Here is a 221476-nt window from a genome sequence, read left to right as displayed (position 1 = left end):
ATAAGTGCACAAGTGTGTCATTTCGGACAGGGCCATTATTCACTCAGCCGATTCATTCAAAACAATTTACTCATTCAAGTCTGCAAGTGACCAGCTGCGTTCCGACTGACAAGTTTTTGTCAGCAAAATGGCATAAATAGTCAATTTTCAACAAGAAACTGACATGGAAGGCTCAACACAATAGAACCATTATAAATAAAATAAATAATAAAATATAACAACATAATTAATTTAAAAAAGGGGAAAAGGGTGCAGTATAATTTCTGCTAAATGTTTTAATTTATTTATGAATATAATAAACAGGAGGGGATTTAACGAATCAATATTTATGTAGCTCAAATAAATCAAATCAAATAAAACAAGACACAACAGTCTTTGGTTATCCACATCATATTTTGTATAAGGTAAAAGTGAAACCATCAGCAATTGAAAGTGAAAAAAAAAATAAAATAAAAAAATAAATCGCATTAGAAAATAAATGTTTTTCTCCAAAAACACGTTGGCCACAATTATTGGCACCCCTAGAATTCTTTATGAGTAAAATATCTTTGAAGTATTCCCATTGATATTTACATTTTTTAGCACACCAGGGTGACTAGGAATATGAAATTGTTTAGCTATGACTTCTTGTTTCACAGGAGTATAAATATGAGGAGACAGAAAGGCCAAATTCCCTTAAAGGGTTAGTTCACCCAAAAATGAAAATTCTGTCAGTAATTACTCACCCTCATGTTGTTCCAACCATGTAAGTCTTTCGTTCATCTTCGGATCACAAATTAAGATATTTTTGATGAAATCTGAGTACTTTCTGACTCCTCCATAGGCTTTCAGAGGGACCCAAACTCGCCGGCCCAGAATAGTTGTTAAAAACATCGTTAAAATAGTCCAAGTGACTACAGTGGCTCTACATTAAGTTTATCATGCGACGACAATACTTTTTGTGCGGAAAAACAACAAAAATAACGACTTTATCCAACTATTAGTGTTCTTCAATGTGGGCCTCTGACGAGAGTTCACGGGAGCGCCAGGACGCATGCGCGAGAACTGAGATTACGGCGTTCTTCTTCTTCTTCTACTTGTTACTGGCTGCTCACTCCTTGGGAGTATTACCGCCATCTACTGTACAAGATGACGTCCTGACTAGAGTCCTGCACGGGTTCGGGTACCCGACGGGTGACCCGCAAATTTTGCTCAAACGGGTGAAAAATATCCAACTGTGTCGGATACGGGTGCGGGTCGGACACGGGGGAAACACGGGTCTAAACACGGGTTTAAAACAATCACATGCAAACGTAAAAATATATGCATATTTTAAGGAACACATCTACAAAAATATTCCTGTATTTCAAGTTGATAAAATAATTTAAAATCCACATCAGTTTATTTGTGCCCACGCGCCACGCCCTCCCAGGAATCTATACTTTCAGTTTTAAAAATTCCTCATAACTGCGCGCGCGCGATCTGCTTTCACTGCAGTCGTCGAGATGGATGCTGAGGAGTTGAAGAAAAGAATAGCTAGTGGAGATTGTAAAGTTGTTTCGACAATACGTCATCAAAAGTCAAGTCCAGTGTGTGGGAGAAATTTGGAGTTATCTGAAGAAAACAATATTGTGAAAGGCTTTGCTGCATGCAGTTTCGTGTTGGATTATAGCCGCAAATGTGGAACTTCATCGCCGAGGAAGCACGCAGATAACTGGTAACAAACCAAGCAGTTCTGTCGAACAGTATTTTTCAAATGTAACACTGTTCAGTATGTGTGGTGTGCAGGGCGTGTTTGAACCCAAAATTGTCTGATGTAGGCTAGACGAAATTGCGTGGCAGATATAGTGTTGTAGCCGCGTCTGTTAGGTTACTCAGTTTTGTGGTAACGTTAGCCATGTTCTTCATGTACTGGCCTTTTGACAGCTTCGGCTGAAGTTGTCCTTGTGTTAATTGTGGTTATAACTTCTGTATGACCTGGCAATAATTGTAATTGTGTCTATAATGTGATTGGCTAAAATGATTTTATTTCGGGTGTCGGTTCTATTTTAAGCGGGTCGGGTGCGGATTTTAATTAGTGCTGTTGACGGATAACGGGTCGGATGCGGTTTGAAGCACTGCGGGTACGGGCGGATGCGGATTTATAAAATCGGACCCGTGCAGGACTCTGGTCCCGACATCATCGAGACCTAAATCACAATAAGTGTCGAATAGCTTACATACAGTGCGCGTCTTCCTCTGTTTATAAATAGACCGTTTTGCGCTTCCGGCAATGTCGGGACGTCATCTTGTACAGTAGATGGCGGTAATACTCCCAAGGAGTGAGCAGCCAGTAACAAGAAGTAGAAGAAGAAGAACTCCGTAATCTCAGTTCTCGCCAGGCGGGAAGGAAGTCGACCGGAAGTTGAAGCCGGCCGCGTGCCACCATCTTGTAGCAGAACTTCACCTGCAGTTAGCATCCCATTGACTCCCATTCATTTTGGCGTCACTTTGACAGCGAATAACTTTACATCTGAGGCGTTTGAAGACTCCATTTGTCCATTATTTATTTCTAAAGAAACACGACAATGTATAAAATGCTCCATTACCTTGTAGCTTATGTTATGGCCCCGTAGAAGCAGTTTTTGTAAAAGTAGGCTAACGATTGCGTCATAACCACGCGTCTCTCTGTCGCACAGTAGAGAGATTACCGTATGGACGGGAGGAGAAGCTCGCGGGCAATCGGGGGGACGTGGAGGCAAAATGACAATATAATTAATCAGAATACCTAGCAAAAGTTGCTCCTGCTCCAAGCTCATGGACAGCTCCTACTCACACTCTCCGTCTCTGCAAGATTCGGAAGGGAATGATTCAGATTTCTCTTGGCACAGCTACTAGAAGACAGACGGGTTGCTCACGTGGTCCGTGTAACGCTTTGCTCGGTTTGAGTCTGCGCGTCAGGAAAGGAAGTGCTAAGAAATCGCTAAAAATGGGCTTCACTTGTCTCAATTGAGATCCAATGAGATGGCTCTGTCCACTTCTTATACTGTCTATGGTTCTCGCGCATGCGTCCTGGCGCTCCCGTGAACTCTCGTCACCAGCCCACATTGAAGAACACTAATAGTTGGATAAAGTCGTTATTTTTGTTGTTTTTCCGCACAAAAAGTATTGTCGTCGCATGATAAACTTAATGTAGAGCCACTGTAGTCACTTGGACTATTTTAACGATGTTTTTAACAACTATTCTGGGCCGGCGAGTTTGGGTCCCTCTGAAAGCCTATGGAGGAGCGAGAAATCTGTCAGATTTCATCAAAAATATCTTAATTTGTGATCCGAAGATGAACGAAAGACTTACATGGTTGGAACAACATGAGGGTGAGTAATTACTGACAGAATTTTCATTTTTGGGTGAACTAACCCTTTAATCATTCATCACAATGAGTAAAACAAACGAATACAGTTCTGTGCAGCAAAAGATTGTTGAGCATCAAAAAAAAGAAAGTGGTTATAAGAAAATAGCTAAAGCATTGAAAATTCATATTTCCACCATCAGGGCAATAATTAAGAAGTTCCAATTAACTAAAGATGTTATGAATCTGCCTGGAAGAGGACGTGCGTCTATATTGTCTTAATGCACGGTGAGGAGGGAAGTTTGAGTGGCCAAAGACTCACCAATTACAGAGATTAGTTGAGTCTTGGGGTCAGAAAGTCAAAAAAATAATAAATTCAAACAATCCTAACAATGTTGTTTGGGAGGGTTTCAAGAAAAATCCTCCTTGCACATCCAAAAACAAACTCCAGCATATTCAGTTGTCAGACATGACTGGAATTTCCAAATGGACTGGATTCTATGATCAGATAGAATAAAAACAACAACAAAAAAGAGCTTCTAGGCAGCAAACACACCAGATTGGTTCGGTGCAAACAGGGATAAAAAGTACCCCATGCCCAGTGTTAAATTTACTGCTGGATCTTTAATGCTGTGGGCCTATTGCTGGAGGTCCTGGACATCTTGTTCAGATACATGGTATCTTATATCATAGCAAATACCAACAAATAAAAAAACAAAACCTGACGGCCTCTGCTATAAATCTTATAATGGGCCGTGGTTGGATCTTCCATCAGGACAACGATCCAAAACAAACATCAAAATCAACACAAAAATGTGTTAGGGAGCACAAAATGAAGCTTCTGCCATGGCCGACCCAGTTCCCTGACCTGAACCCTATAGAAAATGAGTGGGTTGAACTGAAGAGAAGCACCACCAACATGGAGCTGGGAATCTGAAGGATCTGGAGGGATTCTGTATGGAGGAATGGTCTCTGATCCCTTGTCAGGTGTTTTCCAAACTCATCCTGCATCCTGTTATCTTGGCATAAGAAGGTTGCAAAAAGTATTTAATAAACGTGTGCCAATAATTATGGCCAACATGTTTTGGAGAAAAGCATTTATTTCATAATGTGATTTTTTTCCCTGACTTTCAATTCTTTTACTTCAATGAAATGTTAGATTTTTTTGCGCATTTTTTGAATGAAAGATTAAAAGGATAAACAATGCAGATTTATTTTTACAGCCATCTTTGATCATATTTACCAGGGGTGCCAATAATTCTGACCACAACTGTAACATATAGGGCCCTATCTTGCACCCAGCGCAATTTACTTTGTACACCGTCGCATGTATCATTCCTATTTTGCACCCGCGCACAGCGGACTTTTCCCTCCACAGACGCACGTCGGTAAACTAGGAAATACACTTGCGCTCCCGGGGGCGGCTCAGCGCAAAGAGGAGGCGTGTTCCGGCGCAAACGTTCCATGGTGCTATTTTGCAGGTTTAGAAAACAATTCCGCCATTGACCGAAAAAACCTAGTTTAAAGTCAGTGGCGCGTTGCGCATGTTATTCATATGCTATTTTAAGGGCGCATGCTTGGCCATAATCAATGTAGCATGTGCACAACGCGCATACATTTTGATTCTCTCATCTACACAGATTTTGCAAATCATACATTATTACAATAGATAGATAGATAGATAGTTTATTATAAAAGCATACATCTAGCTTACACATTTACCCAAATTTTCATACGCCTGTTTAACCGAAGTTAATTTGGGTGTGTTTCTCCATCCCCAATGTCACTTCTCTGTGTTTTACGGCCCTGACGAGAACGTTGGTCTCCTCGGCTGTGAATCGCTCCTGGTGTGCGTCTGGCAAATCCGCCGTTATAATAGGAATCCACTATAGAACAAGCGCGCCTGCTCTTAAAGGGAATGTGAGATGACGCTCTGATTGGTTTATTTCACGTTACGCCCAAACCACACCTATGAGTAATGAAGCTACTTCAGACCAACCCATTTTAGATTTGCGTCGGGCGCAAGAGTCATTTATCCCGCCGGTATAATAGCAACAGCGCCCAAGACCCGCCCACAAAGTTACTTGCGTTTTGCGCTTGATACTTGCGTTTCAGATCGTTAAAATAGGGCCCATACAGTACATGTGTGTTTATATAAATATTAAAACATTAATTTAATTCAAATTGTAATATAAATTAATTAATATAAATTTGTCACATTTGAAAGCACTACACTGAATGATAAATATCTGTTGCGACGTTTAAAATAAATGTAATTTGGTTATATTAGGCTATTTGTGTTTTCATTTGCCCAACCGACAATGCTAAATAACAATGATTAATTCAGGAACAAAGCACCACTACTGTGTTTCTCAAAGACTTGCATGGTTAAATCTGTTGTAGCTTCATTTGGAACTACTTTCATTGGCTAAACAAAACTAGACAAAGTAACTTGTAATAGGCTACTGTGTCTAAAATGGAAGTTGAGTTCATGGCTCTCACTCAAGTTGATAATGGAGGAAATTTGAACCCGAGTTCCTCTTATCTTGTTTCACATGAGGAAAATCCAGCTGATCAGGTAAGGCAGATGAACAGATAATTGTCTTGGTTGAAACGAGGGAATAACTGACTTCATTTATTATGCAAATCAAACTCCATCTAAAGACACCACTCAGAACCACTAATGCACTTATTATGTTTGCTGTGGTATTAATTACCCGTTTTAGACATTGTGTTGATGGCTTTAGAGTCTCAAGAATCCACATGCAGTTTTTTCACTTTTTGCTGTTCATGTCAAAGTGATGCATCATGATGTTTCCAGCAGAAAAAGATAAAAATAAGACTAATTCTTCAGAGAATTGGAAACACAAGTCAAAACATTGTTTCTAGCTTAAGTGAAGATCAATGTAATAAAACTGTTCATTTCCCCTCAGTTTACAGAGACGAGACCGATGTCTTATAAAATGTTATTGGGCCGTGTCTCTACTCGAGGGTAAGACTCATAGTTTATCAGGACTGAGTCATTTGGGATGGACAAGGACATTTCTCATTTCTGACAGCAGTGGACGCTCCACAACGCTACACCTTCTCTTCTCGACCTCAGGTCACTCGCTACACTCATACATGGAGGAATGCTCAAAAACAGCCTCAAAGTCACAGAAATCTCAAAGTCATCATTCGTGTCGCGTGTGTGAGGACGTGTGAGCGAGTGTCAGCGCTGATATGATCTTAACTGATCTGGATAATATTTCTTTCATCAGTGCTGTGAGGCAGAGCAGGTTATTCAGTGTCCGTCTGCACATCTTGTTTTATTTCATATACGCTGATTTGTCATGGGACATTTTTAGACTGTTGCTTACATTCATCTTAATGAAATATCGACTGCTGTTGTCACATGGATATTAAAAACTCCATCCGCATTATAACTCACTCTAAGATATGAAGGATGAAAGTTTCCATTTATACAGTGATGCGGTTTAAGTAATCTTTACTGAGGAAAATGAAAAGGTTTGTTAAACCAGAGGTTAGACCGTGTTTACCGCTTCTGTTCATATTTCTTCTTTTCTTGTTTGACGAGACCAAAGTCAGTCTTAATAAGACACACGTTGCATACAGTGTGTGTGTGTGTGTGTGTAGCTGTCAGAACAAAGATGAACTGTCATGTGGTTACTGAAGCGTTTCTTTCCTCCAAATGAAGCTCCTTCACTGCAAACTGTTTTTTTTGCACAAAAAAGGTATAATATATTATATATGAATGTAACTGTGTGTGTGTTTATATTTCCGCATGTCTTCTTGTCATCTTAACTAAAGCACCTCAGATTTCAGTTAAGGGTCTCAGCAGCTTCAGGAGGGAATGAGAACGAAGTGTGTCTTGAGCTCTGAGACGATCCATGAAAGAATGAACACTGTAATATCAGACTTTATCTGTTGCTTATTCTGGTTTCTTCACTGACCTCACCACACTGAACATAAAGGACAATGTTTCTTTTCTATACAAATATTTTTCACAAAGGTTTTTCAAGCCTTCAAGGAGGAAATGGCCCTAAATGAATCGTAAATGTGGCAAAGCGGCAGCGTGTGCTGTGAGTAAATGGTGCGTAAATGTCAGTGTAAAAGGGGTTGGAGTGCTGGGGAGGAATATGGGCAGCTTCATGTTGAGATTGATCATTTTAAAGCTGTATTTTATTAAATAAGGGCCAGATAATTGAGTATTCCAGGAAGGGAAAACGGGAAGAGCCGTTTGAGAAATGATGGTTGGCCGCTGATGTCTGTTTGGTTTTAATGGGAACACTTTAGCTGGCTGGAGCGGGTCCAGCAACAGTGCTCCTGAAATTCTGCCAGAGTGAAATTTAAAAACCAGGGTTTCCACAATATGAGATTCAGAACAAATTAAGGAAAAGACCTCCTCCTGCTGCCCCATGCGTGACCCTGACCAACAAATCTGTAGGTCCATGCTTCTTTTAATGCTCTTATGTTTTCTGAACGAAGAGTTTAATGAGCTGATTATTGTAGACAATTATAACGTGTGCCATTAAACTCACAATAATTGTAATCTGTGACTGTGTCAAAGAACATTACCTCATTTTTTGGTGGACAGTCTTTAATGTGATATCCAGGTATCCCACAGCGAAAGCTTCCTTGCGTTACTGATGAATAGAGATTCATATCAGAATTGATATTAGAGCCATTTAAAATGCTGTCATACTTGCTTGACAGGATAGTACCAAATAAGGGTGTCCTCTTTTGATGTATCTTTTTAACAGGCAGTACACTGTAGTTTAAAAAAAAAAAATCAATAAGTTGTTTTTGTATTGCTTTAACATAAAAATAAGTTAAACAAGTTATATCAGATTCAACTAATTTAAATCAGTTTAATGTAATTTAAGTTGAAATTACTTAAACATCCAAGTTGATTTAAGGCAGCAATTTTTTTTTTACAGTGTAATGTTTTCTCAAGTAAAACGAATGCTGGTATTGGGCTGTCGGTAGCCTAAAAGAGGCCTAGAAATAGGGTTTCGTTCCACCAAGTGGGGCACTACCTACCTTTTTTATATTTAACATCAGAAATATATAGAGATTCCTTAGGAAAAAGTTCTCCACACACAACCTTGCAGTTTTTGAGAAAAATGATGCTAAAGGTGCCCATTTTGAAAAAAAAAAAGGGAAAACAGGGAATTTTGCACTTCCAAACCTGTTTATCATATAAGCCCAAAAATGCCTAATTACCACTTGAAGTACAAAATAAACCAGTTTGAAATATGTGATATACCTGAAGTTGCTATAAGATTATCAAGAAAACTTCTACTGTAGCATTAACATCCCAATTACTTCTCATTATGTTGTTCCAATTCAAAGGTAATATTTGAGGTAAAATCTGAATAACAAATAGAATTAAGCCAAAATATAATAACAGAGCTGCCAACTCTCACGCATTCACCGTGAGACTCACGCAATTGACACTTTTCACACGCTCTCACGCCACACATCCATTTTCTCACGCACAGAAAAATCGCGAAGCAAAGAGGACATGGAGACCAACAGACTAGACAGAGCAGGTTAGTTATGATATGAAAAAAATCTCAGCTCTCAGATTCTGTCAATTTTATTACGAAATTCAAACAATAAATACCGTTTTGGCGCTTGTAATTGTGACGTGACAGATCCCTAGCGGCACGTGACCCGATCATCTCTACTAGCTAATAGTAAATAAACATGAATGAACAATGTTGAAAGAAACAGTACAGCTTACCGAAATGTATGTTCTTCATACATAATATCGATCAATCAATCAAACAAAGGGGTCAATAAAACAGCTGGAGAACAATTATGTCACATAACATTTACCTCAGGAAAGCCATTTAATGACCATAATACAGGCACGTTAGTTGGCTAGAAAAAGAGCTATATAGAGTATTTTGCTAAATATATGTACTATATTACATATTTATTATATTTGTACTTATATCATTAAATAAAGTTGTTATTATAATAAAAAACGCATTATATTTAATTTGAGTTATTTTTAACCTTAAATAATACTAGCCTACCAGCTGATAGGGCTGTCTGTCTGTAGCCTATGTATTTTTCTTGATTCTTGAGAAAGATTAACGCCTATCTTGTGTACCTAATATATTATCCAATTGAGTCAATATTAAATCAAATCACAAGAATTGAATTGAAATCGTGAAATTTGTTTCAAGAAATTTGTAAAAAAAAATTTTTTTAAAAAGCGTAGCTTACCAGAAATTGTACCATATAAACATTGTAACATGTTGTCACTAAACCTAATAAAATTCAGTTTAGTTACTAAAATGTTTTGACAATCACAGTACACTGTGATGCAAGTTTTTTTTTTGTGCAAAAAAACCCCCTTTGTCTTCTACAAAGAACTGAATGGGGAACTGCAACAAGAATAAACTCAAGTATCATGATTTTGTTTTTTTAAAAAGTGACAATTCCTGGCTTGTTAAAGAAAATAATTTGTTAGATATATCACAGTATCTCAAAAGGACTTGATTTTTAATGTACTCAAGTATTAAAAAACTTAATGTACTCAAGTTAAAAGCAGTGACGTGCGGTGATGTCTTAAAGAGGCTAGGCACTGAGTTATGAAAGCCAGATTACCTGATTTATTGAATAATTAATAATACATAATAACAGTAAACATTACGCACAAGCGCGGCATATCAAGAAATGTACAAATCAGGATGTATATCGCGTGTATTCTCTCAGTCTCTCTCTCTCTCTCTCTCTCTCTCTCTCTCTCACACACACACTCACACACACGCACGCACATCGCACACACACAAGCGCGGCACAGGCACACACCACGGGTAACGGTAGTTAATGTCCACTCCAGCATTAGAATGAATGCAACCATTCTTAATCCTTATTGTTGCACAGCGGCCAAAAGTAAAAGTAAAATCACACACTGAATATGAAGGCAAATGGCTTGCATAAATTCAACCATATTTATCAATTCAATATTACGCCCAAAATAGTTTTTGACTCACCAATCGGTAGATTATTTGTAGCCTACATCAAATTCATCCGCCGCCCTGCCTTTCCTCGTGAAGACGTCGATCACAGCTTTGTAAAACTCGTCTTTACGGGCCTTCAGTTTGCAAAGTCTCTGATGACGGCCTTTTAACTCCGGTGCTGTCATTTTGGCTTTGAATTTGGCGCGGGGATTAGGCATGTAGGCTAGCTGTGGTGTAACGTTAATTACGTTAGCTGCGCAAATGTCCAGTAATATCTCGATTTTAATTGGTCCATGTCTGATATGTTACGGAGATGTTACGGGCATACCATATTTACGTCCAAAGGCACAGCAGAGTTGTGCTTTTTGACGTACATGTTAAAGAATACAGGATCGAAGTGCGCATGCGCAACATGGGTTTTTCGCTTGCCGTCTGCAATGAATGGACAGTAAAAGCACTGCTTATTCTACGATTTGTTTTATATTTGATTATGCGTAACTGCTACATTTGTCATCATAACGTCTAAATAACTGGAATAACACACATATTGCATATATAAATCACAATAATAAACAGTAAAAATACAAATACAAGTTTATTATTTAATAAACAATTTTATTTTTGAATTTTGGCAGGGTAGGCAGTGCCTAGTTTGCCTACCCAGACCGCACGTCACTGGTTAAAAGTACTAATCAATTAACCATGTTTGTGCTATTATTTAGCCAGCATTAGCAGGCCTATATGCAGCTTATAATATGCAAACTTTTTATTTTATTACCAAAACATATTCAAAACTATTAAAACATTAAACTTTAATATACTAAAATATCAATTTAAGTTATTGATATTCAAGTGTGCAAACCAGTGAAACAATAGGCCTGTAGGCTACCACATAGTATTTTATAAATGAAGAAAAACTACGTTTGTGTAGCCCACCTAATGTGGCTACAAAGACAAAACAGTGTATAGTTCACAAATAACTGAGCTAAGATTTCAATAGCCTACTAAAATGAGTAGGCTAACTTACTTTTCACGCACCTTCAACCTCTGATGATATCCCTCTTGGCTCATTCTGGCTGGATCATTGAATCAGTTAGTTGTTGAATCGAAAACAGCTGTTGGATCAGTTCGGACACCTATCGTGTCCTGGTCGCGATTTCTTCTGTTCAAAATGAGGAACAATATATTTTTATGAAATGTAGTGGAGTAAAAAGGTTTGGAATGTAGGCCCCGTGACGTAACGCCGCTTTGACTGTCGGGAAGAAGTCTCCTGGCAAAAGTGCGCATTGAGGGCGCATATCGCTCGCGATCACCCTTCTGAAACCTAAAATGTGGTGCAGGTAGGACGTCACTTTGTAGGCCAACCAGTTAGCAGCATCACACTGGTTTCCTCGAGGAAAAAACAACAGGATTTTCCCATAGGCTTTTGGATTATTGCTAAAATCAAGCTCTGTGATCAACAAAATTTATGATACTTGCACATCAAGAAAATTATCACAGATGAACACAACTTTGAAGCCTGAATGGAGTCGCTGCTTTTTTAAGCCTGAACGCAGTTATTTTCAGATATCAAAAATATAAATATCAAAAAACATTTTTACTAGTAGCAATTTAATTGTTGATATATAGAATAGACAGTAACCATGTAATTCTTGATATCAGGAATTCACATTTTTACTAAGTTATAACAATGTAATTATTGATATTAAAAATTGATTATTATTATTGATATTGATATTATATTTCTACTAGTAAGAAATACAAAGCTGTGTATTCGGAATTTTATCAATTTTTGATATCTGCAATAGTTGTGTCGCTCTTTTAACATTTAAACACATGTAGGATATGAATTGATATCAACAATTCAATTCTTGTGTAATTACTTTTACACTTATTCCTTGGTACCCTCAGGTACTGCATTTTATTTATTTATTTTTTATTGTTTGCGTGCTGGAGGTACGCTATTAGCCTACGTCGTGTGCAGAACATGGTGCAGAGTGATGTTTAGCTAGCATTTAAGCTAGCTTGTGAGAGAAAATGGCGCTATCAAAGAGTCTAAAGAGGAAAGTTGACAGCGAAAATAGGGCATACAAAGAAGAATGGAAAGACAACTATGCGTTCATCCTACCTAGTTTTGTGAATGCAAAGCCGGTGTGTCTTATCTGCAACGAAGTAACTTCGCTGTTTGCAAAGAATATAGACATGACGGTTTTTGAGGTGTAGCGATCCACATGCCGCGTTCCAGGCAACCTGTAACCCGTGTTTTTCCAACTCGTAACTGGGAGTAACGTTACATCGATCTAGTACGAGTTCACGGGTGGGAAGTCACGGGTTTGACTGCCGTTCCAGTGCACTTTCACGGGTATAAGGTTGGAAAAACACGGGTTACAGGTTGCCTGGAACGCGGCCACAGACTCTTTGAATGTCTTTCAGAACTTTTCAAATTAAAAGCTCTCAATTCATCTCAAAATAAAACATTGCTGCAAAAAAGAAAAACAAAAAAAAAAAATCCTACTTTTATTTTGAAGGTAAAATCACTAAAGACGAAGTGATTGTGAGTAACGTTAACCGTTGCTGTCATGACAGATCCAGAGCCGTTAAATATGTTTTTCAACGGCTCTGGACAGATATATTTCAGATCCAGTCGCTATCAAAATAATATTTTATAAATATATTATTGCTGGCGGGCCAGTGTTGCCAACCACTGCTCTACGGTCTCATGGATTTAACGTGTCAGCGATTGTCCAAAAGACTGAAAGTGCACGAAGTGTGCCATTTGGGACGGGACAAGTTTACCAAAATAAAAATATTTGTTACTGTCCTCCACTGAAAAATAAACACTTGGTTTAAATGAATGTGTACATTACATTATAATTTTTAACAATTACAAAATACTTAAATAATACAGGTGTGCACACGTGTAAAACAAACACACAAACCACATGCATGATTTCAGCAGCACTAAAACACATTTGGCTGGTGAGAATAACGTTTAAAGAGAAGCAGAAATGCGCCACCTGGCGGAATATATGCGGTAGGCCAGATGGAAAGAGTTTATTAAATATGCTGTTTTCACTCAAAATAGGTTTGTATCATCCTGTCACTCACACCCCTTTATCACAGGGCCTATGATAAGCTGTTATCTATTCTACTAAGACCTACTTCATCTTGATTATCAACCTAATCATTTCTATTTCATGTTAAGTCATGATGCCACTGATCAAACATAATATAGCACAATAACATTTTTGTGATTTATAAGTTTTTATTCTTATTTAAAATTTTATTTCTTCAGAATACATAGCACAGCACATGGCTTTTTTGTAAGATGCTTTTTTTTCTTCAGCCAGATGCTGTAGTTACAACATCTACCAGTTTGCTACTAACTAGGCCATGCTAACCAGCCAAACCTCGACCCCTTCATTAAAAAAAAGAGAGCTCTGCTGAAAACGCCACCGAGCCGAAGTGTTTACACTCCTCAGGCGATTCTTATCCGAACAAGATCTAGACTAGTGTTAAACTGACTCATTTTTTATTTTTCATTTGACTCTTCATTTATATAGATTTTCTCCTTTTATGCTGGTAGCACAAAATAGAAAATAGAAAAAGCCACCGCTCATCCGTCAATAAAGTCTTGTAGTGAGGTGCTGCTAAACTAAATCATCATTGAAAATTGTACAAATACAGCAGCCGCACACTCAAAAACTGTGCAAGATCAATTTAAAGATCAAGATCAATTTAGCACTGAAATAGCCAAATATTGTTTATACATAAACACTGCACACATTGCATGTGTTATATAAACATCTTAACTCCCAGTATTCCCAGGACACTTCATATCCAATATCTAATGTCCTGTCAGAGATTATATTTCAAAAACAAGACAACCTGTACACACAAGATCATGAAAACACACACAGGTACAATCAGGAACAGAATGCGTCAACAGAAACTGGGTCAAGTCAAGAGGCTCAAGAAATATATTAACAGACAAAAATATTTAGAGAAGACACTTTTTGTTTTATAAAGCAGTAAACATTGTTATTGTTAACTAATAACTAACTAATATTAATTCAAATGCATGGATTAAATAATAAAGATAGGGCTAAAATGAAATTAAACATTAACTTAAACAGTAAAGTTTAAGTCAATACTAAAAGTACAAAAAATTTAAATAAAATTCAAAAATAAAAAATAAATCATTATACACAAAGTACATAAAAATACCACAAAAATAAAAATACTATAAACTAAAAATAAAAGGTAATTATTATATTATCACACGGCATCGCTTCTGAACCCAGCGTTTGTGTAAAATCCATTATACTTATATATATTTTCATATGGTCAGTTTTAGCACAACATTTTTTATTTAATATATATGTAAATAACTCATACTTTTTTTCATTTCATTTTCAACCATCATTAATTCAATTTCTTATTAATTCCAACTAAGAAATAATCTTTGACGTTATTTAATATTGGCTTGGTTTGTATAAAGCTCACTTTAATTTGTTCTAGATCATTAGACATGACGTTATAGTGCACTGGAAGCTCTTCGAAACCATTTTCCTAGATACCAAGAATCTGTGATAGCCTGGAAATGCCCTCTGGGGATGAAAAACTGATGATGAGGTAAAACTAGGTAGTTTTACCAGTTGTAAAACGCAAAAGGAGGGTTCCAAAGGCAGGAGGAGACACACTGCCATCAATCTTATTTCTCCATTGACCTCTCAGTGCACATATCTCTCTCTCAGTTTCTCTCTCTGCTCATGAAGACGGCAGCATGAGGCAGCGCACAGTGGTGATGTATGTGGAGATCGGCTGCTTTGTGTCCTGTCTGTGTGGCTGGATGTTGATCTGTTCCACTCTGGCCATTGAGTACTGGGTCGTCTCAGAAAGTGCTTCTGTCGTTCTCAGCGCCGGGGATTACTATTCCAACCTCTGGATGGACTGTGTCTCAGACGCCACAGGAGTATCTGACTGTAAATACTTCCCTTCCATGATGGACCTCTCTGGTGAGGAAAACATCTGTTGAAACAGAGACATTATTTCATGATTAGATATAAAAGGGATAATATTGCAGGAATATAAATATGCTCTCTTTGTGTGGTTGTTAGTTTTCCTCCACGTGTCCAGGGCTCTGTCTGTGGTCTCTGTGATCTTTGGGTTCTGGGGGGCTGTGCTCGCCCTCATTGGGATGAAATGTACCAAAATCGGAGGCTCTGAACTCGCCAACACCAGAGTTACATTCGCAGCAGCATTGACGTACATGGCATCCGGTATGAATGTTCCTTCATAATAATTTTTGCATAAAGCATAAATTGAGTATCATTAACCGATGTCTGTTTTGCAGGGTTCAGTGGTATGATAGTCTACTCCTGGTGGGGAGATAAAGCGCGTTCAGAATTTGTGGATCCATATTACTTAGAAGCAAAGTACGTAATTATGACATTTATATTGGTCACATTACTTTACCACTATAGTGGTTGATGTAAAATATTAGTCATGATATACCAAAGGTGTTATAGGGGTCATGTAATGAGGAATCAAATATCTTTGGTCTTTTGAGTCCAAAAATACCATTTATTGAAATGAAGCCGCAGTGGTGTTCATACAGACAGTAATTTGCAGTGACGAAGCAACCAGTGAAATAAGCAACAGTATACTGTTGACATTTGGATTAAAGGTAGGGTATGCAATTTTGGGAGTGGCTAGCAATAGCGAGCTAGCTTCGAAGGCATTAGATCCCACCCTCACTTCAGACCGTCTCCAAAGCCACGGCTCCTCCCAAACACATGAACACACACAGTGGGAAAGAAGGATTTGGCTGCAGCCTGCAGAATGGGCCGGGGCTGCTTACTCTGATACTCACTCTGATTGGTTCATCAGGTGTACTTGGAGCAGGGAGCAAACAAAAGTGTTACGAGAGAAGGGGTTAAACTACCTCATGTCTCAAAGCACATTACTTTACAATAATAATGAACATAAACAACTTAAAGAGCACTGACCTGTACCACCTGACTGCTGCAGATTCATTTCGTCTTGCTGAAAGAGAGCAAGACATGATGCAACAGACAAAGAACATCAGTCTGCATGTTTTTATAGACTAAAAAATAACTAAAATATTGCAGACTGAACACAAAACCATCTTATTTGGGGATGGGCCTCAAGCCAACCTCTGATAAAACTGACAAGCTCAATTGCAAAAGAGATTGCTTTCTACAGTAGACTTATGTTCAATTAAATACAAATTGAATTCAACAATTGCACAATTTCATTGCATTCTGCATTTCATTTAAAATAACTTTGAAATACTTCATCGATTGATTCTTAATCATCTGTGGGACTCAATAAAAAAATAAAAAATGTTATGTAAAATATGTGACTTTTATTTCTCAGGCATGAGCTCGGTGCCGCTCTCTTCATTGGTTGGGGAGGTTCGTGTCTGGTTATATGTGGAAGTGCAGTCATGTGCTATTTCTCTGGGAAAGAGTCATTCCCCAAAAGGTCTGTCCCGTCACACAGTATACATCTACTGTACTTGGAAACAAGCTAAATACGGGGGTACAATGAATATGTGGTTAAATTGGTACCTTTTTTTCTTCCTCAGATTCAATAAACAACTCATAAGACCCTCAACCAAAATGACGGCACGTACCAGACGTACGTACATGCTGCCCATCTCGTCCAGACCCACAACAGTCTTCATCCCTCCTTCACACCAATCATACAGTGAGGGAGGAGGAAGTAGAGAGAGTAGAGAGAGTAGAGGAACACAAGGAAGCCAGTCATCAAGAACCGTCAGACCCATAAGGCCTCCTATAGACTCAGCTGTGTAACCCAGTGTTTAAAGAAATGATAACATAACAGTAATAAAATCAGGTTGTGTCAAATTTTACAACATTCATCTATGTTAATTTATTAACATTCTTTTGCCCATTGTTTATTAATCTTCTTTCCTAATACATTAACTGATGTTAATTTATATTACTTTAAATGTAAAAAGTAATATGAAATCAACATTATAAATTATTAAATGCTGTATTATTCATTGTTATTTCATGTTATTACAACTAAAATGCTAATGTACAGAATGTTTCTAATACTAAAAAATAAAAAAACGGTGTGAAAGTCATTTGGGTGAAAGAAATGAAAGTAATTTCAACTTAAATTACATAAAACTGACTTAAAAAAAATTTGTTTAATCTTGTATAACAAAAAAAAGTTGAACATATTTTGATGAGTTAAAGCAATGTAAAAACGTGTTGTCATAACTTATTTTTTTACAGTGTAGTTTCTTTCAAATCCACCATTTGTGGAAGGTATGGCAAAAACAAAGAGGATTTAATAAATAAATATTACACATTAGAAAAATCTTGTCCTTTGAGGCTATTTCTTTTTTTTTTTTTGTGAGACATTTTCTATAATTATCTATTAACAAAAAATGAGTCAATCATTGGATGGGTATTGGTACAGTGATTGTGAATATGAATGAAAATGTATCAGTGAAAATGAAAATGTTTCAACTAAGAAAATTAACATTGCTTTGCAGTACATTATTACCTAATGGTAGCCTATCTAAGATGGTCTTTTTGAAAATGCATGTTTCCAAGCATTTAATATCAAGCAATAGTCTAATTATTTCATGATTCAGGTCTATGAATAAAAGCTTTTGGAGATATATATTGAACATGTAGATGCTATTTGCTCCCCAGATAAAATAACAGCATGCACTGTTTGTATAGTATTCAGTATTCTATTCCATCCACACCAGTGTAAATCACAATATCTCTGCATTCCACTGTTAATACTACAATTTCCTTATAAATAGGCTTCACCAGACTAATAGGGAGCACCAGGAGATTGTAAAGGAACATCTAAAGAAGCTTAATCAAATGACAAATAATAGAATTGATCATTTCTAAGGAGCCTACTTGGAAATGTTCTTCAAACAAGCACTGTAAAATAAATACCACTGGATGGCGTCACTCACTAAGAAACACTGACTTTATGATGATGATGATGATGATCGTTGAATTGGCAACGTTTCATAAAAATTGTCTCAATGTGAACATATAGATTTAGGGTTAAACTGTTTTGACAAGGTATATACGCAGCATGATTGATATTTTATATTATTATTATTATTTATTAAGGAACATGATGTAGTCAAAATACATAGCCTAAGGGAAAGAGGTGGAAAATTATTGTAAGCACAGATGGTTCATTCCTGTTATGCTGTATACAGTGAGGAAAATAAGTATTTGAACACCCTGCTATTTTGCAAGTTCTCCCACTTAGAAATCATGGAGGGGTCTGAAATTGTCATCGTAGGTGCATGTCCACTGTGAGAGACATAATCTAAAAAAAAAATCCAGAAATCACAATGTATGATTTTTTAACTATTTATTTGTATGATACAGCTGCAAATAAGTATTTGAACACCTGAGAAAATCAATGTTAATATTTGGTACAGTAGCCTTTGTTTGCAATTACAGAGGTCAAACGTTTCCTGTACTTTTTCACCAGGTTTGCACACACTGCAGGAGGGATTTTGGCCCACTCCTCCACACAGATCTTCTCTAGATCAGTCAGGTTTCTGGGCTGTCGCTGAGAAACACGGAGTTTGAGCTCCCTCCAAAGATTCTCTATTGGCTTTAGGTCTGGAGACTGGCTAGGCCACGCCAGAACCTTGATATGCTTCTTACAGAGCCACTCCTTGGTTATCCAGGCTGTGTGCTTCGGGTCATTGTCATGTTGGAAGACCCAGCCTCGACCCATCTTCAATGCTCTAACTGAGGGAAGGAGGTTGTTCCCCAAAATCTCGCAATACATGGCCCCGGTCATCCTCTCCTTAATACAGTGCAGTCGCCCTGTCCCATGTGCAGAAAAACACCCCCAAAGCATGATGCTACCACCCCCATGCTTCACAGTAGGGATGGTGTTCTTGGGATGGTACTCATCATTCGTCTTCCTCCAAACAGGTTTAGTGGAATTATGACCAAAAAGTTCTATTTTGGTCTCATCTGACCACATGACTTTCTCCCATGACTCCTCTGGATCATCCAAATGGTCATTGGCAAACTTAAGACGGGCCTTGACATGTGCTGGTTTAAGCAGGGGAACCTTCCGTGCCATGCATGATTTCAAACCATGACGTCTTAGTGTATTACCAACAGTAACCTTGGAAACGGTGGTCCCAGCTCTTTTCAGGTCATTGACCAGCTCCTCCCGTGTAGTTCTGGGCTGATTTCTCACCTTTCTTAGGATCATTGAGACCCCACGAGGTGAGATCTTGCATGGAGCCCCAGTCCGAGGGAGATTGACAGTCATGTTTAGCTTCTTCCATTTTCTAATGATTGCTCCAACAGTGAACCTTTTTTCACCAAGCTGCTTGGCAATTTTCCTGTAGCCCTTTCCAGCCTTGTGGAGGTGTACAATTTTGTCTCTAGTGTCTTTGGACAGCTCTTTGGTCTTGGCCATGTTAGTAGTTGGATTCTTACTGATTGTATGGGGTGGACAGGTGTCTTTATGCAGCTAACGACCTCAAACAAGTGCATCTAATTTAGGATAATAAATGGAGTGGAGGTGGACATTTTAAAGGCAGTCTAACAGGTCTTTGAGGGTCAGAATTCTAGCTGATAGACAGGTGTTCAAATACTTATTTGCAGCTGTATCATACAAATAAATAGTTAAAAAATCATACATTGTGATTTCTGGATTTTTTTTTTTAGATTATGTCTCTCACAGTGGACATGCACCTACGATGACAATTTCAGACCCCTCCATGATTTCCAAGTGGGAGAACTTGCAAAATAGCAGGGTGTTCAAATACTTATTTTTCTCACTGTATTTTCATGTATACATCTTAATATAATGGATAAAATATTAAACTCAAATCTTTTATGTGCTATGAGCATTGTGTTTGATAAAACTACAGAAAACTAGTATATTGTAAAAGTTTCAAAAGATCAAGTTTCATAAATTATTTCAAAAAAAATTTATATCAAAAATTATTTATATCATGTTAGGTTGCATCCTGTCATGAGTTAAATTCTGTTTTATTTCAATCCGGTTAGGAATCCTGCTAATTTTTTTTTCTTTTTTTTTTCTTGTTATATATATATATATATATATATATATATATATATAAGGAACATGATGTAGTCAAAATACATAGCCTAAGGGAAAGAGGTGGAAAATTATATATTCTTGCTAAATGATAAGGTGCTGATGAATCATGCCTGAGCATATTTCTGAATGTCTGGTATAAAAGAATAAAAGAAAAGCCCAATTGTCAATAAAGCTCATAACTGATATTGTTTTCGGGCCTGTGGATGTTCCCCGTGGGACTCCTTCATGTTCGCCCGCCCCTCCCCCTCCTCGAGCCCCAGAGATGAGATGAGGCTCGCGCCAGGAATGTGCTGTGACGTCACGCCGCTCTTTCTGAATCCTCACAGTTTTGGGGGAATCGTTTTGTCGGGCTTGCTTCTTCTGCCCGTGTGTTGAAGTTTCCCACAACTGTGTGGCGTTTGTTTGATTCACAGCGCTGAGGTGAAGCGGATTTTCGGATGGACAGGATTTGACGCACTTCTAACTGGAATCTTTGCAAAAAACTTCTTAGTCGAGAGGTAAGAACCATTGCATCTGTCCTTCCCGTTACTCCGCGGCCGATGGGCGAGTGAGTGAGTCGCTGAAATACTTTGGTTTGCTGTGAAAATGGCTGAAGACGAACTTCATGTTATCTTTTCGTTTTGTTGGGGTAAAACTTAAAACTTTTTCTTCTGGTTTGACCATTCTCTCTGTGTCGTTCTTGTGCACACCGCCCCCCTTTTGTTCTTAACTGAGCCTGTCCCAACTTGAGATGTTTTTAAGGGGCAGTAATCTGAGAAGAAGGCTGGAGAAATCCTGAGAGAGACTCTCGTTCGAGTTCAGTCTGTGTAACAGAAAATTGCTCCATGTTTATGGGTAAACCAAGAGCATGTGTACGTCACATTTCTCTTTAATAACAAACGAAAAGAGTAATCATTTTAACACTTAACATTTTCCATAAAGACAGCCGTATTTATGACCTATTTTTGCATCGTGACATTATTTTCATGACATTAACAACCCCGAATTAATTCCCATTAACGCAATGAATAAAAATACCTTGTTTTAATGCGAAAAATAGAGATACATTATTTAAGTATTGACATGGCACGTGGTATTTGTTTTAGTGACTTTTATTATATGCTTATGTAAATAAACAATACCATTAAATAATAGAATTTAATGCATAAATTTGTGAATTTAAATAATTATATTTAAAAATATAAAAATATAAATTTAGTGCAAACGTAAGATAAATATAAATATTTGGCTATTTTAAAACGTCAAACATAATTACACAGCCAAAAAAAATACCTGATGTGTGATTGTTTTGGGCTAGTGAATATTAAAAAAATAAAATACAATTTTTTGTAGTATATCTTTTCGCAGAAGAAAACTGTCCCAAACTCAAATGTTCGAATTTATGAACTAATACATAATAATAACGATCTGTCTTGAGTGACAAATAAACAGGAAAACCCCAAAATACCTTTAACATGCACGTGCTCTTTCCTCCTCTCTGTTCTCGTGCAGTGTGCTGTGCAAAGTGGGACGCGCGCTCTTGTTTCCATAGAAACGCTCAGGACGCTCTGACACTGCTGTGCCGCGCGCCGCTCTGATCATTCATCAAGACTTCACAAAAACCGCAAGATGGTAAGGAGACAGACACCACGAAGCCGCAAAATAAGGTGGAATTTAATATATATATCAACGATTTCATCATTTCATTCTCGCGTTTAATGAACGCTCATTTAGTCATGTGGACCTGTGTTGTTGCTGTTAGCTGGTAACGGTTAGCTTTCAGTGGTGGAATCGATCAGGAATGTTTTTTTATGTGTAACCTTGAAAAACAGGCTTGTTTATAAATTAAATGTTATATACCTGGAATTATAAATTTCACCTTGCTCTTTGTTTCCCCTTCAGCCATTTTATGACAACGTTTACTACCCGTACCCGTCAGATCCCCCGGGAACTCATTCCTCAGCAGGGATCCCGTCTCTACTGAGCTCTCCACAGAGTCAGCCCTCATCCGGCAGCCAGAGCAGACCGGCCGCATCCACCATGTCCGGACCGCTTACTTCATCCGGAGCCGCCACCAGCACCAGCATTCCCCCGCCCTTCAAGTTCAGAGTCCGGCGTGAGAATGTGGATTGGCGTCGGATCAATGCAGTGGATGTGGACCGAGTGGCCTGCGAAATGGATTTCCACGCATTACAGGAGCACATCACGGCGGTGACGTTCTGCAACGTGGAGGGCGAGCGCTGCCACCGCTGTCAGAGCCCCGTAGACCCGGCCCTGATCAAGCTCTTCCGGTTGGCCCAGCTCACCGTGGAGTACCTGCTGCACTCCCAGGATTGCCTGAGCGTCAGTCTGCAGGCGGCCGAGGAGAGACTCCTGACGGAGGCACGGGAAAGAGAGCAGCTCCTCGTCCAGCTGCAGAAAAAAAGCCAGGATGCCAAGACCTTAAAGGAGGAACTGAAGCAGAGGAAGAAGATCATTGCCTCTCAGCAAGCCATGTTCAGCGCGGGGATCGGTGCCAATTACCACAAGGTCTGTACAGCCCCATGGTGGAGTGTGAATGTGTGTATTAGCATTTTCATTGTCGCTGTCGCCTCCCCCCAAGGCCAGACTCTGCTTCCACCCCAGTCTCACTGTTCACTGAACCCAGGGAATTCAACGTGTGCTTTTCTCACTGTTTGATTGCGTGAAGGAGCTGAATCTCAATTTGCATGCTATAGCCTACTCCCATCAGTGTTGTTATTGTAAACTAAAATGATTAAAAATCATTCATTAATTGAAATGAAGCTTAAATCAAAAATAAATATGACTTAAAAAACTGAAATGGCAATTAAAATTGGACTTGAAAAACTAAATGGTACACTAAAAGTACCAAAATGACTAAGACCGAAATTAAAATAATTAAAATAGTGCTGTCAAATCGATTAGTCGCAAGTATGTAAATATAAATGTGTGTGTAATGTTTATATAATCACAAACTTTTATGTTAGATGCGATTAATCGTTTTGACAGCTCTAAAATTAAAACACTTTTTGTCAAAATTACTCAAACTTGAAAAAAAACCCCAGCAAATAACGGCAGAAATAATGGCAAATTTCAAATATTAATAATAAATACTATAGCAGCAGCGAGCTGTCTAAGCAACAATCAATCAAACAATCAGCATGCTAATTAGAGCATTGCCGCTAAAAATAGCAAAACTAAAAATATGGACATGAGCACTAAGTCTAGGAAAAACTAGTCACCCTCAATTAGTTGTTACGCATCTCTAGTTTGTCATAGATCCCATTAATTAGTTTGAAAAGTACAGTTTTCTTTCCTGTGTCATACGTTTTTATTTTATTCCATTTAATATTTTTGAAAGAAGTCAAATGGTAATATTGTGAAATACTATTATTATTATAAAAACTGTTTTGTATTTTGATATATTTTAAAAATGTAATTTATAAAGCTGAATTTTCAGCATCATTACTTCAGTCTTCAGTGTCACATGATCCTTCAGAAATCATTCTAATATGCTGATTTGCTGCTGCTCAAGTAAAACATTTTATTATTAATGTTAAAAATTGAAATAGAAATCCTTTTTAATCATTTTTAACATTATAAATGCCTTGACTGTAACTTCAAAAAAGCAGCCTTTAAAAAAAATCTTAATGACCTCAAATTTTTTGAATGGTTGCGTAAGTCCTATTGAAAGTTGCTGTGGGACATATTGATGGGCTCATCCATTTTCATAGAATTTGATTTTATTTGGGAAAAAAATTGTCACTGCATTACAATGAGTCAACAGGGGTTTTTTTTTTTGCCACATCGAACATTTTAATGTGTATATCTGCCGAAAAGTAAATTTTGTTAACTTGAGGAGTATATTAGCTTATAGATGGCATTAAAGAGAACAGACTTAATTGATTTTATGGGGTCGTTAATGGTACTTTACCATCACTAGTGTAATTTGTGCTTTTCGTATCCAGCAGATGTATGTAAATAAGTTTCAATCCTGAATTAAGTGTTGTCAACACTTTTAAGTCCATAATCAGGACAAGCAGGCCGGGACAGGATTAGCTAATCACCAGATGCTGTGTTTTTTGGACACAGCATTCAGGATTTGGCGAATAGAGCAGATGGTGTCAGCCGGTGACGATGACTTGTACTCTACTTATAAAAGAGCCTTAAGTGGAGGAAACAAATCAAAGCGCCCATCCCCCATCATTCCCTCCCACTCGTCTCTTCATTGAAATAAAACTGCATGCTGCATTCATCTTAGAAAATTCTCTGATGTATGTTACAGTCTTTGTCTCATGGTTATATCAGATGTTTGCTCATTTGTAATCATGCAACTGTCCCTTCCTGATTGTGGCCAGCTGTTGCCAAGGCAACACCTGGTGTTTCATGTGGTTGCTAGGAGAAGCACAGGCGCCTGACGGCAGAATCGAAATGAACGTGCCGCTCATGATTTACTGTTTATTTCAGGATCATGAAGGGATTTCATCAGAGAGCAGTGAAGAAGTGGTTACCAAAATGTAGCTCAAAATCAGATAATTAGAAGTTGTATGTTGCATAAATTAAACAAGACCTATTTTTTTTAGTTAATATTGTTTTGCATTGTGATATTACAGTATATAATGACATTTTTTTGAGTTTCTCATTTGGTAACTGTAATACAGTATAATTGTATAATATGTCTAATTATTTTGTATTACAGTACTGAGAATAAGATGCTTTTTTCATTATGCTATGAGTATTAATAGGGGAAATGTAATAAAATTGATGTCAAAATGGGAAAAATGTAATTAAACAAAAAAATTTTTTTTACATATAAATAAGGATTGTCAATGACAATCATCATTAAAGTTAAGCACGTTTTTCCACCAAATTTTCACTACTATAATGTAAAAATAAGTTGTTCTCATTACTGTAATATGAGACTGTACTGTAATACTGTAATCTCCAGTAGAGCTGCACAACAAATTAAAATATTACGATCTCGATTCAAACAACAAACACCTTCAAACACTCGATTTTATTCCTAAATGACAACGATTCGGCTATGTCTATTAAACCCTAAACCTTACGATCACATTTAAATATGTATTTTCGCTGCCGCTGACCCAGAGAGACATATATAGCATATATGCATGACATATATAGGTATGACACAGCTTCACAAACATTATGTATTCGCATCATTATTTCTGTTGTTACATTCAAATGATCACAGACATACGAGGAAAAAAGTTTATAGTTCGGATATAAACACTGATGTCTACAGTAGCGATCAAAATAGAGTAAAACACCTTTTGAAAGTAACTTGACGCGTCAAATAAAGATTGTATCAATTATCATTGTCATTGAATCATTCAATCAAAAGATTTGTTAAAAAAATGCTGATTCATCCAGTAATGAAAAAAGTGAAGGATTTATGAGTGAGTCATTGAATCATTCATTCAGTAGATTTGTTCAAAAACGCTGAGCATTAAAACATTCATTCAAGCCGATTTTTAAAAAAAATCATTTAAAGTAATTAAATATTTTTAATTTGACTGCAGCAATTAACATTTAGTCAGAACCTTTAGCAAATGACATGTTATTTAGTTTAGTTGTCTATTCGGAATCATGGGAGAATCGTGATCTCTATTTTAAACAAAAAAAATTATGATTCTCAATGTATCCAAAATCTTGCAGCACTATTTATTTACAGAATAAATACAAACCATTTCAATGAATACTACCATAATATATAGGCTACTTACAAATATGACAATTAGCCTACATTTTATATCGAATAACAGTATGCAACTGGAGGAGGGTGGGTCATAAAATAATGCCAAAAAATCTCGAAAAAACTGTAAATAGCCTTAATTTTTCTCATTGCAAAATATATTTTTTCTTTCGACTCTGTTTCCGTGAGGTTCTTCCTCTGGTTCTGTAATACAAAACCTGCCGAGGCTGCAGATTGACACCAGTGAATCCCTGTTTGCCTGGATCCTTAAGACATAATTGCATTTCACAGTTGATTTGGGAAGTTATGTCAGTGCAGCAATGCAATTATGTCACACAGTGGATGTTTTACGGGGGCATTTTTGTTGCAGAAAAAAATGCTTATCCAGAGCATGTGTTTTTGATGGGTATCAGTGGCAGTGTGGTTAAATTTGAATGAGAGTACCAGACGGGTGTTTTGGATGCTAAATGTGGTGTGTGATGTGCAGTGTTGTGGATTTTCCACATATCAGTGAATTGGAGCGAGAGATAGAGCGGCGATAAGATGCAACATCAACCCTGCACCACCCGGTGTTTCCATGGCAACATGCCCACATTGTCTCTTGGTATCATTCCTGAGCGGAGTGTGAGTGACAGCTGTGGTGAGGCTCGTGTTCACTCCGACCTTCAGCAATGATCCTCCCAGGCTCATTTGCTTTTTTCGACCTGCTTAGATTGATTGTCATTAAAGAAATTAGATCATCCGAAAATCATCATTTACTCACCCTCAAATTTTTCCAAACCCTTATGACTTTCTTTTCTCAATGGAACACAAAAGAGGAAGCAAGCCATTTAAGAAAACGTAATCAGTATTGGTCTTCACAGATTTGATGTCATGTAAATGAATAAAGCCCCTGATTGTTTTTGTTTTTCAGTGCCAACATTGTGAGAAAGCCTTCATGAATGCCTCTTTCCTGCAAAGTCACACGCAGCGCAGACACCCTACGGAGTTTGACATCAGTGAGTGACCATCAGTGTTTAGCATACTTTTAAAAAGAGTACTTATTACAGAATTAATATACTGTAAATGAATAGATTTTTTCAAAATGAAGCTAATGTTTTCGGACACTATACTGCATGTTAATTGCAATTCAGTGACAATGTTTATGTTCAGTTTAAATTTATATTAAATGCAATCAGCTAAAAATATGTATTATTTTATCCCGCTCCCACCTGAAACTTTTTCACGTTTTGCCCCATTTCCTCAAGCAAAAGCCCATAGGAAGAGGTCTACGCTGATTTTTCAGTCTCAGTCCAGTTAGATTCTGTCTTGTTCCGGAGTCTTTAGGCTATTATTTCTAATTTCCACACACACAGCGCTTAAGACCTCCAGTGACAGACTTGTGTGTGCTGTTATTATTAGATTGTGGCGAGTAGGACGAGGCCGAGGGCCGTGAGGGAGCGGCGCGAGGCCGGTGGCGTGATTACTGAGTGACACCTGCGCGACGCACCGGTCTCGTATCTCTCACGGAGGAGCGGAAGCATAAAAGAGCGACGACAGTGAAGAACGAGAGAGGCCAGGCCTGGATTTAACAACTTTAATACAATAAATGAAACGAATACAAAACGAAAGTAAAGACAACCACGTTGTCACATATAACAAAACACAACATAAATCCAGGCCTGGCCTCTCTCATCCTTCACTGTCGTCGCTCCTCCTTTTATGCTTCCGCTCCTCCGTGAGAGATACGAGACCGGTGCGTCGTGCAGGTGTCGCTCATTAGTAATCACGCCTCGCGCCGTCCTCACGGCCCTCGGCCTCGTCCTGCTCGCCACATAGATAATTACATTTTGCAGGAGCCCACGAGTCATTTCTTTCTCCTGCTTCCCGCACACATATCAGTATCTTCCCTCTTGCGCCCCCTCTCAGCAATTCAAAACTTGTCCTGTGCCGCACATCCACGGCATTGCAGACCTCTAATTTGAAGTACATTTCAACTTCACATTTAATGCAATTCACTTCTTTTTCACAAGGGTGATTCAAGCATCTGATGTTTTCCAGAACTGATAACAGATAATCAAAAAAAAATTCAGACTGTGAAGTTACAAGATGAGATCAACAAACTACAAGAGCAGTTGACCCTGGTCACGTCCCAAATGGAAACACAGCAGAAAGACTACACTGCTAAACAGGTTAGAGAAGACCACACCATGTTTTTATTAGTATATTTTGTTATTTAAAATAAGTATTTCATTCTCTATTTTTTTCCAGGAGAAAGAGATTATTCAAAGGCAGGAGGAGTTTAAGCGACAACTGGAACTATGGAGGGAGGAAGAGAAAATGCGGATGAACAGCAAAATAGATGAAATCAAACAAGCTTGTCAACGGGATATGGAGTCAATGCATCAAAAGAACAGAAACCTAGAAACCGTATGTTTTTATTTCAGACAAAGCTTTTATTGGTCACCATATATATAATATAATTAATGCTGTCAAAATTAATGTGTTAATTTTTTCAGTTTAACGCGTTAAAAATATTTAACGCAATTAACACAGTCATCCTTTGGCTAGCATTACATTATATGACCACGCTCTTATTCATGCAAACGCTTTTAAAACATCCAAGCGTGATAAGACACAAAAGAGAATGCAGTGGTGTACTGGCGCGCTTCTGTGTATGTCTGAGTGACACACACACACGTGATTTGTGTGCACAGAAAGCCGCTTCAGTCAGCGGTTGAACGGACAAAAACACACAAAATTATGCCAAAATGCCCATTTTGTTGAGTATCCTCACAAGCACAGTCTTAAAACGAGTTAAATGAAGTCTTAAAAGAACGTAAAGAGTTCTGAGAAAATGTGATGGGTGTCAGATCCATGTCATCTGTGGCAGGTCTTAAAGTGACAGCATCCTAATAAACCTGCTGCTGTCTGTCAATAAGGATAATCATAGAACAAAAGAAAAAGAGAAAATCACTCACTGCTCTTGACTGAATAAGCTTTTGTAGCTTTAATAAGGAATCTATATTTAATTTACTGTATTAAATTTCTGCATATATCCTAGACCTACTGTTAGACCTACCGGAAAATCTTAAAGCGTTTTTTACAAGGTTACATGGGTCAAAAACAACGAAAACAATAACTTTTTGTACATTTCTACTGGGCAAGTAAAAATCTGAAGTGGTCTGACTGGGTCAATAGAAAAAATTTAGCCCTGATATATTAAAGGGCATAGGTAAATGTGACATTTATTATAATAGGTTTATGTGAAGATTTATGTTCACTTAAATTAAAAGTTGTTATATATTTTTTAAAGCCTAATAAATGTAAGAATTTATAGATTGCAATTATACTGTAATGCTGAATGGCTGTAACGGCTAAACTTGAGAAAAAATATGTATTTCATAGAGACGTAGCAGTATTTTATCTTTCATAAAAAGATGCTATTAAACAAATATTTAAAATATAGGCTACTGTCTTTATGTTGTTTCTACATTAATTTGTAGATTAAATGTGAAATTATTAAAATATTAAAAAAACTTTAATGTTGAGTGCGATTTATATCGATTAATTACAGAAAAATGTGTGATTAATTAGTTAATTGTTTTTCAATCGATTGGCAGCACTAATTATAATATAATATAATGTCATAAACCTTGGCTGGATTTGAATTAACAATGTTATAAAGGATCAGTTAAATTCTCAAATAAGGTAAAAAAGTATTGATATTATGTGATGTGATTGTGCTGAAATGACATTTAATATGTTTACTTTTCTCCCCTTAGGAATTGATCAAATTGCAGCAGAAAAATATGCAGGAAAGCCTTCAGCCGGTACTGACACAGCCCAGTCCATCAGCCAGCAATGAACACTTGCAGGAAGTTGTTAAACTTCAACAAAAACTCCACAAACAAGTAAGAGATGCAGCATTCAGATGATTTGAAATAGATATTGCTGTAGTTATAACATTTTTATTTTTCTTCACTCAGGAGGTGAAGTGGAAAGGGAAAATGCAAAAACTAAAGGAGGACCATGACAGTGAAAAAAGTCTGGTAGGTATCACAGGCGTCATGTTGCTCTTTAAATATGGGAATAGCTCACATGTCCGCATATATGCGTAATGTCTCTGTCTGGTTCATCAGCTTCAGGAGGACCTGTTCAAACTGCGCTCTGCTGTGTCAGAAGGCAGGGAGGAATCACGGAGACAGGTGCAGGAACTGAGCCACAGGCTGCAGGAACAGCAGCAGATCATTGCCTCCCACAACAAGCAGGTCAGTACTGTAACTCAGCACAGGAAGAGGCTCGATTGTTCAGGATATCCTGTATTAGCGCAGCGGCCCACAGTGTAATCTTTAGGTTCGAGCTTAAGGAGTGTACATGTGGGAACATATCCGGACACTTGAGCTATTATCATCATGCTGATTATGCTGTCAGCTTGTAATTATGCATGTTGTCTTTTCAGTGAAACATTTGAATTTAAAGTGACAGGGCTCAGATAACGTGTTGCTGTTTTTTCGTAATAGCAAATAACATGCGTTTCTTTTTTTCAGATGAAACAGATCTCGTCAAAGCCGCCAACAATAACAGTACAACGCGAAGGTATGTAAATATTATGTTTTTAGACAAACGTAAAATAACTTTTTAATATATCAGTGCTAAAATAACTTCCTAATTTTAATCGAAATAAATTTTTGTTTCAGTGTTTGCTGCCCCGGCTCCAGAGACTAAAGCTAAAGTAGTGGTCAGTGGTAAGTTCCTGCATGACATATTGCTAGACAATGTCCAGATGAGCATTATCTCAACTGCAACTATCAGTGGTGTTGCACACTGTAATGTCAGGCTTTTGGAGCAGAGGATCTACATGCAGCTTTATTATTGTTGTTTTTTCTTAATTTAGTCTTGCTGGGTAGCCCAGGTCACAGAGACATCGCATCATGCTGTTTTTTAAACATAAAATGGGCTATATGTAAGAATTTTCATGTATTAATTACTTTTTTTTATTGCCAATGCCAATATGTAAACAAACCTAAAACATCTTTAAAAAACTAGACCCGACTTCCTAGGTTCTCTGTTAAAGCATGTAGAATGATTTTTATGTGAAGGACACGGAACGTTTTTGCCGGGAAAATCAAAAGGATGTGACGTTTACGTGTGCTTCTACTCAATGACACATGAGACAAATGTTTATGTTCAGGATAATGCCGAAAGAGCTATTCTTTACTCTTACTCATAAATGTTACTGTCACATTTGATTCATTTAATGCGACCTTTGTGCATAAAAGTATTAATTTCTTCTTCTTTTTTTTTTAAATCTCACTGATCCCAAATTTTTTTTCAAAAACTGTTGTTGTGTCCCAGTTCACCTACTTATACTATGCCCTAAAACTATGTACTGTTTTTGTGAAGAAAAAGTACGTACTTTTGAATGTGTAGCAGAATAGTAGGTACGTTTTGGGACATACTACTTCATCATAATTGCATCTTTAACTGACCTCTCTGATGCTTAATTATGTACATCCCATCACGGTTTAATCTGCCCTGTCAATCATCTGTCACAGTTAACATCCTCCACATTCAATTTAATTTAATTTCCTACCGTTTCGGAGAGAGCATGTTGATCTGCCAGTCATGGGTCTTTCATGCGGAGAACTCTCCTTTAATGACCAAACGAATCTTTATGAAAGTTCACAATGCTTTTGCAGATTAAATATTATGTGGATAACATTCAATCAATATATTTACATACTGATTATTAATCACTCAAACCCTTTTACCTACTCTTCTCTACTTAACTGTTTGTCTTGCACATCCGCCATGTTTGTAGTTTTTTAACACTTTATTTGTGTTTGTAGTAATAATCTAATCTAATCTAATCCAACGTGCAATAAATTGTGGGCAACATTAGCCGTCAGAGTGTGCACGGATCTGCACTTCGGATTCTAACCGGAAAAAGTAGACCATCCGGGTATCTTTGGAATTCTCATTTCAACATGCTACAATTTGAGACACACTCATTCTAATTTTTGATACTAGTTGGGATGGACAGTATGCAAATTGGGACGCAGCATCCCCAGCATGTGTCTTTTTGGTGGACACTAGCATATGGATGGCTTCAAAACTAATGTACATGTATTCACAAACAGCCACAAAATGTGATTTAATGGGGTCAGTATGGGTAATATCAGTGCAAAATGAGATGTTTTAGGCCAGGGGTTTAGATTTGAATATGCCTCAGTCCTTCCGTAACCCCTGCACTCTTCTCTGACCTCTTTGCGCTGTCCTATTAGAGCAGTCCAGCTCAGGCCATAAACTGGATCCTATAGTGGAGCTGTCTGAGGAGGAGAAAGGTAAAGCGGTAGTGATTGAGTGGCATGCTCGCACCCTGTCTGCATGATCTGTTGCTTAGGTCTACGTGTTCAGTCTGAGCTTGTGTCGCCAGCAAACTAAAGATCTGTCTCCTCAGTAAACACAGATGTTACAGCATGCATGTAATTATTGGACAGCTCAGAGCAAGAGAAAGGGAATGTCAATGTGGAGCCACAGGAAATGAACATATTTTAATTGTTTGCCGTTTTCTGTTATTTACGGGTTTAAAAAATATAAAAGAGACATTGTACAAGTGCAGTGGCATTTCCTTTTTTTTTTCCTTCGGTTGTGCATTTTACATTTTAATTTTTGCATTTTTTCTTCTTTACTATTTATGCAAGATCAGAATAAATCATTTTAAACAATATAAAAAAATTATAGTTTTATAAATAAAGAACATCCTTATTTGCAGCTAATATGAACATCTGAAGTGGTCAGGTGATAAATGTTTTTTTTTTTTAATAATGAAATTGTACATTTATATACAATACTGTTAAAGTTTGTGGTTAGTGTGATTATTTTTTTTTTTTTTAAATAATACTTTAATTCAGCAAGGACGCATTAAATTGGTCAAAAGTGACAGTAAAGACATTTCAAAAGATTTCAAATAAATGATTTCTTTAAAAACTTTCTATTCAACAAAGAATACTGAAAAGCTGAACTATTGTTTTTAACATTGATAATAATCAGAAATATTTCATGAGCAGCAAATCAGCATTTCAGAATGATTTCTAAAGGATCATGTGACACTGAAGACTGAAGTAATGATGCTGAAAATTCAGCTTTACCATCACATTTTAAAATATCAAAATAGAAAATAATACATTTTAAATTGTAATAATAATTCAAAATATTCCTAGCTTGTGTTTTTGATCAAATAAATGCAGCCTTGGTGAGCATAAGAGACTTCTTTTCAAAAAAGTATATTCTTACGACCACAAACTTTTAAACGGTAATGTGTATATATATTCATAACTTTAATTTAGTCTCTATGCAACTGCATTATAGAGCATTGCTATTCCAAGTTAAAAGTGTTTTTTACAATGAGTGGCAGCATCTGCCACAGCGATTGTAGAATGACAGAAAATGTATTCCAGAAGATGTGCCATCCAACATGTTACCATAATCATTCATCTTATATTTTCAGATTCCTCTAGCATCTCTGAAAGCCACGAGGAGAGCCGGTCATGGCAGCAGGAAGTGCAGGAGCTGTTGAAGAACCCGGGTTTGAGGAGAGACATGCGTCTGGCAGCTCAGCAGAACCTTGATGATAGACTGCAGAACTTAGGCATCAAGGTACTGATTGTCAAACTGCATGAAAAATTGTTTACTTATGACAGTTGAGAAGCCATAGCACTGTATAACCTCAACGTCTCTGGTGTTGTTCAGGGAGTCAATGGTCTCTCTAAAGGGGTGTATAAGAGCACCATGGTCCAGATTATCACTGATCGTCAGAAGAGACAGGAAGAGGATCCAGCGTATCGGAGGGCGCAGAAAGAGATCAACCATAAACTAGAGCAAAGAGTGAAGGAGAGAAACACGGAGCAGCCAGCCAAGCCCAAACAACACGAACAAGGTCAGGATTTGGCTTTTGGCAGTTTCAAGGCTGAGAACAAGGCATTAAAGCCGTGTGTCCACCAAAGCGTTTTTTTCCAGTTGTTTTCAATGTGAGCGGCACGTATTTAAAACGGCAGCAGCATGACGAGGCGCTGAGAGTCTATTTCACGCTGAGCGCTAATAACACTTCCGCGGTTATTCCATATCATAGCAAGCATAGCGTATCAACTGAAAAAAAACAATGCTTTGGTGAACACGCTGCCAAAAGATGCAGCAAACGATTTCTGAGAAACACTGTTGATATTTGAAATCAACCCAAACAAACACACCCCTCCCTTCATTGCTCCGCCCCAAAATGCAAGAGTGGATGTCTCTTGATCATAGCTGAGGCAAAGCAAAATAATGCTTTGTAAAAAATAATTTCGAAGATGATGAATGAACGACAAGGACACGTATTAAAGCTTTGTATTTTAGTTGATGTTTTGTTTCTCGCTGGGATCACTTGTTTCAGTTAGGATGCAGCTTTTTTCTTGTTCTTTTGCAGTGATGCAGTCCAGACCCAGATCCAGCAGTTTTCCATCAACAGTAACTCGTGTGGTGTCAGGTCCTGCTCCCAAACAGCATCACACTCCACAACCAGTCCCACGCAGCAGAACCAGCGCCCTGCCCAAGACCTCCACACCACTGCAGCATCACAGGTACGGAGGAGGTCATGGCAGTGTTAGGGTTTTATCTTCAGATATTTACTTCAAATTTGAAATAAAATCACACAAAAAATAAGTAAAATAAAAGAAATCATAAAAATCCTTGTCTTCTAATGCACATTATTGTAAGGTTTTTATTGTTTTAATACTCTGCCAATTGTATTCTGCTAACATATCCATGAGGATATTTTTTTAACCAAACATGCCCCAATGTATACAATCAACAGTGTCATTATATTATTATTAATATACTAATATAGTATTTATTCATATTTTGAATTTGTTTTATTTATACATTTTTGTTAGCATTTTATTTTTAGTAAAAGTTATAGTAATTTTGTTGTTTTTGTCATTTTTATTAGGTTTTTTTTTATATGTCTATTTAGTTTTTACAAATTTAATTTAAATTTTAGTTTTAGAATTTCTTGAAAATGTTGCCTTGGCATAAATTTACGTTTATTTATACTTTATTTTATTTTAGTTCATGCTTATTTTATTTAACAGAAATGTATAATATTTTTAGTTTTATTAGTAGTTGACGATAACACTCACAATCAAGTTTCAATCAGACATGCATCACATTACAGAAGTGAAATGCTTCGCAAATGCCATTTCCTGTTGACTTTAATGTATTTAGTTTGCTGTTCATGATATCACTTTGGCTTAAATGATCACTGATTTTATGTTATCGCTCATTATCAGTATTTTTATACTTAGATCGAGTGGCTTTTTCTGTGTTGTCTGAACATGTAAATATTATGTCTCGCTTGCAGAACCCCTCCATTCAGCTCTGATGAAGATTCGTCCGAGGAAGAGGAGACGTCTGAGGACGAAGCCCCTCAAACACAGAAGAAATCTGTCCTGGTCAACAGCACCGCAGTCAAAGCCCAGACTGCTAAAACACAGCAGCGCTCGAGCCCTCACACTCCTGCTGTGCGCTCCGCCGCTCCTGTGATCAGTGCGAACAGGACAGATGTGACCGCTCTGAGCGAGAGCGACAGCGAGTGGACCGACGGCAGCGAGATCAAGGAGATCAGCCTCTCACAGCTGCACAAACACACCGACCAGAATGGAAATGTGGAGAAGATTACTCATAGTAAGACTCGCTTCTAATGTCAGTTGTTGTATTGCATTGGATTTGTTTTATATTTGTATTGTGTGTGTTTTCTGTAGGTAATGTCAAAGCTATTGGCAAAAGCCTTGAAAAACAGCTGGCGACACGAGGCCCAAAGAAACCAGCAGGGGGCGTTAATACATTCCTGGAAAAGCCAACAGCTGTCAAAAATACAAAGCAAGATGCAAAGAAAGTTCTAAAGGTGAGATCTGCCCCTTTAATCAGATACAGATGTTTATATTATGTTGCATAAACATGGCACTGAAATCTACAACAATGGAGAACAGGTTATTTATTTAAATATGTTTGTATTATATTGATATTATATTAAGTATTTTTGCACTTTAATCAAATAATGTTGCTCATCACATAACTGTAGGAAATATTGTAGAGGAGGCATTAAAATGATCAAAAGTGACAGGAAAGACATTTATAATGTTAAGAAAGATATTTATTTTAAATAAATGCTGTTTTTATCTCTATACTAAATTTGTAAAGTGTTGTTTTTCTGCTCTGTTGCTTTCAGTACACAGATGAAGATGATGACGATGATGACTGGGATATCTCCTCTATAGAGGATGTGCCCGCTGTACCCAAACCCAGCCAATGTCCCGTGCCCATCATCAGGAAGAGCTTGGACAAGAGTCTGGACACCAGCACTAGTGTGTGGGGCTCATCGACGGGCAAAGGGCACAAGCCAGGTACATAGAATTCCTTTTTAACTTAACATATTTTCAAGAGTCTGCTAATAAGAAATCATGGTTATAAATAATTTACATCGTAGAGACTCAGATTGCTTGCCGAAAAGCTACACTGAAAAAAATGTATATGGACCAACTAAAAAAAAACTTTCTGCATTTTTACATTTTCAAAAAAACATCAAAGTATGATTTATAAGCTGTTTTCTTAATGGGGACCAAAAAATGTCCCCACAAGGACAAAGATTTCAGATATTGCCATCTTTGAGGACATTTAGTCACTGTTAAGGTGATGATACACAGGGCAACTTTTTGAGCAATGTTGCTGGGCAATCTTGCCGGGCGATTGTTCCTTGGGCACTTTCCCATTGAAAATGGGCAATAAATTTCTATCTGGATAATTTAGATCAGTCGTGGGCCCTGTGTCTCATCTGGTTGCCCGTTGACGGCAACATTGCTCAAAAAGTTGCCCTGTGTATCATCACCTTTAGTCAGTCAATTTCTTTACTCACCAACTTCAATGGACCATTTTAAAATATGCATCATATTTTCGGTATCCACATTGAAACATGTTACCTATTGTTGCCTTTTTTCAATTTTTGAGTTGAAAATATATATTTTTAAAGGTTTTTTTTTTTCTTAAAGCTACACTATGTAACTTTATGTTCAAAATGATTATTTTTTACTATATGTATATAATGAGCGAGTACATGAGAGAGTTACGTACTCAAGCTTTAAGGAAAAAAAGCAGAGCTACCAATAAATAGACATGGCCTCGGCTAAGTCCATGACCCATATCTAACAGCCTAACCTTTAATTTAGTCTTTTTACAACTTAATTTTACCGTAAACAAAAGCTAAATTAGCTATAATATGAAAGTAGTATTTTTACTTCACTGTTCAATTTATTTGTACTTACCCCCCCCCCAAAAAAATAGAAAAACGAATAAATCTCACATTAATTTCTGCAGTCAGTAAAGCTGGCCAGTATAAAACATGTAAAGGAGTTTAAAAAAGTTCCAGGAATTACTCCATTCAGGGTTCGTACGGGTGCTTGAAATTCTTGAAAGTGCTTGAATTTTGATGTTGTGTTTTCAAGGTTTGAAAAGTGCTTGAATTTTGGATAAAATGCTTGAAAATGCTTGAATTTGTAACTGTATTTCTTTCACAAGAAATATCTTTCTGACGAAATAGTTCTTTATTAAATGGAGAAAAAAAATGTAGCCCTTCAGAATCAGATACAGATTGATTTGCGTTACGCTGGCAAGAGCAAAAGTAGGCGGAGTTTTCATTTTGATTTCCGCGGTTGTTTGGATGCACCGTTTTTATTGGCCACGCAGCGGTAACAGTTGTACTATTTTAAACTTTGACCGCGGCGTGCGCGCGAGCTCGCTGAGCTCCGCTTTGGTCCGAGTCGCACGGCGCAAGCCATTGAAATATATCGGTTTCATTTCATAGCGCAGCGCGATCCGCGTCCTATCTGAAAGGGCCATTAGTGACTGAGAGTACTTGGTGTGACAATGTAATGTAAGTATTGCATGTCCGTTATGTCACGTTCATTTGTGGAATATGCAGTGAACATTGCCAAAATTACAGAACTGTAACGTGCAAATTAACCTGCAAACGTTAGCCCAGTGCATAACAACAGTCGCTGATTGCTGAACTGAAATCAGTCAGTGTCATAAGTAGTATACTGTTACTGTAAGGTTTAGGATGGCCCTATGCAATATTTACACTGCTCTATTCCAGTAAATGTATTAGCTAACGTTATGTCTTGGCCCAAGACATCTTGGCAATGAAATACATTTATCAGGCAGGTGCCTGTGCACTCAGATATTGTTCAAACCTGGTCTATATCAAGAATGTGTCCCAAAACGGGAAGGCCTGTCAAATATTTCTGTTCAAATCTTCAAGTCTTCATATTTGAAATTAATTCAGTTTTACAGCCTATAAATCACATTATCTGGTAAGCACTATTTGGACATTAATATAATGAAAAGTATATTATTCATATGGCTATATACTTAGTGATACATTTTGAAGAATAACACTTGTGATTGGCTTAAATATTAGGGCTGCACAATATATCGAAATAATGCAAATGTATATATATTACAATATGCATAATTGCATATAGCAACGGCTTGCAATAACTGGGGTCATGAACAAAAGACAAAGAAAATCACTCACTGCTTTTGGCTGAATAGGCTAACTTTTGTAGCTTTAATAAGAATCAGTATATTTAATTCATGCAGTGAAAACTAAGCAGTGTTTATTTTTACATTTGATTAATCAGTTTCTGTTGTTAAATAAACCTAATGTAGGATAACCTGAACCCCTAAACCCCAGTGATGTTAAAATAACACTTCTTATGCTACAGTAAAATACTGATGTTCACTGTCTTGAAGTTGTAGGGATATTTTCTTATCACAAAAAGAATGTGAAACACGTATGTGTAGGTTATATCATTTTAAAGACATTTTAAAGATAATTTAAGTTAATTTGACACACTTTAAGCATTATCATATTGCATATTGAATATCGCATTATTTAATGAGTTATCGCATATCTCATTTTTCTTCAATATCGTGCAGCCCTCTGCTATTATGAAACATTTGGCTGTTTATCTCTTTTGATGTGATAAAAACACTAAATAATAATTTTAACTATGTATTGGTATGTAATTTACGGTAGTGTAAGGTGCTGGAAAAAGCTTTAAAATGGACCTGGAAAGTGCTTGAAAAGTGCTTGAATTTGACCTTGGAAAAAGTGTACGAACCCTGTCCATTACACACACAAACGAAGATCTGCTGCAAGGAGACGGCGTTTCCAACACCTGTACTGAACTGTAATGGCCAACGTAGCTCTTATGACGAGAAAAAACATGTATGCTTGAGCATTCTGTCCTCTTTAGGGTCGTATCTTGTGACATCATGTCCTGTTTTTGGTTAGTTTAGATGTCTTTGATTTGTGTTGCGTTCATATTTCAGTCAAACCTCACTAGAGTTCGGATGGCAGCGTTCACACTTATTCAAATGAACCGCACTAACAGAGCAATCGCACCAGAGTCAGTTTGAAGTGTGAGCACACCCGTAGTACATTTGTCTGGTGTTAAAAGACATTTGAACCAGTGTTTCGTGAGTCGCAGAGGCTCTTCAGCTCAACACCTGTTGCTAGTCTTCGGTCGGTGATTCTGATTTCTTTCTTTGTGTTTTGCAGGCCTCACAGACGCTGGAACCAGCAGCACTCTCAAGAGCAGCTTAGTGACCGTCAGTGACTGGGATGATTCAGATGAGATATAAGAAAATGCAGCAGAGCAATACCAAAACATTCACAAGCTAATAAACCTCATAATTGCAATACCCAGTATCTGTTGTAGCTCAGGCTTAGTGTTTATTCAGGGACAGCAGTGCAAAAACAGCCTTTCATTCCTTAGTTTGATATTGACAGTGTTAAAGGTACTTTATATGAAATATAAAGGTACAAGTACAGTTAATACTGAGGAACATCTAAGGGATAATGCACTTTAAAATAATTGCCTCGTACTTTTTGATTGTTTATATGCTAAATGATTTATTAAATTCACTTTTTATAACACTTCAAAGATTCTTCTTTGCTTTACACTCCTGTCATATTAAAATTTCTTGCATTAGAGAAGCTCTCTTGTTGGAAAAGTGTCAACAAACATTGCAAATGTTACACAGCTGAGTCTATAGGAGGCCTTATGGGTCTGACGGTTCTTGATGACTGGCTTCCTTGTGTTCCTCTCCTCCCTCTACTCTCTCTACTTCCTCCTCCCTCACTGTATGATTGGTGTGAAGGAGGGATGAAGACTGTTGTGGGTCTGGACGAGATGGGCAGCATGTACGTACGTCTGGTACGTGCCGTCATTTTGGTTGAGGGTCTTATGAGTTGTTTATTGAATCTGAGGAAGAAAAAAAGGTACCAATTTAACCATATGTTCATTGCACCCCCGTATTTAGCTTGTTTCCACGTGCAGATACTGTGTGACGGGACAGACCTTTTGGGGAATGACTCTTTCCCAGAGAAATAGCACATGACTGCACTTCCACATATAACCAGACACGAACCTCCCCAACCAATGAAGAGAGCGGCACCGAGCTCATACCTGAGAAATAAAAGTCACATATTTTAAAGGACCACATCATAACGCTTTCCTTTTTAACATTTTTTATTTTTTATTGAGTCCCACAGATGATTAAGTAATTATTTTAGACAGATTATTTTAAGTAATTTTAATGAAATGTATGAAATGAAATGGTATTAATGTTGAATTACATTTCTATTTCATTCAACATAAGTCTACCATTAGCTTATAGTCCACAGCAATCTATTTTGCAATTGAGAGTACGTTTACGCGACAACGAAGTACTAAAAACTGTCTTACGTCTATGTCGTGTGCCACACATTTTTAAAATAACTATTTGTTAAAAGAACTAATTGCACTGAAATAACATGTTAAATTGACTCATATGCAAAAAAAGTGTTTTACACTGTCACTTGATTTAAAAAGCCAACTGTCACTTTCGCTTACTTCACCGGCTGCTTTGTCAATGCAAATCACTGTCTTAGAATCTTACGCCCAATCACACTGCACCAGGGTTTTGTCGGATCAGTGTGTTACTCCTGTAAGTGTGTGTCAGCATCTGTTGGAGTTTGTATGTTTAATCAGCGTTTGCCGGGTCGTGGAATGTCTGAAAAGTTTCGAACTGTAATCTGGTGATTGTGCACGTTGGTCAACGTCTGTCAGTGCAGTGTGAATTGGCCGTTAGAATTAAAGGTTTTTTTTTGCATTGCTTTTGCCTATCTGTCTATCCATCCATCCATCCATCCATCCATCCTGATAAACTGTATTTTTATTTTCATGATCCAAGGAACAATTCTCTCTCAGAAGACTAAAATATATTTGATTCCTCATTATATGACCCCTATAAGCCCTTTGGTACATCATGACGTATTTATTTAAAAAAAATATATATATATATATATATATATAGTGAACACTTTCAAAGTTAGACATACAGTAATATGACAAACACAACTGTCATAATTACGTACTTTGTTTGTAAGTAATATGGATCCACAAATTCTGAACGCGCTTTATCTCCCCACCAGGAGTAGACTATCATACCACTGAACCCTGCAAAACAGACATCGGTTAATGATACTCAATTTATGCTTTATGCAAAAATGATTATGAAGGAACATTCATACCGGATGCCATGTACGTCAATGCTGCTGCGAATGTAACTCTGGCGTTGGCGAGTTCAGAGCCTCCGATTTTGGTACATTTCATCCCAATGAGGGCGAGCACAGCTCCCCAGAACCCAAAGATCACAGAGACCACAGACAGAGCCCTGGACACGTGGAGGAAAACTAACAAAGAGAGGATATTAATATTCCCCAAACACATGACGGCATCTCCTCCTGATTGAGAAATGTGATCAACAATGTATCAACTTGGCTGCATTTATTTGATCAAAAATACAGTAATATTATGAAATAAACAATTTGAAATAACTGTTTTTATAATAATATATTTTGAAATGATGTTTTTATTCCTGTGATGTTAAAGCTGAATTTTCAGCATCATTTCTCCAGTCTTCAGTGTCACATGATCCTTCAGAAATCATTTTAATATGCTGATTTGCTGCTCAAGAAATTCTTACTATCAATGCTGATAACAGTTTTGCTGCTTAATGTTTTTGCTGAAAAAATATTAAAATAAAAATAAAAGTAAGGTTTTATTTAACACTTTTCCCCAGTCATTTTAATGGCAAAAAGTGTCCCAATCAACCTGCATTCACCCTATATATATGATTTTTTAATAGATTTTACTGAGAGCCATGAGCCATTTATTAAATTCTGACACAATTTCTCAGTTGTGATTCAATAACATTACGATAAGGTTTCATTTGTTAACCTAACATAAACTAACAATGAACAATATATCTACAACATTCATTAATACTTATTAATGTTAATCTCAACGTTTACGAATACTTTTTAAGATAAAAAGTTGTATTTGTTAACATTAGTTAATGCACTGTGAACTAACATGAAAATGAACATTTTTATTAAGCAGCATTAACAAAGTTTAATAAATGATGTAAATATATATTGCTCATTGCATGTTAATTCGTTAACTAATGTTAACAAGTGAGACCTTATTATAAAGTGTAAGCAGTGATTCCTCACCAGAGAGGTCCATCATGGAAGGGTAGTATTTACAGTCAGATACTCCTGTGGTGTCTGAGACACAGTCCATCCAGAGGTTGGAATAGTAATTCCCGGTGGTCAGAACTACAGAACTGACCTCAGAGAAGACCCAGTACTCAATGGCCAGAGTGGAACAGATCAACATCCAGCCACACAGACAGGACACAAAGCAGCCGATCTCCACATACATCACCACTGTGCGCTGCCTCATGCTGCCGTCTTCATGCGACGAATGAATGGAAGAAAAGTTAAAAGAGCGATGGAAAGAAAGTTCCCTGAACTGCTGAGAAGTTTCAAGTCAACATGGAATAAAATTACATGCTGGTGTGTGTCCTTCAAGGACATCTTCCTCCCGTCTTGGTATCTGAACCCAGTGCCTTCGCAATGCTTTTTCGGCATATTACAGCTTAAAACTGGTAAAACTACATGGTTTTACCACATAAGCAATTTCTCATTCCATGAGTTCTAACAAATCTCTGAATCTGACAACCAGGGTCACTAAAAGGACATCACTTGTCCTTTCTCAGGACATCATTTGTGATAAAGGAAACAGAAACGAAACGTTGAAAAATGAAAGGATGTGCATGTGGAAAATATGGGTTTTCACCTGTTTTATCATCTTTTCAGGCCAGAAGTCTGATAGTTTATCAATGTAAAAGATTTAAGGTTTCGTTCATGTCCACAGTAAAAACAGTATACTAGTGGAGGACCTGTGTGTGTTCGGCTAGGTATTCAATATCACATTGGTCGAGTGTTCTTCTTAAATCAGATATTTATCTTCTATATACAGGCTTATATAGCTAACATAAGTTATACTGCTGTAGAGCTGCACGTACAGGGAAAGTGATACTGTTTATGTATAAACAACATACACAGGGTTCTTGCAGGTTTCAGTAAGTCAAATTTAAGACCTTTTTAAGACCTTTTAAGACCATAAAGACTGAAATTTAAGACCTACACGACGCATTGCCAAAAAAATATTAAAATCAAAGAATTCATTTTATTTCAATGAATTCAGTAATTGAAAAAGCATTAATTTAATTTACAGATAAATCACATTAGTAACCTTCCACACCCAACAACGCGTGTCAGAGAAAAGAACAGAATCAGATATACATTTTTTATAGAAAATTGTACTTTGCATATTATACTGTAAAAAACACATTATTAGTTGATTTTAGTTGATCATCATAGTTGATCATAACTAGAGATGAAATGGCATGAACATTTAATTTCATGATTATAGTGACAAAAATGATCACGGTTATCACAGAATCCTGTTCAAAAAGTATTAATACCCTCCTGAGACCCCGAAAAAAAAAGTTTTTTGAATTTAGTTTTTTTCCATGTCATCACACTGTTTAGAGCACAATAAACAAATGGTAAAAAAACATTTTTGAAAAATAATATTTTATTCATACGTTATGCTATGTCCTCTGTAGTGGACGCCAGGACTAAGTTGTTTAAAAAATAAAATGACATGAAATTATATGTATAGGCAAAAACAATGGGATTTTTTTTTCAATCACCAATAAATTTTGGGGTTTCTGGATTTTTTCAACCAAAAGTTGTATAAAGATGATTCTCAACTATGTTATGAAAGAAATAACGGAATGAACTGATACACCATTTTACTTTATGCAATATGTGGGTAAAATGGCCATAAATTAATATTCCCATTCAATGCAATGTATCTATAAACTGTATCTAATTTGCACATTAATGTGTTCTTGGAGCAACATTTAATGAAAAAAGAAGTGTAATAATTGGAGTAATAATTGGCAACATTTTAATAATAATATCTAATATTTCATAGGAATATTGACGTATAATTTATTTCCATATTCACTTGTTGTGTCTCACAAAATGCCTGATAAACATGATTTAAGTCCTGGTGTCCTCTACAGTGGACATGTATGATATCAATGCCCTGTTCTGTAACAGAAAGTAATTTTTTTATTTGAAACCCCATAACATTTTCCTGAGATGTTGGTTTATGAAATACAATTTGAAAAGTAGTCCAATTTAAATTATAATTACAATATATTATCATATTTCCATAAGAATGCTACATTTGATCACTAAATTAATGTCAGACATTTTTAAAGACCAAGGAGAAGTTGTTTTCATGGTGAAACCTCCAAACATTTGGTATCTCTGAAAAGTCCTGAATGTGCTCTTTACAGGACACCCAGGTTGTGTCATGTGACATGTATGATGTCAGAGAAATTCACTAAAATATAATGTCCACTACAGTGGACAAAAGTCTATTCTTGGGTCCCAGGAGGATATTACACAATGAAATCAATTCACCAAGTTTTATGTCGAAAACCAGCAAATAACAAATAAATTTAGCATCAATATGCACTTTTGTTTACATAAACATTAAAATAATACCATTAAAAATTAACATTTTTAAAGTGTCTTGCATGTTATATACTGACATGACATGTACAAGTTAAAATAAAGGTTTGACAAAAAAGGTTTTATAAAAAGATAAACCTCACATATTTCAGACTTTAAATATTTTTTTATAAAAAGAATGAGTCAAAAAAGATAAATTACTGACATTTACAATGCACTTTAGCTTATCTTTTATTATTAATAGTAAAATTCGGTCCGATTTTCCCGTGGCGTCTGTCGTTGCTGCAACCATGCCCTGCGTCTCCACAACGACAAAGAAGTTTTAGGAGCTAATGGATTTCCACCATCGAAAAACGCTTGCTGTAGCTCTGCCACAAGATTTATTTATGGAGAAGAGAAAAACACCCGTAGTGTTTGGGTGCACGCACCCCCACCCTTCCTGTTGACTGAGCTTTCAGACAGCGGCTGGAAAACAGCGCTTACCGCGCGCGCGCCTACATTTGAACGAACTTGAGCGCGCAAAAGACGCGATTATGTGAACGGCCTCTTGGCGAGCGACCTCCAGTCAGGCCGCGAGCGACGTGTTGGAGACCCCTGCACTAGAGCTCCGCTTTGTAGGCTACGACTCTATACTTTTTTGCTACTTTGTAATAACTTTCTGCGGCCAGCGTTTCTGGAAATAAACGAGGGTAAAACCTTTTTAAGACCTGACTAAATTAAATTTAAGACCGCGGATGAAAATCGGGCCGTTTTTAAGACGTTTTAAGGCCTTAAATTTAAAGTTCCGAATTTTAGACTTTTTAAGACCCCGCGGGAACCCTGCATACAGCAATGTTAGACATATTGTAGAAAAGGAAACAAAGCAAGTGAAACTGCTCAATTCTGTTGCATTTTACTGCTTCAACTAATTTCAGTTTGTTGCCAAAGCAACATTTCTCATTTTTGTTTAGTTTAAATTTATTTTCTAATATTTATATTTTATTTCAGCAGCTCTATTTCAATGAACAAAATGATAATGATAATGATAAGACCCCTAGACCTCCCTATACTTGCACTGGAGAAGAGGAGAAAATGGATAAATAAATAAAAACCATTTGTTTAAAACATTTTAAAGTGTTTTATTGTCTTCTTGCATTGCTTTTTTACATCAACTCCACAAAACATAAAATGAATAATAGTTTTGACAAAGCACAAACTGTTGTTCCACATTTCACATTTCATTGTAAGTCATGGGTAATATGCTCTCTGCAAATATTTGATCTACTTTTCTCAATGAATGAATGAACCATCAATAAATATATATATATTTTTTACATTTTTGCTCAAAAAGATTCCAGGCAGCATGTCATTTTACAATTTTCAGTTCATGTTACAAAAATGCATGCATTTAAATCCATAATTTGCAGAGTACCTTGAGATTTGTATTAACACTGTGTTTATTTGTAGGGGCGCAATTGTTATGAGCTAATAAAGGAGAAATTATCTAGAGAACTATGTTGAACATTGCAGTTCCCTTTTGAAGTGGAACTTCAACACTGCGTCTTAGTGTTGATGCTATAGGTAACGCCATCAGTGTGACCGGTGTCTGAAGCACGAGTACATACATGCCAATATTCATTGACAGGTCAGCACCCGTGCAATATAAAAGACACCTCATCACCTTTTTTGTCTTCAGGAAGTTCATTAGAAAGTGCGTGCCTGCATGTATATATATATATATATATATATATATATATATATATATATATATATATATATATATATATATATACAGTATTCTATACATATATACTGTATATTCCAATCCAATTCATCTCCCTCAACCTACAACCCTCCTGACCTGTCGTAGGATAACTGGAGACTGGGTAAGAAGGCAAGCCACTCGTGTCCCCCCTCCGAGGAGTAAAGGGGCAGAGGAGGTGCGAGGCCAGGAGTCGTCAAGACCTCAGGGAAGGGATCGACAAAAAGTGGACAGAAAAACAAGAAGACTGTTGAAAAAAACACTGTGAAAACAGATTTTGTTAAAAGAAAAACAGGAATCAGAAATTGCTCCCGTTTTATATTACACACTGAAAGCCGTGTTTTCAACATACTTTTTGATTTATTTAGGATGAGCATATGTCTGAGGACATCCTGTCCCCTTCACCTGCCCCCCAAGGTGAGAGTAGCATTGGTCAGTGGCTGTGAGCAGAGGTAGATTACCTTTGGCATTTCTCTCTTGCTTCGCTCTGATATCCAAAAAGTACCTTTCTCCAACTTTCTCTCTTCCTTATCTTCCCATATGTTAGGGTCTAAAGTAGAATTGTATACTTCCCTGTGGCTGATTGCTTGGTTTCCACCCTCTCCAGTTGTTAATTGGAGTTTTAAGTTTAGGCTAAACACTCCCTTAAGACTGATACCTCCTTAGGGTTGAGGCAATCGAAATGAAAATATGGGAGGCAGTCTGCAAACATTCTTCCATTTCATTTACCTCCCTCCCCAACTATGGTTGGATTTGAAGTAGAGATATGCGCTCACCTTAGGGTGGGGATATAGCCATACCTACTATAGTGTGGCATTTGAATTCTCTACATATAGCAGGTTTTGGAAGTGCCTTTACTCAAGTCAGTGTATGAGCTTGGTAAAGGAGAATTGAAGTAGGTTGCATATGCGTCCTATTCTCTTCTTTGCTGCTCTCCCCAATCATAATTGGGTAGGGATATGTTCTCTTCCTGGGATGGGTAGCAATACTGAAGGTGGTAGCTGGGACAGAGTAGAGATGGACTGCGTTTTAGAAAAACAAGTAGCAGTTCAGTCTTTGTCCAGCGCCTTTCTCAGTATTTCAGTCTGATAGTACCGGTTACTGTGTTTTTTAGGACCTCACAGGCTCCCTTTGGTAGACTGGTCCCTAAGAGGCATGCCAGAGAGGCGATGTTGTGTATTCCCCTGCAGCTCTGCTTGGGGCTCTAGGCTGAGCATTTGTGGGGAGTGGTGCCACTATTCAAGTCACATAGGATGCGCCCTCGGGGTTGACGCGCTCTTGACTCCGGCCTAGGCCCATAGAGTCAGTTAGTGCTATGCCCACTCTGCTTGTACATAATCACAGCTCAGTGAGGCAGGCATTCCTTCAGCATAATTGGTATTGGTTGCCCAAAGCGTCAACAAGACGCAGCATTGAAGTTCCACTTCGAAAGGGAACGTCTCAGGTTTCGAATGCAACCAGATTCCCTGAGAAGAGGATAGAGATGCTGCGTCTCGTTGCCATACCTCAGGCTTGCCTGTGCGTCTCCTTCAAAATAATACAAAATAATTTTATATGCACATGCGCTCCTTGTGTGACGTCATAGACTGCCATCTGCCAATGAATATTGGCTTGTACACATGCTTCAGACACCATTCATACTGACGTTTTTCCCTTTAAAGACACAGCGTCTAATTCCCCTTCTCAGTTAACTGGGTTGCATATGCAACCTGAGACGTTTTAACTGGTTAGAAGTCATTTCCAATGTGTTTTTTCCTGAACCAGTGTTTTTTCGGATCCAATAATCTAAGGCTAAGCTCAATGTTTCAGAGGTAAGAGTTCTTGCTGAAGAGATGTGTAGTGGCTCCAGATGGTGAGGACACTTTCTTGCTGTTTAAATGTAATCTGCTGATCATTGAGGACCGTGTGGAGCTCACTGACTGTGACACTTCTGATCTGACAGAGCCTCTTGAGGGACGTCCAGTTCTGGAGGAGGTATTTGATGGAACATTTGATGAAGGTGATGTTTCAGACTTTGAGGAGAGCTCAGATATGGCTGATATGTTGGATTTTGTAGAGAGTTCAGATATGATGGAAATATTTGCGTGAGAAGAACGCAAGACATTGCTCTCCACAACAGGAACGCTGAGAGCTGGTGCACTGAGGACAAACATTTTAATATTAAAATATTAAAGGAATAATGTCATCTTCCCATAACTTTCCATACAATGACAATAAGCCATACCAAACCACCATAAATGAACAAAGTACTCCATATGACCTAGACTCTACGTGAAATCTGCGCACAAAGGTTTTCACAAATAAATCATGAATCAGCTTTCGTACTAAAAAGTATTTTAAATGTATGAAAAAACGTAGGCATTGTTTGAGGATCTTGCTTGCTGTCTTTATAGAGCGTCATATGTTTGCTGAGAGTGAAAGGCTACAAAGGAAAGGGTGTGTTTTATGCAAAGGACTGTCCTTGGGAACGCAGACACTCATTTAAAATACACCAAAAATCATTAACATTAGAACAAGTTTAGGAACAAATTAATTTGCGTACGAATGTGTAAGGTGGAAATCTTTCGTGAGAAGTTCCCCTGTGCAATTATCAATGAATGAGACTTTTAAAGTAATATGATAACTTTTTGTAAAAACAAAAAAAGCAGTTCAATATTAACAGAAAGTCTGGCCTCAGTTGGGTAATGTTACAAATGTCATAAATGATGGAGTGAGGCAATATTTTTTAATTTGAAGATGGACGCAATTGAGATATAAGAGCAAATTTCATCCATTTCATCATGTTAATGTATCGTATAGCTTTGGAATACTTACGCACAGGTCATATGGACTATTTTTTATATACTTTTATGGGGTAAGACTTCACAATAAAGGTAGCCTATATGAATAATCATGTACTAATACCTGAATTAAAGGAAAATTCTGTCATCATTTACTCATCCTCAAGTTGTTCCAAACCTGTATACATTTCTTTGTCCTGCTGTACACAAAGGAAGATATTTGGAAGAATGTTTGTAACCAATAAGATCTCGCCCCCCATTGACTACCATATTATTTTGGTTTATTCTATTCGTTATATTCTATTATATTCTATTATATTATATTATATTATATTATATTCGTTTATTCCTACTATGGTAGTCAATGGGGGGCGAGATCTGCTTGGTTACAAACATTCTGAGGAATCGGTTCCCAAAAAAAGAACCAAACCGGAAACATGCACTAAGCCTAAGATCAGGGGAACATTGCTGGTATCAGTACAGTTCACTGTCCATGCAGACACAGGCCATGAGGATACCATACCTCAACTCTCTGACTTTTTGAAAAGCCACACAACATCACTTAACTGGGCTGAACACTAGTTGTACTAGTACATGTGTATTTGATAGGAAGTTTACGATGATAAATCATTAGCTGAATTTAGTAAATAGTAAACAGTGAATTAATTCTGATGTGCAGTAAATTAATGACAAAATAATGCATTAACAGGAGATGAGCTAATGTCAGTGTAAAATGAGTTAGTAATGATGTGCCCCTCAAAGAAAAGTCATGACACAATGATGCACTTGCAAATCATTAACTAAAATGTGAATAAACATACACTAAGAGTGCCATCCTTATTCCTTTAAACCACCAGTACAAAAACCAAAGATAAAAATAATTTTTAGTTGTTTTATGTAACTAAACATTTATGAACTCAAAAGAAAGCCCAAACATACCTATTAAGACACACAAGGCACAGTACATGTAAAATAGGGCGCGCCCATAAGCTAATGCTAATCGAAGCATATACATTTAAATGACAAGAAATACAGTTAATTACTGTACATTACTCCCTGAAAAATCCCAATACAACACACACGCAAACATGTCTTTAATTATTAATTCGGTTTACCAAAGCAGTCCACATTGATTAGATTAAAACGCCAGTATAGACCTCTATTCAGAGCGAGGCTGTGTCTGTGAGGGATAGACTTACCGTGTGTTCAATGGCATACGCTGTAAAAAGCTGTTTAAAGCTCCTCTTAGATCACTTATAATTTTCCACAGCTCATGTTGAGCTTTTTGTCTACTGAAATTTCTCTGAAATATATTTTAGCAGTGTTTCATCAGCAGAACAATCCAAAAACACATTAAATAACAGTACAACCCACTGAAGAGATGTCTGTCCCTCACAGTCTCTCTTTTATTCCCGCTAAAAAAATCAAAGATGGCGCTGCTGTGAATAAGGTCTATTACCGTGGGAACACAACTAACACGCCAAGAGAACACATAGAGTGCGCCACTAATGAGTGTCCCACCAGAAACAAACTCAGAAATCAGAAAATGGTCAAGATCAAATTTAATTTATCACTGGTAGTTTGATTTCCACGTTTGATTAGACGGATCTATGTAGTCTATGACTAAATAATCCTGTGCCATTCCAAATATTTGTCACAAAGCTGCAGATGGCAGATTTTGATTTAACAGTTGAAATTATGACAGTAGCCTATTAAATCACGTTTAATTCAAAGTCAGAGTAGTCCTACTTCTTATTTATTCTTATGGAGCCTGATTGGTTTAGTTTACCCCTAGATGTCAATTAATGCATTAACTATCAAACATGCACTAACATGTAGTTAAGGCTGCGGTTATTAATGCATGAATCATTATGACTCCTGTCATAGTTAAGGATCGCTCTTCATTGGTTCATGATTCATATCTTCACTAATCATGAGTTCATATTGAAGTATTAATTCAGGTATTAGTACATGATTATTCATGTACCTTCACTGTAAAGTGTAAAGTGTTAACCCTTTAAGGGTGTTGTTTTGTGTTCTTGGATCTTGGCCTTGTTGTTGATGCATGAAGATTCTTCAAATTCTCCTCTTATGATGCATGAAAAAAAAACATTATATTTTTAGCACTGCCAATTTGCCGCACAAGAAAGCCCTTATTTGTTGCAGCAATTTATAGTTTGCTATGTTAAATATAGATAGTTTGCACTTTACACTGGCACGTCTAAAAATATATATATATTTTTTTTTCATTTGTATTATTCTGAAGTTGAACACTTACCTGCTGTGTGTCTGAGACCAGATCTTGCGGACTGAAACTAGGAAGAAAATCCCTCCAGTGACCTGAAAAGCACATCCTGTCCATCCAAGGAACAATGGAGTTCCCAAGTCAAATCTGAAATATTACCACATTTAAATATGATACATTAATTAAATAAATGAAATATACAACAAAAACAGTAAATTAAATATTGAAAAAAAATTATATTTGCAATTAATTCTGACTGATTGTGATTTCAGGAAACGTACAGTATAAGACCACAAGGATAGATAAAACAGGATCAGGTGCTTGATATACTTACACCAATCCATCAAATCTAGGGTTGAAAAACTCTGCAGAAACACTGTGAGCGTAAACTGCATAACCAGAGGCAGCCAGCATACCTTAGAGAACAGACTCAGTAAAACACATGTGGAAACCTAATTTACCATGGTTCTGCTGTATTTTACAAAGAAATTTACCGCTGGTTACATGACAGATGCCTCCTGTGAACACAGATCGGTTCTTCTCCTTGTCTTTTCCTCCAATGTAAGTGCATTCCATCCCTACCAGACTCAGGATAAATCCCAGCATTCCGACAGCCATCCCGGACATCAGCAGAGCCCTCACGATCTGAAGGTAACCTGAACATTCAAGATCCAAAACCTTATTAAAATATCTATCTATCTATCTATCTATCTATCTATCTATCTATCTATCTATCTATCTATCTATCTATCTATCTATCCATCAAAATATGAGGAAAATGTTCTATACATTTTTTTAAATTTTAAATATGAAGGAACAACCAAATACTTGGTTTCTGGTTTTTATCTGACAAAATTATTTGGCCAAAAAAAAAGAAAAGGCAAACTACAGCTACAGATTTTATTTTACTATCCAAAAAAATGCATCGAAAAATAAAAAAGCTCACAGGAAAAAGTTGACCATAATCAATTATTTATGTTTCATTGGTTCTCTCATGTTTTTGCATGTGTTCATAATTTATTTTTATGGCAGCCTGGCCAAAAATGATGTCTGCACAATTTAGCATGTGTCAACGCATTATCACAAATAAAACAATTGACTTCAAGCACAACTACACAATCCTCTTACAAAATCACAATACTCACTAATTTTCCTAGACCGGTCATCACTTTTGCCCACCACTGTATCTATCTATCTGAGATTTGAGGAATTTAAATATCTGGGCCTTTGGCTCGACTCCAGCCATATTGACTCTATAGTGAAAAAAGTAAATTATAATTTAAGATTATTATACCGTTCAATTGCTTCACACAATTGATTAGATTAAGAATTGTAACTCAGCTTTTATTTCCTATTATTGATTATGCTGACTTTGTCTATATGAGTACAACAGAATCACTCCTTAAATCCTTAAATGTTGTCTATAACAGTCTCTGTCGATTTGTGTTGAGATGTCCGTTTCTAACCCATCATTGTCATATGTATCAACAATTGAATCTCTTATCACCAAAGGCCAGACGACAGCTACACTGGTTTCAGTTTGTCTATAAATGTATCTTTTTAAATATCCTCTTTATTTGAAGCAACATTTAGTCCTATATAGGTCAACTTATGGCCTGAGACACCTTGATCATCTCTTTTTTTTGGTCCCAAATATATCTAAAGAAATCGGAAGATGTGCTTTTAAATTTAAAGCCCCCTCTGATTGGAACAGCTTACCTTGTTCCTTAAGGTCCATCTCTTCCTTTCCACTCTTTAAGTCAGCCCTTTTAACTTACTTGCAATCCTGTGACCAATGTAAATGTTTCCCTGATGTATGACCTGTATTATTAATTTTTTTTTTTTTTTTTTTTTTTTTTTTTCACTAATGCACTGTCTCTCTCATTAATGCCCTTAGTAAGATATTGTATGCATGTATGTTTGAGAGCATATGTGCATGTATATGCATGTGTACATGTGTATGTATGTATGTGGTATGTAGGTATGTATGTATGCATGCATGCATGTTTGCGTGCATATGTGTATGTATGTGTATATAGGTATGTATTTTTGTATATGTATGTATATGTAGGTTATATATTTGTTTGTTTTGGTGGCTTCGTCAAATATGGTTCTCTCCTGTAATATCTTAATATCATACTATACTGTTTATGTGAATACGCTTTGGACAGAGTTGGGACAGTTTGGGGTGGTTAGTTGTGAGGAAGAGCTTTATGCGCGAGTGTGTAAGTGTTTGGTGTTATCTTGAGGACCCCCTCGAAAACGAGATGTTCCATCTCAAGGGGTTATCCTCCAATAAAATGAATTGAATTTCAGAGCGCATTAAATTAATGTATTTTGTCTATTTTTTCATTATAGCCATTACAAGAATTGTACATGTAGATTCAAAGACTCTAATAATGCCCATACCTTCCACGGACCACAGCACAGGGAAGTCGTAGCAGTTGGATGTGGAAGCAGAGTCCGTGAAGCAGGCCCTCCACAGACTGGACCAGTACCAGCCCACTGATATGATGGAGCTCCCACCCTGCCCTCCGATAGAGGTGATCTTCCAGCCTTCCATGGCCATGGAGCAGGAGACAAAGATCCAGCCCAGTACCGCTAACAGGAATCCCCAGATCTGCATAGCACGGATCTTCATCTTTGCTCTGGTTCACACTCCAAGACGTCTATCTGATCGACCTACCTCACACTTTGTAGCCTTTCTTAATCACGTCAGTCTGTGATCCATAAAACTGTTTCCTCATGAGGATCTCTTGCTCTAGCAGCTCAGTAAACTCACTTCTGTTTTGTGCTGATGTGAATGTTTGACTCTCCATGTTCCCAGGGTCTTGTTTGTAAGTTTATGGAGGACAGAGAGAATGCTTACCTCGGTTTTCAACTCATATTTCATAAACAAGATGACACACTACATGCAGGCGGACAGTCATTTTAAACCCCTTATTCATCATTATCTTAATTTCTAGAAACACAGCACAGGGGCCTTCTTAAAAAAAGAAAAAAAAAGAAAGAAGTACACTCTGAATTTAATTTAATGTTTTCACACACTTAATTGTATGTTAACTGCAATTAAAACAAAATGTATTGTAGTTTAAATTTATTTAACTACATGTACTTACTAAAGGTTTGGTTTAGTAGGGTTAGTTGCATGTAATTATACATACTTTATAGTTAGGTAACACTTTATTTTACAGTGTCCTTGTTACATGTTACATGTACTTACCATAGTAATAACAGTAAATTATGCATAATTACATGCAACTAACCCTCAACCAAACCCTAATCCTACCCTAACCCTATAGTAAGTATGTAGTTCATTATTATTACTCAGTACTTAAATATATAATTACACTGTAATAATGACACCTTAAAATAAAGTGTAACCTAGTTATTACTAACTACATGTAACATGTAACAAAGAGACTGTAAAATACCCGGTAACACTTTATTTTACAGTGTCCTTGTTACATATGTTACATACTTACCATATAATAACAGTAAATTATAATTACATGCAACTAACCCTCAACCAAATCCAAATCCTACTCTAACCCTATAGTAAGTACATGTAGTTGCTTAATATTACTCAGTACTTAAATATATAATTACACTGTAACAATGACACCTTAAAATAAAGTGTAACCAAATACCCTTATGTGGTGTTACCCTTAATTATATGTTAATATAATTTTTGTTGAAACTGAAATTTCTGTACAAATTTGTAATAATGAAGCTGCAATTTATTACATTTAAAAAATAACTTTAAACGTTATATTGAATAACACACTTCAGTTAAAATTATAATTACTTGTGCTTTAGTCAACACATCAAAATAAATGCATCTTTAAAGCACCTCAAAAGATTATTAAAACATAATGATTTGTATTGTGCATTTAAAATGTACTTAAACTAAATCTTTTAATTTGACATTAAGTGGATTTTTTAAAGGGATCGTTCACCCAAAAATGAAAATTCTGTCATCATTTACTCACCATCAAGTTGTTCCAAACCTGTATGAGTTTCTTTCTTCTGCTGAACACAACAGAAGATATTTTGAAGGATATGGGTAACCAAACAGTTGATGGACCCCATTGACTTCCATAATATATATATTTTTTTCCATACAATGGAAGCCAATGGGGTCCAAAAACTGTTTGGTTACCGACATTCTTCAAAATATATTTGTGTTCAGCAGAAGAAACTCATACAGGTTTGGAACAACTTGAGGGTGAGTAAATTATGAAAGAATTTGTATTTTTGGGTGAACTATCCCTTCAACTGTGTTAAAAAAACAAAGTCATGAAAGTGTACTCTCTTTAAGTACATTTAAGTTGCCTTTTATTTCATTAATAGGTATTATCTGCAAGTCAAGTTTTTATAAATATATACTTTTAAGATTTAAAACACTACAAGTGCACATTCAATACAATTAAGTGCACTTCTTCTTCACAAGGCTGTGCACAGGTTAGATGATCTGTTTTTAGGTGCTGTTCAGGGTGCCGTTTTCAAAAGGGCCTTTATATTTCCACAAAATAGCTGCAGGGTTCATAACATTATTAATTTCATAAAAGTGTGTGTGTGTGTGTGTTCAAGAGACTTAATTAAGAGTTATCAGGTGTGTGTGTGTGTGTGTGTGTAATATACTGTCCCAGATTCCGGCGTTTGATGTAGCGTTCTGAACTTTGATCAGGTTTAGAGGGGACTTGCTTGTTCTATCTCCTGCAGAATGTAACGACCTTCTGAGAATATAAAGATCAGTGCTTTCTTCATGGTTTTAACTAATGAAGCCAAGACTGGGATGTTGAATTACGCCTTTGTTTGCTGGAAGAGCCTCAGCCATTATCCTGATGACTCTTTAGAAACAGCGCTTCACCTCTTACTAAGATACATTATCTTCAGTGGAAGGGCCAGTCAGAGATGTCTTTTCTTGTGAGTCTTAAACAAGACCATGATGCCCTCTGGTGGCCAGTTTTACACTCAATCACTCCTGATGAAGGTCATTGGTTGTTTATAAGAAGTGTTTCTTATTGAAGAACAAATCTGTAAGCCTACACTGTAAAAAATTTGCTGTAGTTTTGCAGCTGTTTGCCAGTAACTTACTGTAGATTTAAATCTATGTTATTTACTGGCAACAGTTTGCTCAAAGTTAAATGAACATTAAACATTAACAAGTCTTTGTCTTTACAGAATAAAACTATAAAATAACAACCTAATGCAAAGCATTCTGGGAACCAGAAATCTTCATCAACCTTTTTCTGTTTTTTCCTTCAGATTTTGGTTCCCAGAATGCTTTGCATGAGGTTGTTATTTTAGTTTTATTCTGTACAGATAAAGACTTGTTAATGTTTAATGTTCATTTAACTTTGAACAAACTGTTGCCAGTAAATAACATCAATTTAAATCTACAGTAAGTTACTGGCAAGCAGCTGCCAATAATACTGTAATTTCTACAGATTTTTTAACAGTGTAAGTATTCAGATTTGGTGCAGATTTGTGGTACTGTGATAAAACAATGTTCTCTGAATGTTCAAAATATCTTTTTTTTTTTTTTTTTGGGTGGGGGGGCAACATTCCATTTTAGAATTTTTCAGTTGTTATGGGAACGCTACTTTTGAATGTATAAATAGTGGGGGTTTTTAAGCCATGAGTCCTTCGAATTGTCCTAATCTTTCATCCCCCTTTGGTTTTCAATAAGCTTATTTTTTATTTTTATTTTTCCTTTTGATGGTAACATTTGGGAGATTCATCCAAAAATCAGTTAATTAGATTACACTGAAAAATATATTTTTTAATGTTTTTTTTTTTTTTTTTTTAAGTCTCTTATGCTCACAAAGGCTGCATTTATTTGCTCAAAAATACAGTAAAAACAGTAATATTTAGAAATATTATTCTAATTTAAAATAACTGTTTTCTATTGAAAATAACGTATTTAAATCATGCAATTTAGTGATACAAAGCTGAATTTTCAGCATCATTACTCCAGTCTTCAGAGTTACATGATCCTTCAGAATCATTCTAATTTGCTAATAATCTAATATATTCTAAAAAAAAGAAGATTTTGGATTATTATTATTGTTAAAAAGAACAGCATTTATTTGAAATAAATCTTTTTTTCAGGTCTTTACTGTCACTTCTGATCAATTTAATGCATCCTTGCTGAATAAAAGTGTTCATTTCTTTAAAAAAATAAAAGCAAACTACTGACCCTAAAATACTTTAAAACCTTCTTACAAAAAGCACAGAGACACTGCACACTTGTTTAAGGAAGAATCCGACAGAACAAGGAGACTCTGCCAACCCGCAGCAGCTCACGGAAGCTCCAGCTCTAAAAACTGGGGTCAGAGTCTCGAGTTTCCACTGATCAGGAGGTGAAGAGAGACTCCAGGACCGGCGCAATTTCCGAACTGAGACAGCATGTTCCTGTGGTCAGTGGAGCGCAGCTGTTCTCCCCGTCTTCTCTGTCATCAGTTCACCTGACTTACTTCAAAGTCCCAAGTGAAGAAATCTGCTGATTGTTTCACATTGTCATACTTGGAAACTTTCTTGAGGTTTCTAATGGGTAATATATGGATTGAAACTGAAAAATGTCTCAATTTATTGTCTATAGGTATATCTTAACCAAAATAGCCTCTGAAAAAGAAAAATATCTGGATTTACTCATATATACAGGATATATATATATATATTTATAATATATGACATTTGCCTCTGTGCAGTCTTCAAATGATGAAAGCAGCCTTATGACCTCAGGTTCTCCATTCAAGGATTTGTTTGATAGTTGACTTTACACAGTGTGTATTTGTTGGCCTTGCTCACTTGTTGTCATTTCCAGCTTGACTGAGGATGCTGAAATCAAACGTACGCGTTCCTCTCAAACTGCCTGCCAGAAAAGCTTTGGTCTGGAGGATCTTTCCGAGGAGTCGCAGGGTTCTTGCCCATCGCAGTGATCTTGGTTCTTTTTGATATGAAAGACGTGGCACCGTTGTAGGAGTATTCCCTGTCAGAGAGGGGAATGATTTCAAGACATTAGAACCAGTGTTGTTATTGTTAACTAAAACCAAAACTATAAAAAAATAATAATAATCAAAAACGAGTAGTAATTTGAAAAAAAGTATAAGTAAGCTGAAACACTAAAATTACTAAAACGGAAATTGAAAAACTAAACAAATTAAAGCTATATAGAAATATAATTAATAAAATAATAGCTACTTTATTATATAAATAATTCAGAACAATACAGAAAAAAAAATATATTTGACATGTTTTTACATTGCCAACTCATCAAAATAAGTTAAGCAATTTTCACCTTTTTTATAAGTTATACAAGATTCAACTCGTTTTTAAAATCAGTTTAATGTTTAATTTAAGTTGAAATGACTTAAACATCCAAGTTAATTGTACTTAAAATTAAGGCAGCAACTTTTTTTACAGTGTAGATCAACATATTTACATTACAATTTTTTTGCACAACATTCTCTCAGACCATTAGAATAAAAAAAAGCGAAGCATTTTGGGCGAAGCATTCCTATTGACAATCTGATTGATTGATTGATTGATTGATTTTAAGAAACAGTTTGACAAAATTTTAAGTTGTTAGTTTTTCTGATGTTTAAGAATATTTTTTTAAATATCATACTACAATAAAATTACTGTGAATGGACAGGCAATGTTTCAAAGAGGTGTATTTGACATGTAAACATGGGCATTTATTTGTTAATATTTTAGGATGTTGACATGAAAATTCCAAATGAAATTCCTTTTAAACCCTCCTAATGCATTATAAAAACTGTATACGCCTTTTTCATTCCAGGGTCTATTTGGACCCGGTGGAACGTAAGCTTGTAAAACAGTCATAACTTAATATTTTTCAACTAAAGCCATACTGTATCAGTAACTTCTCATTATTGCACAAATGTTTTAGAGTTTTTATGTGTTACCATGCTTTTACTTCATTTACCCCCTTTAAAAAAAAAAAAAAAAAATCTTTGAAATTTACAATTTTTCAAGAACTATATCAAAAACCAGTGAGATGCAAGAAAAAAATATATTTTAATCAATATTTATGGGAACATTTATTTGATATATTGTTATCCACTTCAGTGGATTTAATTACATTTATTTGAAACTTATAACTCATGACTGCTCAAAACTTCTAAATTTATGAAACCTAAAAATTGTTTTTAACAAAACAACATCAGTATTACTCTGAAATGTTTTCAAACAAAATATATTAATTTTACTTGCCTACACTTTTACTTTCATATGAAAAAAATGACGATAAACAGCTTGAATCTCCTTTTCACGCTGCAATGGTTCACCAATAGGTGGCAGCAAAGTGAAATATGGACTTTTTCTTTTCCAAACCCTCTTTCCTTTTTCAAATTTAGACCATTTGGTCTATGAACTTTTGCTCTACAAACACATTAATTTGTTTGACATTTTATTTCAATTTTAGAATTATTGTGTGTGCATGAGTGAGCAATGTTTCTAAACAAAATGTATTTTTACAGAAGTAATTTTAGACAAATCTAGATGTAAATAGATGTAAGAAAAAAGCCACAGTTCACTTTCGGGTCAAAATGGACCCGAACTTAAAAAGCCTAAAATTTAGTTTAAATGGTTATATCTCTTACATTGTATGCAAAAAAAATCTGGGGGGAAAAAGTGTGTATTTTCACCATCTACGGTCAAAATACACATCTTACCGTCTTCACTTACAAAACTTCATCTTCGTTCTAAAAACTATGGTTCTACTTTTAAAAACTAACGTTCTATTTTTATGTACCTCTTCTGAGTCAAGATGGACCCGAATGCAATAGGAGGTTTAAATATGTATGTATATTAGGACCCCTTTAAAACAGGCGAAACAGTATGCATGTGGACAATCTAAGAATCAGACCTGACAATGAATCCCTCTGACATGGAGAAGCAAAAGATAAATCCTCCAAGAATGCTGAGAACTGATCCTGCCCAGCCAATGAACAGGGCCGCCCCGAGTTCAAACCTAAATCCAAACAGGCAAAACACTGGTGCTGGTAATAGGTGATGAGAAAGGAAGAATGTTACAATGGGATGCTATTGCTTACTTCTGTTTCACAAATAAGGGGTCAAAAAACTCTGACGTGATCCGGTGTGCGTAGAGAGAACAGGCGGTCAAAGAGCAGATTCCTGCACAGAGGATGGGTGTATAGTTACAGGACACTCTCATTCTGAAAAGTAGGAATTGCAAATGCTTTAGAAAAGAAACTATGACCTATAGGCGACATTTACCACTGAGAATAAAGTGCAGTCCACATAGACAGGTGATCCTGGCTTTGGTGGTCTCTGATCCCCCTATTTTAGTACACTTCATGCCCACTAGCGCCAGGATAGCTCCAAAAAATCCCAGGCACACAGCTGAGATCATCAGTCCACGACACACCTGGATATAAGCTGCAGGAACAGCAGAAGCAATATATATATATATCAGGGAAGAATTTATTATACAATCACTGGGATAAACAGGAAGATTTTTTTTTTTTTTTTTTCTGCTTGCCTGGTCGGGCCAGTAGATCAGATTTCTGCTTGCACTAACATTTTCACTGGTGCCAACACACAAAAAAATGATATGTTACAGTTACTGAAAATGTATCATTTAAATTGATAATTTAACATAATTAATTATTCACTTGCCTATATTTCTGCTTATTTGGTTTTTAATACAAATTAAATCTAGTTTTATTTTTGTAAATTTGATTTAATCTGTTCTGATTATTTCATGATTATTTTTAAATCCTTTTTATGTAAAGCACAATAAATTGTGTGTATATATAATACAATAACTGAATTATTAAAATTATTGTAAATTATTAGAAAATGTATTTTAAACCTTTTATTATTATGATTATTATTCACTATTATTTATAAAAAAAATATTTTAAGTTTTCTTTACAGAGAAAATTTACAATAAAAGCTAAAGGTAAAAGTCATTCTAAATATAGGTATAAAGTCATAAATTCATAAATTTGATGGAAAATGATGGAATACATCTACACGAAACACTACAGATCGGTTTATTATTTTCAACCCATTCTTACTGACGCTACCAAGACTAACACAAGTCATTCTTGCAACTTCGATAACACCTCATCTATGTTATCACTGATACTCCCAGTAATGTACATTGAAAATGGGCCTCACACCTTAGCAACCACATAGCAACATGCTAACAATCCCTCAGGGTGCGTCTCAATCCGCTCCCCAGCTCGTGAATCAGCATATCGTGTCCACGAATCCGGGCACTGGTAAGGACCCTGGTTCACTACTCAATTTCCAGCGATGTTACCGCTGGTATAAATCGACAACTAGCAGGACCTATATATTTTTGATTAAAACGCTGTATAAACACATTGTTCTGTAACATATGTGTTCACTAGTGATTTATGCTGACATATAATAAAAAGAGGTTTGTCTTTTCAAATCTTCTATCACGTGTCATTATATTCATTGAGTTGGCTCGCGCGTTTCGTGCTTCAGAAATGTGACATCATTTCCGGTAAGGGAACATAGATGCTCCCTGGTTTTCACGGTGCATTGTGGGATTTGTTTATGGAGCGAACGTTCTAGTGCACTGGAAGGATTTCGCGATTGAGAAAGCCCTTAAAATGGCTGATTCCCTGATCAGTGCCCTGACTACTGAACTAGATTGAGACGCACCCTCAGAACACCTTAGCAAGCATACAGAGACGACATGACGATCTCCCTCAACACATGTAGCATCTTTCATTAAACTCTCCAGTTAGCTGTCAAAGCAGTCAAATCACAAATATGCAGTGCCTCAAACAAGCCAATTATGCATTAAAAACATTCCATACATTACCTATTTAACCACCTGCTTTTGCACGGCAGCCTGAGGGAACTGTCTGTGTGCTTTCTCCTGTTTGTGGGTGTGCCATCGAGACATAATTAAGCTAAAGTGTGGTTATTATAAACACTATTTTTCTACTTGCCTTGAGGTAACACTGTACATTCCTGCAGGTTGTAACAGAAGTAGCGAGTCAGAAATATAACGTTTGAGACAAGCAGATCATTTTGTGTCTCTTTTTACCTCCACAGAGCTCAAATTATTGCATTCTTAAACTGGTGTCAGCATCATGTTAAATGCATTAATCGTAACACAATAAAGTCCCTGTTTAAATGGTCAAGTGATCGGTTTGGCTTCGGTTTGTTTGTGTTGTGGAAGCTTCTGGCTAAAGCAGCATTAGGGCAATCCAACACCATGCTACTCTTTTCCGAACAATTAGACACCTGGATCTTCTGGGAGAAGGAAAAGGGACCAATAACACATTCAGACCATTCATTCAGGCAAGAAATAAAAAGTTAGGGTAACACTTTATTTTGATGGTCCCTTTTGAACATGCTGTTGACTATAAGTAACTTTGCAACTATATGTCAACTAACTTTCATTGGAGTATAAGTAGACTGTCTGCTTAATATCTGCTAACTCTTTATTGTGATGCTCCTCCAACAGACACTCTACTGACTATAAGTAATTTTGCAACTACATGTCAACTTAATCTAACCCTAACCCTACCAGTCTATTAATACTTAACTAACACTCTAATGAGAGTTAGTAGACATGTAGGTGCAGCGTTACTTATAGTCAACAAAGGGACCATCAAAATAAAGTGAAACCAAAGTGAGTAATAAAGTACCATCCAGTGCGAGCATTGAAGGAAAGTCCTTGCAGTTGGAGACTCCGGTTGAATCCGTAACACACGTCTTCCAGAGATTGGACCAAAATGTTGCCGTGGTGATGACCGTCCCATCCACTGACGACACTTTCCAGTAGTCAGTTGGGATTGTGGAGGAGATCAGAATCCATCCAGATATGGTGAAAATGAAGGCAATAATCTCGGTTCCCATATTACCCATTTCCCAATGTTCTATTAAAGTTAAATGCAGAGAGGAGTCTGGTCTCAGCAGGAATCAGTTCATCCGTAAGGGGTTCTGAGTCTGGACTGAACCGTTTGTTGACGGGTCTCCCCCCCAAAGCTGCTTTATATTCAGCAGGGAGGGCTCTGGCTACTAACCTTTTCAACAGCTGACCAATAGCTTTTTGTTTTCACATTAACTACCCACGACACCACACACACTCGCATACACACACACCCACCCAAACATCACTCTGCAAGAATCATTTTAAGAGAGTCTGCAAAGATGCTGGAGGTCAGGAGGTGAGTACATAAAAGATGGGTGTTATTGGAAGGGCCTGAAAAGTCAATGCTTCCAGCGGATATTGAGGAAAAATGAAAATTGAAGAGATAGAACTTTAAAGTCTGTCATTTTGTATTTAGGATTCATTTGGACCAGCGCGAGAACAAACCTCTCGCTGAAGCTCAAACGCGCTGCGTAACACGAGAATGAACCTCATTGGTTCTCGCACGTCAAACGAACATGCATGAGCTTCTGTTTCACAACTGATGTGTGAGCTGATGAATGTTTACATGTGAATAAAATCCTAAATTCAATCTGTTCATCATATAAAGTGATCGTGTCTCTTCAGAAAATTTGGACTAAACCGCTCAATTCATTTGGATTAATTTTACGATCTCTTCTATGTAGATACTGTATGTATGTAGATATACACATGTACACTTTTGTGTGAACTAACCCTTTAAATGTATTTAATCGTTTTTTTTTTTTTTTTCATTTTAGCTAATTTTTTTAATGTTTTATGTTTACATTTTTTATTACGATGATTTTATTTCAGTCTTAATTTGAATTATTTTAGCATATGAAGTTAAACTGTATGAAAATAAAATAAGTTTACGGTCAAGTTTTTAAAAAAAGTTTCTTATTTAAGTTGATGTTTATTATCAAAAATGTTTTTATGGTTTCAGTTTAACTATAACAACCAAGATTTGGACCAAGGTTGAGGTTTTAATCTGAGGTTTCGTTGCCATCTAGAGGTACTGTAAGAATTTGGGTGAATCCTCTGTGATATGAGAATGAATCAAAAATGATGTATTGTTATATAAGCACCAGTTTTATCTTTCATTGCAATTCATGTTTTTGCATTGGTCCTGCAATTATGTTTTTAAAGTGTGCTTCAAAACTCGTAGGAGAGAGTGCATGTAAAATATCCACACTGTCTAGAATTTCAGTCATGCTTCCTGTGTGAACACTACACCTTGAGCTTAAAATAACAGATCTTCACTTTTCTAAAATGTCACCGGTGTTTTACTGCTGTTTAATAAAAAAGGAGCATTTGGCAAGAATATTGAAATGGTAAATGTGTTTGTATGTGGGAGTTGGAGAGCATGTTTGTGTAACCAGGAGGCTCCAGTTAGCAGAGGTCAAATGGGTCTTCCTGCCTGTTCTCAGGCTCAGATCCTGTTAAAGGTTTTCCCTCAGTCCCCCAGAGGGAGTTACAAAACATAACCTGACCTGACCAAAACAGTGAGGCTTCTTCAGTCAACAGCTGCTCGGCTCAGCCAAGAACACATAAATTACAATTATATAATGTTTGAAGGTAGTATCAGTTACATTGATCATTTCATTTAATAACTTATTAGGTCAACAAAACAACAGCGTTATTTCGGGAATGTAACGAAACCTTTACAATATAAATAGGCTACAAAAATGACCAAACTGGATTAGATAATTTCTGAAGAAACTGTAAAAAGTCATGTGGTTTCAGTAAACGAGGCTGTGTTCAATAATAACTGTTACAAAATGTTTCAAATGTTCAAAATATCTATATATTTTTACCTGATCTCAGATGATCAGTTTTATTATTTTAAGGTCACATTTGTATAATAAAAAAGTAAGAACAGTAGTTAATTGTCTCTTATTGGCCTGAGTAGTGGGGCATAAGCAGATACAACATACAACACATACAACTGAGATTGTACAAATTCATACAAATTAGCCACTAATTCGCCAAAACGGAAAATAGGTATGAATTGGCCTTACAAACTGTCAGATTCATCCCCACAGAAGAGCAGTGCTGAAACAAAGCACAACTCTGCAAATAACTTTTAAAAAAATGTTTGCATTTCTATGTGGTTGCTATGGTGTAGCTAGGTAGTGGCCTACTGGTCAAAAACAAAAACATGTGGTATCAGGTCAAGAGGCTTTGCTCACTCTTCAATGTAAGTCTATGACTCTGATGTCTCTCTCTCTCTCTATATATATATATATATAGAAGTCAACATTTGAAGTGTTGCATCACAGTTGTCCTAAGACAGGAACAGGTATTGTTCAAAATTCATGTATAGCTTTGATAAAGGTTTTGATCCACTTCACATGTTGACTACTGTACTATACACTCACCAGCCACTTTATTAGGTACACTTTGTTAGTAACGGGTTGGACCCCATTTTGCAACTATTTTGGTATTTTTTTCCTACTATGGAAGTCAATGGGTGCCGTCAACTGTCTGGTTACCAACATTTTTTTAAATATCTTCTTTTGTGCTCAACAGAAGAAAGAAACATTTCATTTTTGGGTGAACGATCCCTTCAAAAAAGCAGGGATGGGCAACTTCGGTCCTGGAGGGCCACTGTCCTACAGAGTTTAGCTTCAACCCTAATCAAACACACCTGAACAAGCTAATCAAGGTCCTCAGGATTACAAGAAAATTACAGGCAGGTGATTTTTTCAGGGTTGGAGCTAAACTCTGTAGGACAAAGGCCCTCCAGGACTGAAGTTGCCCATCCTTGGGTCAGAGGAATATCACTGGAAAAAGAAAGGGTTATGATCAGGCAAAAGTTTTAGGACCCGCATTAATAATTGTAAAGCTTTCCAGCGCTGGAGAAAGAGTAGCGGGAAGCAACGCGGCCACATATAGTGCGTGTGTTGAATCCACATGTACTTTATGTGGCCCGGATCTGGGCCGACACTATGTTGCTGTCTGGGATGAAGGGAGGGGTGTGTTTATTTGGGTTGATTTTAAATATCAACAGTGTTCAGCAATGACCCTTTAGGGTATAGGTGGGCGAATCCGGACACAGCCCGTGTCTACATTCCTAAATGCGCTGAGTTGCTACAATGTGATTGGCTGATTAGATATTTGTGTTAATGAACAGTTGAACAGGTGTGCCTAATAAAGTGGCCAGTGAGTGAAGATCAGTTAAGCAACTAAATAAAATACAAAATTACTAACAACTTCTTTTCCCCTGAACATGTTAGAGAGACATTCTCTCTTGTGCCCGTGGGGATGGATGACTCAAAACAGCCAGTAATTGTTTTTGAGGTGAGCTGTTGCTGAGTGATACAAGGTCAGCGAGAACGTCAAACAAAATATCTGCCGTCATAACAACCATGTAGATTCCCTCGAGGAGATCTCTGTATTGAGTCAAATTAAACACATGTATCACCTCCAATGTGCAATTACACTGTTGCAAATTAATCTTGAAATTAATCTTGTCATATGAAAGGGAGAATGTGGCACTTTTATGATTGCAGAGGAATTTAGATAGGGCATTCATCTGCAGGAAGCTTAAAGATCACAAACCTGACATCATCATGACATAACAACATGACTTCTTAAATGAGTCACACAAAACTAGTTAATATTTGCATGCCAGACAGAGTAGAGTACCCTCAAGTTAACTAAGATTTACCCTTGAAAAATGACACAACGGTTTATCAGAATGACTTCATGATGATAGCGTTCCCGGGAAAGTTGACTGAACATGTCTGTACATGTTTAAGAGCAATGCCCCACTTACTGTATTTACACCACACAAATTTGAGTTACATAACCCTGAAGAATATAATTTACAATACTCAAACTGAGCAAAGGTTAATAGTTGACCACTTTCAGCGCTGCCTTTGGAGTAAAGTTTACATATAAAACATTAAGCAAAGTAATAATGACTCAAGTTAGGCTTTACAGAGCATGGCATGGAAGTCAATCATTCCTAATGTGCAGTTCTGGCTCAGTTCAGGGCCTCCCTTCTCACGTGTGTGTGAGTGTGTGTGGGTCTGTGTCTGTCAGCATTACCTTTATCAGTGTAGTGGCCACCTGCCCTGTATCTTTATGGGTCTCTCATCTTCTGTTGTTTCAGTGCTTTATCTATATCGGAAATCCAAGAGAGACAGACAGAGAGAGAGGAAGGAAGAGAGAGAGAGATTGAACATACATACAGTGTGTTTCTCAAAAAGGAATGAGATTGATTTGTGATTGAGTTACAATGTAGGCTACTTCTCGTTGGTCATAATTTAAAGGGGACCTATTGTGCAAAAAATGATTTATGTTTTTGAACATAAATGTGTGACAGCAGTGTGTGTACACAACCACCCTATAATGGTAAAAAATCCACCCATTCCTCTTTTTTAATCCCCAAATCATAAGCAGTGTCTCAGAACAAGCAGATTGTAGCGTTTGTGACGTCACAAATGATTAGGCTCCGCCCACGACTGCTGACCCCTCCCTGAGTGAGCAGTACACAGTCCGCCATGTTTATCTCCTCACCATACCATTTAACAGCAGCATTCAAGTAAGAGATGTATTCTTATTAATGCTACTAAGTTATTCTGTTTTTCTTTTGTTGCTTGATTCAAAATAAAAGCATATAAAAAACAGAACAGATGTTTTAGCTTTTGGCGGGGAGCAGCAGCGGATCATTTGCATTAAGGACACATGCATGAAAACCCTATGGAAGGCATTTTCTGCCAAATTTAAATAAATAAATTAAATGATTAAAATGAAAATTAAAACCAGATTAACGATTTCATTACAGAAAACTGTACGCAAAATATGTGACAAAATTGAAAATGATTTCATTTTCACGGTGACAGTGCATCATCCCTGTCAAATTGAAAAATAAAATGCAATTGGTGATTTCACATTTCATTTTCACTACAGTCTCGAGGCAAGACTGCCAATATTAAAATGGAAAGCCAAACGTGAAAAAGAAACTACAAATACAGTTTTTACAAAGCTCTTTATTAACGCTCACGCAATAATAGTGACACAATTCAAATTCAAATGTAAATTTTAGTTTTCATTTTAATTCCTCTTTTATTTCACAGTTTGTTTTATTGCACAGAAAATGCCTTCCATAGTAAACAGCATGTTTTTCCTTTCACTCAAAAATGGGCATTTACAACATGGTATAATAAATGATCTATGGGGTATTTTGAGCTAAAACTTTACAAACACATTCTTGGGACACCTGAAACTTATTTACCTCCACTTATAAAAAGGGGCATAATAGGTCAGCTTTAAAATTCAAAGTTTAGTGAACAAAACGTTCTTTTGAATTCTTTATGAATCGCTCGATCTTGTTCACAAACAAATCTTTTTATTTTACAGACTAATTTTGGTGTGTTCGAGAAGAATTGGAATAGTCAGATGGAACTGTGTATGGTACTTTTATTGTTTTATACTTGTATCCCTAGGCTATTTATTGTAAATGTATGGAATGGAAAAGAACAACCAGTAGCTACACATTATTCAAAATGTATCCATTTGTGTTTCATAGAAGACAAAAAAATAATATGGGTTTGGAACAACATGAGGAAGAGTAAATGATTTTCATTTTTGAAACATTCTATATGTTAAAAAGACTAGATTTGTTGTGTAACTTTTTGTTTTCCTCTATTTAGACACTCTAATTAAATATGATTGCTTCCAGCAAACTGCATGAGTGGGTTGTGTATGCAGAGCTAATAAAGAACAGATGGTAGACAAGAAGCCTCCTCAACCCGAAGCACAATAACACAAAGCTACAAATGTAGCTACATCTCTTGCTTAACTTGCTTAAAAAGAGTAATAAACATAAAATTGAATCCTTCACCAATTGCACCTCACAGCAATTTTCTGAAAATCTGCTGTTTCCTCGTGAGTTCGTTGACGGTTGATCTCAAACTCCTGCCGAATGCGATTGTCCTCAAAGAAAATGTACAAATCCTACTACGGTGAAGGTTTGGGTCATGAATATTAATTAGGTGACGGTCGACCTGTTGGTCTGATTGGTCGCAAAGTCAACTAAGTGAACTAAGCCGCTAAGGCGTAGGCGGGGCGCTTGTGTTACAGTCGGAAATGAAGGGTTTACCTCCTCCTTGTTGTACCCGACGTTGACATGTGCGTGTTAGAAAGTTACACAACAGTTTATAAAATAAATGTCTCGGACCGGTCGCAGGTTATGCGTGGAGTACCAGTGTTCAGCTGAACTGCAGGGAGGATGGCGAACGACATGGAGCCAATAAACAAAGATGCGAAAAGCAACCCGGCCGCAACAGCTAATCTCTTCTCACAGATATTTTTCTGGTAAGCCTTTACGAATCTATACAGGAGAGAAAGAGAGGCACAGATGATCAGTTTATAAGCTATTTTGTGTTTTCTGTCGTGAAATGTAAAGCCTTAAACAGAGAATTCAAGCTTTGTGGTTATTGTTTCCTTATGTGTATTGTCTCAAACTAAAGATAATATTATGTTCAACCTTAGCTATTAAAGCTTTTCACACTGATGATAAAATTCAGTGAACTTTGTATTCATGTTGGTTCGAAGCATTTCTGAAAAACGTTTATAATTACTACACACACACACACACACACACACACACACACACACACACACACATATACATATATAAAATGTATACTTATAAGATATCAAGGCGAAAACAAATTACCTGCTTGTTGGTTATACCAGACTGACTTTGAATTGTTGGATAAAAGTCTTTCAAATAATATTTTAAAGTAGAATTTCTCGACTGTTTTTTTTTTTTTTTTAAAGAAAAGAAATAATTAAATTAAAGTTTCAAACAAAAAAACTATGCCTTTTAATTTGATTTTTTTTTTTTTTTTTGCCATCTCTGAACATTTACACCACCTTTGGTAGGCATTTTTATTAATCAGAAAATATTTTAAATGGACTTTTAGAAATTTAAATCAGGTTTACTTATCATTATGAGTCACATTTTAGTACTGTTATTCTGTATTATTTTAACTTAATAGCCTAGATCTGAAAAAATGAAGCGTCATTAGCCGTTTGGCTGTAATGTCAGTCAGAGTGGTTTTTAGGCTTTGCTTTCAAACCCTTGACTCTCAGGAACACTCTTTGCAAAGCTGATAGAGGAGAACATCTGTTACTGTCGTTTTAAAGAGATTGCCTACCTGCGTGTGTGTTGGTTTTGTTTAATTACTGCTTTCACTGTCATGAAATGTGGTTTGTACACTTTGTACACACCTGTCATCATCACTCATCAATAATTTAGCATCCCTTTTCATACACCTTTAAAGCATTCTTTTGACCAAATACTTTTTTCTCTTCTCAATCAGCTGGCTGAACCCTCTTTTCCGTATCGGATCTAAGAGAAGACTTGAAGAAAATGACATGTTTAAAGTGCTTCCGGAGGACGGGTCCAAGAGACTTGGGGAGAAGCTGCAGAGGTGAGTGAGCCGCTGGGAATAAACCGATTAAACAACAGGCTGTTCTCAAACAAGCCCTCAGAAGACTTATGGTGAAATATGAGAACAGAGGCTGGTGCGGTTCCCATTAGATGTTGGAAAGGTGATGCTCCCACCGTTTGTGCATTGAGTGCATTATGCAATGTTGAGTTTTTGTGAAAGTCATTCACACATTAATGATAAATGCAAATTGGAATGAAAGAATTAGTTTAGGCTGGTTTAGTACTCCTAGATGGAGCTGTGGGTGGGCACATGGCTTAGTGGATTAAGATCTGGCCTGGTAACCCAGGAAACCGTAGGTTCAATATCCACAAGGAATACCACAACTGTGCCTTGGAACAGGTTGCTATGGAAGGCTGTCACTGTAGGCAAAAACGTTTCCTCGGATAATCGGCCAGGTGAAAATGTCAGATCACTTAGAAAAGCAATAGAACACCTTTTTCTCAAGCCACATGATTTGATGATCATTCATGTTTATAGCACAAAATGTGTGGGACAAGTTAAGTTATTTTTTTAAGAGGCAATATTATGCCTTTTTACAAAGTCTGGCCTTTGTTTTTGGGGTCTTCTGGAGTAGTTTTTCATTCTTGAATGTTCAAAAAAACTTATTTTTCACATATTTTAAATTCTAGCAGCACCTCTCTTTCCTGTCTGTCAGTAACGCTCTGGTTATACCAAAACATCTAGATCTCAAACAGATTCATTAAAAGAAGTTATTACTTCACTAAGTGCGTGACATCATTAACCAACGTGGTTGAACTACCAATTTGCGACAATATGGTTTTGGGAAACAGTCGTGACTAGCTAATTGATTTCTTCAACGATGCATCAAACTATGGTAGTGAAGCAGCGAGTTGCGTCGACGTCGTTGTACGGGAAACGCACCCCTATTTAGTTCCTGTCTGTATGAAGCCCCTCCTTCCGAAAAGCACAGTGTGCTCTGATTGGGCAGCTAGATCATTGTGTTGTTTCAGATATGCCACACCCCTTACCATAACCACGAGATCCAACGCACTAATAAAGCAACTCAACCAGGCATCGTCCCTCCTGTGCGCAGTACTTGGTAGCCTTGTTGTCCGCCTAAATGAATTATAAATAAACATAAAAAACTAGTAGGTTATTTGCAGTATATTAAATCGTTTTTGACCTTATTATTTTGGACTGAAATGAGTCTGACACACGAGTCTGTCGGCACTGACAGCGGGGTTGCATCACGTGCACCTGCGCATAATATCAGAGCCTATGATTTACGAAAATAGTGATATCATCACAAGCACTTTTGAGGAATATGCAACATAATTTAGACAATTGTTTTTGTCATATGTATTATAATAACTGACAGACACTAACGTTATCATTTCAGCCGCTCTGTGCAGCTCAGCTTCGCGGCTGAGACACGAATAGACTATTAACTTTTTTTTAAATGCTGCCACACTGCCGATGTCTTTGTTGACATGGTAGAAGAGGACTGACTATGAATTAAACGCTCTCACAATTAAATAATATTCAGCAAACCTTTTAGTAGCCTACTTTCTTCAATCTGTCTCTCTTCTCCGGTGGGTCGGGCTAATCCAAAAGAAGTGAAAACAAGGGGGGTGTTCTGAAGACAGACTGTTACCTGGGAAACAGGGGTGCTCTGAAAACACCCCCATTAGCAATTAGTGCTTTCCACCTGATGAAATGAACGCGTCAACGCGGCAAAACTGATGAAATGAACGCGGGGAAAAATTGACCAATCAGAATTTTGGTCAAGCCAGAACGTATCGACCAAATAATTATGGAAGCTTGTTTCCGCCACAGAATAAAACACAGGGATGTGATTTTTCCGGATTAATCCGGAATTCCGGATTTTCCGACCTGAAAATGTGACCTACGTGAATCATGCAGATCTGTAAAAAAAAAATAAAAAAAATGGGGGGGGTAATCTCACAGCCGTCACCATGGTAACCCGGGACGGAACCACAATCGCCGCGAATCGCGGCCACACCGGGCGGCACGTCAACATGGTTACAGATGGCAGAGAGATGCAATCTTTCCCCGCCCAGCGAGTGCTTGAAGTGCGTCAGAAACAGAGCGCGCGCGCGATCAGTTGTTGGTAATTTGTTGTGTAGCGTGCGCGACGCCGCATCCATATACAGCATAGCTTTTTTTTTGAGGGCGCTTAACACACAGGCTCGTAGAAACGGGCCTGGCAGCTCGCGCCAGTTCTAGACGCGGTGAAAGTTTCCTGATTGTGACGGATGGCCGAATTTACGTGACACATTATAAATGAGCATTATAGTCTGCGATAGATACAGTGCCAAAAAGAAGAGAAGAGGATAAAAGGGGATAAAGACAGAGGTAAAGTGATGTAGTGAATGAACAGTTTATCTAATTGCATAGGAGTAAGATACTATAATTTCATGGCAGTTATTTTTACCTTAAACTTATTGTTAGCAGTTGTTCTGAGTTCTCCAGACTGTGTGATTTTGTTACAATCATGTCAGTTTTAAGACGCATTTTTTATTATCACTTTTTTATTAATGTTTTACCCTACAGTTGTGCAGTTTTGGGGGGAATACAGTAGGCTACAGGCCAAAAGTTTGGAAACATTACTATTTTTAATGTTTTTGAAAGAAGTTTCTTCTGCTCATCAAGCCTGCATTTATTTGATCAAAAATAGATTTTTTTTTTTTTTTAATATTGTGATATATTATTACAATTTAAAACAATTGGTTTTCAATTTATTATACTTTAAATTATAATTTATTTCTGTGAAGCAAAGCTGAATTTTCAGGATCATTACTCCAGTAATCACATGATCCTTTAGAAATCATTCTAATATTCTGATTTATTATGAGTGTTGGAAACAGTTCTGCTGCCTAATATATTTGATGAATAAAAGGTTAAAAAGAACTGCATTTATGGGGGGCGTGGAGGTGGGGGGTATATCAGTATATTTTCCTGCTTTTTTGTCCTTAGCCAATCACATGCCTGAAAACATTTTAAAAGATAATTGCGACTTTTTATCTCACAATTGCGAGTTTACATCTCGCAATTCTGACTTTATTTCTCAGAATTGTGAGATATAAAGTCAGAATTGTGTGAAATAAAGTCGCAATTGCGTCTTATAAAGTCAGAATTCTGACTTTTTTTCTCGCAATTGCGACTTTATATCACACAATTCTGACTTTATATCTCGCAATTCTGACTTTATAACACGCAATTCTGACTTTATATCTCACAATTCTGAGAAAAAAGACGGACATTTTTTTTTTTTACCTCAGAATAGTTTATATCTCACAATTCTGACTTTATAACACGCAATTGGGAGATATAAAGTCAGAATTGCATGATATAAAGTCGCAATTGCGTGTTATAAAGTCAGAATTGTGAGATATAAACTATTCTGAGGTTAAAAAAAAAAAAAAAAGTCTGTCTTTTTTCCCCTTAGAATTGGACTTTATATCTCACAATTCTGAGAAAAGATGTCAGAATTCTGACTTTATAAGACGCAATTGCGACTTTATATCTCGCAATTCTGACTTTATAACACGCAATTCTGAGAAATAAAGTCAGAATTGCGAGATGTTAACTCGCAATTGTGCGATAAAAAGTCGCAATTATCTTTTAAAATGTTTTATTCTGTGGCGGAAACAAGCTTCCATAAATAATCGACTAGGAGATTACAGCCCTATTCAGGGAGTTCAGAAACGGTGCTGATTGATAAAGAGAATGACACCCTTTGGTGTAACTTTGTGCTTTGTAAATTTTCAGACCTATTTCATGCTCAAACAGCAGCATCACACACTAAAGAAAGTTGAACATGCAAAAAAGCATAATAGGTAGGTCCTCTTTAAGCAACTCTCATAATCTGTGGAGCCACAACAGAAGGGCACATAATTTGGAAGGTTTTGCTGTTGCTATTGCTGGAGCAGAACTCTTGGCAGAGGATACAGAGAGCAGGACGCGAGGTTAACAGTATGACTGGTTTTCCTGCTCGCTTTTGTTTTATAGTGTTCAGGAAGAACCTACTCTGAAACTGAAGCTACAGGCTACTCATAATGAAAAGTAGTGCAACAGAAGTTAAGCTACTCATTTGAAAAAGTAGCTACAACTACAAGCAGCTATACAAAGTTGTTTACTACATTAAAGCTATAGCTTTTTCTAACATAATTATAGACAATTATATGTACATATTATACATTCATACATATTATATGTGTATATGTATGTGTATATATATGAAGAGTTCAGATGCAAAAGCCTCTAAGTGCCATCTGAAAATTTCTTCTAGAATGATCATTTTTATGAAGCTCGTATATTTAAGTTCGGTAATTTCACTTAAATGGCAATGAAAATTACCTATTGATTGCCATTTAAGTGAAATTACCGAACTTAAATAAACGAGCTTGATAAAAATGATCATTCTAGAAGAAAATTTCAGATGGCACTTAGAGGCTTTTGCATCTGAACTCTTCATATATATATATATATATATATATATATATATATATATATATATATATATATATATATATATATATATATATATATATATATATATGAATGAAGAGTTCAGATTGCATGAAAGACAGATTGCATGAAAGACACTCGGGACAGTTGACAGGACATCGTCATGAAAATGTATCATTTGCATGTGTGTCTTGCCAATTTAAACATAAAAGTGATTTTAAACCACTCAAGTGCAAGAAGACGTGAAAGGGAACTCAATTCAGTATTCGACCAGAGAAGTATTTATCTGACACAAACAAAGAGTATTAATTAAACAGTGAGTGCAAAACTATAAACCACTGTAATGTATATAACCTACGTAAAAAATAATAATGAATAGCAGCATTTGAATAAATATTATATTACTTTGTAAAATAATTGTAATGTTCTTTTATACATTACTGCAAAAAAGGTGTAAAATGCATCACTTTTTTGATCTAATACTGATTTAATGCTCTTGAGGTGACTGAGCATCTTATTTGACCATGAAGTCAACGTGAAATCAGACATTAGTATTACTGTAATTTAAATACAAGGTCCTCGTCTTATTGCGAGCAATTCGTCAGTCTTTGTAAACCTTAATTCAAATACTACTGGTCCACCTCTGAAACATCTTTCCTTTTTTGTTTCTATGAAATGCAGCCATTTCCTAACTTCTCATTACATTACATTTGTGCATTTGGTAAACACTTTTATCTGAAAGCGACTTAAGCTTATATTTGGACTAAACCACTCAATTCATATGGATTCGTTTTATGATCTCTTTATTAACTTTTTGAAGAATCAAAGTGATAGTTGCGTAGCTGTCAATGGAGGGACAGAAATCTCTCAGATTTCATCAAAAAGATCTTCATTTGTGTTCCAAAGATGAACGAAAGTCTTGCGGGTTTGGAACGACAAGAGGTGAGTAAATGATGACAGAATTTTCATTTTTGGGTGAACAATCCCTTTAAACTACATTCAAGGTAAACATTTTTATCAGTTCATGTATTCCCTGGGAGTCAACCCCATGTCTGGTTTGCCTTCGTTCTGGTATTGAATGGCCCCTTTTCACCATCCAGTAAATTAAATTCCCTATTACTTATCCAGTGTCATGTTTTATCTTATCAGGTTTTTTTGCTCATTGAATATCCTGTTACATTCAGAAATATGTCACATTACAGAAGTAAAATGGGTTGCGTAAAATGGGTTACTTTTTTGGGGGTTTTCATGGATATTTGTTACTATGCAATCCAAGATTTCCAAGATTTCATGGATTTCATGGATTTCATGGATTTCATGTTCACACAGAAAATAACACTCACTGTAACATAAAGATCACTGCTCACCCATTATGATTTAATCTATCATGTTAGTGAAGGTTTTTCTTCACCTTGAGGTTTTATTACGCAAGAACGGATAAGCAGATGCAGGATTTGCTGCCCCTTTGTACAGAAGTCAAAACCACTAAGAATCAGCAGTCTCCCACAAAGTTCCCATATAATCATATTCTCCAGCCGTGAAAGCATTGAAATGAATGATGATGAACACAATCCCGTCGTTCATTAAAAAGCACCTCCACACACAGCGTTTCTCTAGCCTCTAATCATGCACTTTAAAATGGATCATTGCTGGTTCGTTTAGCACAGAGCTCTGGGCTACGACACTAATTAGTGAAGCTTTTGTTGCGATCAGCAGCATGGAGCCGTAGCGTAAACACAAATGTTCTGCCTTGAAGTAAACTGTTATTTGCAGATGTAGAATTTATTGCCGGACGTTGCTGCTGGAAAACATCAACTGAAGAGTCTCAGCAGCTGTTTTGAAGGAGCGCTTTAGTAGTTTTCCTGATTTGGCTAGAAATGCTGTAGTTTCTGCTCAGGATTTGTTTCTTATGTGCTTTGGATGTTGCTCATGATGTTTTTCATATGGCCTGTATGCTACAGTACATATATCATGTTGCCCACATGGAATGTACAACATACACCCTTCTTATGTTACCTGTTCACCGGGTGGCCCTTGTGGTCCAAGACTGGACCTTGTTTGGTCTGCATTTTTTTTCTATTAAGCTGAGTAATAAAGAATCAAGATGTTTAATGTCACAGATGTCTACATAGTTAAATAATTTTGTGGACAAGGAGTGAATAAGTTTATATGTTGAAGTAATCATATCGTTATTGTATGTGAGATGACATAATGTATGTAATAAAGGAGAATTATAATTCTCAGATTGTTTTATGATATCCTCTCTCTCTCTCTCTCTCTCTCTCTCTCTCTCTCTTTCTCTCTCTTTCTCTTTGTCAGCCTTCTTAATTTAGCCTTCCTCATCTTTTTCTTTTTCCCAACAGCTGCTGGGACCAAGAAGTGGAGAAAGCAACCAAAGAACTCAGGAAACCCAAACTTACCAAAGCCATTATCAGGTGCTACTGGAAATCTTATGCAGTACTGGGAGTCTTCACTCTTATAGAGGTACGTTCTGATCTGGGACTTTGCATGATGTTCTTTTTGTAAATGGTGCACAAGGTAAAGGCAGTAAACCCACGCTCTAGTTAACTACTAGTCTGGTGTGTATTCACACTACATTAATTTAGTTTAATTTTTAAACCAAGTCCGCTGGCTGTCAAATGACACAGCGCATCTTATAAATTCTGTTGATGATTCACCGCCTTGCTGTGAGTCACATGAAGTGCATCACACAGGAGTCAGTTTTAAGAGTGTTTATAGAAGATCGAGTTGAAGTACATCCATGAGATCCCAAGAGTGGTCAGACATCCAGAGTTTTTTCACTATTGCTTGTAATTAGATTCTTTGTTCTTATTTTATCAGTCTGTTTACTTGTCTTCAGTAAGCTTAACAGTTTTTTTTTTACTTGGTAGTATTATTTTTTTGTGATGTCGAAATTGGTGATGAGAATTATGAAATTTTAATGGTATCATGCATTTTGATATTTTTTTAAAAACTTTATTTAAGGCAAAAATAACTATATTGTCATATATAAATATATCATTATCATTAAATAAAAGTACTCTCATCGTGATACAAGATTTTGGTCATATTGCCCACCCATAGCCCCTATAATTTCCATGATTCAGAAAACACAGAATCTAGTCATAAAATAGAATTTACAGTAAACACAGAATGTCACAGAATTAAAAAAAAAAAAAAAAAAAAAAGGTCTGTTCTGTACACTTTTTGTACACTTGTTCTGTATGTCTTTTGTGTGAATGTTGCAATTTTGTCTCCTACACATACTCAAGCATGTATGAAGCTTGTGTTTTTAGCATCTGCCGGCCTGTCTCACTATATGAAGACAGCATCTGATAGTTTACCTCAGGAGTATTTCCCCATTTCATTTGATAAAACTGTCGTCAGATACACTGAAACTCAAAGGTCTTCTCTACAACCCACTAAAATAAAAGTTCGGTTTAGCTTTGAGAAATTATGACAGAAATATATTACTATTTTACAGTACAATGTACTTCTCAAATTAATAATAACAATATTTTAAGGAATATCAAGTCAAGTCACCTTTATTTATATAGCGCTTTATTATACAATACAGATTGTTTCAAAGCAGCTTTACAGTGATAACAGGAAAATAATGCATTTTGTCTGTTGTTCAGCTGAAGTCAGTTTAGTGTCGATTCAGTTCTGTTGTAAAGATCATCAATTATTAAATTAGTTCATTCATCTGTAAAGCAGTTCTGCAAAAAATTGTGTCATCGTCCAGCTCAGTTTAGTTCTCCTACAACAGCTTCAGAACAGTCAGATTAATAATATTGTTGAATATTAAGTGTCCCCAACTAAGCAAGCCAGAGACGACAGTGACAAAGAAACCCGAACTCCATCAGGTGACAGAATGGAAAACCTTGGGAGAAACCAGGCTCATTCGGGGGGCCAGTTTTTCTCTGGCCAACCAATAAACGTGGTGTGATTATGATTCAGGCAGCATCACAAGTCAGAATTCACATCGGGATCGGTAGTATTCAAATATTCATCCAGTTCCCTTTGCTTGAAGATTCCTCACGCCAGTATGGAGCAGAAGCTGGCCATAGGGTATGTGCAGAGGACTTGTCTGGTTCTTGTGGTCTTTGCTGAGGATCTGTGCCGATGGCTGTCATGTCGACGAGGCCTTCACAGGGGATTGTCTAGTAGACACGGTCTCTGCTGACATTCAGGGCTGTGTTTTGGTCGTGTCTAGGTGCAGGTCCAACATCTGATCTGGATATGGACTGGATCCGGATGACTACGGTAACCTCAGGGAAAACAGAGAGACTTATATTAGCGTAGATGCCATTCTTCTTATGATGTAACAAGTACGTTGGGTGTTATAGAAGGTGTTCCTGGTTCCGGTTGAACTCATTTATGCAGCCTAACAATCATATAACTGATTTGAAATAATAGAAATTGATAATGTGTTATTTGAATGCCAGGTTAAAGAGATGTGTTTTTAGTCTAGGTTTAAACTGACAGAGTGTGTCTGCTTCCCGAACACGGCTAAGAAGACTTCCAGAGTTTAGGTGCTAAATAGGAGAAGGATCTACCGCCTGCAGTTGATTTTGATATTCTAGGTAATAATCATCTTGCCAGAATTTTGAGATCGCAGTAGACGTGAAGGACTATAATGCGTTAAGAGCTCGCTAGAGTACTGAGGGGCTAAACCATTTAGTGCTTTGTAAGTAATTGGAAAGATTTTAAAATGTATACGATGTTTAATAGGGAGCCAATGCAGTGTTGACAGAACAGGGCTAATATGGTCATACTTCCTGGTTCTCGAACTCGAGCTGCTGCATTTTGGACCAGCTGTAGTTTGTTTATTAAGCGTGCAGGGCAACCACCCAGTAGAGCATTACAATAATCTAGCCTTGAGGTCATGAACGCATGAACTAACTTTTCTGTATTTGTCACTGAGAGCAAATGTCGTATTTTGGACATATTTATAAGATGGAAAAATGTGGTTTACAGATGCTAGAAATGTGGCTTTCAAATGAAAGATTGGTATCAAAGAGCACACCCAGGTTCCTAACTGACAACGGAGACTTGACAGAGTGTAAGACAGTATTCTAGGTTATTACATGCGGAGGTTTTTGGTCCAATAATTAGAATCTCTGTTTTTTCAAAATTAAGTAGTAGGAAATTACTAGTCATCCAATTTTTTAAAATCAACTATGCATTTCATTAATTTTGTGTTCACACAATAGCACGCAATATAAAAAATATTAAAAAAACTGATTTTGGGGGGAAATATACAGATTTCATAGAGCCCTATACTGCACGTATGTAGAACAGGATAAAATATCAATTATTTGACATTGTTATTATCTGATGTTATTCTCTTACCCATTATAGGAGGTGATCAAGGTGATCCAACCAGTGTTTTTGGGACAACTCATTCGGTATTTTGAGAGCTATGACCCCAATAACATGCCAGCTTTGTACGAAGCTTATGGATATGCAGCAGGTGTCTCTCTATCCACTCTGTTTCTGGCATTACTCCACCACCTCTACTTTTACCACGTCCTAAGAGCTGGAATGAAAATCCGCATTGCAATGTGTCACATGATCTACAGGAAGGTAAGATTTTCTTTAAAAAAACATTAAAAGCCTTCCAAAAAAAGTGCTGAAGTGTTGCCAACATACAGTGTTAGTATCATATGGTAGTACCATTATTTTATTTTTTAATTACCATATTTGTGTACCATGTCTGGATTCTGAGGTTCTTCAAAGAACGGTCCAAAAAACTCCTTTGTACTTTTATTTTGTAAGTGTACCACATCTTAAATATATATATTTTTAAAATAATGTGTCTCTAGATGTAGGCCTAAGCGATACAAATTATTTTATTATTATTATTTTATTTTTGGCTGGGCTGAGGGTAATTCCTTATCACAATTTCTCCTACAAACCTCTGGAATCTTTTCTTCTTGTAGGCGCTGTGCCTTAGTGCCACAGCTATGGGCCAGACCACCACAGGGCAGATTGTTAACCTTTTGTCGAATGACGTCAACAAGTTTGATGAGGTAGGAAATTTCCATAACTTCTTTGTCTTCCTCTTAAGTGTTATGGTCACAGGTTGTCCATTTCCTGTTTTTGAAGCAGGTCTGTATCAGTGAATTTATTTATTTATTTATTTAAAGAATTGGACATGGCACTTGTTTGATCAGGCAATTGTTCAATTTCCAGTTAAAACAGCCAAAGGCAGCATGAGTGATTTACTGTAAAAGGGCTTGTGTTACTGGGTGGGTAACAGATTGGCCAGCGTTCAGAGGACAAGGAGAAATCACAAATAGTCTCAACCTATTGTGCAATTACAGCCTGACTCCAGATCATTAGGAAATTAAAAACTGTTTTAAACTGTACTTATTCTTTGTGGTTTCTGACATACATAACTCGCCCATTAAGAGGAGTTTCCCTCAGATGATCACTCATCAATTCTCAATTCAAGTGTTGGCTTTGTGGCGTGCAACATTACTTTACAGCTCCAGAAACCACACATGACCTCATTTTTAACCATGTACTTTCTTGCTGAGCAGTTATTCTGTCTAATCAATAGGAATGTCATTGTTTTAAATTTGTCCGTTGAGGCGTTTCTCCTGTATTCATCAGCAGACATCAGAGGGTTCTATAAAGAATTACAGGAAGTTCTGCTTTTGTTCAGACCGTGTTACACAAAATTAGATCTTTGAAGTTCAAGCTCTTTTTGTGAATACTAAAATAATCTCTTGGGCTGTTTAAAATATAGTAGTACAAATGCAGTACATTGTGTATTTCCAAGTACTACACTAAATGATTTCCACGTGTACTTCAACATGCAAACGTTATGGTTGTGTGCCACTCTTTAAAAGCTTATGCAACAGTGAAGCAACACTGATGCATTTTATTATGGCATCCAGAATTTTTTTTTTTTTTTTTTAAAATAAATTTGTACTTTTATTTAAGCAAGGTTGCATTAAATTGATCAAAAGTGATAGTAAAGACATTTAAAATGTTACAAAAAAATTTTTTACAAAAAATTTTGGTTTCAAATAAATGCTGTTTTTTTGGGGGGGGGGGGATTTAAAATCTTTGAATGGTAAATGCCCCAAAACAAACATGGTGTTGCTATAGTGCCACATCAAAACCCCATGGTAATAACATAGTACTTTTTTTTTTTTTTTTTGGATAATGAAATAATTGTATGCTGTATATGTTTACGTCTGTATTCCCAGGTGACTATTTTTCTGCACTTCCTGTGGGTAGGGCCTCTTCAAGCCGCAGCTGTGACTGGTTTGCTTTGGCAAGAGATCGGACCATCATGCCTTGCAGGCATGGCAGTTCTGGTCTTTCTTATGCCACTTCAGACCATGTTTGGGAAACTGTTTTCCAAGTACAGGTACAATCTCAGAATTACTCCTGACAGGGATTTAAAAAAAAAAAAAAATTGGATCAGAAAAAAGGAATCTTGAGAAATTGAAAGGTTTAATCACAGTCACAAGATACTCCTCATGTAGTGTCATGTAGACTTCAGAATCATATGTTAAACACATTTATTATCTCTTAAAAACCTCTGCAAAAAAACCTGGACCCTTTAAATTTGAACGAGCTGTAATTTCAATTATTTTAGTTTTTAAAAATCACAGTTTCGATGTAAATAATTCACTCAAGCACAGATTTACGTTCATAAGAATTTACTGTGGTCAGACTTAAAGGTACAGTATGGCATTTTTCGCCACTAGGGGTCGCTAACCTATTTACAATAACAAAGGCGTAGTTTGATGACGCAACATTTGCTAAGAATTATGGATCTTGTCGTCAACGTCAAGCCGACCGATCTAATAATGTTTATGGATGAGTGAATACATCGATGTTTTTATCATGACTGTGATATGAAGCAGTTCGGGATTGCTAAGAGACCGCTATCAGCTCCACAAGCGACGCGAGTCCCGCGGATATAAAAGGAATATGGACATTTCATTCTAACGTTACCGAACTACACGCAGAATTACTACTCACAGGTCAGTTTATTAGACAAATTAAACTTGTGAGGTAACGCAGCGCTGTTTCACTTGGTCTAACATTACACTAGCACACTAAACTGCATTTAAATGTGTTTAAATTTATGTGTTAGTTTGTCTGTATGAGACTAGCAGTAACGTTAAGCTAGATCAACATTAGAATAACATACAGATCATATTCTGACATTTTATCATTGTTGAACTATAAAACATTGATTAGTTTTATGTAAATGTGCTCACCTGTTTAATAAAGTACATGTAGAAGTGGTCGAAGTCTCGGACGTGGAACTCTCGTTTATATACTGTCTATGGGAGCTCTAGGCATCTCGAAAACACCGCGCTGATATTGATTCTCGTTTTAGTTCTCCTTTTTTTATCCAAAGTCTGCTTGCCATGGTCCATAATGTTTGAACGAAACAACAACAGCGTGCAGATAGACATTGCGAACTACAAAGTTGTCCGCGTCAGTCGCTTTGGTTACTATCAGACGGCTCTGGTTCATAGCTCTGGTTGCCATGGCAGCACGAGCGGAAACCAGGGACAACGCGGATATGACGGCATTGGCGGCGACAAAACGGAAATAAAGAAACGGGACGTTTCTCGAATTAAATTACAAATTTCTCCTGGTTTGAAAGTTGTTGGAAACAGTCGGGATAATGTAAGTACACAACTAAAAAAAAATCTATAACATAGATATAGTGATTTTAGCTATTTTTAAAGCAAAAAAGTTACATATTGTGCCTTTAAGTTCCCACAGTGCTCAAACACGATGAGACAGTCACACATTCAACCACATGATCTTTCCTTCTGGGGTTATGCACTCTTTCTGTGTGAGGTCTGAGTTCAGGTTTCTACTCCATATGATTCTTGAGTAAGAGGAACTTTTGTCACGTAATATGATTTTAAAGAAAACATTCCTTTAAAAAAATAATGTTACTTTAAAGGAATAATACATAGATAATATTATGATAAATACTTGAGAGAGATAAAAGGTTAAATATTTCAGTTTTGAATGTTTCTTCATTTTTGACTTGGACGTTATAAGTAAATTCCCTTTTATAGTAAATGAAAGCGTTAAATCAGGAAAATGTATTTTTCTTTTCAATTTAGTTCTCTTAAGAAAACAATGCCCCCAATTCTCCTGTCATTACAACCACTTCAAACATTTATACAACTTTAATTTTTCAGAAAAATATAATTTAAGAAAGGCCAGAACAGGCGACTGACAGTATGAAAATCGAAAAATGTAATCTTTAGATTTTCACATCATAATCTGAGACCTTAATGATCTTAATCATTATTATTTGAACATTTTAATTCAGAATTTCTTGCATTTTTAGAAGTTAATTAGCAAGTCCAAAGCTTATCCAGCTTTTTAATTTTCTTGTAAAAATGTTAGTACCAGCACACATCGCACACAATATCAAAAATCCATTTCAATGTTGATCAAGGCCATGGTCAGATCCAATTCTGGGTTGTGTAATGTGTTTTAACAAAGATTAAACCTAATAAGATGCTCCTAATTGCAGGATAATCGTTTATGTTTTAGAATATAGCCCAAAAACATTGTCTTTCTCTCTGTCTCACAGGAGTAAGACCGCAGCCTTTACTGACAATAGGATACGCACCATGAATGAGGTGGTATCCGGTATACGTATAATTAAGATGTACGCCTGGGAGAAGCCATTTGCAGCGCTGGTTACTGATGTACGAAGGTAAATTATATACTGTGGGGTTATTTAGGGTTATTATACTGCTATGGCTCTGACATAGGTCAGCAGAATTCTTCACTGAAGCCAGCACAATGCCAAAGGATTTATGGGCTTTGATTATCTCTTTTGATTTAAAGTCTTAAAATGACTATTTTAAAGGTCTGTAAAATCTTAGGTCAATCAAGGGAGTGATAGAACATGCCTGTGCCGTTAAACTGGATTTGTTGTTATTCATATGGCTATATATAAACGGTTTTACTAGTTTATCCAACTTTCTCAGAAAAAGTCTTCTAAGACTGTTGTTCTGCCATGAACTGCAATGACATGAAAGTGAAAACTGACTATAGAAGAGAATACACGGCATACACAATCCAGTGCCAAAACATCACATTCTTTCATAGCATGTTTCAGTAAATGCCAGCATGTCAAAAACTTAATGTGTTTAGTAATGTGTATTAAATTTAGAAGCCATGATATCTCAGAGAAGCTTTAACCTTTCAGTGCCACAAACAATGCTTCTTTTAATGTTATCTGTGGTTCTGCATTTGATCTGTCTTTTTAACTTTATTTTTAAAGACAGAATGAATTTTTATTGTGCAAACCGTCCTTGTGAAGTACTATGCAGGGCCGCCCAGCTCTAGGACGTAATATATTTGTGATTCTTGGGCATGAGTGGATAAAGCTCTTTTTTTTTTTTCTTGTAGGAAGGAGATCTCAAAAATCATGAATAGCTCTTATCTCCGTGGCCTGAACATGGCCTCGTTCTTCACGGCGAATAAAATCATCCTGTTTGTGACCTTCACCGTGTACGTGCTAGTGGGCAACACCATCTCTGCCAGTCGTGTGTTTGTGGCCGTGTCGCTGTACAGTGCCGTCCGCCTCACCGTTACTCTGTTCTTCCCCTCTGCTATTGAGAAAGTGTCTGAGACTGCCATCAGCATCCGGAGGATCAAGGTACAACCTCTATCATTAGAAAAACTGTCTCAATATGCTTCCTCGTTTCCTCACTTCTCGCTCGTATGTCCTACGACCCTGAAACTGATCGAGCTCCGCTCTCATGTAGGACATCTAAATTCTTTAATTCCACCAGGAGGAGGGCGAGGAACGAGGAGGCTTCCTGAGGAGTCAAGAGCGAGGATACAAATGTTTCCTATACTAAAATGTTTAATCAACTAAACCTTATAAATCCCCCTCATTTTCACATCGCAGCTTCTTCAAATCATATTTAAGTGTGCAATATGTTAGTATTAATCATTAAACTTGTAAAAGCAGACTTGTTTTAGACAGTGTATTTATCTATTTATTTTGTATATTATTTTATATAATTTTAATGTAGTGAAGCTATGAACTTTAACTTAAGCATGTTTAACTTTATTTTTTAACTTTTTTTGTTTAACATTGAAAAATATTAGTTATATTATTACCAATAATAACTGTTGTTTAATAATAGTTTTTAATGCACTTGTCATTTAATAATAGAAAATGAACTTCATATAGAGTGAGTACATGCCATTTCACTAATGTTAATGTTCCATCCTCGCATCCTAAGGGGATGGAGGTAAGCGGAAAGGAAACAAGGATGCATATATAAGAATTGACAAGCACACAAAGCATTACATAGTTTTTGTTATACACTTAATTTACTCCCTTCAGTTTTCAGAAGTACAACACTAAACACTATACTCTTATTTACACAGCACTTGTCTTTTAATGTCTTATTTAGGGATAACCTACATGATTACATACATTACCTGGAAATTATAGATATCAAAGATCTTCTGTAGAAAACGTCTAATTTTGTATACAAATAAGTAAAGGTCATTATTAAAATGTTTAATATTGAAAAATGAATCAACACAGACAAGAAACAAAAATCACCTCTAAGAATGCCTATATGAAATAAAAAAGTATATTTAATGACTGATTGCAACACATTACCAGTTTTATTGCCGTTTTTGCATTTCATAAACACAGCGTTGCTACACATACTATAATACATCATATATTATTCATAAATATGCAAAACCTGCCAATGTATAACAGCATCAAATGTTTTGAAAATGAGAGGTGAATTACTTGCAGTATAAACATTTATTATTAATCTTAAGATCACAGATTTTCATTTACCTTCATTTTTACTCTCTGTAACAACTTATTTTAACCTAAAACTAAATTTTAATATACTAAAATATAATAAATATAATAAAATATACAAATCAGTCAAATGTTTTACTGTTCAGAAACTACACGAACTTTAGTTTTGTCTTCGGTCTGGTTGAAATATTTCCACACGGTTGAGGTCGGGGTTGCCATTATAAGTTAACGTTACTGGATTCAAAAACAGTCATCACTCAACAGTATCACTCAATCAACCACCACTTACCAATTATGGGCATGTCCCAATCTCACCCTGAGGACTGGTACATGATTGGTTCGTAAAACCTACTGCAGTGTTTTGTGCCAATCACAACCAATTGACTGTATTGAACCACATCATGATTGATTGAGCCGCAAAACAGACCCAACAGAAAAAAACTATACATTATTGTTCTTTGTTTTCCTGGCATTACTTATTTTTTCCTCTCATTTCTTTATCTTTTTGTTTTAATTTCCGTATCTTTACATTCATTATAATCTTTTCGTTATAATGAACTGTTGCTGTGTTGAACTTGAAAAAAACACTTGACACTGGGAGTCGATTCCTGACCTGGAGTCGATTCCGACACTAGGGCTAGTGAGAGTCGAGGAATCGACTCTTTTGGAGTCGACTCCCCATCTCTACTGTAAACTATATAGGGAACCCTGTCAGTTGGTGCATTACTATAATATTGAAGGTTAAAATTAACAACTGATTTGTATACAAATGTTTAAATTGCACACAAGGCAGTTTTGATTATAATAATTATTTTTTATTATAATATTGGATAACATATTTAGCAAAATGCTCCATAGTTAGCCATTTTTCTAGCTAACTATTGAGTTTATGATCAACTGAATGGCTTTTCTATGGTGACATTGTTTTTTTATGGCTTTTCTAACATTACATGACATGGTTTACAAGCTGTTTTATTACGCCTTTCCGTGATTGAAACACTGATAGAGCGATAACATGAGATATGATATGGATTTCAGTAAGTTGCATCAGATCTTTCAACATTCCTACTGATGTTCATTCATGTTTATTTTGTGCTGTAACTAGTAGTAAAGCAGATAAGATGATCGTTCAAGTGCCGCTTAAAGGGATACTTCAGGATTTAGCATTAAGCTTTGTATTAGTAGAAAACCTGTAGTATTTTCAAATTACCATGCTTTCCACGCTCAAATCCCCCTGAGACGAGAGATTTAAGTATTTTTTGTCTGGAAAAAATGGATTTTTTGGCCAGAGGATTTTTTGGCCAGAGGCTAAAGACTTCAGCCAGTAGTAGGAGCTGTCCCGCATGTTTTCAACCCGCCCATAGAGGGGGGGATCACACTCACAGAATGTACACATAGTGTCAGCCATATTTTTTTGGAAGCTAAGCTAGCAGGCTCTTGTTCTGTGGAGAAAGTTGAGTAGTAGGGGTTACCATCCTCTTTTTCCCGGACATGTCTGGCCGTCGAGATCGTCCAAAATGTCCGGGATTCGGCTTTTGCTTTCTGCTGTCGCCATTCATTGTTTACATGCACACCTTTTGTTTCAATCTAACTGAATTCATTCCGATTGGTGAATCTGAATGTAGTGTTTACATGAACGCTAAACAAGTGATAGTTTTTTGTAATGCGTTTTAACATTGCTAAGAAAATTCCCGCTCCTCCGTGAGAGATACGAGACCGGTGCGTCTCACAGGTGCCGCTCATCAGTAATCACGCCACCGGCCTCGCGCCGTTCTCCCGCGCCCCTCAGCCTCGTCCTGCTCGCCACAGTAAACATAATGAATGGCGACTCTAGGACGCAAAAGCCGAATCCCGGACATTTTGGGCGATCTCGAAATCCCGGGCAGACTCGTCACGGAGACTCACTAGTAGCCTAGACTTGTTGTTTAACTGTGCTCTCTTACCGGTAGGCGTGGCTTGGGAGTGGCCTCCTAGGGCAGCGAAGCAAGTGCATTCTGGGAGTTGTTGTCTTTCATCTACATAAGCCAAAACTACATTTTCTGGTTTTTCTCAGTCTAGAAAGCGCCAAATTAAAAAAGTAATTTCACATTTCTTCTACATAAATGACCCATTTTACATACACATTCATCTTTCCAGAGGTGAAGTATCCCTTTAAAATACAGCGATCTGTCACGACACATTAAAGAGCCACAAAACTGTAATTATTGTTAGACTTTTGTAATAAAATTGACATAATTTGAATTGTTTCATATCAAAAGTAACAGCACAAAGCTTATTGCAATTTACTGGATGGGGGGTGCGCTACAAATAATGGGTGCGTCTCAATCAGCTCCCTAGTTTGTTAGTCAGGGCACTGATCAGGGAGTCGGCCATTTTACGGGTTGCCTCAATTGCAAAATCCTTCCAGTGCACTGAAATGTTTGCTCCCTAAAAAGTCCCACAATGCACTGTGAAAACCAGGGAGTATCGTTGCTCACTAGGTTCCCTTACCAGAAGTTCGGAAGCGCGAAGTGTATGTCACAAGAGACGAATCACTACACATAATAACACAGGATAGAGGCTTTGAAAAAACAAACCGTTATTTAATTATATTTCAGCATAAACATACATGGCCAGACAGGTACTTAACATAATCTACCTAACATTTATAATTAATCTATAGCTGAAATGTTACAGGCAAACATAACATTAAAAACATAAATGCTAGAAAAATATCAGTTCTGCTGTTGTTCATAAATACAAGTAGTGACGTCATGTCACCATCAGGGTCCAAATGTGTAGTGATCCAGTGTCCTTAATGTCCTTACCGGTGCCTCAGTTTGTGTACACGATAAACTGATACACCCATAGTTTAGTGAAGTTTTGTACACATGAACTGAAAACAGCATAGACTAAAATATAGATCCTTGGGATTTAAGAATCGATTCCGGTTCATCAAAATGAGAATCAGTTAAAATCGAGAAGTCTATATTTCCAACCCAATCTTGCACATTAGAAATGAGCAGAACTTATATAACATGAATATTCAACTTTCAATACAAATAACAAATAAATAAAATGTTAAGACTATTTGCCACAAGTAATAGCATACAAATCTCTGTCGTCTCTGGTTGTGCTGTTGGTATCATTTTCAGGGTTAATTTTAGATCTATTCTAAAGTTTCCACTGACGCTGCTACTGTTGCATAAGTCCAACATGAACGTGCAGATTTTGTAATCATGGAGTGTCTGTTTAGAAAAAGCTGATTATATTTATTTTGTGATGTGAACACACTGAACTCATTTCTTCTTCTTGCTGGACAGTCCTAGTTTGGGTTAACCACAGAAACAAAATTACTGCAGCTGCACTGTCAGTGAGTGTGAGTGTGAGTGTTATTACAGCAGTTTTTTTGTGTGATGACCTTGTGTTCATAAGCGTCTGTGGTTTTTCTTTCTCGTGCAGAAGTTCCTCTTGCTCGATGAGCTTGTGAGAACCAACGTCCCCCTTTCTCAGGAGGAGAAGAAAGAGGCATCTGTGGAGATTCAGGATCTCATATGCTACTGGGACAAGGTGAGTTCAGTGTATATAAATGTATAAAGTACACACACACCTTCCCCAGAGTTATACTTTTGGAAATGCAGAACTACAAGTCGATATAGTGCCCATCAAGCAGTGCAAGTTTTATCTTGATCCCAAAAACATAGTGTCTTTTTTTTTTTTTTTTTTGGCTTCCTTATGTATTTTATCAAATGTTTTTGTAATACATGTATTAATTAGTGTAGATGTTGTTTGTTTTAAATTTTGTTGATATTTTCAATATCATGATCAAATGCACAGCAATACTGTTTAATCGACTAGTCGAATAGTCTCACACATCCCTAAATATTATTTATATCGTTTATAGATATTAACACATTTATAGTCATATATTTATGTATTTATTAAATACTCAATGAAATGGCTCAAGAAGTGCCATTTTATTCCCATTCTGTATGTTTTCAGCTGGTTAAAAAACGCTTTGCTAGACACGCGGCCTAATGGGATATCAGTGTTTTGGTCCATTTTCTTGGAAGAAAAAGACTAAATTTCTTGTTTGCTAATTTTGGCAACTTTAAGAGGTCAACAAGCAGATGATCTCAAAATTACTTTTTATAGATGTTATAGATATAGGCCTAACATTTTATTTTAAAAATGAAATAAGTTCAATATAAGTTGTATATAAAGTGTATTAGACAATCGTTCATTTTCAGCATCATTACTCCAGTCTTCAGTGTCACATGATCCTTCAGAATTCATTCTAATATGCTGATTTGTTGCTTTTTTGTTCAGAATACTTTGTTGAATAATAATTTAAAAGAACAAAATGTATTTGAAATAGATATTTGTTGTAACAAAGGGTTTCACTTTTCCCCCTTTTTGCATGTTAAGACTAATATGTTTTCTCCTTTCTACTTGACAGACTCTGGATGCTCCAACATTACAAAATCTGTCTTTTACTGTGAAGCCAGGTCAACTTCTGGCTGTTATTGGTCCTGTGGGGGCTGGAAAGGTCAATCACAATAATTTCATTTTTCCCAAGCTTACCAATTAAAATAGTGATCATGTCAACCACTAGTGTTATTAGTTACTAATCATGAGTCATGACCTGTATCCTGCAGTCCTCTCTCCTCAGCTCTGTTCTGGGGGAGCTTCCAGCAGAAAAGGGTGTTATAAAGGTCAAAGGTGAGCTGACGTATGCCTCACAGCAGCCTTGGGTTTTTCCAGGGACCATTCGGAGCAACATACTGTTCGGAAAGGAGCTGCAGCCCCAGCGATATGAGAGGGTCCTCAAAGCCTGTGCGCTCAAAAGGGTGAGACGCTTATTAGTTATTCATCCATCACACTCTTGCCTTTCTGATCTTATCTATCTACTTCCAGATTACATTCTCAGTAAGGTTCTTTAGTGTTTACTTTGTTTTAATCAGGATCATCAAATGAATTAAGTACACATGCTGATTATTTAATTTAAACAATTAAGTACATACTTTTTACACTACCTTTAAAAGTTTGGGCCCTGTAAGACATTTTAATGTTTTTTAAAACAAGACTCTTATGCCACTAAGGCTACATTTTATTTAATGAAAAATAGTACAAACAGTAACATTGTGAAATATAATTAAAATTTAAAGTAACTATTTTCTATAATTCTAATATGCTGATTTGGTGCTCAAGGAGCAATTTCTTATTATCAATATTGATAATATACCACAAATATTATTTGTGGAAAATGTAATACATTTTTGTTCAGAATTGTTTGATGAATAGAAAGTTCACCATTTATTTGAAACTGTAATATTTTGTAACATTATAAATGTATTTACACTTACTTTCGATCAATTTAATGCATCTTTGCTGAAAAAAGGTATTAGTTTCTTTCAGAAAAAGCTTACTGACTGCAAACTTTTGAAAAGTAGTGTATTTGCTGAGAGCCTCCAAAGATGATCATTCAAAGACTTTACATTTTTGTGTTAGAAGAAAGCATTTTAATAGACCAATTTTTTTTTTGTTGGTCTATGTACATACAGACTGGTGTATTTGGCTGTTGTGTTGTATTTTGCCTTTTTAATGTAATTTTCTATTTATGCATTGGGGTTATTTGTTAAGTGCATTAAAGCAAACATTATTGCCGTCAAATAACACTACATTGACAGCACTAGTTTTAGTATGTGTAGCTCACTCCAAAGCTATATACTGTAAACTTTAAATTGACATCTACACCAGCATAAAGCTAAAGTTATTTTAAGCAAACTGTAGTTCTCTCTGTGTCGTATAGGACATGGAGCTGCTTCCTGATGGGGATTTGACTGTGATCGGAGACCGAGGAGCAACTCTCAGTGGAGGGCAGAAAGCTCGAGTCAACCTGGCTAGGTATCACAACCTGTTAACCCAACCATTTTTCCTCTTCATTATTCAGTAATACAATTAAACACGAGCCCTTTCCTAACCTTAACGGATACATTAGTGTGAGCAAAAAAAGAAAGAAAAGAAAAATATATAATGTATATAATGCATAATGTGCATACAGAAGACTGTATCTTGGACATACTGATTATTTAATGTAAACAATGACACTTTCTAAGGTGTATAATATAGTGGGAAAAAATCAAACCATAAGCCATTTCTATATAAACAAACTGACATATATTTGCTAATAGGAAGTGTATATTTTAAGCAGACCTGTTACTGTCTGTGGGTTTTAGGGCTGTGTATCAGGATGCTGACATTTACCTGTTGGATGATCCATTGAGTGCAGTGGATGCTGAAGTGGGCAGACACCTGTTTGAACAGTAAGTCTTTACTCTTCACGGATCCTGTTGCATTTTTCTGTTGCTCTTCACTCTGTTCTTTTCCATACAATAAGAGCTTTTAGTGTTTAGGGGCGGTCAAACTCAATAAAGGGCCAAATAAACCATAAAAGCTTCATGAAAGTAGTTCATATGACACATCAAGACGCTAGTGATGGGAAGTCCGATTCTTTTCCTTGAACTGGATCTTTTGGACGGTTCATTTCAATGAATAGGCTCAAAAAAAACGATTCACCAGTTCGTCTACGTAATCACGCAATGACATCATGTATACAATAATGATGTGAAACGTGGATGTTTTACATGCCTCAAGCATAAAGTGAATAAATTAGTCTTAATCACTCACCTTTTTACCTAAACCATTAGAAACCATTTAAAAAACTAATTTCGCTCCGTCTTTCGAGTCAACTGCTCGGTTTACGCATGCTCATATTAGCAGCTCATCGGTCCTTCACAGACGGCTCCAACTCTGGACTGTTTCTTTAGTTCAGTGTACAGGTGACTCTAGAACTGTTGTAACCATTAACCGACTCTTGACTCGAGAGAAATCTGCTATCTGTGTACTTTAATGCCCTGCCATGACGCTTTAAGCTTGATGTCGAGTAGTCGCTGTTCACGGCCTATAGAGGGCGCAACAGAATAAGAAATCTTTGAAGTCCACTTTTACGCTCTGTTTTCAACAGTTAAAATGGCAAATGAATGCATACTCTGAGAGTGCCCCACAAGGTATATTTGATTTTACTATCTAGATGCTCAAAATTTATCGGGTGAACTCAAGTTTTAAACCGCTTATTGTACACGTAAGTTAAACGCAGTTCTAAACTAATGCGCTGCTGCACTGTAACACACACACATACAGACAGACAGTAGCTCGCACATCACACGCAGATCGCACGCACACAGAAACATTCAGTAGCGCAGATCAGTGCTATTTATCAATAAAATAGTTTAGAAACTGAAAAATTCTAGCAGATTTTTCTTAGGAAATGAAACCCACAGCTTCACTATTAGTATAGAGACACTGCCAGGTATAACTAATTCACACACAATCACTCTCACTAATGATGCATTCATATAAATGTTTCTTTACTGTGCTACTTTATCTGTATCTGATTTAGAAAGAGCAGAAATCTGTAAGAAATACAACAACCAAAGACAAAAGAACTGATAAAAATAAGCTGTTATGTAGGAGCGCTGTGTCATATGCCATAACTGTGCACAAGAAAACCCGAGTTCGAGTCTAAGCTCCAGGTTCAGGCTTATTTGTTCATTCATGGCGTCATCAGCGACTCGACTTTCACCACATGAACGTTGACTTTGAAATGAGCAGTTGAACAACTTCCCATTTTTCAAAGACAACTTCCCGTCCCTGGTCATTTCTAGGCTTGACTACTGCAATGCTCTGCTGGCTGGACTTCCATCATGTGCAACTAAACCTCTACAAATGATTCAGAACGCTGCAGCTCGTCTTGTCTTCAACGAGCCAAAAAGGGCCCACGTCACTCCCCTGTTCATCTCTCTGCACTGGCTACCACTCGCTGCTCGCGTCAAGATCAAGGCATTGACGCTTGCTTACAGATCTATCACAGGCTCAGCTCCCTCCTACTTTCACTCACTCCTACGAGTCTACATCCCTACCAGAAGCCTACGATCGGTCAACGAGCGACGCCTCGTGGTTCCATCACAGAGAGCCACAAAATCACTTTCTAGAACATTCTCATTCACGGTTCCATGCTGGTGGAACGCTCTCCCCACCCTCATCCGGAACGCAGAATCCCTGACAACATTCAAAAGACAGCTGAAAACCCATCTCTTCCGTGAGCACTTAACCTCATAAAAAAAAAAAAAACCTTTCCTTTTCCTTTAATCCTCCCTCATCGGGCTTATGCTACTCTGAACAATGCCTGAACTTCGTATTTTGAGCACTTCTTGCGTTGTTTTTGCCTCTTCACGATGACTCGCTTAATTTAGTCCTAATTTGTAAGTCGCTTTGGACAAAAACGTCTGCTAAATGACTAAATGTAACCGCTAATGTACTGCTAATGATGTTAAAATGTTTCTTGAGCATTAAATCAGCATATTAGAATGATTTCTGAAGGATCATGTGACACTGAAGACGAATGATGCTGAAAATCCAGCTTTGTCATCACAGAATAAATTATATTTTAAAATATATTAATTTTCACAGTATTACTATTTTTACCATATTTTAGATCAAATAAATTCAGCCATAAGAGACTTCTTTCAAAAACATTAACAAATCTTACCAACCTCAAACTATTGAACCATGAGTATTGTTGTAGTTTTCACTCTTATGTTAACATTTCTTTGAGGTGATTATTAAGAGCACTGACTGTCCTTGCAGCTGTATTTGTGGTATTCTGAAGGAGAAGCCCAGGATCTTGGTTACTCATCAGCTGCAGTTCCTGAAGGCTGCCGATCAGATCCTGGTTTTGAAGGAGGTGAGCCATTTCATTCAATTTGCATTCCACCATTTGTGAATAAATGAGCCCAAATGTAATCGTTTTGATCTCTCTCAGGGACACATGGTGGCAAGCGGCACATACTCTGAGCTTCAGCAGTCAGGAGTGGATTTCACCTCTCTGCTGAAGAAGGATGAGGAAGAGGAGGGTGGGAGTGAAAAAGGAGAGGCTCCTCGCTCCCCCCGCATTCGGACCCTCTCCCAGAACTCCAGTCGTTCCCTAACTTCATCTGTTAAAGATGAATCCGATCAGCTGCCGGTAGGTGTGCTTTTGACTTCTCCTCCACCGTCCGGTACTATTGTGAGGAATAGTATAAAATTGTCATGATTCACTCACTCTCTTGTTTATTTTTGGGGGATCTTTCCCTGTACATTCACATATACAGATCAGATGGGTCAATAGCTTCATCTAGTGGATTGGTGGGATTTTAATTAGTGTCTGATCATGAACATAGACATTTTCAACTAAAATTGTTTGTAATGTGTAGATGGATCATGTGCAAACCATGGTCGAGGAGACGCGCATAGAGGGGACCATTGGTCTTCGCGTGTATTGGAAATATTTTCGAGCTGGAGCAAACGCCTTCATGTTGATTTTTCTTGTACTCCTCAACCTTCTGGCACAGGTAAAAGGCATGGCAGTGCTACTGCGGTTAAAAGTGATACACTGAAAGACCTCTCGCTCGCACGCTGAGATTCATGCTAATGCTGTTTTCTGCTCCATAGGTTTTTTATGTCCTTCAGGACTGGTGGCTTTCATATTGGTGAGTGCTCTTTGCTGCTAAGCTACCATTTTCAGCGCATTAAAGTACTGTAAAGCATTTTCTCCAAAAAATTATATATATTTATGCACACACACACACACACACACACACACACACACACACACACACACACACACACACACACACACACACACACACACACGCATATATCACACAGAGAGAGAGGATAATAGTAAAATGAAAATTGATGGGTTAAGTTTAAATTTTGTTCTTTCCTGTGTTTTTTTTCTGTCAAAATGTCAGAAAGCATTTTGTATTATACAATGGTTGTATTTTGTATTTTACTGTTAACACAGCCCTCATTAAATGTCGGATTCGTCTAACTTATACTTGATATTCTTTTTAGAATAAGTGATTTGTTTTGCTATTATTGGACTCCTGTCTATTCATTGTCATCTGTTTTCTATAAATATGTTTGTATTGGCTAACATTTATTCAGCTAATGCGTATCCTGTTTAAAATGTGCAATGTTCAAATGCAAAGACAGCACGTCACAAATAGAAGCCCTTTTTTCCTGTGGGATTTAGTATCATATTTGGATATTGGAATAATAAATTAAGTAGCCTTCTTAAATGTACACACAATGTTCCTATGTTTTTTCTTTTTTTTTTCTTACTGTTTTCTAGGGGTTTCTTAATTTTAGACTAGTTGACCAGCACACATTATATGCAATATAATGCATGTACCCACCAAATATTATTATATTATATTATATTATATTATATTTTTTATAAACAATACATTATATTCATTCAATTATATTCATTCAATTATATATCTTTTTCTTTACATATTTTCAATTTAAAGTCTTGTTTGTGGCAAAGTCACTCTAAAAATTGTTTGAAAAAGTATCTTCATAAGTTTATATAGAATAATTAAATCAAAGTAGGCAAAAATGTAAAACTCAATGGTATGACACCTAAAATTACCTTTCAATTCATTTTACTTAACCCTCCTGTTATGTGTAGATTTAAGTGATGATCAAAATGCCCCCAGACATGAATCACAGATAATTTGTGAAACAACGGATGTGGTGATGTTCTGGTTATTACTAGCTTCTGTAATGTCATTATTTTGTGATTGACAGGGCCACAGAGCAGGAGAAGCTGGACTCCACAAACGTCACTTTAACCAACGGCACTAACACAACTCAACCCCTCAACCTGGATTTCTATCTGGGCATCTATGCAGGTATGCTCATGATCGAAGGCAGCCAAAGTACAAATGTAGACATGTTTCATATGTCTCCAAATTGTGTATCTTTGCTTCTCTTCATCATCAGGCTTAACAGGTGCCACCATAATCTTCGGCTTCACGCGTGCTCTGATCACGTTTAACTGTCTGGTGAGATCAGCAGAGACATTACACAGCCGTATGTTCAACAGCATCCTGAGAACCCCGGTCCGTTTCTTTGACATCAACCCTATTGGTGAGTTCAAAAATAAGAATGACTTAGTTATTATATTCCTGTGTCTGTTTATCAAGGTAGTTTGAAGGCAGTGTTGAAAGTGACCAACAGAGGGCAGCACATCCTGTGAAATGTCCTCCTTTCCTCTTTCTTAGTCTTAAGAGCAATTTATCTGTTCTGTGCTGTTCTTGGAAAACCTCTGCTGATGTGCAGTTACACAAACGAAATCCCTCATACACAGACTCCATATATTATCCGTCAATAATATAGGGATCAGAAGAAATACTGTGGTAGAGTGGTACCCTGGTACTTTGATAATAGATGAGAATGTTCATTATTAATGGATGATTGATTAATTTTTATAAAGAAATTTGATTAAGGTTATCAATTGTTCTTTAATACTCAGCTTGTAATAGTAAAGTGGACTCAACTTAACACTGTTGGAGTATATTTTTATAAAAATAAAAAGTGTTTCCGTTCACTGCGTGTGATAGTGAGTTAATATAAACATGTCAAAAGCACAGTTCATCTGTCAGTCTCAGTGTGTCATGCAGCAACACTCACCTGGAATCTCACCTGACCGGTATAGCTGTATTTTATCCATTGGATGTGTACTGCGTGTTCGTATACACACTACCGTTCAAAAGTTTGCGTCTGTAATTTTTATTTGTTTTTGAAAGTCTCTTATGCTCAACAGCACTGTATATTTGATCGAAAATACACTAAAAACAGTAATATTGTGAAATATTATTACAATTTAAAACAACTGTTTCCTAATTGAATATATTTTAAAATGCAATTTATTCCTGTGATCAAAGCTGAATTTTCAGCATCATTACTCCAGTCTTCAGTGTCACATGATCCTTCAGAATTCATTTTAATATGCTGATTTGGTGCTAAGAAACATTTCTGATTATTATTATCAATGTTAAATACATAAAACAACCATGTGCTGGTTCACATCTGTTGATTCTTTTAAAAAGCAGCTGAAGACACTTCTATTTAGACAAGCTTTTAGTTGATTGGGCTTTTATGTTTTGTTTTTCGCTCTGATAGTTTTATCTGTGTTTTATTGTTCTTTTATTTAAATCGCTGCACTTTGTAAAGCACTTTGTGATTCCTATCTGTGATAGGTTCTATATAAATTAAGTTTACATACTTGCTTACTTAAAAGAACAGCCTTTATTTATAATAGAATTGAATGCATCCTTGCTGAATAAACTTAAATTATTCAATTATTCTATATAAATTATTAACTTAAATTTAAAGTCAAAAGTAATGTCCAACACATTTCATCATCCACAAAGTCAAAAGTTTTAATGAAGTTGTATGTGTGTTTTCAATTTTTACTTTATATAAATGTATATACTCTGTATGTATAGTAATTAAAAGGACTACACATGGTGTTTGGAATCCTCCACATATTTTGTGTTATTAATGTTAATGATTAATTGTTAATTTGAATGACATTTAATTATGAAAATCCCTGAAAATGTACATACCAACTACGGAATGATACCATTTTTATAAATATAACACAGTGTTAGCATTGTACTCCAATAATACCTTGTTATTACCACTATACCTCTTTATAAAATAATATAGTTACCATGGTACTTTGTGGTATGTCTGTAAGTGTCTATTGCTTATTGGGTTTTCTTTTGTGGCCTGAAAATACCATGGTACATTTCCAAACGAAACATGTTACTGTAATTCCATGGTAAATTTAGCTACTTATTTGTTAGTGCCTATGTTTTCCTTTTGTACGGATTGTGGCTATTGAATGTTATTGCACTTACTATGTGCGCTGTCCAAAAATGTCTTTAATTTAGTGCTTCTGGGTACTGGATGACATTCATCTAGAAGCAGTCACAGTCTTTGAGGTGCACTTTTGTCTGTTTTAAAGAGATTCCCAGACTTCCTCAGTGGAGGAGGAAAGTGTAAAGCTGTGTCTTCGATGTTTACCCTGGATTTCAGTGTTTACTCTGGAGTATTGTGTAAATGGCAGCGTTTGAGGCCTTTGCTCATGCAGTGAGGTACATTGGCTGTGTTGCGCGTGAAGTGTTTGGATTGAGGTGCAATCCTTCAGCTCTCACTGGCTGTTTTGAAAAATAGAAAATGATGGTCTGGATTGATAAGTCATAAAGCATTATTAGGACAATCTGATCTGTAGCCTTTTATAAGCCTCTGATGGTTTTTATTAATTATTAATGAAATTATTTGGAGATACCATCAAAACTTGCTCTGTTGGAACACCTATCATTATAAAGACATAGGCGTAATGATTGTTATGCTTTATACGAAATACAGTAAAAACAGTAATATTGTGAAATATTATTACAATTTTAAATAAATGGTTTCTATTTTAATATATTAAAAATGTAATTTATTCCTGTGATGGTAAAGCTGAATTTTCAGCATCATTACTCCAGTCTTCAGTGTCACATGATCCTTCAGAAATCCTTCTGATTTTATGCTCAAGAAACATTGGATAAATTATCAATGTACAAATGCATCAGCGTATTAGAATGACAGTTGTGCTAAATAAATGGTGGTATCCAGATATGACCAGTATAGAGTAGTTTCTTCTCACCTTCTAAAGAGCAAACAGCAGACCTGGGTTCTGTCATCGTGGTCTCCTTATCGGGGTGTTACTGTTGATAACATGAGCAAAAGAGCATTTACAAGTCTCAAAAGTCTAATAGATAGTTTTTATGACTGCTGAAGAGTCAGTTGGAGCCCTTTTCCGTGATCCTGTTATCAGCAGCGCACACACGAGGCGCAATTACTGCGAGATGCACTCACAGAAATCACATTTAGAAAAACTTTTATGGTTGGAATAAGCTTGTGTTGTGGATTAATTGCCACAACTACTGTATCCTGTGTCTCTACGTTCTAGCCTTTATCGTTTATAATCTATGGTCTCTAGTAATAAAGAATGGTTAGCACTAGTGGGTGTTTGTCTGTCAGTTCTTTGGAACTTGTAATCTCAGCATAATTAGCTGTAAACATTTCTGACAAATGACAAATAGATATCCAGCATGGTGCCATTGTTGATTGAGCTCTCCTTTGTTTGCATTATTTGTTTAATCTGTCATTTATTATCCTTTCAGTGATTCAAATTGTAGGTTAAAGGCCTTTATGGCCAGTATTATCATAACCAGTTAGATAAGTAAAGGGCATTATGGGATTGTTGTTGTTTGTTGATAAAATAATGCAATAGAAAAGTTTGCGCAGTATGTCACTGTCAGCATTTCTACTTTTTAATTAGTGGTGCTTTCATTATTATTACTGGTTCAATGACAAAAGAGTGTCATGACTTCGATTCAATAAAGCTTATTCAAATATTAACAAGCAATAAAGCAGTTTTGTTTGTCACTTTCTAAGAAATAACAATATTTCTGTTTTTTTCTTGATATCCTTCTTCATGGTGTCCTGTCTAGCTCATTAGATGTTCTGGAAGCTGTTGTGTTTGCTAAATGGTTTTTCTCTTTTCATTTCAGGAAGAATCCTCAACCGGTTCTCCAAAGACATTGGCCAACTTGATTCCTTACTTCCCTGGACATTTGTGGATTTTATCCAGGTTTGTGTTTCCTAGTAAAGCAAGTTTTGTAGCTGGGCGTCTGTTAAACACTGTGTAATTTGCACACTGGTAACGTGGCTATATTAGAGCACCCATCACTTGTGGCCATACGCATTATTATTCGCTCTGGTAAACCAAGTGTTGTAGTCTAACAACATATTGTGGCTTTTCCCCTGGCAAATGACAATGTGGTCAATGCGTGGGGGACAGGCGTCACTTTATGTGCTCAGAGCGCTATTGTCTGAAGCTTGACAGACTGAGTGGAAGTACAATAGTCTTTCTTTTAAGGAGCTTTTCATTGTGTGGGGCAGCAGAATCTTTCTTGTTCTCTCTCAGGATGAGAAAACTCTGCAGTCACTTAGCCTTTCCCACAGTCCTCTCTCACTATTGGTTCCCTTTAGTGTGGCAGCAAAGTCAGCATGCATTGTTGAATACTTCCTAAAGAATAGCATACCACTATCCTGCTTGTACTATTTCTCCAGTGTTGCTGCTTTCAAGTCTTGGAATGATACATACACTGGTGACACATACACACATATTTGTACACAACTTTGTGTACACATACATACACAACTTTGACTTTGAGATCGACACGTAGTTTAAGGAATCGCAAAGGAAGTTAATATCATTTGTTTCATTTTCTTGTGCTAGTGCCAATACACTTTTTGTGTTCCTCTGTTTAGTGAAAGTGAAGATGAAAGAAACTTTGCCCAATGCATTCATTTTATTTTTAGTAAAATCACTTAAAAAAAAGTCTGATGATTTTTAACCCAATTTGTATTGTTACAATTTCGGTTTGTAAATGAGCAATGTTTACTCTTTCTCTGTGTTACCTGGACCTTGAAATTCCTGTTTATTTGTCTTTAAAAGTCTGTTGGATGTTGCATAACGTGTTATTCGGCTGACTTTTGTCAGCTCCAGGGCTTCTATGAAAACCATAGATTGTACTTCTGCATTTTTGTATCCCTACTCATTAGACAGCCAGATCAACTTTGGGTTATTAACAAAAAAGTTGTTGCAAGAGTAGGTTTTTCACTGAAAATTGTATCGCACTGTGTCAACATTGTAAACAGCATTATGGTAAAAATGGAACACTATGGCAACAGCTCTTTTACCTGTACGCGACAGCGTTCTACTTCGGCGGGGTTGAGCGGAACTGACAGAACGGCAGTGTCTTTCTGTTTTTTTCCCCTGTGTTTTGCCTAAAACAGTGTTCGTTGTCATCCAGTTTGAAATGTTGACTACAAACATGGATGTTTTTCCAATTTTCTGCCACAGAGTTCTCTTCATGTTTACGAATTCACATGTCTGGAATTCAATTCCTACAACACACTGGATCCTTCACTGGAAACCGAAAATAACTCGCTCCCACTAAATGTTTACTCTTTGAATTCTTGCACCCGGTAACACTACAAGTTGACACCATTATGATGACTAAAAGTTTGCTAAGATTTCCTACTTAAAGGTGCCTTGTGTAAAAATAAATAAATTCATACTCCACATTCCATACCAGATGGGGGCAGTATACCTCCAGAAAGTGAGTTGGTCTACTCTAGAGTATGAATATCTTCAAGCTACTCCCCTTCACCTTTACCAGTGAATATGTTCATATTCGTTTTGTTCATATTACATTTTTATTGTTAGTTTGAATTACATTAATTTGACAGACAGCATTCGCTGATGTTGACCAAGCTAGCGCCAACGTAACCAGAGCTTCCAACTCTCACGCATTAACCGTGAGACACACGCAAACACTTTTCACACGCTCTCACACCACACATCAATTTTCTCACGCACAGAAAAATCGCGAAGCAAAGAGGACACGGAGACCGACAGACTAGACAGAGCAGGTTAGTTATGATATAAAAAAATCTCAGCTCTCAGATTCTGTCAATTTTATTACGCAATTCAAACAATAAATACCGTTTTGGCGCTTGTAAATGTTACACGACAGATCCCTAGCGCATGTGAACCGATCATCTCTACTAGCAATAGTAAAAAAACACGAACACTGAAAGATACAGTAACGTTAGGCTACAACTTACCAAAATGTATTCCTCATACATAATATCGACCAATCAGTGTTTTTTATCAGCGTGAAGAGGTCAATAACACAGCTGGAGAACAATTATGTCAGATTTACCTCAGGAAAGCCATTTAATATACATAATATAGGTCACGTAGTTGGCAAGAAAAAAAGAGCAATAGAGATTGTGCTATGTGTACTATATTACAATACTGTATTTATGAACGTTATATACGTTTATCGAACAGCCTTCGATACATTTCTATGTTATAACTTCCCGAAAATCTACACAAACATATAAAACAAACTTCTAACGAAATACTAACAGCATCTTACTTACCAATCCAAAAGAAATGTTGCAAGTTCGAACTCAAACCTCATTTTTTTCATGTCCATTAGTTGTCTCCAGCGATGGAAAGCAGTGCCAATGTTTACTCTGGTTCTGTTCCTTTTTTATCATATTTTATTTGAATGTAGTAGTGGGCAGTACTTTCCACACGATTGACATCAGGTTCAAGTACGCCCACAAGCCGTGCGAGTTATTCGTGTATTGCATGTTTGGCTGGTGGTTATGTTGCCGGCATACCGCCTCCCATGGCCGAAACTGGTATTACGACACCTGTCGGGCCGTGGCTATTAATGCTAATGCTAATTCAGGTTGATATCTCTGCAGCACTATAACTTGACATTTTTTTAATGACATCATCGCCCTTATTTCTTCTCATTCTTTTGATGCATGTAGCTCATTTTTTGGATATTTTTACCTCAATTTTTACACAAGGCACCTTTAAAGCAAGGCGATTTTTGACTGGTCAGGTGCAGGGTTTGAAATTAACTTTTTCACTCACCGGCCACTTTGGCTACTAAAGTTTTAAGTGACCGGCCATTCAGAACTTCTACAAGCCAAAAAAAAAAAGAAGAAAAAACAGATTAACTACGACAGCTTGACTCCATGTTGGCAAAATCTGGTACATTTGATGTAATGACAACTTTTTTACAATCTATGGGCAACATTCCTAGTTTCTGAATATTTACATTTCAGGATTCCAGAAGTTTTAAGAGCTGAATGTTGTTCAATGGTCCCACTCTTTTTAATGAATTGCAAGACTTTTCCAGTCGTTTGTGATTAACTGGATAGGAATTAAAGAATGTTTTATTCTAGCTTTATGCATTTTTTTAATCAACACTTGAATGTGGGTAAGTTTCATAAAAAAGCAACATTTTGAGCAAAAAGCTGAGAAAAACGCGTTTTTGTTAAAGGAACACTCCACCGTTTTTTGAAATAGGGCTTATTCACCTTCTTTCCTACATTTAGATAGGTGGGCAAATGCATTTTTGTCTCAGTGCATGCATTGTTTTAGTTTGACAGGGTCGGCGCTAGCTTAGCTTAGCCTAATGAATGGAATCCTTTGTTGCCAGCTAGCATGTCCTGAGTAAAAGTGATATAGAAAATAAAAAAAACCCACCTAATTACTTCTTGTGGCCTGCGTATTCACAACGAGTACAAATAGTGATGCAGATTAACACTAGGCGATTTCCTATGCAGATATTGACTTATATATTAAGGACTATATTAGGGGGAAGCACAGGCGAAGCACTGCTACTTGGGTGTGATATCTCTGCGCCCAAGTAGCAGTGCTTCGCCCTAATATAGTCCCAAGTCAATATCTGCATAGGAAATCGCCTAGTGTTAATCTGCATCGCTATTTGTACTCGTTGTGAATACGCAGGCCACAAGAAGTAATTAGGTGGGGTTTTTTTATTTTCTATATCACTTTTACTCAGGACATGCTAGCTGGCAACAAAGGATTCCATTCATTAGGCTAAGCTAAGCTAGCGCCGACCCTGTCAAACTAAAACAATGCATGCACTGAGACAAAAATGCATTTGCCCACCTATCTAAATTTGGGAAAGAAGGTGAATAAGCCCTATTTAAAAAAACGGTGGAGTGTTCCTTTAAAGACTACACCCAGATCAGATTCAGAATGATGATCAAAAAATGGATTGCGTCCATCAACACCCCCAAAGCTTCACTTTCCTATAGCTCGTCCTGTGTCGACATTTCATTCAGTGTTAAATAAAATGTGTTAAATGTTGATGATCACATTATTTTACCTATGCCTCTGCTTGGATATGCTATCACTTGTTCCTGCATCTTCTTCAACTGTGTTTTGATCTGGAGATTCAGTACTCTTTCAGAAGATGTGTAATAGCTCCCCCTACCGTGTAACAGTGAAAACACGGAAAGCCGTAAAATCCAGTCAATGGCGGGGAAAGAAACTACTTCACCTATCCATTTTTTCCAAGGCCATGAGAATCGTGGTGGTGGTTCTAAAAAAAAAAAAGTTTTAAGGAGGTTAATAAAATAAGAAAAACAAGTATTAAAAATTTTAAAGGACAACTTAGAAGTTTTCGGCTTGCTGAGGCCCCCTAGTCAGCCCCGGCCCCTGTATTGAGAACCACTAGTATACATATTGTATAGACACCCCCACTGAATGCCACTTACTAAATTAAACATGCAACATGATGAGGGCATGTGACAGCAGCAATGCATACTACTTTTTGGAATTGTTGTAACTACATAATTTATACAGTTTCACATACTATTTTTGTGAAATAGTAGGCATACATTTTATAGTGCACACACAGTATTCTCATATTCCATACTGAACATGACAACGCTGGCATTTTGACCAAAGCGTTTTCTTTAAATAGTTTTAAAGAGGGAGATCTCACTCTGACGTTATTGTGGATCTTCTATGTGGCGAGTCCCAAAATCACGAGCACAGTAATGCTTTTGTCAGTTTGTATTCTGCCATAGTCTGTGGTCATTCCCGCACTAACCTTAAATTGTTAACATGGTTGCAGGGATTATGGGTAATTTGAGTGAGATCTCACTCGGAAAATGTCGAGTCATGCTGTCATGGCAGCCTCACTGTTTTTCTTCCGTGTTCTTTGATTAATGTTTGTGGTCAAAAGTAGCAGCCAAAACCACAAAGTGCTTTTAATGAGCCAGCATTCAACCGCCGTGACGCAGTGTTTCTACAGCTCTCTTCCCATTTGGAACACTTTATACTTTATTTTACTGTATTATAAATTAAATGTATGTTTCAATTTTTATCATGTATATCTCTCCCTTTTTCATGCTCTTATGCACTACAGGTGTTTCTTCAAATCATCGGAACCATTGCTGTGGCTTGTTCAGTCATCCCTTGGATCTTGATTCCTGTGCTGCCCCTATTGATATGCTTCCTGTTTCTACGCCGCTACTTCCTGCGGACATCTCGAGACGTCAAGCGCATTGAATCCACTAGTAAGCATCTTCAAATGTCTTCCGTCAAATCTGAGAATAATATCGTCTTCGGTAATGTTTCTTCAGAGCATCTTTGTTGTGTGTCCTGTACGTTTAGTCGCTCTGATGTTGATGACCGTGTGTATTTGCGTTCCTACAGCTCGAAGTCCTGTGTTCTCCCATCTGTCTTCCTCGCTGCAAGGCCTCTGGACCATTCGTGCCTTTAAAGCCGAGGAAAGGTTTCAGCAAACGTTTGATGCCCATCAAGACCTGCACTCAGGTTAGTAAAGGAGTCGGTCACTTTCAGGACTCAGATTAGCTCTTACCTTGTAAATGTGTTGTTTAAAAGGTTATGTGTACTCCTACAGAGGCCTGGTTCTTGTTCTTGGCCACTTCACGCTGGTTTGCAGTGCGCTTGGATGGAATGTGTTCTGTGTTTGTGACCATCACAGCCTTTGGATGTCTTCTTCTTAAAGACAGTGAGAAATCCAGATCAAAGCATACACACTATACACCAAAACACAAACACACCCCGGCGTTCATGGTGGCAGTGCACTGGATCTTGAGTACTGAGACAACACAAGCTGCACAACTAGGGGGAGAAATATTAGAATTATTATGCATTTCATAAATATCTAATGGGATTGACAAAAAGTAGCTGTGAAATTAAACACTTTCATTTAAATTTAAATACATAATGTTTATATAAAAAGTATCTTTGTTTCGAAAAAAATATTAAGTTTTTAATCTTGAGCATCAAATCAGCATATTAGAATGATTTCTGAAGGATCATGTGACACTGAAGACTGGAGTAATGATGCTGACAATCCAGCTTTGCATCACAGGAAAAAATGACATGTTAAAATGTATTAACATAGAAAACTGAAATATTATTCAAATTTAAAATAACTGTTTTTACTGTATTTTTGATTGCGTTCATGCATTTATTCTATACGAAGTGAAAATGTTATGTGCGACGTCTCTCAAGGATAATTGGTCTTTGATGGTCATATAGCCTCAAATCACCAACTTCCATTGAAAATAAATTTGTAATTGATGTTTCAAATCATTATCAGTGGAAACATCTTTTTTTTCCTAGGATTAATGTCAACCGTTTCAAGCTCATGCGTTTACATGGTACCCTACTGTACTTGCTGAATCTCTTTTTTTGAGACCAGTTTGTGAATGAAGTGTTGATCATGTCTGACTCTCACAGGTATGAGGGCGGGAGATGTGGGATTGGCCTTGTCTTATGCACTCACCCTAATGGGAATGTTCCAGTGGGGCGTTAGACAGAGTGCCGAGGTGGAGAACATGGTAAGAACCTTGAAATATTTGAATTTACTGAAATATCCATTTCATGAAACTGCCTCAAACTTTTGGTTAATCAAATAATCCTCCTGAACTACTGTTCATAATTATTTTGATTATATAAATTACTTCTAAGAAACTCTTAATAATGGTCAATTGAATGCTTGTTTTATTTAGTAACGCGGAGTTACTGAAAATACTGTTCTTATAGGAGTATTGCATTGTTAGCTTAGCAACATAAGAACATCAAACTCATCAATTGATAGTGCTATTTCTGTGATGTGCATGCAAGTTGCTTTCTATATGGTGCATTTCAACTCGGTTATGAAGTACCTTGCAGGTTGATTCTGATGGTAAGAATGCTGTCTATGGCTCTGTTTGCACCTGGTATTAAGATGTGTTTTGGTCGATCGGATCACAAGTAGACAAGGGAGACACATACCCATTTACACCTGGTGTTTTAATCTTTCTGTCAGGACCACTACCGTCAAATACGATTGACAATTAGCATACAGTTTGGATTGGCGGTATGGTTCCGTTCTGGGCAAGAACACCCTGAGCATCCATGCAGCCTAGCATATGGATAAGAGCAGGGAGAGCAGTGATAACCCCCTTGGGGTAAACAGAACAGAACCAACATGAAAGTTTGCAAATATATTTAATTCAAGATTTTAAAGTACAACATCATTCGAGAATTTATTCTGATTCAAGGGGAATCAGAATGGCGAATCCTGACTGGGCGAGAGGAGGAGCTGGGGATGGAGGAGGGTAATGAGCTCCTGAGAAACGCGATAGCTGCTGATAATACTGAAGGAGCTTATATATGTATACGGTGATAGGCGTCGTATTCCTTAGGTAGATGTGGATCAGCTGAGGGTCAGCTGATGCGAGCTTGACTAACGTGACCTGCCAGAACTAACGCTACGCTTGATGTCTCTTTTTTCCACTTTCAACCACTTCTGTCCTGATTTCTACGGGTGGGTAAATGTTTGGGTTTTTTCAGATCTTTTCATCTAAAAGACAAAATAAGCTTGTGCAATTTACATATGAATGCACCGACGGAAAAATATTGTTATATCAAATATTGTTGTGGACAATGAGGGGCCTTGAAGTCATAATGGTTGAGATCCACTGACGTAAACCTCTCATTGTGTGTGTGTGTGTGTGGGCATATTTACATAAATTGATCTGCTTTCTGAATGATGTGTCCTTCTAGATGACGTCAGTGGAGAGAGTGTTAGAGTACACAGAGCTAGAAAGTGAAGCACCTTGGGAAACCAAAAAACGCCCCCCTCCCGAATGGCCACATCGGGGCCTTATAACCTTCGACAAGGTCAACTTCTCTTACAGTTCTGATGGACCCGTCATCCTCAAAAACATCTCTGCCATGTTCAGACCTAGAGAGAAGGTGAGTCCAGCACCAGCTCCAGATCATCATACGAGTCTGTCAGGACATTCGCACTGATGTTTGCTGCTCTGCATTGATCAGGTTGGAATCGTTGGACGGACCGGTGCAGGGAAAAGTTCCCTGATTTCAGCACTGTTCCGTCTGATGGAGCCAGATGGTAAAATCTTCGTGGACGGAGTGTTGACCTCAGAGATCGGCCTGCACGACCTCCGTCAGAAGATGTCAATCATCCCGCAGGATCCCGTACTGTTCACAGGAACCATGAGGAAGAACCTAGACCCCTTCGGCCAGCACTCAGACCTTGACTTGTGGAACTCTCTGGAAGAGGTGAACATGCACACACTCGCTGTAATATAGAGACCTGCTGCAGGGATGACATAATTTTTGTAGGCCAAAACCCGAAAACGAGTTTACATTTTAGCACTTCCGATTCCATCGCTCTGAAGTCAGTGGGTTTTTTGAATGTGTTTTTTTTTTTTGGCTAAATGGGACTGCAGAGGTTATCAGGAACATTAAAAATCATCACATCGGATTGAACAGGAAAACTACAGCCTCATCGTGTTTATAATTGCACTCTTTTAACCTATTCTAACTCAAACTTTTTTAGGGAAACTAAATTGTAAAAAAAAACAGTTGCTGCCTTAAATTAAGTACAATCAACTTGGTGTTTAAGTAATTTCAACTTAAATTACATTAAACATCAAATTGCTTAACTTTTGATGAGTTAAAGCAATGTAAACACATATGTTGTCATAACTTATTGATTAGATAGGTTTTTTTTTTTTTACTGTGGATTTTTAAAAAAAATAAAGACTGAAAGAGTTGTCCGAAGCTTAATGGTGCTGACATTGAAGTCAAGCAATCGCGGTGTAGTTCGCCTATAGCCTACATTTAGCTTTTTACTCCTGCCGATTGTATTTAGGCTTCAAAATTCATAAAAGGTGTGTACATTTGTGAGGATTATCATGATAAACAACATGTGTACGAATCATAAACTTTTGTTGGTCATAGAGATTATTGCCTGCAATAATCCCAAAGCCAATGGAAAAATCATTTTGGGTTTTTGTGGCCTGAGAGGTTTTTAGCTGATTTTTATATCGATTTTTGAGTGGAACGACCCAAGATTGTTCTTTTGTAACGGGCCCATAGATCCATTTTCCAGTGTGACCTTTTACCCCAGCAGATTTACATTAATTATCAATTACTTATTACATTAATAAGTGATCTCTGACTTATGACATATGTGGTCTGCTCAAAGGTCCAGCTGAAGGCTGCTGTGGAGGAGTTGCCTGGTAAGCTCGAGACAGAACTGGCTGAGTCAGGATCAAACTTCAGCGTGGGCCAACGGCAACTCGTCTGTCTAGCTAGAGCCATTCTGAGGAGGAACCGTATTCTCATCATCGATGAGGCCACTGCAAATGTGGACCCTCGGTGAGTCCTTTATTTGCTTACCTGAGATTGTTGAAGGTCCTTTATAATCTATAGCTATAGCTTTAAATGTATGTCATGTGCTCTATAGGACAGACGAGCTGATCCAGAAAACCATCCGGGAAAAGTTCAAGGAATGCACCGTCCTCACCATCGCACACAGACTCAACACTATCATAGACAGTGACCGCATCCTGGTGAGTGCAGAGATGGAGAGCTCTATCACAATGCATTATATCCATTATTATATTACCTTGAAGAAGAATAAAAGATTAAAAAATGCATAGTTTTAGTACAGAAAACAATATTGTAAATGAGCCAAGTCTATCAAAATACATGTAATTCTTCTAATTACACAAAAAAAGTCATTTTATTCAAAAATCAACTGAGTCTTTACATATGATGTTATGCAAACTTTTGTTTTTTACTTGTTCGATTTGCCTCAAATACTTTTTAAAAAATATATTTAACTCATTGGTGCTGAATTTTGTTGATAAACATAAACATTCATGCCATTGATGAACCGTTACAGCATGAAAAATGTATCATCTTTTATCTGAAAGTGAAAGATTATCCCAAAACAGAAATATTTTTAATTTGGAAAATATTCCAGATTAATATCAATGTTGTTTTGTTAGAAAATGAAAATGTAGGTTTCATAAATTTGGATCGTTTTTGAGCAGTTAATGTTGAGAATTCTGAGAAATTTTTTATCCAATCCCAGTGTTTTTTCTGTAATTTATGTTAAATTTGAAATTTCTCAAAGGGGGTAAATGGGGGTAAATGTAGTAATAACGTGGTAATAACTAACATTCAAACCTGATTTTTTGTGCATTCACTTATTAATGAGAAGTTATTATTCAGAGGCAGTATGGTTTCAGTAGAAAAATATTAAGTTATGAAAATCAAATGCAGATTTTTAATGCATTATGAGGGTTAAAGAAATAGTGAAAAATAATGAAAAATATTTTCTCACCTTCATATCTTTCTAAACCTGCATGGTTCTTACATGAAATTTATGTTTTCATCCTGCTTTTTTCCACACTACATAAGTGTTTATTGGGACCTACAGTATATAACCAGGAGCCATCAAGCTTATATTACTTTACAGTACTTTTTATGTGCAGTTTTAAGTCTTACAAGCATTAAATGCACATATCACAATAGCATGTTCTTCGTTTTGAGTTGGACATGATGAAAGTAGTCACTTGAGTCAATAGACCGACTCATGACTGATCTTTGAGTCTTTTTTCTTTGGTTCATTAAAAAGAATGAACGATTCATTCATTCATGAATCGGACTACAGTTACCGGATCCTAATGTCACAAATCATTTGGTTCCAGTATTTATTTATTTATTTATTTATTTATTTATTTTCAATGGAAAAAGTACCGGTTCTCAATCCTAAAAAGAAAGCATAAAAAAAGTGATGTTTATTTTTCTCTCAGGTTCTGGATGCAGGTCGGATCCACGAGTATGACGCCCCCCACGTTCTCCTACAGAACCAGAACGGGATCTTGTACAAGATGGTGCAGCAGACGGGAAAGGCAGAGGCATCCTCGCTCCTCCAGACCGCCAAACAGGTGAGCAGATCACCGGATGTCCACAGGAGCGCATCAGTTTAACACCGATGTGAAGTCGCCCGTCCATGTCGCCCTGTCCCGTCGCCAAATATGTGCCACATGTACCTGTGCCAGAATCCCACAATACGCCGTGTTTCAAAGAGCCCAGGCCTTTGTGCTGTCAGTCAGTATTAGTTTCCCCCTCCTCGGCGGCATGTTGTTCTCCCTTCGGATCGGGTTCCTCTCCGCCTCGTTCAGCCGGTGAGCTCATTCTCTGTGCCGGCCCCTCTGGAGCTGACCGCCGGGGCTTTCAAGCACACATCTACCTGATATTAGACCACTCCGCCTTTGTGCGCTCTGAATGCCGGCTCAATTGAGAGTATATCTGATAGTGTGGCCAACTGTTTGTCGGCCATGCTTTGTGTTGTTGGGACTTTTCTCGGTGTATCTGCGGGGGGTGTGGGTCGGAACACCAGGTGCTTTTTCTTCTTTTTGTCTTTACGCTCATTGTTAGCCATGGGTGCTTTTAAATACAATGAGAGGTTTTGATTACTGCATAATAATGATATTAAATAAGGGGGGATTTTTACTTCCATTCAGCCTCCTGTGTTCCGTCCCCTGTGTTTAGGAAAGCATTGTCAGGGAAGGTTTGGGAAAAGAGTGACGCCTTTCATCCCTTTCCAGGTCTCATTAAAAGGTCATATACACAGCGCTGGGTAGATTACTTACAAATTGTAGTGCGTTGCAGATTGAAAATGGCATGATGAAAATTGTAGTTAGTAACGTAATCGGTTACATTACACATTTTTGGTAATGTATTCTGACTACTTTTAGATTATTTTGGATTAGTGCTGTCAAATCGATTTAATCATGATTAACCGCATCTAACGAAAGTTTCTGTTTACATAATATATGTATGTATGTGTGTGTGATAGACAGACAGACAGACGGACCGATAGATAGACAGATAGATACAGATAGATAGACAGATAGATAGATAGATAGATAGATAGATAGACAGATAGACAGATAGATAGGTCCCTGTTTACTAAACGCATAAAAATATTTGATATTTAAACAAAAACTTTTATGTTAGATGCAATTAATCGATTTGACATCTCTACTTTTGACCCAACTCATATATAAATTTTATTGATACCATATTGATATAAAAATGTAAAGAGAAAGAAAATATATTCCACAATATTACATTTCTATAGTTTGTGAAGTGCAGGGGGTTAGTGAGCTCATGAAAGTTAATAATTAAATCATAAAAATGTCAAATTTAAAGTAAATAAATAAAAACAAATCAACACATATTAAAAAATATTAAACATTTTATTTGTTCACCTGCATGTGACCTTTAATCGACATCAGAGAACCGTGAATATGCGGATGTGTTAAATTATTTACTTGAATATATTAGGTGAAAAGGGGTGCGACTGACAATTGTTTGGGAATAATAGCATTACATGTTAATATAATATTGATTTTGTGCATTTTAATGTGTTAGAAAGAGAAAAGCCTTCCAAAGACATATTGAGTCATTTAAAGGTGCAATGTGTGATATTTCTATTGATCTATTGACAGAAATGCAATATAAGATCCATAACTATGTTTTCAGTGGTGTATAAAGACCTTACTTAATGAACCGTTATGTTTTTATTACCTTAGAATGAGTCATTTATATCTACATAACCGCGGGCACCCCCTTCTATGAAGATCTACATATCGTGACGTCATGTTTCTACCGTAGCCGACAGCGAACAAACAGCGCTACAGAGCGCGTTTCGTCACTAACTTGAATGAGAAGCAGCAGAAAAAGACGCAGCAGAATACTCAGGTTGTCCCTGACTCTGCAAACGTGGAGAAAAACATGCTGTCTGAACGACGCCTCAGACATCGTAATGTTAGCTATTTCACCTTACCAGCTGCTTTGATGCACTTATCCATAACTCTTATCTTATACTAACTAGCATGGAAACAGGCTATGGTAAAGTCAGTGAATAACAGACTAACATGATGAACAAGTAAAAATAACAATCGCAATAACATGTGGTTTTACTGAATAATTAAGTAAATATAATTTAATATCAAATATAATATAAAGAAACCTCATTGCTTGACTTGCTACTCTCTGCTGACTCAGACTCAGACGACAACATCTTCCGATCCTACGTCGGCCACCGTAGCTTCTCCTTAGAGTTTGCAATTTGAAGGATAGGCAGTGAGTGACTGACTGTTTGCAATTCGCAAACCTCACCACTAGATGCCGCTAAAAATTACACACTGCACCTTTAACCATGTATAACTGAGGAATAACTCGAATAATAATTAAAATATGTTCATAAGAGTTTGATCAGATATGCAATAGAGGAAACGCTCCTTAAATGTGGAATGATTTCTGTAAATTCAGTGTTCAAGTGCTGTTGCCTCTCTGAACTAGTGGCTTGTGTGTGCAATTCAACAAATCGAGAAGACTTTACCAACATATATATGTGATGAGCTTTTTTAAAAAGAAAAATTGAAAAGATTCCCTTAAACGGAATACAACTACAAGTACTTAATTTTTGTAATCTGATTATGTAATCCAGATTACATGTAATCGGTTACTACTCAGCACTGCATATACGTCACACTAACCGTGCTCTGTCTCTTCTGGTTTACAGGCCTACATGAACCGCAGTCCGGCCCACCAGCTCAACGGTTTCGCCACCACTGGAGATGGCAGCTTGGTTATCTTCGAGACTGCCCTATAACAGCCTGGAGAGTGAATGATGTACACGGGGCACGGCTATCCCAGCATCCTCGGCTTCTGCGGAAGGCAACAGCCACAAGTTCTACCTCCCTCGCCCAAGACACCAGGCTGAGCGGAGCAGGAGACGCGTACACACGCCAACATCTCCAGAGAGGACAGGCTGCAGTCACGAGAGGAAGACCCAGTTCAGCTCTACACCAGCGCTCTGATTTCTCCAGCGTGATAGCACTTGGTTGTACACTGTATATTATGATTATGAATATGTGCCTTAATGTGTAAGTATAGTACAGGACTGCTATGGGCCAAAGAGATTTCTTGCCTTTGCTCAAATGAAACACTATGCTATGATCTAGACTAATTTAGTTTTACCGGTGCCTTTATACTCCATGATCCTTAAAAAGCTGCTGATTTTGACAACACGATAAGGCCTTCTGAATGTTAAGACAACTCTGTACTGAGAGGGCTCTTGAAAGTAGTCAAGTTTAAGAACAGCATCTGTTTTATTATTATTATTATTATTATTATTATTATTATTATTATTATTATTATTATTATTACACTCCATTTGCCTTAATCAAAAACAATAAACACTTTGTAGAGACAGCTTAGAGATAAACATATTTGCTGGAAAACAATCTTTCTGAAAATGTTTTTTTTTTTATATAGAATATAAAGACAGTTCTTGTGCTGGACTTTTACTTTTTTGTTTAATATATCCTTTAAATGTAATGCTGTCCTTGATTCTTTTGAACTTTTAAAAAAATCATTTTATTTTTATACAATTTTTTGTGAATTTGGAACTGTGAGAATGAAAGTGATGTTGAGTGACAGTGAGTTGAAGAATCACTGTTTACTGTCCAAAAGTTGCAGTTATGTTCGAATTTGTGTTTGAAATTGTGTCATATCAGATTCTTGTATTTGGATTAAACACTTGGTATTACACAAAACATGTTTTTCGTATTCATTCTTCAATCATTTTCTTAAATTGATGTTTGTGTTTTGATGGGTATTTTTATTTAATTGTTTTGTTTTGGGGGTCAAAAACATGTAGCTTGAATTGCACTAGTAGTATGAATACAGCTTTTTAGGGAATTTACGTACGGATCAGGGGCAGTGCTGGGTGGATTACTTACAGAACTAAATACAAATTACATGATAAAAAATGTTGTTAGTTATGTAATCTATTACATTACACATTTTAGGTAATATAATCTGCACTGTAAAAAATTATCAGTTGACAACTTTTAAAAAAAGTGAGGAAACCCATTGCATCAAAATTAAGTTAAAAAAACATGCGTAATTGAAAAAAATAAGTTACGTGGAATTGTCAAGTTCACATCACTTAATTTTTTCAATTACGCATGGTTAACTAAAAAAAAAAAAGTGAGGAAACCTGTTGCCCTTAAATTAAGTAAAGTCAACTGATTTTTTGATTACTTTTAGATTGCTTTAGACTAGCTTTTTTTATAACATTGATTTGAATAATATAATCTTGTACCATATACAATCAAATATAAAGAGAAATAATTTTTTTATTTTTTTTTATTTTTTATTATCAACAACATGAAGTGTATTAAACATTACATCATGTCAGAGTTTTCCTAACTAGGGTTTGAAGGAACTTCTGGGGGTTCATACATTTATGAAAAGTTAATGATTAAATAATAAACAAGTTAAATTATAAGAAATAAATCATATGAAATTGAAAACAATCCAAATAAAACACTAACCAAAACAAAAGATTAAATATTTTATTTGTTCTTGATGTGCAACTTATCAATTTTCCGTGTCAAAATTACAGCAGCCGGTCTGTTTGTTCAATTCCATAAAACTTTTGAGAAAGGAACATTTAAAAGATAAAAAAAGAAGAATTTGGGGGAATCAATGATTTCTGAGTAATGTTGTGAATATCAATCAAGTAGCTAATCAATAAAAAAACTGTAATCTGATTTTTTAAATTAAATTTAAGTATTTAATTTTTGGAATCTGATTACGCAATCCAGATTACATATAATCAGGTACTTACCTAGCACTGGTCAGGGGCTTGATAAATTGCATTCATTTTTACTGCATTTTTTTAATTTATTAATCACAGTAGAATGACAACGCTGATAATTATCATGTCGTACTGCCTAGAGTTATCCTAACCTTCATTTCCATATGGGTTGATTACAACTGGGAATCCCCCTGTATCCCAATAACCCGGAGAAGAAAAACGTTGTCACTTTACATCCCGCCCCATAATGTCTTTAAGATTTGGTGCCGGAGGTGACAGCGGGTATTTGTTTACAGTCTGTCATCCGTGTCTCATGGTGTTTTGAGACTAAGTTATGTTAGGGCATAAAGGAATTAACCTGAAGGCAAAATCCTGGATTGACCGAGAACAAGAGGCAATGTGTTAGGCAAGCAGGCATCGAATCACAGCCTCTTGTCCCCGACATTTGTGGCTTTGTCTGTAATCGTAACCATCATCTCTGGAGAGTAAGCGATACTGTAGGCCTTTCTCCTCCTGGATGGACAAACAAAAGTGTGGGATCTTTGCAGTAGACGATCCTATTGTGTTCAGTTCAAAGGTGTGCACAAGAAGGAATGCGTGCCTTTACCTTTCCATTGAAACAGCACTTTCAATACACTCTCGTAATGCGCAAAAATTGAGAGAAGATATGAAAGGATAGCCAGATCCATTATAATGGGAGATATGTGGTATGCTTCCCTTACAGCGATGATCTCATGGCAAAGCTGAACACACACACACACACACTCTCTCTTAAACATGTTGATAAGTAGGCCAGAGTTACTTTAATTTTGTGCATTATCTTGCAATTCAGATCCCTGTCCTTGGTTTTCATCATTTGAAGTGGAATTTGCATTAAGATTCTTAAATTATTTGACATGCACCGTTAATCAAAACGATTTTTACAGGATTCATTTTGTGTTTAAACTTTTGAATGATACCTAATTTATGATAATTACTATTAAAAAAAGGCAATTAACAACCCGCCAAGTGTCCTACTACCAGGACAGCTATAGGTATAGAAAGAAAGCACAAACGCTTTAAAATATGTATTGTTTAAAATATTAACTATTTGGACACTTTATAGTTGTCTAATATTAGTGGAACATGTCCATGGTTTAAAGGAATGAAAGTTCCTCCATCATTTACTCACCCTCATGTCATTCCAAATCTGTATGACTTTCTATATTTTGATATTTCTATATGAACACATTCAAAATACGTATTTTTGAAAACTATTTCTTTAATTTGAAGGTCTAAATCTGTGGTTACTCTGTTAGGAAACCAGTGTGAAATTGAGGAGAACAGATTTCATACAGCCACCAAAAATCAGCATAACAATTATTATTATTTTTTAATTTTTTTTTGATGGAATATTGCAGTATTTATTATGAATGATTTATCCATACATAGCATTATTTTTTGTGCCCTCGTAATCTATAATCAAAATAACTTCCCCTCCCTACGACTTCTCTTCTCTTCTCTTCTCTTCTCTTCTCTTCTCTTCTCTTCTCTTCTCTTCTCTTCTCTTCTCTTCTCTTCTCTTCTCTTCTCTGATGAGGTGTTTACTGGCGTGAGGGCGGGGCCACCTGTCACTCACATGAGATTGACCAATAGCAAACCACAACCATCCAATCAATTCCTGATGAACAAAATCAAGTCCCGCCCAACATTTGTTCTTGTTCGAGAAGCCGTTTCACTCAGATTTACTTCACACGTGGGAAGAAAAGACCATCGCAACCTTCGTTTCATGCCGACTTCAAAAAAACTGGACAAGCGGCTCAGAAAATTTGTTTTTGCAGACAGTGCTTGATTTATTCTGTATTCTAATGTGAAGACATAAAGACATTAGGTGTGGCTTAAGTTTCCCAGTACTTTCAGGAGTAGTTTATCATGTTGTTTTGTTTTATATGTGCCATTTCCTTATGAACAGAACAAAAGAACTAAAGTTAATTCTTCTAAACAAAACACTTTCTGACAGAAATTGCTTTTCTGGAGCAAATTGCTTAAAGGAGCAGGGAGAGAAGCATTTGTTACGCTACCACCTCCATTCTGTGTCTTAATATCAGTTGTAAAGTTGCACAATGGGCTGATGAAGGTTAGAAATCAGTGTGACATGGAAAGCAGCTGTTCGCTTCTCCTTTGGACCGCTGCAGTCTGCGGTGACAAAGTAGATTGATAACTGATTACACTCGACACGCTTAAATGATTTTCCCAGTTCAAACCAGATGAAGTTGGGATTTTCTGTCGTTTACCTCTGAAAATAGTTTTGACTCATCCCTCAAGATTGTAAAAACAAGCCTGAATTGCATTTACAGTAATGCTCTCACAATAGGCCTAGATGTCAGTGGGGCAAGTTAAAATACAATACGTTGACAGTAAAGAATTGAACATATTGCGAGATTCATGTGACATTCAGCTCGGCTCCTGTCATGATGGCAGCTTTTTCATGAACACATTCAAATATACAAACACAGGAATTATGTCAGAAATGTGCAAGTTTACTCTCCTAAAGCCTTTAAAAATACAATTCAGAAAAAAACTCTTAACATGCATTTTTTACGTAAGAATTAATATTAGTGCTTGAAAAATGAAACCCTTCCATTCTGTGTGTATTAATGTTGAACATAACTTAGAAATGAGAATTTTCTATTAAAAAGAAGCTATACATCATACATACAGTATGTGATTTATCAGTAATGACAAGTTAGATTTATTTAGGAAAATATGGAAATCACTTGGGATCATGATCACCTTATGTTGTGTTTCGTATTTATTTTATTTTTTTACACACTTCACTATACCCTTCTAGTATTTTACCAATCAGGGATATTCATCTTTTACATCTTTGCATTATACATTATTTTGTTTCCACTTTATTCATTTCAATATTCCATGCTGTTGTTTCCCTTTTTAGACCTCACGTTTGTTAAAGTGCCTTATCAGAAAACTAAATTCTTTATTTTCCCTGACAGCTAAAAAGTGTTGTTATGTATATTTAAGAGTTTGAATTATGTAATTACAAAGCAAATTCTAAAAGAGTTTGTCATCAATTGTATAAACTTAACCTCCACATTTTTTTTTTTCAAGGTTTCATAGTCCCATTAACAAAGAACTTCAACAACAACTCAAGCCGTTCTCATGCACGTGACGGTCGAGCATGTCTGATGACTTTTTGAGAGAATAAACGTTGGCTTTTCTCTCCAATCCTCTCCATTCATCCCGTGTTTTCTTTGGACCCAAATCCCTGTCTTAAAGTCCGGCTGTCATGGTGATAGATGAGGATTCTTCCCCTTTCTGTCCTTTTGTTCGCGGGCCCGAACTCTCAGCAGTTTCTGTTTCGAACAAAACCTTCAAATGACTCTGAGTGAATGTGATTAGGTTGAAGGACCTCAGACAAATTGAGTGGACAAAAACACTGGTCATTGTCCTGCCATTTGCTTCCATTGTTAGCATTCTCCACAGTGAAACCCTTCAGAACATTAGCCACACAGTGTGACCATCCTTCACTCTCACTGGAGCTGTCCTTTTATCTCCTTTCACATTCACTGGATTCATTACGGCCTACAAAGGACAGCCAACAAAACAGCTTGTGATGTCAGCTGGATTCTGGGTTCGTCATGGGAGGGCTGTGTGCTCAACGCTGGAGCGGGTGAAAAGACTCGGGACCCCTGTAATGGCGGGCCGAAAGCACGTCGAGCGCTGGGTGGCCGTACGTTGTGGTGGATACTGCATGTCGTAGGACACTGTATGTTCTCTAGACATTTCAAGTGGAATTTGTTCAAATGATCCGACTATTTCATGCACGGTGTGACTCAATACTTTTTTAAGGTTTCATGATTGGTTATTGAACCCGGCGGTTGTGTGCCATTCAGAATTGAGAATTTCAATTCCATTCCTGACAGGACACAGAGTTGCAATATGAATTTGAATATAAGCAGTGTTAGGGAAAGTTACTTTTAAAAGTAATGAGTTACAATATTGTGTTACTTCCTATGAAAGTAACTAATTGCATTAATTTGTTACTTTTTATGGAAAACAACGTGTTATATTACTTTTGTGTTACTTTTTCTCGTCTGGGCTCGGCTTGCTTGTTTGTTTTTAAATAACAAAAAAAATCCTATTTTTGGCAAATGTAAAGGCCCTTTCACACTGTTTGAGCTTTCCTGTAGCTCAAACGGTAGAGTGTTGGTGCTTGCAATGCCAAGGTTATGGGTTCGATTCCCAGGGAAAGCAAGACCTGACAAGAACATAAAACGTGTATCCTGAAATATGAAAGTGTCTGCCAAATGCATAAATGTAAATGATGCCAGTTAAAAGTGAAATGATTAAGCCTCAGGGTGAAGTAAATGCAAATTCACACCTGTACATTCGAGGGTCCCGCTCAAACCTTTCAGCTGTGCTGGATTGCAGAAGAATAGGACGCAAGAGAAGAAAGTTCAACCCTCTTTAGCAATAAAAACAAAACAAATATGGGCCCTATTTTAACGATCTGAAACGCAAGTATCAAACGCGAAACGCAAGTAACTTTGTGGGCAGATCTCAGGCGCTGTTGGTAGTATACCGGCGGGATAAATGACTTGTGCCCGACGCAAATCTAAAATGGGTTGATCTGAAGTAGCTTCATTATTCATAGGTGTGGTTTGGGCGTGACGTGAAATAAACCAATCAGAGCGACATCTCACATTCACTTTAAGAGCAGGCGCGCTTGTTCCATGGCGGATTGCTATTATAACGCCGGATTTGCCAGGAGCGGTTCACAGCCGAGGAGACCGACGTTCTCGTCAGGGCCGTAAAAGACAGAGAAGTGACACTGGGGATGGGAGAAACCCGCCCAAATTAGTTTCGGTTAAACAGGCGTATAATAATTAAGTAAATGTGTAAGCTAGATTTATGCCTATTTTTTCACATCTTCATGGACACCACAATGATTTCCCTCGTGTGAAATATTTTTCCTTGTAATTATGTATGGTTTGCAAAAATGTCAACTGCTGCGTCTGTGTAGATGAGAGAAGCAAAGTGTATGTGCGTTGTGCACACGCTACATTATAGCCAAGCATGCGCCCTAAATAATGCGCCACTGACTTTAGACTAGGTTTTTCCTGGTCTGTGGCGGAGTTGTTTTCTGGAACTGCAAAATAGCACCAGGTAACGTTTGCGCCGGAACACGCCTCCTCTCTTCGCTCTCCTCTCTTCGTGGGCCGTGGATCTGGGCCGACACTATGTTGCTGTCTGGGAAAGTAACTTTCGTTACTCATTTAAAAAAGTAACTCAGATATTTTGTTGCTAATTGAAAAGTAATGCATTACTTTACTCATTACTTTAAAAAAGTAATCAGATTAAGTAACTCACGTTACCCCCAACACTGAATATAAGGAAGAATCACAATGAATTAAACTGAATTTCAAAGAAATGTATGTAATTTTTAACTAGAAGAGCAAACACATTTTGAATACTGGCTTCACAAAACCTTGTTTGAACCTTCTTGTAAAGCCAATAGCCTCGTGGGCAGCTCACCGACACAGCTGTGCCTCTGGTGACCCGAGTTTGACGATCAAGTTCCCCTCTCTCCACCCATGCTTTCATATCTGACCTCTAATTGTCCTATCCAATAAAGCCATAATATGGTCAAAATATAACTTAAAAAGGGCCTTATGGACTGAGAGAATGATACATTTTCCAATGAATGCATTGAATTTCTTCGAAATACTATTTAGCAAATTCCTATTCCTGTCATAAAATTTCAAATTCCAATTCAGTTTCCTGTGGGTTGTTGCCGATTTTTCCCAAACCTGAGCACCACACGCATTTTCTTCAGGAAATGTGAATATATAGTTCATCACTATTGTTATTTCTTCATCTTCTGCACAGTTATATAAGTGATTCTTTCATGTTCTTTAGAACACAAATGTTTAGAGTGCTATGGTGGTTCTGTCAAAGCACTGTGGAGATGAAGAACTGAAGGCAGGGAAAAGCTGGACATACAATGGTTCTTCTTCTAGCTGAAAATTAAAGGATTTCTCCTTTTAACGCATTGTTCTTTTCTTCCGCTCTCTCCAAAGGACCTTCTTTTCCTTTCTGCTAAATAAGCTTCTCTTTGAGAGATAACCGAGAGCACTCATGCAGTTCCAAGATGCGTTCCGAGATGTTTTCAGGAGAATAAAAGGAGGCTAAACACAGAGCCGGTTTTAAGAGTCATTTGTTCCTTTAATTACCCCGGAGCATATTGTTCTGGTGTGGTCCTGACTCATGACAGACACCTCCTAGTTCTCAGGGTATGATCGCTCCAATTACAAAAGGATCTTATCACTTCCTGTTGATGAAAACATGGTTTGATTTCTTGTTCATTTGTGTATGCAATAATGAAATACACAATGAAAACACATTGACATTGTGTCAATGTTTATTGCGCTTAAGTGAAAAAAGAGATTGCAGGGCTATGTTTGTAGATAGTTTATGGAATACATACATGTACAATAAACATTTTCAACAGTAGTATTCTACATTGTCACATGACCTCATCACGTTGCATGTAAATGCCATCCAGTTATTATAAGAAGCACAATTAAGCTGTTATGCTTTATTGCTGCCAATTGTAATTTGGGCTTGAGTAGTTTATATTACAAGGATGTGAGGTGGATAAATTGTCTGCAAATAGTACATCCATGGTTACAAGAAGATTATGAAGATTTAAGCGTATACAAAGAGACATCATTACGAGAAATGACGACAGTGTCGAATTTCCAAGCTTGACTTAATAATAAGCACTTCCCTTCTCTAATATTGAAAGCCATTCAACAAAATGCATCATAATCACATAGTGATGGAAAAACGCATATGACCTGCAGTTAAGGACACAATGTTAACTGAACTTCAATGGGTGTCTTTTAATGACACAGTATCTGTGATGAAATAGCAGCCTATTGGTTAAGCACTGAGTTGCCAAAACAAAGATGACAACTGAGTATTTATTTATTCATTCATTTAGCCTTGGAGAGCTAATTTATATATTCGTATATGTCAAAAAATAAGGCCCAGGAAATGAACTGAAAAAATGCACAACTTGAATGCGATGCAAGTAAATAATTGTAAATGTATATTTTTACTTTGTTAAACAACATTAAAAGATAAAAACACATTTATGTGATTCAGATAACATAATATATTGAGTTTCTGTTGATTAAACATCCTTCATTGTATATTGTAACTCAATATTTTAAATTTTTAATTAACTTAACTTTGAAGAAGCAACCAGGTTAGGCCTACTTACTCTTTTAAGTTAAACCAACAATGTTTTTTTTTTTCTTAATGTGTACAAAATTTACAACAGTGTAGTTTTGATTTGTATAACATCTTTGCTCACTACATAATTTCTACAATACTACAATTTACATTATTTAAGTTTTGATGACTAATATCTTTAGTTTAGATTTAACTATCTGTTAAAGATTTAATAATGTAATATTGTCATCGGAGTGCTACCAGTGGAAGTAAACTGCCCCACACACACAGTGCTGCTAGATTTCACAGGACACACACGCAGTGACGTCATTTATCTCAGGACGAAGTGACACGCCCACTTCATTCAAAACTCAGCGCAGGAGGTACAAATCTAAGCAGTGTGTGATGCGCTTTAAACCCAGGTCACTTCAGAAACTCACCGCGCGTCCATGGATAACAGCTACAACTATTGCCACTTGTTTGAAGAGATAAAAAGCCCTATCTGATGGCATTTGTGTAAGTCAATGATACTTGGCAAATAGTAAAACTTATTTCTAGGCGGAGACTCAGATTTTGGTGCCATGTTACAAAAGGTAACATAGCCAGGTCTGACTGAACTGTGCGTGAAAGGAACTTTGGGCTGCTTTCCGCTGGACTGAATTGAAAAAGGAGCACCAGAGGAAACTGTTTCAGAAATGGCAAAGCCTATGGACCATGTTAAGCGTCCTATGAACGCTTTTATGGTGTGGTCGAGAGCTCAGAGACGCAAGATGGCACTGGACAACCCGAAGATGCACAACTCCGAGATCAGCAAACGCCTCGGAGGCGAATGGAAGCTCTTGTCAGACTCTGAAAAAAGACCTTTTATCGACGAGGCCAAACGCCTGAGAGCCGTTCACATGAAAGAACACCCGGATTACAAATACAGACCGCGGCGAAAGCCCAAAACCTTGGTCAAAAAAGATAGGTATCATTTTAATGTGACGTATAATCTGGGTGACAGTGACCCGTTGAAAAGTGCGCGGTTACCCGGTGACGCGCTCGCGGACTCGCTGAGCGCGGAAAAGACGTCTGTCGCTGCTGCTACTCGGGTGTTTTTCAGTCACCACCACCTGTCCGCCAACCCCTATCAGTTTCTTGACCTGAATTCCAAAATTACGGAATTACCCCCTGCTCCTTTCCCACATTACTCTTTGCTCGGGTATCCCGGTGGAGTCTCCGCGTTCCCCGGTATGGGGGTTCTGGCCGGTGCGCCACACGCTCACCCGTCTCCGGGGAACCCGGGCCACATGGTGCCCTATAACTGCCTGGGCTGGCCGGGTTCTGGACCTGCTGTTCCTTCTTCTTACGTGCTTTTACCAGGAATGACCAAAGCTCAGCACGAACATTACCTGACATACGCCGCGACGATGTGATTGGATGTTCTTGTGGTATATGGTCACGTGCACTTGTTTAAAGTTTTGCATTTGTAAAAAGAAATAAATTTGTAAAATATTATTTGTGCAAAGGAGTTCGCTTCTAATCTTTTTTTCGGAAACACTTTATTTTACAGTGTCTTTGTTACATGTTACATGCACTCACTGTAGTAATAACATGCAACTAAACCAAACTAACCCTAGCCCTGTTTATAGAGTAAAATGTTAATTAATATCAGTACTTAAATGTATAGTTACACTGTAACAAGCACCTTAAAATAAAGTGTAACCTTTTTTTCGTATTTCATGAAATTTACGATTTAAAAAAATTGCAGCTGATATGGTTGCCAGAACTTTGCTAATGAAAAAAAACAAAAGAAATTTATATATATATATATATATATATATATATATATATTATGTTACAAGCATTATGGGCATGTTGTTGGCTATTTTTTTTGTCATTAAAAACAATGTTAATACAACAGCCAAATATAGAGCTATTACAATCTGTTACTGTAAAATGTGCTGATAATAACAAAGACCAAAGTTTTACACACAAAAACACACTACACGATTAAATAATGCTATCAACATTAACTAATCGACATAAAACACTAAAATAACTGAAAACAATAATTACAAATAAATGTTAAATAGGCTACTTACAATAAATGGTTCACAAAATGAATTTTTGGGAATACCTATTGGCATAAATTGTGAGACTATTCAAACTTTAAACTTTCATACATAAAAAAAAATATTAATTTTTGTAACTATATTGTAGTTTGGCAGTAGGCTATGCATATATGTGTGTAGTTTTCTTCATATATTTTAAAGTACATCATACTTTTGCAATATATTGTCTTGTAAAATGTAATTTTATACCATGTATGATTTAGTAACGTAGTTAACCAATTAAAAGTTTTTTAGTGTAGCATTTACATTCTTCTGTTAAAATTACTTTGTGAGAAATGACAAAACAGTGGAGAAAATTTACAGAAGGAATCATCTTCCGATCACATTCTAATATCTGTTTGTCATTGTCAAAATAATGTTGTTTCTAAAAAAAAAAAAAAAAAACCTTGTTTGAAGACTATAGACCTGATAATTCTGCAATATGATGAGAAAAACAGACGACAAGTGATATAATGGCAAACGGACGGGGAAACAATCTGTTGAGAGGGAAGCCATCAAATGCAGAATCAGTGATGTAACAGCAACTAGCTTATAAAATCAGCTGGTTCTAAAGACTGAACAGATGAAAGAAAGAACAGACTCTGAGCAGTGATGACGAGAAACAACAAGAGTCTCCAGGAAGCTCTTAAGAGGGAAGTGAAGGAAAAGACCAGAAAATACATTACAAAGGAACTCAGACACAACTAGCTCCTCTTTTCACCAGCTCATGTGATCAGTTAACTTGCACTTCTCATCCTTTTTTTGGCTAAACTCAAGACAAAGAAGAAAGAAATAAGTGTATTGATGAATAAATTAAACTGAATTATTTGAGTTTATACAGAATTTTTCAGAACAATTAATAATTTAATAAGCACATACCATCAGTGACAGAGTAATAAATACCTTTAACATGTGCAACCTGATATTATAGGTCAAGCAATACAAATGAAACATGTTTTGCATGTCAGTCAACTCAAAACACCCTATAAAACCAGTGGTATAGCCTATTGTCTATAATCAGCCATGAAAACTGGTTACAAAGATCATGAGAAATGATTTGCAGCTTGTGTTTTATATAAATCATTAATAGCAGAATGATTACGCTGCAGCTGTTCTATTATGTTTATAAAACATTATCATAGAACCAAAATACTGAAACTGAAACACTTTTTCCCAGTCATCTCAATGGCAAAAAGTGTCCCAATCAACCTGAATTCACCCCTGCAACAAAATTACAAGTGTCATCGTGTATCAATTAACTTAAAAAAAACAAACAAAACAAACACCCACAAATTTTAAAGAAAACCTTTTTCTGCTAAGAATATCTCTTGATTAAGACAAAATGTTAATAGGCTATACTACACCTCTGTGTGCAGCAGCAGTGATTTGTGTTCGCTGCCCATCTCATTACATAACAGTGTGAATATTTGTGAATTTAGCGGACAAGCTTTAATGAAGTTCACCAGTTTGACTGCGTCGTTCAGCACTGCAAGTAGATCAGCTGGCATGTTTTTGGCTGCGAGGGCCTCTCTGTGAATACTGCAGTGTAACCAGCTGATGGATGGGCAGACTCTCCTAATATGAGCTATAAGCCCCGCGTGTTTCCCCGTCATTGATTTTGCCCCGTCTGTGCAAATTCCCACACAGCGCTCCCAGTCGATCCCATTGGTCCTCATAAAAACGTCAATTAAATTGAAGATTTCCTGTCCTGTTGTTCGGGTAGCAAGGGGCCGACAGAACAAAAAATCTTCTTGTACCGTTCCTTCAAAAAGGTTACGGACATACAGAAGAAGATTGGGCAGATTCGCAACATCTGTAGACTCGTCTACTTGCAGAGAGTAAAACTCACTTTTCTTCACACGGCTGACTAGTGTAGCCAGGATGTCTTCACACATGGCATCAATGCGGCGCGACACAGTGTTATTGGACACAGGAATCATGTCTAACTTTTTTGCCTCTTTCTCTCCAATCATACACGCCACCATCTTTTTGGCCGCTGGCAAACACACGTCTTCGGCAATTGTGTGCGGCAGCCCCTTTCTCCCTACTCTGTAACTGAGCAGATATGAAGCCCGTAATGCTTCTTTTGTAGACCCAACGCATGAATGAAACTGCATTTTTTGGGGGGCTTTTCTGCAACTCCAACTTTGCTTTAAAAAATGTAAGGGGCTTTTGACTTAAATTGCCATGTTTCGTGTGCAGGTGACGACAGAGATGAGACGGCTTCAGACAGCTGTTTGCTAGAACTTCACTGCACAACATGCACTGAGGCTTCAGGCAATCTGTATCGCCGATCCAAGTGAAGCCCAGACCCAGATAATTGTCATCATATTTCCTTCTTTTTTTCCCCGTCTGGTGTTCACCCTCATCACCTCTTTTTTGCCATCTCCTTCCCTCCTCTTCGGTTTCCTCCGGCACATCTTCCCGCTCATTTTCTTTCTCTATTCTCTCCGTCTCTGTTGCCTCCAAATCCGCACTCTCTCTTGGTCCCTCTCCTCCTTCGTGACTAACAACTTTATCATAAGACGTCCCACTTGACAGTTTCCCTGATTTCAGCCAGTTATTTATAATATATGAATGAATGAAACGAGTTGGCACGCATATAGCCAAGCCTGCAGTGCATAAAAGAAGAGCAGTGCGTAGAAGACAGCAGCTGTCTTTTTTCCTCTCGCGCACCCCCTGGTGGTAGCTCACACTTTGGGAATCCCTGCTCTAACAGACAGTCCACGTTCTGCAGATGAGAACTGCACGCCATCTCTGACTGCTGCTCCCTCTCAGACAGATCAGCCACCAAACTCTGTAAAACACACACACACACACACACACACACACACACACACACACACACACACACACACACACACACACACACACACACACACACAAACGTTTGTTACTCCCAGACTCTGTAATGAAAGCTATAGAATTTAAAACTGAGAGGCAAGTCTATACATTTTATATAGTCACCTTAATGATGTTGTCTTTGTGGTCGAGGACTCTCTCAAAGCTCTGGCTGAGGACTGAGATGTCATTGCGTAGCTTTGCTGTCTTGGTCTGTGTTAAAACAGCACGCCACTGCTGCCGCAGCTTGTAGAGATTCGGAATGGTGTTCCTCTCCTCTTTCTGCAGTTTATCCTAAAAAACTAATCATTTCCGGTGCAGAACGCCATTGCCTGAGTTTTATTTTTACAGTAGCCAGGACCCATTTCTCAATACTTAGCTCACTTTTTCAAAACTGTATCAGAACAATTAGATGTAGCTGAACACCTACACAAGTGTTAGTCTTTCAGTTTCATCACCATCTATTCTAGACAAAAGAGACTAAATGTAAACATTGACCATGTCACATAAACAAACTGCCTTGAAACGATGTGTTGTTGAAAAGCACTATACAGCTAAAAGACATGACTCAACGATTTCTAAATCTAAAATATTCACTTCAGCTCATATATATATATATGATATGTCAGCTGCTCAAACACAATTATCACACCTTGAGGAATTGGGTGAGCATATCCTCTTTTCTCTTGGCAATATCCTCCTCAGCTTGAGCCTTTTGCTGCATGTACAGAAGTCTCTCCTCCTCTGTCATCCCGGCATGTTTTCCACCTCCTTTCTTCCTTGCTTTTTTAGACATGAGACATTTAGACAGATTCAAAAGTCCTCTAAAGACAAGATGTATTTTATTACACAAAACCAGAACTGGCTTGTCAAACAGAGAGAAAGATAGACAGAAAGACAAACAGACATACAGATAGATAGATAGATAGATAGATAGATAGATAGATAGATAGATAGATAGCCGTGAAGACCTTCGTTAAACTTTTTCTGTGCAGTAAGCAGTAGAAATAGAATAAGATACACAAAACGTGTCCATTTTTAATATTTACAATTGTGGCTGGTAAAAAATAATTATATTTTATGGCTACTAAGTTAGCATTATTTCCCATCGTCTTAGACTGTAAGCTGGCTTCCTCGTCTGCTGTGTGCTGGCTGCCCACGCCTCACAGCATGTCATTGATAGCATGTGTTCCTGACTGAGCTGCTGTACTGCAATATGGTGCGCGACTGCAAAGCGGTTTGTGTGCCGGGATCATCCCGCGGCCCCCCTGCATAACTGAGGGTCTCTTGGGCTATTCGTGAGAATCGAGTATCAGTGCTGAACTGTGATCGCGTATAAGTGCGACTATGTCACTGTTTTGCCTCGACATCCACCAGGATAGTAACTTTTAGTTGCTGTGTTTCTGTTACACGTAGGCCTACGTCACTTGTGAAGATTGTGCAGTTCGTCTGACTGTGCGGGCGGGCTGTCTTCTCTGGCTGCCGCCTATTGAACTCCATTGATTCATAAACTTATATGTATGATTATTTGTTTTTGTTCTTTCTTTTTGTTTATTTCGTGTTTTATTTTTGATCACTAAAACCGAGTGAACTTGTCTTCCAATTTGGCAGCTGGCCCTTACCTCCAGATACCTCTGCTCTTGAGTGATGAGTTTCTCTAAATTGAGTGTTATTTGTTGTGTGTGTGTGTGTATTTGAGTGGATTCTGATTGATGGTGTTCATCATATTATAATGCCAGTGTAAGAGTTTTTAACGTTGAATTTCCGACTATTTTTGACGAGAAAATAAAACTTTTCTATTTATATGGCTCATGTCTTTTCACCCACTCAATCCAAACGAACCTGTGTGCCCTTAGGGCTATTAGTTCCCCGGTTCCCTATCAAGGCTACGGAACTTCGACATTACGGATGTCGTATATGGGAACTCCTCTCATCCTTCACTTCTGCTGAAATCTTATAGGCTAACGCCAGCAGAGCTGGCCAATTGACGCAAATATGCAAATACTGAAACACCGTTGCAGTTATAATGCAAGTGCAGCGTCAATTCCCTTTAGAATCTCTCTCTTCACGCTTAAATCGTGTGCTAGAAAGCTGATACTACAAACTTCTGGATTTTATATTCGCCGTCGTTGAAGTTGCGCCGGAGATACTCGCACTGTCTCCTGCATCCGATGGCAACTTGCAACCTATGCTCGGGCCCCATCGCCCCCACCGACACGCACCTGTTCTGCATCGCGTGCTTGGGGCTGGCCCATGCTGAGTCAGCCCTCGGGGACGGAGGGTCCTGCGACCTCTGCGCGGACATGTCCCTTCGAGCCCTCAGAGCCAGGAGGGAGGAAGCTCGCGCAGCAGCGGGGATTGGGCCTACCGCCGCCTCTGAGCCGCTGGTAGCCCCCCCCAACCGCAGAGTCGAGGTCCGCTCCCCGGTGAGCTTCCCCGACCCCACCTTTCAACCCCCTCGCAACGTCGCTGACTTCGTTTCCTTCGGGGTGAGTGAGGAGGACGACTCCATGTCGCTGTCGGCCTCCGAGAACGACTGGGGTGCAGAGCAGGCCGCACCGCTGGCGGCCGCGGAGCAGGACACCCCGGACCTGCAGGACGAGCTCTTCCGTATCCTCTCGAAGGCCGTCGAGGAGCTGGACCTCGATTGGAAAGCTCCTGATGAACCATCTAAGAGCAAACTGGATACGTGGTTCCTCCAATCGAGCCGCCGTCAGGCCGCTTCGAAGAGGGGAACACCGTTTTTTCCCGACGTGCATGAGCACGTGGCGAAGTCGTGGGCGGCCCCGCAATCGGCGCGCACCCTCACTTCCACCCAGGCCATGTTTGCCCCCGTGGACGAGGCGGGGGACCACGGCTACCTCAGCATCCCCCCCGTCGAGGAGACTGTCGTCGCTCATCTCTGCCCGTCGGCTCCCGCCCTGGGCTCGGACCGCAGCCTGCCGTCCCGAGCCTGCAGATTTACGGCCCACCAGGCTAACAAGGCCTTCGGTGCCGCGGGGGAGGCGGTATCCACGCTGCATGCTATGGCCCTTCTCCAAGTGCTCCAGGCAAAGCAGCTGAAGTCTCTGGATGGCGCCGCCTCTATTGACGCTGACGCCATCCGGGATCTCCGTTCGGCCACGGACCTCGCGCTCCTGGCCACGAAGCACTCGGCCCAGGCGATCGGCCGTTCTATGGGCTTCCTCGTGGTCCTCCACAGGCATCTGTGGCTCACCCTGTCGGACGTGCAGGAAGCCGACAGGAAGACGCTCCTGAATGCGCCCATTTCCCCTGCAGGCCTGTTCGGAGACGCTATGGAGAAAGTAACCGAGCGTTACTCCGAGACGCAGAAAAAGGCCAAGGCTATGAGCCACGTCATTCCTCGAAGGGCGCCGCCGCCGCCGCAGCCGCGCTCTCGCTCGTCCTCAGCCTCAGGCCGCCAACCCCAGGCTGCGGCCAGAGGACAGGCAGCGCCCCGCTCGGGACAGGATGCCCGTAGAGGCCGCGGCGGTCAGTGGCAAGGGGCGGGTAACAGGAGGACGCAGAGGAGCCCGCGCAGAAAGCCCACCGCGTCCCCTGCCAGGCCCAAGCAGTCGTCCTGACCGCTCGGGCAAGAGGAGGAAAAAGCGCCAGGTCGGCCCCGCGTCCAAGCGGCGCGCTCTAGTGCACTTGGTCCCTCAGAGTTCTGTGAGCGACGTGTGCAGTTGTTCTGTGAATGTAAATGTTGTGAATGTTGTTTCAAAAATAAAGCAAATCACTACTTCACAAACAGAGCTTTTTTCTCCTCTTGCACCACACACTGTGTTACCCGCCCTGCCTTCGAGCAGCGCAGAGTCACGGTCAATAACTACCCCCAGCACTCACATAGCGGCCATGACCGCAGCGGCGATGACCGCAGGTTTAGATCAGCCCACGCTCAGTCGTTTTCAGGCAGCGTGGGAAGCTATTCCGGGCATTTCGCCGTGGGTGTTGAATATAATTCGGCGCGGGTACACACTTCAGTTCAAACGCAGACCACCCCGCTTCCGCGGCGTAATTCAGTCATTAACTTTGCCCCAAAACGCTCATGTGCTGAGGCAGGAAGTGTGCAGCTTGCTCGAGAAGAAGGCTATAGAACCAGTTCCCCCGAGCGAGCGGGACAGCGGGTTCTACAGCCGCTACTTCGTTGTGCCGAAGAAGGGAGGGGGTCTCCACCCCATTCTGGATCTGAAGCCTTGTTTATACTTTCGCCTGGCTCCGCAGCGCGAGTCTCCGCAGACTGCGCGCGCACCTCCCCAAACGTACGAGGCATTTATACTTGACGCGCTCGCCGCTGTAGTATTCTTTGAAACGATAGGGGGCGACTCGAGTAATTGTCCTCTAAACCATCGGGAATCAGCGGTGAGAAGAAGAAAGGTATACACACGTGACAATGTTTATTTTAGTACACCGCCACCAATACCTGTTTATGAAAACACACTTTCACCCCTCAGATCGAGCGGAATGCGCGTCTTGAACTATCTGGACGACTGGCTAGTTCTCGCACAGTCAAGAGAAACGCTGGTCAGCCACGTGAATGCCCTCCTTTGACACTTGGAGATGCTCGGTTTGAGGGTGAACGTCCAAAAAAGTGTGCTCACACCGAGCCAGACTACAACATTCCTGGGAGTGTGCTTGGATTCGGTGAGAATGAGAGCGCGCCTCTCCCCCGAGCGAGCGGAGGCTCTGAGTTCTTCTCTCGGTCTCTTCAGACCTGGCAGGCTCGTCCCACTGAAAGAGTTTCAGAGGCTACTGGGACGGATGGCAGCGGCTTCTTCGGTGTGTCATCTGGGGCTGCTGCATATGAGACCGCTTCAACTCTGGCTGAAAGCGCGCGTTCCCCTGAGTGCATGGTATTCTGGCCACAAGCGCGTTATGGTCAACAGCGGATGTGCCCGCGCCCTGGCCCCGTGGAGGAACCCAGATCTCTTCAGCTCAGGTGTCCCTATGGGCTTAGTGACGCGGCGAGTGGAGGTCCTGACGGACGCTTCATCCACCGGATGGGGAGCGGTCTGCTTGGGCAAGCCCGCCTCGGGTCGGTGGTCAGAGAAGCAGATGGAGTGGCACATAAATCGTTTGGAGCTAGAAGCGGTCTCTCTAGCTCTAAAAGCCTTCCGGTCTCTGCTGGAGCAGCAGCATGTGTTGATTCGGACCGACAACACTTCCGTGGTCTTGTACATAAATCGCCAAGGCGGTGTACATTCCAAAGCCCTATTCAGGCAGGCGGAATCCCTTCTGCTATGGGCGGACCGGTTTTTCCTCTCGGTGAGAGCGGCGCACATCCCCGGTGTTCTAAATCGCGGGGCGGATATGCTCTCGAGAAGCGGGAATCCCCAAGGGGAGTGGAGGCTTCACCCCGGGACGGTTCAGCTGATATGGAATCGTTTCGGCAGGGCGGAGGTCGACCTCTTTGCAACGAGCGAGAACGCGCACTGTCAGATGTTCTTCTTGCTGTCCCGTTCCCCCGGGAGGTGGACGCGCTGACTGCACGATGGCCGAGAGTCTGTCTCTATGCCTTTCCTCCGGTGAAAATTTTGCCCATGGTGTTGTGCAAAATCAGGGAGGAGAAGGCGGCGGTGACTCTGGTAGCCCCGAACTGGCCGAATCAGCCCTGGTTCGCGGATTTGGTAGAGTTACTAGTAGGGCAGCCATGGGAGATTCCGCTCAGGAAGGACCTTCTGTCTCAGGCGGGCGGAACGATCTGGCATCCCAGCCCAGGGCTGTGGAGCCTCCATGTGTGGCCGCTACAGGGTCGCTGAGCGGGCGGGACGCGCTGCACTCGCGAGTTTTGAATACCATCGCGGAGGCGCGAGCTCCGTCCACCAGGCGCCTGTATGCTCTGAAGTGGGGTGTGTTCTCTAAATGGTGTCAGGATGTCGGTATAGACCCAGCGGACTGTTCTGTGTCGGATATTCTACGCTTCCTTCAGTATAGGATGGATGAAGGGAGCCTACCATCCACTCTGAAGGTATACGTGGCCGCTATTGCCGCGTTTCACCCCCCTGTTGACGGACAGTCTATCGGTAGACATGCGTCGGTGACACGGTTCCTCAAGGGAGCTAGGAGATTGTGCCCTGCACGGCCGCCTTCTGTGCCGCCGTGGGATTTAGCTTTGGTCTTGGAGGCTTTGTCACGACCGCCTTTCGAGCCCCTAGCCTCGATTGCCATTAAGGAGCTATCGGTTAAAACGGCTCTGCTTCTCGCTCTCGCCTCGGCGAAGCGGGTTGGGGATTTACAGGCTTTCTCTGTAAGTGAAGATTGTATTCGCTCAGACCGGGAAACTGTAATGTTACTCTCAGACCGAGGCCGGGTTACGTTCCTAAGTCGCTCAATACCCCGTTCAGAGCGCAGATCGTTTCTCTGCCTGCCCTGTCCGCTGAGCCATCAATCTCTCAGGGTTCGGATGCTCAGAGTGCTATTTGCCCAGTCAGAGCGCTCCGAGAATACATTTCTCGCTCGGCAGCGTTTCGACAATCGGACCAGCTGTTTGTGTGCTTTGGTGGATGCAACAAGGGACGGGGGGTCTCAAAACAGAGGCTTGCTCACTGGATCGTGGACGCTATTGTTTTGGCTTATGATTGCCTGGGACAGGAATGTCCCCTGAACATCAGGGCCCATTCGACTAGGGCGATTGCCTCCTCGTGGGCTTGGACTAAGGGTATGTCTATTCAGGATTTATGTCTTGCGGCTGGCTGGTCTTCTCAGAACACGTTTGCCAGATTTTACAAGTTGGATTTGCCCTCTGTAGCGTCTCGAGTGCTTTCGGTGAGTTGATCGCTTACACAGCATTAAGAGAGCTGCTCTGCGCTTGCTCATGAGTTGTTCTGTGTGCTTGTGTGTTGTACTATTGTCACCGCTATGCGTTGGCTTTCTTTGTTGTTGCCCTGTTGGTCTACAGTGCAACCTTCCCTCGGTTATACTGCTCGGGATATGCAAATTCCGGTAGTGTTTGTGAGCTTGTGATTGGTTCCTTTGGACCTATCGGAGGTTAGAGGTTCGCTATTTGTCAATCTCGGCCTGTCAGGCGCTTACATTCTGGGGGCGAGGTTTGTATTGGGTCTGTTCAGTAGTTTGCTGCCACGGCGGGATTCTATACAGTTCCCATATACGACATCCGTCATGTCGAAGTTCCGTAGCCTTGATAGGGAACGTCTCCGGTTACTTTCGTAACCTCGGTTCCCTGAAAGGCAAGGAACGAGACATTACGCTCGCCGCCGTGTTCGCTATTGATTTAGCGTTTGTTCGATTCTAAAGGGAATTGACGCTGCACTTGCATTATAACTGCAACGGTGTTTCAGTATTTGCATATTTGCGTCAATTGGCCAGCTCTGCTGGCGTTAGCCTATAAGATTTCAGCGGAAGTGAAGGATGAGAGGAGTTCCCATATACGACATCCGTAATGTCTCGTTCCTTGCCTTTCAGGGAACCGAGGTTACGAAAGTAACCGGAGACGTTTTCCGGGGTGGCGTAGTCGATCATATATTGCCATTTCTGTTAAAAGTGTGGTAAACCTTTCTCAATTCTCTTACTCTCGCACCGCAACGCTACATACGCCGTTCTCAATATAATTCATAATCCCACGTTTATAATGAACAACGCGTTATGGTTATTGTGTTATTTGTGTTAGAAACGGTGTATGCATAGAGCAGAGGGGCGGGGTTAGCAAAGCTCATTATCATTTAAAGACCCATGCACTTAAACGGCGTGCTGAAAACAGAGCTGTTTTTGACCAGGTAAAATTCGTGTTTTCTTACAATACTAATGATAATTTTTAATTAAAGTATATTACAAACTTTTAATTTAGACCCTAAAGAATCATATTAGCTTGTACAAAAATGGCATTATATGACCCCTTTAAAAGGTTAGGAGATTTTCAAGAGTCAGCAGATCTTGAAGCATTGTCTTCAACCGTTTGGAAAGGATAGACTGTGCAAAGCATTGTATATTGAACAACATTGCTGTTTTGTAGAGGTCTGTGTTTGAGTCACTGATCTATATAATGATCATTCTATATAGATCAGTGGTTTGAGTGTGTGTGTGTTCCCAGCATGCATTGCGGCATGAATAAATGATACAGGTAATGTTGAGGTTTATGTGTTGTTGAGGATTTGTTTCTCACTAAAATCTTTTTAACAGCCTACAACAGTTTTGCATTAATGATAAACAACTCCAAGTTGGCTAAATAACAAATTACTGAAGACATTTTGAGATAGGCTAAATAAATTAAAATCCAAATCATGTTGCCTTGATTTTTATAATTGCAGTGCAAAATAAAACATATCAGTTTTGTGATGCGTTTCTTTGGCCAGAAGATTGCATAATAATTTTATGTATTAGATTAACAAGTTCCATAAAACTTAGCTTCATGTTATTTGTTGCCCTGTTTTGTACTATATTAATATAGCATGTCTTTATTAAAGACATCACGCATCAATGTTTGAGGTTTGCCATGCATCTATGAGTGATAGAGCTAATAGTTATAGCTGAGCTTATTTGTCATTAAATGACGATGCAAAATGCCTCCAAATAATTCAAAAATGTAGTCTATTTTCAACTTCACCTTTCATTCTAAAATGCATCGACCCGTTTTCCAGATGTATAAAGGACAATCTTCAATGATTTGGCGCCATCTTGAGGTAATGAAACAGCATCGGTCAACACATTTACATCACTAGTGCAAAATGCCCGTGCAAAATCAGTTTTTAAGTGTGTTTTTAGTAATTGTTGGTTTGGTGTGTTTGAGTGCACATTGTTACAATTACACAGCAAAAGTTCAGTGACATTTTTATTTGTGCATGGTAGAAAGCACACAGTGAACTCTGAGAAAACGCTATGCTTGAGCAAACAGTTTGTGTATAGGTAACTACAAATGATGCACGTGAAAGAGACTGTGAACGCATTGAAAAGGATATGTTTAGTTGGTGAATAGCATTTACACAGTAGTGATAACTTTAAGCGCACCAGAATGAAATATAATATTCAGAAGTAAACAGCATAGCTGACTTATAGATTCAGTTTACATCCACAAATGAATAAGCGCGTTGATTCAGGGAGCAGTGCAAAGTGCCCGTGCAAAATCAGTTTTTGTGAGCTGATCGCCGTCAAAAAAGTTCAGGAGATATTTCTTAGTGATGGCTGATTTCAACAGTTTCAGTATGATAAAAAATAACTTTTATATTGATTCAATGGATTAATTGCATTTTGGGGGAAAAAAGTGTCATGAATTTATTGCATTTTTGGGGAAAAATAATCAGTTTTTATAATAAATCTTTGAAAATCAAAATCTGGATTTTTTTATGTTATTATAACCTAAAGATGCTATGTGAAAGTTTGAAACAGAAATTTATCACGTTCTGGAACCAAACTATAATATTCAGAAGTAAACAGTGCTGACTGAGTGCTTATGCCAGAATGTTTATTTTTAAACCACAACCTTCTTGGGGCTTCTTTGACCGATACAACCACTGGTCATTCTATATAGATCAGTGGATACAACCCTCTAATGTCAGAATGTTTATTTTTAAACCACGACCTTCTAAAAATGATATATTTAACGATATCTTTAGCATTTCTCATCCAAACAACGTCAAACTTGGCACTGCACTTACTCGTGCCCGTAGCGAGACATCTGGCGAGTTTGAAATCCATCGGACTAACGGTTCGAGAGATATGCGAATAACAGACATACACACACACACACACACACACAGACAGACAGACACACAGACAGACAGACGTTTCTGTAATTTATAGATAGATTGCACGAGTTGATATAAAGTTATAAGAAAAGGCTGTGGGATTTGAGGAAGTGTCCTAAAATCCTAAATTTAATATTAAATATACTGAGATCATTGCAATAAACAGACTCACCGACTGCATGCCAGAGGCATAAAAACATTGTAATTGCTTCCAGAAACACACTTTTACATTACACGTTTCACATTTATTCCTTAAAGCTGTTTCTGTACAATGTTCGCTGCTTTTTGGACCACATAGCGCTTTTGACCGCGTCTCTCAGTGGTAGCAGGGGTCTGTAGAGTTGAAGAAGACACCACCAGAAGCTTTTGTTGCTGAAAACTCTCATCAGAGACCGAAACTTCATCCATGTACTGCTTCAGATAGGTCCTCAGTCGTTCATTCTCCTGTAACAGAAGCACTTTCTCTCGCTTCAGACACGAACTGTCAAGCTGAACCTTGTTGTAACGTTGCCAAAACTTCCCAAGAGGAGAATAGTCATGTACCAGCTGTGGACAGAGGATAGGACAAGGGGAGAAAAGTCAAAAGACAACACAAAAGATATAGCCTACTGAATTTAACAGATGACTAGAATAATGCAAAAGAAATGCTACTACACATCAAAGTAATGACACTGCATGAAATATCTGAAATGACTTCCCCCAAAGCAACAAATATCTGAGTGAAACAGGATATCCATTGAGAAAATAATGATTTTCATTTTTCTATCTGGAATTAATTGGATTGTAAAAACCGGCCACTCCATGTCAAAACGATGGCAGATTTGAAAGCAAGTTTACAGTGGATTGTGGGAGTGTGATTTTAATAAACCTGAGTGAGTTTCTCATCCGCCGACTTCATGGCATTGGCTCTCTCCTGACTCAGCTCTTCTTCACTCAATGATGATTTGTAGAAGGGCAGAACCTTCTCGTGCTCCGTCTCCATCTTACTGCACACCTCAGAGAGACGCATCAACCTTTCCCCCTGTGGAAGAGACAGAATGGGTGACTGACTGGATGTTGAGAGTATTGCTAATATTAATTCATTTAGTTCCAGAATTACATAATCTCTACTTCCAATAAATATACAAAATGCATCCCTGTTGCAAGAAAAAATATATATTTCTGGTCTACTAATGATACAAGACACAGTTTCTCCTGTTTCAGAATTGAATTGAATTCAAGGGCTAGGTCTACAGTTATTGTTCAGTTTAGGCTTATAACAATGGTTAGGGGTTTCTACACCATTCTTATACAGCTGTCATTTCCCTCTGATTTGAGAAGTTATGGTTAGGGTTAGGTTTAGATTTAGAGGTACGAATAGTTGTTAGGACAATGTTTTTGGACAGGAATGTTGTTGCAGGATTAACAAAATATAACTATTACTTGAAGGCATAAAGCAGTTGTTTGGAAAATGTTAAAAAAATTGTTTAAATGTGGGTGTAATAAATTTACCAAAGCTACTGTCTCCTGTAGTTTTTTAGCAGCATTGTTGCTTTGAACGGTAAGTTTAGTGAGCTGCTTTCTCCGAATGGTTTGGGCCACACCGAGCCGGACTCTGAGATGTTGAACTTCCTGGCCGAGCTCATCACGGTCTGAACGAAGCTGCTGAACTGTTCCTCCACTTTGACTGGAGCTCAGCTGACAGCGCAGAGCTGAGATGGTCTCCTGCAAAAGTTTTGTACAGTTTAAACTGCAATAAAATCATCAAAATGATGAAATATCACAATTGGAAGAAAAATGCTTGTCCAAAGTAGTCAGAAAACACAGATCCCAACTGGATTTTTGTCTGACCTGCAACTTCTGAATGTGCTTTTGATGTGCGTCGATCTCTTTAACACTCTGTTTATCCTTAACATCCAAAGAGTTAAATGCGATGATTTTGTCTTTGGTGGACTCGTTATATTGGTGTGAAACCTCCTTCATGTCTCGCCACAGTTTTTCTATAACCCCTTCCATCTGTTCTTTCACTGTTTGATTTTCCTCTTTGTTCTGCAGAAATAAAACCAACAACATATAATTTTACCTTTGCTCTAGCTTGTTGACTAATCTAGTTTTTACTAAACCTATGAATATGGCACTATGACAAATTGCTGGTGATGTTCCTCATTTGTAAGTCATTTTGGATAACAGCATCTGCCAAATGAATAAATATGAACATAATAGAATCAGTACCTGTTTTTTAATTTGATTGCAATTGCTCTCGTAGTCACGTCTCGCCTCACTGTCAATATCAGCGTATTGCTTTTCCATGGATAACATTACATTCTCCAAATTCACACTGTCCTGCTGGTTCTGTGAAAGAATCTCCTCCCTGGAATTTAAAAGAAATAACATACAGAAGATGCTACATTGGCTCAATCCTTCGCAGTGCATTTTCATGTCCCCATATAGATCTTTTTGTATAGAATATTATACCATTTTTTGTGTGAAATCCTGTTCATGACATCACTTTTGGTGGGAAAACAGTGTAAACATCATTGTTAGTAATACTCTTGTGAATTTAGCATTGTTTTATGGTATTAGTTGGAGTTTCTTGCATTAAATTACATAAATCCTCAGGATAATATCAATATTTCAATAGATAATCAGAAAATATACATATTCAACAACAAAATTGAAATGAACTTCAAGCTGACACCCTCAAGTTTACTTCTTTTAAGAGCTAGGTTCAATCCTGTTGTTAACCTTGTGGTTAAAGTTTATTACGATAATCCACTTTAGACATTCTACTATCTCTAATTAATTTGCAACTACATGTCAACTAACTCTCATTAGAGTATAAGTAGACTATTAGGGTTAGTACAATATGTTAACATGTACTTGCAAAGTTACTCTAAAGTTACTCTAACTGCGTCTAACTATGGTTGCACAGTCAACTTGCTCTCGAATGTTGAACATTGACAGACTGGTTTTGACCATTCCAATATGGTGGACGGCTTACGTATAGTGGCCCACTGAAATGGCCGCTAATGAGGCATTTATGTATATCTGTGAAGGACAGTCTACTCTTAATGACTGCTAGTTGACATGTAGTTGCAAAGATACTTACATTTATAAGTAGAATGTCTAAAGCGGACAATCGAAATAAAGTGTTACCTAACCTTCTTGTCATTGCATAAATAATAAAGATATAATTAAAAAGTTTAAGTGCCTGAGCTTGACCTGAGTTTATTTCTGAAATTCAGGTATACAACCAAAGCATTGTCATTTTCTAAAGTTAAAAGGTATATCCTAAAAGGAATGACCCGATTTAAATTGTCAAAAACTGGCAAACTGGCCAAATTCACACCCTTGAAAACAAAACACTAACTTCTGTGTGATTGTTTATGTTTACCTCTCAGTATTATACTCTGAGCTAAGTTCTTGGAGTCTGGTGTTGAAGTTGAACTCTAGTTCTGCCAGCCAACTCCTATGAAGCTCTAACAGACAGTCCATGCTCTGCAGATGAGAACTGCGCGCCATCTCTGACTGCTGCTCCCTCTCAGACAGATCAGCCACCAAACTCTGTAAAACACACACACACACACACACACACACACACACACACACACACACACACACACACACACACACACACACACACACACAAACAAACACGTTTGTTACTCCCAGACTCTGTAATGAAAGCTATAGAATTTAAAACTGAGAGGCAAGTCTATATATTTTATATAGTCACCTTAATGATGTTGTCTTTGTAGTCGAGGACTCTCTCAAAGCTCTGGCTGAGGACTGAGATGTCATTGCGTAGCTCTGCTGTCTTGGTCTGTGTTAAAACAGCACGCCACTGCTGCCGCAGCTTGTAGAGATTCAGAATGGTGTTTCTCTCCTCTTTCTGCAGTTTATCCTAAAAAACAAATCATTTCCGGTGCAGAACGCCATTGCCTGAGTTTTATTTTTACAGTAGCCAGGACCCATTTCTCAATACTTAGCTCACTTTTTCAAAACTCTTCACACAGTGAAGTGAGCACAACAGCAGTCTATGTGGGCCAAACTTTGGATCATTTATCATTGCTTTGACATAAAATGCGTTCGATGATTACATCTTTTAATTTGCATGTTTATATACTCTTTTAAAAACTGTTCAAAACATAATACAAAAATGGATAAGACAGTATTTTGCTATATTTCTACAGTAATGCCATATTGAAATATATTCAGAATCTAAAAAATGAAATACTATCAGAACAATTAGATGTAGCTGAACACCTACACAAGTGTTAGTCTTTCAGTTTCATCACCATCTATTCTAGACAAAAGAGACTAAATGTAAGCATTGACCATGTCACAGAAACATAACGTAAACTGCCTTGAAACGATGTGTTGTTGAAAAGCACTATACAACTAAAAGACATGACTCAACGATTTCTAAATCTAAAATATTCACTTCAGCTCATATATATATATATGATATGTCAGCCGCTCAAACACAATTGTCACACCTTGAGGAACTGGGTGAGCATGTCCTCTTTTCTCTTGGCAATATCCTCCTCAGCTTGAGCCTTTTGCTGCATGTACAGAAGTCTCTCCTCCTCTGTCATCCCGGCATGTTTTCCACCTCCTTTCTTCCCTGCTTTTTTAGACATGTTTGCTGAATGTGTGTGGACCACAGATTCAAAAGTCCTCAAAAGAGAAGATGTATTTTATTACACAAAACCAGAACTGGCTTGTCAAACAGAGAGACAGACAAACAAACAGACATACAGATAGATAGACAGAAAGACAAACAGACATACAGATAGACAGATAGATAGATAACGTACACAAAACGTGTCCATTTTTAATATTTACAATTGTGGCTTGTAAAAATAATTATATTTTATGGCTACTAGCATTATTTCCCATCGTCTTACCCTGTGATGTCCGCCTCTGACACGTTTCTGTTGACCGTTTCCTAGCAACCACCAATAAAGGCGACTGCACTGCCACATATTTCCAGCAGTGCGCGCGTATCTTTGATTTTGATAAAAATCAATGTCATATATATATATATATATATATATATATATATATATATATATATATATAAATGACATTGCCGGGGGAAAAAAACAGGCCTATTTTGTTCAATACTATTTTTATTTAATAGTATTTTGAGGTAACGTTGATTGTGTTCAATAATATTTTTATTGAATAGTGTTTTGAGGTAATTGTATGGTACTTAGGCCAATACAATACAATACAATAGAATTATTGCATTTATTTGTGTGTGTGTGTGTGTGTGTGTGTGTGTGTGTGTGTGAGTGAGTGAGATACCAGTTGTTAGCAGCAGAGGGAGCTATGGCTTTAAATATGCGTGTGTTCTTATTCGGAAATAAAAAGATGAGCTGCAGCACAACAAACCATAGACAGTATATAAACTGGACACAGCGACCACAGTGGATTCAACGGAGACAAGTGAAGTCATAAACATGGCAGATGTCCGGTTCGCATTCATACTCATCGAGATCTGGCTATAAAGTACCTACTGTTTTAGCGCTCGTTAAGTAAGTACTTAAGTAATTAAGAAATTAAGTACCTACTCATTGAGTATGCGGTTTCGAACGCAGCCTCTGATCTTTGTTACTTAATTATGTTGTGGATCGTGTGTAGGCCATAGACTGTAAAAAAATAGGTGTAGGCTAATTTTATTGCCGCACTTGAAAAGTATCAGATTGATCCTCGTTTTTATTTATTTTATCTATTTCGGAGCCTATTCTCTTTAATGTTGTGAATCGTTTGTAACTTCATTGCAATTTAATTCAATGTACTGTCGTTCTAATTTCCATAACCGTTGTGTTATGATGATGCTAGCTCCACGGTCATTTAATATTGCTGCAATGTTTCTTTTACGCGGCTGAAAATAACAATAAATAACTTTATGTTACTGAGCCTGTGTCTGTCACTCGTCCTCTTAAAAGTGGAAGCTTGTGCGTAGCTTTGTTGCATTATATTGAAACTTTGTTGATGTTGTTATTGTCATGCGTGTTCTGGTTATTTGCGCATGATTAAACATGAGTCTTTATATGGTGATAAAACAAAGCTTTGTTGCGTTTTTTTTTAAGTGGGGATTGGGGCACATAGAAGGGGGTGCGCAGGAAAAAAAGTTTGGGAACCGCTGTGTTAGAGCTTTATAGGAGTTGGCTGGCAGAACTAGCGTTCAACTTCAACACCAGACTCCAAGAACTTAGCTCAGAGTATAATACTGAGAGGTAAAAACAAACAATCACACAAAAGTTAGTGTTTTGTTTTCAAGGGTGTGAATTTGTCCAGTTTGCCAGTTCTTGACAATTTAAGAAGACATTCCGAAGTCTACTGTGCACGACATTGTGCACAGAATGAGCAAGGCAGTCATCGGCATTTTGAGGCAGCTCACCGCTTTCCCCAGCGCAGATGACCTGGAGGTGGTGGGAGCAGGTTTTGCTCAGCTGGCAGGGTCTCCAGCTTTCAGGGTAGTAGCTTTCAGGGCCAGATGAGGCAACAAGGGTGGGTGGTGTGATGGAGGGTCTGCCCCCTATTGCCTCATCCATGGCAGAATACCATTTCCAGGATGCTGCTGTAACCTCCCGGATAACAAAAAAATGGACAAAGAGGCGGGGCGTGAGTGGAGCTGTTAGCTCAGGCTGGGGAGGTAATGACAGTACCAAGTCTGCGACTGCACAGGGCCTCGCGCTAAAAGTGACAGTTGATGATGTAAAGCCAATTAAAAGTTCCTATTTTTGCCCTTCGAAATATTATAATAGTTAAAAGACATGGCTACAAGTGAGACTGTGTATCGTGATTCTGTACTATTCTGCTAGTTGAAAATGTATTATGCAGTAACTTAATATTACTCTGAGTGTGTGTGTGTGACAGTGATTTATGTGCATACATGTCAGTCACTCTTTTTTTATAGTCTGGTCCATCAGCCCGGCATCGCTTGTCAAGTTCGTAGAGATCTTATTCAGTCCATTTTAAATTCTGATTTTGGCCGCCTCTCAAATGGGTTAAACCATAGATATATTGCCTATGAAGTTCAAGTAAATGCGCTAGAAAATCCGTGCTCATTCAAGCATTTATTGCATGAAGCGCCGACACCTGCAGGATTTCACCTGACGGTACATAAGCATATTATAATCTATCTGTTCCGTGAGAGCAGAACGAACGAGCCTTTATTGACGTTTTTAAATCTGAAAACTCCAAAAAGCAACGAAATTGTTATGGGATTAATATCCTGCCATGATTCAAAACTGAAAATAAAGTTCTGAAAGGTTGAAACTAAGTGTTCGAAAACTCAAAATCTTACAAAAAAAAGTTTTGCAAGATCGAAAAATAAGTTTTGCAAGCTTGCAAAATGTAAAAAAAATAAAAAATATCTCTGCAAACATGTTGTTTTTGAGATTTCCTTCTTCAGAACTGCAACATTTTTTTACGATGTTGCGCAAACAATTTTTCAGTGTTCTCCCACTGTATTAGTTTGTTTTCCAGGTTTGAAACCTTGTAAATGGTGATCTGAAAACTGGTGTGCGAATGTGTGAAAAAAAGTTTTGAAACTCTGAAAATATAGTTTTGCAGGCTTGCAAAGTGGTAAAAAAAATTAAATCTCTGCAAACATAATATTGTGTTTGAGTTTTCCTTCTTCAGAAGTGCAACACTCTTTTTTTACGGTGTTGTGCAATAATTTTTTCAGAGTTTCGAATTTGTCACTTTTCTCCCAGTGTATAGTTTGTTTTCCAGATTTGAAACCTTGTAAATGGTGATCTGAAAACTGGTGTGCGAATAGGTGAAAAAAAGTTTTGAAACTCTGAAAACTGAGGTTCGAAAGGGCGCAACTTATTACATTACATTACATTTGCACTCCTATTGCAGACTATTTTTTCAGAGCTGAGTTTACAACACCCACTTTGCGGAGATACGCCCACACAGTTGCGAGCTTGCGACTCACGTGATTTGTGGCAGCGTTGTCACGCAGCTCTGCTCTGAAACTCTGAAACTCAGACTGAGCGAAAATGAAGCTTCGCAACTTCGCAACTTAAAAAAAGCCTGGAGGGAGGGCCTTCTGCTATTGGCCAATGCTTTGCTGTCTGCTGACGTACAGTCCAATCACAAGTCGTATTTACTGGAAAGGTGGGATTGACCGCCTGCTCCACCAATGACGAAAGCGCACAGGATACGCAAACAGGATGCACGGCTTTTTAAAAAGTTTATTTTATAAATTATCTTTAAAATAGAATATTCTGAAAAAGTGACGTTTCCATTTTTGCTGATTCACATTGGTATCAAAATAGGTAAAACACATTTCAAAGTTACATACACCATTATGTTTTTGTAAAGATCACATTAGTTAACTGTAGGCCTATAAATTACAATCAGATTATAACAGATTATTATTTGATAACACCATTCAAAAGAATATTCAACATGAATGCCCCATTATGTTTTATGATTATTATTTGTTTTTTAACTACAATTGTATTCATAAGTTTTATTGGCTTTTTTATTGGCCAGCAGCAGTCCTTAAACAAACATAAAATACACATAATATACACTAAATATTTTTATATTTTTGCCCCATGCATTCATGTTGAATATTTGAGTTTTTTTTTTTTTTTTTTTTTTTTTTATGCTTGTTTTGCATATTAAACTTTTTATAAATGCCACCTCTGATGCAGATTCTGTTTTCTCTGCAGTGGAAACAATTTTTTTTTTGTTGATACTAGTCAATTTGATTGGTAAAAGTAGGCTAATATAGTGACTTAAAATGTATAGAATTTGACTTGAAAGATGACAGTTAGGGGGAAATTGCCTTTATAAATGTTTAAAAAAATGCAATGAGAATCAATTTAAGATTATTGGTTCAGAATACATGACTTTTACAACACAACAATTGAACAGTTTACTTAAGTTAGTTATTGCACCAATACAGTACTTTATTATAATATTAGGCCAATGTAAATGACTGAGTCGCTCGCTGTGTGAGGAGAATGATTTGCCAGCTGAGGAAAGTGAGTCGCTCGCTGTGTGAGGAGAATGAGTCGCCAGCTGAGGAAAGTGAGTCGCTCGCTGTGTGAGGAGAGTGAGTCGCCAGCTGAGGAAAGTAAGTCGCTCGCTGTGTGAGCATAGACTGTGTGTGAGGCGAGTGAGCATGAGAATTTCGAGAGTGAGAATTTCGTCATTGGCGGAGCAGTCGGTCAATCCCACCTTTCCAGTAAATACGACTTGTGATTGGACTGTACGTCAGCAGACAGCAAAGCATTGGCCAATAGCAGAAGGCCCTCCCTCCAGGCTTTTTTTAAGTTGCGAAGTTGCGAAGCTTCATTTTCGCTCAGTCTGAGTTTCAGAGTTTCAGAGCAGAGCTGCGTGACAACGCTGCCACAAATCACGTGAGTCGCAAGCTCGCAACTGTGAGGGCGTATCTCCGCAAAGTGGGTGTTGTAAACTCAGCTCTGAAAAAATAGTCTGCAATAGGAGTGCAAATGTAATGTAATGTAATAAGTTGCGCCCTTTCGAACCTCAGTTTTCAGAGTTTCAAAACTTTTTTTCACCTATTCGCACACCAGTTTTCAGATCACCATTTACAAGGTTTCAAACCTGGAAAACAAACTATACACTGGGAGAACAGTGACACATTCGAAACTCTGAAAAAATGATTGCACAACACCGTAAAAAAGAGTGTTGCACTTCTGAAGAAGGAAAACTCAAACACAATATTATGTTTGCAGAGATTTTTATTTTTTTTACCACTTTGCAAGCCTGCAAAACTCTATTTTCAGAGTTTCAAAACTTTTTTTCACACATTCGCACAGCAGTTTTCAGATCACCATTTACAAGGTTTCAAACCTGGAAAACAAACTAATACAGTGGGAGAACACTGACAAATTTGAAACTCTGAAAAATTGTTTGCGCAACATCGTAATTTTTTTTTGCAGTTCTGAAGAAGGAAATCTCAAAAACAACATAATGTTTGCAGAGATATTTTTTATTTTTTTTTACATTTTGCAAGCTTGCAAAACTTATTTTTCGATCTTGCAAAACTTTTTTTTATAAGATTTTGAGTTTTCGAACACTTAGTTTAAACCTTTCAGAACTTTATTTTCAGTTTTGAATCATGGCAGGATATTAATCCCATAAATTGTCAGACATCCATTAGTGTATGTTCACAGAGGAAAACAACTGAAATACAGCGCTGGTTGTTCTCTCGAACGATACTCGACGACAGCGACGGAATCCTAAGCCGTGGGCGAAGTAATGGGTGTATTAAATTGTATGAAATAATCCTGAAAAAAAGCACAAAACACTGCAGAGATGGCAAGTTCAGCAGCGAACATTTGCTGAGGTGAAGTGACGGCTAGTAACAGCAGACAAACGGCTAGCATTGATTGACATCAGCGGCAATCCACCTGTCACTCAAGTGGCCACACCCTTAATTATGCAGAACTTTAAATATTAATCAACTAAACGGATGAGTTATAAAAAAATGCACCCCCCTCACAGTTGTCATGAAGGGCAAAATTATTGAAGATTCACGTGCTTTTTATTATATCCAACAAAGCAGGAAAAAACCAATGAAGAATAATGAATAACAACTGTAGTGACACACTAGATGGCAATACAACAGTGACACCTATTGGCAAATTACTATATAACAACACTCCCACTTAATTTTACAATAGGACTAAGCCATTTCACATATGATATTAACACACAAAACAAAAAAAACAAAAATTAGTCCTTTTTCCATGTTAATCGTTTTACACCCATAACATATTTAACACTAAACACAGTTTAGCCATTTAAAATCAGACTAAACAGAATTAAATGAGTCCAATCTCAGAGTCCAATCTCACTCCTAAGATACTCAAACTTCTGTCTCACCAATGGCTTGGTCAAGATATCTGCCTTCATGTCAGCTGTGGGACAGTATTGCAGTTGTATTTGTCCATTCTGCACACATTCACGAATGTAATGGTAGCGAATGTCAATGTGCTTGGTTCTAGAATGATCAACTGGATTCTTTGCAATTGCAGTAGCTCCTTGGTTGTCCTCCAGGATTACCACAGGAGTAGTATCCATTCCAAGATCACTTAGTAGTCGTCTTAGCCAGGCACATTCCTGAGCTGCTTGGCTAAGTGCAACATACTCAGCCTCTGCTGTTGAAAGAGCAACAGTTGACTGTTTCTTGCTGAGCCAACTCACTGCTCCTCCACCCAGTAAGAACACATTACCGGTTGTAGAGCGATGATCGTCCTGATCTCCAGCCCAGTCAGCATCTGAGAAACCGACCAAAGTTCCAGACTCTGACCGCTCATACTTGAGAGTGAGTTTCAGTGTTCCCTTCAAGTACCGTAGAATTCTCTTCACCGCAGTCAGATGTGCAACACTTGGATTGGCATTGAACTTTGACACAACGCTCACTGCTTGTGCTATGTCAGGTCGTGTGGCCATCACAGCATACAGTAGGCTACCTACCATAGACTGGTAAGTACTTGGGTTCACAGGCTTGCTGACACCATCGTTCCTTTTTAGCTTTACATTTACATCAGCTGGAGTTGCAACGGGATTTGCCTCATGCATACCATACTTTTGAAGAATGGCTTCAATGTAATGCTTCTGATGAAGGAACACACAGTTTTTTTTCTTTGTCTTGGATGACAGAGATCCCCAAGATATAGGACAGTTCTCTCATGTCCTTCATCTTGTAGCGCTTCTTAAGAGCGAGTTTCAGATCTGCATGCTTTCCATCGACTCTGTGATCAGAATTAGATCATCAACATACACAGCTAATATCTCCAGCTCCTGTCGAGATCTCACGAACACACACAGGTCTGATGTACTCTGTTTGAAGCCAGTGTTCTTCATGAACTCTGTGAAAGTTTTACTCCAGCAGCGAGGAGACTGCTTCAGTCCATATATTGACTTGCACACCAAACTTTCCTCCCCTGGTCTGATGTATCCCTCTGGTTGCTCCATATATATTTCCTCATCCAGGTGTCAATTTAGAAATGCAGTTACCACATCCATCTGATGCACATGCATGTTATTCTGGACAGCAACGTACGAATTGAGCTAAAACGTACTGTAAGGCCCGTGAGATTGGTCCAATCTGCCGGTCCACCAATACACGGGGAAGGTCATCACGTGCTCTGTCCTCACTCATGCAAAGTATTGGTTGGTTAAATTTACAATACATTTAGTTATGTATTCTCTCGTTAATTCATCTGACTCCATAAATGAAAGGTTTTAATAATATCTGTGCCTCACTAAAAGTGAGCGAATGTTTGACTATTCCTTTTAACCATTGAAGGAACAATGTCAAGATCAGTTAGAATAATCTCATGTAACAATTTAATATTTCAGATATCAGAGATCAATTCAAATATCTAGTACATGGTTATACATTGGTTACACCAAATAATCTTACCCAGTTTGCACCTGAGATAGAGAGAGAAAAAGGGAAAGAGAGAGAGAGAGAGAGAGAGAGAGAGAGAGAGAGAGAGAGAGAGAGAGAGAGAGAGAGAGACCACCTATTCCATTCGTGACCAGCAAAGAAGAGCCCTGAGAGTCAGAGCACACCTTCCTTTATCCTCTGACCAGGTGACATGGGGGATGGGCGAGACCACCCTCAAATGGCTTCTATTCAATGAAAGGGGGGCTGGCCTATCTGGCCTTATCTCTAAACCAGTTTTCTCTAAGCTTCTCTAAACCTTATTTCCTTTTATTTTATCTATCTGGATATGAGATATCTGTACCACTCACTTTGAGACATTTCAAATGACACCAAAAACGCAAGTCAATGATAAACATTCACATTAAACCATGTTCTTGTGTGAGTTCTTTGTTGTTTCTGAGGGGAAGAAAGGCTGTATGGGGAGGTCGAATGTTAATTAGCCAGCAGGGCCATTTTGTCTCATAGACCAGGCCTCAACCAGTATTTTCAGTCTTACAGATTCCCTCCTTGATCCCGTGGGTCACACTCTGATGAACACTTACGGGGTCACAGTAAGACGTTTGTTATAATCCTTGAAGATGTAGCACAATAATTGTCTTTGCAATGACGGTGTCTGTAGAAGCTCAGTGGGCTGTGTTCACCTGCAGAACACCTGTTCTCTTCAGGTGTATAGCTTGAGTCCAGCACGTGGATGAATGCGTTCAGATTCTCTTCCTGTAATCCTGTGACATGAGCAAAGTTCATAGAGTCAATCTGGACCTTTTGTGACTTGTTCAGTTGACGTGTCATTCCTTCATGGAGAAACTTCCGCTTCCCTAGCACCTTCTCCACGATGATGATCTGACCCTTCTTGACCAATCCGGTCACCTCCAGCGGTACGGTGGTCTGGGCAGACCTCAGTGGATGAAGGGGTTCTCCTTCGATCCACACTGCTTTGTGTGAGACACCTGAAAAGCATCTTAAATGTCCGCTTCACGATTGAGCACATATGAACTTACAGTCGTAAGGAAATGCATAGGAACGCATAACGCAATAAAGCAAAGTCATGTCATGTTCAATGTAAAATACCATGTTCATGTCAGCAAATGTGAGTGGTACATTTGGTCTCATTAATTACCTGATTTTTAATTACCACGCCAATAGTACTCCTATAGAGGGTCGAGGAAGGACAAAGGAAGATCCTACAAGCTCTTACCCTGTTTCTAGAAACATATAAATAAATGGCATTCTAACAAAACAACCAGTGCTGGGTTAAAACAACATTTCATTTTGGTGTAACCAAACATAGAGATTCAATTGAATTGATGCCCAAATACATTGTTGCAAGTAAATTGGACAATATACAAATATGCAGAAAACAAAATAAGTTTCAGAAATTAAATCAAAATAAGTTTCAGAAATGTTTGTCTGAAAAAATCAAAGGAAATCAAAATAAGTTTCAGGGATTAAAATCAAAATAAGTTTAAATGCAGAAATCAAAATAAGTTTCAGAAATTCAGCAAGAGGTCGGTGTAAACCAAATAATCACAGAAATGGTATAGGATCAATGGTTTTGTGTGTTTGTGTGAGAGTGTTTTTTTTTTTTTTTGAATGTCAGAGTGTGTTTTTGTCTGTGAGAGAGAGAGAGTGTGTGTGTGTGTGTGTGTGTGTGTCTGTGACAGAGAGTGTGTTTGAGAGTGTGTGTATTTATCTGGCTAAGTCACAGTCGATGACAGAGTTGAATTGTAAATTTTGTAATTGATTGAAGCGGTCACACTTCAGATTTTTCCATTTTTAATTATGTTTCTGTTATTAGTAGGTGTAACGATAACCAGCTGGAGTGCCCTCGAGAGCCACCAGAGGGCACTCCACAATAGACTAGGATCACTTCCTCATAAACTACATTTCCCATAACTCACTGCCCGGACTCATCAGCACTCATCATCTCATTCACCTGTGTCTTATCATCTTGTTTCACTCACACCATAAATACCTGGTTTTCACATTCACTCAGGGCGAAGTCTTGTTTGTGTCACACTGCATTTCTGAGTGTTTTGTTTATCTGGTTTTTGATCTTGGACTGTTTCCTCATTTGTATGAGTGTTATCTGCCTGGCCTGACTTGGACTGTTCTTGGATTTTTGATTATTGCTGCCTGCCCCGAATTCTGCCTGTTATCTGGATTACCCTTGCTGTTTGATCTACATTGCTCTGTCTGCCCTGTTTGACCCTGCCTGTACGACCTTCCTTATTAAAAGCTGCATTTGGATCTTACCTTTGAGTCTCGGAGCAGATTGTGACAGAAGACTTCGCCACACCCAGATCCAGCAGCTATGACCTCCAGGAATCCAGCAGTACGGATCTCGCCTGATCTTCCCAGCATGAGCCGGGAGTTCGCTGGACAGATCACGGCCTTGGCCCTGGATAGCCTCGATCTGTTCCAGTACACCTGGGGGTTTGTTCCTCTCGCTGCCTCTTGCTCTCTGGGTGACGAGGCAATTAAGTTGTGTTACTGGCTGGGGGCTAAGGAGGTCGACCCGAGGGAGCTCCCCGATCTCTCTGGTCTGGATTGGAGAGAGGCACTCTCCAGATGTCTGGAGAGCTTCCTTCCGTGGCACGCCATGTCACCGTCTGCACTTCACGCCAGCCCAGCCGAGCCTGCACTTCACGCCAGTCCAGCCGAGCCTGCACTTCACGCCAGTCCAGCCGAGCCTGCAATTCACGCCAGTCCCTCTTCATCGCTGGTCCTGTCCAGCTCAAAGCCCTCTTCATCGCTGGTCCTAACCAGCTCAGAGACGCATCACTTCCTGCCTGCCGATCCAGAGACTGTTCACGTCAGTCCTGCCGAGCCAGAGCCAGAGCTTCACGTCAGTCCTGCCGATCCAGAGCCAGAGCTTCACGTCAGTCCTGCCGAGCCAAAGCCAGAGCTTCACGTCAGTCCTGCCGAGCCAGAGCCAGAGCTTCACGTCACTTCTGCCGATCTAGAGACTGAGCTTCACGTCACTTCTGCCGATCCAGAGACCGAGCTTCACGTCACGTCAGCCGATCCAGAGACTGAGCTTCACGTCACGTCTGCCCGTCAAGAGTCTCGTCCCGCCGAGGCTGAATCTGATCCTGATACTGAGCTTGAATCTGTTCCTCTTCCTCTTCCCACGCCTGTGTCTTCGGACAAGATGGCCGACTCCACGCCTGTGTCTTCGGACAAGATGGCCGACTCCACGCCTGTGTCTCTTGACAAGATGGCCACCGCCGAGCCAGTGTCTCCGGACAAGATGGCCGCCTCCGAGCCAGTGTCTCCGTACAAGACGGCCGCCTCCGAGCCAGTGTCTCCGTACAAGATGGCCGCTGCCGAGCCAGTGTCTCCATACAAGATGGCCGCCGCCGAGCCAGTGTTTCTGTACAAGATGGTTGCCGCCGAGCCAGTGTCTCAGGACAAGATGGTCTCCGCCGAGCCAGTGTCTTCGAACAAGATGGCCGCCGCTGAGCCGGTGTCTGTTCCTGAGCCGGTGTCTGTTCCTGTCCCTGAGCCGGTGTCTGTTCCTGTCCCTGAGCCGGTGTCTGTTCCTGTCCCTGTGTCTGTTCCTGTCCCTGAGCCGGTGTCTGTTCCTGTCCCTGAGCCGGTGTCTGTTCCTGTCCCTGAGCCGGTGTCTGTTCCTGTCCCTGAGCCGGTGTCTGTTCCTGTCCCTGAGCCGGTGTCTGTTCCTGTGCCATGGTCGCCTCCCTGGCCGCCTGAAGGGTCGTCTCCTCCCTGGCCGCCTGAAGGGTCGTCTCCTTCCTGGCCGCCTGCACAGCCTGCTCCGCCCTGGCCGCCTGCACTGCCTGCTCCGTCCTGGCCTCCCGTATTACCGCAGTCTCAAGGTCCTCTTCCGCTCCACGGACCTGGCCCTCCATCCCGCCCCCGGATCCGCCTCCGGGCCACCTCCCACCTGGACAGTTTTGGAGCGTCTGGAAGCCGCTCTTTGGGGAGGGGCTATGTAACGATAACCAGCTGGAGTGCCCTCGAGAGCCACCAGAGGGCACTCCACAATAGACTAGGATCACTTCCTCATAAACTACATTTCCCATAACTCACTGCCCGGACTCATCAGCACTCATCATCTCATTCACCTGTGTCTTATCATCTTGTTTCACTCACACCATAAATACCTGGTTTTCACATTCACTCAGGGCGAAGTCTTGTTTGTGTCACACTGCATTTCTGAGTGTTTTGTTTATCTGGTTTTTGATCTTGGACTGTTTCCTCATTTGTATGAGTGTTATCTGCCTGGCCTGACTTGGACTGTTCTTGGATTTTTGATTATTGCTGCCTGCCCCGAATTCTGCCTGTTATCTGGATTACCCTTGCTGTTTGATCTACATTGCTCTGTCTGCCCTGTTTGACCCTGCCTGTACGACCTTCCTTATTAAAAGCTGCATTTGGATCGATCTTCGTGTCTCGGAGCAGTTCGTGACAGTAGGTATGTTGAGAAATCAGGGGCCCTCTGATTTTTCAACTCCCACCAACAATCATGGAGTTTGAAATTTAATGGCAGGTCTGCGTTAGAATTTGTCTTGATTTGTGACTGTAGCCATTCAGTTGTCCATGTGTGTTGCATTAGTTGGCAGTTTGTTGTGAATAGCGTATGCTATTCTCTGTGTCTCTGTTAGACCATGATCATGAGATCACCTCCACCCTGTGTGTGTGAAGCTATCTGGATCTGTTAGTGTGAAGATGACACATCTTCGTCTGATGTGCAGTGTTCAGCCTGGATAGACTATCTACCCCAGGTGATGATGCTGTGAGGGTATAGTGATGGAGGTGTGTGTTCAGTGTTCACTTCTAGGAGATGGGTGTAATCTATAACAATTGTTTTGCAAATTTAGTTCCAGTTCTAAACTGGGAGGCCATATTTACGTAGTGATGTACTATTGTGAGATGTGAATGGCCTCTTGAAGTGTCTTTTCACCCATCTCCCGAGTCTCAGGTTATGTTCTATCAATTCCGCTGTCCTGGATTTGCTCCAGGTGGGCTCCTGCCCCTCCTGGCATCTGTCTTCCGAGGATTTTGCAGAAGTAAGCCTGAGACATAAAACAGAGGAGAGCGAACCACAGGCAGATAATTCCAATATTTCAAAAGCATTAAATCCAGAGACGTGTGGAATTCTTTTACTTGTTCCATTATCATGTCAATTGCAATTTTAATTCCAGATGTCACATGAAACCGAGTTTCATTGACCACGTCTGAATTGTTGCTGTTGTCTCAGTGTGTTGTGACACCTGAAGCTGCTTTTTCAGTTCAGCCTTCAGTCCGCTGCATGTGCAATGCGTTCACACATTTTAATTTGTGCAGATATTTTTTGACCTGCAAAAAACTGTGGTACTTCTGTCTGCTGTTTAGCATTTCACACCCTCCTCGTAAATTTACTTATCTCATCAGATTCAATTCAGTTGGTGCACCCCAGTCAAGGATTATTTAGCGTGCTATTACCTGTGCCACACTCCTAGCCGTGTTTTCTAACGGTGAAAAATAAAGGCATACTCCGCCCCTTTTTGGCACTGGGTAGCACACAAATGAAATTCTGTTTCAGAAATTCAATTTTAATGACGAAAGTCACACTTCCCCAATTATTGTCCTGCTCGGCGAGTGTAATATAATGTTTATTATAATTCAAGTTATAATATAATTATAAGATCTACATTCGCTGTTTCTCTTTTTTTCTTTTCTAGGTTTCAAATACCTTTTCTTCTCATTTAGTCTTTTTAAATGGCCATTTTAACGTTTGATTCTTCTATTTACTCTATTTAATTTATATTTTACCCGCTCAGTTTAGGAAACTATATCGTTTCGAGTTCCTTACCCAGGTCTCTGGCACAAGTGGTCAGCCCCGAAGATCAGAAGTTGAGGCAGTTAGCTAAATATCTTAGGATTTTGTCGTAATTCCCACGCGCAACAATCAAAGATATATTCAATAGCCCCCTTGGATGCCCTTCAGGAACTTAATTCAATCGTTTTCCAAAACTATTAAATTAGAACAGAAGTCATCGGAAGCGTCCAAGCTAGGTTGATCAACCAGCATCTCGCTGATCCTAGTCGGACTAACCCATCCTCTCATCCAAGTCGCCCGCACACTTCCTGATATCAGTTATTAGCCGTGGCTAATCTCTGACGCAATCTTGTGGTAATATACGAATCCGTTAAACTTATTTGGGAAAAACAAATCTCAGAGTAATTCAGAATAAATTCAAACATAAGAATTTATGATTTTTGTTCAAAATTCAGAGTTGTTACGTTCTCTGACGCGTCTCTGGAACTTTGAATATGAAATGGTTTTTGTTTTCAGGATTAATGAGATGCGATCGCTGTTTATGATTTTCAAATTCGTTGTGAATCACATTATAGCCACCAAATTCAGCACAGACACACACGTTTAATTCAGTTTACACAGGACACATGGCCTAGAATACAACATCTACAACCTTTACCTAAGTGAAATACACCCACAGCAAAGCAATAGAATACAACATCTATATCACCTTTGCTTAAGTGTTTCAAATACACTTACAGTAAAGCAATCCTGTGTTTCAAGAATAAACTTTAAATTAGCCTATGTGCATGCTGTAGCACAAACAACCAAATTGTGGTAATAAAAAAGCCTGTTGAATTGCACTACTTGAAAAAATAGGCATTGCATTAACCATGCTTGCATTTTAATGCATTGTATTTTTAGGGCTTGCATTTTTATGGGCTGTGTGATGTTCCCAGGGGCTGTTGTACTTTATTTTGTCCGGCAGGTGTCTCTGGGTAACACTTTTTGTGTCTCCAGGTTAATTGATGTGTCGCAGGTGTGGAGAATTGGTTGATTAACCATGCTGCTTATAAGAGGCTGGCTTTCTCACCCTCGAGAGGAAACAATTGGGCTTGGTCTCTGCTGGTCTCGCTGCTTGGTGGACATGCTGACTTTTACTCTCTCCAGTCCAAGGCTTGATGTGGTTGTTTTTGTGTTTGTAGATTCTTTTCCTTTACTTTAAATGTAGTTATGTCTGTTTTCTTGATTAAATATTAAATGTTCTAAATTTGATTATGTGTTTGGCCTCCCCATTCATGTTATTGCTCCTTGAGCCAAGGGGTTGTAACATATGGGGGCTCGTTCGAGATTAACTAAATTGGCTAGGGTTTGGATAATTCTTTAATTAGAATTATGATTTGGACAATTCTTTAATTAGAGTTGTGATTTGGATGATTCTTTAATTAGAATTATGATTTGGACAATTCTTTAATTAGAGTTGTGATTTGGATGATTCTTTAATTAGAATTATGATTTGGACAATTCTTTAATTAGAGTTGTGATTTGGATGATTCTTTAATTAGAATTGTGATTTGGGTAATTCTTTAGAATTAAAAAGAGTTAGAATTAGAAAACTACTAAGGTAAAACCTCTGCGAGGGGCTGTACAGGAGAAATTACGAGAGATGTTAATTTTAACTTCAGAGACACAGTCTGATGAAGAGGTGACACCTGAAGGTACTTCGACACCTCATGCGTTGTTAGATCCTAACAGGCTAACTTATGAACAACAGTTAGAAATCCTTAGTATACAAAATAAAGAACGTGAATTGGACAGACAACTTGAGTTACAGAAAGAGCGAGAACTAGAACGCAAATTCGAAACTTTTAGAATGCAACAAAGAATGGAAGAGATGAGGTTGGCTCAGGACGCAGAACGGTTGAGTTTGGTCGGACAGGGAAAGCTTTCTGGTGGTGGTTCCTTGAATGATCAGGAAATTGCAGGGGCGAGTGGAAATCGAATGACTGGTCTAGTACAGATGATTAAACTCTTACCTAAATTCAATGATCGAGATCCAGATGTGTTTTTTTCTCTGTTCGAAAGCTTGGCTGAGGATAGAGGCTGGAACGATGCTGAACGTACACTCCTACTACAAAGTGTTTTGGAAGGAAAAGCTCAGGAAGCCTTCATTTCACTTTCTTCTGAAAATCGAAAGAACTATAAGGTAGTAAAAGAGGCGGTTTTAAAAGCGTATGAACTTGTCCCTGTCGCCTGCATTCTTGCAGACGAATATGTACTAATCCACAAAAACACCAGTGATTATTTTTATAAAAAGCCAAGTAACAGCGGAAATGCAAGGAGAATGAGTCCGAACAGATCAGAGCATGTTAGAAAACTGGATCCAGATTCGAGTTGCAGGTATTGTTTGGAAAAGGGTCATTGGAAAAAGGAGTGCCCTATATTAAGAAATAAGTATAAGTCCGTGGTTCCAAAAGCTGTTGGTCTCGTGGCTACTACTGGTTTGATTTTGGAATCAGATGTAGGAGAAGCAAAGACTTACGGGGGAAATAAGGGTCTTTTGCAAGCAGGATACGAACCGTTCATAACTATGGGGACTGTGTCGTTGAAAGATTTTATGAGAGTGCCTGTTACAATATTACGTGACACAGGATCATCTGAATCTTTCTTATTGGATTCAAAACTACCGTTTTCTTCAAAATCAGATACGGGGAAAAGCGTTCTAATTCAAGGTATTGGATTAGATGTATTTTCGGCTCCTTTGCATCGAGTTCAGTTAGAATCTGACGTCGTGAAGGGTGAGGTGGAAATTGCATTAAGATCAGTTTTGCCTATCGAGGGGGTGGATTTGATTTTGGGAAATAATTTGGCGGGGAGTAAAATATGGGGTACGTATGGGGTAAAAATATGGGGTACGGATGGGGTATAATACGTTTCCTGTTGTTAAAACCACTCCGGTCTGCTCGGTCGAGTCAGACAAATGTGTGCAAGAACTGCCTGAAGTTTTCTGTTCCTGTGCCGTAACACGAGCGATGAGTAAGAACAAAGGTATAGATGAGTATGAGGACCAGGAGGGATTTCCTTATGATCTTTCTAGGAATTTGTCTTGGTTTGTTCCATCGATTTCTCGGCAGGATTTGATTGTAGAGCAAAAAAATGATGTGCAGCTGAACGCATTGTTTGAATCTGTTAAATCAGAATATGAGATAAAGTTTGGCTAGCGGATATTTTACACAGAACTGATTGTTACTTCGTAAATGGACACCGTGTTATGAAAAGATTCTGGGTGACCCGGTGGTTCAGATAGTGGTACCAAAGGGATTGCGGGAGTTCATTTTAAAAACCGCTCACGGAGACATTGCTGGTCACTTTGGAGTAAAGAAAACCTATCACAGTGTGATGCGTTATTTCTTTTGGCCTCGATTAAAGCGAGACGTGGCTGCTTTTATAAAAACTTGCCATGTCTGTCAATTGGTCGGAAAACCGAATGAAGTGTTATCTCCTGCTCCATTGTATCCTATACCTGTGGTGAAAAATCCCTTTGAGTATTTAACGATTGATTGTGTGGGGCCATTACCTCCTTCTAAATCTGGTTCCATCTATATGTTGACCAAACTATGCGATATCCTGCTGCGTATCCGTTGCGCATAATCCTTCGCGATCGATATCGTTATTTAGCCCAGGGAAGCGAGGAAACGGAAGTGCCGCACAAAAACCGGATATTGGACCCATGTTTACTTCCGCGTTCGAAAATAAGGGAGAGTGTCTCCCGAAAAACAAAAAGACTTGCGGAACGGTCTGGTTCCAGTTGGGCTTCTCCTTGTCTTTTAGTTGCGAAGCCCGATGGAACATTTAGGTTTTGTACCGATTATAGGAGATTGAACGCTGTTACTAGATCTGACTCTTTTCCACTTCCAAGAATTGAAGACTGCATTGATTCGGTGGGGTCCGCCAAGTTCGTTACGAAGATTGATCTACTTCAAGGTTATTATCAGGTACCCCTGACTTCTCGTGCTCAGGAAGTCTGTGCTTTTACGACGTCTTCTGGATTATATTCTTATAAGCGTATGAGTTTTGGTCTTCGGAACGCTCCAGCTACATTCCAGCGCCTGATGAATTTGGTAATCTCTGGGCTTGAAGGATGTGCAGTGTATCTGGATGTAGTAGTGTATAGTCAAACATGGGAGGAACATCTTTGTCAACTGTGCACTTTATTTATTCGTCTTGAGACAGCAAAGTTGACTGTAAATTTAGCGAAATGTGAATTTGCACGTGCCACTGTGGTTTATTTGGGAAATGTGGTAGGACAAGGTAAAGTCTGTCCTGTCCGGGCAAAAGTCCATACCATTGATAAGTTCCCAGTTCCTTCTACGAAGAAAGAGTTGATGAGATTTTTAGGAATGATTGGGTACTATCGGAAATTCTGTGAAAATTTCTCAACAGTGGTTGCTCCTTTAACAGATTTGTTAAAAGGCAAACGGAAATATGAATGGTCCTCAATTTGTCAACATGCTTTTGATAATGCCAAACTGTTGCTGAGTTCTGCTCCCGTACTAACCGCACCTTGTTGGGACCGTCCTTTCTATTTAAAGGTGGACGCGAGTAGGCTGGGTGCTGGAGCTGCATTATTGCAGAAAGATGACAACGGCATTGATCGGCCAATTAGCTTCTTTTCTAAGAAGTTTAATTTGTGTCAGAGAAATTATTCAACTATTGAAAAGGAGTTGTTGGCATTAATTTGGGCTTTACAGCATTTCGACGTGTATGTGGGGGGAGGTTCTGTATCTCTGGTAGTATTTACAGACCACAACCCTCTTACCTTTTTACAGTCCTTGCATAGTCCAAATCAACGACTTATTCGTTGGGCTTTATTCTTGCAGTCTTATAGCCTCGATATTCGTCATATTAAAGGGGTAGATAATATTATGGCGGATACCTTGTCACGAGCTCCACTGAACGAGTAACCTATTACAATTTTGTTGGTTCTTGTCTTTATTTATTTTACCTCATTTATGTTCTCAAGGCGCCTGATAGCATTGAGAGGTGGAGTTGATAAGGGGTAGGTGGTGAAGGAGAGATGGTGAGTGGAACCAATAATTTTGTTTGATTTTTAAACTTGATTAAATCTCATCTTGTGAATTAGATTGTTTTGTATGTGTTTTTGTATTATGTTTACAGAGTACCTTTTATAAGGGCCTCTGTCTTTGGGAGGGAGGTGTGATGTTCCCAGGGGCTGTTGTACTTTATTTTGTCCAGCAGGTGTCTCTGGGTAACACTTTTTGTGTCTCCAGGTTAATTAACCATGCTGCTTATAAGAGGCTGGCTTTCTCACCCTCGAGAGGAAACAATTGGGCTTGGTCTCTGCTGATCTCGCTGCTTGGTGGACATGCTGACACACTCACACTCTCCAGTCCAAGGCTTGATGTGGTTGTTTTTGTGTTTGTAGATATTTTTTTTTTTTTTCTTTTACTTTAAATGTAGTTATGTCTGTTTTCTTGATTAAATATTAAATGTTTCAAATTTGATTATGTTGTATGGACTCTCCATTTATGTTGCTACTCCTTGAGCCAAGGGGTTGTAACAGCTGAAATTCAACATGGTTGAATATTTAAGCCGTGAATATTTCAATTAAAAACATTTCAAACACATTTTCATTATTAAAAATTCAATAATCCATATTCACCTTTCATATTTCACTTCCAAAATATTCAAACTGTTTAAAAATACAACCTATAATATTCAACAGGCAATTTTCGGTCCATTTTATTTTGCTTTGCAAATTCGCTTCCACAAATTCAGTGGTTCAAATTCGACAGTAAATTCAACATTGACATCCAGGAACTGCAGGAAAAGCAGTAGATTACCGATCATACTCTCCATCTGCTGTTAGTCAACCTCACCAGCAGGAGGTGCAAAAGCGCGTGTTGTTGACGATGACCAGCAACAGTTAGAGCAAGCCATTCATTCATAAAACTCATTTACAGCAATGTAAGTGTATTTGTGATTATTATGACAGCTGTTTTATGTTAAATTCAGTGTCTTCACGGTTACTTTTCCTGTGTGGCCTACATGCATCTTTCTCTACCGTGAACAAGATTAATGTTATTCCCCGATGCGGATGTACAGATCCAATGTTTATTTTTGAGGTTGACATATATTTCTCTTGGTTGTTTAGTTGCCTTAACTTTATATTGTGGCGATGTGCTCAGGGTGGGAATTATGTAATTTTAGGGGCAAGGCCATTTGGCCTCCACCTTTTCTTTTTTTTTAGGGGCACCAAGGCCATATGACAGGGCACAAAGGCCATTGAGTACAATTCGATGGTTTTCCCATTCAGATTGATACCATAACATCCTAATTTGGAATAAGACATGGATTATGACTTTTAATAAAAAAAACATTTTTTAATGAGAGAGAGAGCGCCATTACATCCAGAAGGTATACACCCTCACACAACAATAGAAACAACATAAATGCCAATAAAAGCATTCAGAAACACCACAAATGCCAATAAAAGCATTCAGAAACACCACAAATGCCAATAAAAGCATTCAAAATATTCATTCAGTCCTCTATATCATGTGAGTGTGAGAGAGAGAACCATTTCATCCAGAAGGTATACACCCTCACAATCATTATCGCTCAGCGCTCAATGCAGTTTGCGTCACGCTCCACTGAAATCGCCCCCCGCTCGCTCCAAAAAAGGAAAAAAATCTACATGTATATCACTTGTAGCGGTCCCCAAGCTTTTTTTGCGCCACAGATCGGTTTAATATCAGACAATATTTTCACGGACCGGCCTTCAAGGTGTGGCGGATAAATACAACAAAATAAAATGATACGAACGGCATAAAAACTCGGGTATTTTTTTTAGCCTATAATAATAAACGTGAATCCAATGTGTAGGCCTACTAGCAACTTTATAGCAGCGTCCTCTAACATCGCGCCTAAAAACAACTGAGAAAGTCTGAACACAAACAAAATGCCCCCAAAAGAAAAAAATCTCTATGTTTTCGGTGCTGATGCGATGTAAGGGTGGCGCTGCTGCCAATAAAGCACCTTAAAGCTGTCACAACGAACCGGCAAAATTAATGATTATGAATATGTAAAATATAGCAGGAGACATTTTAATTGTTTACTAATAAACCAGTTTTTTTTTTTTATGTCTGTGTCGGCTGGAAAGATGCTGACTCGCGATCTTCGCAGTAGTGAACGCGCCAGAGAGAAATGCACATTTCATACGGATTACATAAGAGAGAAGTCTGTTTTCTTTCATTTTGAATTGTTCTGTTTAAAAGTAGACATTTCAAGCTTTATATATGTCTCAGGTCTGTGAGGCAAGTAGGCTATACGCTGAGTTTCGGTTCATTTATGAGACGCTCCAGTTTCGCCGGCGCCTTCGTGTCGTGATTATCTATTTTCTAATATATTCACTTCTAATTTATTAAATCCAGACAATTGGTTGATGAAACATTGATTAAAATTAAGATACAATTAATACAAAACGAAATTAAATTTAAAGACAGGCTTTGTGCTTTCTGCTTGAGGTCTCTGTGAAAGTTTTATAAAGCAGTCTTTTAGTGCCGCTTTCAGAGCGCTCACGTCCGTAACGGAGAACTGTCCAGTCTGTAACGTTTTTTTTTTTTTTTTGTGAAATAAATTTCTAAATAAATGCGACTTAGGCTAGGCATATGTGTTTTTTCTTCTTCATGGCGCATTTTTTGACTGTTGCGATTTATACTCCGGAGCGACTTATTAATAGTAGGCTACACCTGTATGACTTCTCATTTTCCTTTTTGAAGTACTTTTTGAACTCCATTATTGAGCTGAGTTTTGACTGAAAATAGTCTACTGTTGATGACTGTGCAAGACAGATGGATTCAGGGTCAGGCTTGACTGAGCATGCTTCAGACTCGTGGTGTGAGCGGAGCGAAACTGGAGCGGGAAATAGGGCGACGCTCTGTCCTTTTGAAATTGCCGCTCTGCGCTCTGTCCAAGATCCGCCCGCTCGCGCTCCCGCTCCACTCCGCTCACATGCTCTGCTTTATACATGGAACTTGGACAGGGCCAGGGCACACAGGCCACTGTGGCCGTACGATGATTTTTTTTTCACGGGGCATGAAGGCCAAAGTGTAGGGCAACGGCGGCCATGGCCGTGGTATAATTCCCACCCTGGATGTGCTGCATGCAGGCTATTAGGGTTTCCCTCAATACTTAAGGATTCTCCTGCTGGACATATAAAACGCTTAACGTAGCTTAATGGACTAATTACAGTGATATAAAAGACCAAACTCGCAGGCAAGCAGATGGACTCAGAATAACGCGCAAAGCTTAATGCTGAGCGCTTCCCAGTGATAGACTGGCATAAAGTTGGCTTGACGCTGGACATTCGGTGCGTGGACATAAGCCCATTATAGTAGAGCTGCTTCTCTAATTAAATTCCAAATTTTAAGAAGCTTTTACTGTAGAATTATTTTGTTATGAATTTTTGAACTTGACATTACACAATGCACAAAGAGCCACCTAGCATTTTCTGCACAATTCGCGGTGCTATTTCACGGCAGCCTCAGAGGGTGCGTTAAAGTGGAAATTATCCCATTATAGTAGAGCTACTACTCTAACGAAATCCATATTTTAAGCAGTTTTTACTGTAGAATTCTTTTAGTATGAATTTTTGAACTTGGCACATTACACAATGCACAAAGAGTGGCCTATTGCTTTTTCTGCACAATTCGCGGCGCTGTTTCTCGGCAACCTCAGAGGGTGCGTTAAAGTGGACATTATCTCATTAGAGGCACTACTCCAACAAAATCCAAAAAGTTTTTACTGTAGAATTCTTTTTGTATGAACTACATGTAACGTGTAACAATGACACTGTAAAATGTAAAAAGTGTTACCTAGTTTTTATTAGCCTATAGATTTATGTAGGCTATATTTTATAACTAAACATTTTACACATTTGGCAAATGATTGTTCGCTGAGGTAGTGTTTTTTAGTTGGAATATATAAAAAATAAATACCAACTCAAACTACAATCTTTTGTATAATTTTTTATCTCTTTGATACATCAATAAAGAATATGTTTAAATCACTTTAGAAGGAAGCAAAGAAATTACTGGTCCAACTTCTCCCTCTTTTTAAAGTGTGGAAAAGGGAAAAGTAGTTCAAAGATCGAGACACCAGCAACACCTGTTAGTAGGCCTATATGCAACAACTTTATTGAAGATTTTTTAATACTAAAGGTTTTAAGATGCCTAGTGGACAAAAACAGTTAGTTACAAAGCATTCAGACAGTAATAAAGTAGATGTAGAAATTTGGCAAATCTGTAATCTTTACTTTTACTGTTTCAGTGAGTGTATTTTAATAAGCAGTAAAATAATTGTGGGCAATCATGTTAAAAGAGGTACAGATGAAATGTGTAAGGGTTATTGTATACAGTTGCTGGTTTGCGGTGGCAATACTCCATTATTCACTGCAAGGCAGGGCCCCAAAATTATCCTGCTTAGGACCCCCAGATTTACAGACCCGGCCCTGACTACCAACCTGGCCCACATAACAATAGCAGCTAGCTCTATGATAGCCCTCAGTGGAGTTCATAGCACTAAACCAGTAACATTCAGTGGACGAAGGCATAAACCATTAATGGCCATGTTTTTAACACATTTACTCATAATGGGCTTATTGTTCATAAAAATGTAGGTTAGACTGCCCACAGACAACACGAACATTTTTGTAGCAGGCCGGTGGAGCTTGTAAAAATGTAAACAATCGGAGGTAGCTAATAGGTTAGCTGTGAAGTGGTGCTATCACTAACCAGCTAAGTTACACAATTCAACATTAAAAGTGGCTTACCTGTCGCTTCGACACGAACAATTGCACGTCTCTTCTTCACCACTGGTCTGTCATATCCAAGGTATAATTCCGAGTTGGGATGGTCATCCGTGGGGCGTTTGTCAACAAAATGGTGCAAACAGACATAACGTTACACCTTTTTCGGTGGATGCTTCAGTTTTAACGCAGCTAACAGTTAACCACTCTAAACGTTTACTCTCTGGCATTGAATGTATCTGATACGGACATGGGCATTCTCTCCTTCTGATCTTATGCTCGAAGCACTCAGTTTCTAAAAAGTTTGAAATCTTCTTTGAATTGTTAAAACAACCAACAACAGCACACTCCTGAACTCTCGCTGCTAGTACAGGTCGAGCGCGCTACGAACCGGAAGTAGGCAACCTGAGTCGTCGTCATGGCAGCGCGCATTGTTTAGAGCAGAATAAGGTGAATTAGGCCGGGAGCCAGGTCCACTCCTCAGGATGTTTTTTGCTACCTTTTTTTCACTATTATTTCCTATTATCTTATACCTTGGGCCATCACAAGTTGATAATGAGCACCCCCAACTCGGCCCCGTTTGGTCTCAGGGGCCAAAAAACACCCTTTTTGGGAAAAGTTTTTGGCGGAATGATGTAATTGTGAATATAAAGGTACTGCAGCTACATAAATGGCCATATAACCCTAAAATTTTGCATGGTGTATCCTGACACATATGGGAAACTAGCAGAAAAAGGTTCTGGGCATTGCTACCTTTTTTCTGTGAAATATCACCCTCAACATACCCCAAAAGACAAAAAAATGGCTGTCCGCCTGACAAATTGTCATCAAAAGTGATCATTTTCAAGCATTTTATTATATATATCACTGCCTCAAATGTACATGAAAAACTTCCCAAGTTTATAAGCTTCAATTTAAGTCCAAGATGACCTTTCTATCTAGAGGATTATAGCTGGTATAACCAAAGTTCTCCACTGTACCTCAAATCGGAGAAAACAGAACTTTCAAGCATTACCATTCCATATTGGATTAAGCATATTTTTTACATATGAACAATGTCTTAAACAAGAGTTGAGACTTGACCTATGAGCTATACTATATGAAATGAATTGCATGAAAAGTCAGTAATGTTATGCCCCTAGGTCAGGGCTATTCAATTAGCTTCATTCGAGGGTCGGATTATTAAACCGAAATGTTGAGGAGGGCCGGTGGGTTTAGCTTATTTATTGAAACATTATTTATTACTTATTGAAACATAACAGTATCAATAAATAAGCTAAAGTAAACCTAAAAAAGTATTGTATTTACTTGGAAATGTGGTACCCAACAGTATGCAGATTTATGAGTATTTAATAAATAACTTATTTACAGCTATGTACAAAAATATGAATTATACAAGATCATAGCTATTGGTAAGAATTATTTTATTTATAATTATTATAGGCTTAAATGAAAATATTCTAACAGTGAGACTTGATAACCACAGGTAAAACCATACATGGTTACTCACTCACTACCACTGTATAACAAAATCCCTAAACACAGGTAAAAACTATACACAAAATGAATTGTATATTCTTCTACCAACCTAATTAATCTACTGCATTATAGGCCTAAATGACTATAAGTTAGTATTCAGTATAAATATTCCACATTTCTGCCCAAACCATAGTAAATTACTACAGTACAATTCATGGTAAATGTAAAGGTGGTGATTAGGGGATTTAAAGTCTTCTAACTTCGTTCATGGCACAATGTTTCTGCTGTTTACCTCATCAGGGGTCTCATAAAACTGTGCGTAGGAACCTTACTAAAAGTTTACGTGCGCCTGAAAGCCAAAAATTGCGTACGCAAAAAAATATTCAGACTTATAAAACCGTTCGTACACCAGAACCTGCGGAGAATTCACTTTATAAATCCCAGTCAGCGGAAGATTGTGCGCACATGCGTCTCCACCCCAAAATAACCATATATGGAGCTTACAACGCCTAGTTCTCTTACGAGAGTCCTCTCGTACTGCGTTTTTTTGTAAAAACGCTACGGGAAAAACTCTTTTTTCACGAAATACTGAAGCAAAAAATTATCCTTAATTTTCCATATATGTAAAGCGCGTTGCAGCAGTACACAGCTATGGCGAGACAGCTTGCTCGCTCATTGGCTGTTCTGCGGCAACTGCATAAGCCTATCGAGCGAGGCCTGAAGCTTCGCGCCCTCCTTGCCACTTCCCGCCGAGACGGGTGTGGCTAACCTCTATAAAAGGAGCTCGAAAAGGCTGATTCACTTGATTTTCATCTCTTCAGCGAAGCTCACGCATCGCTGGATCACGAGGAAGCACGCGTCGTCTGAGGCAAGCACTTCAGCGGGACGAGCCCTCGAAGCCGCTGGCCAACGCCGCCTTCTATCGCCGTACCTGCTGCGCTTTCCGACGCCATATCCTTTCTTATTATTGTTCTTGTGTGTGTGTGTGTGTGTTCGCCTTGCAACACTCACCCCCTAAAAGAGCTGCGTCTTTCTAAAGATGCCTTCCTGCGGCTCGTGCCGAGCCCCACTCACCGAGGGAGACCGTCATGTCATCTGTGTCTCCTGTTTGGGTGAGGATCATGCAGCGCTCGCGCTCGCTGACGGCGGCTGCCCTCACTGCGAGCTTCTGCCGATGGTGACTCTGAGGACTCGCCTGGCATTTTTCTCAGAGCCTGCACTCTCCGCCGCGCTGCCGCGCCGTAAGAAGCGCCGCTCGCAGCGGGTCCCGGAACCCGCTCCAACCCGACCAAGCTCGCCGGTTCGCCCGCCTGCTTCACCGGCTTCCCCTGAATCACTTCCTGATGCTCAGCGCCCGCAGTCTGCCGCCGCTTCATCAGAGGAAGTTGTTTCTGAAGCCGCGTCGGGGGAGAAAGATTCCTGCTGTCTGCTAGCTTCAGGCAGCAAGGACTGGGCGAGCTCCGAGGATCTCGCGCCTCCTGCCCGTAGGCCTTCGACAAGAGCTAGCATCGAGAAGGAGCTCATGCGAGTACTCGCGTTGGCCGCGGCGAGCCTCGGCCTCGAGTGGTCTGCACCGGAACTCCCTTCTCGCACCCGGCTGGATGGTAGCTTCCTCCCTGGTGAGCGCACCTCTCCGGAATCAAAGCCCGCTTCTTTTCTTCCTGAGCTTCACAAAGAAGTTGCGAAGGCCTGGAACGCTCCCTACTCAGCACGAACACGTTCGTCTGTGTCGCCAGCATTTTCCTCCTTGGATAATGCTAAAGACCGAGGCTACCTTTCACTTCCGCCGGTGGAACAGGCGATAGCGACCCACCTTTGCCCGCCCTCTGCTGGACGGCGGACTAAACCGGTGTTGCCTTCCAAAGCCTGCCGCATGACGTCGACGCTGCTCGCGCGAATTTTCTCCGCCGCTGGGCAGGCTGCGTCGGCACTACACACCATGGCTACGCTGCAGATATTCCAGGGTGATCTCCTCCGTAAGCTGGACGAGATGGGGCCTGACGCTATCTGCATCGCGGATTTGAGAAGCGCTTCGGATCTCTCCCTCCGCGCTACCAAGTCTGCTGCACAAGCCATGGGACGGTGTATGGCTTCCGCCACTGTTGCTGAGAGGCACTTATGGCTGACGCTCACGGAGATGGCTGATTCCGAGCACACCGCGTTTCTCGACGCCCCGCTGTCTTCCGCTGGCCTCTTCGGATCTTCTCTCTCCAAGTTCGTAGAGAGATTTACCGAAGCCCAGAAAGCGTCTTAAGCCTTCAAGCACTTCCTCCCGAAGCGCTCTGGTTCTGCAGCGAGTCGTGAAAAACAGACCCCGCGGAGCTCTCAGCCTCAGCCCCCGCCTTCGGCCGCCTCTTCACAGCAGCGACAGCAGCGCAGCTCGAGGCCCCGCTCTCGCTCTAGCAACCGACGCCCCGCTCAGCGCGGGCCGCGGCCGAGGATTGCAGTGAAGCCGGAAGCCCCGAAGAAGTCCTAGCATGCCTAGAAAAGCGCAGGTGTGTGAGTCCCGTTGCGGCCGGTCTCTCACCCAAGCGCGCCGCTGTTTCAGCCCCAAGAATTGCGACTGTTCCAGCGTTTTCTGCAAAGCGCAAGCCCGCACAGCTGCCCGCTTGGCTGCACACAAAAGCCGTTTTTACGGCTACCCAGATATATCCCGAAAAGAGTGTATTTTCTGGTGTCCCGGCCACGGCCGATGGTGCTATAAATGTAGTGTCGATGCCCACTCCTCAGTGCCCATCCCTACACACAAGCACAGCCCTACACTTAGGGCTCGCGCACATAAAATCGACTCAGGTCGATTGCGCTTCCAACATAGTAAAAGTGCCCACTTCCCAGTGCCCACGAACACTATGTCTCACAGATCGCAGGCTCTCTGTAAAAACGGGACCTGTGCGCGCTCGCTCTGCTCAGGCAGGCAGCGCGTCCAAAGCAGTGAATGTGCCCGTTTCCCGCCCACATTTACTAGCAGACAGCATGAGTCCCACGAAACTTTCTCAGCCCTCCCTCACTCAGTTAAGCACTGTAGTAGGGTCGAGGACGAGCGTTCTGCCCGCTGTATTAAGCGCGCTCCCCGCCTCGAATGTCACAGGCGTAACGCCTATGTTATTGCGCCCCGAAGCACCTCTGTCGCACGGCGAACAGAGCGCGCTTCGCATCCAACCCTTAGCCAGCCATGCAGAGGCATGGGCAGCGCTTCCAGGGGTTTCGGTCTGGGTGCTAGACATTATAAAGAGAGGCTTCTCGCTACAGTTTTGTCGACGCCCTCCCCGCTTCACAGCGCGCGTCGAAACTACGGTGACTTTAGAAGTAGCACACCTACTTCGCGCCGAAATATCAAAACTGATGAGCAAAGGGGCGATAGAGCATGTATCCCAAGCTCAAAGTGAAGGGGGGCTATACAGCAGATACTTTCTGGTCCCCAAAAAGGACGGTGGTATCAGACCCATACTGGATCTAAGACGGCTGAACAGAGCATTAGTGAAACGCAGTTTCAAAATGCTCACGACCAGGAAAATCCTCGCGCATATTCGCCGAGGAGACTGGTTTATGTCGATAGATCTGAAGGACGCGTATTTTCAAATACAGATAGCGTCACATCACAGGCGATACTTGAGATTCGCCTTCGAGGGTCAGACATACCAGTATACAGTCCTGCCGTTCGGCTTGTCCCTGGCACCTCGTACATTTACGAAGTGCATGGACGCAGCGCTCGCCCCTCTCAGACTCAGAGGCATGCAAGTGCTGAACTATTTGGACGACTGGCTGATCCTAGCTCAATCACGATCACAGCTCGTGGAGCACAGAACCATTTTACTCGATCACCTCGAGAATCTTGGTATCACGGTCAATTGGACAAAGAGTTCGCTGAACCCCAGTCAAGCGATTTTGTTTCTGGGTACCATTCTGGACTCACAGTCTATGACAGCGCGGCTGTCGCCACAGCGCGTGCTGCACATTCAGCGCGCGGCGAGATCCTTCCGCTGCGGCGCGACTAGCCCGCTCAGGAAGTTTCAAAGGATGCTGGGTCTCATGGCCTCAGCATCGCCAGTTCTTCAGCTGGGCTTGCTCCGCATGCGCCCTCTGGAGTTCTGGTTGAGAGCGCGAGTACTGCGCGGAGCGTGGGTGTCCGGCCGGTTACGTCTCAAGGTCAATCAAAGCTGTGTGGCAGCCCTGATACCTTGGATGGCGGACGACTGGTACCGATCAGGTGTAAGCCTGGGGACTTCCTCGAGAGTGAAGATGGTGTCGACAGACGCATCCACCTCGGGATGGGGAGCGCTGCTCGAGGGCAGACCGTTCTTCGGCCTGTGGTCAGAACGAGAAAAGCTCCAACATATCAACTGCCTGGAAATGCTGGCAGTGCACAACGCGCTGACGCGTTTTTGTCCCCAAATCAAGGACCAACACGTCGTAGTCCGTTCGGACAACACGGCCGTGGTGTCCTACATAAATCGCCAGGGCGGTCTCAGATCCAGATCCCTGTACAGGCTGGTGAAACGCCTCCTAACATGGGCTCAGCACAATTTGTGCTTACTGAGCGCAGTGCATGTGCCTGGGCTCCAGAATGTGGGCCCAGACAGACTGTCCAGGAACAACATTCCCCTGGGCGAATGGTCTCTACACCCACAAACAGTCCGGCTGCTGTGGGAGAGATTCGGCAGAGCGGAGGTGGACCTATTCGCGTCCCGCGAAAACGCTCATTGCCCCGTGTTCTTTTCCAAGAACGACAGCGCGCTGTCCCGGATGTGGCCGCGCTGCCCGCTATACGCTTTTCCCCCCGTCTCCCTCCTGCCTCAGGTGTTAGAGCGGGTCAGGGAAACAAAATGCTCAGTACTGCTTGTAGCACCGTTCTGGAAGAACCAAGCATGGTTTCCAGTCCTGATGCAGTTAGCAGACATCGCTCCATGGCCAGTGCCATTGAGGAAAGATCTCCTCTCGCAGGCCAGGGGCTCGATTTGGCACCCACGCCCGGAGTTGTGGTCCCTTCATGTGTGGGCGCTCAACGGATATCCGTTGATCTCGCAGAGGGAGTGATGAATACCATCACTCAGGCTAGAGCACCGTCGACTAGGCGGCTTTATGCCTCGAAGTGGTCGGTTTTCTCCGGCTGGTGTACAGCTCGGGGCCTATCACCCCTCGATTGTGAGGTGACGGAGGTTCTCTCCTTCCTACAGTAGCTGTTGGATAAGGGCAGATCCCCTTCCACGCTCAAAGTTTATGTGGCGGCTATTGCAGCGTTCTCTGGAACAACGCTAGGTCAGTCACTAGGAAGGAACGATTTAGTCATCCGTTTCCTCAGGCGAGCTAGGAGGATGAATCCTCCCAGACCTCCTTCAGTCCCTATGTGGGACCTTTCTACGGTTTTGGCGGCCATGAAAGGTGCCCCTTTCGAGCCTATCCAATCTATTAGCCTCAAACATTTGTCTTTTAAAACAGTGTTTTTGATGGCTCTCGCTTCGGTGAAGCGCATAGGTGACCTGCACGCGCTCTCCGTGAGCCCAGCGTGCTTAGAGTTTGGACCTAATGACTCTAAAGTCATACTCAAACCTAGGCATGGTTATGTGCCAAAATCCCTCAACACGCCGTTTCGGGCTCAGGTTATCTCCCTGTCTGCCCTGCCGGGATCAAGTGAGGAAGGGGACTCAAGTTTTCTTTGCCCCATTAGGGCTTTAAGAGCTTACGTGTCCCGCTCTGCTGTCTTCAGACAGACTGAGCAGCTCTTTGTCTCGTTCAGTGGACGTTCCAAGGGAATGGCTGTTTCGAAACAGAGCCTATCCAGATGGATAGTTGACGCCATAGCGCTGGCTTACACTGTCAAGGGCCTCCAGTGCCCGTTGGGCGTTAGAGCGCACTCCACGAGAGGCGTCGCCTCTTCGTGGGCTTGGTCTAGCGGGATTTCCTTACAGGACATATGTATGGCGGCAGGCTGGGCCTCGCCGTCTACATTTATTAGGTTTTACAACCTAGAGGTTCCCGCCTTGCAGGCTAAGCTACTATCGGTGTAGTCGAATCAGCTGTCTAACTAGAACACTGAAATCGCATGCGCAGCGCGCTACCGACTGTTTTATGGGCAGAATTGTGTAAGACCCACATTTCCCACATTAGTTCAGGTTCCCCACCCTGTCTATTTGATGTCATATTCGCGTCTGCGGACGCGGCCATATAAGGACGGAGGGATTCCCCTTTTGTCTCTAGACTCTCTCTGTGAGGTCATGTTTTGCGTCTGCGGACGCTACAATATAGGGAATTAAGGTCCCCCCCCCCTTATTCCCAGACTCTCTGTGAGTCTATCTGGTGATTATGCACTGTATACCTGGGTTAGCTTCCAGTGATCGGTGTTTTATCCCAGAACGCACGGCGTTTTACAAGGGGTTCCCGTAGCGTTTTTACAAAAAACGCAGTACGAGAGGACTCTCGTAAGAGAACGTACTCGGTTACTAACGTAACCTCGGTTCTCTCTAGAAGAGGGAACGAGTACTGCGTTCTCTGCCGTGCGTACGGTTCACTCTGGTTCGCTTCGGCGATGAAAATCAAGTGAATCAGCCTTTTCGAGCTCCTTTTATAGAGGTTAGCCACACCCGTCTCGTCATTGGCCTGACGTCACTTCAGGCCTCGCTTGATAGGCTTATGCAGTTGCCGCAGAACAGCCAATGAGCGAGCAAGCTGTCTCGCCATAGCTGTGTACTGCTGCAACGCGCTTTACATATATGGAAAATTAAGGATAATTTTTTGCTTCAGTATTTCGTGAAAAAAGAGTTTTTCCCGTAGCGTTTTTACAAAAAACGCAGTACTCGTTCCCTCTTCTAGAGAGAACCGAGGTTACGTTAGTAACCGAGTACGTTTTACTATGCAGATCCTCATCTGCATATCATTTGCATATGATTATTCATCCACGTGATAACGTTTAACAGTACAAGACACATTACATTAATAAAAATCAAGTAGTTGCCTATCCTTGCCTTGTTTTTGAATACATACATCAAATAGTGTAAAATACATTTCAGAGAAAGTTTTTCTCAATCTTTTCAACTGGCCGAATTGTATGTTTAATTGATTTATATTTTAATGGAAACAGGGTCTTTCAGGGCCTGTTTTGTGCATACGCAACGGTTATAAATGAGGCCCCAGGTGTGTTGGGAATGTTGAGGCTGTTTCATCTGATTTAAAACTAGTTAAATCATCGAGTGATTTGTGGTTTGTAACAGAGGTGTGTTGAATTGAACCTCTTCTTACTGGATGTCGCAATGCTGTTTAATAATAGTGTCCAGGGGCCTCATTTATAAAACTTTGTGTAGGATTTGCGTCAGAAGTGGCGTACAGATGAAACATAGGACGTGCGTACGCACAGAAATATTTGGATTTATATTTACCATATGTAACCAAGACGTTCCCTTATCGGTCGGTCACTCTCGACGTATGTCTTGACCGACTGATAGAAATCCCTACCAAAGCGCCACAGCTGCTGCACCCCATCCAGCGCCCGGTGTAAGCCTGTACCCCTTCTTGCCTGGACGGACGATAGGAAAGGGCTTACACAGAGCGTATCCATCACTGTTGTTCCATGATAACCCATACAGTGAGATTATTGGATAACACTGGGAAAGCGTGCCCATTCTATGGGAGGGGAACGCTGCAGAAGCCACTTTCTTCAAGGGAGTTATGTGGAAAAATACATATGGACTAGCCCGAAGGTTGTACTGCATATGAATATTAGGTAACTTAGCCCAAGGGAAAGACACGGGGCTTCGATTAGGAGCAGCCGTGGAAGTATACACATATGGAACCCAGCCTAACACCTGATCTCTGAAGGGAGTGGTAGGAACCTTGGGCACATAGCCAGGCTGGGGTCTCAGTACAACATGGTTGTCACCCGGCCCGAACTCTAGGCATGATTCGTCAACCGAAAATGCTTGCAGGCCCCCTACTCTCTTGATAGAGGCCAGTGCAATCAGCAGCAAAATCTTCAAAGAGAGAAGCTTTAAGTCTGCTGACTTCAAAGGCTCAAAGGGAGCATCCTGAAGAGCTTGAAGCACCAGGGAAAGGTCCCAAGAGGGTATGGAGGGGGGACGAGGAGGGTTTAATCCTCCGGGTTAAATCCATCTCCAGGTCGCCTGTCCTAGTGCTGTTTGCTCTTGGCTTTACCGCCCTGCTTGGCAGGGGCCTGGACGGGTGGGGGGGGCCTGTCTGCGTCTGGCTCCTTGGCTCCGCTTAGGTGGAGGCTGCTGCTGCGGCGCGGGAGCGAGGGCAGACACAGAAGGCCGCCCCGGCGACGAGCAGACTGAGGGGCTGCGGGCAATGGGGTGGAGGCAGCAGCTGACCACCGCGGCAGGATGTGCTTGATGGTCTCAGTCTGCTTTTCAGCCAGTTTCTGCTGGGCAAAGTTCTCGACCACGTCGCCTTTGAGTGCTCTCAAGCGCACCTTACCAGCTGTGAGAACAGCTTTTGTTTGCTCAAGTCAAAACAAAAGCAAAAAGAAAAGAAAGAGAGAGAAAAAAGACGGCTCGTGCTGCTGTGCTGTCACCCGCACCAGTGTGGAGAGGTCAGAAGAAGAAGCTCGCTCAGTTTCACAATCTCCTTGAAGGTATGTAGAACACATCGAAGTGCTTGGCTCCAAAAACTGATGAAATCCATACAAATATAGATGAAGATGAGGAAAATGATGATTGAGAGTTTATATTGTACACTAATACAACACACTAACATGACCAGTCGTCAAAGTACAGCATGGATAAGCAGCAAAAATCTAAGAACCAAATAAATGTTTTCTATTTTATGTTTGAGCTGTATTTTAGTTTCGCCATTTGGCTGTAAAGAATGTTTACCTGTACAGAAGGTTACTAACGTTTACTCTATTGAAGGTTGTTTTTTTGATAACAGACTACACACTAGAGTCATCTTTATTCCTTGTGTTGCGAGGACTTTGTGGACTTATGGAACCCATAAGGAATGGTAATGCTTGAAAGTTCTGTTTTCTCCGATTTGAGGTACAGTGGAGAACTTTGGTTATTTCAGCTATAATCCTCTAGATAGAAAGGTCATCTTGGACTTAAATTGAAGCTTATAAACTTGGGAAGTTTTTCATGTACATTTGAGGCAGCGATATATATAATAAAATGCTTGAAAATGATCACTTTTGATGACAATTTGTCAGGCGGACAGCCATTTTTTTGTCTTTTGGGGTATGTTGAGGGTGATATTTCACAGAAAAAAGGCAGCAATGCTCAGAATCTTTTTCTGCTAGTTTCCCCTATGTGTCAGGATACACCATGCACAATTTTAGGGTTATATGGCCATTTATGTAGCTGCAGTACCATTATATTCACAATTACATCATTCCGCCAAAAGCTTTTCCCAAAAAGGGTGTTTTTTGGCTCCTGAGACCAAACGGGGCCGAGTTGGGGGTGCTCATTATCAGCTTGTGATGGCCCAAGGTATAAGATAATAGGAAATAATAGTGAAAAAAAGGTAGCAAAAACATCCTGAGGAGTGGACCTGGCTCCCGGCCTACTGCTGCAATTCGTGCCGGAGTTCAAAGAGCCTTGTCAGCACTTTGCCGCGGGACAGCCAACGCACCTCTGTGTGCAGCAGCAGTGATTTGTGTTCGCTGCCCATCTCATTACATTACAGTGTGAATATTCGTGAATTTAGCGGACGAGCTTTAATGAAGTTCACCAGTTTGACTGCGTCGTTCAGCACTGCAAGTAGATCAGCTGGCATGTTTTTGGCTGCGAGGGCCTCTCTGTGAATACTGCAGTGTAACCAGCTGATGGATGGGCAGACTCTCCTAATATGAGCTATAAGCCCCGCGTGTTTCCCCGTCATTGATTTTGCCCCGTCTGTGCAAATTCCCACACAGCGCTCCCAGTCGATCCCATTGGTCCTCATAAAAACGTCAATTAAATTGAAGATTTCCTGTCCTGTTGTTCGGGTAGCAAGGGGCCGACAGAACAAAAAATCTTCTTGTACCGTTCCTTCAAAAAGGTTACGGACATACAGAAGAAGATTGGGCAGATTCGCAACATCTGTAGACTCGTCTACTTGCAGAGAGTAAAACTCACTTTTCTTCACACGGCTGACTAGTGTAGCCAGGATGTCTTCACACATGGCATCAATGCGGCGCGACACAGTGTTATTGGACACAGGAATCATGTCTAACTTTTTTGCCTCTTTCTCTCCAATCATACACTCTACCATCTTTTTGGCCGCTGGCAAACACACGTCTTCGGCAATTGTGTGCGGCAGCCCCTTTCTCCCTACTCTGTAACTGAGCAGATATGAAGCCCGTAATGCTTCTTTTGTAGACCCAACGCATGAATGAAACTGCATTTTTTGGGGGGCTTTTGTGCAACTCCAACTTTGCTTTAAAAAATGTAAGGGGCTTTTGACTTAAATTGCCATGTTTCGTGTGCAGGTGACGACAGAGATGAGACGGCTTCAGACAGCTGTTTGCTAGAACTTCACTGCACAACATGCACTGAGGCTTCAGGCAATCTGTATCGCCGATCCAAGTGAAGCCCAGACCCAGATAATTGTCATCATATTTCCTTCTTTTTTTCCCCGTCTGGTGTTCACCCTCATCACCTCTTTTTTGCCATCTCCTTCCCTCCTCTTCGGTTTCCTCCGGCACATCTTCCCGCTCATTTTCTTTCTCTATTCTCTCCGTCTCTGTTGCCTCCAAATCCGCACTCTCTCTTGGTCCCTCTCCTCCTTCGTGACTAACAACTTTATCATAAGACGTCCCACTTGACAGTTTCCCTGATTTCAGCCAGTTAAGCATATTTATAATATATATATGAATGAATGAAACGAGTTGGCACGCATATAGCCTAGCCTGCAGTGCATAAAAGAAGAGCAGTGCGTAGAAGACAGCAGCTATCTTTTTCTACGTTTCTATCAAAAACTAATGAATTATTTATTTAAAATAAAAGGAAAAGGAATTTACAAAATGTTTACTGTTCATGTTTTTTTATTGTATGGAAAAATCCCACTTAAAAAAAACAGACCGCCATTACATTTATCCTCTCGCGCACCCCCTGGTGGTAGCTCACACTTTGGGAGTCCCTGCTCTAACACAGTCCACGTTCTGCAGATGAGAACAGAGCCAGCTCTGACTGCTGCTCCCTCTGACAGATCAGCCACCAAACACACACACACTTGTTACTCCCAGACTCTGTAATGAAAGCTATAGAATTTAAAACTGAGAGTCAAGTCTATACATTTTATATAGTCACCTTAATGATGTTGTCTTTGTAGTCGAGGACTCTCTCAAAGCTCTGGCTGAGGACTGAGATGTCATTGCGTAGCTCTGCTGTCTTGGTCTGTGTTAAAACAGCACGCCACTGCTGCCGCAGCTTGTAGAGATTCGGAATGGTGTTCCTCTCCTCTTTCTGCAGTTTATCCTAAAAAACAAATCATTTCCGGTACAGAACGCCATTGCCTGAGTTTTATTTTTACAGTAGCCAGGACCCATTTCTCAATACTTAGCTCACTTTTTCAAAACTCTTCACACAGTGTGCAGTGAGCACAACAGCAGTCTATGTGGGCCAAACTTTGGATCATTTATCATTGCTTTGACATAAAATGCGTTCGATGATTACATCTTTTAATTTGCATGTTTATATACTCTTTTCAAAACTGTTCAAAACATAATACAAAAATGGATAAGACAGTATTTAGCTATATTTCTACAGTAATGCCATATTGAAATATATTCAGAATCTAAAAAATGAAATACTATCAGAACAATTAGATGTAGCTGAACACCTACACAAGTGTTAGTCTTTCAGTTTCATCACCATCTATTCTAGACAAAAGAGACTAAATGTAAACATTGACCATGTCACATAAACAAACTGCCTTGAAACGATGTGTTGTTGATGACTCAACTATTTCTAAATCTAAAATATTTACTTCAGCTCATATATATATATATATATATATATATATATATATATATATATATATATATATATATGATATGTCAGCTGCTCAAACACAATTGTCACACCTTGAGGAACTGGGTGAGCATGTCCTCTTTTCTCTTGGCAATATCCTCCTCAGCTTGAGCCTTTTGCTGCATGTACAGAAGTCTCTCCTCCTCTGTCATCCCGGCATGTTTTCCACCTCCTTTCTTCCTTGCTTTTTTAGACATGTTTGCTGAATGTCTGTGGATCACAGATTCAAAAGTCCTCTAAAGAGAAGATGTATTTTATTACACAAAACCAGAACTGGCTTGTCAAACAAGAAAGAAACAGAGAGAAAGATAGACAGAAAGACAAACAGACATACAGATAGTGTTACAAAGGTAGCGCAAAGGCGCCAACTAGTGGCTATTAGTGGATGCGCAGGAAGTGATCGCGCACGTGAAATGCGCGTGAAGAATAACAGATGTGCTCTCCTCAGGAAGACTGTTACAGAAGTCACAGTGCAGTGTTCCTGTTGAACCATAATAACTGTGTACGTCCTTGTGAGAAAGTGAGTTTAATTTATTCTTTACTTGTTCTAGAGTGATTATATATGTAAATATCTAGAACTAATCGAGTATTTGGGTCATAAATCCACTCGGGAGAAATGACGAGTCATGCCGTGTAGTTAACACAGAGTGAACGTCATTGTAGAATGCTGATGCATGTTATTTGTAACAGGTTTTAGTTTTATGCTTGTATTATACAAACAGATATATTATTACTTTTACATTGTTTGTTCTGTAGCGATTATGTTAAGGAATGATGACTCACATGTTATAATTCACGTTTAAATTGGTGTACTGTGTTAGATATAATGCTAAGCTGATGGATAGACTTCATCTATAATGCTACTTTATACAATGTTACATTTATTATTGTTTTGTTTATTTTCAGCTACACTACATATACTACACTGCATTCATACCTTCAAATACCTGATGTAAACATACCATTCCTGTTAATCTAAACTGAGAGGCAACTACTTCAGTGTCTAATGTATGTCTGTGCTGCCGAAGATAATTCAGTAAAAAGTTTAAACTGATCTCTGCCTCCTGTCATGCGTTCTGACCGACGCTCCAGGGTGAGAACTATAGCCTCCTAAGCACCTGTGGTCCTTTCTCTAAAACATTTGGTCCTTCGAGCCGGATATCAGTGCTTACCTTGGTTAAGGATGGCTACTTCTAAAGAAATGAGTGAAGCCCTTCCAGAATCTGTGCGTCCAAAACGGCAAGTCAGACCGCCGGCCTATTTGTCAGACTACCAAGTGAATATTATAGGCCACAGAGAACTGACTTCCTCTTATACAGAAGATACAGCAGCACAGACTACATTTAGACTCGAAGAGGAGTACAATGCAGGGAGTGATGAAACTGCCAGAATGAGGTACAAAGCAGGTTCAGCGGTGGCCAGACCTGGAGGTCGGTGTGTAGAAAGAGATGAGTGGGGAGCCTTTTATACTGAATTAGAAGACATTCAAGCTCACATTGGCCAAGACACTAAGCTCATACAAAGTTTACGTGATCAAGTGCGCCATCATGTGTTATCCAAATACCGTGGGACTTTGGAGGAAACCTCAAGTGCAGATACTCACCTATCACTGAGAGATGACCGAGCCTCTTTTCCTGAAGCAAGGCAGCCACTTTCACACCATTCTCACTTATCCTCATCAGCTTCCTTCTCTGCAACACCCCAAGTCTCACCACTCCGGTCCCAGGTATCAGCGGCGTCCTTGGCTGAGTCCCATTCAGTTACCCATCTAACACCACAGAGACCTAAAACAACAGTGGACAGTCCTCAAGAGGATGAGTCATGGCCTGAACCACCACCTCCGGTATGTGACGATGTCCCTTACAGAGCTAGGAAAGAGCGTGCGTTCCCAGTCACTTACGTTACTTCTGTTAGTTATTCAAACCCAGTGAAACTAGCAGCAGAGAGATTAGTAGCACAGCCCTATTTTGGACAGCATGCTCCAGTCCAGGGAAACGCATTCCATAATCAATCATTTAGGCCTCAGAGAGGGGATATCATGACAAACCCCATGCCATACAATACTCAGTGTCAGGGCAGTCCAACATATCATTCCCTCACCTGCCCTCCGACTACTGCTCCATATTTAACGCCTCATCCTGCACCCTGGCTGGATGTTCCTCCGCCACCTCAGCAACAAACTGTGTATGCTCCACAATCAGTGCAGCAGAGTGACCCATGGCTTATACACCCAGAAATGCCATGCAATCAGCCACAACACCAGCCTTATGAGATCTTTCCCTCATCGCTGCCAGTGCAGGAGAAAGTCTATCTAGGCCCCAAACCACGAATACCCATGTTGATTCATCGAGACCCTGCGGAGTTCGCCAGGCTGAAGATGTCATTGGAGAATCTACTGCCAGCTGGTGCTACTGAGCTCTTTAAATATCAAATATTGGTAGACCATCTTAAATTAGAGGAAGCCTCCCTTATCGCTGACTCTTACCTGAACTCTGTCACTCCATATTCTGACACAATGACAGCCCTAAATGAGAGATTTGGTCAGCCGCATCAGTTAGCACTTAAAAGAATAGCACAGGTCATGGATGCTCCTGACATCAAGCGAGGGGATCATGAGGCATTCCAAAGATTCGCACTGCAGATCAGAGCTCTTGTTGGGATGCTGGAAACCCTTGGCGTAGAGGGAGAAGTGGAATTAAAGTGTGGTTCACACGTCGCCAGACTGCTTGGTAAACTACCTCCAGAGTTGTGCGCAGACTTTCGCAGACACCTATATTATCAGTCTGATTCAGTGTATACATTACCTGAATTCTCCAAGTGGCTCCAGTACGAAGCATGGTGTCAGGGCTATACCGAACCTCCCAACAAACAAACTAATGAAATCCGGGCAAAGCCAGCACGCTTCACCAGACTAGCCACTATCCTCCATGGTGCCAAAGCTGCCTCAGAGTCGAAGGGCCCAGAACCAGGACCTAAAGCATTCACCTCAGGCAAGAAAAGAGGGAAAGTGCAACCATATTGTCCATATTGCGAAAGCTCTGAACATTTCCTAAGTCAGTGCGCTACTTTCCAGACTTTTACTCCTGAGCAGATCCGTAAGTGGATTACTGAGAACAAGAGGTGCATAAAATGTGGACGTCCTCATGCTGTTGCAGACTGCACTCTCAAGAAACCCTGCAGTATTTGTCAAAACAAACACCTCCTGATACTACATGCAGTAAATTCTAAGTCAAGTAAAGAGGGCATATGCATGTTGAGCTCCGCAGTTGGCACTGCTTATCTAAATCGACCCACTGACTGCAACCGTGTATTGCTGAAGGTGGTAAAAGTTCGTCTGCAGTATCATGAACAAGCTCTTGAGACATATGCTGTACTCGACGACGGTTCAGAGAGGACCATACTCTTATGCGAGGCAGCAAATAAGCTTGGCCTGCGTGGAATTCCTGAGGAACTGGCCTTGAGAACAATCAGGCAAGAAACCCAAGTACTTCAAGGAGCATCTGTCTCTTTCAGTGTTTCCCCTGCCTCACAGCCAAAACGGAATTACCACATTAGTGGAGCCTTCACTGCTCAGAGTCTGGGACTGGCTGATCATTCCTACCACCTAGCTGTCTTGCAGAAAAGGTACAAGCACCTCAGAGGCTTGCCACTTGAACCCTTTGATAAAGTTCAACCTCTTCTTCTCATTGGAGCTGACCAGTCCCATTTGATCACTCCAATAGCACCAGTGCTTTATGGACCACCAGGAGGACCGGTCGCAATATGGACCAGGTTAGGGTGGACGCTACAGGGCCCAGCTAGAGGTCTCTCACAGCATCTTAGATCTCAGAACTGTTACCTGACCTCAATAAACACTGAAACAGCTGAACTTCTGAGGAATGTGGAGAAGTTGTGGCAGGTGGACACGCTACCATTCAAGTCAGAGAAACAGGCAACTCGATCACGAGAGGATCAAGAGGCACTTTCACTTCTGGAAAGTAAGACAATCCGTGTGGAGCATAATAAGATCCAGCACTACGCGACCCCTCTGCTACGGAAGAGAAATACCTCCCCTTTCCATGCAACCAAAGATGCTGTCATGCCAAGCCTCCGAGGTACAGAGAAGCGACTCGCTAAAGATGATGACAAAGCCTCAGCATACATTGCAGAAATGAGCAAGCTTGAACTGGCAGGCTCTGTACGTAAGCTATCTGAGGAAGAGGTTGCACAGAGTGAGGAATCATGGTTCATTCCCCATCATCTGGTACAACATAATGGGAAGAACCGCCTAGTATTCAACTGTTCTTACCAATTCCAGGGCTGCAACCTCAACGAATCCCTCCTCCCTGGGCCTACTCTTGGCCCATCACTCCTGGGGGTCTTGCTTCGCTTTCGAGAGCATGCCATTGCGATAAGCGGGGACATAAAGGCCATGTTTCATCAGGTGTGCCTTCTGCCTGAGGACAAGCCCCTTCTTCGGTTTGTGTGGAGAAATCTCTGCCGTGATGTGCCTCCTGTGGTCTATGAGTGGCAGGTTCTGCCGTTCGGTACCACATGTTCTCCATGTTGTGCCACTTTCGCCCTCCAAAAACATGTGCACGATCACAGCACAGAGGGAGAAGATGTCAGGAATTCCGTAGACAGGTGTTTTTACGTAGACAACTGTTTACAGAGTCTGTCATCAAAAGCTGATGCCAAAGCTTTGCTTGAGAAATTACGGGTACTGTTGGCATCAGGGGGCTTCGAGATCCGCCAATGGGCCAGCAACGCCCCTGACATCCTTAGGCATCTCCCTCAAGAAGCACGCTCCGATAACGTTGAAATGTGGCTCACCCAAGATTCTTCTGATGTTCAAGAGTCTACATTAGGCCTAAGATGGCACTGCCCTACAGATATCATCGGCTATAAACATCGACTGGAGGATTACGGTCCAACCACAATGCGCACTGTGTACCGTACATTGGCCAGACAATATGACCCTTTGGGGCTAATATTGCCATATACAACTCGGGCTAAGGTGATTGTACAGCGACTCTGGGATAAACAACGAGAATGGGATGACCCATTACTGCCTGAGGAGCTGCTTCAAGCCTGGAATACATGGGTAGCAGAACTGCCTGAATTATCTCGCATCACCTTACCTCGCTGCTATGTTCCCACAACTATGGATCAGCCAGAAGTGATACGAGATGTCCATGTGTTCTGTGACGCATCTGAGAGAGCATATGGATCAGTGGCCTACCTACGCTCTGAGGATGCTGAAGGTGGTGTTCACTTGGCATTCCTGCTGGCCAGATCTCGAGTTGCGCCGAAACGACAACAATCCATGCCAAGACTGGAGCTTTGTGCAGCAGTCACTGGAGCTCAACTTGCAAAGCTGATAACCAGTGAGCTCACCTTACCTATAAGGAATACCATCTTGTGGTCCGACTCGACTACTGTCCTGACATGGCTCCAGTCAGACTCGTGTCGATTCAAGGTCTTTGTGGGAACCAGGATTGCTGAAATCCAAGCGCTCACAGATCGGCAGGCATGGAGGTACGTGAGATCAACACTTAACCCTGCAGATGATCTGACCAGGGGTAAATCCTTGGTGGAACTAGCACAACCGAATAGGTGGTGTCAAGGTCCATCTTTTCTTTTACGAACCCCTGATGAGTGGCCAGAAGCTCCAACAGGGACAGTTGGGGAGGATCCTACAGAGCTACGACGTTCCTTGTTCTGCCATTACATCTCAAGTTCTGATAGGCATGTCTCTGATCCCAGCAAGTATGCTACATGGAGTGAACTAGTGGAGGCCACAGCCAGCACCCTTCAGCATGAGGAAGCGGAGCAAGCTGCTCCATCTAGTGCAAGAACTTATCAGCAGGCAGTCTCCCTCCTCCTTAAGCAGTCCCAGCTCGACAGTTTCCTAGAGGACTATAACCTTCTTAAAGCCAATAAACCAGTTCCTTCCAGTAGCCGCCTTCTTGTTCTGGCTCCTGAGTTTGATGTAACAGAAGAGGTCATTCGGGTTGGTGGACGCCTCCGAAGAGCAGAGGATTTGGATCCTAACTTCAAACATCCTATTGTGCTGGATCCGAGCCACTGCATCACCAAACTGTTAATCCAGGATATTGACCAGAGATTATGCCATCCTGGACCAGAGCGAGTCTTCGCTGAACTCCGACGGTCGTACTGGATATTGAGAGGGCGTGAGGCTGTTCGGAAGCATCAATATGCTTGTCTGGAGTGCCGGAAGTTAAGATCCAAACCTGTTTCACCGAAGATGGCTGATTTGCCTCCCGCACGACTGCGTTTGTTCAAGCCAGCATTCTATTCCACTGGGATGGACTGCTTTGGGCCATTCCATGTGAAGATTGGTAGGCGTACAGAAAAGAGATGGGGCATCATATTCAAGTGTCTTACCACTCGAGCAGTGCATCTTGATGTACTTACCTCTATCGACACAGATGCCTTCTTGATGGCAGTACGGAGGTTTACAGCACGTCGTGGTACCCCTGCTGAACTTTACTCTGATCAGGGGACAAATTTCAGAGGGGGAGAGAAAGAGTTGAGAGAGGCTTTCACTATCATGAATCCTAACCTGCAAGGGTTGCTGGCAAAACATCAGATCGACTTCCATTTTAATCCTCCAGCAGCTCCACACTTTGGAGGAGTGTGGGAGCGAGAGATTCGCTCTGTAAAAGCAGCACTCAGCACCACAATTGGAGCACAAAGCGTTCCTGAGGAAGTACTGAGAACGGTTCTAATTGAGGCGATCTTGAATTCCAAACCGTTGGGGTATGTGTCAGCTAACATCTCAGATGTTGACCCAATAACACCAAATCATCTTTTGATGGGGCGGCCCAGTAGTTCATTGCCGCAAGTTGTCTATCAAGATTCTGAACGCCTAAGTCGCAGACGGTGGAGACAAAGTCAGATACTGGTGGATCATTTCTGGGCCAAGTTCATCCGCTACTACTTACCAGGTCTTCAGCTCAGGCAAAAATGGCAAAGGACTACCGAGGACCTTACTGAGGGGTCTGTTGTAATGATGGTTGATAACCAATTACCAAGGGCTCTATGGTTAGTAGGCAGAGTGGTCAAAGTGATACCAAGCACCGATGGACATGTGAGAGCCGCTGAGGTAAAAGTTAATGACAAGAGCTTCATCAGACCTGTGGTAAAGTTAATTCAGCTGCCTGAATTGCCCAAAGAGGATTAACAGTCAATTGGAACACATTTACATTGCAAATGTGGGGGCGGCTGTTACAAAGGTAGCGCAAAGGCGCCAACTAGTGGCTATTAGTGGATGCGCAGGAAGTGATCGCTCACGTGAAATGCGCGTGAAGAATAACAGATGCGCTCTCCTCAGGAAGACTGTTACAGAAGTCACAGTGCAGTGTTCCTGTTGAACCATAATAACTGTGTACGTCCTTGTGAGAAAGTGAGTTTAATTTATTCTTTACTTGTTCTAGAGTGATTATATATGTAAATATCTAGAACTAATCGAGTATTTGGGTCATAAATCCACTCGGGAGAAATGACGAGTCATGCCGTGTAGTTAACACAGAGTGAACGTCATTGTAGAATGCTGATGCATGTTATTTGTAACAGGTTTTAGTTTTATGCTTGTATTATACAAATAGATATATTATTACTTTTACATTGTTTGTTCTGTAGCGATTATGTTAAGGAATGATGACTCACATGTTATAATTCACGTTTAAATTGGTGTACTGTGTTAGATATAATGCTAAGCTGATGGATAGACTTCATCTATAATGCTACTTTATACAATGTTACATTTATTATTGTTTTGTTTATTTTCAGCTACACTACATATACTACACTGCATTCATACCTTCAAATACCTGATGTAAACATACCATTCCTGTTAATCTAAACTGAGAGGCAACTACTTCAGTGTCTAATGTATGTCTGTGCTGCCGAAGATAATTCAGTAAAAAGTTTAAACTGATCTCTGCCTCCTGTCATGCGTTCTGACCGACGCTCCAGGGTGAGAACTATAGCCTCCTAAGCACCTGTGGTCCTTTCTCTAAAACAGATAGATAGATAGATAGATAGATAGATAGATAGATAGATAGATAGATAGATAGCCGTGAAGACCTTCGTTAAACTTTTTCCATGCAGTAAGCAGTAGAAATAGAATAAGATAGGCTACACAAAACGTGTCCATTTTTAGAATTGTGGCTGGTAAAAAATAATTATATTTTATGGCTACTAAGTTAGCATTATTTCCCATCGTCTTAGACTGTAAGCTGGCTTCCTCGTCTGCTGTGTGCTGGCTGCCCACGCCTCACAGCATGTCATTGATAGCATGTGTTCCTGACTGAGCTGCTGTACTGCAATATGGTGCGCGACTGCAAAGCGGTTTGTGTGCCGGGATCATCCCGCGGCCCCCCTGCATAACTGAGGGTCTCTTGGGCTATTCGTGAGAATCGAGTATCAGTGCTGAACTGTGATCGCGTATAAGTGCGACTATGTCACTGTTTTGCCTCGACATCCACCAGGATAGTAACTTTTAGTTGCTGTGTTTCTGTTACACGTACGTCACTTGTGAAGATTGTGCAGTTCGTCTGACTGTGCGGGCGGGCTGTCTTCTCTGGCTGCCGCCTATTTAACTCCATTGATTCATAAACTTATATGTATGATTATTTGTTTTTGTTCTTTCTTTTTGTTTATTTCGTGTTTTATTTTTGATCACTAAAACCGAGTGAACTTGTCTTCCAATTTGGCAGCTGGCCCTTACCTCCAGATACCTCTGCTCTTGAGTGATGAGTTTCTCTAAATTGAGTGTTATTTGTTGTGTGTGTGTGTGTATTTGAGTGGATTCTGATTGATGGTGTTCATCATATTATAATGCCAGTGTAAGAGTTTTTAACGTTGAATTTCCGACTATTTTTGACGAGAAAATAAAACTTTTCTATTTATATGGCTCATGTCTTTTCACCCACTCAATCCAAACGAACCTGTGTGCCCTTAGGGCTATTAGTTCCCTGGTTCCCTTTCAAGGCGGTCACTTCAACATTACGTCAAAGACGTATATGGGAACTCCCTTCCTCCTCATTTTCACTGAAATCTTATAGGCTAACGCCAGCTGGAGACAGCTGGCCAATTGACGCGAAACATGCAAATGCTGACCGGTCCGCGGGCAGTATAAATAGCATGGGCGCGACAATTACGTCAGAATCTCTTTCTTCACGCTAGAAGTCTTATCTGAAGTCATCGTGGAAGTTGCAATAGAGGTTACTCACCATGTTTCCTCCCCGCATCCGATGGCTGCTAACTTACATGCCAGATATGTGCGGGTCCTATCGACTCGCTCTACCCTAACAAGTTCAACCGAGGCCGCACTCACGGACGACGGGCATGTGCCGGACAGTGCGCGCCCTCAGGGGAATAAACCCGGGCATCCGCGGGGATGAGGCCCACTGCCGCCAGCAGGCCGCTGGTGGGCCCTCTCCCGCCCTAGGACGAGTACGCTGCCCGTCGCCACTCCGGTCCTCTTCGCGGGCTCGCTAGAAGGACTCGACGCGATAGCCCCTGTTGATAGGAATACTTCAGCCCGGTATCTCAGCCAGGCTACTTCAAGAAGACTCCATCTTCCACGGCGTCCTTTGGTAGTCGTGCGCAAGACGCGCGTCTAGAGAGACGAGGCAAAGGCCATGGCTCCGTGTCTAAAAGGGAAAAAAAGTACGGATGCTATAGATCTCTAGCAGAGAGGTCTCTAGCCGCCTCGCTCTGACAATGGAAGTGCACAGCCGCAATCCGGTGAGTGTTGTTGCGCAGTCGTTACCGCTTATGCTGTTGACGCTGGGCCTACGTAACATTACATTTTGATGTGCTTACAGCTGATGTTGCCCTGTATCCTTCAGTGCAACTGGCCATGCTGATTTAACTACATATTCACAGTCGTTGTCGCTACGCCACTGACGCTGTGTTTATGTTCACACTGCTCACTGTTATGTGCTATGATTTGTGTCGTTATATTGCCCTGTATCCTTCAGTGCAACTGGCCATTCAACTACGTATTCACAGTTGTTGTCGCTACGCCACTGACGCTGTGTTTATGTACTCACTGCACACTATATGTGCTATGATTTGTGCCGTTATATTTTGCCCTGTATCCTTCAGTGCAAATGGCTATTCTGATTACAACATTCACAGTTGTTGTGCTGCCACTGACGCTGTGTTTATGTACACTGATATGTGTGTGTTATGCTTATGCCGCGATATTGCCCTGTATCCTTCAGTGCAATTGGCTATTCTGATTACTACGAAGACACAGTTGTTGTGTGATGCAACTGACTCTGTGTTACGTACACGCGTCACACTGTTGTGTTAGGATTTATGCCACTATATATTGCCCTGTATTTTTCAGCGCAAATGGCTATTCTGATTGCTACACAGCACGTAATACCACGTATTCAGCGCGATACAACTGACGCTGTATTTACGTACACATTACACACTGATATGTGTTATGAATTTGCCGTATATTGCCCTGTATCCTTCAGTGCAATGGCTATTCTGATTACTACACAGTACGTATTCACAGTTGTTGCGTGATGCAACTGACGCTGTGTTATGTACACACCGCACTCTGTTACGTGTAATGATTTATGCCATTATATATTGCCCTGTATCATTCAGTGCAATGGCTATTCTGATTACTACTCAGTACGTATTCACAGTTGTTGCGCGATGCAACTACGCTGTGTTTACGTACACACTACACACTGATATGTGTTATGAATTTTGCCGTTGTATATTGCCCTGTATCCTTCAGTGCAAATGGCTATTCTGACTACTACGTATTCACAGTTGTTGCGCGATGCAACTGACGCTGTGTTGTACACACCGCACTCTATGTGTAATGATTTATGCCATTAGCCTATATATTGCCCTGTATCATTCAGTGCAATGGCTATTCTGATTATTACACAGTGCGTATTCAGTTGTTGCGCGATGCGACTGACGCGGTGTTTACGTACACACTACACACTCATATGTGTTATGATTTTTGCCGTGATATATTGCCCTGTATCCTAAAGTGCATATGGCTATTCTGATTACTACGTATTCACAGTTGCTGTGCGACGCAACTGACGCTGTGTACACACTACGCACTGATATGTGTTACAATTACGCCGTTATATATTGCCCTGTTCCTTCAGTGCAACTGGCTACTCTGATTACTGTGTATTCACAGTTGTTGTGGGCTGCCACTGACGCTGTGTTATGTACATTGATATGTGTCTATGATTTATGCCGTTATATATTGCCCTGTATCCTCAGTGCAATCGGCTATTCTGATTAACGACGTCGATGTCGCTATGCCTCTGACGCTGTGCTTGTACAGCATCAATGTAACTATGCTATCACGTTGCCCTGTATCCTTCAGTGCAACTAGCTATCCTATCTAACTGTGCATAGTCACAGTCGTCGCCACGGCGACTTGCGCTGCATCTGTGTACACACTGAAGCGTTATGCTGTTATGTTGCCCTCAACGTAACTGACCATTGTGTTTGAACTGCGCTTGTTCATGCAGTTCGGTCGCTTCGATGACTAGCGCTGCATTATACACACAGATGTTCTAAATGTGCACACTGATGTGTTATGCTGTTATGTTGCCCTCTATCCTTCAGTGCAACAACCAGCTGTCCTATCTAACTATGCATATTCACAGTTCTGTCGCTACGGCGACTACACTGCACTTATGTACGTACAAGGACGTGTTTTTGCTATTTTGTTGCCCTGTTCCTTCAGTGCAAAACTAGCTATCTTAATCTAACCGTGCATATTCACAGTTTCTGGATATATGTACGTGCACGGATGTGTTAGGCTGTAATGCTGCCCTGTTTCCTTCAGTGCAGCTAGCCATCCTGATCTAACTGTGCATCTCAGCTATGGTGACTTACGCTGCGTTATGTACATACATGGATGCACTATTCTTACGCACTTGTGTTATGCTGTCATGTTGCCCTGTATCTAGTGCAACTAGCTATCCCAGTCGAACTGTGCATATTCACAGTCTCTGTCGATACGGCGACCTGCGCTGCATTATTGCACATGGATGTGTTCATGCTGCGGTGTTGCCCCGTATCCTTCAGTGCCTATACTGAGCTACTGCGTATAGTTGGCGCTACAGCGACCGATGCTGTTACGTACATGTGCTACGCTGTTATGTTGCCCCGTTTCCTTCACTGCAACTGGCTATTCTGTACTAACTCGTATACTCACAGTTCTAGCTACGGCTACGACTGTGTTTGTGTACTTCTGAGGTGCTATGCTATTATGGGGCTATTATCTAACTGCGTATATTCACAGTTGTTGTCGCTACGGCCACTGGCACTGTGTTTATGTACATTCAGTTATGTGTTAAATTGCACTTCTGTACATCGGCTATAGAACATCGGACTATGTTCTACAAGGGAGTGTCAGTTTCCTCGTGACCCCCTTGCTGGCCTATCATCCCCGGTTCACGGACCTGAGAGAGTTATGGGGCCCCCCCCATGACAATCCCCCTCAGTAAGGTCCTGCTTCTACAGGCGATCGGCACGATTGGCACCCCAGCCCCAAGCTGTGGAACCTTCTTGTGCGTCCGCTGTTGGGTCCTTCGTTTGAGCAAGACACTTCACACTAATAAGTGCTGAGAGATCTCCTTGAGAAGGACCTTTCCACCTGTTCTCGCCCCAGCGAAGCACTTGGAGACCTACGCTCATTCTATTGAATGATGTTACATTGTCTCGGACCTAGTGACTGCAGCGTCACTCTCCGTCCGATACCAAACTGCGTTCCGAAGACGCTTACACCGTTCAGAGCACAGATTTATCCTTGCCCGCCTTCTGCTGAAGCTGTCAGCCTCACATGATGCTGATGCTCAGAGTGCTGTTAGCCTTGTAAGGGCTTTGCGGATGTACGTGGACCACCAGGCAGCAGTCTGACTAGCTGTTTGTGTGCTTGGTGGATGGTACTAGGGACTGAGACTTTCTCACTGAATTTGACGCTTTTCATGTGATTTAATGCCTACGGGATATAGGTATGCTGGCTGTCTTCTCAGAACACGTTCGCCAGGGGTTCAAGTTTTATGCACTGCCTATAGCGTCGTGGGTTCGGTGAGTTTTATTAATGTACTCATGAACTGTTTCCACCAGCTGTGCAGTAGTCTGCATTATGCAGAGTTACCATTGCTGCTAACTCTGTGTTATGACTATAATGTTACATAGCTGTTTCCGCATTACACAGTAGTTTTCAATTTCTGTTAACTCTGTGTATGGCTATAAGGTTATGCAGCTGTCACCGCTATTGCCGTCGACACTGTGTTAACTCTTGTGCTTGAGTGCTTATGGTGTTGTGCTGCCCTCCAGTGCAGCCTTCGCTTCATTGCATTGGATATGCAACTTGGTAGGTCGGAACAGACGTTTCTTGGTCTAGTTTCGCCATCAGTTCGAGTGCTCCTAGCGGCGCTGCTGGCTTAGAACTGTTGTCTCTCGTGGGAGTGTAGCTTGACCCCGTTTAGGGCTTATCTTCACTGCTCTCACGGCGGGATTCTATACAGTTCCCATATACGTCTTTGACGTAATGTTGAAGTGGGAACGTTGAAAGGGAACGTCTCCGGTTACTATCGTAACCTCGGTTCCCTGAGAGGCGGGAACGAGACATTACGTCAGCCGCCGTGCTCGCCGTTTGATCAGCTGTGCTAGCGTTCAGTCTTGATTCTGACGTAATTGTCGCGCCCATGCTATTTATACTGCCCGCGGACCGGTCAGCATTTGCATGTTTCGCGTCAATTGGCCAGCTGTCTCCAGCTGGCGTTAGCCTATAAGATTTCAGTGAAAATGAGGAGGAAGGGAGTTCCCATATACGTCTTTGACGTAATGTCTCGTTCCCGCCTCTCAGGGAACCGAGGTTACGATAGTAACCGGAGACGTTTTCCAGGGTGGCGTAGTCGATCATATATTGCCATTTCTGTTAAAGTGTGGTAAACCTTTCTCAATTCTCTTACTCTCGCACCGCAACGCTACATACGCCGTTCTCAATATAATTCATAATCCCACGTTTATAATGAACAACGCGTTATGGTTATTGTGTTATTTGTTTTAGAAACGGTGTATGCACAGAGCAGAGGGGCGGGGTTAGCAAAGCTCATTATCATTTAAAGACCCATGCACTTAAACGGCGTGCTGAAAACAGAGCTGTTTTTGACCAGGTAAAATTAGTGTTTTCTTACAATACTAATGAGAATTTTTAATTAAAGTATATTACAAACCTTTAATTTAGACCCTAAAGAATCATATTAGCTTGTACAAAAATGGCATTATATGACCCCTTTAAAAGGTTAGGAGATTTTCAAGAGTCAGCAGATCTTGAAGCATTGTCTTCAACCGTTTGGAAAGGATAGACTGTGCAAAGCATTGTATATTGAACAACATTGCTGTTTTGTAGAGGTCTGTGTTTGAGTCACTGATCTATATAATGATCATTCTATATAGATCAGTGGTTTGAGTGTGTGTGTGTTCCCAGCATGCATTGCGGCATGAATAAATGATACAGGTAATGTTGAGGTTTATGTGTTGTTGAGGATTTGTTTCTCACTAAAATCTTTTTAACAGCCTACAACAGTTTTGCATTAATGATAAACAACTCCAAGTTGGCTAAATAACAAATTACTGAAGACATTTTGAGATAGGCTAAATAAATTAAAATCCAAATCATGTTGCCTTGATTTTTACAATTGCAGTGCAAAATAAAACATATCAGTTTTGTGATGCGTTTCTTTGGCCAGAAGATTGCATAATAATTTTATGTATTAGATTAACAAGTTCCATAAAACTTAGCTTCATGTTATTTGTTGCCCTGTTTTGTACTATATTAATATAGCATGTCTTTATTAAAGACATCACGCATCAATGTTTGAGGTTTGCCATGCATCTATGAGTGATAGAGCTAATAGTTATAGCTGAGCTTATTTGTCATTAAATGACGAGATGCAAAATGCCTTCAAATAATTCAAAAATGTAGTCTATTTTCATCTTCACCTTTCATTCTAAAATGCATCGACCTGTTTTCCAGATGTATAAAGGACAATCTTCAATGATTTGGCGCCATCTTGAGGTAATGAATCAGCATCAGTCAACACATTTACATAATTGCACGAGTTGATATAAAGTTGTAACAAAAGGCTGTGGGATTTGAGGAAGTGTCCTAAAATATTAAATATACTGAGATCATTGCAATAAACAGACTCACCGACTGCATGCCAGAGGCATAAAAACATGTTAATTGCTTCCAGAAACACACTTTTACATTACACGTTTCACATTTATTCATTTACTCCTGCTTTTTGGACCACATAGCGCTTTTGACCGCGTCTCTCAGTGGTAGCAGGGGTCTGTAGAGTTGAAGAAGACACCACCAGAAGCTTTTGTTGCTGAAAACTCTCATCAGAGACCGAAACTTCATCCATGTACTGCTTCAGATAGGTCCTCAGTCGTTCATTCTCCTGTAACAGAAGCACTTTCTCTCGCTTCAGACACGAACTGTCAAGCTGAACCTTGTTGTAACGTTGCCAAATCTTCCCAAGAGGAGAATAGTCATGTACCAGCTGTGGACAGAGGATAGGACAAGGGGAGAAAAGTCAAAAGACAACACAAAAGATATAGCCTACTGAATTTGACAGATGACTAGAATAATGCAAAAGAAATTGCTACAACACATCAAAGTAATGACACTGCATGAAATATCTGAAATGACTTCCCCAAAGCAACAAATATCTGAGTGAAACAGGATATCCATTGAGAAAATAATGATTTTCATTTTTCTATCTGGAATTAATTGGATTGTAAAAACCAGCCACTCCATGTCAAAACGATGGCAGATTTGAAAGCAAGTTTACAGTGGATTGTGGGAGTGTGATTTTAATAAACCTGAGTGAGTTTCTCATCCGCCGACTTCATGGCATTGGCTCTCTCCTGACTCAGCTCTTCTTCACTCAATGATGATTTGTAGAAGGGCAGAACCTTCTCGTGCTCCGTCTCCATCTTACTGCACACCTCAGAGAGACGCATCAACCTTTCCCCCTGTGGAAGAGACAGAATGGGTGACTGACTGGATGTTGAGAGTATTGCTAATATTAATTCATTTAGTTCCAGAATTACATAATCTCTACTTCCAATAAATATACAAAATGCATCCCTGTTGCAAGAAAAAAAAAATATATATTTCTGGTCTACTAATGATGATACAAGACACAGTTTCTCCTGTTTCAGCTTGACTGAGATATTAACTAATAAGGATGTATCTAAACTAAATAAAGTTGTATGTTTTATTATGCATACAAATGCTTAAATGTTAATGTATCATTAAAAGACATTCTGTGTTCTGATATGGTTTTGCATGTAGTGTGAAATTATGATGTTTTTGGTATGTCCATGATTCTCATTTTAAGCATGTAAAACATTAAATATAATAGATTTTAAATATTGGTCATCAAAGTTATTGGCCAGAGGCTTAAAATACTCTATTAAGCAATCCAAAATTGCATCTCACCAAGTTCCAACATCCTTGTTGATCCTGGAACAACATTCCAATCAACCAATCAGATTCAAGGGCTAGGTTTACAGTTATTGTTCAGTTTAGGCTTATAACAATGGTTACTGGTTTCTAGCCCAGACAGCAACATAGTGTCGGCCCAGATCTGGCCCAAACCTGGTACGATTTGAATCCACATGTACCAGATGTGGCCCGGATCTGGGCCAACACTATGTTGCTGTCTGGGACACCATTCTTATACAGCTGTCATTTCCCTCTGATTTGAGAAGTTATGGTTAGGGTTAGGTTTAGATTTAGAGGTACGAATAGTTGTTAGGACAATGTTTTTGGACAGAAATGTTGTTGCAGGATTAACAAAATATAACTTACTATTACATGGAAAATGTTAAAAAAATTAGTTTGAATGTGGGTGTAATAAATTTACCAAAGCTACTGTCTCCTGTAGTTTTTTAGCAGCATTGTTGCTTTGAACGGTAAGTTTAGTGAGCTGCTTTCTCCGAATGGTTTGGGCCGCACCGAGCCGGACTCTGAGATGTTGAACTTCCTGGCCGAGCTCATCACGGTCTGAACGAAGCTGCTGAACTGTTCCTCCACTTTGACTGGAGCTCAGCTGACAGCGCAGAGCTGAGATGGTCTCCTGCAAAACGTTTTGTACAGTTTAAACTGCAATAAAATCATCAAAATGGTGAAATATCACAATTGGAAGAAAAATGCTTGTCCAAAGTAGTCAGAAAAAAACAGATCCCACACTGGATTTTTGTCTGACCTGCAGCTTCTGAATGTGCTTTTGATGTGCGTCGATCTCTTTAGCACTCTGTTTATTCTTGACTTCCAGAGAGTCAATTGCGGTGATTTTGTCTTTGGTGGACTCGTTATGTTTGTGTAAAACCTCCTTTATGTCTTGCCACAGTTTTTCCATAACCCCTTCCATCTGTTCTTTCCCTGTTTGATTTTCCTCTTTGTTCTGCAGAAATAAAACCAACAACATATTATTATATCATGTTTTTTCCCAACTGCTAACATTCTTTTGTCCAATCTGTAGTCACATTTTCAAAACTCTAAACTCTGTATGGCCGCCTTGGTCAGTGTGCTCCCTTACCTCTGCTCCATTAGTGATCATCATTAAAGACTTTAACTATCATTAACTCCTACATAAATTTGTATATTTGTGTAATCTGTATTTTTGTAATCCATGAGCACATCTATTTATATTTGCACTGCATATTTTAGGTTAATGCAATAATTATGATTTTGTAAACCAAGACATCTATCTATCTATAAATTACAGAAACGTCTGTCTGTCTGTCTGTGTGTCTGTCTGTCTGTCTGTCTGTCTGTGTGTGTTTGTGTGTATGACTGTTATTCGCATATCTCTCGAACCGTTAGTCCGATGGATTTCAAACTCGACAGGTGTCTCGCTACGGGCACGAGTAAGTGCAGTGCCAAGTTTGACGTTGTTTGGATTAGAAATGCAAAAGATATCATTAAAAATACCAGTAAAAGAAGCACTTAGAAGATTGTGGTTTAAAGGGGTCATATAATGGTACATGCACTTTTACAAGTTGATTGTACTGAAATGTGTGTTGGCAGTGCCTGTACACAACCATCATAAAATGATAAAAATCCATGTTTCCTCCTGTCTCAAATCAAGCTGTTCGATATTGTGACGTCACAATATCGACGCCCCTCCCACGATGGGTGATTGACAGCAGCGTTTCAAACACAGACCCGCCCTCGCGCCCTCGTGAGCGAGCTGTCAATCATAGCACGCACCGCATAGCACGCGTTCATTGTTGATAGCTGGAGTGCTGAGTAGAATGGCGTCTAACGATTGTAGTGTTCTGTTCTTGGGTGTAATAACGAACACAGCAGTCATATTGATGATGTTTCTAAATCCGTACAGCTGAAGACGCAGTGGCTGAGTTTGTTTTCGAAGGGAATATTCCCCACGATCAACGTCAATGCTGTCATGTTTGCGCGAATCATTTCACCAGACTCGAGACTGCTTTACAAACGAGGGTCAGTATAAAGCTGGTTTTGCTAAGAAGCTGCTCCAGAAAAAAGGATCAGTACCAACTATTCGTGTTCCTGCTGAACCTCCAGAAGAACAAGTGAGTGTAACGTTTTATTGACCTTTATATTAATCTTTATATTAATCTTTGCAAATAGCTTGCACGCTTCACGATGAATGTGGCTATTTTTACACTCAGGGTACATTATGGCATATTTTCTATGTACGACGTTCTCAATATAATTCATAATCCCACGTTTATAATGAACAACGCGTTATGGTTTTTGTATTATTATTTTAAACGGTGTACGCACAGAACAGAGGGGCGGGGTGAGCAAAGCTCATTATCATTTAAAGACACATGCACTGAAACGGCGTGCTGAAAACAGAGCTGTTTTTGACCAGGTAAAATTAGTGTTTTCTTACAATACTAATGAGAATTTTTAATTAAAGTATATTACAAACTTTTAATTTAGACCCTAAAGAATCATATTAGGTTGTACAAAAATGACATTATATGACCCCTTTAAAAATAAACATTCTGACATAAACACTCTGTCAGCTACACTGTTTACTTCTGAATATTATATTTTATTCACAGACATCATTTGTAGTATCTGAAGGATTACAAATTTAAGAATCTATTTCAGATATGCTTCCTTACATAACATCATGGTGAAGAATACTGATTTTAGCATTTGAGGTTTTGATTTAGATTCCAATACAAACTGAGAAAGTGATTATTGAGTTTACAGCAAGCTATTCCTGCCAGACCTGTTTTCTCTATTGTGTTTTAAATGAGTCAGATCACCTTTCGGAGCCCAGACGTTGAATCGTTAGGTTGATTGGATTAGCTGTAGGGGAGACTTTCACCTTTTGTCTTTAATGGTTCTGGGATGGCTCTTGGAACCGGAGTTCCTGGCCAGTATCAGCATGTGAAAAGTTATGCTGATTCAATTTGGACTGGTAGTGCTCTCAGAGTAGGGTGTGTTCCCACTTCATTTGCATGCTTTATTCAGAGTCTCCGCCTCTATGTAATCCCTCCCCCTTGGAATGTATATAGCCACCATGCATACTGTATTAGAATTAGATAATGTTGGATTCCTGCAGCCACGTACAGTGGAGTTATCAATAAAGAATAACTTCTGTTGAACGCGATCCCAACGTCTCCTGGTCTCTGCTTTGATGAAAGAAAACTTTCCAACAGATGGTGCCGTGACCCGGATGGAGAAAAAGGAAACTGAATCTTGAAACTTCAAGCTCAAAGATCTCAACAAAGCCTGACTAAGTTCCAGACTGAATCTTCTGAATCCAGATTGAAAACTTAAAGCTCCAAAAAGATCTCAAAGACTGAATTTTTACAGACGGAATCTTTCTCTACAAACGAAAGACTTGGTGAGTTTCACCTTTGCAGACCAGTACAAAATAGTTTTCCTCTGCGCCGTTCAGAGAAGTAGTTAACAAACAGCTGTAGAGTTTGGTTAACTAAAGATAAGCCTCTAAAGTTTGCTTTTAGAGATGAAAGATATCCTCTGCCAGGCAGGGAAGTTTAGCAGTACATGTTAAAGAGCATATTGCAGGTTAAAAAAAAATCAAAATGAATATATAACCGTGTATGAAAATATCATATGAAAAGATAATGCAGGATTTAAAATGTTTTAAAACGATATAAGGACACCAATTTAGTAGATAAAGTGAGCGTTTCTTTGACTGCTCGTAAAAAACGCTTTTTTTCAACATCGCGTCATTTTACGTCACAAGAGGGAGATGTGTGCTGTGCTCTGCGGCTCTGCCGCAGCTCAGTGCAGAGTAGGTTGGTATTCAGTAAGAGCGGTCGTGAGTCAGTGTGTTTTCAGTAGTTTTTGTATTTCAATTTATCATCGTCATGGTAAATTATTGTGTTTGTGGAGCTTGCAAAAACTCCAGCCTGTCAGGACATCGAGTCCACCGGTTTCCTAACAAGAAAAGGGACGGCGCTATCTTTCGTGCCTGGGCGCGGTTTGTGCAGGTGAAGAGACAGGATTTCTCTTCCGCATCGGCTTCAGAAAACGAAAACTGAGCTACTCGTTATTGTGTTTGTGTGGACCGTTTATCAGTTTGGACCAGTGCAGCGTGAGCCTGATCAAGCCTGATCAAGCAACACTGTTACTGCGAGATCCAGTAAATAAAGCATTTGAATTCACCACTGAAGTAATAACATCGCTGCGAGATCTAGTGAGAAATATTCACATTTCTCCGTTATTAACGGATCAAACAGCGCTGACGTGGAAACCAGGAATAAACTGTGCAATGAATGAACTATCCAGTGTCCACAGATCAGAAACATTCACCATGGATTTACTGTAGTAACACTACTGTCTGCAACCATGGACGTTTGACAGGAATAGTAGGATAAAATGCTTTCAATTTAAATTACGTCGGTTTTATTTTGACATTATGAATACAATTGCTGCCCTCAAATGTTAATCTGAACTAAAATAAACCTTTGTTTATAGCCAATATTACATTTCATTTTGTCCAAGGAGCTGTTTTCTTTTATTTGCTTCTAAGAAGAGTCAAGTATAGCTCTATCATTGCTCAAAGTAAAAAAATATCATATTTATGATGTTAGTTTTAATTAAAAAAAAATTAATTCAAGGAAATTTCAAGGAAACGTATCTATAAGCTAACACTGGTCTCTCACCAAGACACCTGCCCTGTTCTTCACTATCTCCTCACACCACAACTCAATAGCTTGTTTGCATATGACGTCACGTCACTGCGTTGCCATGGCGCGAAATGCAGATGGAGGGCAGGAAGTGTTGTGCTACATTTAGGAAGCACTATAACAAACTCAAAATGCCTATGTTTTGCGTCGTTTATGGTTGCTCAAATCGATCAAACCTTTCAATTTTGCTTATAGTTTCTATAATTAGCAAAGAGCATTTGTGTTAAATAGGAATACATTGTAATAATGTTAATCAAGCTGACTAAATCACACGACTGTGCAGCAGTTCACATGCACTCACAATAAAAATACAATATAATTTAAAACAAAGACAAGCTCATTATACAAAGGAAATAATATTACATATCTAGACAAATTGGGTTGCTTATAGTTAAAAGAATGTCATGAACGATTTAGGCTAGATGTATTGATTGCATTAGTGCGTGATATTGAAGAGTGCGCGCCTCGAGCGCACGGCTGACACGACAGGAAAGTTCGTGTTTCAGAGTTTTATATTCGGACATATACCGTGACAACATCTCATCTGACAGAGGACTGTGCGGCGCTGCTGACTGCGTTATTTATAAAATTAAAAAAAATTGCTGTGAGATTGTTTGCTGTTGCGCGCAAATCCTGGAGAAATAGGCTGAAATCATTCACGTGGTGCGTCTCTGAGTGAGACAGATTTCAACAATCACCAGTCAAAGACAGCAGCAAAACCATAGCACAATGAAATAAGGCAACTTATGATTTCGGAGGTTTACAATAGGCTGTTGTCCGATTTCATATTTGTCAGTTAAAATTTCAAAATACATTCGGGACTGAAGCCCCGGCAAAATCGGCTGGCTGCCTACTCTGCTTGCAAACCTACGTCTGCTGTCGGGAGGAGCCGAATCGGAAAATGCCCGTTTGTGCAGTGATCACTTCGTCAAAGGTGAGTCTTATGTGGCTAGTATGTTTGTGTAACGTACCAGTTTCCGAACTTTGTAAAGTCAAAGTAATTGTTTCTTCTTTTCTTTGGGTTTGTAAGTTACCCCTGTAACTGAAGACAAACGTAACGTTACAGGCAAATCTTTCAATTCAGTTGAAAAATCGCTCCTCTTCCTAGCGTAAAGATCACGTCCAACATATGTTTCGATTTTTTTGTTATATCTTTCTTTTGTAATAGTGTCTAAAGTAGTACAGTATGGACTTTCCTCCATCTCGTCCATTCCGCTCTTCACTTCCTGCCCTCCATCTGAATTTCGCGCGTCATCACAATCACGTGACTGCAAACCACCTATTTGTCTCCTCTGACCGTTGTTCTGTCTAACATTAATCCTGGCCTGTCCCTGCTTTCTTGGCTGCCTAGCAGGCTCATAATTGTATAGCTGTGCTCCGTCATACGAGTAAGTATGAACAATTTCCTCAGCGTCCGAAACATCATGCGATCCATTATTTCCCTGTTGTTTGAATCGACCGCTCTCCCTCATGCTACGGCACGCCCGCCACGCCCATTTTCAGATGCGGAAGTAAAATTTTCTCACAAAAACGACTCCAGAAGCCACTGTAGTGTATTTAGAAGTTTTTTTAAAAGAAAATCTAGTTCCTACATTATTTTTCTATACATTGACTCATTGGGTCTTCTAACCTGCAACATGCTCTTTAAGATTTGTCTGTATCCTCTTGCTAGAGAAGATCTATCCTTTGTAAGCTAGAGAAGATTAGCGTCATGTGCTAATAAGATCGTACCCTCTGTTTGTAAGACAGTAGAGAGAAGTTTTAGTGTTTGTTTGTGTGGTAACAAAGCAACTCACAAAATGGTTAGAAGGAATACTAGGCTGATTCCCACAACAGAGAAAGGTGGATTAGCTAGCCCGTTATGGACAGACAATGAGTTTAAGTCTTTGTTAAGAGAGCACATGGACTCAATCGTGACTGAGGAACTCAGATTGAATTTAACAAAGAAATTTGGCATTGATGCAGACAAAGTATGGTCAATTGAAGATTGCAAGAAAGTGTTGGGTGCATGTATCAGGAAGAAAAATGTGAAAGGTATTATCTTCTGTCACAGAGAATTTAGCTTATCCATTGTACAAGAACAAGCTCGTTGTATTGATAAGTTAAAAGAACAGAACAAACAATTGCATACTCAAGTGTCCTGTTTCACGAAAAAGTTGGGCCATAACAAGGCCTCAACCAAATGTGACTCAGAAAACCAACAGTCAGATGAAAGCTATCCTGATTTACAGTCTTTTGATAGAATAGAGGACAATGTCAATGCAATGATGAAAGATGTAAATGCATTTGAAGTGTGTGGAGCAAGACAAAAGGCTCAGAGTAGGAAAAAAGGAGTTGATCCAGTTCTATGTGCAACCCCAATACAAGCAGTCAATACAGCTTTAAGTCCTAAAGATATAGAGAGACTCTCCCAGAGTTTACCCTCAGCACACACACATTTTTCTGAATTTAGAAGAGCATTGATCAGTAAAATGCGTCTTTACGACATGTCGTTGCCGGAAGTCACACAGCTGATGTCACAAATTCTAACTGAATCTGAATTCAACAGTTTTGAGTCTGCTGTTACTTCCGAACTGCTATATGCCAGTAAAGGCGATTTGAGAGAAGGTGTTTTGAAAATCCTAAAGAATATCTTAGGACCCAAAATAAATTGGTCTACAGTTACTAGCTGTATACAAAAGAAAGAAGAAACTGTGAGTGAATATACTGAGAGGTTTTGTCAGACAGCCGTAACTTACAGTGGAATAGTGGATGATTCCGAAAGTGTGCTAGCTGACAAAGGAGCTCTAAGCCGAATTTGGGCAGATGGTCTTGTAGCTGAGTACAGAACAGCCTTGCCATTCCTCGATATTACGTGGGCTAACGGAACTCTCTGAAATAACCTAGACAGGTTAGCTATTTGGGAAAGAGACTCTGATGTCAAGGCAAGAGTAAAAATTGCAGCAGCATCCTTTAAACTTAACACAGAGAATGAACAGAAACGCAAACGTCCTAAGAGAGAGGGCAGCTGTAATTACTGTGGTAAAAATGGCCATTGGATGAGAGAGTGTAGGAAAAACAAAAAGAACTTTAAAGAAGTTAACAAGGTTACTCAGCTTCTGCTCAGCTTGCTTGATACTCTGAAGCAGCCCCTCCCTTCCTCATTAAACTCATGGGGCAACTTGATAAGGTGTTAACCATTTAGGCTGTGAGTGCTTAATTTTCCCCAGAAACAACAACAAAGATGAAAGACTGATTTTTGTTTGATAGAACGAAAGGAAAGTAAGACTCTTAAAGGAGACATATCATGCTTTTAAATCGTTCCTTTTTACATATAAATCATACATTTGTAGTCTATATAAAGCGGAACTGCAATGCTTGGGTCTGAATTCCTCATTATTATAGCTCCACAGGCCCCTTTTCTACCCCTTTTCTGATGTGCGTCTGAGAGCAACTCGTTTTGGTGCGGTCTCTTTAAATACAATTGAGACACTTCATACCCCGCCCCCTCTCCAGGTTGCAGAGGTGACACTCGGTTCAACTCCACCCCGTTCGGCCATTTTTGTAGTTTGATAGCAGAGATACGATTATCTAGTGGCACAGAAACGTTTTATTCACACGTTATTAACAAAATGTCAACAACGGAAGACTTATCCAGCCAGCCTTACATGTTCGAGCCAGAGTCGGAGCCGGAGCGAGATAAAAATGAAGACGACGAACCTGCAGAACAACGTCTTCATATGGATGTATCGCAATGGTGTGTTACTGCATTTACACATGAAACTTTGGTCTTCCGACCTTTTACCACCGTGTCGATTTATTTTGATTAATATGTGCGAGGGAGAGAGAGCAAGACAGCGTCTAGTTTGGAGACGGTGAAGTCTTGTTTACACTTTCGCCTGGCTCCGAAGAGAGAGAGTGTGCACGCGCGCGACCGGGGTCTCTCTCTCTGCTCGTTCTTTCAGTTAAACATGCGCCCTGTCCTATTTTTTACAGTCTATGGCCCTGTCACAAGCGCGGCAGTTCATCTACATTAGACGGTGTAATGAAGCGTGTGGGTTACTACATCCAACAACCGAACATTTTAACTTACCCTCTCGTAACTTCTGCATCCTTTAGCTTGGACTACAAAATTGCAGCGAGAAATAAAAATGGCGGATTGCTCGAAGTGGTGGGCCGGAAGTCAATGTCCTTATTTGGCAGTTCCGCTGCAAATACTGTGACGTAATAGTTCAAAAAACGTCATAGAGAACAGAAAAATCGGAACAGGTTGAAAAATAGGACCAAAACAGAATATAAAGATATCAACGAAGCACCTAAAGAGAATAATTTCAAATTTTCTGTACTTCTAAACACTCCAAATATACAACTAAATGCATTTAAGGGCTAAAAAAGTGGATTTAGCATGATATGTCCCCTTTAAATGTTATACCACAGAATATTCCAGTCAGACACCCATCCTCTGTTACTGTATGATGTCTATTATGACTGATGTTTCACTGGAGAATGGAAATGTGGCAATTCATAATTGCATTATTTTGGGAATTTTCGTAAATTTATATAAATGTTATTACATAAGGATAATTGCATACTGCATAAGGTTATTGAAAGGCAACAATCAGGCAGGATATGCTGTTGCTTAGTACAATACATTTCTGTCATCTGCTAACTTATTCACAGCACCTACAGGGACAGGATAGGACACACGGACAAGTGAGGTGCCCTGGGAAGAACTGAACGCAACAGGCTTCGGGGGTGAACCCAGGGTGAAGACACTACCTCATAGGCCTTTCCCCATTTAGTCCATCCTTACCTCACTGGTTCATAGGTGTCAAAACAATTAAGAAATAGGGAAAGAATGAAACAACAACAGCAGACTCTAAAAACCATACAACCCTAGTGTTTGAAGAAATACTGCTCTGTTTTCTGTTTTCTTTCTTCCTCTGTACAGATACCACTTGATGGCTGTTCCAAAAATCCATATGCAACGACGTCTCACCTGCATATGAAGCCACAACCTCAAGAAGACAACTAGACCCATTGCTGAACGAACTATCCCAAAAGAAAAAGAGAAACACAACGCAGAGACCTACGGGAACTTCAGTCATCCATCCGAGAACTTGAACAAACTACAACAAGACATTCTTGATCTTTACACCATATGACTGAAGATAACTCTTCATGGTTCGGAAACCTGTTAGTATCAAGTGTGTCAACCAACAACTGACTCACGTCCAGCACAAGGAAATAACAGTTTTCAACCAGAAAAGACTATTACTCGTAAGGACTTCACGGACCCTAGTTGCATGTTATGTTTCTGTGTCAGCATGCAATTACAGATGAACAACACAGAACATGCTTGTACCTGTAACTTTTTCAAGTTACAAGAATGAACTTTTAAGTGTCTAAATTTGTATTTTGTGAGAGTTTTTAAGAACTCTCAAAGAGGGGACTGAAGGATTACAAATTTAAGAATCTATTTCAGATATGCTTCCTTACATAACATCATGGTGAAGAATACTGATTTTAGCATTTGAGGTTTTAATTTAGATTCCAATACAAACTGAGAAAGTGATTATTGAGTTTACAGCAAGCTATTCCTGCCAGACCTGTTTTCTCTATTGTGTTTTAAATGAGTCAGATCACCTTTCGGAGCCCATACGTTGAATCGTTAGGTTGATTGGATTAGCTGTAGGGGAGACTTTCACCTTTTGTCTTTAATGGTTCTGGGATGGCTCTTGGAACCGGAGTTCCTGGCCAGTATCAGCATTTGAATAGTTATGCTGATTCAATTGGACTGGTAGTGGTCTCAGAGTAGGGTGTGTTCCCACTTCATTTGCATGCTTTATTCAGAGTCTTCGCCTCTATGTAATCCCTCCCCCTTGGAATGTATATAGCCACAATGCATACTGTATTAGAATTAGATAATGTTGGATTCCTGCAGCCACGGAGTTCTCAATAAAGAATAACTTCTGTTGAACACGATCCCAACGTCTCCTGGTCTCTGCTTCGATGAAAGAAAACTTTCCAACAATTTTATTCACAGACATCATTTGTAGTAACTTATTCACAAACTGTTTGCTCAAGCGTAGCATTTTTCAGAGTTCACTGTGTAGCCTGCTCCCTGAATCGTCGCGCTTATTCATTTGTGAATGTTAACTGAATCTGTAAGTCACCTGTTTACTTCTGTATATTATATCTATCTATAAATTACGGGAACGTCTTTCTGTCTGTGTGTGAGTGTGTGTTATTCGCATATCTCTCGAACCGTTAGTCCGATGGATTTCAAACTTGACAGGTGTCTTGCTACGGGCACGAGTAAGTGCAGTGCCAAGTTTGATGTTGTTTGGATTAGAAATGCAAAATATATTGTTAAATATATATCGATAAAAGAAGCACACACTGGCTTTTGCCTCTCTAGCCGCTGGCCACTCCCCCTCTCACACTGCACACTGAGTGAGCACAGCTGGCCATTCCCCCTCTCACACACACACTGAGTGAGCACAGCCCAGGACCAGAGACAGAGAGGGTCGAAGAAAGCAGCAGAGCTTAAGTAGCGTTTTCTCTGAGTTCACTGTGTAGCCTGCTCCCTGAATCGTGTAGTTCAATGTTCCACATTTATTGTATGTCATTATGTCAGTATCAGTATTTTGCTTTCTACTTTGCACAAATAAAAATCTCACTGAACTTTTGCTGTGTAATTGTAACAATGAGCACTCAAACACACCAAACCAACAATTACTAAAAACACACACAAAAACTGATTTTGCACGGGCATTTTGCACTAGTTTACTCTAACTCTTATTATATTTAAAAAGAATAATAATAATTTTACCTTTGCTCTAGCTTGTTGACTAATCTAGTTTTTACTAAACCTATGAATATGGCACTATGACAAATTGCTGGTGATGTTCCTCATTTGTAAGTCATTTTGGATAACAGCATCTGCCAAATGAATAAATATGAACATAATAGAATCAGTACCTGTTTTTTAATTTGATTGCAATTGCTCTCGTAGTCACGTCTCGCCTCGTTGTCAATATCAGCGTATTGCTTTTCCATGGATAACATTATATTCTTCAAATTCACACTGTCCTGCTGATGCTGTGAAAGAATCTCCTCCCTGGAATTTAAAAGAAATAACATACAGAAGGTGCTACATTGGCTCAATCCTTCGCAGTGCATTTTCATGTCCCCATATAGATCTTTTTGTATAGAATATTATACCATTTGTTGTGTGAAATCCTGTTCATGACATCACTTTTGGTGGGAAAACAGTGTAAACATCATTGTTAGTAATGCTCTTGTGAATTTTTGCATTGTTTTATGGTATTAGTTGGAGTTTCTTGGATTAAATTACATAAATCCTCAGGATAATATCAATATTTCAATAGCTAATCAGAAAATATACAAATTCAACAACAAAATTGAAATGAACTTCAAGCTGACACCCTCGAGTTTACTTCTTTTTTAGAGCTAGGTTCAATCCTGTTGTTAACCTTGTGGTTAAAGTTTATTACGATAATCCACTTTAGACATTCTACTACTATCTCTAATTAATTTGCAACTACATGTCAGCTAACTCTCATTAGAGTATAAGTAGACTATTAGGGTTAGTACAATATGTTAACATGTACTTGCAAACAGTGGCGTTTTCTTGCGGAGGCCAAGGGAAGCCAGGCTTCCTCACTTTTTCAGAATATAATCGTCATTTAATAAACACTTTTGTTTTCACAGTTTACGTACGTAATCCTTCTGTCATCTCCTCATCGTCTCTCTTCATTCATTACTGAGCGTTTTCTGATGTGTAAAACAGCGCCCCTATAAAAGTGACATGGTGAATGAGCGTTGAAAACATGGTACTGCACCCTGTGTCTGTGAGGAGGCCAGGCTGAGTTGGCATCCCTTGATAGAAAAAAACAAGTAATAAAAACTCGTTGAGTGTTTTAGCGCAATTTTCTGACCTCATGGGATCACAACACTAAGAGATAGTAAATCTTTTCCTGGATTTTTTTTGTGCGTTCCCGAGATTAGACCTTCCTTAACATAATGCCGAAAACCCGAAGTCTCTAGGTGGTCTGGTTGAGGAGTAGATAGAAGTGCAAGATTGGTGCGCACAGACAGAACAGAAATCATGAGTTAACAATCGCAATTTTGTCCGGTGGAAAATTGTGCTAAAAAGAATGATTAACCAATCAGGTGACGCTATTGTCACGACACTGCTCCCCTGTGATTGGTCAGGACAGTGTCAAGGGAAGCCATGAACTTGTTGGCATCAGGCCAATCACATCACGTTATCATCGTCAATGAATGAATGAATGAAATAGCGGAAGATTTGTGGATTTGTGTTGACATCTTGTTTAGCTAGTTAGCTAAAATTATTAATTGAAAAGACCATAAGATGTTTAAGAGGACTGACTGTGTGTGTGTGTGTGAGAGAGAGCGAGAGAGAGAGAGCGCGTCTGGTCTGAACTGCCCATTTAGCGATGTGTTATTTTTTTAATGTGATTATAGTTCTTCTTACTGTTTCTTGCGTGCTTTGATTAAGCAGCATGTGAGTGCACTTTGTTGTTTATTGTTGTGATTGTTTGTGAATAACCGCAATTGTATATCCTTACATGAGCGTCACACCGATTTAAGGGTGTATTAAATGAAAAAGGTTATCTTCTTGTTGCTTACCGTTGGCGTTTCCTATCTGCGAATGTTTTAATAAAAAACACCATGAAAGATGTTTAAGAGGACTGACTGTGTGTGTGTGTGTGTGTGTGTGTGTGTGAGAGAGAGAGAGAGAGAGAGAGAGAGAGAGAGAGAGAGAGAGAGAGAGAGAGAGAGAGAGAGAGAGAGAGAGAGAGAGAGAGAGAGAGAGAGAGAGAGAGAGCGTCCGTGCTCAAAGTGTTGGATTGTAACAAGCGTAAGTCCCGGTAAGATGATGCTGGGCGCTCTAATAGTTCATCCAAATAGCAACATATAAATGGTAACGTATGATTTTCTGCCCCCACCCCTTAAAACACACAGCTTAGAGGTTGTGTCTTAATTGGCTTCCTCAGAAATTTTCCCCACGCCACGCCACTGCTTGCAAAGTTACTCTAAAGTTACTCTAACTGCGTCTAACTATGGTTGCACAGTCAACTTGCTCTCGAATGTTGAACATTGACAGACTGGTTTTGACCATTCCAATATGGCGGACAGCTTACGTATAGTGGCCCACTGAAATGGCCGCTAATGAGGCATTTATGTATATCTGTGAAGGACAGTCTACTCTTAATGACTGCTAGTTGACATGTAGTTGCAAAGATACTTTTATAAGTAGAATGTCTAAAGCGGACAATCGAAATAAAGTGTTACCTAACCTTCTTGTCATTGCATAAATCATAAAGATATAATTAAAAAGTTTAAGTGCCTGAGCTTGACCTGAGATTATTTCTGAAATTCTGGTATACAACCAAAGCATTGTCATTTTCTAAAGTTAAAAGGTATATCCTAAAAGGAATGACCCGATTTAAATTGTCAAGAACTGGCAAACTGGCCAAATTCACACCCTTGAAAGCAAAACACTAACTTCTGTGTGATTGTTTGTGTTTACCTCTCAGTATTATACTCTGAGCTAAGTTCTTGGAGTCTGGTGTTGAAGTTGAACTCTAGTTCTGCCAGCCAACTCCTATGAAGCTCTAACAGACAGTCTAGGCTCTGCAGATGAGAACTGCGCGCCATCTCTGACTGCTGCTCCCTCTCAGACAGATCAGCCACCAAACTCTATAAATCACACACAAACACACACACACACACACGTTTGTTACTTCCAGACTCTGTAATGAAAGCTATAGAATTTAAAACTGAGAGTCAAGTCTATATATGTTATAGTCACCTTAATGATGTTGTCTTTGTGGTCGAGGACTCTCTCAAAGCTCTGGCTGAGGACTGAGATGTCATTTGGTAGCTCTGCTGTCTTGGTCTGAGTTAAAACAGCACGCCACTGCTGCCGCAGCTTGTGTTGATTCAGGATGGTGTTTCTCTGCTCTTTCTGCAGGTTATCCTAAAAAACAAATCATTTCCGATGCAGAACGCACAAAGTTTTTATTTTTTTACAATAGCCAGGACCCATTTCTCAATACTTAGCTCACTTTTTCAAAACTCTTCACACAGTGTGCAGTGAGCACAACAGCAGTCTATGTGGGCCAAACTTTGGATCATTTATCATTGCTTTGACACAAAATGCGTTCGATGATTACATATTTTAATTTGCATATTTATATACTCTTTTCAAAACTGTTCAAAACATAATACAAAAATGGATAAGACAGTATTTTGCTATATTTCTACAGTAATGCCATATTGAAATATATTCAGAATCTAAAAAATGAAATACTATCAGAACAATTAGATGTAGCTGAACACCTACACAAGTGTTAGTCTTTCAGTTTCATCACCATCTATTCTAGACAAAAGAGACTAAATGTAAACATTGACCATGTCACTTAAACAAACTGCCTTGAAACGATGTGTTGTTGAAAACAGGGCTCCCACACCTTGGTTAACTTCAAATTGAAGGACCTTTCAAGGACTTTCCAGGTCCAATACCCTCAAATTCAAGGACTTAATGTGGGGACACAGGGCTCACAAAATTTCAAAATCGCTGGTGGTCCCTTGGGCCCTCTTCAGATTTTGGTAGCCAAATATCAACAATTGGATATAAAATAATCAAATTAGAATCATCAATACAAATATGCATCTGGTTCTAACTGAACTGAAATTTGTGTGACCTGAATCAGTCTGTGTCTGTGGCTCAGCCCCCAATAAGGGTATGATAAAAAAATAAATTAAAGCTGCAAGCAGCGATGAAAAGGGCCCTCGCACCCCTGCCACCGCCACTCGGCGCCTTTAGTAAAGGCCTTAAGATTACACTCACCAAATTTGAAGAGGATCAGATCAAAACTGTAGGAGGAGTTCGTTAAAGTACAACATCAGGATATTACGAAAAATGCACAAAATCTAGGAGGAAGTTCAAAATAGCTGACTTCCTGTTGTGTTTAGGGCTATGCTCCAAGAGACTTTTTTGTAGGTATTGGGTCATTACATGTATGTACCAAATTTCATACCTGTACGTGAAACCTAGAGCCGGGGCAAAATGTGGGGGCAATTATTTACCGAATTTGCCCCCCCCAATTTTGAAAACCATATCACACGTAAATTTTCACCACTTCTGAAGCATGTGCAAAGTTTCATGAGTTTTCGAGCATGTTAAGGCCCTCTAAAAAGCGATTCACTTTGGAGAAGAAGAAGAAGAAGCAGAAGAAGAAGAAGAATAAACGGAGCAAAAACAATAGGGTCCTCTCACCATCGGTGCTCGGGCCCTAATAAAAAAAAGGTAACACTTTAGTTTAGGGTCTAATGCTCACTATTAACTAGTTTCATTAACATTTCGATGGCAGGGTTTTATCATCACTGAGGTCCCGAATGTGAGGTAGGCTAGTTATTGTCAGTGAAGAAAGTAAACATATAGGGTCAACTGATATGTTGATTTATGAATCATTTTCTCAGAGAGTTCATTTACTGAAAGCTACTAGGAAAGCTAGGTAGCCTAACTAAGTTTATTAAATTCATTCACAATATGTACACATTCATTATAGATCTTATTCCTTATACAGGGCCGTAGACAGGGCTTTATAATCAAAGAGGTCCTACATTTAAGGTTGTTAGGGGGTTAAAAAAAATTATTTCTCTGATATGTGCATTTCAAGACTATAAGAAATTATGGTCTGTTCCAAACCACTTCAACTCCAATATATATATATATCAAAATGTTCCTTCACTTAAAAGAGCTTAATTATCATATAGAGACGATTACATCCAATCTCAGTAATATGAAAATAGTATCACAGAGGCACAGGTGTCACCTATAGCTTGGGAGTGATAGAGGGCAATCGAGAACCATCTTGATTAAAGGGACTTCAAACAATCTTATCACTTTAACCTTTGGCTGTTCTTATTTGAAAGAATAACAGAGAACCTTCTGTGGGACACTAGAGACCATGGGGTGTCTCAATTTCATTAACATAAAGACCACAGCTGTTGCAAGAAGAGCAACTTCATTTACATTAAGACCAGGATAAAAGGTTTAGGATTGGGTATGTTTGGGGTTCATTCTGACGCCGGTGAACCCAAGGTGCTTTGTGTACCTTGCCACTGCTATGCTGTAATAAACTTCATTTTTGAGATCTTCGATGTCCACATAATTTTTTCTTACAAGACGTTTGAAGGACAAAAAAGGATAAGAAATAGCTTTAAAACCATGTCAGCGGGCAGTAGATTATGTGTCAATACCTGCTCTCACTTCTTATCCATCACTCTTTCTTTTTCTCTCAGTCTCCTCATCTTGCCCTGTCTCTTCCCCTCCTAAAGCAGAACTTTTTTAATTTACTGAAGGCTACAAATTGTATTATGTTAATTCTCAACATGTACACATTCATTATTAATCTTGTGCCTAACATGATGAAAACGGCTTTGTTATTGTTTCTTGTCCCCTCACAATGACAGTAAACTAATTATTGCATTAACCTGTTACATGAGTCACGTTACATAGGCCTATTTTCAGTTAAAAATGACGAAATTAGACAAAAGTATATTCGTTTGCCTGATTATTTTTGTCATTCGTTTCACATTTATGACCTAAAAAAAATGTCAAATGTGAAATGTTTAGTTTAGCTACTTACATCTTATTTCGCACTTGACCGTAAACTGAAGCGTCATTCGCTCTGCTCTAGTGATGGGCGGATCGATCCTGAAGTATCGATACTTCGATACTGACGTGGTATCGAAAAGGATCGATCCTCACATAAAAATATCGATCCAAATGTGTGTTTTTTTTCCAGTAATGTTTTTTATTAATTTAGCACGCAATTTAGTTAGTAAAATAAGTTTCTAAGTTGAAAAATAAGCGAATGTTAGCGGATAATTGTGTAGGATAGAACTTTTTCTCCTAGTCATCTGGATACAAGACGAAACCAATCAATCACAGAGAGCGTGATCGGGAGTTATTTCGCAATAAACAAACCAAAAGTGTAGGGGTACATAACAGTTCAAAATGTTGACGTCAGTAAAATTTGTTTACTGAAATTAATATTTTTATTCAACAAGGATCGATGCATTAAATTAATCAAAAGTGACAGTCAAGGGTTTTTACACTGTTAAAAAAAAATCTACTTCATAAATGCTGTTCTTTGAACTTTGTTCATCAAATAATTCTGCATAAATGTATCATGGTTTCCACAAAAATATGAAACTGTTTTCAACATTGATAATAATAAGAAATGTTTCCTGAGCAGCAAATCAGCATATTAAAATTAATTCTCATCATGACTGGAGTAATGATGCCGAAAATTCAGCTTTGATCACATGAATAAATTACAGTTTACTATGGCATAGAAAACAGATAGCCCATGTTAAATTGTAATATTACAGTTTTTACTGTATTTTTGATCAAATTAATGCAGAAGAGAATTAAAAATGTTACAGGCCCCAAACTTTTGAACAGTAGGCTAGTACTAGTAGGCTAATACTATAATTAGGGTAGTTTTGTAAAAGTCACTGACTAATTACAGTCGAGTTGACAGCACAAATCACAAAATATTTAGGCCTAGTAGTCATGAAAACGTATTCAGATTTAGCATATTAATGATGCATTCACCTCATAAATCATGACACACTGCTCTAGCACAGGAAAGTGCATACAAGTTCAAGTGCATGCTTTTAAAATAAAAAAGTATTGGTATCGGTATCGATATCGGCGATACTGGCCCTGTATTTACTTGGTATCGGATCGATGCCGAAATTTGCAGTATCGCCCATCACTACTCTGCTCAAATTCCCACTCAGCTCTGTGAACATAAGTCCCGCCTACTTTGATTTGATTGGTCATTTCAAATATTCTGACATTGACGAGCAGTGACAGACCAATGAGGCTTAGATGAACACGTACAGACACACACACAAACCCTGTCCTCTGTTTCTGACGTGCAGAGCTCGGCGCCGCTGCGGATTGAAGATGAAGAACGCGCTGAATCGGATTATAACAAGATTGAAGCGAACACTATTTTAGATAGCTCGTAGGGCAGGCCGGTTATGCATTTTGATAGCCCGACTGGAAAACACAATAGCCCCGGGACGTCGGGCTAGCGATTTTGCGAGTCCTGGGACACATTTGTTGTTGTGGTTGTGACACAAATGTTGAGGTACCATCGTAATTTCTTGCACGTGTGAACGTCATGGCAACGTACAACACAAAGTACCTCATGCAGGATACACTTAACGTAACACGTAAATGCGCATAACTAACATAAATCAAGCAAGCTAGTATGCATAGGCTATGAAGGTTTGGTGAAATAACACATTAGCGGACCGGAGTGAATGTGGAACAGTGCACAAAATAAATTCAAGCACTTTCAAGGACCTGTATCTATGTATGTTTATTTTCAAAAACTTTCCAGGGCCTTGAAAATATTTTTTCAGATTCACAAACTTTCAAGGACCCGTGGGAACCCTGTGAAAAGCACGATACAACGATTTCTAAATCTAAAATATTTACTTCAGCTCATATATATATATGATATGTCAGCCGCTCAAACACAATTGTCACACCTTGATGAATTGGGTGAGCATGTCCTCTTTTCTCTCCTCCTCTGTCATCCTGGCATGCTTTCCACCTCCTTTCTTCCCTGCTTTTTTATACATGTTTGCTGAATGTCTGTGGATCACAGATTCAAAAGTCCTCAAAAGAGAAGATGGATAGATAACGATAGATAGATAGATAGATAGATAGATAGATAGATAGATAGATAGATAGATAGATAGATAGATAGATAGATAGATAGACCTTCGTTAAACTTTTTCTGTGCAGTAAGCAGTAGAAATAGAAAAAGATACACAAAACGTGTCCTTTTTTAATATGTACAATTGTGGCTGGTAAAAATAATTATATTTTATGGCTACTAGCATTATTTCCCATCGTCTTACCCTGTGATGTCCAGATTTCTGTTGACCGTTTCCTAGCAACCACCAATAAACTAAAGGCGACTGCACTGCCACATATTTCCAGCAGTGCGCGCGTATCTTTCAAATCACAGAAATAACAGTTGATATCGTTCAACTTCTGACACTAGATAAAAAGTCAAAGGATTCCAAATGAAATTTTTTTTTTCGGCAAAATCAGTCATATAGGCTTATTTTTGTTCAATAATATTTTTATTTAATAGTATTTTGAGGTAACTGCAAGGGCGTAACTTTGGGTCTACCATAGTGTGCCGAAGTTATGACGTCATTTTGTAGGACAACACGGAAGTTAGCGGCGCATGGGTTCCCTCGATCGAAAAGCAATGCATTTTCCCCATAGACTTTTGGAAAATCGCAAAAAATAAGATCTGTGTTGAACAAAGAGTTGTGACCCTAACACGTTTTGTCTATCAAGATAATCTTTACAAGCTAATCCAAAATTTATACATTTTGAAGCCTAAATAAAGCCGTCAGATATAAAATGCTAACAGGCTATACACGGACTACAGCACACCAGCACACAGGGCCGTTTCTAGGCATAGGCAAACTAGGCGGTCGCCTAGGGCGCAAACAGCTGGGGGGCGCCAGTGAGAGCCCCCACCACACCAAGAGATTTTTTTCTCACCCAAGCAATGAATGACGCGTCTCCATGGGAACCATAAAGTGATAGCACTACGATCAATAACGGTCGCCTTGAAAAACTTTTAAACTTACGTGTGAAAAGGTTAAGCAAGGCTTACATTTAAATGTGTCTTTGTTTTGTTTTGAGTGTATGGTCAATAAATAAAGGAATTAAAAAGATGGGCACAAAACCTGTATGTCGCGCCCCACTTGTCATGTCTCTATACCCACCAGTGGGCCGCGCCCGCGCCCCACACTTTGAGAAACGCTGAGCTAATTTAGCAATAGGGTACCTCCGTTTGGTCAGGATTTTTCCTCTTTTTGGCTGGTGTCGACCAACAATGAAAAATCGTTGTCTGGCTGCCTTTCAGTGTCCTTTTTCATCTTTCCATCCGTTAGCATGCACCGTCAGCTTTCTCCAACCATTCATCCCAGCGACTGCGCAAAATAGTGAACAAACTTGGTAGAGAAAGCGGGTTGGGTAATACCAGAGAATGTCTAATAGGAAGAGAATTGGCACTCTCTGCTTACTTCCGGTTTCTGGACTGGCTGCAGTAACACGTCTCTGTCCATGCGGGGCGCTCGCAGGCGAGTGCAGAATGAATGGAGGTCTATGGCGAAATACCCCTCAAAATCCACTTTTCTCAGGATATAATTTTTTGTCTAGTAATTTGAATGTTGTATTCGAAAGGAGATGCAAAGAAATTAGACATTGCTGGGTGTTAGATTTTTTAGTCACTTATTTGCTTTAAAAAGTCTTTTAAAATGTCATACACATCGTACGACCAGACATACAGCTTTACGGCAATCCTTCAGTCACTTTGGTGCTTTCGCGCTCTGCACTTTCTTTTCACTCGAGGCATCGACAACACAGCTGACACAGGTAAATACACGTGCTAGAAGAGTTTTTGTTTTGTTTGTTTCTGGTCCCGCTTCGGATGCCACAATGCCATCAAGCGGTATCTCTGGTCGTAATCAGTCCTTCACCGACCAATCAGCGTTCATTAGCAGAATGCTAGCGTGTTATGGGCAACAACAACTCAACCTGTAAGAAATCGAAAGGACATAATTACTCGTTCATTCAACTTTCGACCTATAACCCATGTTGAACTTGCAAAACCTACAATAAAATCTGAGATTTCTCAACGGCAATCGGGTGAAAGATACACATTTAGCCGTATAGCCCCATAGACTCCCATTCAGTCTGCACTCGCCCGCGATCACCTCCAGTGGAATTCTAATGGAACTGCAACCAAGATCTATACAATGGGGCTAATAGGGAGTGCCAAGGCTCTCCGTAGACGGGCTCTGGTAATACCAAGTAGTCGGTGCGGTGGGCGGGATTATTTAAAATATGATACTATCTTTCTTGCTGGCAAATTAAATTAATAAAGAAAACGAACAAAAGTATTCATTCGGAATATTTCATATTTATTTTAATCTGAATGATGTGATGATATTGGGGGGGTTATATTAGCTGGATCAGATTTTTGAGGGGGTCATGACCCCCGCAACCCCCATGCAAATTACGCGCATGGGTAACTGTATGGTACTTAGGCTAATACAATACAATACAATATAATTATTTAATTTATTTGTGTGTGTGTGTGTGTTACCATTTGTTAGCAGCAGAGGGAGCTATAGCATTACATTTACATTTACATTTAGTCATTTAGCAGACGCTTTTATCACGCTAAATTTTTATCATTAAATATGCGTGTGTTCTTATTGGGAAATAAAAAGATTCGCTGCAGCACAACAAACGCAAATTAGGTTGGAAATTCTCTAATTCAGTATAGCCTATTAACATTTTGTCTTATTCGAGAGATGTTCTTAGCAGAAAAAGGTTTTCTTTAAAATTTGTAATGGGGGTGTTTTTTTTTTTTTTAGTTAAATAATACTACACGATGACACTTGTAATTTAGACTAGACGGATTTCAGAAAAATGGCCTTCTATAAGAAGTGAGGAGCATTTATGGGTACAAGTCGGGAACCGGCCTACCTTACATATTTCAAGGGTGCTGAGTACAAAAAAACTGGTACCCAAGCAAAATTTAGATTTTTTTACCTTCTAATTTGCATATCAAAATGGCTGCCAAATTGCCTATCTTGCTCAGTCGTTGGACCATTTTCCCCTAGTTTTTTTGTAAGTAGGCAATCAAGATGAGGAAATTAAGTTTCTAGATCGATAGTCAAGGGTCAGAGCAAAGATATAATGGAGGCTCACTGCCTTTTTTATGTATATATATGGGTGGTTGACGTGACGCTACATTTTTGTGTTCATGGTGACAAATATAAATACAAATTTATAATATTTCATTAAAATATCTGTTGTTATATACAGTTTAATCTTCCAGAACTAATACATCTGTAATTAATGAGTATTATAATTCAAATATGTAAATATTTTGTTTTAAACATGACATTTGTCCACTGGCGTGACTGTCCGGGGTAGCGTTGCTTATCTTAAAACTACTGTAATTAAATGAAAAATAAGTCTAAATACATTAAAATACTTGAATAGATGTTATAGAGGTGTTAACTTAATGAAACTAAAGGTTATAAGTCATAAGGTCCCCATTTAAAATAATTGTGACGCATTACATTTTGTCCGCAAAACTGGTGTCCACCTGGTGTGATGCCATTCTGTAGATATAAAACGGGCATTAATTTGTGCACCCTATTACTGAGAGGGGCCCTTCTTCATCCAGGAAGTGCAGTAGACCTCACTGGAGTACATGGACTGCCCACAAGTTGAGTTCTGTTTCAAATATTTTCATAATATTGCTATTTCCGTGCACTGTTGGAAATGGGATCCATTATGCAGTCCTTTGGTGTGACATAATCTAAGTATTGATCTGAAAAGTTTCATCAATTTATATTGATTGACTATTGAAAATAATGTAAACCTTAACACTGTTAGTCAGGATTGAAGACTGTCTCTCATATAGCTAGGCTGCAAACTGGCCTTGATCTTGAAAATGTCCACTGGTGTGACAGCACTGTCCTATAGTGTGACATGAAATCAGCGTCACACTGGTGGAAATGGCTGTCACACCAGTGGACGTAAACATTCTTTGTTCCTATAAAATAACCAAAATCGGACAGAAATCACACACACAAACCAGATATATTTGAATCCTGCATTTATTAGCTTCTTGAATCAGATGAAGAGATGTGGTTAGTTGTGTTTGTAGCTCAGAATGAGGAACTATACACAGACGTCATTGCATTAGAACAGCCTTATGATCTGGTTGGTTCACGTGAGATGATTGACAGCTTAAGAAACTAATC

General features: G+C 39.3%; 10 protein-coding genes across 15 annotated transcripts; 4 read left to right on the top strand and 6 right to left on the bottom strand.

Annotated features, from left to right (window-relative positions):
* Window positions 1–13557: 13557 nt before the first annotated feature.
* cldn10d (claudin 10d) lies at window positions 13558–17425 on the top strand. The gene is made up of 5 exons (XM_084129907.1): window positions 13558–15306; window positions 15409–15570; window positions 15645–15726; window positions 16691–16798; window positions 16902–17425. The coding sequence occupies exons 1-5, from the start codon at window positions 15075–15077 to the stop codon at window positions 17128–17130; spliced, it is 813 nt and encodes a 270-aa protein (XP_083986033.1). The 5' UTR covers window positions 13558–15074; the 3' UTR covers window positions 17131–17425.
* Window positions 17426–20701: 3276 nt separating this feature from the next.
* dzip1 (DAZ interacting zinc finger protein 1) lies at window positions 20702–40134 on the top strand. Of its 4 annotated transcripts, XM_084128100.1 has the most exons (19): window positions 20702–20922; window positions 21917–22036; window positions 22307–22933; window positions 27034–27118; window positions 28161–28291; window positions 28371–28529; window positions 29885–30013; window positions 30089–30151; window positions 30242–30370; window positions 30650–30698; window positions 30800–30847; window positions 32387–32446; window positions 33613–33761; window positions 33855–34041; window positions 34567–34720; window positions 35500–35822; window positions 35900–36042; window positions 36367–36541; window positions 39757–40134. In XM_084128100.1, the coding sequence occupies exons 2-19, from the start codon at window positions 22034–22036 to the stop codon at window positions 39837–39839; spliced, it is 2697 nt and encodes an 898-aa protein (XP_083984226.1). In that variant the 5' UTR covers window positions 20702–20922; window positions 21917–22033; the 3' UTR covers window positions 39840–40134. The 4 variants fall into 4 exon arrangements, with proteins under 4 accessions (XP_083984226.1, XP_083984227.1, XP_083984228.1 ...); XM_084128101.1 differs by lacking the exon at window positions 32387–32446; XM_084128102.1 differs by lacking the exon at window positions 21917–22036 and having other exon boundaries at window positions 20748–20922.
* LOC311091936 (claudin-10-like) lies at window positions 39913–43026 on the bottom strand. The gene is made up of 5 exons (XM_084128104.1): window positions 42757–43026; window positions 41773–41934; window positions 41617–41698; window positions 40559–40666; window positions 39913–40462 (listed from the first exon to the last, which is right to left on the bottom strand). Exons 1-5 carry the CDS (start codon window positions 42986–42988, stop codon window positions 40234–40236), a joined length of 813 nt encoding a protein of 270 aa, XP_083984230.1. The 5' UTR covers window positions 42989–43026; the 3' UTR covers window positions 39913–40233.
* A 5661-nt stretch (window positions 43027–48687) lies between these two features.
* On the bottom strand, window positions 48688–54548 carry cldn10e (claudin 10e; the record flags this gene model as incomplete). Its single annotated transcript, XM_084128882.1, has 5 exons — window positions 48688–49021; window positions 51941–52054; window positions 52242–52323; window positions 52402–52563; window positions 54317–54548. The coding sequence occupies 5 exons, from the start codon at window positions 54546–54548 to the stop codon at window positions 48688–48690; spliced, it is 924 nt and encodes a 307-aa protein (XP_083985008.1).
* A 3481-nt stretch (window positions 54549–58029) lies between these two features.
* On the bottom strand, window positions 58030–63853 carry cldn10a (claudin 10a). Of its 2 annotated transcripts, none has more exons than XM_084127651.1 (5): window positions 63601–63853; window positions 61178–61339; window positions 60994–61075; window positions 60807–60911; window positions 58030–58904 (listed from the first exon to the last, which is right to left on the bottom strand). In XM_084127651.1, the coding sequence occupies exons 1-5, from the start codon at window positions 63818–63820 to the stop codon at window positions 58760–58762; spliced, it is 714 nt and encodes a 237-aa protein (XP_083983777.1). In that variant the 5' UTR covers window positions 63821–63853; the 3' UTR covers window positions 58030–58759. The 2 variants fall into 2 exon arrangements, with proteins under 2 accessions (XP_083983777.1, XP_083983778.1); XM_084127652.1 differs by having other exon boundaries at window positions 58030–58862.
* A 6064-nt stretch (window positions 63854–69917) lies between these two features.
* abcc4 (ATP binding cassette subfamily C member 4 (PEL blood group)) lies at window positions 69918–116888 on the top strand. The gene is made up of 30 exons (XM_084128503.1): window positions 69918–70169; window positions 71183–71293; window positions 78130–78250; window positions 81131–81355; window positions 81712–81801; window positions 82990–83153; window positions 85365–85490; window positions 86192–86441; window positions 91023–91130; window positions 92020–92109; window positions 92219–92410; window positions 93373–93467; window positions 93800–93886; window positions 96270–96366; window positions 96445–96645; window positions 96875–97012; window positions 97113–97150; window positions 98259–98362; window positions 98454–98600; window positions 102083–102162; window positions 107351–107501; window positions 107641–107760; window positions 107849–107959; window positions 108697–108797; window positions 110008–110199; window positions 110281–110526; window positions 111458–111630; window positions 111719–111824; window positions 113076–113210; window positions 115859–116888. The coding sequence occupies exons 1-30, from the start codon at window positions 70084–70086 to the stop codon at window positions 115946–115948; spliced, it is 3975 nt and encodes a 1324-aa protein (XP_083984629.1). The 5' UTR covers window positions 69918–70083; the 3' UTR covers window positions 115949–116888.
* An 8679-nt stretch (window positions 116889–125567) lies between these two features.
* Window positions 125568–126863, top strand: LOC311092684 (transcription factor Sox-21-A). Its single transcript, XM_084129596.1, has one exon. It carries the CDS (start codon window positions 125878–125880, stop codon window positions 126595–126597), a length of 720 nt encoding a protein of 239 aa, XP_083985722.1. The 5' UTR covers window positions 125568–125877; the 3' UTR covers window positions 126598–126863.
* A 12666-nt stretch (window positions 126864–139529) lies between these two features.
* LOC311091933 (dynein regulatory complex subunit 2-like) lies at window positions 139530–190073 on the bottom strand. Of its 2 annotated transcripts, none has more exons than XM_084128097.1 (9): window positions 189371–190073; window positions 144293–144423; window positions 143530–143697; window positions 143188–143357; window positions 142026–142164; window positions 141645–141842; window positions 141306–141518; window positions 140683–140835; window positions 139530–140360 (listed from the first exon to the last, which is right to left on the bottom strand). In XM_084128097.1, the coding sequence occupies exons 1-9, from the start codon at window positions 189504–189506 to the stop codon at window positions 140067–140069; spliced, it is 1602 nt and encodes a 533-aa protein (XP_083984223.1). In that variant the 5' UTR covers window positions 189507–190073; the 3' UTR covers window positions 139530–140066. The 2 variants fall into 2 exon arrangements, with proteins under 2 accessions (XP_083984223.1, XP_083984224.1); XM_084128098.1 differs by lacking the exon at window positions 189371–190073 and adding an exon at window positions 144704–144727 and having other exon boundaries at window positions 144293–144473.
* On the bottom strand, window positions 180392–196330 carry LOC311092687 (dynein regulatory complex subunit 2-like; the record flags this gene model as incomplete). Its single annotated transcript, XM_084129599.1, has 4 exons — window positions 196307–196330; window positions 181333–181489; window positions 180557–180724; window positions 180392–180448 (listed from the first exon to the last, which is right to left on the bottom strand). The coding sequence occupies exons 2-4, from the start codon at window positions 181474–181476 to the stop codon at window positions 180392–180394; spliced, it is 369 nt and encodes a 122-aa protein (XP_083985725.1). The 5' UTR covers window positions 181477–181489; window positions 196307–196330.
* LOC311091934 (dynein regulatory complex subunit 2-like) lies at window positions 196023–217252 on the bottom strand. The gene is made up of 8 exons (XM_084128099.1): window positions 217151–217252; window positions 212382–212549; window positions 212100–212269; window positions 209501–209639; window positions 198586–198783; window positions 198244–198456; window positions 197195–197347; window positions 196023–196872 (listed from the first exon to the last, which is right to left on the bottom strand). The coding sequence occupies exons 1-8, from the start codon at window positions 217241–217243 to the stop codon at window positions 196591–196593; spliced, it is 1416 nt and encodes a 471-aa protein (XP_083984225.1). The 5' UTR covers window positions 217244–217252; the 3' UTR covers window positions 196023–196590.
* Between the last annotated feature and the right edge of the window lie 4224 nt (window positions 217253–221476).

This window comes from Abramis brama, assembly GCF_963993115.1.
Source record: "Abramis brama genome assembly, chromosome: 11".
Lineage (NCBI taxonomy): Eukaryota > Metazoa > Chordata > Actinopteri > Cypriniformes > Leuciscidae > Abramis > Abramis brama.
This window is presented reverse-complemented; position numbering and strand designations above follow the sequence as displayed.

What these genes read in the sequence shown, in the direction of transcription:
- cldn10d (XM_084129907.1), top strand. Translation starts at nt 15,075, where the DNA reads ATGAGGCAGCGCACAGTGGTGATGTATGTGGAGATCGGCTGCTTTGTG. An exon ending in TTCCATGATGGACCTCTCTG is followed by an intron (nt 15,307 to 15,408) that starts GTGAGGAAAACA and finishes TGTGGTTGTTAG; the next exon opens with TTTTCCTCCACGTGTCCAGG. An exon ending in AAAGAGTCATTCCCCAAAAG is followed by an intron (nt 16,799 to 16,901) that starts GTCTGTCCCGTC and finishes TTTCTTCCTCAG; the next exon opens with ATTCAATAAACAACTCATAA.
- dzip1 (XM_084128100.1), top strand. An exon ending in GCCCAAACAACACGAACAAG is followed by an intron (nt 34,042 to 34,566) that starts GTCAGGATTTGG and finishes GTTCTTTTGCAG; the next exon opens with TGATGCAGTCCAGACCCAGA. An exon ending in ACACCACTGCAGCATCACAG is followed by an intron (nt 34,721 to 35,499) that starts GTACGGAGGAGG and finishes TCTCGCTTGCAG; the next exon opens with AACCCCTCCATTCAGCTCTG.
- LOC311091936 (XM_084128104.1), bottom strand. Translation starts at nt 42,988, where the DNA reads ATGAGGCAGCGCACAGTGGTGATGTATGTGGAGATCGGCTGCTTTGTG. An exon ending in TTCCATGATGGACCTCTCTG is followed by an intron (nt 41,935 to 42,756) that starts GTGAGGAATCAC and finishes TCTCTTTGTTAG; the next exon opens with TTTTCCTCCACGTGTCCAGG. An exon ending in AAAGAGTCATTCCCCAAAAG is followed by an intron (nt 40,463 to 40,558) that starts GTCTGTCCCGTC and finishes TTTCTTCCTCAG; the next exon opens with ATTCAATAAACAACTCATAA.
- cldn10a (XM_084127651.1), bottom strand. Translation starts at nt 63,820, where the DNA reads ATGGGTAATATGGGAACCGAGATTATTGCCTTCATTTTCACCATATCT. An exon ending in CCCTTATTTGTGAAACAGAA is followed by an intron (nt 60,912 to 60,993) that starts GTAAGCAATAGC and finishes GTTTGGATTTAG; the next exon opens with GTTTGAACTCGGGGCGGCCC. An exon ending in TCAGAGGGATTCATTGTCAG is followed by an intron (nt 58,905 to 60,806) that starts GTCTGATTCTTA and finishes CCTCTCTGACAG; the next exon opens with GGAATACTCCTACAACGGTG.
- abcc4 (XM_084128503.1), top strand. Translation starts at nt 70,084, where the DNA reads ATGGCGAACGACATGGAGCCAATAAACAAAGATGCGAAAAGCAACCCG. An exon ending in GAGTCTTCACTCTTATAGAG is followed by an intron (nt 78,251 to 81,130) that starts GTACGTTCTGAT and finishes TACCCATTATAG; the next exon opens with GAGGTGATCAAGGTGATCCA. An exon ending in GTCCTGTGGGGGCTGGAAAG is followed by an intron (nt 92,110 to 92,218) that starts GTCAATCACAAT and finishes TGTATCCTGCAG; the next exon opens with TCCTCTCTCCTCAGCTCTGT.
- LOC311092684 (XM_084129596.1), top strand. Translation starts at nt 125,878, where the DNA reads ATGGCAAAGCCTATGGACCATGTTAAGCGTCCTATGAACGCTTTTATG.
- LOC311091933 (XM_084128097.1), bottom strand. Translation starts at nt 189,506, where the DNA reads ATGGGAAATAATGCTAACTTAGTAGCCATAAAATATAATTATTTTTTA. An exon ending in ACAAAGACAACATCATTAAG is followed by an intron (nt 143,358 to 143,529) that starts GTGACTATATAA and finishes TGTGTTTTACAG; the next exon opens with AGTTTGGTGGCTGATCTGTC. An exon ending in TCAGAGTATAATACTGAGAG is followed by an intron (nt 142,165 to 143,187) that starts GTAAACATAAAC and finishes TTTAAATTCCAG; the next exon opens with GGAGGAGATTCTTTCACAGA.
- LOC311091934 (XM_084128099.1), bottom strand. Translation starts at nt 217,243, where the DNA reads ATGTATAAAAAAGCAGGGAAGAAAGGAGGTGGAAAGCATGCCAGGATG. An exon ending in AGCACATTCAGAAGCTGCAG is followed by an intron (nt 198,457 to 198,585) that starts GTCAGACAAAAA and finishes AACGTTTTGCAG; the next exon opens with GAGACCATCTCAGCTCTGCG. An exon ending in CGGATGAGAAACTCACTCAG is followed by an intron (nt 196,873 to 197,194) that starts GTTTATTAAAAT and finishes CTCTGTCCACAG; the next exon opens with CTGGTACATGACTATTCTCC.